The sequence below is a fragment of the Rhinopithecus roxellana genome, chromosome 4 (assembly GCF_007565055.1).
Source record: "Rhinopithecus roxellana isolate Shanxi Qingling chromosome 4, ASM756505v1, whole genome shotgun sequence".
Classification (NCBI taxonomy): domain Eukaryota; kingdom Metazoa; phylum Chordata; class Mammalia; order Primates; family Cercopithecidae; genus Rhinopithecus; species Rhinopithecus roxellana.
Genome location: NC_044552.1, coordinates 66038100 through 66312418, shown reverse-complemented (window position 1 = coordinate 66312418; position 274319 = coordinate 66038100). Strand labels below are relative to the sequence as shown.

At 38.0% G+C, this 274319-nt stretch overlaps 1 protein-coding gene across 11 annotated transcripts; it reads right to left on the bottom strand.

Moving 5' to 3' along the window:
• Positions 1–39657: 39657 nt before the first annotated feature.
• OPRM1 (opioid receptor mu 1) lies at positions 39658–166687 on the bottom strand. Of its 11 annotated transcripts, XM_030928341.1 has the most exons (5): positions 135128–135532; positions 64420–64772; positions 63129–63649; positions 60283–60390; positions 45583–45681 (listed from the first exon to the last, which is right to left on the bottom strand). In XM_030928341.1, the coding sequence occupies exons 1-5, from the start codon at positions 135415–135417 to the stop codon at positions 45664–45666; spliced, it is 1290 nt and encodes a 429-aa protein (XP_030784201.1). In that variant the 5' UTR covers positions 135418–135532; the 3' UTR covers positions 45583–45663. The 11 variants fall into 11 exon arrangements, with proteins under 11 accessions (XP_010355858.1, XP_010355860.1, XP_010355862.1 ...); XM_010357556.2 differs by lacking the exons at positions 45583–45681; positions 60283–60390 and adding an exon at positions 39658–40431 and having other exon boundaries at positions 135128–135636; XM_010357558.2 differs by lacking the exons at positions 45583–45681; positions 60283–60390; positions 135128–135532 and adding exons at positions 40146–40431; positions 66809–68103.
• Between the last annotated feature and the right edge of the window lie 107632 nt (positions 166688–274319).

The window sequence follows — 274319 nt, the reverse complement described above, 5'->3', positions numbered from 1 at the left end:
CTCAAGTGCATAGACTTTGGCTAGGTGAGTGCATTCATTTTTTTTTTTTTTTTTTTTTTGAGGCGGAGTCTCGCTCTGTCGCCCGGACTGGAGTGCAGTGGCCGGATCTCAGCTCACTGCAAGCTCCGCCTCCTGGGTTTACGCCTTTCTCCTGCCTCAGCCTCCCTAGTAGCTGGGACTACAGGCGCCCGCCACCTCGCCCGGCTAGTTTTTGTATTTTTAGTAGAGACGGGGTTTCACCGTGTTAGCCAGGATGGTCTCGATCTCCTGACCTTGTGATCCGCCCATCTCGGCCTCCCAAAGTGCTGGGATTACAGGCTTGAGCCACCGCGCCCGGCCGAGTGCATTCTTTTAAATAACCATCATAAAGGAGGATCAGAGACATTTCACATTTATATGGAAGGGGTGACAATATGCATTTATGATCTTACCTCAGGGTTATATTAATTCTCCTGCTATGTGTCACAATATAGTCAAAAGGTACCTAAGCCATTTGGACATTCCACAGACCATTACACTGGTTCACTCTATTGATGTTATCATGTAATAAACACTAAGAGTTTGATGAGTAAGAAGTGGCATGTACTCTGAAGACGATGGTTAGACACGATAACTCCAGAGCGAGTGAGAAACTCTACAAAGATTCAGTGGCCTGCCAGATACGTGTAGTAGTTAGGGGTCCAATGGGCTAAGGCAAGCCGGGGCATCTCATCCAAAGTAAAGAACAATTTATTGCACCTTGCACTTCTACCAGTAAGAAAGAAACACTATACTTGGTGGGGCTGTTCAAGTTTTCTAGGCAACATAGTCTATACTTATGAAGATTGTTCTGACTTCATTGATTGGGTGATGTGGGAAGCTTCTTGTTTTGGGTGGAACAAAAATGGGCTGTACAGTGGGAACAGGTTGTGGTATAAGTAGTCCTATTTTGGGGGCCATATGGCTTAGCAGATCCCATGGTAGTAGAGGTAGATATAGTACAGAAAAAACGTGGAGTCCCTGGCAATCTCCAATAGGGAGTCATAGGACAGATCCCTAGGGTTCTGGAGCAAGTCCATGCCATCTGCAACAGAGAAAGGGCCACCACTAGAAAATATATCCTGACATGCCATGTAGCCCTGGTAGGCACTAACCATGGTAGAGTGTCTAACCAGGGGCTATCAGCTAACATTGCAGCTAGGACTAACCGTCAAGTGCTGGGTACTGTTAGACTAGGTTAGCCTGGAAGCACTTCATTATAAAATGGAAGTGGTACATCCAGGATTGGGCTCAAGCAGCTGCAGAGGGCACAAGAAATTCACATAAACTGGTGACCCAGACACCTATATTAGTTACCACTATTACATGGTCACCTCTCATATTGCAACACATTTGACCTTGTGGGAAAGTTCTCGTCGTCAAACAGAGGAAAAAATGCCTGAACTTAGTTCACTAATGGGTCAGCTTGATATGTGAGTTCAAGCCAAAAATGGGCTACGACTGTCCTACAGCCTCTCTTATGGGTGGTGAATGGAAAGTGTTCCATGGGGCAGAGCTTCATGTAACACATCTTGCCATCCATGTCGTGTGGAGAGAGAAGTGGTCTAAGGAACATAGTGGACAAGAAGGTCTCGGGGAGAGGCTTGTGGAGGTACCTGTGGGAGTGGGCATAATGTTGATGATCTGATCTTTATGTTGAATGAAAATACCTACCAGAGAGCATCCCTTTCAGAAGAAGCACACAGCCAGGATGAGTCAGTCAGCAATGTCTGCTAGTTTCTCTGTTGACATGTGCATGAGCTCATGAACAGAGAAGACATGGTGGTAGAGATGGAGGGGCACCATGGCCCCCAGATGTGCACAGACTCACCAAGGCTGCAAGCTACTGCTGCTCCTGGATGACTTGCCTGCTAATAATAAAAGTCAATGCAGAGCCCCAATAAGGTATCATGTTTTGGGGACATCAACCAGACACTTGTTGGCAAGTTGATTAGCTTGGACCCCTTCAATTTGGGAAAAGGCAGTGTTTCAACCTGACTACGAAAGACTAGGATTTCACCCGGATTGGCCTTTCCTTGATACAGTGCCTCGGTCAACACTAATATTCCAGGGCTCACAGAATGTTTGATCTATGCTTGGAATCCCACTGTATGGCCAAGGAAGTGAGGCAGTGGGCACATAATCATGGGATCATGTGGTTCTATCACATGCTGTTCCATTCAGAAGCCGCTGGCCTGAAAGAGCCTTGAAAAAGTCTCTTGAAGGTGCAGGTGAGGCACCTGCCAGTGGAAGACACCTTGTAAGAATGGAGCATCAGCCTTCAGAATATAGTATACTTTACAAAAACTGGCCATTATATGGTACTCTGACCCCAGTTGGCTGAATTATATAGGTCAAGGAACCGAGGGTTGAAAATAGGACTGGACTAGCTCTTCATAGCTATAAGTGATCAACCTAGGATTTGTGTTTCCCATCCCTACAACTTTAGGCTCTCTGGATCTAGAGGTCCTGCTCCCGCCAGAGGATGCTGTAAGAATTCCAGTAAACCTATGCCTGCCACTTAGTTCCTTTGGGTTCCTGATGCTAGGAGATCAGTGGCACTAAAAGGATTTACCAGCTGGCAGGGATGATTGATAATCATGAGGAGGTAGGATTTGCTGTTTCTTAAGAGAAGAGGGAAGAGTATGGTTGGCACTCACACGATCTATTATGGTATCTCTTGGTATGCCTATGCCCACACTCAGTTATAACTTGCCCAGTGAAGCAACTGGCCTGATAAGTGTATGGTGAACAGGCGCTCAAACAGCTCAGGGATGAGGGCCTGGGACACCAAACAGCAGAAATGCAAGTGAAGGAAAATCTAGAATGTGTTGTGTAGGAGGGAGATAATGTATCACTGAAGGCTTTAGGACCAATTGTACCACATAGCTGTTGTTCATCACCCTAACTTGTCTTTTGGAATTTTCCCCAGAAATCATGATGTTCCTATGTAGCAAACAATGTGAAAAGCAAGAGAACATGAGCAAGACAAGAGATGGACTCCACTGGGTGTTGACAGCAATCTGTTTAGATCCCCTTATCCAGGCAGATGGACCCAAATTACAGTGAATGGTGGCTGCTAACCACTCCCCATTGCTTCCTTCTCCAGAACTTTGCCTCTAGTTGAATAGCAGCTGCCTCCCTGGAGCGGTTGTCCTTCTGCTCGCGTTCCCCACCTCTCCCTCAGCAGCCAGTAACCAATAACTGATTTATGCAGAGTACAAAAGTCCATTTCCCTTATCTTAACATAGAACCAGCTCTGCGGTGCAGAGTGGACTCCCGAGCTGCCCTCAAGACTAGATGGAAGCTAGTTTCTATCCGGACTCTTTCGTTAATTAGCTTATTTCCCATGCCCCACCCTCCTTCCCCAACGCACCTTCTTCTGAGATCCCTCCTCAATGCATCACTTTAACAAAAATCCCCATATCTGGCCCCATCTCTTCTCTGGAACCTGACCTAGGACAGTTACCCACCCCTCAGCATGGCTCTTCCATGTGGAAAGCCCTTTCAGTTCCATGCTCATAAGGGTATCCAGGGGAAGCACAGCATATTAAGGATGATATTGTATTTCTCCTTGCACCATAGTTTGTCAGCCCAGAGAATGAAACTAGAATGCAAACGCTCTTTTCCTTAACCTGTCACCTTAATGTATCATCCAATATGAGTGAATATCAGAACCATTCACCAGCAATCACACAGCATATTTTAAATACTGATTTTATATGTTATGCACAAAGTACTCCGTTACATATCTTAAAAATTTTGGCGGAAATTGAAGTGTTACCCACCATTAGAAATCATTGATCAGAGTAGGTTGTAGATTTCCTCTTCCACTTTCTTTCTTTTCTTTTTTTGAGAGAGAGTCTCGTTCTGCTGCTCAGGCTAGAGTGCCGTGGTGTGATCTCAGCTCACTGCAACCTCTGCCTCCTGGGTTCAAGTGATTCTTGCCCCTCAGCCTCCCGAGTAGCTGAGATTACAGGCACCCTCCACCACGCTCAGTTAATTTTTGTATATTTAGTTGAGCCGGGGTTTCATCATGTTGGCCAGGCTGGTCTTGAACTCCTGACCCCAAGAGACCTGCATGTCTCGGCCTCCCAAAGTGTTGGGATTACAGGTGTGAGCCACCGCACCTGACCCACTTTCTTTACTTAAATATCTAAGTTAACCAAAAGTCTCTTTGTAAAGCCACTGACTTGCTGAGATGCCCCATGCAAATATTGCCTTCTTGTTGCGCTGTTTCATCCAGGACAGTGTGATACTTTTTAAATACAGTGTGAGGGTTATAAACCTTACGAATCAAGGTTTATTTTTCTTTTTTTGCCTATGGATGTCCAATTGCTCCAGCACCACTTGTTGAAAACACTTTTTTCTTCATTGAATTGCTTTCACACCTTTGTCAAAAATAAGTTTGGCGTATTTGTGTGGGCCTATTTCTGGGTTTTCTATCTCTGTTCATTTGATCCATGTCTCTATCCCTCTGTCGATACTGCACATCTTTGATTCCTGTAGCTACATAAGTATCGAAATAGGGCAGACTGCTGCTTCCTCCCAATTTATTCTTCTTTTTCAAAATGTTTTAGCTATTTTAGTTCCTTATCCTTTCATGTAAATTTTAGAATAATCTTGTCTACATCTACAAAACCCATTGCTGGGAAAAGCCTGTATATCAATTTGGAAAGAACTGACATCTTTATTACATTGAGTCTTTCAACCTATGAACAATGTATGTCTCTCCATTTATATAAATGTCTTTGATTTCTGTCATCAGTGTTTTATAGTTTTTAGCACATGAGTCCTGTATGTATTAGATTAACACCTATTTCATTTTTTGAGTGATTGTAAGTGGTATTGTATTTTTAATTTGGCTGCCCATGTGTCTGTTGAAAGTCTATAGAAATACAATTGATTTTTGTGTCTGTTCATCTTGAATTCTGCGATTTTGAACTCCCTTGTTAGTTCTAGGAGAGTTTTTTGGTTTTCTCTTTTAAGATTTCTGAGGATTTTCTACACAGACAATCACAGTCATGTCATCTGCCAACAGAAGTTTGTTTGTTTGTTTCCTTCTGAACTGTATGACTTTTATTTCCTTCTCTTGTCTTATTGCACTGGCTAGAACTTCTGGCATTTTGTTGAGTAAGAGTAGTGAGAGTAGACATCCTTGCTTTGTTTCCAGTGTTTAGGGAGAAAACATCCAGTCTTTCACCATTAAATATAATTGTAGCTGTAGTTCTTCGGTGGATTTTTTTTTAATCTAGTTGATAGAGTACCTTTTGCCACCTGTTCTTATTTTTCTGAGAATTTTCATTATGAATAGATGTTAAGGTTTGTCAAATGAATTTTATGTATCAATTGCTATAATCACGAGTTTTCTTCTTTTACTATTGATATGGTGAGTGTCTTGATTTATTTTGAATATCAAACCAGCCTTGCTTCCTTGGAATAAATTCCACTTGGTCACAGTGTATAATTCTTTTATTTTTATTTTTATTTATTTTTTTAAAGACAGAGTCTCACTCTTCCTGCTCAGGCTGGAGTGCAATGCTGTGATCTTGCCTCACTGAAACCTCTGCCTTCTGAGTTTAAGTGATTCTCCTGCTACAGCCTCCCCAGTAGCTGGGATTACAGGTGCCCACCACCACACCCAGCTAATTTTTTGTCTTTTAGTAGAGATGAGGTTTCACAATGTTGGCCAGGCTGGTCTCGAACTCCTGACCTCAGGTGATCCACCTGCCTCGGCCTCCCAAAGTGCTGGGATTACAGGCATGAGCCACCACGCCTGGCTCCTGTTGTATAATTCTTATTAAATGTTGCTGAACTTTATTTGCTAATACTTTGTTTAAAAGTTTCACTTCTTTATTCAGGATGAATATTGGTCTGTAAATTTTTTTGGGGCTATCTTTATCTGGTTTGGTATCAATATAACAGTAGCTTTGAAAGTAAATTGGGAAGTGTTCTCTTCTATTTTCTCAAAGAGGTTGTGTAGAATTGATGCAAACTCTTTAAATATTTGGTAGAAGCCTCCGGTGAAATCACCTCGGCTTGGAGACATCTTTTTTGAGAATTTTAAAATCACAAATTCTATTTCCTTAATACTTATAGGGTATTCAAATTATCTATTTCATATTGTGTGTCTTGTGGTAGTTTGTGATTTTTGAGGAACTGGCTCGTTTCATACAAGCTGTCAAATTTATTTTTGTTAAATTATCTATAGTATTTCTTTATTATCCTTTTGTTATCTGCAGGTCTGTACTGAAAACCCTGTTTCATTTCTGATATTGGTAATTTGTGCCCTTTCTCTGTCTCTTTCTCTCTTTTGGTCAGTCTTGCTAGAGGGTGGTCAATTATGTTGCTTTTGTCAGAGAACTGCCTTTTTAGTTTAGTGATTTTCTCTATTGTTTTTCTGTTTGCAATTTGTGTGTGTGTGTGTGTGTGTGTGTGTGTGTGTGGTATTTTGTAGTAGAAGTAAGGAAAAATATATCTACTCCATTTTTCCAGAAGTGGAAATTCCTGAGTCTTGTTTTAGGACCAAACTTGCCCTTTTAAAGTGAGATTAATCCCACTCATTAGGGTGAAGCCCTCATAGCCCAATCACCTCTTAAAGGTCCTACCTCTCAACCCTGTAACAAAGGCAACTACATTTTTAACATGGGGACTTTTAGAGGGGACAAACATTCAAACCATAGCATCTATCTATCTCCAAACTCCTTTCCCAGTAGTTTATGCAAGAGAAGGCAATTTATATTCTTACACTTCACCCTGTGGTCTTGTTACTCTTTGCTTCCTGTCTATCTTTCTTGTCCTGAAGAAGAATAAATTCATTGTCAAATTACATCATGAACAATAATTTTAATAAATGTAAGTGAAGAAGAGAGGACTGTGTGCTGTAGTGGTCAAGGAGGGCTTCATGGAGGAGGTGAAGTTTGAGCTGCATTTTGAGGTATTGGTATAGATGGAGCAAAAGTGATGAGAGAAGGACTAGGTATGCCAGGCTTAGATCCAGTGGGACAGAGGAGTGAACTCAGAAAAATACCAGGTGTATTAATAGACACATAAGCAATTTGGCTTACTGTAGAAAGGCAATCAAAATAATATTAAACTACCTTATATTAAACACATATTATATCTGTGCATTTATGTGCATATATGTATGTCTATATTAGTGACCTTTTATATATATATATATATATATTAGAAATGAGACTCTATTATCTGGCTGGAGTTCCTCTACTCCAGGCAAAGAATGTTCAAGGAGTTCAAAATACTCCCTGATTGGTACGGAACCTGGAAGAACTGTAAGAAAGAACTGGTCCTACCTTGGGGTTCAGATAGATCTCAGCTATTTGATGGAATTGTGGAAACCTTGGATGAGGCTGCATTACAGAATGAGAGGAGTGGCAGAGACCATGGACTGCAAGGCTAGAGGCCAAGTGTGAGCAGTGGAAGGTATCCGAGCTACTGGAGGGGAATCCGTGCAAATCTACCTCCATTCTTGCCTTCTCAGTAGAAAGAATTAGACTGAGGCAGAGGAGTCAGAAAAAGAGACCGAGGCAAGTTTCAGAGCAGGAGTAAGGGTTTCTTAAAAAGCTTTAGAGCAGAAATGAAAGAAAGGAAAGTACACTTGGAAGAAGCCCAGGTGGGCGACTTGAAGGACGAGTGCCCTGTTTGAACTTGGACCTAGGATTTTATATGCTGGTTGCCTACTGGAGTCTAGCGCCCGTTTCCTTGGATTCTTCCTTTAGGGAGAGCCGCCTGCATGTGGCTAGTCCCAGGGCGACAAGCGTACACAGTGTGTTTACTGGAGTTGTATGCATGCTTGCCTGAGCTGTTCTCCCCTTTTCTGGTGGAATGTCCCGGGAAGGTCATACTGCCTATTTTGCCTCTTAATGTGCATGCTCGAGCCCAGTTCCTGAGATCATATTGGAAGCTGCTGATGACCAATTTCATGTGTTGTTATCTATGGGGAAACTGCCTCTCCCTGGCGCTGGCTGTGAACCTATTGCTATTTTAGAGGGACAGTGTGACAACTGCTTGACCATCACCTGACTTTCTTGATGGGGTGTGGAGGAGCCCTCTCCTGCCCCACTCATGCCTGATGAACTACCTGCTATAACACAAGCTTGGCAGAGGCAGAGACGGCCAGAGGTTGGAGGGGATTACAGGTCCAGAGATGAGAGTTGGGCTATTTGCATCTTTTCCAACTTTCAAATGCTTTAGCACTCTGGAGAGGAGAAATCAATGATGATACCAGTACTACAGATCTACTAGCATCCGCCTGTGTAAAACTTGGTCATGAGAGGCACAAGGCAAGGTGGGAACTGAAGCTTGTGGATTGGAAGATGTGAAAGGAAAATATATTGGGCCCCAAAATCACTAAGCTAAAAGGAAAATTCAAGCTGGGAACTGCTTAGGGCAAACCCGCCTCCCAGTGTACTCAGTCATCCTCTTACTCACTGAGATAAATGCATATCTGATGGCCTCCTTTGCAAAGACCAATTGGAAGCTCAAAAGAATGCGACAGCTTGTCTCTCACCTAGCTGTGGCCTAGAAGCCCTTTCCCCACTTACAGCTGCCTTTCTGGGCTGAACAAATGTTCATTTTACATATGTTGATTGATGTCTATGTCTCCCTAATAGATATAAAACCAAGCTGTGCTCTGACCACCTTGGGCACACGTCGTCAGCACCTCCTGAGGCTGTGTTATGGGTGCACATCCTCAATCTCTGCAAAATAAACTTGATACATTAACTGAGACCTGTCTCAAATTTACGGGCTTCACACAGAGCTCTGTCGACTTCAGACCAGCTTCAGACCACAGGGCTGCTGCGAATACCACCAGCCCTACGCCCATCAAGGCCTCCAAGAGGAAATAATTTGGGAGGAAATTAATGCATAGGATTGGAGTTTGGACACAATGGATCTAGGGGATAGAGCACTGAGACTTAGGGGTAAGCTAACCATTAGAATATTTACACTCATCAGCCAGTAAAGCCTGGGGTAAGCGGGTGATTTACAACATTAACACACGCTGCCTGATGCTCAGGTGCTCTGTGCCCATTATTTGTTTTATGTGAGGTAAGTTTTATCTTTCTGATGAATGAGAAAACGAAACCTAGGCTCAGAGTAGTTAAATGCATTGCATCCAATAACAGTTAGGGGTGGATCTGATTCATTTTGAGAGTGACAGATCCTAACCATGAAACCACCAGGGAGTGAAAATTCCAGTTTTGCCTTGGCTCCATGACTGAGGCTCTGATCAAACTGTAAGTCTAGTACTGAAGAGCTGGGGCCAAACATGAGTCATTTGTTCAGTTTGGCTTCTACAGCATCTAGTACTGGCCTCAAATGGACATGTGACAAGCAACTCTTGAATGGACTTGACCACATTAAAAACAGCATCTGAGTAGTTAGGAAGTGGCCAATAGGATGCAGTCTGCAGGAAGTTTGCAGAAAGGGTGTCTTCTCCCGCCAGGCCATCAGTAGGGTAGGGAGTGTAGACAGGGTGCCCTCTGTAGGTTGACCTGTACATCTATGATTAATAATGGCCTCCTTTTGCATATGATTCTTGGGAGGCCCATCTCCAAGTAGTGCCTCAAAAATACGGCTGGGTGGGGCTCCTCAAACCTGTAATCCCAGCACTTTGGGAGGTTGAGGCGGGCGGATCACGTGAAGTCAGGAATTCGAGACCAGCCTGGCCAACATGAGGAAACCCTGTCTCTACTAAAAATACAAAAATTAGCTGGTGTGGTGGCACATGCCTGTAATCCCACCTACTCAGCAGGCTGAGGCAGGAGAATCGCTTGAACCTGGGAGATGGAGGTTGCAGTCAGCTGAGATCGCTCCACTGCACTCCAGCCTGGGTGACAGAGTGAGACTTTGTCTCAAAAAAATAAAATAAAAGAACATAAATGGCTAAGCTTTCTATTATTTTTAAGGTTGATGATGAAATAAATCATAGGTCTGGGAAGTGTGTAAGCTTGAAAGTTGAAGAGTTCTAAAGTCTTACTTCCTCTGGGGAGGATAAAAGCTGCGGTTCTTTTGTTGCGATAATGACAGACTGTCAGTGTCTGTCTGTTTGCCTGACTCCCATTCGCTGAATAAATGCTGGTAATTGTTAATTGCTTTGAGAAGAAAACTGACTCATAGCTTGAGAGCGACTTGCATATCAATGTTTCAGGCCCTCAGTGCTGGTTTTCTCAAGAGGGCAGGGAACTGGAGATGGCATGATTGCTTCCTCAACGGCTTTTGACCTAGACTGATTCAAGTGTGATTTTTTTTTCCCCCAAGAGAGAACATCACCGGGGAGTTTAAACTGTGGGCCAGGGGAATGAATGCTTCTTTTTTCTGGTCATCTTGGTCTGCAGATCATGTCTTCCATTTCATACACAGTGGAGAAGATAAAAAGCATTTGATTGAATTTCTAGCAACCTAGATGTTAGGGGCTGATTTAAGTGGCTGCTCACACTTACCAGGGGCCTTACGTGTCTTTCACTCTGATTGCTCCTGTGAGAATATATTAGGCGACCATTGATTGATGGCTGTGTGTTAGGCCCAGCTGCAGCCGTAGGGATGCCCTTTCTCATTTTAAGGATAGCTACCAAGTAAGAAGGTGTCCCCGGGCCCCACAGGTCGGGGGGCTTTTTCTGAGACGCTAGAGACATGAGATCCTCAAAGCACTACTTTTGTTGATTGCTGAATCAACAAAATTGAAACAGCATGTTGAAATTTTGTTGAAACAGCATGGTAGCTGTTTCTCTTCAGCTTATTCTGCTTTTCCTATTTTCTGGTTTATAATGTGCTCCAAGTTGAAAGAAATTGTAAAGAAAACAGATTTTAAGGTGAGAACTCCAAGAGTTTTCAAAAGGGAAACCGTTTTTAAGGCCCTCAAAAGACTATATTTTGACTATATATTTGTTTGACTATATTTGACTATATATAAAAGTTATATTTGACTATAACCCTCGTCTTGACCTCTCCAATGTTTGGTACACATCTTATCCTCTTCCTTTCTTGTCTGTCAGGCTCTGATACCAGTGACAGAAGACAGGAATCATCCATTCCAGGAGGTCTCCCTTTGTAACCTATCAATGGGTTCACCTTACCTGCTGCCCAGACAGAACTGATTTCTCAAGACTGGGGAATCACAATAGGGAAAGAGTCATTTAAGCAGAGTCGGCCAAGTCGGAGATCAGAGTTTTATTATTACACAAATCGGTCTCCCCGAACATTTGGGGATCAAAGTTTTTAAAGACAATTTGGTGGGAGTGGAGGGACAGTGAGTCAGGGAGTGCCAATTGGTTGGGTTGGAGGCGAAATCCTGGGCTGTCCCAGTCTTCCTGCGCTGAGTCAGTTCCTGGGTGGGGTACAAGATCAGATGGGCTGGTTTCTCCATCTGGGTAGTGCCAGTTGATCCATCAAGTGTAGAGTCTGCAAAACATCTTAAGCATTGATCTTAGGAGCAGTTTAGGGAGGGTCAGAATCTTGTAGCCACCAGTTACGTGACTCCAAAACTATAATTTCTAATCTTGTGGCTAATGTTAGTAGTCTAGTCCCCAGGCAAGAAGGAGGTTTGTTTTGGGAAAGGTCTGTTGTCATCTTTGTTTTAAACTCTAAACTAAGCTCCTCCCAAAGTTGGTTCAGCCTACACCCAGGAATGAACAGGACAGCTTGGAGATTAGAGGCAAGGTAGAATCATTTAAGTTGGACCTCTTTCTCTGTCTCTGTCATAATCTTGCAAAGGCGGTTTCACCTTGACACTCTCCCTCCTGGCAAACAAACAGGCAGAGCTGCTTATTCCTTTTATATGCTCAACCCAGAAAGCAGGCACATAAGCCTCACCAGGAGGACTTGGAGCAAAGTCCAGACACTTGCCTGATAGAATTCATCTGCAGAAGGTTCCAGACATTGGTATTTTTTTTTATTTTAAAGCAATCAGGTGATTCAATTGAATAGCTGGGGTGAGTAACCTCTGTATGAAGGCATTCTAAAATATTAGCATTAAAATATTTAACTGTTAAAAAACTGCATGACTTTTTCTTTTCGGAAAGATTTCTGCATACTGTCTAATTTAATTCTCACATTAATTATCAGAGATTTTGCAGTGGCAGAAACAGGCTCAGAGAGGTTAAGAATATGCTAGTAAGTAGAAGGGGTGAGGGGTTACACCTAATCAGTGTGACTTGAAAGCTCAGAATTTTAATTACTATTGTAGATGCTGGCTTGATTTTCTTACCTTTTTACTGGGCTCAGAACTCCTTGAAGGAGAAGACTATGTCTTTTTATATCTCCATTTCCAATGGTCAGCATTATGCCCCATGTTAGTTGGAAACAAATGAATACTGAATATTCTTTAAGAACATGAGGGTTCTTTAACAGAGAGATGGGTCTCAGCCCTGAGTTCTGGGTCTTCAAGGTTATTTATTCTTCTGTGTCTGGCTCATGCAAATTCTTCTTCTCCCAAAATCCTTCTTATTCTATCCATTGATTTCGATTTCATACTTACTTCTACTTTACCTGTGAAGTTTTCCAGGCTAATTGTGTCTGAAATGGTGTTTCTTTCTGAACTCCCATGGTATATAAAACATGTATTATTTGACTTAGGACTGAATCTGTACCATTCTTTTGTATGTGTAAAGGCTGTACACTTTGATTTTGATCTATAAGGTAATAGGAATAAGATTGTAAATATCATCAGAATCTTCTCTTCTGAATTTCTTAAAATACCCAATGTGGCCCCTGGTATAGAGTACTTATGAATTGATTTCTGTTTATCTGTTAACTTTATTCTGTTAAATAAATTTAATAATTTAGATACAATAGGGGGTGGTGCCCAAGATGGCCAAATAGGAACAGCTCCAGCCTCCAGCTCCCAGTGTGAGTGACACAGAAGATGGGTGATTTCTGCATTTTCAACCGAGGTACTGGATTCATCTCACTGGGGTGTGTCAGACAGTTGATGCCGGTCCATGGGTGCAGCCCGACTAGTGAGAGCTGAAGCAGGGCGAGGCATTGCCTCACCTGGGAAGCGCAAGGGGGAAGGGACTTCCTTTTCCTAGCCAAGGGAAATTGAGACACACAACACCTGGAAAATTGGGTAACTCCCACCCTAATACTGAGCTATACCAAGGGTCTTAGCAAACGGCACACCAGGAGATTATATCCCACACCTGGCCCAGAGGGTCCCATGCCCATGGAGCCTCCCTCATTGCTAGCACAGCAGTAGGAGATCTAACTGCAAGGCGGCAGTGAGGCTGGGGGAGGGGTGCCTGACATCACTGAGGCTTAAGTAGATAAACAAAGCCGCCAGGAAGCTCAAATTGGATGAAGCCCACTGTAGCTCAAGGAGGCCTGCCTGCCTCTGTAGACTCCACCTCTGGGGACAGGGCATAGCTAAACAAAAAGCGGCAGAAACCTCTGCAGATGTAAAAGTCCCTGTCTGACAGCTTTGAAGAGAGCAGTGGTTCTCCCAGCATGGAGGTTGAGATCTGAGAACGGACAGACTGCCTGCTCAAGTGGGTCCCTGACCCTTGAGTAGCCTAACTGGGAGACATCCCCCACTAGGAGCAGATTGACACATTACACCTCACACGGCTGGGTACACCCTGAGATGAAGCTTCCAGAGCAAGAATCAGCCAGCAGCACTTGCTGTTCAGCAATATTCTATCTTCTACAGTCTCCGCTGCTGATACCCAGGCAAACAGGGTCTGGAGTGGACCTCAAGCAAAGTCCAACAGACCTGCAGCTGAGGGTCCTGACTGTTAGAAGGAAAACTAACAAACAGAAAAGACACCCACACCAAAACCCCATCGGTATGTCACCATCAACAAAGACCAAAGGCGGATAAAACCACAAAGATGGGGAAAAAGCAGTGCAGAAAAGCTGGAAATTCAAAAAATCAGAGTGCATCTCCCCCTTCAAAGCAATGCAGCTCATTGCCAGCAACAGAACAAAGTTGGATGGAGAATGACTTTGATGAGTTGAGAGAAGAAGGCTTCAGTCGATCAAACTTTTCAGCGCTAAAGGAGGAACTACATAACTAGCACAAAGAAACTAAAAACCTTGAAAAAAGAATGGATGAATGGATAACTAGAATAATCAATGCAGAGAAGACCTTAAAATAACTGACAGAGATGAAAACCATGACATGAGAACTATGTGACAAATGCACAAGCTTCAGTAACCGACTCGATCAACTGGAAGAAAGATTATCAGTGATTGAAGATCAAATGAAAGAAAGGAAGAGAGAAGAGAAATGTAGAGAAAAAAGAGTAAAAAGAAATGAACAAAGCCTCCAAGAAATATGGGATTATATGAAAAGACCAAATCTATGTCTGATTGGTGTGACTGAAAGTGACAGGGAAAATGGAACCAAGTTGGAAAACACTCTTCAGGATATCATCCAGGAGAACTTTCCCAACCTAGTAAGGCAGGTCAACATTCAAATTCAGGAAATACAGACGACACCACAAAGATACTCCTCGAGAAGAGCAACTCCAAGACACATAATTGTCAGATTCACCAAAGTTGAAATGAAGGGAAAAAATGTTAAGGGCAGCCAGAGAGAAAGGTTGGGTTACCCACAAAGGGAAGCCCATCAGACTAACAGCAGATCTCTCGGCAGAAACTCTACAAGCCAGAAGAGAGTGGGGGCCAATATTTAACATTCTTAAAAAAAGAATTTTCAACTCAGAATTTCATATCCAGCCAAACTAAGTTTCATAAGTGAAGGAGAAATAAAATCCTTTACAGACAAGCAAATGCTGAGAGATTTTGTCACCACCAGGCCTGCCTTATAAGAGACCCTGAAGGAAGCACTAAACATGGAAAGGAACAACTGGTACCAGCCATTGCAAAAACATGTCAAAATGTAAAGTCCATCGATGCTAGGAAGAAACTGCATCAACTAACGAGCAAAATAACCAGCTAATATCAGAATGACAGGATCAAGTTCACACATAACAATATTAACCTTGAATGTAAATGGACAAAATGGTTCAATTAAAAGACACAGACTGGCAAATTGGATAAAGAGTCAAGACCCATCAGTTTGCTGTATTCAGGAGACCCATCTCACATGCAGAGACGCACATAGGCTCCAAACAAATGGATGGAGGAAGATCTACCAAGCAAATGGAAAACAAACAAACAAAAAAGCAGGGGTTGCAGTCTTAGTCTCTGATAAAACAGACTTTAAACCATCAAAGATCAAAAGAGACAAAGAAGGCCATTACATAATGGTAAAGGGATCAATTCATCAGGAAGAGCTAACTATCCTAAATATACATGCACCCAATACAGGAACACCCAGATTCATAAAGCAAGTCCTTAGAGACTTACAAAGAGACTTAGACTCCCATACAATAATAATGTGAGACTTTAACACCCACTGTCAACATTAGACAGATCAATGAGACAGAAAGTTAACAAGGATATCCAGGAATTGAATTCAACTCTGCACCAAGTGGACCTAATAGACATCTACAGAACTCTCCACCCCAAATCAACAGAATATACATTCTTCTCAGCACCACATCACACTTATTCCAAAATTGACCACATAGTTGGAAGTAAAGCACTCCTCAGCAAATGTAAAAGAACAGAAATTACAACAAACTGTCTCTCAGACCACAGTGCAATCAAACTAGAACTCAGGACTAAGAAACTCCATCAAAACCGCTCAACTACATGGAAACTGAACAACCTGCTCCTGAATGACTACTGGGTACATAACAAAGTGAAGGCAGAAATAAAGATGTTCTTTGAAACCAGTGAGAACAAAGATACAACATACCAGAATCTCTGGGACACATTTAAAGCAGTGTGTAGAGGGAAATTTATAGCACTAAATGCCCACAAGAGAAAGCAGGAAAGATCTAAAATTGACACCCTAACATCACAATTAAAAGAACTAGAGAAGCAAGAACAAATACATTCAAAAGCTAGCAGAAGGCAAGAAATAACTAAGATCAGAGAAGAACTGAAGGAGATAGAGACACAAAAACCCTCCAAAAAATCAATGAATCCAGGAGCTGTTTTTTTGAAAAGATCAACAAAATTGATAGACCACTGGCAAGACTAATAAAGAAGAAAAGAGAGAAGAATCAAATAGACACAATAAAAAACGATAAAGGGGATATCACCACGGACCCCACAGAAATACAAACTACCATCAGATAATACTATAAACACCTCCATGCAAATAAACTAGAAAACCTAGAAGAAATGGATAATTTCCTGGAACTTACACTCTCCCAAGACTAAACCGGGAAGAAGTTGAATCCCTGAATAGACCAATAGCAGGTTCTGAAATTGAGGCAATAATTAACAGCCTATCAACCAAAAAAAGTCCAGGACCAGATGGATTCACAGCTGAATTCTATCAGAGGTACAAGGAGGAGCTGGTACCATTCCTTCTGAAACTATTCCAATCAATAGAAAAAGAGGGAATCCTCCCTAACTCATTTTATGAGGCCAACATCATCCTGATACCAAAGCCTGGCAGAGACACAACAAAAAAAGAGAATTTTAGACCAATATCCCTGATGAACATCGATGCAAAAATCCTCAATAAAATACTGGCAAACTGAATCCAGCAGTACATCAAAAAGTGTATCCACCATGATCAAGTGGGCTTCATCCCTGGGATGCAAGGCTGATTCAACATACACAAATCAATAAACGCAATCCAGCATATAAACAGAACCAAAGACAAAAACCACATGATTATCTCAATAGATGCAGAAAAGGCCTTTGACAAAATTCAACAGCCCTTCATACTAAAAACTCTCAATAAATTTGGTATTGATGGAACATATCTCAAAATAATAAGAGCTATTTATGACAAACCCACAGCCTGTATCATCCTGAATGGGCAAAAACTGGAAGCATTCCCTTTGAAAAGTGGCACAAGACAGGGATGCCCTCTCTCACCACTCCTATTCAACATAGTGTTGGAAGTTCTGGCTAGGGCAATCAGGCAAGAGAAAGAAATAAAGGGTATTCAGTTAGGAAAAGAAGAAGTTAAATTGTTCCTGTTTGCCGATGATATGATTGTATATTTAGAAAACCCCATCGTCTCAGCCCAAAATCTCCTTAAGCTGATAAACAACTTCAGCAAAGTATCAGGATACAAAATTAATGTGCAAAAATCACAAGCATTCTTATACACCAGTAACAGACAAACAGAGAGCCAAATCATGAATGAACTCGCATTCACAATAGCTTCAAAGAGAGTAAAATACCTAGGAATCCAACTTACAAAGGATGTAAAGGACCTCTTCAAGGAGAACTACAAACCACTGCTCAGTGAAATAAAAGAGGATACAAACAAATGGAAGAACATACCATGCTCATGGATAGGAAGAATAAATATCGTGAAAATGGCCATACTGCCCAAGGTAATTTGTAGATTCAATGCCATCCCCATTAAGCTACCAATGACTTTCTTCACAGAATTGGAAAAAACTGCTTTAAAGTTCATGTGGGACTAAAAAAGACCCCACATTGCCAAGACAATGCTAAGCCAAAAGAACAAAGCTGGAGGCATCATGCTACCTGACTTCAAACTATACTACAAGGCTACAGTAACCAAAACAGCATGGTACTGGTACCAAAACAGAGATATAGACCAATGGAACAGAACAGAGTCCTCAGAAATAATACCACACATCTACAGCCATCTGATCTTTGACAAACCTGACAAAAACAAGAAATGGGGAAGGGATTCCCTATTTAATAAATGGTGTTGGGAAAATTGGCTAGCCATAAGTAGAAAGCTGAAACTGGATCCTTTCTTTACTCCTTATACAAAAATTAATTGAAGATGGACTGGAGACTTAAATATTAGACCTAAAACCATAAAAACTCTAGAAGAAAACCTTGGTAATACTATTCAGGACATAGGCATGGGCAAGGACTTCATGTCTAAAACACCAAAAGCAACAGCAACAAAAGCCAAAATTGACAAATGGGATCTAATTAAACTAAAGAAACTACCATCAGAGTGAACAGGCAACCTAGAGAATGGGAGAAAATTTTTGCAATCTACTCATCTGACAAAGTGCTAATATCCAGAACCTACAAAGAACTCAAACAAATTTACAAGAAAGAAACAACCCCATCAAAAAGTGGACAAAGGATATGAACAGACATTTCTCAAAAGAAGACATTCATACAGCCAACAGACACATGAAAATATGCTCATCATCACTCTCCATCAGAGAAATGCAAATCAAAACCACAATGAGATACCATCTCACACCAGTTGGAATGGCAATCATTAAAAAATCAGGAAACAACAGGTGCTGGAGAGGATGTGGAGAAATAGAAACACTTTTACACTGTTGGTGGGACTGTAAACTAGTTCAACCATTGTGGAAAACAGTGTGGCGATTCCTCAAGGATCTAGAACTAGAAATACCATTTGACCCAGCCATCCCATTGCTGGGTATATACCCAAAGGATTATAAATCATGCTGCTATAAAGACACATGCACACGTATGTTAATTGCAGCACTATTCACAATAGCAAAGACTTGGAATCAACTCAAATGTCCATCAGTGACAGACTGGATTAAGAAAATGTGCCATGTATACACCATGGAATACTATGCAGCCATAAAAAAGGATGAGTTTGTGTCCTTTGTAGAGACATGGATGCAGCTGGAAACCATCATTCTCAGCAAACTATCGCAAGAACAGAAAACCAAACACTGCATGTTCTCACTCATGGGTGGGAATTGAACAATGAGATCACTTGGACACCAGAAGGGGAACATCACACACCGGGGCGTATTGTGGGGAGGGGACAGGGGGGAGGGATAGCATTAGGAGACATACCTAATGTAAATGACGAGTTAATGGGTACAGCACACCAACATGGCACACGCACACATATGTAACAAACCTGCACTTTGTGCACATGTACCCTAGAACTTAAAACATAATAATAAAAAAAATTAAAAAAAAGAAAGTCAAATCCAGCTGTACTAAGTGCCTACCAAAAAAGAAAAGTATACAATATATTGTTATTAAATATAGTCACCATGCTGTGTAAGAGATCACTCTTATTTACCCTGTCTACTTGAAACTTTGTACCCTTTCACCAACATCTCCTCATTGCCCCACCCCTACCTTGGCTCCTGGCAACCACACTATGCTTCTATGAGTTTGACATTTTTAGATCCCACAAATAAATGACATCATGCAGAAAAAAAATTAATTCATTAAATTATAGAAAAATATTTCTAACTTCGGAAATAAAATTATTAGCATCAATAACTGAGTACATAAAGGTTTATTTCTTTATTAATATAAAGTAATTTGTTAGTTTTGCACAAGCATGCCACAGAAAGCAAGTATATTCAGAGGTAACAGATACATTTTAAAATAATAATATACTCCCATCTTTTCTTTTCTCTTTATCCCATATTTTCCTTTCTCTTTATCACTGTACACTTATCACTTACCACAAGCCCACTTTTCCAGTTTTGGACTTGTATTTCATAGGCATTTCACCTATATTCTTGGAGAATAATTTTTGAAGGAGGTAGCGTAATGTGGAGGTTTAAAGTATAGTTTTGACATAATATATTAGCCGGGCTACTATGGGTAATGTAGTCTCTCAGGCTTGGTTTCCTAATCTGTGAAATAAGATACTAGTATTACTGTCTAAGGTTGTTGTGAAGATTAAATGAGATAATGAAGATCTTACTGGAATGACCATAAATAGTCTGTACTTGATGAATGTTCACAATGTCAGTATTAACATTTTTATTATCATTAAAAGGTTTAAAATTTTTATGAGCTGCTTTCAAAGGCACTTTATTTCCCCAAATAGCAGCAGGAATGTTTTTTTGACAAGTAGATGTGGGCAGCTGCCTATCGCTCTTCTTGCCTCCCTTTTCACCCATCCTTTGCAAGTCACATGTTGGCCTCCCTTCAAATCCCAGCTCTATCCACATCATATGGGTAGGTCATAGGAAGCAGCTGCCGGTTTTCACCACTCTCCACATGTATTTGAAGTAAAGGAGATGTATATTTTTGTTATACCTGAATTTCAGACAGTGTCTTGGGCACCGTCTGTGGGGATGCTGGGCAGTGCAGGTAGAGGGCCCAGGAACCAAACTGAGGGGCTGAGGGATGAGGTGGGACATGAGTTCCCCCTGGTCATTCTAGAGAGGGACCCTCAGGTGGGTATGAGAGATTTAGATGAGTTCAGTCTACAGAATCACTTAGATATGTCTGACATCTCTTTCTAGATGACTCAGTTGAAATGGGCACCATTGTTTTACAAGAAGAGTCAGGGATAGCCTAATATCATACACACATTCTCATAGGAGTTCCTCTTATTTCTTCTCTCCTTCCACCTTGGGCAGAGTGTTTTTTGTATTAAATATTTAGCCTTGGAATGAAACCATGGTGCAGTCAGGGAGGGGAGGAGAGTGGTGATGGGGAGATGGAGAAATGGAAGCCCCGGTAAACAGAATTAGTGACAGGCTGTGACACAGGTAGGGGTTTGCCTGGGATCCCTTGGCTATAGCCTCTCTTGCCTTTATGATGGCCAGGACCCAACAAATTCATATTCAGCCATTTCCATGTGATCATCCAGGTCTCTCTGGGATATGATGCCTCAGCCTTCCTAGAGGCAGAGCCGAATCATGCCTTTATAGGTGCTACACACTCAAGAGAATGATTCTCCTCTGTGTGTAAGTCAAAATGGTCAAAATACTCAACACAGGTAAAGCTCAGCAATGTTTTGAGTTTAATATTCCCTACGATGCTTCTTTAGGGACTATAAAATATGAAATGCTTTCAATTTTTTTCTCTGTCTTGATGTTTTCGGTATACTTTCCTTTCAGAAAACACATGTTTTATTTCAATGGGAAGCTAGCAGCTTTGGCACTGCTGGGAGTACCAGATTGTACTAGGAAAATGTCGAATGGTGCCCATAGCTACTGCCTTCATTCCTCAGGAGACTTGGCCAAGGCCAAGAGGTTCTACATGCCTGGATATGAGGCCTAGGTACCTCTGAGAAGTTGGACACCATGGCTGGACCATGGCCTTTTCAAGTTAGCCAGGGAGCCTGCCACTAGGAAGAAGATCGAGTTGAAAAACTAAGTTTCCCCCTAGATCTGGACCAACATTAAGCTATAGTATGGTTGACAGAATATCAATATTCTTTTTTTTTTTGAGATGGAGTCTTACTCTGTCATCCAGGCTGGAGTGCAGAGGCATGAACTTGGCTCACTGCAACCTCCACCTCTCAGTTTCAAGTGATTCTCCCTGCCTCAGTCTCCTGAGTAGCTGGGATTACAGGCGCCTGCCACCATGCCTGGCTAATTTTTATGTTTTTAGTAGAGACAGGGTGTTGCCATGTTGGCCAGGATGATCTTGAACTCCTGATCTCAGGTGATTCACCCGCCTCGGCCTCCCAAAGTGCTGGGATTATAGGCGTGAGCCACCACACCTGGCCAAATATCAATATTCTTTAGTATGGGTGCATAGACTTAATAAGGGAAGATATGTGATCTCGTATTCTGACACCTCTAATGAATTCCATAGTACATACAGCAAAAAAGAAATAAAAAAAGCATTGTTAGAATGTGGGCTATAGATTTGACTCAGTGAAATGGTCCAAGTCTTGCTTGGCCACCAGACTGGCTCTGGGAAACCCATAGATGATGGGTGGGAATGAAAGAAGGGCTCTGAGATCTTCTTCTCCCAAAATGAAATCAAATTTAAATAGATAGTTTCTGTCAGCTATTTTTGACAACTGGGTTAACTACTATTCTCATTTTCCCTTCTCAAATAGTAGTTTTCTTTGACTCTTGTTCTAAAAAAAAATGCATATGGAATTTTAAATTAGCTGCTCAGCTAGCCAGTTTCTGGAAGAGAACTATCTGCAATTTGCAGGTTGGCCTGATCGCTCCTTCTATCTGGGTCAGAAGTTTGAGGGTGAGGAGTCTGAGTCCTGGTGGAATATCTTTTAACAAGTTGCTGTTTCGTTGTGTGTTATGGTCCTCAGTATGACTTCTGGATATATTATATCTCTAGCACTGTCAGTGCTAAGTGGGTTCCCTGCTTCAGCCTGGGGATCACAGTGGGGTCAAGGGGTGATGTGAAGTGTAGGGTGGGTGATTCAGGCACAGCTTAAGAACCAGGGTCATTGCATCTGCTGGTCTCTTCTCGCACAGCAAGTCTTCTTTGCAGACATAAACCACTTCAGAGACGGCACTCTCCTGCCTCTCAAACCAAAGCTTGGATTAAATGTTGATGCATCAGAAAGAAATACCTGGTTGGCTGTGTTTACTCTATGCCATGGTGAGGTCTCTCTCCTGCAAAACTAGGCACGAAACAGCTTCTCCTCTGCTTTGGGGTTCCAGAAGGAATAACTCATCTCCCAGCGCCTGGGTATGAATATAACTCTATATTTAGAGTAGATATCTGGGAATTTAGGTGACAGGAATTAGGCATGGATGTTACCTCCTAGTCATCTTTCAGAAAGACAAATCTAATCATCTGACTTCTGTGCTTAAAGATCACTGATGGTTCCCCACTGTACAGTGAATAAAATTCATACTCCTTAAATGACAGCCAAAGTTTTTTAAAAATAAGCTTTCAGCCAAACTTAAAACTTCTTCCATTGGTCAGCTTTCAAACCCTATGTCCCAGTCAACCAAACCATAGGCCATTTCCAGCAGACAACAGTTTATTTTTTTTTCAAAATCTCTTTGTCCTTTTCTGTGGAAATGAACAAGCTAGTTCTAAAATTTATATAGAAATGTAAAGGGTCAAGAATAGCAGTCAGTCTTGAGAATGAAGCTCTTGGAGGACTTATGCCGCTAGATAATCAAGACTCATTGTAAACGCACAGTATCTAAAACAGAGTGGACAGATCAATGGAATAAATTCAACAGTTAGAAACAGACCAACACACATTGGGCTGCCTGAATTCTGGCACAGGTACATGACAATGAACTTGAGAAAAGTAATGTTTTCAAGAAAAGGTATTGGGCCAACTGAAAGTCCATATGGAAACTACAGAGGACATTGTGCCTAATTTAGCAACAATTTTCATATGGATTGTAGATTGTGAAAGGTAACAGCTTCTAGAAGCAAACATAGGAGAATATCTTCTTTACTTTGTAGTAGGTGAAAATGTCCTTAAATAGGGCATGAAAACTACTATCATTGAAAATTAGACTATATTAAAATCCAGAACTTTCATTCATCCAAATCAAACTTTAAAAGAGTAAAAATTGAAGCCATAGAGTGTGAAAGACTGCAATATATGCAGTTATGTACTATATAACAAAGTTTCAACGAATGATAGACCACTTATAATGGTGGTGCCATAAGATTCTAGTACTATTTTTTTCATTTCCAACCCACATTTTATTATCATCTTTAATTTATTGAATACAAGCAAGAAAATTATTTCCTTAATAAGTGAGAATTATTCTGCAAGTATTAAATGTCACTTTTGGAAAAGTATTATAATTATTGTATCATTAGTTTTATTGTTACTTTTAAAATTTTATTTTATTTTATTTCAATAGTTTTTGGGGAACAGGTGCTTTTTGGTTACATGAATAAGTTATTTAGTGGTGATTTCTGAGATTTTTGATGCACTTGTCACCGGAGCAGTGTCACTGTACCCAATATAGTCCTTTATCCTCACTCCTTCCTACCCTTTCCCTGAGTCCCCAAAGTCCATTATGTCATTCTCATGCCTTTGCATCCTCATAGCTTAGCTCCCACTTATAAGTGAGAACATAGGATGTTTTGTTTTCCATTCCTGAGTTAATTCACTTAGAATAATGGCCTCCAGATCTACTCAGGTTGCTGCAAATGCCATTATTTCATTCCATTTTATGGCTGAGTAGTATTCCATGGTATATATATGCTACATTTTCTTTATCCACTTGTTGGTTGATGAGCATTTAGGTTGGTTCCATATTTTTGCAATTGTGAATTGTGCTGCTATAAACATATGCATGCAGGTGTCTTTTTCATATAATGACTTCTTTTCCTTCGGGTAGATACCCAGTGGTGGGATTGCTGGACTGAATGCTATTTCTACTTTTAATTCTTTAAGGAATCTCCGTACTGTTTTTGAAAGTGGTTGTACTAGTTTATATTCCCACCAGCGTGTAAAAGACTTCCGTTTTCATCACATTCACACCAACATCTATTATTCTTTGATTTTTAAATTATTGCCATTCTTGTAGGAGTAAGGTGGTATCTCATTGTGGTTTTAATTTGCATTTCCCTGATAGTTAGTGATGTTGAGCATTTTTTCATATGTTTGTTGACTGTTTCTATAGCTTCTTTTAAGTAAACAGACAACCCACAGAATGGGAGAAAATATTTGCAAACCATGCATCTGACAAAGGATTAATATCCAGAATGTACAAAGAACTCAAACAAATCAGCAAGAAAAAACAAATAATCTCATTAAAAAGTGGGCAAAGGACATGAATAGACAATTCTAGTACCACATTTTTGCTGTACATTTTCTCTGTTTGGATATATAAACACCATTGTGTTGCAGCTGCCTACAGTGTTCAATATGGAAATAGGCTGTACAGTTTTGTGGCCTGGGAGTAATAGGCTGTACCATATAGCCCAGGTATGAAGTGGGCTATACTATCTAAGTTTGTATCAGTACAGTCTGTGGTGTTCACACAATAATGAAATCACTTAACATATTTCTCAGAACATGCCCCTTGTTACGTGATGCATGACTGTGTATCCAATGAAAGATTTATATCCAGAAAATAGAAAGAACTACAAGTCAATGGAACATAATGTACAACTCAATAAAAAGCAAGTAAAAAGTTTATATAAACACTTTATAAAAGAGAAAACTCAAATGCTATTAAGTATATGATAAGGTGTTCAGCATGATTACTATCAGAAAATGCAAGTTATACTCATAGTAAGATGTCACTACATACCATTAAGATAGCTAAAATTGTTATAAGCTGAAAATATAGAATATATACATATATATATTTTTTGAGACAGGGTTTCACTCTGTTGCCCAGGCTGGAGTACGGTGGCATCGATCATACCTCACGGCAGACTCAAACTCCCGGGCTCAAGTGATTCTTTTGCCTCAGTCTCCTGAGTAACTGGGACTATAGATGCACACCACCAAGCCAGGCTAATTTTTTGTTTTTTATCTGTAGAGGTGACAGTGGGGATCAGAGTCTCACAATGTTTCCTAGCCTGGTCTCAAACTCCTGGCCTCCAGAGACTATCCCACCTCAGTCCCCCACAAAGTTTTGGGATTACAGGCGTGAGCCATCGTGCCCAGTCTAATATCATATATTGATCAGGAAGAGTAGCACCGGAACTTTCTCAGACACTATTGGAAGGAGGGTAAACTGGCAAAGTCACCTCAGAAAACCATTCAGTATTATTTGCCAAACAATTCAATTTCTAGATAAATACTTAAGACAAATGCATGCATATGTGTACCAGAAGATGTTACACACTAGCATTATGATCGCCTAAGACTGGAGGTGACCCAAATGTCTATCTATTGATAACAAAATGGGTGAATAAATTGTGACATGTTCACACAAAATATGAAGGCCCTTGAATGCCATGGGAAGGGACTGGACTTTAATCGTTAGGTAGTAAGACACCATTCAAAGCTTTTGAGCAGAAGGACAAGATAAAAACTATGTGTCAGGAATTTACATCTGGTAATGCTATGTAGAGAGGAAATTTTTACATATTGGGACATAGAGTTTTCTTTTCAAAAAGCCCTTGTAAATAACTTTTTTCGATGGGCAATCTAAAGTTATGCAGTGTTTTTTTTTCTTAGCATAAAGTGTTTTCATGTTGAGACATTTCCACTTCAAAAAATTATACCTAACAACCCAGAATATGCTCTGAATTTCACCGTATCAAACTCTTGTTTCTTGCAAAGAATTTTCCTGCTCAAACATCAAGAGCAAATTACAAAAAAAGTAGACTATCAGTGGATTTAGCTACCTATATTTTCAACTATAGACTTTACGGTGGGTATTTTTCTTCTCTGTATAGTTTGATTAGAATTCTAGCCTAAGAAGTCACAGTTGTCAAGGTTTAGAGACATTTTGGTTACAAAAATAGAAATAATTTGGCTAGGCATGGTGGTTCATGCCTGTAATACCAGCACTTTGGGAGGCTGAGGCGGGCAGATCACCTGAGGTCGGGAGTTCGAGATCAGCCTGACCAACATGGAGAAACCCTGTCCCTACTAAAAATGCAAAAAAAATTAGCCACGCATGGTGGTGCATGCCTGTAATTCCAGCTACTTGGGAGGCTGAGGCATGAGAATTGCTTGAACCTGGGAGGCTGAGGTTGTGGTGAGCCCGGATCGTGCCATTGCACTCTAGCCTGGGCAACAAGAGAGAAACTCTGTCAAAAAAAAAAAAAAAAAAAAAAAAAAAAAAAAAAAAAAAAAAAGAAATAATTCATGAAGAGAGAAAGCTCACTTCTTTATTTTGAAGTATTTATTTAGTATCAAAGTTGTCTGTTACTCTGATTCTTAGTCTCTTTACCTACATTGCAACATTTACTTGGGGAATATTCTTTTAAAATGGGTCAGTTATGTGAGAATGAGAAAGACAAGGGAAAATCTAGATTTGTATCACTTTTAAGTTTTATTTATCACATATAATTACATGTTACATATTACATGCAGGAAACTCACAATACAGCCTAATATGTTAATGTATGCTGGTACATCAAGAATAACACAATGCAAACATTTATATTTTTTACATACAACTATCTTAAACAGTCAAATAGGAGTAATGTAAAAATAATGTAGTGAATTGTTCACTCTTTGATATACTAGTTGACATTTTGATCTGCACATGAGACCATTATGATCTAGCAAGTAGTTCTTTTGAAAGCTACATCTGATCATCCTGTCCTACCTGGAAATGTGCATAAAATGTGAAATAATAGCTTTGTCTCTACCGTAAATTAAAATTTTTATTTTTCAATAGTAAACAGACATGATGATGGAACTAACACACTAATGAAGAGGAAAAAAAAAAAACCCAAAAACTTAAAAGAAAAACTCCCAGACCATCAAAAGGAAAACAATGTTGTGTGTGTGTGTTTTTTTTAAACATTCCTTTTTGTGCATTATCACAACAAACAATATATGTATTTGTCTCTATTTCCCCAGCAGGGTCATATAGGTGAAATACAGGATCCCAGGGAAATATTTTTGAAAAGCAGATGTGGGGAAAGAGCTTAAAAACACACACAGAAAACATGTTGTGCTCACTGTCACAACTGTGGATTTCATACCATGTTTTGAAAGGTGGTTGTGTTTTTATTTACTTGGATACACAATCCGTCAAACAGAAACTATTCTAGACTTTTTTATTTTAATACGACCAGTTGACATTTCTGTGTCCTGTTTAGGTATCTGGACTACCGTAAATTAAAATGTCACCCTGGCATAGAAGCTCAATCCACGTGCAGAGCAGCAGGGGTCTAGCTTTTATTTCATTCCCAAGACTGCCAAGGAAACGAATTAATTCTGCCCTCTTTCAGACTCAGGAATACAAGCAGCTAGAAAGAGGACAATGGGTGGAAGAGTTGATTGCTTATGTTAGGTTTGACTTAAAGCTATAGAATAAAGAAGGAACAATTCAGTTGCCATTCCTATTCCTGGAGAGAAAAAGTAATTTGTGGACAGGAGTCTGTTTAAAATGTCTGAATTGAATCAACCATGAGAGGATCTCATTTACTCAGATTCTTTACAATATTGTGATTTTTTTCACCACGGAAACATCATAGGTATCTTTTAAAACCAAGGGTTACTAGTTACCTGAATTTCAAATGCAATTTAAAACGTGGAGGACATCTTTAATTTTATAGTGGAAATTATATTTGGGTAGCAAAAAATGTGTCATTAATGTTATAAAAAAATGACAAATGACAAAGCACCTAATGTTTAGACTTACTTTTTTAAATTTTTTAACTTTTCTATGTGCTATGTTTGACAGAGTAGTTTTTCAATTTTTAAAAAATAATTCTGCCCTTGCAGGGTTTCTTTTTTTCATATAACATAATAAAATGAAAACAATAAGATCACTCATTGTTTTACATTTTCAGAACTGGTTATTAAAGTATGTAAAAGTTCAGGAAATGTATTGCCAGGGGAAGGATGACTTAGTGAAAACTGGCATTTTTTCTTTAATTCCCATTTAAAGTAATGGAAATGTATATGCCAATATAAATTCCTATTTATATTGGTATATATATTCCCTTTATATATTCTATTTATATTGGTAGATATATTTTCATGGAATGGCATATATACTTTCATATAATGGTACTAAAATGCCATTATATGGATATACAATTAGTATATAAAGGGAATATATATATTAGTATTTCTAACTTAATTCCTATTAAATTAATGGGGATTTATAGGCCAATATTCATATAGGTATGCCTAACACTGAAATTTTTATGGTAGGAGTATTGAATTATAAATGGTAGCATTGAATTTTACAGATTCAAGATTTATGAAAATTTAAACATTTCCGGCTGGGCGTGGTGGCTCATGCCTGTAATCCCAACACTTTGGGAGGCCGAGGCGGGCGAATCACGAGGTCAGGCGATCGAGACCATCCTGGCTAACATGGGGAAACCCCGTTTCTACTAAAAACACAAAAAATTTAGCTGAGTGTGGTGGCGAGTGCCTGTGGTTCCAGCCACTCGGGAGGCTGAGGCAGGAGAATGGCATGAACCTGGGAGGCGGAGACTGCAGTGAGCCGAGATCGAGCACTGCACTCCAGCCTGGGTGACAGAGCAAGGCTCCGTCTCAAAAAAAAAAAAAAAGAAAATTTAAACATTTCCATGAAACCGATGGTTTGGGTAGAGATAAAATAATTTAAATTTCAAATTAAGATTTAGACAGAGTAAGTATAATTGAAAGCAAATTCTAATTTTCAAGTTTACTTCCAGAGTACAAATGTAAATAACAAGAGTGCAAGTAAATTATCGATGTTGGACTTTCAAATAAGGAGGTAAGCTTTTGGTAAATTGTATTTTAGTATTGATTGCATTTTATTTTGATTACAGCTATCATATAATTCCCGTAGGTCCATTTCACTATGTTGTGTGTGTGCGTGAGTGCACGCGTGTGTGTATGTGTGTGTGCGTGTGTGTGTGTGCTGGGGGCGGTGTTGGTGGTAAAGTACACGTAAAATGCAAAGTGCCTGACTGGTAAGAGAAACTTCAACCAAACCAGCCATTTAAAAACATCACAAAAAAATCACAAAAAAAATCTTCAAAAGCTTGAGAGGCTGCAGAGCAATCCCCAACAGTCTGGGAGCTCATCAGACCTTGAACTAAAGAAATATGTTTCAAGAATAGATGTAGAACTATTTTTCAAATGAATGTAGACGTTCTTATGAGAACTAAAATACACATCTGAAATTATTATTGACATTTTAGTTTTTCCATTATGATTTTTTGTAACAGTGTGCACTAAAACTCAATTATGTGGAAGTCTCCAATCATACATGAGGTTGACATGAGGTTCCTATACTTGAAAATATTAACAAAACACAGATATAGGTTAAAACTCCTATTCTCTTTTGACACAATAGAGCCAAACTGACTTATGTTTACAGATCCAATTTAACATTAATTTCCTGTTTTTTACAAAGATCTCTGTCCACTATGCAAAAACAGAGCTAGAAGAAACAATTCTAGCTTTTAAATTTATGTCAGAAATAGCATAGCTATTATCTGGCAGTTCCCATTTATCAGAGCCTCAGCTCTGCATGAGGTATAAGGTAGCCTTTTTCCTCAATGATATCTTTATTTGCTCAGTCTCCAGCTGTCTCTGTGGTAAACCAGCTAGTTCGAGAACAACCAGCATGATTGCTTCAACTGTCTTCAGGATCAATAAGAAAACAGTCACCAAAATGATCTCTCAATTTCCTACTGTGAGTTTCAACCTTATTATGAGAAAAACAAGACTTAAAAGAGGTGCCCGTATTTTAATATGCACGTGCACATTCATGGGGCAACCTACATCCTGGCACAAGGATCCTCAATGGACTGTCCCAGTTCTTAGACTTCACTGGAATTTTGCTGTGGTGAACATTGCTTCAAATAAATGGTCCTTCAGCCATTATTAGGAATTGTATTAAATAATTTGGTGTATAGATTTGGTTATGATAAGATTTAGTTAGAAAGAAGGAATTCACAATAAAAGTGAAAAAGGAATCCCATAGTCAGAATTAACTCCATCCTCATTTTATTCTTTTAATAAATGGGTAAAGTTTATTAAGAAAACACACAAATCGCTGGGCAGCTCTTCGGGTAAACACCAGTTTTTCTTATTATTATTTTCCCCCAGTCCATGCGGAAGTTAAAATGATTGATTTACAGGTAGCAAGGGGATCCTGAGAACACTTGCCAGATTACTATTTGTAATACTGAATTTATAAATCCTGGAAATACTCTGTTATTTGAATCTAATTTATATAGATGCAGTAGCTTGCATGGAAAATACTCTGCTGGGAAGTAGGCCTATTGGTTTTCTCTGGTCCCTTGAGAAATAAGGGCCATGAATTTCCATAAAGCAAATGAGTTTTGAGTTAATACAGCAGTGATCAGTTACAGCTCCCCACTGAGACAGAGCACTGGGTGAGCCTGGGGGCAGATAGGAACAAATTGTATTACAGCCAAAGAGAATTACAGGAAGCCCTTGTTATTTTCCTGTTTTCTGAATGGACCCCTGCAGAGGCAGGAACAGGCATTAGGAATCAGGTTTGTCACCTGCAGAGATGCAGGAGAACAAGAATCAACCCATGGATTTCTTGTGCTAGTCAGGATATTGGAGAATGAATTCTGACTGGTTCTAAGTCAGAATGATTGAGAGAAGAGAGTTGTTATTTAGTGAAACCGAGGGTTGGGGAGGGTTGTAGCTGGTCCACTGCAATGTCAAGTCATGAGCACAGACATATGTCAATTGGTGGTGTGGACCTCCTAATCTAGTCCGGTAGTTCTCATCCTGAGTGCATATCTGTGTGATGACAAACATTTCAGGGACAAGTAAAAAGTTTTAAACACAACAACAAACGAATAAGCAATGGCAACAAAAAACGCAAACAAAAAACCAAACAAAACCTCCCCCCAAACCCCTAAACCCTTACAGGGTAGGCAAGTAGGGGATAGGTGTTTCTGAAAACACCTAACTGGCCATTTTATTCAAATTCACTTTATAAATGAAACCTCTTCTTTTGGAAGTCTCTGGCGGAATCCTTAGATGATCATGGCCACTGATTTCAAAGCATGACATCTCAGAACACAGCAGGGAAAAGCCACATGTAGCACTATGGTAGGAAAAGTGTGGAATTTAATACTGCGTCTCAAGGCTGCATTGTGCAAAGGAAACTTTGGGCACATAGCATGGCATGTGGCACTTTTTTTTTTTTTGAGACAGTGTCGTTCTGTTGACCAGCCTGGGGTGCAATGCTGCGATCTCGGCTCACTGCAACTTCCGCCTCCCCAGTTCAAACAATTCTCCTGCCTCAGCCTCCTGACTAGCTGGGATTACAGGCGTGCACCACCATGCTTGGCTAATTTTGTATTTTTAGTAGAGACAGGGGTTCACCATATTGGCCAGGATGTTCTTGATCTCCTGACCTTGTGTTCCGCCCTCCTCGGCCTTCCAGAAGTGCTGGAATTCCAGGCGTGATCCACCACACCCAGTCTACACTTTTTTATTTGGGGAAAGTAAGAAGTCTAATATGCCACCAGCAGGACCCACATGTTTACCTCCGCTTGGAGAACCTTTGAGACTTTACTGAAGGCTGTACACCTGTCACTGAGCCTTCGTATCACAGAGCAGTGAACAACCTTGGTAGCCAAATCTACCCTGAAGATGAAAAGAGTCACCAACTGATTCTAGGCTTGGTTGTTTCAGTGTCACAGCAGTGTAGGGTGGTGACATTGACACCACAACCAGATACAGAATATGAAAAGCACTTCTGCAACCCAGAAACCCAGCTCCTAAGGGAACCAGGGAAGGAGAGCCTCTGAGCCATTTGAATTTTGCAAATATTGGGTAGTGTTGGGACACTTCTGTCCTTCTTGAAATGGGGGAAAATAATTGTTATTCTCCTTCCCAGAACTTCTTTGTCTTTGTCCTCTTGGACAGGAAAATCACAACCATTATGTCACACAAATATAATCTCCCCTCCTTTCTCTCTGGTCTTGTTAATTAAAGCAGTTTTGCTGTGCTTAAATTAATGAAATGTACTCATGTTGTTCAGTGAATATGGCTAGGTTCAATTTTACCCAGACTCTTAGGAAAACAGTTGTCTCCTTTATTTCCTCTTTTTTCTCTTCTCCTACATCTTCTGTGGTTTATATCACTTCTCTCATTTCCATTTGGTATTTTGTAACCTTGTGAATTTATTGAAACAGTTCTAGCCTCACTGGACAATGCAAACTTAAATAAAACATTTATGCATTTGAAGCAAAAGAGCATACGTTTAAGAGACTTGAAAGCAAATGGGATGTGACAGCCTGTTTTCAACTTTTAGGTCCTTTCAAAAATCAAATTGCAAAGGAAGTTATAGGTAATATTGGAAACCACCTTTCTCTGGAAAGTTTTTGCTGTGAAACTTTCCTATTACGGTGTTTGTGACAATGTGAAGATGAATTTTCCCCACTGTCTCAAAGGGCCTCTGTGTTCTCTCTTTAAAACCTAAAACAGGCCGGGTGCGGTGGCTCATGCCTGTAATCCCAGCCCTTTGGGAAGCCGAGGCGGCCGGATCACGAGGTCAGGAGATTGAGACCACCCTGGCTAACACAGTGAAACCCCGTCTCTACTAAAAGTACAAAAAAATTAGCCGGACGTGATGGCGGCGCCTGTAGTCCCAGCTACTTGGGAGGCTGAGGCAGGAGAATGGCGTGAACCCGGGAGGCAGTGAGCTAAGATCCGGCCACTGCACTCCAGCCTGGGCGACACAGCGAGACTCCGTCTCAAAAAAATAAATAAAATAAAATAAAATAAAATAAAATAAAAAAACCCTAAAACAAATGCTTATTTTTCCTTATGAGTATGCTTATGCTAAGAATGTAATACTTTTAGTTGGAACTTAAGCAACAAAACTCTGAATCTAAACCTGTGTAATGAAAGAGGTTTATTGCTTAAGAGGTTTAGGTTTTATGTACACAATTGTGGGGCAGGTAGAAAACTATATTTGATTCATGAAATAGCTTTGGATGACAGTAAATCATTGAGATGTATGATAGAGGCAAATTCAGGTGCCACTGAAATTGTTGGTAGCCCCCTACATGGGATATAATTAATATTACTGTTCTTTCAAAATCAAAAATGAAGATACATCATCTGAAAAATATGAATATATCTACTATTACCCTGAAACATTTTGGGCTGCTCTGGTTAATATTGGGCAATTTTTACACTAACAAAAAACTGGTATAGTTTTGTGTTGCTCCCACAGGACAGAAGTTTTCCTGAAACACGGAGCTGTAAGACTGTCTAATGTAGCTGCTTGTGCTTGGCTGTGGCCTTTGGTAGGTCCTGTACCTGGTCTGAGAGATTCTACAGGAACTTTGCAACTTTGAATAGATTGCTACATGCTCTACAAAACGTCTGAGTGCTTTTAGAGATAATTTCTTTGGATAAAAGGTAGTGAGGTGAACTACTTTCTCTAAGTAGCAGCAAGGTGTGTTGGCAAATCATTCCAATGGTAGATTGGTTAATAGGAGTAAACTTTCATCTTTTTTCCTTGCCCTCTATTATTTCAACTTGATTCTTACCTTGCTCTTCCCAAATAAACAATAAACTTTCTGCATTGTCTGAGACCCCGTAGTGTGTTCTAGGAGCATATTAATGTATTGCAATAAAGTTTTACTTTAGTTTCAAGCATATGAAGTACTTTTGGATGCAAATGGATTAAAGATTTACTGTTTTTTGAGTCTGAGATTAAAAGGAAGGTCTCATCCCTTGTGTCACAGGAGATCAGAGGATTGTTTTCCGTAGGTATGCGATTCCTAGGAATTAATGTCTAGAGTTCTAACATCCCACTCCATACCTGTGGAAAACAACTTCTTCTGTAATTTTTTAAAGTTTAAGTGCGATTTCAAGTGCAGGTTTCAATGAAGTTCTCAGTACAAGGTAACAGGAAATGCAAAGTGAGTTGAAAAAGTATATTATTACATTTGCATAAAATGCATGATGGGAAAAACCCCTAGAAAATTGATCTTTCTCTGCATATCTGCCTAGGGTCTAGAATAATCTTTTCATATATTTGAGTCAGAAGATGCTTTCAAAAATTGATAAATTTAATTTTAATGATTTCTGAGCTCTTAAAATTCCTTTAAAAATGTATACACTGCATTTATTCAATATTGTGTGGAAAGTACCTTGTTACAAAAGTACCTTTAGTCCACTGTCAATCTGATTTTCCTCCCTTAAAATCTCACTGTCAATGGTCCTTATATTTGTAATTCAAGTGTCAGAGGCGTTTGAACCAGAGAGACTCCATCTTGAATAGGGGCTGGGTAAAATAAGGCTGAGACCTACTGGGCTGCATTCCCAGGAGGTTAGGCATTCTAAGTCACAGGAAGACATAGGAGGTTGGCACAAGGTACAGGTCACAAAGACCTTACTGACAAAAGGATGTGGTAAAGAAGCCGGCCAAACCCCACCAAAACCAAGACGGCAATGAAAGTTGCCTCTGATTGTCCTCACTGCTCATTATACGCTAATTATATTGCATTAGCATGCTAAAAAACCATTCCCACCAGTAACATGACAGTTTACAAATGCCATGGCAATGTCAGGAAGTTGCCCTACATGGTCTTAAAAGAGGAAGAAACCTCAGTTCTGGGAATTGCCCACTCCTTTCCCAGAAAACTCATGAACAATCCACCCCTTGTTTAGCGTATAATCAAGAAATAACCACAAAAATAGCCAACCAGCAGCCCTTGGCACTACACCGCCTATAGAGCAGCCATTCTTTATTCCTTTACTTTCCTAATAAACTTGCTTTTGAGGGAGAAGAAAAGGATAAATCAGTTAGGTAGACAACTAAGACTAGTCCTTGCAGAAGCAGCCTGCCTGAAAAATCATAGCTACAGGCAAAAATGGAGCAGCCTGGGGAAAACTCAGACTGTAACTGCTGCACTCTTAGAAAGTAAGGCCCAGCACAGAAGCCTTTTGTTCACTGTGTGATTAGCGGGCTCCCAGGAAAAAGTTTCCTGCTTTTTTCTGCTCTGTGGGAACTTCCTAAAACTAAAACAAACCCACAATTATACAACAAGAGAAGCTATGCTTTGTGCTTGCCTAGAGACATCCCGTAGCTGCATAGATAGAGGCAGTTGTACAGACAGCTTTTCAGATAAGAGAAGTTACTCAAATAGCTACAGAGATGAGAGGAGTTTCTTACAAAAGCTTTTGGATTCAGCTGTAAAAGCAGCAACCCACTTGTGCTCCCGTCTCTGCTAGAGATAGCTTTTCTCTTCTGCTTATTAAACTTTTGCTCCAACCTCACCCTTTGTGTCCACGCTCCTTAATTTTCTTGGTTGTGAGACAGTGAGCTCAGATAACACCTTAGACAACAAGACCATTGATCCTGACCTGTTTCACTTTCACTTTACTCTATGGACTCCCCTGAATTCTTTCTTGCATGAGGTCCAAAATCTTTTGGGGTTTCTATCAGACCCCTTTCCAGTAACAGAAGTGCTTAGGACACAATAATATTGTTTGCATTAAATTGAACTTGACTCATCTGTCTACTGTTTTAAGAATGGTACTCAATATGGGTGGTATTGTATAACAAAAGGTTGAACATTTGCCACACAATGCAGCTCACAAAGCTATCTACATTTGGTTTTGCTTCTGGAGCAGTTTGTAATGTACACAATTCCTTGTACTTTTTATATTTTTGATGACAGTGAAGAACATTGACTATGGGTTGAAATTATTTGTAATTAAACGGATTAAATGGCTCTTAAATGGATGTCCCAGAGTTGGACTCTTTAATTGACTTTTGCCTTAGATGCTACTTGCAGTGGTCTTAAATGCAATCTGCAGGCCCTTTTCTGACTGTGGATCCTGAACCATACCAAACTGGGGAAAACACAGTGGTTAGAGTTGTAGTGGCCCAGGCATTTATGAACTTTTATGTTCTCACTCTTCTCCTGAGCCCAAGCAATAGGCCAGTGAGTAAAGAATTATGTTGAGAATCCAGACAACAATCTCGATGTTTCTACAATGACAGTAGGGATTCCTTGAGAAACCAATTTTCTGTTGGTGGATATTTCTACGAAGAGGATAATATTTCTTCCAGCAGCAGTTTTTTTTTTGGTTCTGATTGACCGCAAGAATTGTACAACCACAACTTAGGTGTGTGTGGCCAGTTGAGGAGCTGAGAAACTTAAGCTACTATGTCCTATTCTTACATTGCTTTGGCTAGAACCCTCTAGAATTTGTGAAACCACAACGGATAGTATCAGCTTCTGCAGTATTCATGGCATAAGCTGGAGAAAAATTTCTAGTGCCATCTTATCTTGGTAATTGCCAGTAGATGGAGAATATGTCCATATAAAACTGATTATCTTTATTATATGAGAGATACAGTATGCATCTTATCATTTCCACATATTTAGATAAAACATTTAATTGAAGCAGTACCAAAAATATTTTGTTTTTAGCTTTTAAACATATAAATGGACTTAAGTAAAGACTTTGAATGCTTTGGGGACTTTCTGATAAATGTGGTCAGAATCTTTGCAGAGGTATTTTCTTTGTATCTTAGCTACATTTTATATCTATGTTTCTGAATTTCAACTTTTGCCTGGATCTTGAGATGTAAAGGGCATGCTGTGATAATGTGGGAAACAGAATTTGCTAGCATCTTTTGGGTAATATTAAATGAACTAAGTGAGACTTTTTCAATAATAAAATTTGCAAGTCAATGGATATCAGTTTTATCAACACAGTCATACTATTGAAGGAAATGAATGCTCTCTTACCTACTCACAGCTATGTCCTAGAAGAGTTTATTTTAAAACAGCAACTGTCTATTTCAATGTTGAGAAGTGTCTCAAATGGCCAGATTAGGAGTTCTCCTTCTGACAGCCCTGTTGGGATGCCATTCTATCACAGAAGGCTCCCCTTAAGGGGTTTCCTGCCTTCTCAAGGAGGTTTCTCTCAGGGTTTAGTGCCAAAGATGAGCAGAGATTGTTCCCAGTGAATTCCCCAAGTTTCCCTTGTTGTTGTTTTGGTGCTGATAGTTTTCATTTATAATTTTCACTGCACACAGGAAGCATTTGCTGCCTGGTAGGCCAAACTTTTTGTACGTATTATGTCACTTAATCTTGATCACAATTCGGTAAGGTTGCTATTATCATTCACGGTTTTAAGGGAAGACTGAAGCTAGGAGAGCTTAAATATGTTGCTCAAAACCACAAAGTTGAAAAATTTCAACGTGTATTCAGACATTGGTTTGCATGACCTTGAAGCTCAAATTTTAGCTTCTTTGCTCTACTCTTTTATTCAACATCATCAAGCTGTTAAGGTGGGTCTACAATGTTACAGCTAGAGGCTTAAAACAGAAGTATGATCAAATCCCCTTCTGAGGACAGATACCCTCTTCCCATGGGGACATTAATAGCAGGGTCCTAGGGATTCACCATTGCCCCAGCCAGTCTCTTTCCTCTTCTTCTCTTTCTAATGATTGGCAAGGAAAGAGGGATGAAGGAGCAAAATAACAGTGGAGACTGAAAGAGAAAATACCACTAACTACTTGGGACACAATAAGCTAGAATTTCCACAGCATGTGATCAGGTGAAGAAGCAAAGCTTCCGCCCATATCTATAGTCTGCATTTCTGGGATACCAACCCAGAAAGATACCGCATCCTTAGGCAAGGGTAAAATTAGAAGCAAGAAAAAAGCAGAATATTCCATTTTCTTTATCTTCAGATTTTATCAGAAACCTTAGCCCATCTAGTTGAGTTAGGGTTGTTATGTCTCTACTTGCCTTGGAATTGCAAGGTGGTTCTAGCAAATTTACATTAAAAAATGGTTTTGAATGAAAAATGTTGACGATGCACTTATTTATTATTTACTTTAGAATGTCTTATTTTAAAAATAACCCCCTTTATTGTGTATTCTGCGTAGAGTCTCAAAGATGACATGGAAGAAACTTGTTCACACACATGACATTTGTGGAAAAAGATACATCAGGTCCTACTTGAAGACAAAGTTGCTCTCAACAACTTGCCAGATAATTCGTACTAGGAGCTGGTATTAAGCAGAAACAATGTGGAAAAACAGCCTGACGAGCAAAAGCAATAGTATGTCATCCCTTGAGAGAAACCATCATAGCCCATGAAAAGCATGAATTTTCCTCCTCTGTAATTTACATACAAATATTACGTTGTGCTCTGTTTGAATTATCCATTTTACTTATGGAAGCTCTAGTAATGTATATATGTAAATATTACACACTATTACACTTTTTTAACATTCTAAATCTTTTTAAGGTCCTAGTTTTAGCTACTTTTGTCAGAAAATATAAAAAATTAAACATAATATATGTCTATTATGGAACACAATATTTGAGAAATGGAGATGATTACAAGCAAACATGAAACTTCATCAGAAGGAAACATTAGAACACTTATTTTGGCTTTTGTTTTTTCCCATCTACTGGATACATGGGTTGAGTCCACATAACTATAGCCAATAGATCTGAGAGTAAATTCAGTTATTCTGATCCCAACAGCTGTTTTCTAGAAACATTGCTTTTGGATATCTGGCACATATTTGTGCGTTGTCAGATCGATGAAGAAATACAAATTTTACAATGGAGTCTTCTGGCAGATTGTAGACTCAGGAATACTCAGAAGTCAGCAGTCTAGTTTTCACTTATATCTTCATAGATAGCTACAAGGAGTATTTGATTCGTTTAATCAATGCTGACAAAAGTTCAAAATGGGGAGCTTCTCGGCATTGGCCATCTGACTTGGCTGTCTACCTAGATTAAGTAAAATGGGTGATTGCCAAATCTCTACTGTGTTTCACAACAAAGAAAATCAGTCAAAGAGGAGAATTGTCTTAGAGAAACCATTTAGAAGATTGACACTTTACAAAGGAAATCTTGACATTTAGCAGAGATCAAAAAGACCAAAATATTGGTGGTAACATTATATAAACACAATCTTCAGGAAAATATTTTTGGGCCATTGTTAATATTTCACATCCAAGTAACTACACAGGATTGAAAAATAGATGACACACTTTTTTATATGGTCATTTGAGTCTGTCTTGAGATTATGTTTATTGGATCTATTATTTAAAAAAAGTTTAAACTGTTCTGGCAATCAACAAAAACATCTGTCATTTTATTACACTGATTCAAAAGGCATAAGGATTCTGAGCTGAGTTAAAAAAAGAAAATAATATGTGGGGAGCATGCGGTATGGAGAAACCAGTGAGAAATAAAGAGTACATTTTAATGCTTGACTTCCTGCATGGATGAAGTGATGAGCTCATTGACTATTACCTTTTGTGAACACTTAAATAGGAGCGAGAAAATTGCACATTTAAAACTGGAGAACAAACCACTGAAAGCCTAAGAATGAAAAATCCCCCATGATGACTCTTTGGAAGTATTTGCAGTGCATGAGAATCAACCTTTCTACAGCTGACACATGACTGTGGTTTAGATTACCTTTTATGCTGATCTCTTCCCTTGCAGTTATGGAGCTAGATGAAAGAGATGTTATTTTTTTAAACAATACAAAACCAAGTAATGGAGGTGAAAATGATGCCTTAGCCAGATGCTAATTTTAAGGTGAACGTTAAAGATCTAAAATAGAATAATGGATCCATTGCCTTGCAAAGCACTAGAAAGACTCGGACCTTCCGTTCAAGGTGCTTTGATCAGAGGTAGCATTTACTTTATGTGCTTCTATGGTGAACTTAACAAAAGATGGTTTTTCTTTGATGAGGTCATAAATATTTGCTTGAAAACAAAATATTACGACAGAAGGGTCACCTTTTATGATGACTTTAATTCACATACCACAGTGGGTTTTGGTTCCATTGAGTGTCTTGCACAAACTGGACTCCTCAGTGTGGTATACTCCTTTCCTTCCAAATGCTCCACTTACTTTGGCTGTCCCTCTAATGTGCAGAGCAGAGTGGCCAGAGAGGAAAGAGGTTGGATGACCTAAAAGCAGGCACTTTCCTAGAGAATTAGAGCATCCTACGCATTCTTGAAGCAACCTGCTTCCACACACATGGTGGCTGCTAAGCTTGGTGAAGGTCGAAATGGCATGAAATCCTGTTAGGGCAACGGAGAAGTTTCTGCTTCCAGATTTTCAAGCTGAAAAGAGAGAAAGAGCAAAGATAGTGGACATTTCAGATGTGGTTGCAGCACACATTTGTTGAGCATCTTCTGCCCGTAAGAACTATACTAAAGACCTTCTTGTATACTTTCACCTGCAAGTCTCAGTTTCTCTTAAATGTCAAGACATTAATCAATCTCTTCAGACATTTTGAATAATCTTCTGGCTCATTATGAATATGCTCTTCATTTGTGTATACTACTGAAAACAACTGTATAGTCATTATAGAGATATTATTGATACTTTCCTTGAAAAAATACCTTCTAATCGAAACTCTTTCTCCCCCTTTGTTACCCTCTTCCTCCCTCTTTAGCCTCAAATCATTTATGACTTGATAAACATTTTGAAAGGAAAGCAATGCTTTTTTCAATACTTCTGATCTTCTTTATTTCCAGATAAAGATATTTTTATTTTTACCCAATTCTCAAAATTAATGATTTTTTTTCCCCTGTAACTGATTTGAATGACATCCCACCTGATCCCCACTGTAAAGCTGGCATATGTGTTGAACAGTAACAAAATTTGCTCAGATACATGGAAATGTGGCCTGGTATTTTCAGGTAAGGAAAGACGAATGTGGAAATATAAGTTTTGTAATTAACAAATAATTTTTGCTATCATTCATTATAATATTGCTGAGGAGAAAAGGAGATGTTTGTATAATAAGTGTAAAGGGGTAAAAGATCATTTTTTAAAAATTTTGTTTTGGTAAACTTGCTTTATCCATGTGCTTTACCATCTGCTTTCTCTCTCTTTCTCTCTCTCTCTCTGTCTTTCTCTCTCTTTCTCTTTCTCTCTCTCTCTGTTTATCTCTCTCTCTCATACACACACCATCTTTTTAAACCATTTGTTGCTTTACCCTTAAATATTTCAGTACATGTTTTCTAATAATAAAGAATAGGTCAGGTCATTCTCACTTTAGGGAGAGGCAGTCCATCATGGCCAGAAGTGTCCCTGCACACCCTTGCTGACCCTGAGAAATTGTAAGGTCTAACTGTCCTTTGACTCTGATCGTTTCTGTGGCTGGCAATTAAGTAGGCACAGGCGACCACAGCACTGACCACAGTGTGGCTGCTTGCTCCTAGGAGAGGTTTGTTTATTGCTCCCCCAGGTGCTGAGACTTAAGCTCTGGGTTCCTCAACTGTGATATGACCCACTGTGTGTGTACTGCCATCTGGTCCCATCGTATTGCCTTGTGGAATTTGGGAGTAGGGGAACTGGCACTATTACGCTAAAGCTTCTGCTGTTTGCTCTGCTGTTAGTAGTCAATTGCCTGAGTCTTTTGTCTAATTTTGGCACCTATAGAGTGGCAAAGCAACCTACTTGCTTGCTTAGTCATCTCCTTTGGAATCCTGTTACTTCTTGCCATCTTCTAAGGGGTTGAGATTCTTCCCAAAGTGGCACAAAGTGCAGGGCGCCAAGACAGACAACAACTTTTTGGAAGAATAAAAAGGCAAGAACTCATAAGCTGGGTTCAGGGACATTTGTGAACTCCCTAGGTCTGGTAGCAAATATTCTGGCCCAAATGGTGCAGAAGGTGGGCAGCGAGTGGTCCACCTCTGTCCTATCTGTTGATGAACAAGAGTTGAGCCAATAGATGGAGGCTGAAAAGTGAGGGATAAAATCCAACAAACTGCCCTGGTTTCTGTTTGCTCTCCTATAGGGTAAAGGACCGAGAGAACATTCCGGACCCCATTAGGGAGGAAAGCACAACTGTGTCAAGTTGTAAGTTACAATTGTCTACACCTGAAGGGCAATGTATTCCCACAGAGAGTACCAAGATGCAGATCCATGGGGAGAGAGAAAGGAAAGAAGTCCAGGGATGCTTTGATCAGCAGACAGGGGGCTGTTCGACACTTGGCTGCTGCGCTGGTGTAACAAAGGAGTAAGAAAGGTTATGCCTTAGAGCATGCAGAACAGAGGCTGTCTCATGTGGGACCCTGTACTTTAAAACACTGTGCAAATTACGTCATTTAGACAGAATCATGTCCCACAATAAGGTTTGCTACTCTGGATTTCTGTTTTAGTGACTACATTATGGCCAATCCCAGAAGATTTTCCTTTCCTTTCCTCCCCTCCCCTCCCCCTCCCTTTCCCCCCTCCTCCTCTCCTCTCCTCTCCTCTCCTCTCCTCTCCTCTCCTCTCCTCTCCTCTCCTCTCCCCTCCTCTCCTCTCCTTTCCTTTCCTTTCCTTTTTTTCTTTTTTTGAGGCAGAGTCTCATTCTGTCACCCAGGCTAGAGTGCAGTGGCATGATCTTGCCTGACTGCAACCCCCACCTCCCAGATTCAAGCAATTCTTATGCCTCAGCCTCCCAAGTAGCTGGAATTATAAGCATGTGCCACCATGCCCAGCTAATTTTTGTATTTTTAGTAGAGACGGGGTTTCCCATGTTGACCAGGCTGATCTTGAGCACTTGACCTCAAGTGATCCACACGCCTTGGCCTCCAAAAGTGGGATTACAGGCATGAGGCACCATGCCCAAGTGAAGAAGATTTTCTTAAGTGAATAAAATCTCATGAAATCCCATGGAGGAAGCTATTTAAAGCCTGAGGGCTGAAGCTGCCCTAGACTTGTTCTGTCCTGGACAGAATGACAGCTTTGATGACGAATCCTCACCCAGAGCATGACCAATGCATTTTTAAGATGGCGTTTCTTTCTCCATGGTAGAGGACTCCACTACTTTTCTTGCCTCACTCTGTCACCCAAGCTGGAGTGCAGTGGTACAATCTCAGCTCACCGCAACCTCCACTTCCAGGCTCAAGCAATTCTCCCACCTCAGTCTCCCACATAGCTGGGACCACAGACATGCAACACCACACCAGGCTAATTTTTGTATTTTTGGTAGAGACGGGGTTTCACCATGTTGCCCATGCTGGTCTTGAACTCTGGAGCTCAAGCGATCTACCCATCTCAGCCTCCCAAAGTGCTGGGATTACAAGCATGAGCCACTGCGCCACCTTATGTCGCTTTTTGATATCCATGCTCAAATGACTAAGTACTAGGTCCTCCTGAGGGATTGCACTAAGTTCTCTTGAGGTCATTCTCTTGTAAGGACCACACATTTAACTACCCAGATTTGATACAAAAAAAAAAAAATGGGAAGGGAAGTAACTCTATCCACTGGGCAGGGCTGTTTAAAGCCCTGTTATCTACTACTTTTGTGGCTCCCGGGGCTGAATGTGTAATTGCTATTGATAATTTACATTCTTGTTCTGTAAATGTTCATGATGTCCAGGGGAGATTTTTTTGGTTGGAAGAGCCATTTGTAGAGAGGGAGAGAAGGATGCATGCACAACTGGACACAACTTGGCTTTGGTTCTCTTCTAAGTTAAAAAAAAATTTAGAATTCCAGAAGGAGAAAAGGAAACCACAACCTTGATCAAGGGCTTAAATACAATAGGACTAATGAAAAATGTAATATTTCAATGTAACAGCCTTGTATGGCCAGTGAAAAAAAGCTAATGGGAATTTGGAGGCTTGTGGTAGATCATTGCCAACTGAATTTTGTTGCTATTATAGTCCTGGCTGTTACAGACATTGTGACTGTAAATGAATCAAATCTCTGTGATTGCACCTGGTGTGCCATTTTGGACTTTGGCCGTGTATTTTTCTCAATCCCTTTTGCACCCAAAGATTAAGACTGCTTCCCTGGCTGACCCTCCAAAACATGTTTACTGGGCTGTTGCAGCACTACTTGAATTTCCCTGTTATTTATCGCCAGTAGGTAAGTCAAAACATGGGACAAGCCTCTCTCTCTTTCTCTCTCTCTCTCTCTCTTTTTTTTTTTTTGCAGAGAAATTGGGCTTACTATATTGATGATATTCTATTGAAAGGTCTCAATAAAATTAGCCGATGCTAAATCACATGAAGGTCCAGAGAGGCTCTTAATTCTGATAAGATACAGGACCAGCCACCCAAGTCAAAATCTCCAAAACGATGTGAACTAAGACTCAAAAGTTGATCCTAGACTGTAAATAAAATATTCTTTGCTCTATGGCTCTCCTAAGAGAAAGGAAGCCTGGCACTTAATTGGACTATTTAGATCTTAGAGACAATACATGCCTTACCTATGCATGCCTCCTGTTGAGTCCTATGTTCAAGTTGATTAGAAGTCTGCCATATATGGCTGGGGACCTAAGCTGCAGGTGACACTTGGGTCAGTGTAGCAGGTTGTTGCAGCAGACCACCCAGGGGGCCCTTTTCAACTCCAGGCTTCTGGAAAGGGAAACAATCTCCACCTGGAGGTACCCCTTAGCATTCTGGACTCACTGCTTCCCTGGCACCACTCCCCACTTCACTGGGGAAAGGACACCTTAGACCCTGGAGGTGCTCAGAGGAGGGAAAAATGAATGCTCTTTTTGTCTCTGAATCTCAGCCTCTCACTTGGCAAACTGTGTATCAAAGTGTGATACACTGTGTATCAAAATGTGATATCAAAATGTGTATCAAAGTGTGATACACTGTGCCTGGTGTGTCAAAGACAGCTCCCCCAAATGAATCACGCTTTTACCTGCGCAACCACTCAGACAGCTCATACTGATTCATGTGCTTCTCCTGACACTGAGTGCCCTTGAGTCATGCTATGTAGGGCTCTCCAGGTGACAACTACTTGGTGACCTGCCCATAGAGCTTAACCAAACCAAGGTCATGGTGATCCAAATCAAGTTATATGTTCATATGTGGGAGAGTGGCCCAGAGGATATCCATCCACTGGAGCATGTGGGGGTTGCTATTTGGTTCATCTTTGAGTCCCTGCAATGATTGGCAATGGCACCACTCTTTGGATTTCTTTCCCTTTGTTAGTTCCCTAGGTAAAGAGGGCTATCCTGCCTGAGGGATATGTGGTTCTATTTTTTTTAGTAGAGACAGGATTTCACCATGTTGGCCAGGATGGTCTCGATCTCCTGACCTTGTGATCCACCTGCCTTGGCCTCCCAAAGTGCTGGGATTACAGGCATGAGCCACCGTGCCCGGCCAATGAGTCCTAATTCTTGATTAGTCAAAAGAGCTCAGAAACTCCTGCTTGTGAAGGGATCCCTTAAGCAACCATAAGCAACCCTTAAGCCAGGGGATGAAAAACTCACACAAATGGTCTCCATTAGGGCTAGCACCAGAACCCACGCTCTCTGGCTTCCAATCTTACATTCTTTCACAGGCAAATATTGTAATTGTTAGCCCTTGGTATTCTCACAGTTGAGTATAGATGACTTTTAAAATAAATCTATTTTCTGCAAAGATATTTCATTCAAAAACAGAACAATGTGCCAATTATAATGCTTATTCTTAGCCATGTGTAGTTTAATTCAGTGATTTATACCCCAAAGCTACATACATTTTTTTCTTATACTATCACTGGAAAACAAAGCAAAACAAAAGTGAAAACCCAAGTAAAACAAAAGGGAAAACCCTGCTCTATTTTCAGAGATATGAAATTTTAATGTCTTTTTGTATACCGAAGTATTTAGAGCATATATTTTAAATGAGTAAGAATAAGAGTTTAACAATCAATTTTAGGATTCTGATTAATGCCTAGAACTATGAGACTTTGCCAATTATTCAGTGAAACATTGAATTTTGAATATATTCATGCCTAACTGGGACTGATTATCTGCAGTGGCTTTTAAACATTGCTTAGTGAAACCTTTATTCTGTGAGATTTTATAAGGTGTCCCTTGAAAAACTGGGCCTGTGCTCAGATAAATTGGAGAACTGTAAACCTTTGGCTTAGAAAATGAAATGTGTATGTATGCAACACACACACACACACACACACACACACACAGAGAGAGAGAGAGAGAGAGAGAGAGAGAGAGAGAAAGAAAGAAAGAGAGAAAGAGAGAGAGAGAGAGAGAAGGGCTTTTCAAAGCCCTTTAAATGCTTATACGTATTATCAATCCCCATGACCAAAGTAAGATAGGCCACATTTCCTAACATTTGCCTATAGAGCTTCTCATTCATGGACCACCATTAGCATTTCACTGTAGCAGTGTTCTACAAGAAGTTGGTAGAACGTGTGAAAACTGAAAACCTGGCTGGGAGCGGTGGCTCACGCCTGTAATCCCAGCACTTTGGGAGGCCAAGGCAGGCGGATCACAAGGTCAGGAGATCGAGACTATCCTGGCTAACATGGGGAAACCCTGTCTCTACTAAAAATACAAAAAATTAGCCAGGCATGGTGGCGGGTGCCTGCAGTCCCAGCTACTCAGGAGGCTGAGGCAGGAGAATGGTGTGAATCCAGGAGGCGGAGCTTGCAGTGAGCCGAGATTGCGCCACTGCACTCCAGCCTGGGCAACAGACCGAGACTCTGTCTCAAAAAAAAAAAAAAAAAGAAAACCAAAAACCTTATTCAAAGGGTCATTCCCTCTGATTCTCTAATCATCAAATCTTAACATCTGAATTCTCTCAATGTCCTTTTCATGTAGGCAAAATGATGATGTTTGAATATTAGACTTCTAGTAACAAGAAAATCTCTGCAACTCAAAGCTTAGAAAATTCTAAACTCATGAAGTTGTATACATTAAATAGGTACATCTGTTTGTAAGTCAATCATGTCTCAAGAAAGTGACTTAAAAACTTTTTTGCGGCCGGGCGCGGTGGCTCAAGCCTGTAATCCCAGCACTTTGGGAGGCCGAGACGGGCGGATCACGAGGTCAGGAGATCGAGACCATCCTGGCTAACATGGTGAAACCCCGTCTCTACTAAAAAATACAAAAAATTAGCCGGGCGAGATGGCGGGCGCCTGTAGTCCCAGCTACTCGGGAGGCTGAGGCAGGAGAATGGCGTAAACCCGGGAGGCGGAGCTTGCAGTGAGCTGAGATCCGGCCACTGCACTCCAGCCCGGGAGACAGAGCGAGACTCCGTCTCAAAAAAAAAAAAAAAAAAAAAAAAAAAAAAAAAAAAAAAAACTTTTTTGCGTTTGGTTGTACTGGAATAGCTTTCTCTGTAACCTCTACCCATTGACTTTAATAGGTGGGGTTATGTTGGATAAGTCCAATTCCCAATTCACATTGCTTTAAGTATATGAAGATAGCTATGTTGTCCTTTCTGATCCTTCTATTTCCCAGGATAATCATGAGCAATTATTTTAATTCCCTCTGCCATCTTGGTTGTTCATCTCTGAACACAATCTAATTTGCTTATTTCATTCCTGAAGTGTATTGTCTATTAGAGTGAGGCGAACATTTCTTTGGTTCTAGACACTAAAATTCTGTTGGTGAGACCTATAATTTCAATGGGTTAGATGGCTTATATCATCGTATTGTTGGTCCATGAAGTAAAATCCCCATGACTTATTTCTTATGTGCTACCACTCACATTCTATGTTTCTATAGTTGGATTTTTGGACTAAAATCTTTCTGTAGTAATTACTGTATTTTTAATTTTAGCGAACACTTCTATTATGCTTGGTTTTTCATCTTATCACCGAGGTTATCAAGCATTCTTCCGTTGATTGCAACTGTTAAGATGGGAGTCAATTGAAAATTTACAAACCCGGGCTAGAGGCCCTACTTAGGACGGTTAGAGTCCCTTCTAAGATTTAGGGCATTAGAGACCCCTCTCAGTAAAGTCCCTCTCGGCTAAGAACAGCTTTGATGCTATGGGATATTAACTGCTATTCTCTTGGGATTAATCTGTCTTGCACTCTTCGCTGATGGCTGTGGATGACAGGGTTGGACATGTACAGGATCATGGGACATGGGGAGCTTTTTCCTCCCTAAAAGGGGAAACTTGAGAGCTAATAGGAATGCTGGTAAAGATCCTTTTGCTACTGAGAAGCAGTCACCTGAAATTTTACAGTGTCACTGCAACAGGTGGGTCTTTCTCTGGCCCTCCTGATCATTTCACCTTCCCCACCCTGCCATGGGCAACGCTTTTCTCTCTCTCCCTTTCCTTTCCTATCTTTTTTGTTACTCAGGACAACTGTCTTGCCCAGAGACCACGTGTTGAAACTACAAGTCAGAGGTTTGATTAAAGATGACGGGACCCCTCTGGGGGTAAATTTAAGGTTTGCTAGTTTGATAGTGGGTGCTAAGCAGAGTGGCTAATGTCTATGTTTTATCACATGTGTTTTGCTCTGGCAAGAAAGAAAAAAAAATTTTCCTTTATAATGTGGCTTGGCTTCTAGGGCAATGGTGCCACAAGCCAGATCACTAGGGCTGCTCAGGGAAAGGGAACCCAGAAACCTGGCATGCTGGCCAAAAAGTAAGAATTTCTTGCCAGTCAGATTTCTATCTTCTCCCTCTCTGTGCAAATGGTTGAATGAATGGCAATAAAATAAAATAATCAGTGTTTATCTCCTCTGTAGAGTTTTGATTAATGCAAAAAAGAATTCTAAGGCTATTCTTAAGCTGGTGCATTTTGTGTTATGAGGTCGTTTTTCTGTGTTGAGGGATGCTTTAGGATAGAACACGGGCTTAGAATACCTGTGAGCCCCAGCAAGCTGGTCAGTAACAAAGTTGGCTGGACGTCCATGAAACCAACCAAAAAAACTGGATGAAGCCTCCACCGTGGGAGCTTGACCTTTTAACCACGTGGCAGTACCGTCTCTTGGTCTCCACCTTCAAGGGAATAGGAATTTTAGGGTTCATGTCGTAGTCAGCTCTAAAAATCATATTAAATAGTTACAAGCCTTTGCAAGCTCAAAATTAACTACTCTAGACTCTTCCTGGGAAGCAAAAGGGAGACTGCCCCGCATTGTAGCTCAGTAGCCAAGGCTTTGCATTTTCACAGTGGTAGTCCAGGTTCAATTCCACCTAGAAAGTGAGTTATTTCAGGTTTTTTTTTTTTTTTGAGATGGAGTCTCGCTCTGCCGCCCAGGCTGGAGTGCAGTGGCCGGATCTCAGCTCACTGCAAGCTCCGCCTCCTGGGTTTATGCCATTCTCCTGCCTCAGCCTCCCGAGTAGCGGGGACTACAGGCGCCCGCCACCTCGCCCGGCTAGTTTTTTGTATTTTTTAGTAGAGACGGGGTTTCACCGTGTTAGCCAGGATGGTCTCGATCTCCTGACCTCGTGATCTGCCCGTCTCGGCCTCCCAAAGTGCTGGGATTACAGGCTTGAGCCACCGCGCCCGGCCCATTTCAGGTTTAATATCTGCGTGAACATGTCTATTTTGTTCTCCTCCACGGATTGTCTGAAATTTTCCTTTCTCTAAGCACCAGTGCGGTTACCTTTGGTGAAGGTCAAAAGCCAGAAATACTGGCCATTTGGCATAAGAAATTCTAAAAGAATTTTCTTAAAGAGTGCTATGGTGAAAATCAGTTTAATTAAAAGTGGACATTCAAACTCTGTCTGGACTCCTTGGGAAAAACAGGAGGCTCCAGAGATCCTTTTCCTGGCCCTGTTCTTCCAAGGGCTCCACCCTGAAGCGAGTCATCCAATTAAGAAACTGGCAAATGAAAATATTACAAGTGCTGAGTCTTCTGTCTGTATATTTATATGTGTTGTATGTTTATATATAAAAGGGCTCTAATTAATTGGCTTAGAAAAATAAGCATTTAAATAAAATATTTCAGCAGAAAAATAGAAACTTTAATGCCTTTTCGTTCACGTGACTTTACTAATATTTTGGAAATAAAGACAGTTTTAAAGATGATTGGTAAAATAAAATGTCTTAAAAATGTAGACGTTTGGTCAAATTAAGGTCAGATTTCAGATTTGCTAAATGCTTTAAGGTCAAGCTGTTTCTTTGACTTTTGAAAATTGTTCAATTTACCTACTTTAAAGGCATTAAATTCTAGATAAGACCTGCGGACATGTGGAATTTGCCATGCCCCCTAGCTATACAAAGAAGATTATAAAGAAAGAGATTTTATATAAAAAAGGATCCTGTGTGGTAAATTCTTGTCTTAAAGTAAAATAAATGGTTGTTTAAAAGAAGAGATGTTAAGGGCAAGTTAGAAAGTCCACAAATGTCTCAGATGTTCTGTGTAAGTTGTGAAAGGATTTGTGAAAAGGAATTTATGCAAGAAATGTTGTACAATTCAAAGGTTGTTAGGGCTCCTAAATGCTTCATAAAATGCCACTATGACTCTTACTGTACAACTTGCCTGCTTTACTGCTAGGTAAGGTCTGGGGACATGTGGAGTTAGTCATGCCCTTAACTATGCTGGAGAGCCAGCTGTTTTCTGCACTTCTGCCTGGTGTGTTCTGGACTAGGCTTCACACTTAGTACACAATGAAAATCTCAAATTTACCAAGGTCTTCATCAGAATAGAAGTTGCTAAGAGTTAACATTATAACATGTAATTAAAACTACTAAAGAAACAATTTTACATGCAAGGTGTGTAAAGAAAGTAAAATGTGTTTTTGCTGAAAAATTATAAGAAGTCATAAGAATGTGAATATTTTCTGCTTAAAATGTTAAAGGATTATTTTAAGTAAGAAAACAACTAAAGATTTAAGCAAGTTCTGGAAGGTTTATAAGGATTAATTGTAAAAGATTCTGTATGTGAACATATTGCCTAAAAAGGAGTATTATTCAGTTTTTCCATAAATTCAACATTGGAATAAAAGCACAATAGGTTTTTCTTAGAGCACTGATCTGCTCTTACATAAAAAAAATGTAAAGGGTTACAAAAGGTTTATAAGGATCTTACCTTATGGTTAAACATTAAAATTGGGTAAATATGTCTATAAGATTTTATTAAAAATTAGGTTTAGCATTAATCGTACATTAATGTAAAGATGAAATTTGGCTTATTTGGCATAAAAATCATAGAGGAAGCATTATCAAATGTGAAATGGTGTTTTGCTTGCTTTAGACTATATTTGCATAAATGTGTTACTGGTATATGTTCCAAAGTTATGGGAAACTCCTATAATTCTAATATGACTTAGTGTATGTTATTAATAATTATAACTGTTGTGTAAAATTTTGTGTGCCACAGAAGTAAGCAAATTTCCTTATCAATTGTGGCTTTAATAGTGGCTGTCCTAAAACTTTTTATCATCCACAGAAAATTGTTGTCTTGTTTTAATCCTCTTTAGAAGGTAATTTATAATCAGCTATAAAACTCTAACAGGTGTTCTTAAATGTAGGTTTCTGATAACTTTGGAAATTGTAACATTAGAATAGAGGAAACAACTTTCAGAACTTTAATGAAGAGCTGGAATGTTCATGAATATCAAGCAAAACAGGAGTTAACTAAATTCAGTAAACCAAGAGAAAACTAAAGTAATCTTTTAAACTTTGCTTAGAACATTGCTGATTCTTTGTTTTGTTTTTCAGAGTCAAGAAAACTTTTCTTTTAAGCTATTTACAGCTTTTAACAGTTGACTGTACTCCTATAAACAAAATTTGGAGCATATTTATTTCTCTCTACCTGATTTCTACAGAATTTGGAAACTAGTTGTGAGTATTCTTAACGCGTGACAGTATAGTTATTTGCACAGGTGCAATAAAAATCTGTTGTCTTTTGTAACAGGACACAATTGGAGAAATTGGTTATCTTGCCAAGGCTTTGACTGGAATGGTGTGTTTTCTTTTAAGGAATTAAACTTGACTTGTAAAGCCAATAAAAGCCCCTTGGGGAACTGGCCTCATACTTTGCCTACACAGTCCCTGTTCAGGGTTTCTGACCTATGTTAAGTAAAGAACATCACTTTCTGTCAGGTCCAGAAGCCTGAGGTTAACTTGGGACTTCAAGAGGAAGGAAATTGACCTAGCTCATAGGTATTTGAGGGTACAAACCCATGGCTCAGCTCAGCTAAAAAGTCTTATCTGAAATTCCTTCTATGGAATAGAGTTCCATCAAAGCCAATTTAAAAAGAGCTTATGTGAAAAATAATTATTCTTGCTGCACTTTATACAAATAATCAGGCCATGTATAATAAAACAAATCAGTCTTACCATGATTTGTCTTTAGTAAAAATGGGACACTAGAGAGAGAAATATTATGTTTCAAAAACTATTGTACACTTGTTATTAAATTCTAGTCTCATTAGTTGTTTTTAAGTTTGTTTCTGCAATTTAGGCTAACCCTGCTTATTCCTGTAAACCAACCAGTAATATCTGACTGCTGCTTAGAAGAAACAAGAGGGACAGGTAATGTAAAAATCTAAATCAGTATTCTAATTCTGGGCACATTACAAACAACTAACAACCCCTTATCAGCTTAGTTCCAACAGCTGTCCAGTTCATGAAAAGCCTTCTAATTTAGTTTACTTGGAATAACTTTACATATTTTGCTTTATTCTTGTGGAATATATTCCTGTTATACTCTTTGTGTAGGAATACAGGACAAGCTGACTGAATGTTTTCTTAAACTAAACACTTACTAATCTTCCAGATATCATCTCTTGTTGAAACTCAAGATTCATGAATGGCCCTCGCCATACTGATGCTTTCTGACTGAACTTCTCTCTACCCTGAACACAAGAGCCCCTAATAGCTAGGCAGGAATATTATTGCCCCTATTCAGCCTGAAGAAGTTACAGAAGATGAATTTTCATCTCTCTGCAACTCTTAGGATTAAGGGTTCTCTTATAAAAGGCAGGGGGGAAATGTCAGAGGCATATGAACCAGAGCAACTCCATCTTGAATAGGAGCTGAGTAAAATGAGGCAGAAACCTACTGGGCTGCATTCCCAGACAGTGAAGGCATTCTAAGTCACAGGCTGAGATAAGAGTTCAGCACAAAATACAGGTCATAAAGACCTTGCTGATAAAACAGGTTGCAGTAAAGGAGCTGGCCAAAACCCATCAAAACCAAAATGGCAGCAAGAGTGACCTCTGGTCGTCCTCACTGCTACACTCCCACCAGCACCATGACAATTTACAAACGCTGTGGAAACATCAGGAAGTTACCCTATATGGTCTAAAAAGGGGAGGCATGAATAATCCATCCCTTGTTGAGCATATCATCAAGAAATAACCATAAAAATTGGCCACCAGCAGTCCTCAGGGCTGCTCTGTCTATGGAGTAGGTATTCTTTTATTTCTTTACTTTCTTAACAAACTTGCTTTCACTTTGAAAAAAAAAAAAGTTTATAAACCTACCTCATTGTACCATTATCTAGATCATAATTAAACATAGGATAGTATTACAGAGATTAGTAAGAGCTTGTCAAATCTATTGTTAGAAACACAATTGGCATAGGGTTTGCCTAATTTCCTGGTCCAGTAATTTTCTAAGAAAATAAAATTTATTTTGCCATAACTAATAACTTGCCTCTTAGAGGTTACTTGCTTTCTTTCTAAGTACTTTCAAAATACATTTTAATGGTTTAATACAGGTTCTAAAAACAATTTGTACAAAGCTAAATATTCTGTGGTTTTCAGTTGCTATAATATTCCCATTAAACTCAAGACTATTTCTTTACCCTCGTTTTCCAGGAGTCCTTCCGTTCTTGTTTGCTTTGGAGATTATGATTTGTGTTTCATTGTAGTTTGTCTACAACTCCTCTTAATGTTTTAATACTGCCATGAGATTTGACCTCATTCGGAGCCTCCTGGGGTTCTCTAACAATATCTTCATCTTTATTGGCCTTTAATTTTTTTCTTAATAGTGTCTCAAGCTGAAGGTCATTTTATTTTCTAAAAGAAGCTTGAAGTAATATAAGGGTTGAAGAATTGTGCCTTTGCCTTGTCTTCCATGAATATGGAGTCATTTTTTTTTTTTTTCAACTGGTTAGTGGTATAGAAGAAAGCGTTCCTTAGAGAAATCAGTGTGATGTTTCAGGGGAGGATCAGACTAAAGTCAGGACACCTGGGGTTTGGTTCCAATTTTTCTCAAGCATTGCTTTAAAAACATCACAACTAATTTGGACCTTAATGTTTCTCCAGCTTTTGAAAAAAATTAAACAGGTTAGATCAGTGGTTCTTGACTGACTTCTGCTGCCTCCTCCACTCCAGGAGACATTTGGCAATAACTGGAGGCATTTGGTGTCACAATGGGAGATGGGTGGGTGCTACTGGCATTTAGTGTGTTGAGACAAGGGATGCTGCTGAACTTTTTTTTTTTTTTTTTTTTTTTTTTTTTTTTTTTTTTTTTTTTTGAGACGGAGTCTCGCTCTGCCGCCCAGGCTGGAGTGCAGTGGCCAGATCTCAGCTCACTGCAAGCTCCGCCTCCCGGGTTCACGCCATTCTCCTGCCTCAGCCTCCCGAGTAGCTGGGACTACAGGCGCCCACCACCTTGCCCGGCTAATTTTTTTGTATTTTTTAGTAGAGACGGGGTTTCACCGTGTTAGCCAGGATGGTCTCGATCTCCTGACCTCGTGATCCGCCCGTCTCGGCCTCCCAAAGTGCTGGGATTACAGGCTTGAGCCACCGCGCCCGGCCGCTGCTGAACATCTTACAGTGCCTACAATGTCACTAGTGCCAAGGTTGAGAAGGCTTGGGTTAGTCCACTTTATGAGCTCTTTTGGTACATTATTTCAGTCCTTTTAAATGTTATTTACAAGAGATGAAATTCAGTTTTGGGGGAAAAGGAAAGGAAGAAGATGAAAATAGTAAAGTCTCATTGGATGGCTTAGAGTAATAATATTAGCCACTTGCCTGACACTTTGGATGGATAATCATACATCATGCTTACATCAAAGCTAAGTGGTAGTTACTACAGTGATTGCCTTTCTTATTGATGAGGAAATGCAAGCAAAGAGAGTTAGAAACTTGCCCAAGAACATTCAGCTGATCGGTAGTATGATCTGGGTAAATACTGGAGCCATTTAAATTTTTAGGATTTGGCTATCCTAGGGCTTTGGGAGGCTGAGGCAGGTGGATCACTTCAGCCCAGGAGTTTAAGACCAGGCTGGCAACACGGCAAAACCATGTCTCTACAAAAAGTACAAAAACTAGCCTGGTGTGGTGGCATGTGCCCATAGTCATAGCTACTCAGGAGGCTGAGGCGGGAGGATCACTGGAGCCCAGGAAGTAGAGGCTGCAGGGAGCAGCAGCCTCCTGAGTAGCTAGAACTACCGGTGCGCTAGAACTACAGGTGCATGCCACTACAGCTGGCTATTTTTTAAAAAATTTTTTGCAGAGATCAACTTTCATCAGGTTTCCCAGACTGGTCTTGAACTCCTGGGCTCAAGTAATTGACTGGCCTTGGCCTCCCAAAATGCTGAAATTACAGACGAGAGCCACCAAGCCTGGCCTGGCTCTAATTTTTTTTTTTAATCATAAAAAGTTCCTATTCATGTCAAACTCAGAAACTGTAGTCTAAAAGGAAACAAATTCTGAGTGTGAAGGGAGAAGACTGATGACATTGTGGCTCTAGATTCTTGATTTCCAGGGAAATAATAATTAGAAAAGGAAAATTATCAAAAAACAAATTTTATTCTACACCCCACAGAAATTTCTATTTCTCATAATGTCCTCTCCAAATTAATTTTGCCATTTTTGTCAAATTTTAGCAATTTACAAATATTTGTTTGCAACCTGCCAAAAGATAAAGTGATCAGAATGACATCCAAAAATTAACAGCTGGTTTGTGATAGGTCGTATACATTCAAACATCCTTTCCTTTAGTGTGAAGGAGAAAAACGCAAAAGCAAAAATAAATATTGTGAAACTGCATTTCAAAATCATAGAGGTAGAAGGAAAAATAAATGTGGTGTTGTTGAAAGTTAAAAGAGAAAAATATGCACCTTTCATATCTGGCATCCCAAACTACATGAGGTAGAAAATAAAGATTGACATGTTCCAAAACACTTAATCTCAGTGAGAATATTTTTACAAAAAAAGGCTATAAAATAGCAATTCACCACTTAAGTTTAACCAAATAAGATGACATCTCATTTTGTTAGGTTTTAAAGGAAAAATATATTGCTCTGTTTTTCAGTTAGTTGCATTAGTTGGAACAGTGAGCACAAGAAGATACTGCACCATTTTAGTTAATCCAATCTTTAAAACTAAATTTCCCTAAATTTTTCAGAGGTCTGAGACCACGCTACATTTACTCTAATTCCATACATGCAAAAAGAGACACACCATGTTGGCCAGACTGGAGTATATCAGGACATATTGATTAAAAGCCTGGGTTATAAGATGGAATTTAACTGGAGTCAACACTTAGCCACTAACTTTAAAAATTTTTTTTTAATTAAAAAAATTTTTATAAATTTAGTAGAGACAAGGTCTCACTATGTTGGCCAGGTTGGTCTTGAACTTCTGGCCTCAAGCAGTCCTCCTGCCTTGGCCTCCCAAAGTGCTAGGATAACAGGCATGAGCCACTGCACCCGACCCCCAGCCACTACTTTTTAATTATGACCTTGGGCAAGTTACTTCCTTAAACATCAGTTTCCTCAACTATAGAGTAGAGGTTACAATCCATATCTAATATGATTAAATAAGATATCCCATCCCAGACACAAAATGATCAATATATGTTATTATGAATAGTCTAAAAGCCAAATTTTTCTAGGGATAAACACATTTTTAACTAAACAACATTTTCTCTCACATATCACAATAATTTATAGAAACACATACTAATTTCTTCTACTATGTATGAAATATTAATTTTAAACCTACATTTACTCTAATTCCATACATGCAAAAAGAGACACACCTATATCATGCACACACACACACACACACACACACACACACCCCCACACACCTGGAACCATTTTCTTTTTAGACCATAGAACTGAAAGAATAACCATTTTGATTTCATTCCCAAAATATACATTAATGTTGTCCACTGCTGTAATATTGTGAGCTATTCTCATTTGAGTTTTTTTTTCCCCATTGAATTGAAACCATTTCTTTCCCAAATGAACTCTCCACAGATGTCTTGTAAAAAAAATAAAAACTGAGATCAACATTTGAGAGTGATGTAGTTTATTTTAAAATTAGGCTTCTGCTTTTAGTTTAGCTGGAGATAATACAGTTCACAGTTAAACCAAATACAGAGCATCTCCTAACTTCTTGACCTGCTATTTTGATTAAAATGTCAAGAAAGTGCTTTAATAACAGTAATTAGAGAGTTTAGGACTGGACTTGTCATATTAATGGAAAGGACATTAGCGGGACATGCCATGATGTTCACTTTATCACTATTATGTTACTTTTTCCTGTAAGACCCATAGGTAGATATGTCAGAATATTAAGCCTTTTTCCAAGGATAATTACATTATTTCACAAAACACGTAACTCATTTGGTGAAAACATTCATGTTGATCAGCTTAACTGAAATGGTTAGGCAAGTTAGACAAAACAGTAAATTTGCTACTTTGGAGATGAAGGTACAGTTTAAATAAGAGATTTCAGTTTGTTGTTTTATTTGAAAGGTGGATTCTTGGACCCTCACATAACAAACCGTAATTTATCAGAGCAGTTCTTAAGAACTTACATTTTCTGGAGCTCATAGTAAATTTTGAGAATCTGGCTGAGACCACGTGATAATAATTGAGTTCAAAGTGGCATTGCGTGGGGAAGCAGAGAAAAGCTGTGGAGTAACATTCGAAGCCCTGGGTGCTTGTCTGGATTCTACCTCTTCCCGGCTGTTTGATCTTATATAGTGATTTAACTTCCCTGAGCATTTATTTTCTCACATTTACCCATCAGAGTTGTTACAGGAAGCAGATGTGATAATGCCCATAAAAGCACTTTTGAATCTGTACATTGCTATATAAATGCAAGGCAGCATTATTATCATGGTTGTTGTTAGTACTAGCTTGGTGCAAAAATAATTGTGGCTTTTGCCATTGAAAGTAATGGCAAAAATCACAATTACTTTTGCACCAAACTACACCGTTTTAGTGATAATTCAACTGATCTAACAGTGTTGCTTTTTCCCCCATATAATGCTAAACGTTTTCAATAATCACCTATGTGTCAAGATATAAAATGCATTAGAGGCCAGCCATGGGGGCTCACGTCTGGAATCTCAGCACTTTGGGAAGCTGAGGTGGGCTGATCAGTTGGGGTCAAGAGTTTGAGACCAGCCTGACCAACAAGGTGAAACCCCATCTCCACTAAAAAACATATAAAAATTAGCTGATTGTGGTGACGCATGCCTGTAATCCCAGCTACTGAGGAGGCTGAGGCAGGAGAATCATTTGAACCAGGAGGAAGAGGTTGCAGTGAGCCAAGATCGCACCACTGCACCCCAACCTGGGCGACAGAGTAACTCCATCTCAAAATAATAAACAAAAACAACAACAGAAAGAAAATGCATTAGACAATATGATTCAGGTGGGAACCAAGTAGGCAAGGCAGGTTAGCCGTGGCCAGCAGTTCAGGTTTGAGTTGAACCCGAAGTGATCGAAATAAACGGGGGAAGTGTTTGAAAGCAAAGTGGAGTTCAACAGGACAACAGCAGTGTAGGGCACGTGTGGGGAAATTAAATTGCACTGAGAGCAGATGGAAAATGAATGCCTATGCCTGAGTCTACCTAATAAAGATCTAAAAGTCATAAAGACAGCAAGCTGAACATAAATCAGGCACAAAGGCTACAGCTGGAGCAGTAGGTGGAGCCCAGGCATGCACAAAAAAACATGAGACCATCGTTTTTGTTTTTTCATATTCAGCTAGGGAAAGACCTCTTTAGGGCACTGAATCAATCGCTTGGTCTCCTCATCAAAAGCACTCGTTAGAAATAAAATTAGAAAACAACCATGAATCCTATTTTCTGAAAAGTATAAATAACATTGGATCGGAGTAATAAAGGCTGAGGAGGAGAAAAGGAAGAAGGCCTATTTTGAATATTTTCCCATTACTGACTGTAAGCCGGAAATGATGTCAGAGGGTTACACAGTCATTTAGGTTGTTGGTCGGTTGCATGAGAAAGCGGTCATGCCTGCCACATCTCCTGAAATTATCCTCAGCCCTCTCATTATCCATTCAACAGACATGAATCTGTCCAGTGCTTTGGATGTTTTGGAATTACTTTCTTTCTTTCTTTTCCTTTTTTTTTTTTTTTTTTTGAGATGGAGTTTCGCTCTTGTTGCCCAGGCTGGAGTGCAATGGCACGATCTGGGTTCACTACAACCTCTGCCTCTTGGGTTCAAGTGACTCACCTGTCTCAGCCTCCCAAGTAACTGGGATTACAGGTATGTGCCACCACACCTGGCTAATTTCATATTTTTAGTATCGTCGGGGTTTCATCATGTTGGCCAGGCTGGTCTCAAACTCCTGACCCCAGGTGATCCAACAGCCTTGCCTCCCAAAGTGCTGGGATTACAGGCATGAGCTACTGTGCCCCGCCAGAAGTACTTTCTTTTTAATGTGCTAGACTATGGCCTGGGAGAGCAAGACAGACATGGCTCCTGTCCTCAGGAAGTAATGGCTTCCCTGTCTCATGCAGCATGTCCTTACTACAGATGGTTAGCGAAAGTGGTCATAATTATTCCCTCCCTATATCCCTATCCTTTTGCAATGTGACTGCAGATCCTATCAGCAAGAGATGGAGTCTAATTTCCCACCTTTTGAATCTAGGTTGGCAGGATGACTTTATTTGACCTATAACAAGCAAGGAGTTAACTGTATGCCAGTTCCTACTCTATGCCAAAAGAAGCTTTCCTCTCTTTTCTCTCTCTTGGAATCTGTGACCACCGTGAGAACAAGGCTGGGGTAACATGCTAGAGGGTAAGACTCCATGTGGAGCTAGTCATTCTTGCTGAGGCCACGTAGATCAGCTAGCTGACCACCCGCCCATCTGGCAGCTGCCCTCAGCGAGCCCAGTCAATACTAGAAGAATGGTCTAGCCAAGCCCCGTTCCAATGGCTGTTCTACAGAATTGTAAACTAAGTAAATGGTTGCTTCTAGCCACTAAATTTTGGAATGATTTGTTGTGTAGCAAAAGCTGACTGAGCAGCTCTTAACTGTGTAAGTATGACTCCAAGCTTATTTTGGGCACAGAATTTTTTCATTGGCTTATCAAATTACCTTAATAACTGCCAAATCGCCACTCCACTTTGCACTGTATGGACATTGCCTCACTGGACAGTTGGCAGAATATAGACACCCTGGGAAGGTTTGATATTGATCTCTGATCTGTAGAATATGAAGTTGACTAATGTGCTTGAAATGTGACATATAGAGTATAATATATTCCTCAAAGAAAGTACAAATACATAAGGCAGAACATAAACATCCACAACCAATATAAACTTCAGACAAGTAGTTGAAAAGTTAAATGCAAATCCTGTTAGCTTTGTTTTCCAACATGATGGATCATGATGTGAAACGATGACCAAACACCTGTTTGTCACATTCTGGGTTTGTACGACTAATTCAACATGTCCTACAGACACAGCCATCAAGTCTCCAATTTCTCCTTCAAGTCATGTTATTATGTTGATATATTATTGCAACTATCACTAGCAGCTTATGTATTGTTCCAGTTGTCTGGTTGTAACTGCTTTAATTCTAATGATGACACATCAGTGGAGATTAGCTAAAGGGAGCTTTGATTTGTCTTAATTTTTAAAATGTCAGAGCATCTTTCCCTCTTTTCCTGGTAGCCTCTCTTCTGTGTCCGGTTCTCTCAGTTGGGCATTTTGGGACAGCAGCCAATTCCAGGGCTAATGTGTTTCTGCTGTTATCTTACACTAATGCTGCTTCATAGAGGCAGCGATGAAGATAAGGCCTAATTGGATGTATTTTTAAAGCAAACCTTTTAGTTACTTGGAACAGAACTCCTCCAATTAGCTTCTTTTCTATTTGGCTGTACAATAGCCATACTGATGTGAAAATGCTGAATTTGGAAGGGAGTCAAGGGCAGTGTCGGGCAACTGAAGAATAATCATGCTTAACTCAGGAGAAATGCTCCACCAGATGGGCTCGGAGCTGTATTTCCACGAAGGCAGGTTGAGTGAAGGACAGCCGGGAGGTCATATGTGGCAAGAGGTCCTTGCAGTGGTCCAGGGTACACTACTAAGCAGCCATGCTCTAGAGCCCAGCAAGAGAGGGAAGGTACAGGTAGGGACTGAAGGAGAAAGAGTCAATACTTCATAATGGCCATGATTTTGCTCCAATGGAAATATTTTACTTCAAAGCAAAATATTTTACCCTTAGCTGAGGACTAGGCATTTTAAGTTGCAGTCTTTAACATGTTATCCTCAGGTTGGTGAAAATCTATTTAAATCCCTGCCCTTTTAAAGTTCCTTACAAGACTCTAGCAGCCACTGAATAGGAGAGCTGCTTAGCATTAGGTTGGTGCAAAAGTAATGGCTGTTTTTGCAATGAGTAGGTTTAGCGGTCTTGATGTGGAAAAAAACAGAGAAAAGAAGCAGAGTCAAAACCATTTCTTTCTGGCATTCATTTCTGAAATGGAATTAGAAGTGACACATAATAAGTTAATAATTTCCCTTTGGCTGGAAGTGGGTCTGCCATCATTACCTCATGCTCTCTAGGGGGTGCGAGTTCCTGTGTTCCTTTGAGCATCACTGAATACCAGGGGTATGAGGATTAATGTCACCCATGACAGATGCATCTGGGCCATATTACATTAGTCCTCTGGTCAATTAGAAAGGTTGAGCCTGGGCTTGGCTGGAAGGCAGAGTGGGGTATAGAGGGGACAGTGAGAGACAGGGTGTGGTCAAGAGACAGCAGGAAGAAGCCGCTGCACCCTGTGGTGTCAAAGGCCTCCCCTAGCTCCTCAACCATTTGACTTGCTATTCATTTCTCTGGAGCCATCCGTCCTCACAGTCCTGACCCCTGTCTCTAGGAACTTTAGTCAAGATTCTAACTCCAGCCTTTACTTCATAGGAAGTTTGAATTTGAATTCACTGTTAAAAAAATTATACAGGCTGTGATTTTTGGATGCTGGCATCATTATTTAAAATTTACTTACTTAGATTAATATTAAAAATTAAGCCATGTATTTGATTGATTTTATAGATCAGAGGTCAAAGTTAGCCAACCAGTGACTTAACCATGTAGTATTAACTTGGAGACACCCTTTTCTCTTTCCTCCTTGTTGATTTCCCATATGATTATGATATTGTGTGTAAGTGTTGAATATTTTGTGTAGGTCCCCATTTGTACTCTTCTGGGTGCAGAAATACACCTTCCAAAAGCTAGTCACTATTCACCTTATTATCTCCAACAAGCATCATGAGGTCTGTTAAAAATTGTTTAATCTAATAATATTTATTAGATTAATATTCATATGTTAAATATGATTCATATGTTAGATATATGATTCAGTCTAATATGTTTGATATTTGTGCTAGAGTTCAGGTAGCAAACCAATAGCTAAAGAGAAGTTAGAAATGGTCATCTTTTAATCTTTTCTCCTTTTCCATGATGCTAATTTTCTGTGAGTATCTTGCATCCATGACCACAGTGGGCAAGGCACTGACCCTCTCTCTTTAATCACAGAGCCAGAGCAAGACTGGCTTTTGAGAAATAAGAGGGATTTTGGAGTGACATGTATGAATTATATAATAATTCTGGGGAAAATGAAAAGGATTCTAGATCAGAATTACTTCCACAATGTTCTAAAGTCATAAATTTTGCATAGAAGTAAAAGCCATAAAAATAGGTATTTTGAATAGTTTCACGGATTTCTCATTGGTGTATCTTTATACCTAAATGAATATGTACAGTCAAATATAAAGAACACAGTTTATATAACAAACCTCTTCTCTAACACTAGAACCGCAATCTGCTCCCCTCTTCCCTCCATTCTCTTCGTCTACAATGGATTAAACTCCTAGTTTGGCACAAAGATTTATAATTTTTTACGTCATCCCCAGTGGATGCACCTAATTCTAGAAGCTACGTACCTGATGATTAGTTCTATCCACTGTATTGGCCGTGGAGGGGTGGTCTCTAGTGTTCTGACGAATTCGAGTGGAGTTTTGTTGCTCGATGTTGGAAGAGGTTGGGATACAGAACTCTCTGAAGCATCGTTTGAAGTTTTCATCCAGAAATGCATAAAGGACTGGGTTGAGGCAGCTGTTTGTGTAACCTAGAGCAATGCAGAAGTGCCAAGAAACAGTCTGGAACGTAGTTTCCGGGATTGTAACTAAGGCTTTAATGATGACGTAAATGTGAATGGGAGTCCAGCAGATGATGAACACAGCCACCACCACCAGCACCATCCTGGTGATCCTTCGAAGATTCCTGTCCTTTTCTTTGGAGCCAGAGAGCATGCGGACACTCTTGAGGCGTAAGATCATCAGTCCGTAGCACACGGTAATGATGAGCACAGGCATGATGAAGGCAAAGATGAAAACACAGATCTTCAGCAGGTTTTCCCAGTACCAGCTTGGATGAGAGAATGTTAGTGTACAATCGATGGAACCTAGAAGAAAGGAATTTAAAGGAAAAATTAGCAGCAACATTTAATTATGTCATAAGGTGTTAATACTGCCATTTTGCTCATTCATTTTTAGCCTTGACCAGAGCTAACTTAAGGCTATAAAGAAATTGTGGAAGAAACTCAGTTGTTTGTTACTTTTCAAAGAAAGTTTTACTTCTAATGTTTTTTGTTTTTTTCTAAATTTCTCATTTGCAGTCCACTTTGATCACATTAAGGTTTCATTCAGGGAACAAAAATGAACGTCTCAACATGAGCTAGATCCTCCATGAGGTCGACATTGATATAAAAAATGTAATAATTGTCCAAAGTCTCTAGGAGACTCCAGGTAATGGATGTTTTCACTTCATTTTTTAATGGATTGTTCAATATTCTGATATTAGGTGTAGAAAGATAAATTTGCCATGTAGTCAGTCACTTGAAAATTTTCAACAAGGCTCAGTGTAATACTCTTTGGGTTTAAGCTCCAATTACTCTTGGGAGAGCTATGTCCTAATTTACACAGCATTTTTATGAAGTAAATACAGAGAAATCAGAAATAAATAGATTACATTCTCTTTAAAGGGTTTAATAGGCCTACAATTATGAGGAAAATTCCAATTTTAAAGTATTCAAAGGCATTTTTTTACTAGAAAGAATAATTAAAATTACAATTTGACTGAGATGATGGACCTCTCTATAAATACTACTTTGCTTATGACATCACCATATCAGGCTGTGAACCCTCCATCCCTCAGGCTGGTAACATCACTCACCTTGCCTGTATTTTGTTGTAGCCATGAACATTACAGGAAGACCAATGGCTGAAGAGAGGATCCAGTTGCAGACATTGATAATTTTGGCATTTCGGGGAGTACGGAAATCTAAGGCCTTGACGGGGTGGCAGACTGCAATGTATCGATCAACACTCATGGTGCAGAGGGTGAATATGCTGGTGAACATATTATAGTAATCTATGGAGATCACGATCTTGCAAAGGATGGTTCCAAATGGCCATGTTCCCATTAGGTAATTCACACTCTGGAAGGGGAGGGTACTGGTGACTAAGGCATCTGCCAGAGCAAGGTTGAAAATGTAAATGTTGGTGGCAGTCTTCATTTTGGTGTATCTAGGAGATAAAGGAAGAAGAGTGTCCGAGTCAGTAAAAGACACTCATGTAAAATACAGGTAAGCTTCCAATAATACATTTGCATGAATTAATAGAAAGCTTTTTTGAGATTAGATATAGAATTCTTTTCCAGTATTAGCTTGACTATTTAAAATGATGTCAATGATGTGCCTATGGGCTAAATAGCTGTAATAATAGCAATGATGCTGCTTTGTTGAGTTTTTTTTTTTTTTTTTTTTTTTTTTTTTAGATAGGATCTTGCCCTGTTACCCAGGCTGGAATATAAAGGTATGAACAGGGCTCACTACAGCTTCAACCTCCTGGGGTCAAGAGATCCTCTTGCCTCAGCCTCCCGAGTAGCCGGGACCATAGGTGCATGCTACCATACCCCGTTAATTTAAAAAAACTGTTGTAGGGATAGGGTGTTAACATGTTGCTCAGGCTGGTCTTGAACTCCTGGGCTCAAGCAATCCTCTCTCCTCAGCCTCCCAAAATGTTGGGATTACAGGAACAAGCACACAATGAGTTTTTTTTTTTTTTTTTTTTTTTGTAATGTGTCAGTCATGTGATAGGTCTAATAGAAAGAGGGAGATTCCAGTCAAGTAGTAGAGGCAGAGACTGGATAGTAATTCTAAATATAAAAGAGAAAATTTTAGCTATATAAATACAGTTAAAATTATCAAGAACTATAATTGTGCACGTCTGTAGATAGTATGTACACGAACACATGCACATACAAACACGCAGGCGATTGTGGAGCACAGAGATGAGGCAACTCACAGAGCATAAGGCAAAGGGAATAGCAGGAGTAAGATGTGGAAGGCATCCTGGAAGTGCAAGTTTAATCTCGAAGTACAAGTAGGATGATTGAGTTAGACACTTGGTAGGAGCCGGTCATTCTAGACAGAGAGGTAACAGAGAGAACCCCAACAAAGGTGTAGAGTTGGAGTGACCTGAGGTGTGTGTCAAGCACATTCTACCAGCGAATAGCAATGGATCTGACTGGGGAAGAAGAGAGGCCAGTACATGAAGAACTTGTATGCCATGGTAAGAAAATTAGACTGTATCCAATCCATGATGAGGAACCCAAGTGTGTTTGCTTTGTTTTTATTTTTTAATGCTTTATTGAGGTAGAACTGACCTACACTAAATAACACATAATTAAAGTGTACAATTTGATAAGCTTTGATACATGTGTACACCGGTTAAACCACCACCATAATTAAGATCAGAGATTGGCAAACTATGGTGTGTAGATCCAACTGGGCCACTGCCTGTTTTTATAAATAGTTTTATTGGAACACGGATACACCCATTTAAAAACCCATGAGTGTTTTGATGCTGCAATGGCAGAGTTCAATAATTGCAACAGAGATCAGATCACATGCAAAGCCTAAGTTACTTACTATCTTGCACTTTACAGAAAAAAGTCAACCCCTGATCAAGACAATGACATCAATTGCTCCCAAAAGTGTCTTTGTGTAGCTCTTTAATCTTTCCTTTTTGCCCCTCCCTGTCCTCATATCCCACCCTCACTGCTCCTTAGGCAATTGCCAATCTCGGTTTTCTTTCTGTTCTTGTAGATTAGTTTGCATTTCCTAGAAGATGCAAACAGAATCATTCAGTATGTACTCTTTTTTTGTGCTGCTTCTTTCACTCGGTGTAATTATTTTGCGATTCATCCATGTTGTTGCATATAACAAGAATTAATTCCTTTTTATTGGCAAGTAGTATTACTTATCCATTCATCTGTTTTTTAATCCATTCACCTATTAATGGGAACTGAGTTGCATATAACTTTTGGATGTTACAAATAAACTGTTATAATCATTCTTGTGCAAGTCCTTATATGCTTTTCTTTCTCCTGGGTAAGTATCTAGGAGTGTCATATGTTTTCAAGGCCTGCAGAAATTAGAAATACGATAGTAGAATAGATAAGCAGGTACACTTGCAATAATACATTATATCTGATGGCAGAAGTATACCTTGCAAATATTGGACATCAATTTTTTTTTTAAGATTCCACATATATTTACCTTCATTTGGTAATAGTACCTCGGTTTCACTCTGGGAACCACTCATTTCCCATTCTCAGTCCAGGTGCTTTGGGATGGGCTCTATTACTAGTCCAGGGCGTGAAGATGTTCAGTGACTGGGGCTATGGTGCATGGCAAGGATGGTCTCATGTTCCAACCAGAGCCAGTGAGAGTTTATTTTGAGACTTATGGAGAAAGCGTGTAGTAGTTTTCCTGCAGGACCCACACCTGAGAAGATGTATGGTATGCAGTTGCTGGAGGAGCTTGTCTGAAAATGAACCTAATCCGGAGGATGTGGATTTGAGAGAGTGAGAGAGAACCCCATACCTCAAGCCAGGCCCTCCTTGGGCTTCTGATTTACATGGTGCCATCAATTCCTTTTAAATGTTAGCTGTGTTTACTATTTTTCCGTCACACGAGGTTGAGTCTAACTCATTCAGTCCAAGACGGCTGTTGGTTGGAGGCCCTTTCTTTAGGACTGAATTCTGTGTCCAGGAAAGTGTTTTGGTTTCAAAAACATCAGGAAAGTGATTTCATAAATCCCCTCAGGGTCAATAGGGTGGCTTTGTTACTGAAGCTTTAAAATTCTGATACCTGATCTGGTCTGCAATACTTGCAGAAGTTGCATTACTGCCAGAAAAGCTCCACATTTTCAGGGCTTTTTTTTTTTTTTTTTTTTTGACTTGCTTTAGAAGTTTTACTCTCTTAATGGATTTTAAAGAGAAAGGTAGAGCCATTTAACTTGAGGAGAGAAAATAATGTGCTTTTAGTTTGGACTCTAAATATGGCAAATATGAAAAGATAATGTAGACAAATACTCCAAAGTACAAAAACTAACAAAAAAGCAAAATTAAAACTGTGGTTTTAAGATTTAGAATAATTGAACTTGGTGCTCAAGAAGTTTAAATATTTTTGATTTTTTTAATAAGCAGAAGTTTCTCCCCAAAAGCAGAAAATAACTTTTGCTAGACTCACCGTTGTTTACAGACCTGCATGATCTAAAGACATGCTTCACTGCGTTCGCCACTTTCCTACCCAGCAGACCTTACTTTTTGCAGCTTATCTTTAAGAGTGTTTTATGTTAAGTAACTGGTTCTTTACAGTTTTCTGACTCATCATACTTCTAACCTTTCCTTCAGGCTTATTTTAGCATTATTTCCAATGTATGTTTATTTTAATTTAAAAAAATCATTTCCTTCTCCAGAATGAGGTGTTTGACAAAAAAAAAAATTATGTCAGTGTTCAACATGGTGAAAGGAAATGTGGTTATACACATGTTAATTGGCATGCTAGCCATTCCACAATGTGTATACATTTCAAAACATTATGTTGTACATGGTAAATATATATAATTTTATCTGTCAATTTACACAATAAAAATAATAAAAAAGAAAAGTGAATATCTAAAAAAATTCTTTCAATGGGCATTTTATAGGAATGACGCTGTTTAATTTTTCTCAATTTATTTAAAAAGCCTTCCTCTAAAGATAGCCAGCATTCTTACCCCAGTTACTCATGCTTTGGATCACAGCAACATATAAAAGGGGGCTCAGCGATCTTCTAAATATGTGAAAGAAAATCTTACAAAGCTAAAGGATTAAGAATTCCAATTGCCTCCAGCATATACCCAAAGGCTTTAATCTGAAGAGATGGTCTAATCAGAAAAGGAGTAATGTGGACTGGACATGGTGACTCATGCCTGTAATCGCAGCACTTTGGGAGGCTAAGGTGAATGGATCACTTGAGGTCAGGAGATGGAGACCAGCCTGGTCAACCTTGTCTCTACTAAAATCAGAAAAATTAGCTGGGAGTGGTGGCAGGCACCTGCAATCCCAGCTACTCGGGAGGCTGAGGCAGGAGAATCGTACCACTGCATTCCAGCCTGAGCATCAGAGAGAGACTCTGTCTCAAGAGAAAAAAAAAAAAAAAAATGGGCAAGCTTTTCATTCTGTTCTGTTCTGATGTGGTGGCATGAATGTTGTCCCAGCAAAGTTCAATGGATGGTCAGAGTCACACCACGGGCCTTGCACAGGAGCATAGGACTCAGAGTTAGCAAACTAGCAAAAGAAGTGACCTGCAGGAAGAATTATCTTTGCCATTCAGTTTACCTGAGTGGGTCTGAGTAGAACTCCTGGCTATTAAATCACAGGCCTTTTTCCTTCTTCCATGCCTACTGCTTTGTACTGTGCTGTGAATGTGTTCTGTGGCAAAATGGGCAAAGAGAGGCTCATCTGGATTCACAGGCAATCCTGACATTGACCCTTCCTATGGTAGCCACTGAACTCCATCTTCTGCTCTAAGCAGTGGCCCACGCTGTTTCATTCTAATTATCCCATTAAAATTTTTGTAGTAGGTATTTCTTTAACTTTGGTCTAGATGATTAAATAGCTGTTTTATGAATTCAAACAAATTTACCACACTATTCGTTTTTGAAAAATATTGTGTTCTTCTGAGAACCGACAGTGTTTGATCAATTAGAGTGATTTTTATGCAGCTTCCAGAAGCGTTGGGGAGAAGGCATTGTGAGACCCATTTGTTGGCAGCTCACCTGTTCTTTTATGTTGTATATATGACTTTTGTTTATAAATGTTCTTCCTTTCTTATGGTTATAAAATAATTCCTATTTATCTTTTGACCTATTCTTCACACACTTCTCCAACTATTTCTACTTACTAAAATGTGATTGATTTTGACCTGTTTGTGCTAAGTGAAGCCAGATTGAATAAATTACCTCTGTACACCTGAGGGGCTTTGTAAACTTCTGTTTAGTTTTGTGGTGAATTATCTCTTTTTTTTTTTCTCACTCTGTCACCAGACTGGAGTGCAGTGGGGCGATCTCAGCTTACTGCAACCTTCGCCTCCCGGGTTCAAGCAATTCTCCTGACTCAGCCTCGGGAGTAGCTAGGACTACAGGCGAGCGCCACCACGCCTAGTTAATTTTTTTTTGTACTTTTAATAGAGATGGGGTTTCACCATGTTGGCCGGAATGGTCTGGATCCCTTGATCTCGTGATCCGCCCGCCTCGGCCTCCGAAAGTGCTGGGATTACAAGCGTGAGCCACCGCACCCGGCCTGTGGTTAATTCTTTGAATTGTGATGATTGTGTCTCAGTACAGAAATAAAACTGATCAAGAGAGTGAGACGAGGAAGGACACATTTTAGAATCCAACTTGTGTGTGTTTTTTATTTTAATTCCACATAATGGCCTTCATATTGCTCAACTACCTTTTTCATATGTTCACAATAGAGTCAGTGGTGACAGGCAGAAGAGTTTCACCTCTTTTGGGGCTGATTTTTCTGACTTTTCATTTTTTTTAACCAAGTGGTGTGAAGAAAGATACCTAATTCAGTAAGAATTCAAGGAGCCCCTTTTATATGTTCAACATTGTGCTTGGAAAGATATATTTCTTGCAATTGCCATGACTTTTATGTCCACTTACCCTCACATGGAAATTAACTTTTTTAGTTGAGAAAAAAAATCTCCCTAGAGTGTCATCCTTTAATACTCATAATTAGTTGGATCAATCCAATGAAATAAAGATACTTTCCTACATTTCAAGTAATTATTTAGACAAAGAATGTGGTCAAATGAGTATCTACCTGAATTAATTTTATCCGTTATTATCCATCTATTCCATTCTGATATCCCAGGTGCGTTTTTTTTGTGAGTGTGTGTGTGTGTGTGTGTGTGTGTGTGTGTCTGTGGGGGAGTTCTAAAATAAGAAAAAACATAATCAAAACTAGTGATTATCCTCTATTGGCATTAACATGGAGAAAGACTACATATTAGGTTCTTTTTTTGTATTATATTCTCCACCATCTTAGTGAAGAGGAGAATGGAGGACTTCTCACTTTGCTATAAAATGTTGTGAAACATTTAATTTACATTTATTTCAAAGTGATGTTATGTAGTTAATGACATTTCCAATGAGCTACTATCAGCAAAGGGAAAGCGTGGTGATATCAGACCTCTGAATCTTGTGACAGAAAAGGAACTACTGCTTGCTAGTTTGCCTCAAAAAGAGAAGATGGGGAGAGGCCTGTATGAAATTAAGCAAAGAGGCATCTCCATCCAGAGGACAAGTGCCTGTTTCCATCTCTGTGTGTCACCAGAGTGGGATGACTATCCGTCTTCTTGGTGGCATGTCACTCTTTCTCTCCACATTGTCTTTGCTGTGTTGTCCTCTCCCAATCTTCTCCGCTTTCTTCCTCCTCCAGGTCCCCTAATGACAAACCTTGAGTAAACTATCTGTCAGACAGAGCAAGGGGAAGTTGCTTTCTCAGAACCATGATGAACTTTGTATGTAGAAAACGTAAAATGAATAACTACTTATATTTTTCTTTTTGCATTTGGTGCTTGAAAATATCAGAGGAAAATCTATGTATCCTCATAATAATTGTGTAGAAGCTCATGGCATACATTTCTATTGTGTCACCTCTCCTGCTAATATCATTGTTTCATTCTCTCTTGGTTTCTATTGGCCTGCCTTCTCCTTTATTTCTCTTATTTTTTGGTACGCATTTTTGTAAGGCTCTTTAAATTCTTGTTTTGGAATTGGAAACTGGAGTGGAGGGTGAGGAGAGAACATGGCTGCATGTCACTGCACTACCCCTCTGGGTGTGGGAAAGGAAATGGAAAGAGAGATGCTTCCATTACAGCCAAGAGACATTGCTCTCCCAGTTTTGCATTATGCTTTCTGGAAGTGCCCATTTCCTGCATTATTCGATTTCTGAAAACTTTACTTCAGGACATGAATAGCACTTATCAGAAGTTTCTATAAAAATGACATGTTTTGCTTCTCTGATTTCTGTATTCTGTGACAAATAGTATTTATACATTATAGAAAAATGTTGTTACTATGCTATATTCACTGATATATATATATATATATATATATCAGATTACATATACATGCAGTTATAACTAGATGAAATATTCCTATCTGTGGGTTTGGTTTTTGTTGGCAAATATATAGAAGATTTATTTTTTTGGACCAAAGACTTTGAAAACAGCATAGAAGCATCCATCTCAGGAGCTATAGCTTTTCGGTTTACAGAGAACACTGCTTTGCTTTTATTCTAAGAACCTGATATTTAGAGCTTAGAAATAGCTTACCTTTCAAACTTATAACTTCTAAGAAGAAAGGTCATTTCTTATATTTTAGGATCTGGGAATTTTATAAATGAAAAATCAAGTATGCACTACTAGCAACTTCAAATCATGGTATACGGCCCTAGGTATTTCTTTAATATGGAAGGAACAACAAAGAAAACAACTTCAAAATATGATAAAACAATTTCATCATTATTAATATTAGAAAATTACCTTTTGTAGAAGTGCAAGCATATGCTGTAGACTTTAAATTTCTAGAGAACTTAGACTACCAGTAAAATTATTTTTTATTGCACTTAGTACAACAAATATAAGGCTTAATACACACTTTTGGTAATGGCATTGTACATATTATCACTCAATAGAAGTAAAATGTGAAAAGTAACATGGATAGAATAATTTAACAAAATAAAATAGAAAAAATAATCCATTCAGCATAGAACCCAGCACAAGATGGGCACCAGTAAACACTCATTGAATGGAATTTAAATAAAGAAATAAGGGCTTGGGTTATTTTATCTTTTGTGTGTAGGATAGAACATTTTTTTCTTGGGAGACCAGCAATTTTTGAAGTAAGAATGAAGAAGGAATATTTGTTTTTGCTATGCCAATTCACTGTCAAATGACAAAAAAACTTCAATCATAGAAAGTCATGGAATAATGAGAAGATCCCAATGAGACTTTGAAGATCACATTGTCTAAGAGTAAAAGGGGTGACATCAGGTCTCTGAATCCTGCTACAGGAAAGGAACTATTGCTTGCTAATTTGCCTCAAAAAGAGAAGACCGGAAGAGGCCTCTATGAAACTCAGCAAAGAGGCACGTTTGCTTGATGGTGAAGGACTCGAGGCACAGAGAGGTACAAGTATTTGAGGCTTTTCTGCCATTTCTCTAGACTCCATCTAAAACTAAAGTAAAGTCTAGCTTGCATTGCGGGCCACGTGTATTTCTAGGAGTGCATTGCTGAGCATGTTGTAAGCAATGTGTCCCAGAAATACTCTTCTGCCTCTCTGGCCACACTGAGGTAGGCATGTAAAGCTTTCTTATCTTCTTTTCAAAGATGACTGTGCTGAGAGTATCTTGGAAATCTTGAGACATTTTCTCATTATAGTGAATGCTGTAACAGTCATAATTGTTTATTTTTTCCATATCCTTTGCATTCTTTTCTCTTTTTCTCATTTATTTATTTATTTATTTATTTATGAGACGGAGTCTCGCTCTGTCGCCCGGGCTGGAGTGCAGTGGCGCTATCTCAGCTCACCGCAAGCTCCGCCTCCCGGGTTCCCGCCACTCTCTTGCCTCAGCTTCCTGAGTAGCCGGGACTACAGGCGCCCGCCACCACGCCCGGCTACTTTTTTCTGTATTTTTAGTAGAGACGGGGTTTCACCGTGTTAGTCAGAATGGTCTCAATCTCCTGACCTCGTTATCCACCCGCCTCGGCCTCTCAAAGTGCTGGGATTACAGGCGTGAGCCACCGTGCCCGGCTCTTTGCTGTATTTTCTTTTTCTTTTTTTTTTTTTCTTTATTTTTTTATTATTATACTTTAAGTTCTAGGGTACATGTGCATAACGTGTAGGTTTGTTACATATGTATACTTATGCCGTTGGTGTGCTGCACCCATCAACTCGTCAGCACCCATCAATTCATCATTTATATCATGTATAACTCCCCAATGCAATCCCTCCCTCCTCCCCCCTCCCCATAATAGGCCCCAGTGCGTGAAGTTCCCCTTCCCGAGTCCAAGTGATCTCATTGTTCAGTTCCCACCTATGAGTGAGAACATGCGGTGTTTGGTTTTCTCTTCTTGTGATAGTTTGCTAAGAATGATGGTTTCCAGCTGCATCCATGTCCCTACAAAGGACGCAAACTCATCCTTTTTTATGGCTGCATAGTATTCCATGGTGTATATGTGCCACATTTTCTTAATCCAGTCTGTCACAGATGGACATTTGGGTTGATTCCAAGTTTTTGCTATTGTGAATAGTGCCGCAATAAACATACGTGTGCATGTGTCTTTGTAGTAGACTAATTTATAATCCTTTGGGTATATACCCAGTAGTGGGATGGCTGGGTCATATGGTACATCTAGCTCTAGATCCTTGAGGAATTGCCATACTGTTTTCCATAATGGTTGAACTAGTTTACAATCCCACCAACAGTGTAAAAGTGTTCCTATTTCTCCACATCCTCTCCAACACCTGTTGTTTCCTGACTTCTTAATGATTGCCATTCTAACTGGTGTGAGATGGTATCTCATTGTGGTTTTGATTTGCATTTCTCTGATGGCGAGTGATGATGAGCATTTTTTCATGTGTCTGTTGGCTGTATGAATATCTTCTTTTGAGAAATGTCTGTTCATATCCTTTCCCCACTTTTTGATGGGGTTGTTTGTTTTTTTCTCATATATTTGTTTGAGTTCTTTGTAGATTCTGGATATTAGCCCTTTGTCAGATGAGTAGGTTGCAAAAATTTTTTCCCATTCTGTAGGTTGCCTGTTCACTCTGATGGTAGTTTCTTTTGCTGTGCAAAAGCTCTTTAGTTTAATTAGATCCCATTTGTCAATTTTGGCTTTTGCTGCCGTTGCTTTTGGTGTTTTAGACATGTTTTGCTGTATTTTCTTACAATCCGTGGTTTGAACTGATCAGTTCTAGGTAAACTGACTCCCAACCTCTCTGTTCCCAGATTTGTGACTACGTTTTCTCCTTTTGTTTGGACATCTGTGCCTGCTTGTCGTATTGGTTTCTCAGAGACAATACTTCTCAAAAGGTACTTACTCTTTCTCACCTCTTCCACCCCACCACCACCACAATGAGAACAACACAATAATCAGTAAAATCACTTACGAAGATACAACAAATGGAGAATTGAGATTATTAGAAAGAAGGATCAACAAGACTTAATTATTTTTTAGAAGGAGGGAATGAAAGAAGGGTGTAATGTGACTTCCGCATTTCTAGCCTGGGAGAATGAATAGATGGCAATATCGTTGCCTAACAGAGAAGGCAGAGAGGAAAAGCAGATTTGGTGTTGACACTTTGGATGTATGCTGTTGCGGGACAAAGGAGACTGTTCATTAAGTCATTGGAAATGTCTATAGTTTAGCCGGAGCCACTCACGTACGGGTCACCAGACTCTAGATAATGATTCTAATGCGAGCAGATGGGATCTGTGCTGTGATGCAGAATGGAAAGAATGCTGAAGGCAGAGAAGGATCAAGTTCCAGAAAAAAACAGAGAGGAAAAGAGGGAGTGAGACAGGGAGGAAAGCTAGGAATGCACTTTGCAGGCTACGTCAGAAATATGTGAATGTGAGAGAAATGAGGTTTGAAATGTCAGGCAGAACCCAATCTGTGGGAAAATTTAAAATCATCTTACACACGTTTTTGTAAGTAGAGGATTTGATTTTTATCATATCTAGTCAAAGCAATTTTCGTGTATCGTGGCTATAGCTGATTATACATGTAAAATGCAATTATTCATGGACTGTAACTTTTTGATGGCAATTGTTTTGAAATAGAATTTATCAGGATTCTTGCATTTGAAGGCATTAAGTTTGCTGCAGTACTAAAGCTGTGAGTATGTCTGTATGTGAAATCACATATTTCATGTGTCTTAACATATTGGATTACATTTCACTTATGTGATAAAAACTTCCCTGATAAATCTTATAGCTCATATAAGAAATGATCTTGATAGAAATGTGCCCAAATCTGACAATCTTACAAATTTAAATGACAATTCCAGGATCAATTTGCAAACTAAAAAATTATGTAAAATATCAATAAAAATAAATAAATTTTTGATTAACCATGCTAGATAAACTAATTATTATTCCCTTTTCCATATAGAAAATGATAATCTGAAATTTTAATCAAATAATCAGGCATTCCTAAAGTATACAGCCTACCATTTAAGAAAGCATTACAGAGGTATGGCAGGGAGTTAACTAGCAAAAATATTAATTTTTCTGACCAGGTGCAGTTGCTCACATCTTTAATCCTAAGCTCTTTGGGAGGCCAAGGTGGGAGGATCCACTGAGCCTAGGTGTTCAAGGCTGCAGTGAGCTACAATCATGCTACTGCACTCCAGCCTGGGCAATAGACCAAGATCTCATTTCTAAAAAATGAAAACAAATTAAAAAGATAAAAAAAGTATCTTTTCTGAATTTTGTGATATTTGTGCTATTTGTCAAATTTTAAAACTTTATATTTGTAAATCATTTTTCCATTGAATTATCTGCTTTAGTTTCTTATTTTTACTTGTGATTTTTTTTATCGTTTTCTTTTTTTTTTTTTTTTTTTTTTTTTTTTTTGAGGCGGAGTCTCGCTCTGTCGCCCGGACTGGAGTGCAGTGGCCGGATCTCAGCTCACTGCAAGCTCCGCCTCCCCGGGTTTACGCCATTCTCCCGCCTCAGCCTCCCGAGTAGCTGGGACTACAGGCGCCCGCCACCTCGCCCAGCTAGTTTTTGTATTTTTAGTAGAGACGGGGTTTCACCGTGTTAGCCAGGATGGTCTCGATCTCCTGACCTCGTGATCCGCCCATCTCGGCCTCCCAAAGTGCTGGGATTACAGGCTTGAGCCACCGCGCCCGGCCTTTTTTATCGTTTTCTTACAGAGCACTCCAGTGTGTATGTGTCTTGAGTCCCACCCTACATATTTCGAGCCCCTCCCTGCTCACCTCTCAACTCTGGCTCTCAGAGCTGTTCCTGGAGGGAGCCTGATGATCTCTCTGGTGTCTCCCCTGGATTTATACCACAAGACTCTAGAGGGCTCACTTCCCACACGCAGCGCAGGTGCCTCTGGCTGGCACAAAAGTTCCCAACTCCATTAACCTGCTCTACCCCATTTTGGGTCTCCTTCTCATATTGAAAGACCATTTCAGTTTCTCTTTGCCAAGTGTCATCTGGCCAGATTTCTACTCCCCTCTAGCTACTCCAGGGGACCCTGGGACACTCTGTGAAGTGTCTCTCTCCAGAATTCCAGTCAGGTGAGAGGTCACATCTCTTATTGTTTTGGATTCCTTTTGTTTATTTCCCCATAAAGAGTTTTTCCTGGAGTGAGGGAATGAGATGATCAGTTGGTAAAGGCAGGGCTCACACTCAGTTAATTTCTCCTACTCTCTTTCTCCTATCCTCTCAAATGTCTTTCCCCAACCCAGAATGTTTTCCTCTCTCCTGTCTTCCTCTCTGTGTGGCAGGATCATCAACATTTTCAACAACTTTTATTTTCTAATGTATGACCTATTGCATAAGCTGTATTCTTTCAGTTTTTAGGATGACCTTTCTTCCCCCCTACCCTCTTCCTGAGATAAGGTCTGGCTCTGTCGCCCAGGCTGGAGTGCAGTGGCACAATCATGACTCACTACAGCTTTGACCTCCTCTGTTCAAGCAATCCTCCTACCTCAGCCTCCCAAGTAGCTGGGACCACAGACATGCGTCACCATGCCTGGCTAATCTTTTGTACTTTTTGTAGAGATGAGGGATGGGGCTTCAACATGTTGCCCAGGCTGGTCTCAAATTTCTAGGCTCAAGAGATCCTCCCTCCTTGGCCTCCCAAAGTGCTGGGATTACAGGTGTGAGCCGCCACATGCAGCCTAGGATATGTTTTTCATAATAAGTGCAAGCTTTCAGAATTCATTAAAAACATTTTCCTTTCTCATCCATCTAGTTTTGCATTTTAAAACTAAAGCTTTCAAAATTCTATAATGGAATTGATAGTCAATTGCTCTCCCTGTGGGTTCTTTTTCCCTTTCTTGGAAATACAGGCTTACTCTCATAGTCTGGTTTTAAGGATAACAGACCTGCAGTATAAAAAGGAATTACTGAAAGGAGATATATGCAATGGATATTATTTTTATTTCTTATTTTTGCTAAGTGCCTATTAGGTAACTGGTAAGGAAATTAAATAGGCATTTGGAATGTGGAGTTTAGAAGAGAGGACAGGGCTAGTGGTGTGACTTTGGGAGTAGTTGACATATGGGTAGTTTATAAAGCATGGAACTGAGGAAGAAAACTTAAGGAGAAAGTATACGCACAGAAGAGAAGAGGGCCTAGGTTAAAGCTCCAAGAAAGGTAGAGGAACTTAGAAATGGCCAGAGAATTTAAGTAAGAAACCCAGAGCTGGGCTTAAGGAAGTCAAAAGAAGAAAGATTACCATGAAGTCTATAGTGGTCAAATTTGCTGAATGCAAGGAGATTGAGTAACAGAAATATGCTCACTGCCTTTGACAAAGTACCTGTTAATAACCTTGGCAAATTCCATGGAGTGGTAGGGTTGGATGATAAATAGATATGAGTTAAAAAACAAAAAAAAGTAAATGGGGAGTGAGGATCTGGAAGTCAACGATTTAGAAAAGTCTTTGGAGATATTTTGGTACCAAGAGGGAAAGAGAACTGTGAGTTCAAGAAAGATTTCTGTTTTTGTTTTAATTAATTAATTAGTTTTTATTTTTATTTTTATTTTTTGAGATGGAGTCTCACTCTGTCGCCCAGGCTGGAGTGCTATGGCATCATCTCAACTCACTGCAATCTCCACTTCCCAAGTTCAAGCGATTCTTCTTCCTCAGCCTCCTGAGTAGTTGGAATTACAGACGTGTGCCACCATGCCCAGTTAATTTTTGTATTTTTAGTAAAGACAGGGTTTCACCATGTTGGCCAGGCTGGTCTTGAACTCCTGAACTCAAGTTATTCACCCACCTCAGCTTTACAAAGTGCTGGGATTACAGGCATGAGCCACCATGCCTGGCCTTATTTCGTTTTTTAAAAAACGTGATTTGAAGGTTGGGCGAAGTGGCTCATGCCTGTAATCCCAGCACTTTAGGAGGATGAGGTGGGAGAATCACTTGAGGCCAGGAGTTCAAGATCAGCCTGGCCAGCATGGTGAAACTCTGTCTCTAAAAACAAAACAAAACAAAAATCCTAGAAACAACCTCCTTATGATTTGATATACTAGAGAATGTATGTGTGCTATTAAATCATTTGTAGCAATGAAAACTTGAAGAAGCAGGGAAAATAGAGTATGAGCAATGTCTTGAGAAACTGAAAGGGGGTGGGGTTTGGAGCACATGCGGATTGGTTGATTTCTTCTTGATTATGAAGGGCAACAAGACTAAAAATATGGGTACAGATACAGAAGAGGCTTGTAGATCTGTTGAGAACTTTTTTTGCCTGCTTTTATTTTTTTTTATTGAAAGCCCTCTATTAGCTGCATTTTTTTCTGTTTTATAATTTTCATTTGTTTTACATGTCAGCAAAACTTCAAGAAAGAATCCATATTTACTGTTCTGAATTCTATCGGAAAGGAACAAAATGAATATTTGTTGGATGAATAAACAAAATAAAACCCAGAAGTATCTATGAAAGGAAATGATAGAGAAGAAAAGGTCGGAGGTCTAGAAGAGAAGAGAATAGGAAAGTAAATTTAGCAGAGAAACATTTGCTTGGCAGTATTAGGTGCTCATTTGAGATTTGTAGTTTATAAAAAAGGAATGAGGATGATGGATTGAAGAGCTCAGTTTTAGGGGAGGTATGAGATTCAGGGTCTGGAAAGGAAGAGGTGCTGGTCTGAAAGGTGATGATTCTTACAGGGGAGATTTTGGAGTTCTTGATGTCCAGTTCTAGGATATGACTATGGAAGACTGGGCCAAAATATACCTGGAGTGAAATATTGATAATGAGCCCGATTCAAATACTATCTCCTTCATGATGTCTTTTGATCCTTTCCATGGGTGTGATCTCTCTAGGTTGAGTTCTGCTAATGACTATTGTTACTATTACTGCGGTTACTGCTACTTCTACTACGTATTCCGTTTCTTCTTATTCTTCTTCTTCCTTCTCCTATTCCTCTTCTTCTTCCTCCTTTCTTCTTCTTTCTCCCAATTCTCTTCAGGTTAGTCTGTTTTATATTACAGTAATGACTTGATTATATCTCCTTTAGCACATGTAGTCTTTAAACAAGTATTGAGTCAAACTTTCTTTTTTCATTCAATTTTAAAATTAATTTTAATCAGTTTATGAAAACACAAATTTTTGTGTACAAACACTTGTACACAAGTTTCAAATAATACTAAAGACCCCTTTAAGCCAATTCCAGTATCATATGCCTCTTTTCCTCAAACACATACACACCACACACTCTCTCTGTCTCATGAGTTTGGACTGTTACATTGCCTTGACAATAATTATGTGCATAAATATGTACCCTTAGAAAATATACAATGCAGTGTTATTTATTTTTATTTTTTATTTTTTTGAGACAGAGTCTCACTCTGCAGCCCAAGCTAGAGTGCAGTGGCATGATCTTGGCTCACTGCAACTTCTGCCTCTGGGACTCAAACGATTCTCATGCCTCAATCTCCCAAGTAGCTGGGATTACACGTGCATGCCACTATGGCCAGCTATTTTTTGTTTTATATATTTTAGTCGAGACAGGGTTTCACCATGTTGGCCAGGCTGGTCTTGAACTCCTGACCTCAGATGATCTGCCCACCTCAGCCTCACAACATGCTGGGATTATAGGTGTGAGTCATGGCGCCCGGACTACATTATTTATTTTCTTAACTCAAATAGTAACATACTGCATCTACTTTGTGTATATTTTGTGAGTTCCTTCAACTTGTTAGTCAGCAATATAATTTTGTGGGTTCTTCATTTTAATACCTGTAGACTTAGTTCATTTTTTTTTTTTTTTTGAGATGGAGTTTCCCTCTTGTTGCCCAGGCTGGAGTCCAATGACTTGATCTCGACTCACTGCAACCTCCACCTCCCGGGTTTGAGAGATTTTCCTGCCTCAGCCTCTCAAGTAGCTGGGATTACAGGTGCTCGTCACTACATCCAGCTAATTTTTGTAGTTTTAGTAGAGACAGGATTTCACCATGTTGGCCAGGCTGGTCTCAACCTCCTGACCTCAGGTGATCCATCTCCCTCAGCCTCCAGAAGTGCTGGGATTACAGGTGTGAGCCATCATGCCCGGCTTAGTTCATTTTTTAAAAAATAGCTGTGTAGTAGTATTTTACATGAATACGTCTCATTTTGTGTATCCTTTTTGCCACTCGGCATTTACGTTGTTCATTTTTCAATATTATTAGCAACGCTGCAATGGGTGTTGCTGTAACTGTCTCTTTGTGCAAATCTTTCTCTGGGCTGGTGTTAGCAGTTTCCAGAGGATCCACATTTCTGTTTAGAGAAGGTCACCCAAATTACCTGGAAAAGCAGTTGTCCTCTGATCTGAGGCACATGATTGTTTGTTCCTATATCCTCCCAATATTTGATGTCAAAAAACTTTAAAACATCTACCAATCTTTTTTTTGTTTGTTTTCAGACAGAGTGTTGCTCTGTCACTCAGACTGGAGTGCAGTGGGGTGATCACAGCTCACTGCACACTGTAGCCTTGACCTCACTGACTTAAATGATCCTCCCATCTCAAACTCCCAAGTAGCTGGGACTGCAGGCACACACCACTGCACCTGGCTAATTTTTTGTTTATTTTTTTTAGAGATGAGATCTCCCTTGATTGCCTAAATTGGCCTTGAACTCCTGAGCTCAAACGATCTGCCTGCCTCAGCCTCCAAAAGTGCTGGGATTACAGGAATGAGTCACCATGTCCAGCCATATCTACCAATATTATGAATGATATGTAATATGCCATTATTGTTTCAATTAACAGTATACTATTTAGAGGTTGAAAATAATTTCATCTATTTCTGGGTTAATTGTACTGCCTCTTCTATGAATTTATTTTCTTTTTCTGACCATTTTTATTGGGTTATCTTTTTCCTACTGATTTAAAAAAATTTAAGATACATGCTGCAAATATTTCCTCAAAGATTGCTATTGTTTAACTTTATTCATAGTGTTTTTGTCCCTTAGAAGTATTACATTTTGACTACCTGTGGTGTATGTGTCTGTCCATGTTTTTCATAAAGGTCTTACTTATTCTGAGATTATTAAAAATGATCTCTGAAATCTTCTTCTGATAATTTAAAAATATTGATTCCTTTACAGGGTGCATTATTTAAACTTTGTAAAAATAATACACGCTTACTGTACAAATACACAATACAGGAAAATACAAAGAATCACATAAAAATAAAGTAAAATCCTACTACATGGTGATTGCCTTTTCAAGCATCTCCTTATACACGAGAAGAGGAGTAATGAAAATGAATATTGTCTACATGCCCGGTATTGCACTAAGTAATTCATAAAGTTATGGGATGGGCACTTCATCATCCCCATTTTACAGGCAAGAAAGCTAAGGCTCAGAGACATCAGCTCCCTTTCCCCAATCTATAAAGCCAGTAAATGACAGACTGGGATTCCCTGGGTCTGTTCACTGTTCTACCCTTCCTCTCTCTAACACATGGGGCATATCTCAGAGGTAGGGTTGAGTCTTCTAAGTCTTTCAAGCCCCCTGTATAGGAGCACTTGAAATGCTTATTTTAGGCTGAGGTGAGTGGATCACTTGAGGTCAGGAGTTTGAGACCAGCCTGGCCCAAATGGTGAAACTCCATTTCTACTAAAATTATAAAAATTGGCTATGCATGCTGGCCTGCACTCATAATCCCAGCTCTTCGGGAGGCTGAGGCAGGAGAAATGCTTGACCCGGGAGGTGGAGGTTGCAGTGAGCCGAGATTGCGCCACTGCACTCCAACCTGGGAGCAGAGCAGAACTCTGTCGGGAAAAAAAAAGTGCTTATTTTAGTTGGTTATATAAAAAACAGATTTAATCTCTATGAAAAAGGTACAAATACATAATTTCATCCTTGTAATGAAAAATGCCAGTTCTTTTTGCTTTGTCTCTTTTCTATTTTTCACTGTATCATTTTCAATATTTGTAACTGATTATGTTGCTATTTCCTTCAATAGCTCTAAAAAGCATGTTTCTAGTGTACGTTGAGGATATAACCTCTAAGAGAGCTGGTTTGGCTTAAGGTTCAAAGTAGTTTTTGTTCACTTTGAAAATGTTGCTCTATTCATTGTCTTCTTGATGCCGATTGTGTTGTTGAAAACTCTCATTCTATTCCCTTTAAAAATATAATTTTCTCTTCTCTTGTAGTACTTGCAATCTTATCTCTTTTGTATGTTCTTGAATTTTATTAAAATATGGCAAGAATTTTTAAAAATATTTATTGTGCTTGGAACACAGAGACATCAATTCAGTCTCATTTCTTTCTTTAGTTACAGGATGTTTGGGCTGTTATTTCTTCCAATATTGCCTCTCTTCCATTTCCTTTGTTCTCTACCTTTAATAGATAAATTTTAGCTTTTCTGTGTCTATCCTTTCAGTATCTTATGTGTTTCTTCATACTCTCCATTTCTGTCCCATTTTCTTTTCTTTTCTTGTCTTTTTTTGTTTGTTGGTTGGTTGGTTGGTTTGAAGGAATCTTGCTCTGTACCCCGGGCTGGGGTGCACTGGTATGATCTTGGCTCACTGCAACCTCCCACCTCCCAGGTTCAAGTGATTCTCCTGCCTCAACCTCCTGAGTAGCTGGGACTACAGGCGTGTACCACCATGCCTGGCTAATTTTTGTATTTTTAGTAAAGGCTGCGTTTCACCATGTTGGCAAGGCTGGTCTTGAACTTCTGACCTCAGGTGATTTGCCCACCTTGGCCTCCCAAAGTGCTGGGATTAGAGGTATGAGCCACCACACCCGGCCTCCATCTCATTTTCTATGTTCTTCCAGCTCATTAACATGCTCTTTGTCTTCTCTCCTTCTGGTTTTCAGCTCACCCATAAAATCCTGAATACCAAAAATTATGGTTGTTATTTTTAGAATTTCCAATTTGTTTGTTTATTTAACAAACATTTATGTGTCAGATACTGTTCAGAGTGCTTTACTAATGCTAAATTATTTAATCCTCATACCACATATATAAGGTATATACCATGACTATCTTCATTTTACAGATGGAAAAATGAAGACACAGATTGGTTAAGCAATTTGCCCTGGAGACATCCAACTATTGATTGTCGTCAGAGCCAGAATTGAAACCTAGGTTGTCTGGGAATTTAGGTGCTATGCTTTGCTTGTTAATAACCACCTCTTATTATTTTTGAATTGCTTCCTCCTATTTCATAAACCAATTCTCTCCTTTATCTCTCTGAAAATGTGAAATATGACTTATTATCATTCATTTTTCTGAGACAGCGTCTTGCTCTGTCACCCAGGCTGGAGTACAGTGGGACAAGCTTGGCTCATTGCAACCTCCACATCCCAGGTTCAAATGATTCTGCTGCCTCAGCCTCCTGAGTAGCTGGGATCACAGGCGTGGGCCACCACACTGGCTAGTTTTTGTAGTTTTAGTAGAGATGGGTTTTGCCATGTTGGCCAGGCTGGTCTCGAACTCCTGGACTTAAGTGACCGACATGACTTCACCTCCCAAAGTGCTGGGATTACAGGTGTGAACCACCATGCCTGATATGACTTATTTTAAAGTGCTTGTGTGATTACTTTTTTATTCTGTTTCCTCAAGTGTAAATTCTTCTGTTTATTGTGTTCCCACTGGTGCCCTGTCTCTTTCCTGGGGCAGTCACTCTTCAACAGTGTGATGATTATTGGCTTTGAGCTGATCCTTGAAGATAATATTCCCTGGTAGACTGTTCACTGCTTCTGCTTGTGCAGCCTGGCTGGAGATAAAGGTTAGAATTAGCTCCTGAGTTTACACACCATGCAGTTTTCAATAAAAACAGAGGATGAGATGGCTTGTAGTAGATGTAATACATTAGTGGCTGGTCATCTGATTTCGACTACTTATCTTTCCTTCTAATCCTGCAGAGAAGTGCTAGTCTCCCAGGTATAGCCTAGTATCTCTTCCGTAAGTATGCATGAATTTTATAAAGGACACCGTTGCTTATGTCTAGCCTGGAAGATATAAAAGAGTAAACTAACATGCCTGCTACCACTGTGGAAATCTGCCTCATTATGGAATATCAGTGGGGTTGCCTCGACTACCTGCAGCTTATATTGGCTGTTCTTAGTTTCAGGTTTTCTTTCAGCATTTTAGTTTATCTGCAATGGGAGAACCTCCTTTCTTCTGACTTCATGTTTCATGAGTGAAGTCATCCACCATTTCTCTGCTTTGATTTCTCTCAGTTCCATTATTCACTCCTTTCAAAAGGAGGAGTGATTAGCTAGTTTATATGTTTAAAGAATAGGATATGTATAGCTTTCTCCCTTTCTCTCTTTCTTTGAGGTTCAGCTTCCCAAGGAAAACACAAAGCTATTCTATTTTCTAAATTTTAAAGGGGCGGGTATCCATGTGCGGAGGTCACCAGTGGTCCAAGCAGGCAATCAGGTGGTTTAGTATGCTGCATTCTGGGATAAGAATTGGGAAGCCATTGTTACTGCACAACTTTTCATTATAAAGATATTTACCAGTAGTGAAGTTGTTAATTCCTTTTGTCTTATCTCTCAGTTGGTTCAAAAATGGCAGAGAAAACAGGAATAACCTTTAATAGGGCCCTTTAAAAGATCACATTGTTTAGTAAGAATTTCTCTGTCATTTTCATAAACCAATGTATGACTGTCCATTGATTTATTGCTTTATATTATCTAAAAAATAGTTTCTATCATGTTTTGGAGTTTGGACACCAGGAGTGGAGTCTTGTGCTTGTTTTCAGTTAGCTATCTTGAAAATGAAAGATTGAAGTTCACTTTAAACAAGTACTCAGTTTTAGTATTGAATAAAAGCAAATCTTGTGCTATCAACGAATTTGAAAATACATTTCAACTTTTTGCATGCTTGCACATGAAATCTTAGTGCTATGTAACATATGTGATGATTATAGTAGTATTATCTGTTTTATCTATTGATTTATAAGTACAGAGATCACCTTCAATCTGCACTCGATTGCCTGCCTTGCTATGCCTGAGCAACATGATGCATTCTCTTGATCCTAATGGCCACATTTATATATTTGTTTAATTATGACATTCCTAATCATCTCACATTCTTAGGAGATTTCCCTTCAATAAGAATAAACCATAACTTCCCAGCGCTTGTTATCTTACCACTCCCACATTGATTCTCATTTTTATCCCTCTCCTATTGCCAAAGAAGGAGAATGGACAGTATATAATAGTCAGTTGAGTAATTGTGAGAAAGACCAAAAAAAGTCCCTGAGAGCTTTTGGGGAGCAGCCTAGTTGCTAACCATCAGTCTGTGGTATTCCTCTGTGGAACAAAATTCCATAGAATATAAACCTCAGATGAGGTCTCTCCATGGTGTGATGCAACAAGACAAAAATAAGTTAACTTTGTAACCATGCCTGGACAAGAGAGAAAACCAAAATCATCCACAACCATAAAAATGGCAAGCATCTCCCTTTTCCAGTTAACATTAAGTAACCACTGCTTCTTATTGTCATTGACCACTGCTCAATGACAACTCTAGCCTTATGTGCTTAATTCTGCCTCCTAGATAAAAAATTACTGATGCTCATTCATCAAATTTCTCTTGCTTTAAGACAGCACCCTGTCTGGAGAGACCTTCATTTCTTTGAATCCTTTCCCAAATCACCAAATATAAACTGAAATCCCTGGATGTTCTGTGTCCCTTGCTGCAGCAAGATCAATAAACCTATTTTTTTTTAAACTACAGCGATATTCCTGGTGGTTTTGTCTGGTGAGCATGGATAATACAATATACTTGAAGATAACAATGAGGATCAGGCTTCATGATTAGCAGGCCAACAAAAATCAGCAATTAGAGGGAAACAATAGACATTTTCCAATGATGTTGACAGATGGGTACAGACCACTTAAGGGGCATTGTAGCTACATCAGCTGCTGCACCACTGAAATCTTGGCATATATACTTATCCAGTGTCTATCTGTGGCAGGCAAAAACCCATCTCAGGTGGACCTGGGAGTATGAAAGCTAGTATTGGATACCATCTCACTTTGTTTTAGAGCTGCTTCCTTCCTTCAGCATCTATAACTACACACTGTGCCTTTAGCTAGATCTTCACCATGCTCTAGGTTAAATCTCTTTCCATATTATGCATTTCATACCTTCAAATATCAGTTAAACATGGTCTTTAGGTCTAGAAGTTATCAAAGTGAAGACTTGCTTGCTCAGTTGTAATCAACTGGCTTATACTTATAGTGAGTATTTTCAATACCTTCTAGAGGTATTTTGCTCCTTAATATGTCTATCCAATGTTCCCTTAATTAGAATCTTAATTGTTACAGGATTTAGAAGCAAAAGCTTGCCTTTTAAGGAAGAAACATTCCTAGAGATTCCTGAGTCATACCAACTGCTTACTCTATCTTAAGAGCAAAGTCGGCTCTATTAAAATGCTGTGAACCCACAGACCACTGAGTAACTACAGCTACCTTAATTTGTTAACCTCCTCCTATATTTGGCTTCTTAACCAATTTAGGAGTAAAACAGTCCAGCATATTCTAGTAGTAAGAATATTGGGTTTGGAATTAGGATATAAAAATCTGAACACTGTGTCTGTGATGTTAGTCAAGTTGCTGAGGCTCAATTTCCATAAATGTGAAGTGTTGATGATATTACCACAAAAATTATCATTAAAACAAATTAAATAATAATGGAGATAGATACTGTTTTTGAGCATTATAATTATAGCCAACATTTGTTGAAAGCTAGGCATTGCTCTAAAGAGTTTACTTGGATTTTTCTTACTTGATCTTCATCACAGCCTTTCAAGATGCATGATACCACCTCTTAAATAACAGTGGCAAAGATTCTGGGCAGATGGATGAGTAGAAGCTTCAAGAATCTGTCTTCCCATCTAGATAACAACTGCATTAGCATATTCTGTCTGTTGTAAATATTTTTGAACTTTGGAGTGTTATTGAAGGCTTGCAACTTCCAGGGGAATGCTTGACAGTAAACTGTGGTTAATTTTGGTCAATTTCTGCTCTTATCTGGCTAGCAGCTTTCTGTCTCTCACCCTGAGCCTGGTTGGAGGCAGTGCATGAGCTGCAGGAAGCTTGCATGCAGCTTGCAGGAGCCAAGGTAGGCAAGAAGAACTCTGTCCTCCAAATATCAGAATCTATGTTCTGAGTGCTGACTGCTGCTTCTGATCATGGAGGTGCAGACACAAAGACAGATAGTCATTGTTGTATCTCCTCACCTCCAAATATTACAAATTTCTTTTCCTGTAACTGAGCAACTTCCAGGGAATTTAAATTACCAGGACCATATTCCCCCTACTTCATTTGTTTTTCCTTTTTTGACAATCAGACATTAAAGACTAGGATATTCAAAAGCAACTGCATATACCAGGAAAATCAGAAAGTCACTAACAAGCCAAGGGAGAGGCACAGGCTCAGAAAAATGCCTGAGAAGACATTAAGTTTATATCGTAGGCTAATCATTGGCATAGAGATAACTTACAAGAATCAAAATCAAATCAAAATGAAACAAAATAACACCAAACTCTGGGGAAAGGGGACAACCTGATTTCCAGAGTTACCAGATTATCAGATTTAAATGTCTATTTTTGAAAAAAAAATTAGTAGGCATACAAAGAAAGAAAAAAGTATGAACAACAACAGAAACTGTTACTGAGAGAGATCAGAAGACAAATCTACTAAAGAAGTCTTTAAAACACCATTTGAAAGCTACTCAAATAACAAAAGGAGGATATGGAGAAGGTCAAGAAAACAATGTATGAACAAAATGAAAATATCAATAAGGAAATAGAAAATCTAAAGAGAAACCAAAAGGAAGTTCTAGAGCTGAATATAATAATAACTGAAATTTAAAAAAAATGACCAAAAGGATTCAAAAGCAGGGTTGAGTAGGAATTGAAAATAGGACAATTGAAACTATCAAGTCTGAAGAAGAGAAAGAAAAAAGGTGAAGTAAAAACACAGCGTAAGGGACCCATGAGACACCATGAAATGGACTAACACACATATTGTGGCAATCCAAAAGGAAAAAGAGAGTGGGGGTGGTTGAGAGATTACATGAAGAAATAATAGTTGAAAACTTCCCAAGTTTTGTGAAAGACAAGAATATAGACATCCAAAAAGCTAATGATCCCTAAGTAAGGTGAACTTAAAGAGACCCACATAATCAAATTGTTGAAAGACAAAGATAAAGAGAGAATCTTAAAAACAGAAAGAAAGAAGAAACTTGTCACGTATAAGAGATGCTCAGGACACATAACCAAAATGTTGAAAGACAAAAATAAAGAACAAAGCAGCAAGACAGAAGAAACTTGTCTCATCTTAGAGATTCTCAATCAGATTATCAGCATATTCCTTATCAGAAACTTTGGAAGCCAGAGGCAGTGGGTTGGTAATTTCAAATGCTAAAAGAAAAAAAAAAAAAAAAACTGTCACCTAATGATTCTATATCTGTCTTTCAAAAGTGAGGGAGAAGTTAAGATATTTCCAGAAAAATAAAAGCTGAAAGAGTTTGTTACCACTAGGCCTATCCTGCAAGAAATGCCAAAAGGGAGTAATATGAACAAGATTGCAAAATAGGAGTTCTCTTGCTTCATTTCCTCTTGACAGAAATCCAACCAGCCACTAACCACAGACAAAAATCCCATCCCAAACATCTGAAAACTTGGGAACCACAGAAACAATTTCAGCCCAGACTGTGCTGGCATGGCAGTCCTAGGCATAGGCACCCCCTAGTGCTGAAACAGGTGCAGCAGTCAGGGTCTTAGATACCACATCAGACAATCTACCCAGAATATCTGGACTATTGAAGGACATTTCCAGACAAAGTCAGACGGCAAAGATTAGAATAAGTACTCATTTTTCAATGCACAGACATCAATGCATGACCATGAATATCAAGGACAATTAAGGAAACATGACATAATCAAATGGCAAAATAGGGTGCTAAGGTCTAACTCTAAAGAGATAGAGATAAATGAACTATCAGAAAAGAAATCAAAATACTGTTTTAAAAAAGCTTAGTAAGGCCGGGCACAGTGGCTAGCCCCTGTAACCCCAGTACTTTGGGAGGCAAAGGTGGGCAGATCACTTGAGGTCAGGAATTTGAGATCAGTCTGGCCAATGCGCTTCAACTCCATCTCAACTACAAATACAAAAATTAGCTGGGCGTGGTGGTATGTGCTTGCAGTTCCAGCTACTCAGGAGGTGAGGGCAGGAGAATCACTTGAACCCAGCAGGTGGAGGTTGCAGTGAGCTGAGATTGCACCACTGCAGTCCAACCTGGGTGACATGGCAGGTGACACTCCATCTCAAATAAATAAATAAATAAATAAACTTGGTAAACTTCAAGAAAATATAGCAAAACAATTCAGAAATTTATCTGAGAAATTTAACAGAGAGATTAAAGGAATAAAACATCAAATAAAAATCTTGGAGCTGAAAAATACAGAACAAAGTGAAAAATGTAATAAAGAGCATCAAGCAAATTTATCAAGCAAAACAAACACAACAAACACATCTGTAAACTCAGACATGTTATTTAAAAATTTACAGTCGGAGGAGAAAAAAAGAATGTAAAAGATTGAAGAAAGCTTATGGAATTTATGGGGCAACACTGGAAGAGCAAATTAGCAGTTTTTGGCATTCAAGAGGGATTAGAGATAGACAAAGGGATAGAAAGCTTATTTAATAATTGATAGCAGAAAAATTTCCAAACCTGGAGAAAAATATAGATATCAAGGTAAAGGAAGTCCAAAAGTCTCCAATCAGGCTTAATCCAAATATGTCTAAACCAAGACACAATATAAGCACACTTTCAAAGATTGAAGACAAAGAGAGGATCCTGAAAGCAGCAAGAGGAAAGAAGCGACACAAAAGGAGTTTCAATACATTTAACAGCAAACTTCTCAACAGAAACCTTACAATCCAAGCTTGAGTGAGTGAGTGAGAAGACATATTCAAAACACTGAAGGAAAAATTTAAAAAAAAACCCTGCCATTCACAAATATTGTACCCAGCAAAGTTGTCCTTCATAAGTGAATGATAGATTAAAAACTTTCCCAAACAAACAAAAGCTGAGGAAGTTTATCACAGGACAAGAAATGCTAAAGCCGAAAGTAAAGGACGCTAATGAGTAACATGAAAACATCTAAAAATATAAGACTCACTAGTAAAAGGGAGTGCAGTCATGAGCTGCGTAATGACACTTCAGTCAACAAGTGGCATATACGATGATGGTCCCATAAGATTCAGTGTTTAATACAGTAAAAATTTGTACAGGTTTGTAGTCTAGGAGCAATAGGTTATACCATATAGCCTAGGTGTGGAGTAGTCAGTATCATCTAGGTCTGTGTAAATACAATCTATGATGTTCACACAATGGCTAAATCACCTAATGATGCATTTCTCAGCACCTGTTATTAAGTGATGCATGACTGTACTGTAATGGGGGTATGTAAATCACGTATATCTTGTGTATATCTTTAGTATGAAGGTTAAAAGACAAAATCATAGAATACAAAAACTTCTTTGAGGGATTTGCAATATAAGAAGATGTAAATTGTGACACTGAAAAATTCAAAATATGGTGAGGAGTGGAGTAAAAATATAGAGTTTTATTTTATGAAGTTAAATTGTTACCTATAAGATTTTTTTTTGTAAGCCTCATGGTAACCAAAAAACAAAAACCTACGATAGATATGTTTAACAAAAGAAGTAATGGCTGGGTATAGTGGCTGAGTACGGCATTTTGGGAGGCTGAGACAGGTGGATCTCTTGAGGCCAGGAGTTCAAGACCAGCCTGGCCAACATGGTGAAAACCCATCTCTACTAAAAACAAACAAACAAACAAACAAAAACTACTAAAATTAGCTGGCATGGTGGTGCATGCCTGTAGTTCCAGCTACTCAGAAGACTGAGGTGGGAGGATTGCTTGAACCTAGGAGGCAGAGGTTACAGTCAGCCAAGATTGTGCCACTGCACTCCAGCCTGGGTGACAGAATCAGACCTTGTGAGATGGTTTGACTCTCTGTCCCCACCCAAATCTCACCTCCAATTGTAATCCTTATAATCCCTACATGTCAAGGGGGGGATCAGGTGGAGGTAATTGGATCATGGGGGCAGTTTCCCTCATGCTGTTCTCGTGATAGTGAGTGAATTCTCAGGAGATCTGATGGTTTTATAAGCATCTGGCATTTCTCCTGCTTGCACTTGCTTTGTCCTGTACCCTGTGAAGAAAGTGCCTGCTTCTCCTTTGCCTTCCACCATGATTGTAAGTTTCCTGAGGCCTCCCCAGCAATGTGGAACTGTGAGTCAACAAAACCTCTTTCCTTTGTAAATTACCCAGTTTTGGATATTTCTTCATAGCAGTGTGAGAATGAACTAATACACCTTCTTTCTCTCAAAAAAAGGCAATGAATCAAACATGATAAAATCACTCAACCACAAAGGAAGACAGTAAGAGAGAAAGAAAGGAACAACGGATATGCAAAACAGGTAGAAAACAGAAAACAATTAAAAAATGGCAGTAGCAAGTTCTTACCTATCAACAATTACCTTGAATGTAAATGGATTAAATTATTCAATTAAAAGACATATAATGCCTAAATGAATGAAAAAAACAAGAGCTGACTCTATGTTGCCTGCAAAGGACTCATCTCACCTGTAAGAACACTCATAGATAGCAAGTGAAGGTATAGAAAAAGATTTTCCATGCAAATGAAAACCATGAGAGAGCAGGAGTAGCTATATTTATATCAGATAAAATAAATTTTAAGTCAAAAACTATGAAAAGAAATAGAGGAGGACATTACATAATGAAAAAGGGTTTCATTCGACAAGAAAATGTAACAATTGTAAATGCAAACACACAACATCAGAACACCTAAATACATAAAGTGAATATTAATAGATCTAAAGGAATAGATGGATGGCAATACAATAGTAGTGGGAGACTTCAACATCCCATTTTCAGCAACAGACAGGTCATGCACACAGAAAATCAATAAAGAAACATTGGATTTAATCTGTACTCTAGACCAAATGAAACTTACAGACATTTACAGGATATTCCATCCAACAACTGCAGAATATCTCAACCGCACATAAAACACTTTCCAAGATAGATCATATGTAAGGCCCAAAACAAGTCTGAAAAAAATTTGAGAAGGTTGAAATCATACCAGGTAACTTTTCTGAACATAATTGGAATAAAGATAGAAATCAATAAAAGCAGGAACTTTGAAAACTTTACAAACATGGAAATTCAGCAATATGCTTTTGAAAAACCAATGGGTCAATGAAGAAACTGAAAGGGAAATTAAAAAATTACTTGAGACAAATGAAAATAGAAACACAACATACCAAAACCTGTGGAATACACCAAAAGCAGTACTTAGCAGGAAATTTGGAGCAGTAAATACCTACATCAGAAAAGAAGAAAGATCTCAAATAAAAAACCCAATGTTGCACCTCAAGGAACCAGAAAAATAAGAATAAAATAAATAAATAATTAGTATAAGAAAGAAAATAATAAAGATCAGAGCAGAAATAAGTGAAAGACTGTAAAAAATTACCAAGGATCAATAAAATAAAGAGTTTATTTTTTGAAAAGATACACAAAATTGTCAAATCTTTAGCTAGACTCAAAAAAAAAGAGAAGACTCAAATGAAGAACACCAGTGATGAAAAAGGAGACATTACAACTGATATCACAGAAAAAAATATTATAATAGACTATCATGTGCAATTATATGCCAACAAATTGGATAACCTAGAAGAAATGTACAATTTCATGGGCACGTACAACCTACCAAGATTGAATTATGAAGAAATAGAAAACTGAGAAGACCAATAATGAATAAGGAGATGGAATCATTTATAAAAAGTCTTCCATCAAAGACAAGTCTAGGACCTGAAGACTTCACTGCTGAATTCTATCAAATATTTAAAGAAGAACTAATACTTATTCTTCTCAAATTATTTCAAAAAAATTGAAGGAGAAAAAATTGTCTAAATTCATTCTGTGAGGCCAGCATTACCTTGATACCAAACCAGACAAGGACAAACACACATACAAGAGAAAAATACAGGCATATATTCCTGATGAACATACATGTTAAAATCCTCAGTAAAAAACTAGCAAACGTAATTTAACATCTTATTAAAGAGATCATTCACTATGATCAAGTGTGATTCAGCCCAGTGATACAATGATGGTTCAACATATGCAAATGAATGCATCACATTAATAGAATGCAGAACAAAAACCATAGGATCATTTCAATAGATACAGAAAATGAATTTGATAAAATTTATGGTCCTTTGTGATTAAAACTCTCAACAAATCAGGTATAGAAGAAATGTACCTCAACACAGGAAAGGCCATCTATGAAAAACCCACAAGTAACATTACACTGAATGGGGGAAAGTTGAAAGCTTTTCTTTTAAAATCTGGAACAAGACAAGCATGCCCACTCTTGCCACTTCTATTCAACATAATTCTGAAAGTCTTAATCTGAGCAATTAGGCAAGAGAAAGAAAAGGTATCCATCTTAGAAGGGAAGAAGTTAAATTGTTCCTGTTTATAGATGACATAAGCTTATGTATAGAGAATCCTAAAGACTTTACCAAAAGATGGTTAGAATTGATAGCAAAATTCAGTAAAGCTGTAGGTCACAATCAACATAAAAATGTAGCATTTTTACACACTAACAATGAACCATCTGATAAAGAAAATTTTAAAATCTCATTTACAATAGCTCCAAAAAAAAAAAAAAAAACCTTACAAATGAATGTTACCAAGGAGGTAAAATACATCTACACTGAAAAAACTATAAAACATTGATGAAAATATTGAAGAAGACAGAAACAAATGGAAATACACCTCATGTTCATAGGTTAGAAGAATTAATATTGTTAGACTGTTCATACTGCTGAATCCAATCTATAGAGTCAATAAAATCCGTGTTAAAACTATAATGACTTTTTTTATGTTTACAAATCTCTTTAATGTTCTGAATTAATAGAAGACAGCTAGATTTTTAATTTTATTTTATGTTTTAAATTCAATTTAATTTTATTTTAAATTCCAGAATACATGTGCAGGACATGTAGGTTTGTTACATAGGTAAACGTGTGCAATGGTGGTTTGCTGTACCTATCAACCCATCACCTATGTCAGCCCTGCATGCATTAGCTATTTATCCTGATGCTCTCCCTCCCCCCGCACTCCCCGACAGGCCCCAGTGTGTGTTGTTCCTTTCCCTGTGTCCATGTGTTCTCATGGTTCAACTCCCACTTATAAGTGAGAACATGCAGTCTTGGTTTTCTGTTCCTGTGTTAGTTTGCTGAGGTTAATGGCTTCCAGTTCCATCCATGTCCCTGAAAAGGAAATGATCTAGTTCCTTTTTATGGCTTCATGTTATTCCATGATATATATGTACCACGTTTTCTCTATCCAGTCTATCATTGATGGGTGTTTGGGTAAATTCTATGTGTTTGCTATTGTGAATAGTGCTGCAATGAACAAATGTATGCATGTGTCTTTATAATAGAATGATTTATATTTCTTTGGGTATATACCCAGTAATGGAATTGCTGGGTCAAATACTATTTCTGGCTCTAGGTCATTGAGGAATTGCCACACTGTCTTCCACAGTGGTTGAACTAATTTACATTCCCACCAACAGTGTAAAAGCTTTTCAATTTCTCCACAGCCTCACCAGCATCTGTGGTTTCTTGACTTTTTAATAATCTCACTGGTATGAGATGGTATTTTACTGTGGTTTTGATTTGCATTTCTCTAATGATCAGTGATGTTGAACTTTTTTTCATATGTATATTGGCTGTATAAATGTCTTCTTTTGAGACTTGTCTGTTCATGTTCTTTGCCCATTTTTTAATGGGATTTAAAAAAATTATTATTATTTGTTTTATTATACTTTAAGTTCTAGGGTACATGTGCATAACGTGCAGGTTTGTTACATAGGTATACTTGTGCCATGTTGGTGTGCTGCACCCATCAACTCATCAGCACCCATCAATTCGTCATTTATATCAGGTATACCTCCCAATGCAATTCCTCCCCCCTCCCCCTCCCCCATCCCGATGATAGGCCCCGATGTGTGATGTTCCCCTTCCCCAGTCCAAGTGATGTCATTGTTCAGTTCCCACCTATGAGTGAGAACACGTGGTGTTTGGTTTTCTGTTCTTGTGATAGTTTGCTAAGAATGATGGTTTCCAGCTGCATCCATGTCCCTACAAAGGATGCAAACTCATCTTTTTTATGGCTGCATAATATTCCATGGTGTATATATGCCACATTTTCTTAATCCAGTCTGTCACAGATGGACATTTGGGTTGATTCCAAGTTTTTGCTATTGTGAATAGTGCCGCCATAAACATACGTGTGCATGTGTCTTTATAGCAGCATGATTTATAATCCTTTGGGTATATACCCAGTAGTGGGATGGCTGGGTCATGTGGTACATCTAGTTCTAGATCCTTGAGGAATCACCATACTGTTTTCATTAATGGTTGAACTAGTTTACAATCCCACCAACAGTGTAAAAGTGTTCCTATTTCTCCACATCCTCTCCAGCACCTGTTGTTTCCTGACTTTTTAATGATTGCCATTCTAAGTGGTGTGAGATGGTATCTCATTGTGGTTTTGATTTGCATTTCTCTGATGGCCAGTGATGATGAGCATTTTTTCATGTGTCTGTTGGCTGTGTGAATGTCTTCTTTTGAGAAATGTCTGTTCATATCCTTTGCCCACTTTTTGATGGGGTTGTTTGTTTTTTTCTTGTAAATTTGTTTGAGTTCTTTATAGATTCTGGATATTAGCCCTTTGTCAGATGAGTAGATTGCAAAAATTTTCTCCCATTCTGTAGGTTGCCTGTTCACTGTGATGGTAGTTTCTTTTGCTGTGCAGAAGCTCTTTAGTTTAATCATATCCCATTTGTCAATTTTGGCTTTTGCTGCCATTGCTTTTGGTGTTTTAGACATGAAGTCCTTGCCCATGCCTATGTCCTGAATGGTACTACCTAGGTTTTCTTCTAGGGTTTTTATGGTATTAGGTCTAACATTTAAGTCTCTAATCCATCTTGAATTAATTTTCGTATAAGGAGTAAGGAAAGGATCCAGTTTTAGCTTTCTACTTATGGCTAGCCAATTTTCCCAGCGCCATTTATTAAATAGGGAGTCCTTTCCCCATTTCTCGTTTCTCTCAGGTTTGTCAAAGATCAGATGGCTGTAGATGTGTGGTATTATTTCTGAGGACTCTGTTCTGTTCCATTGGTCTATATCTCTGTTTTGGTACCAGTACCATGCTGTTTTGGTTACTGTAGCCTTGTAGTATAGTTTGAAGTCAGGTAGCGTGATGCCTCCAGCTTTGTTCTTTTGACTTAGGATTGTCTTGGCAATGCGGGCTCTTTTCTGGTTCCATATGAACTTTAAAGCCGTTTTTTCCAGTTCTGTGAAGAAACTCATTGGTAGCTTGATGGGGATGGCATTGAATCTATAAATAACCTTGGGCAGCATGGCCATTTTCATGATATTGATTCTTCCTATGCATGAGCATGGTATGTTCTTCCATTTGTTAGTGTCCTCTTTTATTTCACTGAGCAGTGGTTTGTAGTTCTCCTTGAAGAGGTCCTTTACATCCCTTGTAAGTTGGATTCCTAGGTATTTGATTCTCTTTGAAGCAATTGTGAATGGAAGTTCATTCATGATTTGGCTCTCTGTTTGTCTATTACTGGTGTATAAGAATGCTTGTGATTTTTGCACATTGATTTTGTATCCTGAGACTTTGCTGAAGTTGCTTATCAGCTTAAGGAGATTTTGGGCTGAGACGATGGGGTTTTCTAAATATACAATCATGTCATCTGCAAACAGGGACAATTTGACTTCTTCTTTTCCTAACTGAATATCCTTTATTTCTTTCTCTTGCCTGATTGCCCTAGCCAGAACTTCCAACACTATGTTGAATAGGAGTGGTGAGAGAGGGCATCCCTGTCTTGTGCCAGTTTTCAAAGGGAATTTTTCCAGTTTTTGCCCATTCAGTATGATATTGGCTGTGGGTTTGTCATAAATAGCTCTTATTATTTTGAGATATGTTCCATCAATACCGAATTTATTGAGCATTTTTAGCATGAAGGGCTGTTGAATTTTGTCAAAGGCTTTTTCTGCATCTATTGAGATAATCATGTGGTTTTTGTCTTTGGTTCTGTTTATGTGCTGGATTACGTTTATTGATTTGCATATGTTGAACCAGCCTTGCATCCCAGGGATGAAGCCCACTTGATCATGGTGGATAAGCTTTTTGATGTGCTGCTGGATCCGGTTTGCCAGTATTTTATTGAGGATTTTTGCATCGATGTTCATCAGGGATATTGGTCTAAAATTTTCTTTTTTTGTTGTGTCTGCCAGGCTTTGGTATCAGGATGATGTTGGCCTCATAAAATGAGTTAGGGAGGATTCCTTCTTTTTCAATTGATTGGAATAGTTTCAGAAGGAATGGTACCAGCTCCTCTTTGTACCTCTGGTAGAATTCAGCCGTGAATCCATCTGGTCCTGGACTTTTTGTGGTTGGTAGGCTATTAATTATTGCCTCAATTTCAGAGCCTGCTATTGGTCTATTCAGGGATTCAACCTCTTCCCGGTTTAGTCTTGGAAGAATGTAAGTGTCCAGGAAATTATCCATTTCTTCTAGATTTTCTAGTTGATTTGCGTAGAGGTGTTTATAGTATTCTCTGATGGTAGTTTGTATTTCTGTGGGGTCAGTGGTGAGATCCCCTTTATCGTTTTTTTATTGCATCTATTTGATTCTTCTCTCTTTTCTTCTTTATTAGTCTTGCTAGCGGTCTGTCAATTTTGTTGATTTTTTCAAAAAACCAACTTCTGGATTCATTGTTTTTTGGAAGTTTTTTTGTGTGTCTATCTCCTTCAGTTCTGCTCTGATCTTAGTTATTTCTTGCCTTCTGCTTGCTTTTGAATGTGTTTGCTCTTGCTTCTCCAGTTCTTTTAATTGTGATGTTAGGGTGTCAATTTTAGATCTTTCCAGCTTTCTCTTGTGGGCATTTAGTGCTATAAATTTCCCTCTACACACTGCTTTAAATGTGTCCCAGAGATTCTGGTATGTTGTATCTTTGTTCTCATTGGTTTCAAAGAACATCTTTATTTCTGCCTTCATTTCGTTATGTACCCAGTAGTCATTCAGGAGCAGGTTGTTCAGTTTCCATGTAGTTGAGCGGTTTTGATTGAGTTTCTTAGTCCTGAGTTCTAGTTTGAGTGCACTGTTGTCTGAGAGACAGTTTGTTATAATTTCTGTTCTTGTACATTTGCTAAGGAGTGCTTTACTTCCAATTATGTGGTCAATTTTGGAATAAGTGCGATGTGGTGCTGAGAAGAATGTATATTCTGTTGATTTGGGGTGGAGAGTTCTATAGATGTCTATTAGGTCCACTTGGTGCAGAGCTGAGTTCAATTCCTGGATATCCTTGTTAACTTTCTGTCTCGTTGATCTGTCTAATGTTGACAGTGGAGTGTTGATGTCTCCCATTATTATTGTATGGGAGTCTAAGTCTCTTTGTAAGTCTCTAAGGACTTGCTTTATGAATTTGGGTGCTCCTGTATTGGGTCCACATATATTTAGGATAGTTAGCTCTTCCTGTTGAATTGATCCCTTTACCATTATGTAATGGCCTTCTTTGTCTCTTTTGATCTTTGATGGTTTAAAGTCTATTTTATCAGAGACTAGGATTGCAACCCCTGCTTTTTTTTGTTCTCCATTTGCTTGGTAGATCTTCCTCCATCCCTTTATTTTGAGCCTATGTATGTCTCTGCATGTGAGATGGGTCTTCTGAATACAGCAGACTGATGGGTCTTGACTCTTTATCCAGTTTGCTAGTCTGTGTCTTTTAATTGGAGCATTTAGTCCATTAACATTTAAGGTTAATATTGTTATGTGTGAACTTGATCCTGCCATTATGATATTAACTGGTTATTTTGCTCGTTAGTTGATGCAGTTTCTTCCTAGCCTCGATGGTCTTTACATTTTGGTATGTTTTTGCAATGGCTGGTACTGGTTGTTCCTTTCCATGTTTAGGGCTTCCTTCAGGGTCTCTTGTAAGGCAGGCCTGGTGGTGACAAAATCTCTAAGCATTTGCTTATCTGTAAAGGATTTTATTTCTCCTTCACTGATGAAACTTAGTTTGTCTGGATATGAAATTCTGGGTTTAAAATTCTTTTCTTTAAGAATGTGGAATATTGGTCCCTACTCTCTTCTGGCTTGTAGAGTTTCTGCCGAGAGGTCTGCTGTTAGTCTGATGGGCTTCCCTTTGTGGGTAACCCGACCTTTCTCTCTGGCTTCCCTTAAGATTTTTTCCTTCATTTCAACTTTGGTGAATCTGGCAATTATGTGTCTTGGAGTTGCTCTTCTGGAGGAGTATCTTTGTGGCATTCTCTGTATTTCCTGAATTTGAATGTTGGCCTGCCATACTAGGTTGGGGAAGTTCTCCTGGATGATATCCTGAAGAGTGTTTTCCAACTTGGTTCCATTTTCCCCCTCACTTTCAGGCACCCCAATCAGACGTAGGTTTGGTCTTTTTACATAGCCCCATACTTCTTGCAGGCTTTGTTCATTTATTTTTCTTCTTTTTTCTTTAGATTTCTCTTCTCGCTTCATTTCATTCATTTGATCCTCAATCGTTGATACTCTTTCTTCCAGTTGATCAGGTCGGTTTACTGAAGCTTGTGGATTTGTCACGTATTTCTCGTGTCGTGCTTTTCATCTCTGTCATTTCATTTATGACCTTCTCTGCATTAATTATTCTAGCTATCAATTCTTCCACTCTTTTTTCAAGATTTGTAGTTTCTTTGCGCTGGGTACATAATTCCTCCTTTAGCTCTGAGAAGTTGGATGGACTGAAGCCTTCTTCTCTCATCTCGTCAAAGTCATTCTCTGACCAGCTTTGATCCATTGCTGGCAATGAGCTGCGCTCCTTTGCAGGGGGAGATGCGCTCTTATTTTTTGAATTTCCAGCTTTTCTGCCCTGCTTCTTCCCCATCTTTGTGGTTTTATCTGCCTCTGGTCTTTGATGATGGTGACGTACTGATGGGGTTTTGATATAGGTGTTCTTCCAGTTTGATAGTTTTCCTTCTAATAGTCAGGACCCTCAGCTGTAGGTCTGTTCGAGATTGCTTGAGGTCCACTCCAGACCCTGTTTGCCTGGGTATCAGCAGCAGAGGTTGCGGAAGATAGAATATTGCTGAACAGCGAGTGCACCTGTCTGATTCTTACTTTGCAAGCTTCCTCTCAGGGGTGTGAGGTGTGGGCTGTCAGACTGCCCCTAGTGGGGGATGTCTCCCAGTTAGGCTACTCAGGGGTCAGGGACCCACTTGAGTAGGCAGTCTGTCCGTTCTCAGATCTCAACCTCCGTGTTGGGAGATCCACTATTCTCTTCAAAGCTGTCAGACAGAGTCGTTTGGGTCTGCACAGGCCTCTGCGGCTTCCCCTGTTGTTTTTTAGCTGTGCCCTGTCCCCAGAGGTGGAGTCTACAGAGACAGGCAGGTTTCCTTGAGCTGCTGTGAGCTCCACCCAGTTCGAGCTTCCCAGCGGCTTTGTTTACCTACTTAAGCCTCAGCAATGGTGGGCGCCCCTCCCCCAGCCTCACTGCTGCCTTGCGGTTAGATCGCAGACTGCTGTGCTAGCAATGAGGGAGGCTCCGTGGCCGTGGGACCCTCCCGGCCAGGTGTGGGTATAATCTCCTGGTGTGCCCGTTTGCTTAAAGCACAGTATTGGGGTGGGAATTACCCGATTTTCCAGGTGTTGTGTGTCTCAGTTCACCTGGCTAGGAAAAGGGATTCCCTTCCCCCTTGCACTTCCCAGGTGAGGCAATGCCTCGCCCTGCTGGTCGGGCTGCAGCAGCTGACCAGCACTGATTATCCGGCACTCCCCAGTGAGATGACCCCAGTACCTCAGTTGAAAATGCAGAAATCACCGGTCTTCTGTGTCGCTCGCGCTGGGAGTTGGAGACTGGAGCTGTTCCTATTCGGCCATCTTGCTCTGCCCTATCGGGATTGTTTGTTTTAATCTTGTAAATTTGCTTAAATTCTTTGTAGATTCTGGATATTAGACCTTTGTCAGATGAATAGATTGCAAAACTTTTCTCCCATTCTGTAGGTTGTCTGTTCACTCCGATGATAGTTTCTATCGCTGTGCAGAAGCTCTTTAGTTTAATTAGATCCCGTTTATCAATTTTTGCTGTTGCTGAAGTTTCTTTTGATGTTTCCGTCATGAAATCTTTGCCTGTTCTATGTCTTGGATGGTATTGCCTAGATTTTCTTCTAGGGCCTTTATGGTTTTGGGTTGTACATTTAAGTCTTTAATCTATCTTGAGTTAACTTTTATACAAGGCATGAAGAAAGGGTCCAGTTTCAATTTTCTGCATATGGCTAGTCAGTGTTCCCAGCACCATTTATTAAACAGAGAATCTTTTCCCTATTGCTTGTTTTTGTGAGGTTTGTTGAAAATCAGATGGTTGTGGATGTGTGATCTTATTTCTGAGATCTCTATTCTGTACCACTGGTCTATGTGTCTGTTTCTGTACCAATACCATGCTGTCTTGGTTATTACAGTCCTGTAGTATAGTTTGAAGTTGGGTAGCATGATGCCTTCAGCTTTGTTGTTTTTGCTTAGGATTTTCTTGGCTATATGGGCTCTTTTTTGGTTCCACATGAATTTTAAAATAGTTTTTTTCTAATTCTGTGAAGAATGCCAGTGATAGTTTAATGGGAATAGCATTGAATCTATAAATTACTTTGGATAGTATGGCCATTTCCACCATATTGATTCTTCCTATCCATGAGCATGGAATGTTTTCTCATTTGTTTGTTTCCCCTGTGATTTGCTTGAGGAGTGGATTGTAGTTTTCCTTGAAGAGCCCTTTACTTCCCTTGATAGCTGTATTCCTAGGTATTTTGTTATCTTTGTAGCAATTGTGAATGGGAGTTCATTCATGATTTGGCTCTCTGCTTATCTATTGTTGGTGTGTGGAAATGCTTGTGATTTTTGCACATTGATTTTGTATCCTGAGACTTTGTTGAAGTTGCTTAGCAGCTTAAGAAGCTTTTGGGCTGAGATGATGGAGTTTTCTAGATATAGAATTATGACATCTGCAATACAATGACATTCTTCACAGAAAAAAACCCCTAAAATTCAAATGGTATTATAAAGATCCCAAATAGCCAAAGTAATCTTGATAAAAAAAAAAGGAGGAGGCAGCACAGTACTTGACTTTAAAGTATACTACAGAGCTATAATAATAATAAAAAAGGTATCTGCATAAAAACAGAAACATAGGCCAATGGAACAGAATAAAGAGTCCAGAAATAAGTCCATGCATTTACAATCAAGTGACTTTCAACAAAGGTGCCAAGTAAACACAATGGGGAAAGGAAAGTCTTTTCAATAAATAATATTGGGAAAACTGGATATCCACATGCAGAAGAATAAAATTAGACCCTTATCTTTCACCTGATAAAGTATAAATTCAAAGTAAGTTAGCAACTTAAATGGAAGACCCCCAAACTATGAAAATGCTAAAAGAAAACATAGGAAAAAGCTTCATGACATTGGTTTCTGCAATGATTTTCTAGCTATCACCTTAAAAGCACAGGCCAGGGCTGGGCGTGGTAGCTCACGCCTGTAATCCCAGCACTTTGGGAGGTTGAGGTGGGTGGATCACGAGGTCAAGAGATGGAGACCATCCTGGCCAATATGGTGAAACCCTGTCTCTACTAAAAATACAAAATTTAGCTGAGTGTGGTGGCACGCACCTGTAATCCCAGCTACTGGGGAGGCTGAGGCAGGAGAATCACTTGAACCTGGGAGGTGGAGGTTGCAGTGAGCTGAGATTGGGCCATTGCACTCCAGCCTGGTGACAGAGTGAGACTCTGTCTAAAAAAAAAAAAAAAAGAAAAAAAAGCACAGGCCACAAAAAGCAAAATTAGACAAATAAGATTACATCAAACTAAAAAGCTTCTGCACAATGCAGGAGACAAATTACCAGAATGAAAAGACAACATTCAAAATGGGAGAAAATATTTGCAAATTATACAGCTGATAAGGAGTTGATATCCAAAATACATAAGAAACTCTTACAAGTCAATAGCAAGAAAGCAAATAACCTAATTAACAAATGGGCAAAAGACTTTCATTGACATGTCTCAAAAGACATACACAAGGTCAACAGGTATATGAAAAAAATGTTTAACATCAGTAATCATCAGGGAAATGCAAGTCAAAACTACAATGAGATATCAACTTGTACCTATTAGAATGATGGTTACAAAAAATACAAAAGGTAAGTGGTAGCAAGGATGGAGAGAAATGGAAATCCTCACACAATGTTGGTGGGAATGCAAATTGGTAGAGCTGTTATGGAAAACACTGTGGAGGTGCCTCAAAAAACTAAATATAGAACTAACATATGATCTAGCAATCTCACCACTAGGTATATATATCCAAAGGGAACAAAATAAATACGTCAAAGAGACAGCTACATTCCAATGTTTATTGCAGCACTATTCACAATAACCAAGATACGGAATGAATCTCAGAGTCCATTAATATATGAATGGATAAAGAAAATGTGGTATATATACACAATGGTATACGACTTAGCCATAAAAAAACTAAGTCCTGTCATTTGCAACAGTGGGTGAACCTGGAGGAGATATGTTGAGTGCAATAAGCCAGGCACAGAAAGACAAATACCACATTATTTCACTCATATGAAAAATCTACAAAATTGATCTCATACAAGTAGAGAATAGAATGGAGGCTCGGGTGGTTAGGGTGAATTGGGTTTGAGGTGATGTGGATCAAAGAAAACATATTTACAGTTAAGATAAATAAATTCAAGAGATCTATTGTACAACATGGTGACTCTAGTTAATATTGACATATGGTACTATTGAAAAATGCGCAGAGTGGATGTTGTGTTTTCATTACAAAAGTGATAACTAGCTAGATTTAATCATCCCAGAATATACATATACTTCAAAATATCAAGTTGTACATGATTTAAGAAATTTACATCGATTACTTGTTGAAATGATAATATAGATATATGAGATTAAGTAAAATATACTATTAACATTTAAGAAAATACTGAAGGGAGTCTTGCAGGTTGAAAGGGAAGTACAGTAGACAATACCTCAAAGCCATGCAGAGAAATAAAGGTCTCAGTAAAGGTAAATGCATTGACAATTATAAAAGCTAGTATTATTGCAACAATAATTTGTAATTTAACTTTTTGTAAATAAAAAAAGTTTACAAGTGACAAAGAAAGGCATTGTATGTCAATAAATGTTTCACAGCAGGAAGATATAACAATTACAAACACTACTCAACAACAAACCATTAAAAAAGATATAAAGCAAAAGTGGACAGAATTGAAGAAGGAAAGAGATGGTGCCAATATCTTACTCTGAACAAAGGATAAAATAATCAAATGAGATAAGTAAGGAAATAGAGGACTTACAAAACACAATAAACCAACTACGCTTAACAGATATGTACAGACCACTCTACTCGACAACAACAGAAAACATTCCTCTTAAGTGCACATTGAACATTTTCAAGATAGACTATATGTTAGACCACAAATTAAATATTAATAAAATTTTTAAAATAAATATTATATGCAGTATCTTCTCTGACCAAAATTGGATAAAATTAAAGAAATCAATAACATAATTACATAACGAAAACTGAAAAATTCAACGGCTTGTGAAAATTAAGAACACTCTTAAATAACCAATAGTTCAAAGAGAAAAATCACAAGACAAATTAGAAAATACTTAGAGATAAATGAAAATTAAAACACAACACACCGAAATTTTTGTGACGCAGCAAACACAGTGCTAAGGGAAAATTTGTATGTATAAATACTTAAATTTAAAAATCTTAAATTAACAGCTTAAAAACTTAAGGAACTAGAGAAAGAACAACGTAAGCCCAAAGCTAGCAGAAGGAAGGAAAAATTGGAGTAGAGATAAATGAAATAGAAACTAGAAAAACAATAGAGAAAATGAACAAAGACAAAAAATTAGTTTTCCAAAAATATTAGCAAAATAGGCAAATCTTTAACTAGATTGGCTAAAAACAAAATAGAGAATAATCAGATTACTACAATATTGAAGTAGGCATATTACTACTCTTTATACATAAATAAAATAATTACAAGAGAGTTCTATGAACAAATTATATGACAACAAATTGGATAATCTGGATGAAATGACCAAGTTCCTAAAAACATAAAAACTACTGTAATAGTCTACTTGAGCTACTATAAAAAATACCATACATTGAGTGGTTTTAACAACGAAAATGTTTCTCATAGTTCTGGAGGCTGGTCAGTTGAAAATCAAGGTGCAAACTGATTTAATTCCTGGTGAGGGAGTTTTTTCCTGGCTTGCAGGTGCAGCCTTCTCATTGTGTCCTCCTGTAATCTTTCCTCTTTGCTCAAAGGAGGTCCTCTCTCTCTCTCTCTCTCTCTCTCTCTCTCTCTCTCTCTTTCTCTCTCTCTCTCTCTCTAATTCTTACAAGGCTACTAATTCCACTAATCCACTAACCTCATTAGTACCCCATCATTGTAATCTCATTTAACTTTAATCATCTTCTAAAGGCCTTACCTCCAATTACAGTCACATCAGAGTTAGCGTTTCAACGTATGATTTTTTTGGGGGAGTGGGAGAGTGTATAATTCAATTCATAACACCTTTCAAGACTAAAGTACAAAGTAACAGAAACTATCAATAATAGGAGATTGAGCCAGTGATAAAAACATCTCCCAATAAACGAAAGCCCTGGTCCTGATGGCTTCATTCGTGAATTGTACGAAACACTTAAAAAAGATCAAATACCAATCGTCCTCAAAAATTTTCCATATAATGAATAGGAGAGAGCACTTCCTAATTAAATCTATAAGGCCAGCATTACCCTAACATCAAAGACAGAAAATGACACCACAAGAAAAGAAAACAACAAACCAATGTCCCTTATAAAAATCAAGGCAAAAATCCTCAGCAAAATATTGTCAAACTAAACTTTGCAGCATATTGCGAGGATTATATATTATAATCAACTGGGATTTATTTCTGGAATGAAAGGATGGTTCAACATATGAATATCAATCAATGTAACATCCCAGATTAACAGAATGAAGAAAAAAACCCACATGGTAACCTCATTTAATTCAGAAAAAGTATTTGTTAAAACTCAACACCCTTTCATGATAAAATACTCAATAGAAATAGAAAGAATCAACTGTATCATATTAAAAGCTGTATATGAAAATTCCACAGCAAAGATCATACTCAATGTTGAAAGGCTGAAAGCTTTTTCTCTAATATCAGGAACAAGACAATGATGGCTGCTTTCCCCACTTCTGTTCTATGTAGCATGAGAATTCTAGCCAGAGAAAATAGGTAAGAGAAATAAATTTGAAAAAATAATTAAAAAAGAAGTAAAATGATATATGTTTGCAGATGACATAATCTTACAAGTAGAAAATACTAAAGATTCCACACACAGAAAAACTTGTTAGAACTAATAATGAATTCAGTGAAGTCACTGAATACAAAGTCAACATATAGAAATCAGTTGCATTTCTTTTTTTTTTTTTTCAAATGATGATTAACTTTATCATAGGATTATAAACAGTACTCAATAGGGACAATGTGAAGTCAGAGTTTAGTGTGGAGACTCAGGTTCTTGACCAAGATTACACCACTGGTAAGCAGCAGAGCTGGGGTTTGAGACCAGGGCTACCAATCGCCAACATCAGCATTCTTTTTACTTTAAAATTGCAACACAAAATAACATCATAAACATCATTGCTTATCACAGACATAGGCAATGTTAAAATTGTTTTCAGCATTTTGTGTGCAACGTTTACTTATTATTATACTTTTGATCTATTGAGTGTCTTTTTTTTTTTATTATACTTTAAGTTCTAGGGTACATGTGCATAACGTGTAGGTTTGTTACATATGTATACTTGTGCCATGTTGGTGTGCTGCACCCATCAACTCGTCAGCACCCATCAAGTCATCATTTATATCATGTATAACTCCCCAATGCAATTCTTCCCCCCTCCCCCCTCCCCATGATAGGCCCCAATGTGTGATGTTCTCCTTCCCGAGTCCAAGTGATGTAATTGTTCAGTTCCCACCTATGAGTGAGAACATGCGGTGTTTGGTTTTCTCTTCTTGTGATAGTTTGCTAAGAATGATGGTTTCCAGCTGCATCCACGTCCCTACAAAGGACGCAAAATCATCCTTTTTTATGGCTGCATAGTATTCCATGGTGTATATGTGCCACATTTTCTTAATCCAGTCTGTCACTGATGGACATTTGGGTTGATTCCAAGTCTTTGCTATTGTGAATAGTGCCGCAATAAACATACGTGTGCATGTGTCTTTGTAGTAGAATAATTTATAATCCTTTGGGTATATACCCAGTAGTGGGATGGCTGGGTCATATGGTACATCTAGTTCTAGATCCTTGAGGAATTGCCAATGAGTTTCTTCACAGAATTGGAAAAAACTGCTTTAAAGTTCATATGGAACCAAAAAAGAGCCCGCATTGCCAAGACAATCCTAAGTCAAAAGGACAAAGCTGGAGGCATCACGCTACCTGACTTCAAACTATACTACAAGGCTACAGTAACCAAAACAGCATGGTACTGGTACCAAAACAGAGATATAGACCAATGGAACAGAACAGAGTCCTCAGAAATAATACCACACATCTACAGCCATCTGATCTTTCACAAACCTGAGAGAAACAAGAAATGGGGAAAGGATTCCCTATTTAATAAATGGTGCTGGGAAAATTGGCTAGCCATAAGTAGAAAGCTGAAACTGGATCCTTTCCTTACTCCTTATACGAAGATTAATTCAAGATGGATTAGAGACTTAAATGTTAGACCTAATACCATAAAAACCCTAGAAGAAAACCTAGGTAGTACCATTCAGGACATAGGCATGGGCAAGGACTTCATGTCTAAAACACCAAAAGCAACAGCAGCAAAAGCCAAAATTGACAAATGGGATCTAATTAAACTAAAGAGCTTCTGCACAGCAAAAGAAACTACCACCAGAGTGAACAGGCAATCTACAGAATGGGAGAAAATTTTTGCAACCTACTCATCTGACAAAGGGCTAATATCCAGAATCTACAAAGAACTCAAACAAATATACAAGAAAAAAACAAACAACCCCATCAAAAAGTGGGCAAAGGATATGAACAGACATTTCTCAAAAGAAGACATTCATACAGCCAACAGACACATGCAAAAATGCTCATCATCACTGGCCATCAGAGAAATGCAAATCAAAACCACAATGAGATACCATCTCACACCAGTTAGAATGGCAATCATTAAAAAATCAGGAAACAACAGTTGTTGGAGAGGATGTGGAGAAATAGGAACACTTTTACACTGTTGGTGGGATTGTAAACTAGTTCAACCATTATGGAAAACAGTATGGCAATCAGTTGCATTTCTATACTTTCTCAATGAACAATCTGAAAAGAAAGTTAGAAAAATAGTTTTATTTATGATAGCATCAAATGTAATAAAACACTTTGGAATTAACCAAGGAGGTGAAAGACTTGTATAAAATCTACAAAACATTGCTAAAGGAAATTGTGGCTCATGCCTGTAATCCCAGCACTTTGGGAGGCCGAGGTGGGTGGGTCACAAGGTCAAGAGATGGAGACCATCCTGGCCAACATGGTAAAACCCCGACTCTACTAAAAATACAAAAATTAGCTGGGTGTGGTGGTGTGCACCTGTAGTTCCAATTACTCCAGAGGCTGAGGCAGGAGAATCACTTAAACAAGGGAGGTGGATGCTGCAGTGAGCCGAGATCATGCCACTGCACTCCAGTATGGTGACAAAGAGAGACTCTGTCAAAAAAAAAAAAAAAAAAAAAAAAAAAAGAAGAAGAAGAAGAAGAAGAAGAAAATTAAAGAATACATAAATAAATGGAAAGGGATCCCATGTTCATGGATTGGAAATGCAATACTGCTAAAATGTCATACAATGTGATCTTCAGATTAAATGCAATCTTTATCAAAATCTCAATGAAGTTTTTGCAGAAGTAGACAAATTCATCCTGAAATTCATATGGAATCTTATGTTACACAGTATAGCCAAAATAATCTTGAGAAAGAAGGACAAAGACAGAGAACTCACACTTCCTGAATTCAAAACTTACTTTAAAGTAATAGTAATCAAAATGGCATGGTACTTGTTTAAAGCCAGACATATTGACCAATGGAATAGAGTAGAGATCCCAGAAATAAACCCTTGCCTACATGCCCAAATGATTTTCAACAAAAGTTCCAAGACCTTTCAATGGAGAAAGAACAGTCCTTTCAATAAATGGTGTTGGGAAAATTAGACATTCACATGCAAAAGAATAACGTTGGAGCCTTGCCTAACCTGACGTATAGAAGTTAGCTCAAGATGGACCAAAGAGCTAAATATAAAAACTAAAATTATACAACCCTTAAGAGAAAAAATAGGGCAAAATCTTCACAACATTAGATTTGACAAAGATTTCTTGGATATGATACTAAAGGCACAGGCAACAAAAGCAAACATGGACACACTGGATATCATAAAAATTGAAAACTTTTGTCAATCAAAGGACACTTTCCATGTAGTAAAAAGGCAACCTACAGAATGGGAAATATATTTGGAAAACATATATCTGAGAAGGGATTAATATTCAAAACATATAACTCCCAAAACTCAACAACAGAAAACAAACAACCCAATTTAAAAAATAGACAAAGGACTTATTCAAGAGTCTATTCAGACTTTTCTCCAAAAAAGATTTTTGGATAGGTAATAAGCATATGAAAAGATCGAAATATCACTCTTCATTAGGAAAATGCAAATTAAACCACAATGAGATATCACCTCACACTCATTAGGAATATCACTATCAAATAAAGCAGAAAATAACAAGTGTTGGTGGGGATATGAAAAAAGTATACGACCCTTGTGGACTGTTGGTGGGAATGTAAAATGACATATCAATGTGGGAAACAGTATAACAGTTTTTCAAAAAATTAAAAACAGAATTACCATATGATCCAAATACCCAAAGAAATTGAAAACATGGTCTCCACGAGATATTTATTTACCCATTTTCGCATCAGAATTATTCAGAATTACTAAAGGTTAGATGCAACCACTCAACAGATGAATAAATAAACCAAATGTGGTTTATACTTACAATGAAATGTTATTAATCCTTCAAAAGGAAGAAAATGTTAACATATACTACAACATGGATCAACTTTGAGGACATTATGCTAAATGAAATAAAGTATTTATAAAAGATAAATATTATATGATTCTACTTATATTAGTTAACTAGATTAGTCGAAATCATAGAAACAGAAAGTAGGATGGTGATTACCAGAGTTTGGGAGGAGGAAAGAATGAATGGATATAATTGTTTAATGAGTATAGAGTTTCAGTTTTGCAAGATGAATTGAGTTCTAGAGATAGCTGATACTAATGATTGCACAATGATATGGATATGCTTCAGACCACTGAATTTTATATTTACAAGTGATTAAAATGGAAATTTTATGTTGCATGAATCAATAAAAATATGAATTAGGATTACGAAAGAATGACAAAGGCAGAGGCAGAATTTAAATTCCTACCTGTCTTTAAAATAAAGTTAACACTCTTTACTACTACATCGCACTGCTACCATATCTGCACCATGAGATATAAACCATCTGTATAATAAATAATTATAAAGTACAGTAAGGTTTACTAACTATTTACAGGGCTTTGTGCAAACTGATGTTCACAAAAATTCTAGTAGTAATGAAGACAACTATGATTATTGTACCTATTTTTAAAGAGAAGAGTACTGAAGTTTAGAACAATTGTCAAAGACAAAAATGTTTAACATTGTTAGCATTATGCTGGATATTTGTTGCTATGCAAGCAAAAAATCTGGGTAGTTAAGATTTGTTTTAGTTGTAGTTGTGTGTGTGTGTTTTCTGGAGATTTAATCACTTGGAATGTTTAATAATAGTACAGCAGATTAGAAAGAATTATATGTCAGGATACTGCTTAGGAAGCTGAAATTGAAATAAGGATGTTCTCATTGCTCCTAAGTTTTCCAAAAGGGAGATTTAATTAAGGTCTATAAAGACTTAATTTCAAATTCTATTTGTCCAAACTGTTGATGAGCATTCCTGTTTATCCATTTTAGTGTGTCATAGTACCTGCTGATGTCTGAATATTTTGGCATTTAATGAATTCCTGCAACATGAGGTTTCCAAAATATTTTAGGACCAATTGATGGAAAAATAAAGGTAATGCAATTAGTTCCTGTAGATCTTGATTTATATAAAATTATGTATTTATGATGACTGTTTTCCATCCAAGAATTACACAATTATTTATAATTTAACAATCATGCTGATTGACATTTTTCTAGGAAACAGAAAGAAGCTTACTGAGATTTGTTTTCAGTCAGATAGTTTTTCTGGAAGGTATTTTCCTTTCCCTGTGGAGAACTCAATAGCATTTGTGAGGAGAAAATATGATTCATGAATAAACCAGTAATTTGGCAAAGCAAGTAAGTCCCATTAGTTTTTAAAGCCTGAAATTTTAGTTTTATAGTGTAATAAGGGTTATTAAATCAATCTAGAGTTGTCTTCCGACTTGGAATAGACTCATTTGGCACTAACAACATTTTCAGCCACAAATTACGTAACTGTTTTTTTAATAGGAAAACTCCAAACATTGATTTATATTTTAGTATAAAAGCTCTCTAATGCAATACTTTATTACTTTTCAGGATCATCTACTACTTCTGAAATTTTCTCCCTTTTCACTTGTTTTCATACGATTAATTATATTTTTCCTTATCATACTATTGGACATTCCTATTTAAAAATCTGAAGAACATTGAACTATATAGAAACTAAAGTACAAATCACTCTAAACTTAACAAGTACAGCCAAACTCTGGGAACATTTTGTTATATTTAATACTCCAACTTTGTGATCAAAGTTATACATTTCACACTTCTCCTAGCTAAAGACAAAAATGTTATTGAGCTTTATGTATTAAAGCATCTTAAGAATTATGGGCATGTTTTTAATTTTCATAGAATACATTATATTTTCATAATTACTTTTGTTCACCATAAAATCTTCTTAGTGTCAACACTGAGCCAACATACATTTCTTTAACACCTTTTTTTTTTTTCCCAACTATTATTTTTGTTTTAGGTAGTACGTGTGCAGGTTTGTTACATAGGTAAATTGCATGTCACTGAGGTTTGATGTTCAAATGATTTTGTTACTCAGGTAGTGAGCATTGTGCCTGATAAACGTTTTTTGATCCTTACCCTCCTCCCACCTCCCACCTTCAAGTAAGCCCCGGTGTCTGTTGTTCCCCTCTTTGTCCATGTGTACTCAATGTTTAGCTCTCACTTATAAGTGAGAACATGTGGTATTTGATTTTCTGTTCCTGCATGCATTGCCTCAGGAGAACAGCCTCCAGCTGCATCCGGCTTGCTGCAAAAGACATCATTTCATTTTTTTAATGGCTGCATAGTATTCCATATAACGCCTTTCTTATTTTTATTTTTGTCAAGCACATGATAGGCACTGGTTCTACAGTGAGACATATCTCTCCTAAGTCTGGTGACAAACCAGAACGAAGTGATTTCTAAATGGTATGTTAGATGTTACAGCACAGTGCGGGTAACATGGCAGTGTTGAGAAGCGTACCTAATCCTCATGTAGGTGACAGGAATGTTGCAATTTTTCAAAATTTGTTTTACTAGATGGAGAGTGTCAATGAGAATATTAAATTCACTTATTGGGGTCATGTTCCTGGCCCATTTTGCCAAGGATTTTGTCCCTGATGGTGGCAGAAAGCCATTAATTTAGGGTGGGCCCCAAAGTTTTCCAGAAACAAATATAAATCTAGTATTCTCCAATTAGCCTGCTATGTATCTACTTTCTAGAAGTAAATATACACCACTGTCAAATATGTTTAAATTCACAAATTTTACTACCCATTTTACTGAGAGTGAGATATTTGTCAATATTTTATTACCAGTGTATTTTCTGCTCCGTGAAGTAAGAATTTCTTTTCTTGACATAAACTTCGCATTTTTAAATATTTGTGAAATAATTGGTGCAGAGTAGAGGCTAGAAATTTTCTTGTGTCACCTAGTACAACCTCCTTGTGTGATACATCTCTAAGATGAATCTGGATTTCTTAATGTCACATTGTCTTGTGACTTCTTTCTTCCCATTTTCTAGGGAAGCATTCTACCCCTATTGTTCTCCTGTTACTATGGCTATTGCCACCTCATCTTCTTCTCTCAGGGAGGCAGAAATCCACTGATATTTTGGGGGAAAAATTCCTACAACTAAGAATTCTTCTCTCAGTATTTGTCAGTTTTCAGACCATCATATTGATACAATAAGTAAAATCTCATTTACTGGAAGTCTCCCCAGATACCTTATTCTTTTCCAATATGTTTCTAAGACAAAGAATATGGAATGGACTGGAATAGTCTATGGGAAGAATTTGGCATGGGAGTTGAATGGACTAGGTTTCCATACTTTTTGTAAGTGACCCTATTAACCATTTGAGAAGCAAAGAAAGAGTTACAGATAAGAGTCATGAGTAAAAAGGGGGAGTTTCCATTACTTTTCTGGGTCCTTTTGGTCCTTTTGGTCTATTTATTCAGGCTCGCTGGAGTACCACCGACATGCCTGGTTACTTGCATTTGGCAGTAATTCCAGCGAATCTGCCTTCAGCCTGTCCATCTGGTGTTTTGTTCGCTAGGGTAGGGATACAAGGATATGGAGCAGGATGCTTTTCTTGAATTTAATTAGTGCTGCTTCAAAAAAAATCCTTGAGTAAAGTTGAACCTTTTATTCCAGATTGATTCTTCTTAGATTTTTTCAGATTTAATTCCTCTTCTAGATTCAATTTTTCTCAGTTACTATTATCTTGTTAAAACCCCTCTCCCATTCGGATTCCTTGTGACAATAAATTGGGAAAAGGAAAAGGTAAACACTTCATGGGCTTAGGTTCTCTTCTGAACTCGAATGTAGAAAATAACCTTGGAAAATATCTTTGTATCAAAATTAAAAAAATAGCTCTTTTACCATAATTTTAATCTTGGGAATTTCAAGTTTCTTTCAAACATTAGCTCTCAGTGGAACAATGATCTAAAAGTTACTTTAAAATTTAGAAATGGATCACTGAGACACAAAGGGCTGAAATAAATGTAGCATTAACATAACATTATAATCAATTCAGTGTAGTGGAACATTTCAGCTACTATACATCACTTGAGTATTTGTTACTTTGTTAGGTTCTGAGATATAAGAATTAAAACAGGCAAACAAACAACAACAAAAATACCAGACAAAGTCTGTCCTCAAGAAGCTTGCATTCCCAAAACTGGAAATTTCATAAAAAAAAAAAAGTGTACCAAAGGATCATGAATGTAAATGGAAATATGCAAATGTCCCAGTGCTTGACTGAATAATACAGCCAGGAAGCCTGACTAGATCTCCAGCTTTCAGCACTGAGCCTGGCAGAGTGGCTGTCTATTGACCAGTTTGCCGATAGGAATTATTAGCACTCACTAGTCACACACTGAGTAATGATGCTGTCGAGGGTAAATTATGACAGCACCTTTAGATCACAATCGAGGTTTTGTAAAATAGAAGTTCCACTAATAATTGATGGGTCCTATTTTTCCAGGCTAAAACACTGACTCAATTAGAGACCTAGATCCAGTTATTCTAGAGACAAAAGGTCAATTCAAGATGTCACAGCCTAATATGAAGGAAAAGTTCCAGGGTTTGACTTGCAAGGAGACAGGCATCTCATTTCCTTCATTCCGATTTCCATGAGGAAGAGCCTATCAATAAGGAAAATAGGTTGCCAATTAGGCAACATTCTGGCAAGTAAGATGTAAAAGCTACCTTAATATACCTGTCAGCCATCCAAATGGACCCTCGATAACTGGTTTGAGAATATCTCCTTGACGCAATTGAATAAAACAATTTTTAAGCACTTAAGTTTCAGGGTAATGTAGCTCTCAGTTCAAATCTTACTTCCATCATTTACTAGTTGGACAAATTTGGGCTTACTACACAAATTGCTTAAATTCTATTTTTCCCATCTGTAATAGTTGGAAAATATTAATACCTTCCTTAATGGTTGGTGTACAGATGAAATTTTTTTTTAATGTGGTGTATTGAAGGATTGTTAGTATGGAATCTGAACTGTAGTTACTTTCAGTAAAAGTCAGTGATGATGATGATAATGAAGATGGTGATGATGACAATGAAGATGGTGATGATGACAATGAAGATGGTGATGATGATAATGCTTTCTGTGAGTTTCAAATTTAATGGGTGCTAATTTATTCTCCAAGGCACATTGCTAGGGACCAATATTCTACTATGTTCATGTTTATTTGTCCTTAGAATATGGGCCCAGGTTAAGCATTCATATTTACTGCAGTGTTACTTTTTGTTTTGATTGTACTAACATTGCTTCTAGACGTTTCTCATGTGTGCTAAAGATAATTGATGTTCTGAAAACACAACTGTTTTCAAAGGGCTTCTTTGACCAATTATCGTTCCAAAAATGTTTTGGTCTGCTAAATTTTATAACTTTATCTATTTCAACTAGAATGTTGACCCAATATATTCTGCTTTAATATCAACTTAACTTCAAACAACTGTGTGAATAAAAACATGACAGCTATACCAAACATCATTTTTCATCTTTTTACTACTGTTGGAATTTTTTTGATATAGTAGAAGACACATATCTTTATGTAAAATATTTTTTAAAAGATGTATAAAAGCAAGGGTGTGTAGAAAGCATGTTAATTCCTTCATTCATATGCTGTTATTTTGAGTTTCGAAATTGCTGAGAAAATAATACTCCTGTGGAAATGATCACTGGTGTGGTTTATGTGTTTTAAGTTATGCTTTTTGGCATTGACTAATGTACCAAAGTCTTTTGTGGAAATGTGATGTATTTGTTTATATGCAGACAATTTCTTCTTTGTTCAGAATAGTGGCCCTTTTCTAAAAGATAGTGTCAATTTCTCTTTTGATAGTCACATCTTAAATTCCACAAAACTGATACAAAACTTTTTAAAATGTGAAAGTTTCAGGTTTGACTTCCAGCTTGATTCTTCTCCTGCCTGTCTTCGCTTGATAGGGTATTCATAAGCAGACCGGTCATCGTTCCAATACAACGACAGAGTAACAAATGTCTGAAAGGAATGATTCCTGAGATTTTCTTCCTATGAATTCCACTCATACAGGACTCTGCTCTTCTGAGCTGATATCCTTACTATTTGTAAAATTTTTGCAATATCTACTTTGAGAAAATACTTATAAATTATGGTCAATAGCACTTTCTTTCATTCTTTTATGAAAATGAACCAAGGCCTTTTCCACTCACTACTATCTTGCCTCTGAGACATAAATAATATTTTTAACAAAATTTGAGAAATGGAATAAAGACTTAAATTAAGAAGATATCACATTGATGGGTTTGGTGATGGAATAAGATGAGCCACAGTAATTGATTGTAATAAACCTTGAGAAGAGTGTTTTTCTGATAGTGTGATGGAAAGAACATAAGGTGAGTTTTTATAGTCTTATTCTTGGCATTTATTAACTGGTAAAATTGTTTAATTTTCTTTTCCACTAGACTGTATCTTTGGGCTTTGGGAAAAAGTCGGACTGTGTCTATTTTGCTCACTGATATCTGAAACTTCTAAGAGAGTGCTTGTACATAGTGCTCAAGAAATGTAGTTCATGTTTCTTCTTTAAAATTAGTCTGCTTATTTCTTTAAAATGAATCTGTTCAATTTCTTCTCTGTTTAGACTCACAAAAATTTTATGAGACTCAAACTGTTCAATATAGGGAAAAATGTAAAGTTCTATACAATTTTAAGGAATATCTTTAGTCCTTAGATATGTGTTTTATATATTTTATAAGGAACTTGAAAAAGCTTCCTTTTGTCATCAGAAGGAAAGACTATTTGAAGGATTTCAATTAATGCTATCTGCTTTAATAGGACTACCAATTTCAGTGGCCTTGGATCTTGAACATGCTCATATTTAATTTTATTCAGCCCATGTGGTTTTCTTTCCAGAGCTGATGGAGGCTGAGTAAGAATGAAATTATAATGTTGATAATAATTTCCCTTGTTCTTCTTGGCAGGCACAATGAGGCTCTGATGTTCAGGTTATACTGCTGGCAACGTTTTTCAATTAACATTTTATACTCCTCCAGAAAAAGCTCAACCTCTCACTGGCACCGAACCCAGCATTTCAATGAAAAAATGCTCAGAAACAAAGAGGCCTTCCCTTCCTTTGATCTCCTTGTTCCCACTGCTTCTGTACTTGGAAGAGTCTTAGTTCTCAAGGGCACCATGAGATTCAAGGTTATTATTCTCTGCTGCATCCTGTGCTTGCTTTATTTATAGAGTTTACTTTCCTGAGTTAGGAAGTTGACAGACATTGCATTGCAAGTCTTGGAAAAATCCATCATGAAGGCATTAGAAATAGACACGTAGGCCCAAGGAACTGTCATTAAGGCATCCTTCATGCAGAAAAGAGCTCCATCATGCTGGGCGTGGTGGGTCACGCCTGTAATTCCAGCACTTTGGGAGGCCGAGGCGGGCGGATCATGAGGTCAAGAGATCAAGACTATCCTGGTCAACATGGTGAAACCCCATCTCTACTAAAAATACAAAAATTAGCTGGGTGTGGTGGCAAGGACCTGTAGTCCCAGCTACTTGGGAGGCTGAAGCAGAAGAATCACTTGAACCCAGGAGGTGGAGGTTGCAGTGAGCTGAGATCGCACCACTGCACTCCAGCCTGGCGACAGAGTGAGACTCCATCTAAAAAAAAAAATAAAAGGAAAAGAGCTCCATCATTTGTCCACTTTTACTGTGTGATTAGAGAATCAGACACAACAGGGGTCAGGATGACTCTTCACAGGGATGAAATTAGAAATGCCTAAATTCTCAAAGCTAGTGTTCAGAGAAAGTCATTGTTGTGAGTTATTTCTTCTTATTCAAATGAACAGTGCTGCTGGAGACAAAGGAGTTTTGTCACACGCAATTAGCATTTAGACTTAGATCCTGCTTGAGATTCTTTCACACCAAGATTTAAGTAATAAAATGCTATTTTGTTCGAAAAATCACTGGTTCGCATATTCTCCCCCCACTGACTTTATTAGACAATATAAAAAGACTTATCAATAGGGAACCAAATCAGTTGCCATTACCTGTCTTAGAATTCTCTTCACATCATCATGTCCCTGACAAGATGGTTTTGAAACAACCCAGTGCATGTAGAAGGAGTTGATGGGAATGAAGAGAGGAATGTCAAGAAACAGTGATACTCATGCAAAGCCTAGCTTCTCCTCTGCAGAACTTAGGAGTCTAGAAAGATAAACTGTAATCAGAAGTATTGTAATAGATAATGTATCTGACCTAGGGAAAGGCAAAAGGCAAAAGCCCTGGGTGAGTGTTGATAGCTTGCAAACTGATGGTGTGAGTCCAGTAGGAGGGAAGAGAATTAGGAACAAATAAAACTCTTTAGTATTTATTTATTTATTCATTTATTTTTGAGACGATGTCTCACTCTGTCACCCAGACTGGAGTGCAGTGGCGCCATCTTGGCTTACTGCAACCTTCACCTCTCATATTCAAGCTATTCTCCTGCCTCAGCCTCCTGAGTAGCTGGGATTACAGGCACAAGCCATGTCGCCCAGCTCATTTTTGTATTTTTAGTAGAGACAAGGTTTCACCACGTTGGCCAGGTGGATCTTGAACGCCTGACATCAAGTGATCTGCCCACCACAGCCTCCCAAAGTGCTGGGATTACAGGCATGAGCCACCGTGCCCAGCCAAGCTTTACAGAACACTTTAGAGTTTACCACATATTTTCCCATATTTTTATTATCAAAAGCTTATCTATTTGGACCTAAAACCCATGTGAGGTTGAATATGGCTATTTTTCCTTTATTAAGGGTTAAGTAATGAGATTGAAATAGGTTAGGTGTCTAGTGTAGTCACTAGTAAGGGGCAGAAATCTAAACATGTCTGCTTTTCAAGTTTTTTTTTATTTAGATTTTTGTGGGTACCTAGTAGGTATTAGTTGTGTATATTTATCAAGTATATGAGATGTTTGCTACAGGCATGCAATGCATAGTAATGGGGCATGCATCCCCTCAAGCATTTGTCTAAACATGTCTTTCATTACATGTTTACTACTCTATCTACTCCACTATGCCTACTCTGAAGAGAGGTGATTGGTCAAATTTAGATAAATTTTCAAAAAATCCTGAGCTTTCACTTTTCTGGAAGGTAATTTAATTTACTACTTGTTCTATAAATAACCCCTTAAAGTTCAGAGAAGTAAAATATATAGACAGAATTTGTTAAATATTTTTCACAAACAGGACTCAGTTTTCTCATCCATAAAATGAATAGGTTGAATCAGACCTATCCTTCTTCATCTTGGCTGCATGGTAGAGTCACCAGGGGAACTTTTACATTTACTTATGCCCAGGAGCTGCCCCTGGAGATTCTATTCAATTAACCATAGGTGGGTTTCCTTTTTTTTTTTTTTTTTTTTTTTAAAGCTTTCTGGGTAATTCTAGGGTACTGCCAGGATTCAGAGTCACTGGACTAGATGATCTGAAAGTACTCTTCTTCTACATGTCTCAGCGTATTGTGGGGATTTATATAATGGCTCTGGTGTTCCATGAACTAATTGGAAGGAGACTCAGTTATTATTCATTTTATCCTGTCTGGGTTCCTTGCTAGAATTTAGGTCCATTTCTCACTTATGAGAGTCTGGGAATTATAAAATTTTGCAGGGGACTCTGTTTAAACTCACCCAGTTTAAACTCTCCTTTAACTTACTCAGTTTAAACTCTCCTTTAACTTAACTCTTCTTGCAAACTTTTTCCTGATGGTCATCTGGCTAATCTAAAGAATTCCTGTACATGTGAGAAAGTTTCCTCTGAGCATGGCAGATCAAAGGAGCAGTCACTTAGATATGGATGAATGGGGACAAAGTTAAAGACGTAGAGTCAGGCAGGGAGGAGATTTCAATTGACTCTTAAGGAAATCATTGAACAAAACTGTAGACAAGAAGCAGAGATTACAAACATCCTTAGAATAACTTGGCCTATCCTAGTACTCCTTTTAACCCAGCTAGACAGTCTGAGTTCCAAAGAATAAGTAATAGCATTTTCCAAAGCAACTTTTGAGAGCGTAGAAAACATTTTTTAAAATGAGCAACGTGTAAGTCAGATGGAAAAGAGAAAAGATCCAAGCAATGAGCTTTTACGTTTGAAATGGCATAAAGAGAGTTTGAAGCTGCCACTCACTATCTGGTCACATGCAGTGGGTGCAGGGCGGCAGGAGTGCAGGCATAGGTATCTTGGAGGACAGATTTTATATTTGCCAAGAAGTTAATATGAATTTGCAGATGACAGTTTCCTTTTTTCCTGAAAACTTCCAAAAGATTGAAGACGAAAATACTGTGACAAGCCTAGCAAATTGCACTTATTTAAGATAACCACAAAGCATATCCAATAGAGAGAAATTCTTCAGAAATGCTATTTTCTAAGCACTTACTCCTTAATCACTGGCTAAGGGTGGTAATGAACCTTGCTGATTGTCTGAGCGAAATAAATAGTTGAGGGTTAGAGACGGGGGCCTGGGGTGAAATAGAGATAATTTTGTGTGATGATTATTATAGCACAACTTCAACCTCAGTTCCGGAAGAGCAATGTGCTCTGTCATAGCAATCTATGGCAACTGTTGTGGTTTGGGCTAACTTCATATTTGTGTTGCTATTTTCTGATGTTGAGAAATACTGTGAGTTGGTCTAGGGTTTTTGTTAATTTTTAATTTTTGTGGGTTTATACATACCCCATAAATATATACACCTACTAAGTACTAGGTTATTTTAACAAAATGTTTTGCCTTCCCCAAACAGTATGTAATCAAATTTTCTAAAGATGATGATGTGTTCCAATTCATGACCACTGCAAGAATAAAATTTTATTTAAGATGTTCTGTATCAGAGTTTGGCAAATGACAGCTTGTGGGCAAAACCCAGCCTATGACTTCTTTCTGTGGTCTTCCAGCTGAAAACAATTTTACATTTTTAAATGGTTGAAAGAAATCAAAAGAAAAATAATGTTTTGAGGCATGTGAAAATTATATGGAAATTCAAATGTCAGTGTCCATATCAAGTTTTATTGAAATGCAGTCATATCCATTTGTCTGTGTGTTGTCTATGGCTTCCTCTAGGCTGCAATAGCAGAACTAAGTAGTTATGACAGAGATTATTTGATTGTAAAAACCTGAAATATTTACTTTCTATTTTATTTTATTTTATTTTATTTTACTTTAAGTTCCAAGATACATGTGCAGAATGTGCAGGTTTCTTACACAGGTATACATGTGCCATGGTGGTTTGCTTCACCTATCAATCCGTCATCTAGGTTTTAAGCCCCTCATGCATTAGCTATTTGTCCTAATGCTCCTTGTTCCCTTGCCCCCCAGCCCCCGACAGGCCCCAGTGTGTGTTGTTCCTCTCCCTGTGTCCATGTGTTCTCATTGTTCAGCTCCCATTTATGAGTGACAACAGGCAGTGTGTGGTTTTTTGTTCCTGTGTTAGCTTGCTGAGGATGATGGCTTCCAGTTTCATCCATGTCCCTGCAAAAGACATGATCTTATTCTTTTTTATGACTGTATAGTATTCCATGGTGTATATGTAACACATTTTCTTTTTTTTTATTATTATTATACTTTAAGTTCTAGGGTACATGTGCATAACGTGCAGGTTTGTTACATATGTATACTTGTGCCATGTTGGTGTGCTGCACCCATCAACTCGTCAGCACCCATCAATTCATCATTTATATCAGGTATAACTCCCAATGCAATCCCTCCCCCCTCCCCCCTCCCCGTGATAGGCCCTGGTGTGTGATGTTCCCCTTCCCGAGTCCAAGTGATCTCATTGTTCAGTTCCCACCTATGAGTGAGAACATGCGGGTAACACATTTTCTTTATCCAACCTATCATTGATGGGCATTTGAATTGGTTCCATGTCTTAGATGTTGTAAATAGTGCTACAATAAACATACATGTGCATGAGTCTTTATAGTAGAATGATTTATATTCCTTCGGGTATATACCCAGTAATGAATTGCTGGGTCAATTGATATTTCTGGTTCTAGATCCTTGAGGAATTGCCACATTGTCTTCCACAATGGTTGAACTAATTTGCATTCCCAATAACAGTGTAAAAGCACTCCTCTTTCTCCACAGCCTCACCAGCATCTATTGTTTCTTGACGTTTTAATAATCGCCATTCTGACTGGCATGAGATGGTCTCTCATTGTAGTTTTGATTTGCATTTCTCTAATGATCAGTGATGTTGAACTTTTTCTCATATGCTTGTTGGCTGCATAAATGTTTTGTAACTCTTATAGGAAAGACTGAGCAAAGTTATCACTCTTCATGCAATGAATGGATCTTATGTGCATCTTAATATAGTAAAATGAGATGAGAGTCTCACCTCAGAATCATTTAGATCCAAATTTCACTTTGGCTAATAAAACTACTTTGGTATAAAATGGGATTTTATTTTCCAGATGGAATGTCTAGTTTACTTGTGTGTTTTCACTTCTCGGTTTGGAGGGAGCAGACTAATTCACAGTCCTAGAGTCATTCAGTTGTAGGCAGAGCCCTTTTTAGTTGTTTATCAAAAATTAGAGTAAGGATTTTGTGGCTTAAAATTTTTTTCCCAAAGTTTGTTAATTGTAAATATCAAGTAATTGTTGTGATTTTATAGCTATAGCGTGGTTATTACTTATTAAGTAGAAGTTTCCTTTCCATGTTTTAGAGCTTTACTGAAAATAAAAGCATAAGACTTCAGACAAATGAAATCTTACATTGTAAGGATAATTTCGACATTCACATACTTATATTACATAATCACAATTTTACCTAAATTTCTATTTTAGAAATATACAGGAATCAATTTAGTTTTGAAAATGTTATTTCAGTATGCAAAATAAAACATGCTAATATATATTTTAATTGTAAAATTATTTGTATTTTTTTGTGGCTATGTAGTAGGTGTATATATTTACGGGGTACATGGAATGTTTTGATACATGCAGACAATGTGAAATAAACATTCATGAGGAATGAGGTATCCACTCCCTCAATCAGTTATCCTTTGAGTGACAAACAATCCAATTACATTCTTTATGTTATTTTAAAATGTGCAATTAGCTTATTATTGATTATAGTTACTCTTTCATGCTTTCAGATAGTAGGTCTTATTTATTCTTTCTAATTTCTTTGTACCCATTAGCCATCCTCACCTCCTCCCACCCCCATCAGCCCCCAATACCCTTTCCAGCCTCTGGTCACCATCCTTCTACTCTCTAAGTTTATGAATTCAATTGATTTGATTTTTAGATAACACAAATAAGTAAGAACATGCAAAGTTTGTCTTTCTGTGCCTGGCGTATTTCACTTAACAGCATAATCTCCAGTTTCATCATGTTGTTGCAAATGAGTGGATCTCATTCTTTTTAATGGCTGAATAGTATACCATTGTGTTTATGTACCACATTTTCTTTATCCATTAATCTGTTGATGGACACTTAGATTGCTTCCAAATCTTAGCTATTGTAAACAATGCTGCTGCAACAAATATAGAAGTGCAGATATCTCTTTGATACACGAATTTCCTTTGTTTTGCGTATATACATACAACCTACCAAAATTGAACCAGGAAGAAAATCAAAAGCTGAACAGATCAATAATAAGTACTGAGATCTAAGCCATAATAAAAAGTCTTCCAGTAAAGAAAAGCCCAGGAGATGATGGCTACACTGCTGAATTCTACCAAACATTCGAAGAAGAACTAATACCATTCTTATTCAAACTATTCTAAGGAATAGAGGAGGAAGGAATACTTCCAAACTCATTCTATGAGGCCAGTATTGCCCTGATGCCAAAACCAAAGACATATCAAAGAAAGAAAAATACAGGCTAATATCTCTGATGAATAGTAATGCAAAAATCTTCAACATAATACTAGCAAACAGAATTCAATAATACATTAGAAAAATCACTCCTCGTAACCAAGTGGGATTTATTCCTGGGATGCAAAGATGGTTCAAAATATGCAAATCAATCAATGCGCTATATATATTTTTAATTCATGTGATGTGGTTAGGTATCTGGTGACTGATGAGTGAGTTATACAGGAATCCATTTTGTTTTCAAATGATTCTACCTGATTATAATAAAACATACAACTTGTCATCACGTCATGAATTTGTTACCATATTTAATATGGAACATAGCTTCCTGATTTTCTTCTTTACTAATGTTTTAAAAATATCTCCTTGAGGAACAATTTATATATATTTGATTCTCATTATTTGAGGATTCTGTATTTGAAAATTGGCCTGTTAACTAGAATCTATTAATACTTATCCTCAAAATAATACTTGACTTTTGCAGTCATTTGAGGACCTATGTGGACATGTGTAGAGCAGCAAAAAATTTGAGTTGTTCTCTGTGCAAGTTCCCAGGTAAGGCCAAACAAGGCAATGCTCTGCTGTCTTATTTCAGCTTGTACTACAAACAAGTGTCCTTTTCACAATCTATTTAATGCCACATTTTTCACATTTCTGTGTTTTTTTGTTGTTGGTGATGGTGGTGGCTTCACTGTTTAAAATGGTCTCAAACACAGTGTGGAAGTTCTACTTAGTGTCCCTAAGCCAAGAAGACTGTGGTGTAGCTTGTGAGGAAAGTACTTGTATTAGAAAAGCTTTGTTCAGGCATGATTTATAGTGCTGTTGACCATGAGTTCAACGTTAGTGAATCAGCTATGTATCAAATAAAGCGTCTTTAGACAGAAACACACATAAAACAAGGTTATGTATGCATTAGCTGATGAAAATTTTGTAATCGTAGGCTCACATGAAACTAGCCCTATATATCCCCTAGAAGCAAAGCTTTAGTATTTACAAATTCTGTAGTCATAATGACTTTATGGAACATAACTATCATGAATAATGGGGATTGACTATATTAACTTTTTATTTTTTTACTTCTTCAAATTTTACTTTCTGCATTTTTATTATAAGAGTAACCATATATTCCCTTTTTAAAGTTTGTAAACTCAGGAATACATGCATATATAGACATGTATGTGTTTGTATATGAATTTATGATTTGCTAATATGTATCTACGGTACAGATCACTTTTCATGACTCAAGTGATAAAAACTAAATGTGCATGAACAAAGTGAATTGAGAAAATTATTTAAATTAGATTTTATACTTAATTTGAGGTACATCTGAATTGCTAAAAGCTTAGAATTGTACAGTATTTTGAAGATATACAGTTGTGTTGGTCAACTTTGAATGCTGGATTTCTTACGTAAACACAGAGAGATAGATGTAGTTCAAGTCTTTAAATTTTATCAAGTGACATTTTATAAGACCGTGAGAAAATGCATAATTTTTTAAAACAATGGTTGCATGTATTTTGGGTTATATTGCAGGGAAATTTGTTGTAGGAGTACTTTGGAGAGACTGTAAGAAAGGATGGATTTAAGCTGATACTTGAAGAACAAGAAACATTTTGATAGGAAAAGAATGAGATATATGTTACGGGTAAACAGAGAGAAAGAAAAATAAAGAAAACAGTATAGAAGAGATAAATATAAAGCATATCAGAAGACAGTGAAGAGATCAGGTTGGCCTAATTTACTTAAACATTAATTTAAATCACACTAATGGTTTTTAGTGAATATGAGTGGTTAATATTTGAATCACTTGGGACACCTACTGAAACTGAATGTGTTCCCCTCAAATTTATATGTTGAAACCTATTCCCCAGTGTGATAGTATTTGGAGGTGGGGCCTTTGGGAGGTGATTAAGTCATGAGAGCAGAGCCATTATGAATACAATGAATGCCCTTATGAAAGAGGCCCTGGAGAGCTCCCTTGCCTCTTTGCCTTGTGAAGACATGGGGAGAAGATAGCTGTCTATGCAAGAGGGCCCTCAGCAAAAGCAGAATCTGCTGGTGCTTTCATCATGAACTTCTCAAGCCTTCAGCACTGTAAGCGTAAATTTCTGTAGTTTGTAAGCCACCCAGACTATGGTACTTTGTTATAGCAGCCTGAATACACAAAGACACCTACTTATACACAGTGCATAAGCTAACATATTATTTAAAACAAGCAAAAACCAAACAAACAAAAATTGTACTTAACAACATTTTGGCTGGACAGAAACTTATATCCAGAACAGAATGATCTCTCTCTCGTTTAAACCCATCACACAGTTCATCTTATGGGAAAGCCTTATCCATTGGTTTACGAAAGTTCACTTGATTAGATTTGGTGGAACCTCTGCATCAGACTTGGAATACAACATCTAGGATATGACTAATATCTGAAGGCAGATATTAAAACCATCTCCTATATAGAGAATGAGAGAGAAAGAGAGTGTGAGAAAGAATTTTGCCCACACCCCATCTTTGCCAATCACACTCTTAGGCATTACGCATTCGTAACCCTTAAGGAAGCAGCACATACTCTGACTCAACTGTTTTTCATTCCTTGTCTTTCCCCATCTCTCACCCAGGCCCTTGGGTGCACAAAACAGTAGGACATTTTGCTTGGGGCTCCTTGTGCAGTAAGAAGATAACTTTCCCCTCTCCTTCCTGTATTTCTGCTCAAACATGTTATGCTCACCTAGTGGCTTCTGTGGGGTGGGGGTGGGAGGAATGAAACATTGTGGGGTTGCACCTTTTCCCATTTAACCACTTGCCTGTACTCTTGAAGCATGTGAATAAAGGCTTGACTGTAACTTTCTGTTTCACTTATTGTCCTAATCATAAACACCACACCTGGCAGTTCAGTGCGCACTCGCTCTTTCTCCCTTTGACAGAACCTGTTTGAGCTTATATAGAATCCAAAGGGCTGTGGTATTCGGAATGGCAACCATGATTGTTCAGTTTTGTGTATGATTACTCTTTTCCTCGAGATTGTATCGCTGGGAAAAACATGCGCTTAATGGTGATTGAAGTTGCCATAGGACATTTTAGTACTGGAAAGAGTTTAAGATTTTTTAAGTCCGATTCGCACATTTTTACAGATACGGAGAGTGAGGCACACAGTGCTTTGGAGTTAAGTCACAACTGACACGTGGGGTCCTGAGCCAGAGCAAGGTTTCTTCCTTGCTGTTCTTCCTTTCTAAATTTATATCTGAGAAATTGATGGGAAAGAAAAAAAAGTTACCCGAGGCAAGAAAAGTTGGATAAAGAAAGGAGTTGCTTGGCAAGCTCAGTATATGATGCTTCTTGTATATGACGTTTCTTGCATTTGATGCTTTGGCTCACTTTTGAAGACTGAAATTTTCTTGAGCTCAATTAACCACAAGATACTCTTAATGTTACTATATAACATAAAATTAATGGAAAAGGGAGTGGTTTTTTTGTTTGTTTGTTTCTTTATACCCTCACATAGTTCGCCAGAAGGCACAGGAGGCTTTATTTCCTTTACATGGCACAGGCAATTCTGCTTCTATCACCCTGAGCTCAAGAAGAAGTAAACTGGGCACTGGACATGACTTGTGCCCACTCTCTCTCCATTCAGCCAAACTTACCCGAAAAAGCCTTTCCTAAATCCCAAGGCAGGAACAAAAATGGAAGGAAAAGCTTAGCTTCTGAACTCTCTTGGTAGTTCTGACTGGGGCTGCCTATTAGAATTTTTCTTATGAGTTTTTGATAGTTAAGAAAAAACCTTTATTGATAGGTCTCTAAGGGCTCTATTTATTAACCAGATTTTACTGTGCTAACATATAGTCACCAATTATAACATAACAGGAAGAATATTCAGCAGAGTGTGAGATACGACCTTGTGTGAAGGTGAACCACTTTGAAAAGTGGTTGCTTGGCAAGCAGTGGGAAACTTGAAGAGGAAACCAGGGAAGAGGAAAACAAGGCATGTTCTTGAGATGGTCACAACGTGGGCAGGGCCTTCTGACATGCCTTGAAGTGGGCACCTCAGAATGGTACACCTGAGGAGAGAGGGGAGCAAGGGCAGTATTTGTCCACAGGCTTCCATTTCCCGGTCAAGAGAACTTCCCTGAACTTCCACATAGTGCCTTTTGAGTGCCAGGCTGATTCCTATGGAGGCTAATTACTCCAATAGAAAAGCCCTAGGGCAGAAAGTAAGGGATTTTGATGCAGCCAAGATGAAGTGTTACTCAGTTATGTTTGGGCAAAACTGACTGCCATATCAGCGGCTGAGGTGGAAGGCAAGGTGAAGGACATGAGATGGGCACGAGAAGGATATGAAACAACGTGAAAGCCATTGCTTTCAAATTTTGCCTGGTGGAGTGCTAGAAATTCTGTGGTGGTCCCTTGGGGACAGCACTGGTGGGCGGTATGGGGATGCAAGGTGAGCAGCGCTCTTGGCCCCAACATGTGGTTATATCTGGACAGTTGTTCTGTGATCTGTTTTATATATTGGGTCCCAAGTTCTTGAAATGAGTGTCTACATCTAAAAACAAGTTTGGAGACTGCTGTCACAGACAATTATTTCAGTTAGATAAAAACATTAAACTTAGTGAGGATTAAAGACATGAAATTCTTGTATTTTAAAATGACATGCACCATCTAGTCTTGGTATTTACCCCTAGTACTTTTATTTTTATTTTAATTTTTTTGTTTGAGTCAGAGTCCCACTGTGTTGCCCAGGCTGGAGTGCAGTGGTGCGATCTCGGCTCACCGCAGCCTCTGCCTCTGGGTACAAGCAATTCTTGTGCCTCAGCCTCCAGAGTAGTTGTGATTACAGGCATGTGCCATCAGGTCCGGCTAATGTTTGTATTTTTAGTAGACACAGCATTTCACCACGTTGCCCAGGCTGGTCTCAAACTCCTGACCTCAGGTGATCCACCTGCCTCCACCTCTGAAAGCACTGGCATTTATAAGAGCCACAGTGCCTGACTATCACGAGTACATTTTAAAATCTCATATGGTCGTATGTTATTTATCAAAATGAGCTTATTTTTTCTTGCTGTTGAGCTTAAAATATCCGTTTCAACTACTGCCTTAAACAGAATCCTAGGAGAAATAATATTTCAACTTTTATATGTAAGGGATCCTATTAGATGTTCAAAATCTCAAAATAAATATTGCCTGCATTTATTATTCGAATGCATACAGACACCAATTAATTACTTTTATTTCCTTCTTAGCAGTAGAGAAATTGTTTTTTATTTAAATTTATTAACCGGTATTTTTTTTTTTTGTAGCAGTAGCTGAGTTTTTTATACCCAAATATTAACTAAAACAATTAGCTTAGAAAAATGCTTGCAAATCATTTTTTACGAATAATTTTTAACACATGTTTTAAAAATAAGATCAGTTAAAAGTACTCAGAAGAGTCAATGGCCACAATGTTTGTTTCTTTTCTTTTATGTTTGTTGGTTTTATTTGACATCTATTTTCTAGCACTGGCCTACTGGAACTATAACAACTTGGGGCAATTGGGAAATTATGTGTTTAAGCTTAAACATATGATATACCAATTATAAAAAGTTATGAGAACATACAAAAACATTTACTATGTATTTATGTTTCCATATATTTACTATATATATGTGTTTCCATATGTAGTAAATGTTTAAAAACATGCATGTGAATACTCACCACTAAATTTATGGTAGTGGTAGTCTCAGTGAAACGAGGGTAATGCGAGCACAGAAGAGACTTCAAGTGTTTCAGTCTATCTGTCTATCTATCTATCTATCTGTCTATCTATCTATCTATCCATCCATCCATCCATCCTTTAAGAGAAGAATTGTTCTGTAATTCTATATATTTTTTATCTTTGGATATGTTTCAAGAAATATCAGATAGGTCATCCTTTCAAGAAAGAAGAGAGAGAGAGAAGAATGTAGGAAACTCATTGATTGGTAATGCCATGCAAATGACAAAGGCACAGCTTACAACCAAGGAAAGTATAAAAGCAATTTAGTGTGTTTAGGAGACACAGAAGAAGAGTTGTTCTCCTCTGAGTTAGTATCTATAGGGAAAATAGCACTTAAAGTTCAAATTGCAATAGGTACCAGGAACTCCCCCTTACTAAGTGAAAGGCATGCAATTAAGTTAGTGTTTTTTAATGTAAGCCATTAAATTGAGAACTGAATTTTACTTAGTGTTTTCCACTTAAAATCCATCCTCTAATTAGGGTATTTTGTGGGTTTTAAAAAAGTGAATCTTATTAATATTTGAGCTTTCTAAATAAACTATTATCTTTTTATCTTATGAAAATTACTAATGATCATATTTAGTGACATATGCATTCAAATTGATTCAAATATATATGTATGTGTGTGTGAATATACATATATATATACACACATACATATATATATATAATCCTTATATTAGATAAAACATTATTGTTCACTAATTTCTACCTGCCTAAATCTGGATTAAGTTTAAAAGCTTGTACTTCTGTTCCAATCAAGTATAACTGATCATCTTTAAATTTAAACCTGAATCAAATATTTGGTATATAGAACAAGTATAAGCTCACAGGACTTTTCTAAAATCAGAAATACTTCTTAGGAAGGAGAAATGACAATAACATCTTGCACGTATTTAAATGCTCTTCTCTGATAATTAGTTATATTGAGAATTTATCTAACCACATTAAGAAATAATCTTGCAAATGAGGGTAGTATTACTTGGCACTCTTCATTGGAAATTTACTGTAAGGATGGTTTACACAGCCCACAGAGATCTCAAAGTTTCTAGCCCTCCACTTTTCAACAGTGTCTGTACATACCATGTTCATAGCTACATGAACAAACCTTGGAAAAAGAATCTCCCAACATAAACACATCTGAGACTATATTAGTTTTTGCAGTTATGGGTAATCCTATAGTTTGGTTCAGTTATTAAATATTTTTAAGAAGTGAAACATCTCTGGTTGCTGTTACTCTTCGTTTTGATTTTTTTTCACAATGAAATACTATCATCCCATTTTAAGTGGTTGCTACTTTTTATAATATTTTCATCATATTTTCTAAAATCTTTGTGGTAATTTTCATAAAGTTATTCTGCAAGCATTAGTTTTCTTTAAAACTAAAAAAAGCTTTCAGGTGATGGTTACTGATAACATTTTTATGACTTAACATTTGGATTTAAAACCTTTAGAACATATTACAGTTTCTTCTTTCCTCCCTTGTATTCCTTAGAGCAGCCCTCTTTAAGAATCTCATTTAAGTTATACTACGTAATGATGTTGTTGATGAAGGGATGATGATGATGGTGGTACAAACAGAGCCAAAGAGTTAATCACAGCATCCGCATTCGCAGTTATTTTTGTTGTTGTTGTTGTCATAGTCATCTGAGCCTCATGATTCACTCAATGGACTAAAACATCTTAATAAATATTACCTTAATATAATCAGAAAACTGCAACTACTTGATCATTCAATAGTATTTGTTGAATTTGAAATAGAGAAGGAAGTGAGCACTTCTCCTCAATACTTAATAGATGCAACATTATATCCAGCCTATTAGCAAGGATAATACATCCCTGAACTGATCATTTTGTAGTTTAAACACTGCAGCCTGCAGACAGTCAGTTAAATATTCTCGGCTAAATAGACATACTTGGTTCAGTCCCCAGATGCCTTCCCTGTCACTTCATCTGTCACTAACTTGCCCATTTTTCTGTTTCACAGTCACATTCCAAGAGGGTTACCTAACCCTGCAATTAAAACCCACCCTGCCACAGGTGGGTGTTTGGGATGACCTTTCAAATAGTACTGCATTTTGTAAGAACTTTCAGTACCAAGAATAAAGCATAATATCATGTTCTCAGTAAGATGCACTGTCACCATGTTTCTCCAAGTCAACAAGAGGCCAGAGGTAATGCCTTTAAAACTAACTCACCCAACCAACAACATCTTCTACACTGGAATAATAAGACCAATCTGCTTATTTCACAGCCAGTTGCCACTCTATTGGCCCTCTCTGTATTGCAAAGCATAAACTAAAGTGTAGAAAAATGAGGAAGGAAAATACCAAGAAGCAATAAAAAGGAATAAAATATTATGTTTCAGATGGCAGGATTCCTAGATGCTTTGGTAATTTTTGTTTCATGCTTTTTTTCCTTCAGGATTTCATACAGAATTTGGGGATAATTTGTTATTCCCAAGTTATTATTACTGTATCAACTCACTCTGTCAACCTAATAGTCAAATTAACTCAAATCATGATTTGCCAGAACAATAAACATAAAATTATGTTAGCTAGGAGAGATTCAGTGGCACTGAATTAATGAACTATCTGTTCTTGGAGAAAATCATTTACATTTTCTGTGCCTCAGTTTATTTACTTAGCATAGATAATCTCTAGAGTCCCTTCTAGCTTGATTAGTGTATGATTTTACGAATTTCTTTTAGAAAAAATGAGACATATATTTTCTCTTCACAAAGCAGGCCTTTAATTATAACTTTTATTGTCATAACTGCAGAATGAAATTTGGTTTTTAATCTTTAATGCGAATCATTGTATTGAATTACTTAAAGTAAATGTTTTTAAAAATAAATTCTTCCATTGATCTTCTTGCATTTTTCCTTCTGTTGTTAGCCTTCCTCTCAATAGATGGTGCTCTTTTCTTACAGACGATACTTATCTTATTCCTCATCAAAAGATCAGGGAAATTAGCTTTACTCTTCAAAAATCATTAATTAAAGAAATCATACAGATGAGTAGAAAGAATTGCTTATAAGCAATTTGCAGCACCTTGGTAATGAAAGGATACTGGAGAGAGCAATTGTTAAATGATTTAAGAGCTCCACTGAAATCTGCAATACTTGCTGAATAGGTGAAACAAATATTGTAACTAAATATGAAAATGCCATGTTACCTACATACACATACCCCTGGTTAAAAAAGAAAAAGCCCTCGATTTAGGAGCTATTTTAAAGTCTTAAAATATTTATCTTCTTTAACAAAAACAGATACATGGCATTTCACATTCACATATAGTATTTGAATATACATTTGAATATACACATCAACACCAACACAATCAATATCAATCTCAATCAATATTGAGAGCTTCCACACTCTGCCAAATATACCTGGAACATCTGGGTAAACAGAAAATGGACCACAACTCTTTTGAATTAATTTTACTTGATAAGAATACTTTGTTTAGAGCACCCATCAAAACTTCCTGTGTAAGCGTTTCTGCAGTTTCTAATGTGGAATTATGATGCTTTTGGTCATTCCTAATTAGCTCCAACTTGTGGAGGCATTGAAATACAGCCATGTCCTGCAGTTTTCCTGAACCAACCTACCCATACCAGATGCAGTTTGTGACTTAGGCGATCTGAAGCTACCAATGGCAAACTGGTCTACGCAACACAGCTGTCATGTTTGTTATAACAGAGGAAAACTACCATGGAGAGACGCTAGGAAAACTTCCTCTACCTAATGTTGCCTCAGGATGAGAGGAAGAGATGGGTAAGGGCTGCTATGGTAGGGGAGAAGAAAGGGTGGGGTTGTAGTACAGGGAAGTACTAGACCAGCAGGAGTAGGAAAGTTGCCAAGGTCCATCTCAAAACAACTGAGAAGACTTCTCCCCCCTCCCCCCCACACACACCGCAACCCCAACCAAATCTGGGAAAGCTAACTAGAATTTCTCTCCCATTATTCACAACTTACTCTTTCCATAGCTCCTGCAGAGGGACTGAGTGTAGGACTCTGCCAAGAGCCCTCTTTGCTCAGTATAAGGAAGAGCTCTAAGTCTACCCTATAACTTCCCCCCTACCCCTAGACCTTTGTAGCTTTAACCAAAGCAACTTCTCTGCTCCTGAAATTTTGGATTACTTCTTTATCAATTGAAAAAACAGAAAAGTAGATTTTCTCACAGAAATAGCAATCACTGTCCGTGGTCGCCTCCAGAGTTCCCCCAGTTTACCTCCCCTCTTTCATCCTCCCGCCCAACATTGAGCCTTGGGAGTTAGGTGTCTCTTTGCACTCCCTTGACCCGCTGAACGCTCCGCTCGGAGCCCTGGCGCTTTCCTTACCTGACAATCACATACATGACCAGGAAGTTTCCGAAGAGCCCCACCACGCACACGATGGAGTAGAGGGCCATGATGGTGATGGCCGTGATCATGGAGGGACTGCCGGTCGGAGGGCACAGGCTGTCTCTCCCGCCCAGGTCGGTGCGGTTCGGACCGCATGGGTCAGACAGGTTGCCATCTAAGTGGGACAAGTTGACCCAGGAACCGGGGCTGGGTGCTGGGGAGCAACTTGAGTGCGCCAAGGCATCAGTGCAATTGCTGGCGTTCGTGGGGGCAGCGCTGCTGTCCATGATACTGACGGCCGGCCGGGCACCGCGGTGCAAGGTAGCCAGGAGCACCGGGACTTTTCGGTTCCCTTTCGCCGCTACCACAGCTCCTGCTATTTCTTACAGAAACCAGTCCTGGCTGAGACAGAGAGGAGCGTCAGGCGGAGGGGACCGAGCTGAGCATCTCACATTCTCCTCTGCCTGTAGCCCCCTCCCACCTTAGTAGTTCACAGAGGCTCATCCCCAGCCACGCACCGCTGCGGGAGGGGAGGGAGGGCCATGCGGGATTCGGAGGCTGGAAGGGAGGGAGGAGAGAAAAGGGGTGGATTTTGCGCAAAGCGATCCAAGGAGTCGGTCTCTTCACTGGGCACTCTTCTGTGCAAACACATCTAAGGGAGGGAGATGGAGAGAAGGGTTGGGGAGAGAGATAGAGTTAGTTTTTGGCAGCAGTGAAAAATAAGAAAGGGGGCTAACATCACTCCATTTTCCAGCGCCTTTTTCTCCTTAAAATCTGGCAGGGAATACATTAGCTTGACGAAACCCTAACAACCCTAAAACCCCAATGATCCTCCATCCCTATTGCCAATTTTGATTATTTGGGAATAGGGGACACACAATCTTGTTTTGCAGTCCTTGTTCCCTCAGTTGTCAACATCTAAGAAAATGTAATAATGTTTCTCCAATTTTCTTCCCTACAAACCTGTTGGGGACAACAGCGATCCTCTATTTTCTGAAAAATAAATGAGAAACAAATAAACTTTTGTGCAGAAAACCTGTTCCTCATTTTCCCCAATTTCTCTTAGGGTGAATCCCTGTTTACCTCTGATTTTGTCTCAGTGAGGAAGAGGCATAAGAAGTGGTTACAGAAATCAGAAGGTTGTGGCATCCAGTAAAGTCAACTAAAGATAATGTTGCTCTTTCACATCTTAAATCTCATAGACCTATTAGGAATTATTTGTCCTTGTTATCTGAAGACTTCCTCGATAGACATATCGAGAACCTTCGGAGAAGAAGGTTGTTAAACCAAACAAAATTTGCATTGCCTGTTTTCTAGTGTAAAAATTCTAGGAAAAGTCACGTAACGTATGGGATTAGAGTGGCCTTCAACAAGGTGCTTGAGAAACATGGATACGTTTTTGAATTTTATACCTTACTTCTAAACCCACAAGTGCTTCTATTTTAGAAATAAATTTGTAGTTACAAAGAGTAAGTTCTTGGCCTTTTTTTCCCTAAAGTTAACACCAATTCTGAAGTGATTCTCATTTCTGTGCATGTATATTTTTGTGCATGTATATATCTTTTAACCATAAACGTCGAAAATACATGTCCCCACTTGGTCTTGAAAAATTAACTGCACTCTCAGGGAGCAGGGAGGGAAGATCTTGAAAGGAACATTCAATTCCAATATTATTTTTAGGCATTTATCCTAGAAGCAGATAACTCATAGGTAAACTATTAATCATAGGCGATTTGCCAATGTTCAGTATTATTTTTATCCTCTTACATTAAAGGGTATAATTTACACAATAAAATGTTACAGAGATTTCCTAGAGACTAACAAAAATACTTTAAAACATATTCTTCCATGAACTAATGTAACAATTCTCTTATATTGAGCTGAAATCTGTCTGCATGCACTCAGTTCCTTTGTGGTTAGTTCATATGGAAGACAAGACACAGTGTAATAATTCCTGATCTTGGAGTCAAATCGTTTTACAAATCAGCTTTGTAACTATGTAGCTCTATGAGTTTGGACATGTTATTTTACCTTACAGATGACAGTCTTCTCATTAGTTAAAAAGGGGGGGATGGGCTAGTAATATTCACCTCACATGTCTGTTAGCAGGATTAAATGAGTATACATTGCAATAGTAATTGCTTAATAAGTGATAGTTCATTACCATTATATGTCATACATTTGAAATCAACTGAGTAGTCTCTTTTGCAAGTTAAACATTGGTATCATTCAGTTGTTTCTTGTAAGATGTAGTTCTGAGTTCTTTCAGTGGCCTTGTTGTTCGTCTATTCTCATTACAGCTTGTCTATCTGCTCTTAAACTACAGTTCTAGTGTTAAAAATAATGACCTAAGTTTGCCCTGACCAAAAAACAACAACAAAAAAGAAAACAAAAAAGAAACTGAGCCAGATTATAAACTTTATCTTACTACCAGTACAATGAAACTCCCAATTTTTTTTTTTTTTTTTTTTTAAGTTTTATTTTTTGGTCACATTGTTCTCTCGACTCTCCTTAGGTTTACCAATGACAAAATTTCCAAAACACAGTCCAAGTCAGTTCCACAAATACTAAAGATCTGCTTTGGACCAGATGCTGTGATAGGAGCTGGAGTTTAAAAAGATGGATACAATTGTTTTTGATTATGGAAGCTTTCTTCTCATGCCTGGTGAATCATGTGTTTCATCTCCTATAAATATATGGTTGCTTTGGAGGGAGCTCAGTGCAACACTATAGTTTTTTACTTTTAAGTTACATCTTGTTAGATCCAGTTCATGATTCTTACCCACCAAGATCTTTTGGAATGGTGATTCTGTCATCTTTTGTATGCATTTTTCAATATACTTTATTTACTCTCCTAGCTTTGTACTCTGTAATAAGGTTCCTAAGGGAGGCCTGCTCACTAACACAGTACTTAATACATAGTGGACTCCCTCCCTCACTCTCTGTGTTTTTTTCTATATTAAATATACATGAATATGCATGTGCATCATATTTGAATTCAATTGAAAAAATGATTAGCATATATTTTATGCCGCTATCTATTTAATAAAATAATCTGGGTGATTTTTTAATGACACAGTTTGAAAATAAAACGTCTTTATGGGAAAACCTTAATGAAGACATTTTGTTCTTTTTGACTCAATATAGTCTGTTAACCAACCAGGACTTAAATGTCTAGACTTATGGACTAGCCACATGCCTTTTCTTCTAGAATTATAGGTGAAGAGCAACCCCATTCCCATTGCCCTTTTCTAGAAATAGTTTTTTTTTTCTGTTTTATAGAAAAATGCAATTGCTCTCTAGAGAAAGACTTGAACTTTGTGCTTCATATTCTCAGCTGAGATTGATTTTCTCCTTTTCTATTGGTCTTTATCATCTTTCACTGAGGATAGTTATTATCCTTCTATTTTGAATATAGAATCTTCTGGTTATCATTGCATGTCCTTCCTTAAGTTGTATTAACATTTATATCTTGGTATCTTCCCCCATTTAATATACAATTCAGGGAACTGCAGAACAAATTTAATTTTCTTTCAAATATATTGATGGCCTTGAGAAACCTAGATAAAAAATGTTTCAGAAATAATAAATTAATACCACTTAATATGTAGTATAAAAGCACCTCAATTTCAAGCTTTTGTTATTTCAGAGTTTCCCTCTGGTATATTCCCCCTTTCCTCCATAATTGTTCATTTCCTACTCAATTGGTCTGAAGTCTATTGTGAAAATTCAAGTCTCTCATAAAAGCAGATGGACTGCAAATAAATGAGTCAATTTATTACAAACATAATTATTTTATACCGTATTGATCCCAAACACATAATCTTTTATTTCATTGAGCCTTAATATGTAATTTGTACAATAGAAATATCATTTTGTTGATGCTTCTTGCTTAGCCCAGGCTTTCTATTTGAAGGAAGACTAATTTATTATCTATCAATTTAGATTTAACATTGCTATCAAATCCATATCATGCAACATTTTTCACAAAAATTATTTGTTTCAAAGCAACGTATTTATTCATAGCATGGATGAATCCCTGGAAAGTGCTAAAAGTCACTTCCCTTTTTTGAATTTCAACATCTATTGGCTTAGTTATTCATAGGATTGCCATCACCCTACACTTATTTTAATAGCTTAGTCCTGATTCTGTTGAGAGTGGCTGTTAATGGAACACATGATTAATGGCTATTAAGGAGGAACACAGGCATAAATACTATACAGGAAACAATTACAGTGGTTTGAAGCTCAGAAAAATGGGACATCCAAGGTTTCATTGGAGGAGCATTTTGTGTATTTGTTTATAGATCTTTTCTGTGTTATCTAACATTTAAATGTGTATAGCTAATGAGAATGCAAATGCATTGTGATACTATATTATCCTTGATCACTGGATTGCTGCATACCTATCAAGTAAAATGGAATAGGCACTCTTTATTTCCATGGTAAAAAATAAATAAGTAAATGAAAGCAAAAAACTCCTCACACCAACTTCTACCCAATAAACCTAAAACAAAGGCATCTAGAATAAAGTGGATGACAGCCATGGACTTTTGATTAAAAAAAAAGCAGTTCAAAATCCAGGCTCAACTATTTACTTCCTTGTGACTTACTAAATTACTTACACTTCCTGATATTTGGTTTCCTTTTCTATAAAGCAAAAATATGAGAATCAACTTCAAAGAGGGTTTATAGGATTACACACATATGAAAGAATTTATCCTTTGTCTTTTGGCTTTTTATATCCTGTTGTATGTGGCCTAGAAATTAGCAAGAAGAATTATCATAAATAATACACTATATTTAATAATACAGAATCATCCTTAAAGGACCTGATTCTTTTAAGGGCCTGAAGGTAGTACCTAGGGTCCAGCTAAATCAACTCTTTTGAAAATTCATCCAAAAACAACTGGTTTAAATGATACATAAGTCTAAATGTCTTTCTAAAATCTGGAACCTCATTTCTATTCAAGTCTTACTCTTCAATTTCCAGTTACAGAGGTTTGCCATTACCCTAGTACAGCCCCTTATCACTTTCTATTAGATAAACAGTTGTCAGATGTTTCAGTCTCAGGACTCTACAAGTTTTTAAATTATTGAGGATCCAAAAAGCATTTCTTATTTAGGTTATCTTTATCACAGTCTATCACTTTAGAAATTAAAACTGAGAGATCTATAAAAACATTTCTTTATCATTATATTTTATTTATTTATTTATTTATTTATTTATTTATTTTTAAGACAGAGTCTCTCTCTGTCACCCAGGCAGGAGTACAGCGGTGCTCAGCTCACTGCAAGCTCCACCTCCCGAGTTCATGCCATTCTCCCGCCTCAGCCTCCTGAGTAGCTGGGACTACAGGTACCTGCCACCAGGCCTGGCTAATTTTGTTTTTGTATTTTTAGTAGGGACGCAGTTTCACCATGTTAGCCAGGATGGTCTCGATCTCCGGACCTTGTCATCCCCCTGACTGGGCCTCCCAAAGTGCTAGGATTACAGGCATGAGCCAACTTGCACGGCCTATCATTATATTTTAAATAACAACACACCTATTACATGTAAACATAAATATTTTTCTAGGAAAAAGAAACCCTATATTTTTCCCAAGCAAGAAAATATTTAGTGAGAAGAGTGGCATTGTTTTATATTATACAATTCTTTCAAATGTCCGATTTAGAAGAAGGCAGTTGGATTCTCATATCTGCATCTGCATTCAATCAGTTGCAATACATTGTTTAGCTGATATACATGAACAAAAATATGGATTTACAATTACCTATATGTGTTTGGAAAAAGGAAGATTATTTTAACAGCCTTTACAAATAATAGTGGATATTTTTCTTTAATACTAAACCCAGACTTAAGAAGTGCTAGTTTTTTAAAGGTTAGTTGGTATGTGGAGATTAAAACCACATTAATGAATTTTTTGTACTTTGACACGTTTAAATCTATTGATCTGTCTTCTACTTTGAACGAATCTGCTATTCCTGTGTAGTTTTGTAATAGTATGCATTGATCATTTAGAAAATACTAGTTCAGGCCGGGCGCGGTGGCGCAAGCCTGTAATCCCAGCACTTTGGGAGGCCGAGACGGGCGGATCACGAGGTCAGGAGATCGAGACCATCCTGGCTAACACGGTGAAACCCCGTCTCTACTAAAAATACAAAAACTAGCCGGGCGAGGTGGCGGGCGCCTGTAGTCCCAGCTACTCGGGAGGCTGAGGCAGGAGAATGGCGTAAACCTGGGAGGCGCAGCTTGCAGTGAGCTGAGATCCGGCCACTGCACTCCAGTCCAGGAGACAGAGCGAGACTCCACCTCAAAAAAAAAAAAAAAAAAAAAAAAAAAAAAAAAAAAAAAAAAAAAAGAAAATACTAGTTCACTGCATTATGTCACTTTCCAAATGGTGAAACATGTCATTAGAAAATAGCAACAAATTACATTTGTTCATACTACAACTGGTCTTATAGGAAATTTCTTCCAATATTGAGATGCCGTTAAGCTCCCAGTGGGGGACAATTTTCCAAGTTCCAACTTTGCTTGAAAGCCTGAACTTAATCATTGGTAATAGATACTTTTAGTTTTCCTTGAGTTGATGCATTCAGTTCTTCCATTTTCAGGAAGATATCTGCCAAACACAGAATTTCGAATAAATGTAGTTTATTTTTCAGTCATTCTTTAAATAAAAATAGTGATCCACGGAAAAAGTAGTTAGTTCAGTTCACAGCTCAAACAGTCACGCATGTGCTTTTCTTTGGGACAAACATCTTACTTTAGTTTGTGGCAGAAGCTTCATGTGTCCTTCCCATGTCATCGTACATAGATTTAAAGAAATATACTCAAGGGCCAAGATTTAATACAATTAATACATTTTACTGATCCATTAATTATAGTTTTAAAAGTAGAACTTACTTCATGTTTTTCTTCTGTGAGTGCACGTCTGTGAAGAGCACAGTGACTCCTAGTACAGCATGGGGTTACTGTCTCGATTACTGCTAAGGTATGAGCAGTTGAACTCATGATTGCTTATGCACCATTCATGCAAAAATGCAATATAGTGAAAAAGCCATTTAACTTTATAGAATTATTATTAAAATTGTTTTAACCTCGTTGATCCATGGGAAGAGTCTTAGAGACCCCACAAATCCACAGACCATACTTTCAGAAGCACTGATTTAGGTCATTATAAAAATGTCTCAGCTTCTTTCTTTTGTTTCCTTTTACTCCATTGAACATTTGTACCAGTGCCATGTAAATCTTTCTAAAATCACTTCTTGAGCAAATCACTCTTTTGCATTATAGCCTTCAATACTCACCAAAGCAAAACAAAACAAACAAACAAACAAAATGTATTAACCTGCATTCTTATCTCTGTACAACTCTCTGTCCTTCCTTTCCCTTGATTCTTTCTCTCATCCTCCCCTCCCTGAACTTCATGCTCCAAGGGTCACAGAGAAAGCAGTGGGGGTAGCACTTTTGCAGTGCTTTAATTCTGCTTTCAAACCCTTGCACATCTGCCTTTGTATAAAATACTCGTTGGTGTTAATTCCATGGGACTATTCCATTTTCATTAAAAACTGGCATTTTATTAAAATTTTCATCTCTAACCCAAGACCTGCCTTCAATTTTCTCTCTGTTTTTCACAGCTTCCCTTTCTCCTCCTCCACACTTTAAAATCTGGCCTTTATTTCCAAGGACATTAGGGACTTTCATAATGTTAAATCTATTGGTGTTTTAGTCTTTATTTTATAGCATCTCTCTTTTTGATATTCTTTATTATCTCTCTTCCATAACTTTATTTTTTAAAATTACTTTCCCACCCTGACAATTTCTTTTGGTTTATCTTAATGCTTTCTTCTTCCTTTGCTTGCGTTTTAAATGTGGATGTTTTCCAGCATTCTCTCTATTAACCTTTTCAACGTGTTCTTCTTAAGTAATCTCAAGTCATTCTTGTCTTGATTTTAACCTATATGCCGAAGATCCAACCTACATCTCCAGCTCAGTTGTTTCTCTAAAGCTTCAGATTCTAACACAGATAACTTTGGTAGACATGTCCACTTAAATACCTCATGAGCACTGGAAATACAACAAGCCCAAAGCATTTTCACCTTCTTATCCAAACATAGTTCTCTTAATGGCATCATCATCTCCTTAGTTCCCCAAGGCAAAAATCTGGCAGCCTTCCTTGGCCTTCTAGGTAGGCAGCACTGTTCGGTGGTTAGAAATGTGAACTTTGAACTGGGTGAGGTGGCTTATGCCTGTAATCCCAGCATTTGAGAGTCAGAGGTGGGAGGATTACTTGAACCCAGGAGTTTGAGACCAGCTTGGGCAACATAACAGAATCCCATCTCTACAAAAACAAAAAATTATCCAAGTGTTGTGGTGCATGCCTGTAATCTTAGGTACTCGGTAGGCTGAGGTGGGAGGATCACTTGAGCACAGGAGGTCGAGGCTTCAGTAAGCCATGATTGTGCCACTGCACTCTAGCCTGGGCGATAGAGAGAGATCCTGTCTCCAAAAACATTTTTAAAAGAAGTATAAATTCTCATTCCCCACTTCTTGCTAAAATCTTGTTTAAATCACAGGCAATTGGTGTGACTATGAACAACTTAATCAGCTGGTTGATGGCCTGATTTTTTCATTTGTAAAACTGGGTTTCCAGTAGTGCTTACTTTATAAGACTTTTATGGGTGTTAAATGAGCTTCATTAATAAAGCACTTACCAGAGTCCTTGGCACAATATGCATCATATAAATTTTTGTTAAAGAAAATCATAGACTGCTCTCACTGCCTTTCCCACATTCAACTACCACAATTGTTGATTCTACCTTTTGGTATCATTTTTCTTGTTCAGACTTTCATGGCTCATACAGAGTTATACAGTGAGTTCTTAACTGATCTATCTTCCTACATGTTCATCCTATACACTGTAGCCAAAAAAAGATTAAAAGAACGGAAATCAGACTGTGCCCTTGATGATGATGCTTGTTGGTTCCCCATAATGTACAGGATAAAGTTAAACATCCTGACATCTAAGGTCCTTGAGGACAAACCCTTTTAGCTGCATTTCTGGATACCCACTGTTTGCTCCTAGCTCACCATGAATCCTGAACGGCTTATAATTCCCTGGATTTGTCATGCTCTTTCTTTCTTCTCTGTTTTTGCTCATTTTTTTCCTCTAGCACACAGTAGATATTTAATAAACATTTTATTTTTATTTTTATTTTCCGAGACGGAGTCTCACTCTGTCACCCAGGCTGGAGTGTAATGGCATGATCTTGGCTCACTGCAATCTCCGCCTCCCAAGTTCAATCTCCGCCTCCCAAGTTCAAGCAATTCTCCTGCCTCAGCCTTGCGAGTAGGTGGAATTATAAGTGTGCGCAACCATGCCCAGCTATCTTTTTTTTTTTTTTTTTTTTTTGTATTTTTAGTAGAGATGGGGTTTCATCATTTTGGTCAGTCTGGTGTCGAACTCCTGACCTCAAAGGATCTGCCCGCCTCGGTATCTCAAAGTGCTGGGATTACAGGCGTCAGCCACTGCACCTAGCCAATAAACATTTCTTGACTCACTGTAAGACACTGGTTCTGTTGACATTATAGACTGGTAGTTATGGAATGCTGCAGCTCCTCAGTCTTTTCTGTGGCAACTGATTGCCAGAAGAGTGGTGTAGACTCCATGGTTTGGTGTATTTTAGACATATGCAACAGAGTATCTCAGAACTTAATGACCTGTGCCAAGCAATTAATTGATAATTTTCTCTTTAAGCACTTTTAGTAAAATAATAATTTAAAATTATCCAAATAGCAATATTTCATATTAACAGTAGGACATTGCATTTTTGAAATGAGATTTACAGAGATGTGAACTACTCATAGAGCTTTTGATGAAATTAAACTATCATAGAACTTTTTTTTTTTTGATTGCTTTAAATGTAAAATCAAACTTCCATGGTAACCTTAGAATTAAGTTACACTTAGATTCTTTGTGGCTGAAATTTCTGCTTATCTTGGATTATGTAGTCTAGGCTTCATTTGCATCCATTTCCAGGTTCGTAGAGCAGTACTAATGTAACTTGTCTTTGTGTTTATCTGTTCTGTGGCTGTTTTCATGTAAGAACAATGAAAGCAATCCATGTATTTTAATGGTGTTTATCACTCTCAGTCCTTCTCACCTTCATAGCATGTTTCCTCTTTTCAGTGAGGAGATTGCCAAAATTGACATAGAACAAGGTCTATTACTCAAATTTATTCTCTAATCTGTCTGTATTTTTAGTAGAGATGGGGTTTCACCAGGTTAGTCAGTCTGGTCTTGACCAGACTGTCTTTTTTCTCTAATCTCTCTGTACTTTCCAAATCTTGTAGGGGAAAATACAAAAAAAATTTTGTACTAAAAATTAATTTGCTACTGGGAAAGTCCAGTGCATGTATTTTGTGAATATTTTCTATTATTCTGTTTTTTTAGCTTGCAATTTTACTTGTTTCCCCCTCATTTTCCTTGTAAGTGTCCAAGTGCATAGTAAGAATATTGATTAAAGTAAATTGATGCGTTGAAGTTCATTCTTAATAATACCTTACTATAAAAGGTTTAAATTCTTAAAGAGACAGATATAGTTCTGTTTTGAATCTTTAAAATTTTTCTGGGCATAAAAGAAAAGTTCTAAAATCCCCAGTCTCCCCACAATGCCTGTCTTTTTATTTTCTTAATCAAGTTTATGGACCTCAAGAGCAAAAACCAGGATTTACCCTTCTTCATAAATATGTTAAAATCTCCTCTTCTTAAATGTAAATGCACACCAAGGGGAAACTCTCAGAAGTCTATAGTATGTCAGGTATTCTACTACTTTTTAAGGAAACAGACCTGAATATAATGTACATGGGTACATGACTAAACATTTCCTGATAGGAGGCTACAGAATTATTAATGATAGCCCATTGTATTAGTCCATTTTCATGCTGCTAATAAAACATATCTGAGACTGGGTAATTATTAAAGGAAAGAGGTTTAATGGACTCACAGTTCAACATGGCTGGGGAGGCCTCAAAAAACTTAAAATCATGGCAGAAGAGGAAGCAAACATGTCCTTCTTCACATGGCAGCAGGAAGGAGATGTGTAGAGTGAACAGGAAAAAAGCCTCCTATAAAACTATCAGATCTCTACCATGAGAACAGCGTGGAGGTAACTGCCCCTATGATTCAATGAACTCCCACTGGGCCCCTCCCATGACATGTGGGGATTATGGAAGTTACAATTTAAGATGAGATTTGGGTGGGGACACAGCCAAACCATATCATCCATCATATGTCTAGAAAATCTCATCTGGAACTGTGCTTCCTTGCATATTAACATAACCTTTAATATAGCTGCAAGTGTTTAAGTCTTTATTTCTTGAGGGTAGAATTGATTTTTTTTTGAAATATTAAAGCCAAGTTTATGCATTCATTGTACTCATATTATTTTATTTGTGGTTTAAAGAAAGACATTCAGCTTTAGTGTAGGTGAATGAAATTTATTTTCAAAAAACAGGTTTATGAATTTTTTTAAAGCAATTTCAAGATTAGTTCTTAAACCAGCAAGTTTTTCCAGAAACAGATAATCTTACAAAATAACCATTTTGAAAGACTGCTTTCATTTATTCATATTCTAGAGTATTTAGTTTTTTTTAAAGGAAACATTTAATTTGTTGTCACGTCGCTGATATGCTACTTTACAAAATGTCAGTCTTATGTATATCCAAATATTTTAAGGGCAGATCAGAGTTTAAAGGGGGCAGTGTTTAATATGTGAATCTGTATTTGAGCTTAGCAAAGCCCCATGGAGACCTCTACAAGGGAAGGGCTACTGATAAGCTAGACCAAATAAGATAATAATACTGGATTTCTGGTGAAGCAAGATGGCAGAATAAAGGACTCACTAATTGTCACCCAGATAGGGACACCAATTTAACAACTATCTACACAAAAAAAACACCTCATAAGAACCAAAAATCAGGTAAGCACTCACAGCATCTATATTTTTTGTTTTTGTTTTTGTTTTTTGCTCTGTTGCCCAGCCTGGAATGCAGTGGCGCGATCTCCACTCAGGTTCATGCCATTCTCCTGCCTCAGCCTCCCAAGTAGTTGGGACCACAGGCGCCCACCATCACACCGGCTAATTTTTTGTATTTTTAGTAGAGATGGGGTTTCACCATGTTGGCCAGGATGGTCTTGATCTCCTGACCTCATGATCTGCCTGCCTCGGCCTCCCAACGTGCTGGGATTACAGGCGTGAGCCACCGTGCCCAGCCATCACCTGGTTTTAACTTCATATCACTGAAAGAGAAAGAGGCAATGAAGGGATAGGAAAAACAGTCTTGAATCACCAACACCATCTCTCCTCCATTCCCCAGCAGCAGGTGGGCAGTGCATGGAGAGTGTTTCTGTGTGCTAGGTAGAGGGAGATTGCAACATTTGTGACATATTGAACTCAGTGCTGTCCTATTATAGCAGAAAACAGAACCGGACCAAACTGTGGGGAGCATTTAATCCAGCCCTAGCCAGAGGGGCATCACTAATCCCAGTGGTCTGAACTTGAGTTCCTGCAAGCCTCACCACTGTGGGCTAAAGGGCTCTGGGGTCTTAAATCAACTCGAAAGACTATCTAGGCCACAAGGACTGCAACTTTCAGGCAAGTCCTAGTGCTGAACTTGGCCAATAGACAGTGGACTATAGGAGCATTGTGGTGGCTAAGGAAGAGCTGGCATCACTCCTCTCCTAGCCCCAGTCTGCACAGCTCACAGCTCCAAAGAGATCCCTTTCCTCCACTCTACAAGAGGAGAAGAAAGAGTGCGGGGGACTTTGTGTTGCATCTTGAATCTCAGCCACAGCAGGATATGGCCCCAGTCATTGTCGTGAGGCCCTCTTTCCAGGCCCTACCTCCTGGATAACATCTCTAGACATACCCTGGGCTAGAAGAGAACCTGCTGCCTTGAAGGGAAGAACCCAGTCCTGGAAAAATTTATCACTTGCTAATGAAGAGCCCCTGCGCCCTGAATAACTAGCAGCAATACTCGGGTACTATGTTGAGGGCCTTAAGTGAGACTGAGAACTTCATGGCTTCAAGTGAGACTCAGCAGGTTCCCAACCATAGTGACTATGGGGTAAGACTCCTTCCACTTAAGAAAAGTGGCGGGGGTGGGGAGGGAGGGGGAAGCAAAGGGGACTTTGTCTTGTACCTTAGATACCAGTTTGGCCACAGTGGGGTAGAGTACTAAGTAGGTTCATAGGGTTCTAGGACTTGGCTCTTGCGTGGCATTTCTTGGCCTGTTTTAAGTCCTTTGCTCTGAAGGGTGAGTCCCAGGAAGGTACATTCATGCCAAGCTGACTGAAGAGCCTTTGTGGCTTAAAGGAACAGCAATGGTAGTCTGGCAGCACTCCCCATGGGCCAACAGTGGCTCTGGCCACAGGATGAAGCTCCTCTGCCTTTGGAAAGAAAGGAAAAGTGGGAAGGACTGCACTTTGTGGTTTGAGTACCACCTCAGCCACAGTACAGTAGAATACCACATAGAGTTCTAAGGTTTTTGACTCTAGAACCTGGCTCTCGGACAACATCTCTGGACATGCCCAGGGCCTGAGGGGTACTTGTCACACTGAAGGGAAGGACACAGGCCTGGTTGGCTTTGCCACCTGCTGATCAAAGAGTCCCAAGTCCTTGTGTGAACATAGGCCAAAGCCAGGGAATGGTTACAGCAGGAATTGAGTAACACCCAGTGCTGTGTTGGCCTGAGGTCTGACCCAGCAGAGTCCTAGTAGTGGTGGTCTCAAGGGTTCTTGTGTCACACCACCCCCAGCTCCACGTGGTTCAGAATAGGGAGACAGACTCCATTTGTTTGGGAGGAAGTAAGAGAAAAAAACAAGAGTCTCTCCGTGGTAATTCAGATAAGTTTTCTAGATCTTGTCAAAGACCATCAAAATGGTACCTCAGTGAATGTGCAAGAACCACAGCATTACTGGGGTTGAGGCGCTTCCTAAAGCAGATACATCTTAGATTAGAACACCCAAGTTATTTTGAATATCTGGAAAGCCTTCCCAAGGTGGACAGGTACAAATACAAACCAGCCTAGGCTGAAAAGACTACAATACATACCTAATACTTCAATGCTCAAACACAGATGAACATCTACAAGTGTCAAGACAATCTGAGAAAACATGACCCCACTAAATGAACTAAATAAGCCACCAGGGACTATTCCTGGAGAAACAGAAATGTGTGACATACAGACAAATAATTTAAAATAACCATGTTGGAGAAACTGAAGCAAATTCAATGCAATGCTGAGAAGAAATTCAGAATTCTATCAGATGCATTTAACAGAGATTAAAATAATTAAAAATAATAAAACAGAAATTATAGAGATAAAAATGCAACTGACATACTGAAGAATACATCACAGTCTTTTAATAACAGAGGTGATGAAGCAGAAGAATGAATTAGTGACCTTGAAGACAGGCTATTTGAAAATATAGTCAGTGGAGACAAAATAATAAAGAATAAAAAACAATGAAACAAAGCAGCACACTCACAGGATCTAGCAAATAGCCCTCAAATGGGCAAATCTAAGAGTTATTGGCCTTAAAGAGGAAGTGGAGAATGAGGTAAGGGTAGAAAGTTTATTCAAAGGGATAATAACAGAGAACTTCCCAAACCTAGAGAAAGATAGCAATATTCAAGTATAAGATGATTATAGAACACTAAGCAAATGTAATCTAAAGAAGACTACTTCAAGCCATTTAACAATCAAACTCCCAAATGTCAAAGGTAAAGAAAGGATCGTAAAAGCAGCAATAAAAAAGAAACAAACAACATACTATTTAGCTCTAATATGTCTGGTAGGCAGACTTTTGAGTGGAAACCTTACAGGCTAGGAGAGAGTGGCATGGCATATTTAAGGTGCTGAAAGAAAAAAAAGAAAAACATTTACCCTATTTCTTCATCAAATACACTTTAAACATGAAGGAGAAATAAAGACTTTCCCAGACAAATAAAAGCTGAGTGATTTCATCAACACCAGACCTGTCCTACAAGAAATGCTAAAGGGAGTACTTCAATCAGAAAGAAAAGGACATTAATGAACAAAAAGAAATAATCTGAAGGTACAAAACTCATTGGTAATAGTAAGTACACAGAAACCCATGGAATATTACAACATTATAACTTTACTATGTAATCTAAACTTATTTTAAGTAGAAGGAATAAACAACAAACCAATACAAAAACAATAACTACAGAAACTTTCCAAGACATAGACAGTACAATAAGATGTAAATAGAAACAACAAAGTGTTAAAAAGTAGGGGGACAAAGTTAAGGTTTAAAGTTTTTGTTTTTGTTTTTACTTGTTTGTTTGTTTATGCAAAAAGTGTTAAATTGTTATCAGGTTAAAATAATGAATTACAAGATGGTATTTTCAAGCCTCATGGTAACATAACTGTCCCTCAAAATACAATGATACACTAAAAATAGAAAGCAACAAATAAAACCATATAACCAGAGGAAATTACTTTCACTGAAAGACAGATAGAATGGAAAAAAGAAGGGAGATAAGACCACAAAACAGCCAGAAAACAAATAACCAAATGGGAGGAATAATTGCTTACTTATCAATAATAACATTCAATGAAAATGGACTAAACTCTCCAATCAAAACCTAATCAGTGGCTGAGTGGATGAAAATCAAGACCCATTGATCTGTTGCCTAAAATAAACTCACTTTACCTCTAAAGATACATATACACTGACAATAAAATGATAGGAAAAGATATCCCATGTCAATGGAAACCAAAGAAGAGCAGGAGTAACTATACTTGTATCAGACAAAATAGATTTCAAGACAAAAGCTACAGGGAGAGACAAAGAAGGTTACCATATAATGATAAAGGGGTCACTTCAGCAAGCAAATATAACAATTTCAAATACATTTGCACCCAACATTGGGTACCCAGATATACAAAGCAAATATTATGAGAACTAAAGAGAAAGATAGACCCCAATACAATAATAGCTGGAGACTTCAAAAGTCATCTTTCAACATTAGACAGATCTTCCAGACAGAAAATCAACAAAGAGACCTCACATTTAATCTGCACTATAGACCAAATAGACTTAATACAGAACATTTCATGCAACAGTTATAGAATACATATTCTTCTCCTAAGCACATGAATCATTCTCAAGGATGGACCATATGTTAAGTCATACAACAAGTCTTAAAACATTCAGCAAAATTAAATATCAAGCATCTTCTCTGATCACAATGGAATAAAACTAGAAATCAATATCAAGAGGAATTTTGGAAACTGTACCAACACATGGAAGTTGAACAATATATTCCTGAATGACCAATGAGTTAATGAAGAAATTAAGAAGGAAATTGAAAAAAGTCTTGAAACAAATGACAATGTTTGTTTGAACACAACATACCAAAACCTGTGGGATATAGCCAAAGCAGTACTAAGAGGGAAGTTCGTAGCTATTAAGTGCCTACATTTAAAAATTCAAATAAGCAACCTAATAATACATCTTAAAGAATTAGAAAAGCAAAAACAAACCAAAGATAAATTAGTAGAAGAAAAGAAATAATAAAAATCATAGCAGAAATAAATGAAACTGAAATGTAAAAAAAATACAAAAGATTAACAAAACAAAAAATGAGGTTTTAAAAAGATAAACAAAATTGACAAAACTTTAACCAGACTGAGAAAAAAAGAGGGAAGATCCAAATAAATAAAAGTCAATGATGGAAAAGAAGACATTTGGACTGATACTGCAGAAATTCAAAGGATAATTAATGGCTACTATGAGCAACCATATGTCAAGAAATAGGAAAATCTAGAGGAAATTGACAAATTCTTAGACACATACAACCTACCAAGATTGAACCATGAAGAAATCCAAAACCTTAACAAACCAATAACAGGTAATGAGACAGAAGCCAGAATAAAGTTCTCCTAGTAAAGAAAAGCCCAGGACCTAGTGGCTTCACTATTGAATTTTACCAAACATTTAAAGAAGAACTAATGCCAATCCTACTAAAACTATTCTGAAAAATAGAGAAGGAGGGAATACTACCAAACTCATTCTATGAGGCCCATATTACCCTGATACCAAACATGACAAAGTCACAGCAAAGAAAGAAAACTACAAGCCAAGACCTCTGATGCATACTGATGCAAAAATTCCCATGAAAATACTAGCAACCTGAATTCAACAATATATTAAAAAGATAATTCATCATGACCAAGTGGGATTTATCCCTGGGATTCAAGGCATACACAAATCAATCAATGTGATACATTGTATCAACAGAATGAAGACCAAAAAACATATGATAATTATCAATTGATACTGAAAAAAGCATTTGATAAAATTCAATATTCCTTCATAATAAAAACCCTAAGAAAACTGAGGCTAGAAGGAACATACCTCGACATAATAAAAGCTATAATTACAAACCCCCAATTACTATCATACCAAATGGGGAAAAACTAAAAGCCTTTCCTCTAAGATCAGGAGCATGACAGAGATGCTTATTTTCACCACTGTTATTTAACAGTACTGAAAGTACTAGCTAGAGCAATCAAACAAGAGAAAGAAAGTGCATCCAAATTGGAAAAAAAGAAGTCAAATTATCCTTGTTTACAGATTATATTATCTTATATTTGGAAAACTCTAAGGATTGAACTAAAAAACAATTAGAACGCATCAACAAATTTAGTAAAGTTACACAATACAAAATTAACATACAAAAAATCAGTAGCACTTCTATTATCAATAGTGAACAATCTGAAAAAGAAATCAAGAAAGCAATTCCATTTACAATAGCCACAAGTAAAATTAAATACCTAGGAGTTAAATTAACCAAAGAAGTGACAGATGTCTATAATGAGAACTATACAAAATGTCATAAAAGAAATTTAAAAGGACACCAAAAAATTGAAAAATAATCCGTTTTCATGTATTGGAAGAATAAGTATTGTTAAAATGTCCATACTGCTGAAATCAATCTACAAATTTAATGTAATTTCCATCAAAATCCCAATGACATTCTTCACAGAAAGAGACATAATAGTCCTAAGATTTATGTGAAACCACAAAAGACCCAGAATAGCCAAAGCTCTCCAAAGCAAAAAGAACAAAACTGGAGGAATCACATTACCTGACTTCAAATTGTACTACAGAGCCAAAGCAACCAACAGTGTGGTACTGGCATAAAAACAGACACATAGACCAATGGAACAGAATAGAGAACCCAGAAACAAATCTACACACTTAGAGTGAACTTAGTTTTTTACAAAGGTGCCAAGAACATACATTGGGAGAAAGACAGTCTCTTCAATAAATAATGCTGAGAAAACTGGATATCCGTATGCAGAAAAATGAAACTAGACCCTTATCTCTCACCATATACAAAAATCAAATCAAAATTAATTAAAGACTTCAAATCCTCAAACTATGAATCTACTACCAGAAAACATTGGGGAAACTTTCAAGGATGTTTGTCTGAGCAAAAATTTATTGAGTAGTACCACACAAGCACAAGCACCCAAAGCAAAAATGGACAAATGGAATCATGTCAAGTTTAAAAACTTCTTCACAGCAAAAGAAACAATCAACAAACTGAAGAGACAACCTATAGAATGGAGAAAATATTTGCAAACTACATATCTGACAAGAGATTAATTAACAGAATGTATAGGGAGGGCAAACAACTCTATAGGGAATAAAATCTAATAATCAGATTTTTAAAATGGGCAAAAGAATTGATTAGATGTTTCTCCAAAGAAGATATGCAAATGGAAAACAGGCACACGAAAAGATCATCACTGATGATTGATGATCATCATTGATGACACCATCATTGATCATCAGAAAAATGCAAATCAAAACTACACTGAGATATCATCTCACTCCAGTTAAAATGGGTTATATCCAAAGAAGAGGCAATAACAAATGCTGGTGAGTTTGTGGAGAAAGGGAACCTTCATAAACTGTTGGTGGAAATGTAAATTAGTACAACCAGTTTGAAAGTTCCTCAAAAACCTAAAAATAGAGCTACCTCATGATCCAGCAATCCCACTGCTGGGTATGTACTCCAAAGAAAAAAAATCAGTATGCCAAAGAGATAGCAGCACTCCAATGTTTATTGCAGTACTGTTCCCAGTAGTCAAAATTTGGAAGCAACCTTAGTGTCCATGAACAGAAGAATGGATAAAGAAAATGTGGTATTTATATATATTAGAGTACTACTCAGCCATAAAAAAGAATGATACTTTCATTTACAACAACATGGATGGAACTGGAGGTCATTATGCTAAGTGAAACAAACCAGACACAGAAAGAAAAAGTTCACATGTTCTCACTTATTTGTGTGATCTAAAAATCAAAACAATTGGACTCATGGAGATAGAGAGTAGAAGGATGATTGCCAGAGGCTGGGAAGAGTAGTCAGAGGGTATGGGGGAGGTGGGGATACTCAGTGGGTTAAAAAAAAAAAAATCATTAGAAAGATTGTATAAGACCTACTATTAGCACAGGAGGGGCAAGAGCCCCCAAGGCTGTGGGAGGAGGCTGGGCCCCTGCACGGGAAAGGAGGGCAGAAGCCATGGGACGTGGAGCAGAGGGTCTTCTCTTCTTCAGGAGATTACTCTGGGATTTGAATCATCACAAGAGATTCACCAGAGGATTTTATACACTTGGCTGTGGCAGCAGACTAATTACACCACAGCACCAGGCTAAAGAAGAAAAATCACATGATCATATCAATAGATGCGGAAAATGTATCTAGCAAAACCAGCTCTCATTCATGATCAGAACTCTCAGCAAACTAGTGATAGAGGAGAGCTTACTCAACTTGATAATGAACATGTACAAAAATCTTTCAGCTAACATCATATTTAATGGTAAGACATTGAAGCTTTCCCACTAAGATAAGGAGCAAGGCAAGGACATCTCCTTTCACCAACACTTTTCAACATCATATTTATTGGAAGTCCTAGCTAATGCAATAAGACAAGAAAAGGAAGTAAAAAGTATACAGATTGGGAAGAAGAAAATAGAACTGCCTTTGTCTGCAGATGACATGATTATCTATGTAGAAAATCTGAAAGAATTAGCCAAAAAACAAAGCAAAACAAAACAAACAACAACAACAACAAAACTCTCCTGGAGCTAATAAGCAATTATTAACAAGGTAGCAAAATTAGGTTGATATGCAAAAGTTAATTGCTTTCCTATATGCTAGCAACAAACAAATGGGATTTGAAATTAAAAACAAAATCCTATTTACAATATTACCCCCAAGCTAAGTACTTAGGCATAAAACTAACAAAAATATATAAGACCTTTGTGAGGAATTCATAAAACTCTGACGAAGAAATAAAAAACTAAATAAATAGAGAGAGATTCCATGTCTATGGATGGGAAGACTCAATATTATGAAGACATCACTTCATCCCAACTTGATGCATAGATCCAAGGCAGACCCAATCAAAATCCCAGAAAATAATTTCCTGAATATCAACAAACTGATGCTTAAGTTTATAAGGACAGGCAAAAGAGCCAGTATAGCAAACATAATATTGAAGAAGCACAAAGTTGGAGGACTGTCACTATCCAACTTCAAGACTTACTATAAAGCTACAGTAATAAAGACAGTGTGGTATTTGCCAAAGAATAGAAAAATAGATCAATGGAACAGAAAAATAGATAAATGGAACAGAGCACAGGTATAGACCTGTATAAATACTATCAACTGATTTTTTGATAAAGGAGCAAAGGGAATACAATGGAGAAAAGATAAGTTTTCAACAAATGGTGTTGAACAATGGGATGTTCACACTCAAAAAGATGAATCTAGACATAGACCTTAAACTCTTCACAAAAATCAGCTCAAAATGGATTATAGACTGAGATGTAAAATGCTAAAGTATAAAACTCCTAGAATACATTGTAGAAGAAAATCTAGATGATCTTGGGTTTGAGCTGAATATTTTGGATCCAACACCAAAGGCATGATTGATGAAGGAAATAATTGATAAGCAGTACTTCATTAAATTAAAAACATTTACTCTTGTGAAAGCACTGTCAAGAGAATGAAGTGACAAGCCACAGATGGGGAGAAAGTATTTGCAAAATGCTTTTGATAAAGGACTGGTGTCCAAAGTACTCTACAAACTTACCAAAGAAGACACACGCCAGGCAAATAAGCATAGGAAACAGTTTTCAACATTGTATGCCACTAGTCAATTGTAAATTAAAACGAGATACCACTACATACATATGAGAATGGCTCAAATGCAAAACATGAACAACACCAAATGCTGGGACAGCAAGAACTCTCATTCATTGCTGCTGGGAATGCATAATGGTAGAGCCATTCACAGTGCCAATCATAATCCAAAAGACAAAATCCCAAATGCCATAATCTCAAATGCCTATAAACTGTTCAGTTGTGTTTTTATATTTCTCAAACAAACCTTCTTTGCAAATGCAAGTAAATGTCTTTAAAAATTTTTTTAAAATTATCTTTCCAGAATTATATTGTGATTTTGATCTATCAGTATTGGAATTTTGGGAATTTTAGACATTAGAGATTTTGATATTTTGGGATTTCAACATTTGATATTACAGCATTTAGAATGGCATCTTTCAGGAGTATGGCCCAAACCCCAGTCGCTGTAGAAAACAGTTTGACAATTTCTTAAAAAAACTAAACACCCAGCCACTATTGAAAACAGTTTGGCAATTTCTTAAAAAACTAAACATATTTTTGCCATACAATCCCATAATCATGTTCCTTGGTATTCACTCAGATGAGTTGAAAAGTTGTGTCTGTATAAAACCTGCATACAGATGTTTATAGCAGCTTTATTCATAATTGTCAAAATTGGAAGCAACCAAATTGTCTCTCAGTAGGTGAATGGATAAACTGTAGTACATCCAGGTATTTTTCAAGGGTAAAAAGAAATAAACTATCGGCTGGATGTGGTGGCTCACGCCTATAATCTCAGCAGTTTGGGAGGCTGAGGTGGATGGATCACTTGCTCCCAAGAGTTTGAGACCACCCTGGTCAACATGGTGAAAACCCATCCTACAAGAAATACAAAAAGTAGCAAAGCATGGTGGCATGTGTCTGCAGTCCCAGCTACTTGAGGGACTGAGATGGGAGGATTGCTTGAGCCCAGAAAGGAGAGGCTGCAGTGAGCCATGTTTGTGCCTGGGCAACAGAGAGAGACCCTGTTTAAAAAAAAAAGAAAAAAGAAAGAAAGAAAAAGAAACCATCAAGCTGTGAAAAGACCTAGAGAAACCTTAAATGCGCATTTCTAAGTGAAATGAACCAATCTGAAAAAGCTATGTACTCTATGACTTCAACCATATGACATTCTGGAAAAAACTAAACTATGGAGACAGGGGAAAGGTCAATGGTCGTGAGAGATTGGAGGGAGGGAGGAAAAAATGGGAAGAGTGTACAAATTTTTAGGGCAGTGAAACTATTCCATATGGTACTATAATGGTGAATGCATGTCCTTATATGTTTGTCAAAACCCATAGAATGTACAACACAAAAGTGAACACTAATGTAAACTATGGACCTTGGGTGATAATAACATGTCAATATAGGTTAGTTGATTGTAATAAAGGCAAGAGGTGTTAAATGTGGGGAGGCTGTGTGTGTGTGTGTGTGTGTGTGTGTGAGGGAGCAAAGGTCATATGGAAATTCTCTGCACTTTCTGCTCTATTTTGCCGTGAACTTAAAACTGCTCTAAAAAATAAAGTTCATTTTTTAAAAAAGCATGCTATCTGTAAGCCCCCTACAAAAGATAGCACAACAGGGTGACTACAGTCAATAATAATTTAAGTGTTCATTTTAAAATTACTAAAATAATGTAATTGGATTGCTCATAATGCAAAAGATAAAGGCGCGAGAGGTTGGGAGCTCCATTTGGCATGATGTGATTATTACACATTGCATGTGTGTATCAAAACATACCATGTACCCTATAAGTATGTACACCTACTAGGCACCCATCAAACTAAAATTAAAAAATTAAAAAACTGGTAATATTATTAAGACATTTGTGATATAAGAAAAAACAAAATTTGTGGGAGAGAAATTATGTGTTCAGAAAGAGAAGATATTAAGAGGTTGGAGTGAGGTTCCTGGAAAATAGTCTAATGTTGGATATAAGGAAGGTGGGCCTTGAACCCAAGTAGAACACATTTTGTTTAAAAAGCACACACTTTGTTTTTCCGTGTAAAACATGAAGAGAAAGGTTACCCTGGGTCAGGGGATAGTAGTATTTTCAGGGGCTGAGTCTTCATTCCTGAACCTGCAGTTTGGATAGGAGAATGACATTGTGATTAGAAAAGAGTGTCAAATATTTTCTCTTGGGGCAACATCACAAGACTTCATCTGTTTTTATTATTTACTAGGACAATAATCGGTTTTGGTTTCTCACATTTTTGATATGCAGGGCCAGAAAAGACAAAAGAAAGGAATTAATGGGGCACAATAGAAAGTGAGAAAGAATTTGGAACCCAGGGATGTGTATTTTCTTCCTTTTGTTTGTTTGTTTGTTTTTGAGACAGAGCCACGCTCTGTCACCCAGGATGGAGTGCAGTGGACTGATCTCAGCTCACTGTAACCTCTGCCTCCTGGGTTCAAGTGATTCTCGTTCCTCAGCCTCCCGAATAGCTGGAATTACAGGTGTGAGCCACCACGCCTGTCTAATTTTTTGTATTTTTAGAAGATACGGGGTTTCACCATGTTGGCCAGGCTGCTCTCAAACTCCTGACCTCAAGAGATCCATCCGCCTCGGTCTCCCAAAGTGCTGGAATTACAGGTGTGAACAATTGTGCCTGGTCCCCAAGAATATATTCTTGGGAGAAAAAAAAATCTCTTTGTTTATACCTGAGTGCCCGCAGCTTCATGTTAAACAAAAGTCAGAAGACTTTAGTGAATCTTTTGTCTGTGGTTTCCCTGGGGAATGCTGTAAATACCTACATTACTCTACATGGTGAAGAGTTCAGTGCCTCACACTTGGTGTGTAATCATGAATACATGCTGTTTGATTGATTGATTGAACAGTTGGCTTAATTGACTAGGTGGTTTGAGTGGGTAGATGGTAAGGATACAGCACAGTTATATAGCAACATATCACTTCCACTTAAATGGTCTTGTTTGTTGTTTTTGTTGAGCAGGAATTATTTTATTTCAATTTTTCTAATTCAGAAGCTGATGCTCAAATCATTCCAAAAACTTAACCATGGTCACCTGTATGAAAAATAGCAGAATGGGAAATCGAGGAAGTTAAGTGCTGGGGAGGCTTTATGGCTCCTTCAGACTTCTTCCCTTTATCCCTTCTCATAACTTATGGGTAAATTTTCTTGACTGTCTGCCAGACACTGTATTGGGTACTTTCCTTGAATAACCACATGAGATAGGTTCTGTCCTAAGTCTCTGTATGCAGGTACATGAACTAGGCTCTGTGGAAGATGGAGTGAATGCCTTGGGAGACTTTCCTCTTTAGCCATGGCAGTCTGCCCTGATCTCATGTACACCTGTGCCCCAGTGCCATTAAAAGCCTACGAGAGATTCTGTCCATCATAAATACCTGGATTAAGACACATGACAAAATGCACTGTGACCGTATAAAATCTCAGGTAGATTTTTGGCTGTGACAAATGAATAATACTCGCCCATTCATTTACTTAACAGATATTTATTGGGCATCACCTATTGGTCAGGCACTGGTACCAAATACTTAGTTAAAAGAGTAAAAACACAAAATCCCTGGTTTAATGGAGCTTACATTGCAGAGGGAGGAAAGAAAGATGGAGTATGAGAAGGAAGAGGAAGAGAGAGGGAGAGAGGAAGAAATTAGTTTCATGTAATGTCAGATGGTGATAAGTGCTAGGGAGATAAACAAGTCAATTTTGTGTCAGAATCAGCTTGATAGCCCAATGAAAAAGTAAGCTAAGAAGTAAACGGAGATATTTGTATTTGATTACATAAACAGGATCATATCGATTAAAGGAATAAATCCCAATCATTATTTCTGGATACAATCCGTAACCATTGTGGGTTTTTTCTGTTTGTTTTCAAAGAACTTTTTTTCTGTTTATTTGGCTGGTGACCTGATTTCCAATTGAGAAACTCTCCACCAGACTCCATCTCTTTCTGCTGTATACTAGAGCTCCCATCACAGTGAAAAATACAGTCCACACGTGTGTGTTTTCACACATGCCAAAATAGCTGTTGTGTATTCCTAACTTTAGAAAATAACTTAATGCCATATTACAAAAGTTGAATTAGAATTCCTAAACTTGAAAATAACTTTCAGCATAAGTTCTTCAAATTCACTTCTAAAAATTACAGTGTCGCAATATGTTTTATCAGCAATTTAAATTCTTATCAGAGTCAGGTATACAAAGTAAAGTACCTTCTAAAGAAGTTTGGTTACTCTTTACTCACTGCCTTTTCCCCTTCTTCCCTCATTTAAAGGTAATTTAAAAATTTTGGTTTCTCCATAAATTGTTACCATAAACAGATATGTATATGTATTAACAGTATTTTCTCTTCTATCCTTAGGTAATTGTTGTCATACTATACAATTTTATCTCCTCCCTGCTTTCTTATGCTTTTTGTGTGTAATTTTATAACCTGCTACTTTAATATAGTTTCCCCTGATAGTACATAATGACCTGCAGAGATATATTTCACTGCTTTTTATAATTGTAAACAATTTGCGTGTGTGTTTGGCATTACCATACTTTATTCAACCAGTACCTTATTAATGAACATTTGAGTTATTCTCTGACATTTGCTGTTCTAAACAGGAGTACAGTGAATTGCCCTGTGCATTTTGGATTTTTGCCAGTGTATTTTTGAGGTAGATTCCTAGAGTTACTGCTGCATCAAAGGATACATGCATATGTAATTTTGCTGGATATTATTAACTTTCTTTCCTTGGACATTGTACATTTTGCAACTCTACAAGAAATATATATGAGTGTCTGATTCTTCATGAATTTGACAACAGAGTATGATTTCAACCTTGTGGATTTGTGCCGATCTAGTAGGTGAGAAATGATATCTCCATGTAATTTTAATTGCATTTCTCTTATCAGTGAGGTTGACTATCTCTTAGAGTTAAGAGCCATTTGCTTTTTTGTGAGATCTCTTTAATTTTCTATCCCATTTAAAAATAGGGCTATTAGTCTGTTTTTTCTTTATTTTAGAAGATCTTTATATATCAGAGATATAGCAGTTAGCTATTTTTTTCAGTGTGCCATTTGTCTTTATTTGCTTATGATTTTGTCATACCAAAAATATATTTTTATTTTATGTACTCATATTCCTCAATTTTTTCCTGTATTACTTCTGGACTTTGTTGTGGCAGTTTCCCCACTCTCAGATTATAGAATTTACTCATGTTAACTTCTAGTACTACAGTGTTTAATTTTTTAGAATTTACTTTTTGATCCCTTCAGAATTTATTCTCATGTACGATGTAAGAGACTGATCTAATTTTTGTCTTTTTCCATATGAATATCCAATTATCTCAATTCAGTTTACTAAAAAGTTCATCTTTTCAGCTTAGACTTGAGATTCCATCTTTATTGTATCCTATATTTGTATCCTATATTTTCTATGTATGTATGTGTAGGTAACCAAGTTGATTTCTGAATTTTTAAATTTTGTTCCATTAGTCTCTCTGTCTTGTTACATAACACATTCTACACCGTTATGAGACTTTTAGTGGATTTTAATAACAAGACTAGCCACTCTCTCCATATGTTTGCTTTTTTTTTCCTAAATGAACTTTATAATTAACTTCTCAAGCTCTAGAAAAGAAAAATCTGGGTTTTCAATGGTCTCACAATAAATTTCAAAATTACCTGAGGGATAACTGATCTCCTCATAAGGTTGCTTCTTCCTAAGTATGTGGCATATCTTTTCATTTGTTTAAGTTTACTTTTGTGTCTTTGAAGAGGGTTTTCTAGATTTCCTCTAGTGATGTGAACATTTCTTGCTAAAATTTAGACTAGATATTTTATATTGTTATACATTTTGGCTATATCAAATATGGTCTTCTTTCCCATTGTATCTTCAATTTAATTACATGTGCATATAGGATATTGCTTTTGGCAGGCTTACTTTTTATACTCTATGCCTTATTCAATTCTCTTATTGTTTAAGGCACATTTTTTATTCTGGAGAATTTTAACTTCATTTTTGCATGGGGCTACATATCTTAAATTATAGTAATGGGAAAATTACTTCACTTTAAAATTCAAAACCCCGTAGACCTTTTAGAAATGCATATACCACATAAATGAAAGGATGTCTGTGCTCATTGGGCCCAGCAGTAATGTATTCAAGGACATAGCTTCTGGTGAAATCTCTGCTTAGCTGGGCTTTTTTTCTAAATTCAGCATAAGCAAATTTTAAATCACCTTACCTTCAATCGTCATTAAATTTCCCTTAAGGTACCAGGTATGTAGTTTTGTATATATGAACCTGCACGTCGAATTTATCAATTCCTCTCATTGTCTGTGTCTCTTAATATTCTTTTTTTTTTTATGACAACCAGCAGCCTGCTCAACTTTTTTGTCCATGGTAGGAAATCTCTTAAATATAAGGTTATGTTTTTCCTTCCCTCATAATCTTTAATTGGCTTCTCATCTTACTTAGAGTAAAATCAAATTTCTTCGAATGGCCTGACAGGCCCTACAAGATTTGTGTCCCACCTCACTCCTCCGCCACCTCTGTGACCTCATTTCTACCACACTTCCCTCATTTCTTCCATACTGCCTTATGGCGTCTGCACTTGAAATATTTATTCCAGATATTTCTGTGGCTCACTTATTGACCTCCTTAAGGTGTCTTATCAGTTAGATCAAATAGATCAGTAACCTCTTTCCTGACCTCTCCTTTAAAGTAGCATCCACGCCATGGTAGATGCATCACTGGCCCCATTTCTTACCCTTCCTTGTCTCTATATCCTTTACTATCTGACTCTCCAGTTCCTTCTCTCAATGGGTAGGATGACCTGCCCTGTTCTTTGACTCTAGGATCAACAATATGACTTTCTTTCCCCGAGGATAGAATGAGCTGGAAGTGACAGTGTGCTAGTGCAAGTCTAGGTCTCAAGAAGCCTTGGCTGTTTCCACGTGTCCTCCCACCCCTTCCAAAGCCTGATAACCTGCTCAGACTAACATGCTGGAGATGGAGACACATGCTGGTTTCTCCAGTTACCTTAGCCAGAGTCAGCTTTGATCACCCTTCAGTCAGCCAACCCCCGCCAACATCAGCATAGTTGACAGATCTCAGACACATGAGCAATAAACACATATTGCTGAAATGTGACAATTTTGTGGCAATAGTCAACTAATGGACACACTATTGATACTTTATTTTACTAAGCTTTATTAAACATTTACCATTATTCAACCTACTAAATTTTACTTATGTGTTTATTATTTTCTACTCTTTGACGTTAACTCCATGAAGGCAGAAAATTTTGTCCAATATGAAATTGGTTCCCCATAAACATTTGTTGGATGAATAAATTCACAAATTATTTCTGTAACTTTTGCCAGCATGCATTGATTATTTCAGGTACTTGAATGGCATTGCTTATAGAATTTCTCAGTTTATTTTCTCTCTCACACAGGAAAATTTAAATGACTAAAATGTAATGAACATAGCTATTTATAAGCTCTTCTTAGAATTTCACATACTAGTTTTTGAAAGTTTCCTGGCTGTAACTGGTTGATATTCTATGCATCACATCCTTCATTGTTATTGTTCTCTCTTGATTACTGGATAAATTTAAAAAGCAGGAATCAAAATGTTTGAGGCTCAAGGCTAATGTCCACTTGAAAACACTCTTCTTCTTTTTGGCAGGCCTAAATCATCAAGGATATGATGCAATAAACATTATGAAACAAATTCATTCATATGCTATTTGTGTCCTCCCAACCCCCACCAATCAAATTCATATGTTGAAACCCTATTCCTCAATATGATGGCATTTGGAGATGAAGCCTTTGGCAGGTGGTTGGGTCATGAGGGTGGAGCTCTTGTGATGGGATGAATGTCCTTATGAGAAGAGACACAAGAGGGCTTTCTTCCTCTCTCCCTGCTGTCTGCCATGTGAAGACACAGCAAAAGATGGCTATCTACAAACCAGGGAGAAGGCACTAGCCAGAAATTGTTCTTGGACTTCCCAGGCTCCAGAACTTTGAGAAATAAATTTCTGTTGTTTAAATCACCAGTCTATGGTATTCCATTATAGCAGCCCAAACTGATTGAGACACTTACATTTTATTCATTTTTGGAAAATATGTCACAGACTCTATTTTAACTTTTGAACATTGCTGAAAATTAATACATTTAAAGACAGAAAAAAATAATTGATGAAAATATAATAGAAACAGAAATTGTGAGCAAAACTCTACCTTTGAGTTTAAGACTCAAGGCTGGGCACTATTGGCTACTTTAATCCTTTGGAGAGCTAATACCTAAGAGGGCTTGGAAAACAGAATGACACTATAAAGGCCACTGTTTTGCCCAAACTGGGAACTATAAAAATTTGTATTTTCAGCTTAAGTGTGCCCAATAGATCTAAAGGAAGGAAATACACATATCTATTCATGATCCAGAACAAAAGTTGATGATCCATTTACTGCTACTTTCTGAGGAGTAAAAATTCTTAATAATTTAAACATTGTGGAAAGTTTCTATTATGACAGTGATTAAATAACTAATGCTTATTTCTACTGAGCTTTAGTTGCTTGAGATTATTTCAGAAATGTGTCAACTATTAAAACACAGCTATTAAAAATCAGAGCTTGTTACATTTCTATTATTTAGCCCATAGTTAGGTCCAAACCTTTTGTTCAGTCCAAACCTTTTGCTGAAGCAATGATTGTAAATACTCAATTCCATTGGTGTTATTGATTTGGTCTCATCACATAACTGCTAAAAATGCAATTAAGGCAGATATTTCAGTTTTAACATTTGGAAGTGGAAGTCCAATAAACTATTTAGTTGATAGTTGAAGTATTGCTTGAATTGCTTGGAAAGTAGACTCACCTCGACTCTCAGAGTATCACCCTTTCTAGTACTGAATGAATCATTTTTCATATTGAAAGTTAAATCCAAGTTCTCTGAAAACATTGATGTGACATAATTTCAATAGTACCATCTGTATTAGTTGTCCATCTGTGAAATAAATAAATAAATGGGCCTATATTGTGCTCATACTAGTGTCTGTCAAAGATGATTTCTTTTTGAAAAGAGGAAAGGTTCTAAAATGGTCTACACAAAAATATAGGAGAAAACTGACATCATTTTAAAAGTTGTGGTCAGAATAACTTTTACTTTTTCTTGAATATTCATGCAATTGAAAAATATGTATTTTTTCAATTAAAATTACCTGGGCTTAAATTCTTTGTATGTATGAGCATTGTGTGAATACACACTCACATAGGTGTACAAAGATAATTATGCAGTCTTGAGGCAGTTTATATTTATACCAAAAAATACCACTCTTGTGAAACTTTTTAATCTGTCAAAGCTTTTCTTCTCTTTGCTATTGGCAGATGTTTGTAAATATTTAATTTCCTTAGCTGGGAGTCCTATATTTCTCTGTAAGTCGTCCAAGCTGCCAACACCGATAAAGTTAAGAAGTCACCATAGGAACTCTGAAATCATTTCTATAAAACTATAATTTGGCATAAATATCACTTACTCCATGGCCACTCTGAGAAAACACAGACATGCACACACACACACTTTATCATTTAACCCACACAATTGTTAACCACTATTTTTGTGCTTGGTAGTCCTCATTTCCTGCTCTTACATCACAGGGACAAGGTAGAATGTACAGCATTTAAGAGACGAGTGTCAAGTAGCCCTTACTCCTGCTCTTCCAGCAAATGCAATGAAAATGATTTCTTCAACAAAATAAATGAACTGTACCCTACCCTGGACCATGCTATTTCAGCATTGTGCCTTGGGCTGCTTCTCCTGCCACAATGCGAGAGGATATCAGAGTTCTGTGCTCCAGGTTTCCAGGAAACGTTCTGATGGGATGTAAGGGCTGGTCCTTCTCATCGAATTAGATTTATTGCATGTAGCAACCACAAGACTAAGGGGCTGCAATTACAGGAAAAGCAGGAGCCCTTTTCTGTCATCTCAGAGCAGCCCAGTTCTGCACATCCACTTGACCGAATTCTCTTGTTTGTAGGAGGAAGGGGCACTTTGTGCAGGCAAAGTCACACACTGAATTCAGACCACACACTGAATTCAGAAGCCTGTCTGACCCAGCTGCTTTTTCTTGCTTGCTTTCCTATCTTCCTGTGAGTTTTCAGGATGCAAACTTAGTGCAGGCATACAATATTGTGACAGATCACACTTCCTTTGAGCTCGAAGGAGTATTTTCCTCCAAATGAACCTGGAGGGCTTCCCAGCTTTGGTGCTGATGGATTTAGTCCTCGTCATTTTCTCTACAGGAAGGCAAATAAAGAGTTATTGGTGGGAAGGAAATCTTGAACAACAAGAAAATACATATGCAGTGATGAGCCAAAGACAATTTTGTTTTTGGATGAGATGATTTTGAAATTAAAATTCTAGTTGCCTCTATTCAGATATAAGATCAAACTGGTTTACGGTGATTTGACTGAGAAACATCTCTGCTCACTAAAGTAACTAGTAATACTCTATTAAAGGGGTGACCTTTCCAAATAGAGAGAGACCATTTTTTTCTCAAGAGAAGATAATATACTAACACTTGTCATTTATGAAGGTCTATGGTCCAGGCACTGTTTAAATTCATTTAATCTCCATAACAATGCCATGTAGTAAGCATTTTCCTTATCCTCATTGTATAGGTTGGAAACCGGAATAGAATATAAAAACAACTTGCACAAGTTTGCAGAGTTAGTATGAAGTAAAATTGAGTATCAGTTGGGTAGTCTGCTTCCTAGCTTATGTTTCTACCCGTTTTCCTCTACTGTTGCTCATTACAATTTATCTTCAGCATTGGCTTTGATGATGGACAAGCTGGCCGTTGACCCTGGATCTGACACTTCCCAGCTAACTTCCACAAATCTGTTTCCTCATCTGTCAATTTGAGATAAGAGAGTCAACCTCACTGTGTTTAGAAAGAATGAATAGAATATGCTTGGCGCATTTACTTGGGTGGAAACTGTTAAATCAAAAGTTAGTTCCTTTACTTAAACTTTATATGTTGTCAAATTAAATACCAGAACAAGTTTCTTGGCTGCCTCCTTGCAGTGAGATGCCCTCCCTATTCCCTCATCTAAGTTTATTTGTCTGTCCTTCATTTATCCGTATGTCTCTCACATGTGGGAGAAGAATTAAATAATTTTCATATTTGCTGAAAATATCCTGCAAGTTTGGCTGGATTTTTTTTTTTTTTCAGTGAAATTATAAGATAACCTCATTTTGAAGTGACATCTGGAGTCAAATTCTCTGCTTTTGTTCTGGTAGTGCTTGGTTTTATATAGACAGTGAGAAAATGTTTCATAGTGACCTACATGACAGGAATTACAGCAATTGTATAAGAATCTGTATCACAAACCATCATTTCTTGTTAAATAGAAAGGATATTTTATTCAGGGTTTGTTTTGGTGAAAAACGTGAGAAAATATATGTAAGCACATTAGAAAACCACCTATATTTGTAAATCCCCTGCTTCATCCCATGTCTCCTTCTATTGACCACTTCATGTATTTCCTTCAAACTCATTTCTTCCAGGTTGTCATTCATTCAATCTCAATTTCCTCACTTCCAATCACTTTTCAACCTATTTAACCTAGCTTTCACTTTCATTGTTTCATAGAAATGGTGCTTGACAAGATCACTCTCGACTTTTATTCTGATAAAACTAATTGACCCAGCTCTTTCCTTGACCTACTCATTTTCTCTTTCTTTTCTTTAATTTTTGTGGGCACATAGTAGGTGTATATATTTATGGGGTATATGAGATACTTTGATACATGTAATGTGTAATAATCACATCGTGGTAAATGATGTATCCATTGCCACAAGCATTTATCCTTTGTGTTACAAACCATCAAATTATATTCTTTTAGTTATTTTAAAATGTACAATTAAATTATTGACTATAGTCATTCCATTGTGCTATCAAGTACTAGGTTTTATTCATTCTATGTTTTGTACCCATTAACCGTCTCCACTTCCCCCTACCCACCCCCCACTAACCTTCCCATCCTGTGGTGATCATCCTTCTATTCTTTATCCCCATGAATTCAATGATTTTAATTTTTAGCTCCCACAAATATGGAAGAATCTGCGAAGTTTGTCTTTCTGTGTCTGGCTTATTTCATTTAGCATAATGACATCCAGTTGCATCCATAGTGTTGAAAATGACAAGACGTTATTATTTTTTATGGCTGAATAGTACTCCACTGTGTGCATATACCACATTTTCTTTATCCATTCATCTGATGATGGACACTTAGGTTGCTTCCAAATCTTGGCTACTGTGAACAGTGCCGCAATAAACACTGGAGTGCTGATATCCCTTAGATATCCTGATTTCCTTCCTTTTGGGTACATATCCAGCAATGTGATTGCTGGATTGTATGGTAGCTCTATTTTTAGTTATTTGAGGAATCTCCAAACTGTCCTTCACAGTGGTTAAACTAATTTACTTTCCTACCAACAGCATATGAGAATTTCCTTTTCTCCATATCCTCGTCAACATTTGTTATTGCCCGTCTTTTGGATATAGGCCATTTTAACTGGGTGAGATGATATCTCATTGTGGTTTTGATTTGCATTTGTCTGATGATCAATGATGGTGAACATCTTTTCATATGCCTGTTTGCCATTTGTATATCTTCTTTGGAGAAATGTCTAATCAATTTTTCCCCCATTTTTTGATCAGATTATTAGATATTTTCCTATAGAAAAAAATTTCCATAAGAAACTTTTATCATTGATATTATTCAGTATCTTCATTGTGGTGGTGATAAAATTGCTTCTTATATATTTTGTGGGTTGTCTCTTCACTTTGTTGATTGCTTCCTTTGCTGTGCAGACACTTTTTAACTTGATGTGATTCCATTTGTTCATTTTTGCTTTGGTTGTCTGTGCTCTGGGTATTACTCAAGAAATTTATGCCCAGATCAATGTCCTAGAGATTTTCCCCAATGATTTATTGTAGTAGTTTTACAGTTTGAGATCTTAGATTTAGGTTTTAATTCATTTTGATTTTATTTTTTAATATGGTGAGAGATAGGAGCCTAGTTTCATTGTTCTGCATATGGATAGCCAATTTTTCCATGTTATTTATTAAAGAGACTGTTTCCCTGATGTATGTTCTTGGCACCTTTGTAAAAAAATGAGTTCACTGTAGGTGTATAGATTTGTTTCCAGGTTCTTTATTCTGTTCCATTGGTCTACATGTCAGTTTTTATGCCAGTACCATGCTGTTCTGGTTACTGAGCTCTGTATGTAGTACAATTTGAAGTCAGGTAATGTGATTCCTCCAGTTTTGTTCTTTTTGCTCAGGAGAGCTTTGGCTATTCTGGGTCTTCTGTGGTTCCATATAAATTTAAGATTACATATTTCTCTTTCTGTAGAGAATGTCATCAGTATTTTGATAGGGATTGCAGTGAATCTGTAGATTCTATTGGTATATGAACATTTTAATAATATTGATTCTTCTAATACATGAAGATGGAGTATCTTTCCATTTTTTGTGTCCTCTTCAATTTCTTTCATTAACATTTTATAGTTTTCATTGTAGAGATTGTTCAACTCTTTGGTTAATTCCTAGGTATTTAATTTTATTTGTGGCTATTGTAAATGGGATTACTTTCTTGATTTCTTTTTTTTTTTTTTTTTTTTTTGAGACAGAGTCTCGCTCTGTCACCCAGGCTGGAGTGCTGTGGCCGGATCTCAGCTCACTGCAAGCTCCTTCAGATTGTTCACTATTGGCATAGAGAAATGCTACTGATTTCTGCAGGTTGATCTTGTGTCCTGTAACTTTACTGAATTTGTTTATCAGTTCTAATAGTTTTTTGGGCTCATCTTTAGAGTTTTCTGAATATAAGATGATATCATCTGCAAACAAGGATAATTTGAATTCTTCATTTTCAACTTGGATACCTTTTAATTTTTTCTCTTGTCTGATGGTTCCACCTGGGACTTCCAGTACTATGTTGAATAACAGTGGTGAAAATGGACATCCTTGTCTTGTTCCAGATCTTAGAGAAAAGGCTTTCAGTGTTTCCCTATTTAGTATGATAATAGCTGTGGGTCTATTGTATATATATATATATATATTTTAATGTTGAGGTATATCCTTCTATACCCAGTTTTAGTTTTATTTTAATCATGAAAGAATGTTAAATTTTACCAAGTGCTTTTTCAGCATCATTTGAAATGATCATATGATTTTTGTCCTTCGTTCTGTTGATATGATGTATTACATTGACTGATTTGCATATGTTGAACCATCCTTGCATCCTTGGGATAAATTCCACTTCATGATAATGACTGATTTTATGAATGTATTGTTGAATTTTGTTTGCTAGTATTTTGTTGAGGATTTTTGCATCAATATTCAGGGATATTGGCCCATGGTAATTTTTTTTTGATATGTCTTTATTTGGTTTTGGTATCAAGGTAATACTGGCCTTCTATAATGAGATTGGGAGTATTTTATCCTCTTCTATTCTTTGGAATAGTTTGAGTAAGATTGGTATTAGTTTTTATTTAAATGTTTGGTGGAATTCAGCAATGAAAGCATCAGGTCCTGGGCTTTTCTTTACTGGAAGACTTTTTATTACAGCTTCAATCTCATTACTTGTTATTATTGTATGCAGGTTTTGATTTTCTTTTTTCTTCTTTTTTTTTTTTTTCCAGGCTGGAGTACAGTGGCACAATCTCAATTCTTTGCAACCTCCACTTCTCAGGCTCAAGTGATTCTCATGCCTCAGACTCTCGATTAGCTGGAATTACAGATGCATACCATCATGCCTGGCTAATTTTTTTGTATTTTTAGTAGAGACAAGGTTTTGCCATGTTGGGCAGGGTGGTCTTGAACTCCTGAGCTCAAGTGATCTACTCACCTTGGCCTCCCAAAATTCTTGGATTACAGGCACGAGCCACAGTGCTTGGCCTAGGTTTTGGATTTCTTCAGGGTTCAATCTTGGAAGGTTACATGTGTCTAGGAATTTATCCACTTCCTCTAGATTTTCCGATTTATTGTTACATAGTTGCTCAAAGTAGCCACCAATGATTCTTTGAATTTCTGTGATATAAGTTGTAATGTCTCCTTTTTCATCTCTGATTTTACTTGGGTTTTCTCTCTTTTTTTCTTAGTCTGGCTGAAGGTTTGTCAATTTTGTTTATAACAAAAACAGTTTGTCAGTCTTTTATGCTGTTTTCTTCATTTCCATTTTATTTATTTCTGCTCTGATATTTATTATTCCTTTTCTCCTATTAATTTTATCTTCGGTTTGCTTTTGATTTTCTAGTGCCTTAAAACGCATCATGTGGTTATTTATGTAATGTTTTTGTTATTTTTTGAAATAGGCATTTATAGCTATAGATTTCCCTTTTAATACTTCTTTCTCTGTGTCCCATAGTTTTTGGTAAGTTGTGCTTCCAATATTATTTGTTTGAATAAATTTTTAAATTTCCTTCTTAGTTTCTTCATTGACACATTGGTCATTCCGAAACATATTGTTTATTTTTCATGTTTTCATATAGTTTCCAAAATTCCTCTTGTTATTGATTTGTATTTAATTCCATTGTGGTCAAAGAAGATGCTTGATATTATTTCAAAATTTTTTGAATGTTTTAGGACTTGTTTTGTGACCTAACATATGATCTATCCTTGAGAATGATTCATATACTCAGAAGAAAAATGTGTATTGGATGAATTGTTCTGTAAATATCTATTAGGTCTATTTGCTCTGTAGTGCAGATTATATCTGATGTTTCTTTGTTGATTTTCTGTCTGAAAGATCTGTCCAATGTTGAAAGTGGGCTGTTGAAATCTCAAACTATTATTGTATTGAAGTGTATTTCTCTCTTTAGCTCTAATAATAGTTGTTTTGTATATATGAGTGCTCCAGTGTTGGGTAGATATATATTTACAATTGTCATATCTTTTTGCTGAATTGATCTCTTTATTGTTACATAATGACCTTCTTTGTCTCTTGAAATGTATGTCGTATGTTTTTCTTGAAATCTGTTTTGTCTAGTATAAATATAGTTATTCCTGCTCTTTTTTTGGTTTTCATTGGCATGGAATACCTTTTTCCATCCCTTTATTTTTGGTCTATATGTATCTTCATAGGTAAAGCGTGTTTCTTCAAGGCAGCGGATCAGTGGATCTTATTTGCTCATCCATTCAGCCACTCTTTGTGTTTTGAATGGAGAGTTTAGTCCATTTACATTCAATGTTATTATTGATAAATAAAGACTTACTCCTGCTATTTGGTTATTTGTTTTCTGGTCTTCTCTTCCTTCTTTGCTTCTTTCCTATCTTCCTTTTGGTGAAAGTGATTTTCTCTGGTGGTATGATTTAATCTCTTTCTTTTTATTTTTTTCTGTATTTGTTGTATGTTTTTTTTAAAATTTATTTTTATTTTTATTTATTTTTTTATTATTATTATACTTTAAGTTCTAGGGTACATGTGCATAATGTGCAGGTTTGTTACATATGTATACTTGTGCCATGTTGGTGTGCTGCACCCATCAACTCGTTAGCACCCATCAACTCGTCATTTACATCAGGTATAACTCCTAATGCAATCCCTCCCCCCTCCCCACTACCCGTGATAGGCCCCGGTGTGTGATGTTCCCCTTCCCGAGTCCAAGTGATCTCATTGTTCAGTTCCCACCTATGAGTGAGAACATGCGGTGTTTGGTTTTCTGTTCTTGTGATAGTTTGCTAAGAATGATGGTTTCCAGCTGCATCCATGTCCTTACAAAGGATACAAACTCATCCTTTTTTATAGCTGCATAGTATTCCATGGTGTATATGTTTTTTGATTTGAGGCAAGCATGAGGCTTGCAAATGCTGTCATATAGTTCATAGTTTTAAACTAATGACAGTTTTACACTGATTGCGTATACAAAAAAAGCAAAAAGCAAAGTATGAGTAAAGATTAAACACTTTAACTGCATCTTTTGCTTTTTAACTTTTGTTTCTTCTCTTTATGTCTTCTTGTTCTGTCTATGTGTTGAAAAGTGTCATAATTATTATTTTTTATTGGTCTATCATTTAGTCTTTCTCCTTCAAATAAGAGTACTTTACACCCCACATATGTGTTATAATATTCTGTGTTTTCTCTATGCTTAGCATTACCAGGGAGTTTTGTACCTTCAGATGATTTCTTATTGATCATTGACATCCCGTTCTTTGAGACTGAAGAACTCCCTTTAGCATTTCTTGTAGGACAAGTCTGGTGTTGATAAAAATCCTCCAACTTTTGTTTGTCTGGGAAAGTCTTTATTTCTCTTTCATGTTTGAAGGATATTTTCGCTGGATATCCTATTCTAGGGTAAAAGTTTTCTTTTTCCTTCAGCATAACAAATATGTCATGACTCTCTCTCCTGGCCTGCAAGGATTCCATCTAAAAGTCTGCAACTGGATATATTGAGCTCCATTGTGCATTATTTGTTTCTTTTCTCTTACTCCCTTTAGGGTCTTTATTTTTATTTTTTAATGAAATCTTACTCTGTTGCCCAGGTTAGAGTGCAGTGGCGTGATCTCGGCTCACTGCACCCTCCATCTCCTGGGTTCAAACAATTCTCCTGTCTCAGCCTTCCAAGTAGCTGGGACTACAGTTGCATGCCACCATGACTGGTTAATTTTTGTATTTTTTTAGTAGATCTGTGTTTCACCATGTTGGCCAGGCTGGTTTCGAACTCCTGATCTCAAGTTATTCTCCCTCCTTGACCTCTCAAAGTGCTGGGATTATAGGTGTTAGCCACTGCACCTGACCACCACTAGTACATTTTAAAATGTTGTATTGTTGTATGTTATTAATAAAAATGAGCTTATTTTCTCTTGCTGCTGACCTTAAAATTTCTGTTTCAATTACTGCCTTAAACAGAATCCATCTCAGCCACCTCTGAAACTTTGGGTGCCAACTAGCTCAGGGACAAAGTCTGGCAGGGGCTGAGGGTGGGACTCAGCATGGGCCTGCAGGTGTCCCTCAGAATGAACAGTCTGGGTGGTGCAGATGGTATGTTGATGGCAGTGGGAGGCAGACAGGTTACTAGTTGGGAATTGATGGGTCCCCAGTGAAACCTCACCTTCAAGCCAGGGATGGCCTGAAGCCTGGAAGCTGGGCTGACTGTTCCAAGTGGAATCTGTGACCAGGAGTAAGAACTTCGTTGATGTCTTTTGGCCAATTGGATGGTGCTTTTTCAAGGCCTGCCCACGGCCACCCATGGACAAGTCAGCATGCACTTCCTCCATTCTGGCACATAAAAACCACAGATTCAGTCAGACTCAGGCACTCACTGGGATGATCTGCCTGCAGAGCTACCCACTTTGGGTCTCCCAAGAGCTGTTCTATCTCTCAATAAAGCTCCTCTCCACTTGCTCACCCTATAGTTGTCTGCATAACCTCATACCTCATACTTCCTGGACATGGGACAGGAATTTGGGACCTGCCAAATGGCAGGAACAAAAGGAACTACAACAAGTTTCTGGCTGGCTCGCTGAGCTGCAGGCAGTGACACACTCCTGGACTGTGGGAGTGAAGAGTAGTGACCCTTCTGGAAGCCCAGATCTCGGGGTTCCTGAAGCCAGAGCTGCTGTAACAGTATAGCTCTTCTGCCTTCCGCTGGCTCCCAGTGGTCACCCCATGCAACAGGAAGCAGTGGTGGGGCCGGGCCAGTCCAGGAACCATGGGCCAGAGTTGGTCAGTGGGACTGAAAGACCTGTAACACAAATGGGCTAAAACATGTCCCCCCAAAACATGCCCTCCCACCATTGTCACCACACTGTGGGTGGCAAGAAGGAAAGAAGACCTGTGGCCCTTCTGGGAGTCCAGACCTTTGGGTCCCTGATCCTGGGCTGTGATAAGCTGTAACAATCTCTTTGGGGCTCTGTGTTCCTGGCATCTCTGAGCTTTTGGGCACCCCTGTGTTCCCTGGTGCCCACAGTGGAAGCCGCTTATGGTATACCTGGTCCAGCTGCAGCCTTGCACAGACCCAGAGCCAAATGAGCAAGTATGATTACAGGCGTGAACCACTGTGCCTGGCCCGAGCCCAGTGGATGTAAGCAAAACCCAAGCATAAGTGCCACCTGTCACAGAGGTTTCTGGTTGGCAAAGCAACACCCCGAGGCTCCAGTGATGATACCTTTAAATATAACCTACATTCTAACACTAACAACGTTGTATTTATATTTCAAACTCCTCTTCTGAAATATTTATTCAGCTTACTAGTTAGTGTCTATTCTGATAACTCTTAGCATCCCAAACCTAATGGGCCCAAGCTTAACATTTTATTTCATCTCTAAAACTGTTTATCACTGAGTCTGTTCTCATTTAGCAAATGACATCATTGTTCACTTAGTTCCCCAAACCAGCAAGGTCTTCCCCTGCTTTAAATTCTTCCACAGCCACTGCATTCAGGCCCTTGAATTGTATGGCTTTTGCTGATCTTTCAGACTCATCTGGTTTTACTTTCTCCCTTGCTGTGCTTCAGCCACAATGACTTTATTCCATTTCCTTGAACACATCAAGTTCTTCCTTAATATTTTAGCACAAACATACCCCTTCACCTACTCTCCTTTGTGCTATTCCTGTGATGTGATAAGTTCTTGTCACTTAGTGGGTTAGTCCATATGTTGCTGTTGTAGAGAGGACTCCCCTATATTATCAAAATTGATGGACTTTTGACTCTCTAGCATAACCGCTTGTTAATTTCCTTCCTGACATCTAACACAATTTGTATTTATTTATTTATTTGAGATGGAGCCTAGCTCTGTTGCCCAGGCTGGAGTGTAGCAGTGCAATCTCAGCTCACTGCAACTTCTGCCTTCCAGGTCCAAGCAATTCTCCTGCCTCAGTATCCCTAGTAGCTGGGATTATAGGCATCTACCACCACACCTGGCTAATTTTTATATTTTTTAGTACAGACAAGGTTTCACAATGTTGACCAGGCTGATCTAATTCTCCTGACCTCCAGTGATCCACCCACCTTAGCCTCCCTAAATCCTGGGTGGCATGAGTCACCGCCCCTGGCTACAATTTGTATTTAAATACATATTCATTTATTTACTTGTATTACCTATTTCCTACCATATTATGTACTTTTTAGTTCAGAGCCTAATTTTTGTCTCATGTATTATATGCTTAGTGTCTCATACAGTGTCTTGACATAGTAAGTACTCAATAAATACTTATTAAATAAATACATAAGTTAAATAGATTGGAAAATTGTTTTGAGACGTAGTGTGTCCTAGTATCCCTTAGAGCAGAGCAAAATAAATAACAATTACAGCTGTAGAGTTTGGAACATGGTTTATGAGCTCTCAGGGTTTAAATTTATTAAAACCTCTATGAACTTCAACCCAAGTGCAACATGAAGTCCATAAAGAAGCAGTAAAAAGAAAATACAACTGAGCACTATTTACCATCTTCACTTCCCTGAATCATTCCCAGAGTAATTCTGCATATTGTTCTCAATGCAGAAAAAGGCATCCAAAACAAATGACAGCTATCCAGTCACTCTATTTGGTGAAGTGTGTTCCCTTTGATGTAGCTGATGGGAGAATTAATAGTCCACAGTAGTTTAGAAAATAAGAGTAGTACCAGACTCAGATGCCTTTAATGGAAGAAATTAATTCTTCCCTTTATTGTGTATGAAGTGAAAAAAGTTAATAAAATATCCACTCTTACTATTCTTATTAGCTATCCAGCTTCCTGCACCAATAAATACATAGTTCAGCAAAATCAGAGAATCTGATGTCAAATTTGGATTCTTTTCCTATTTGGGATCAGTATTGTATAAATTTAAAACTGTAATTCTTGGACTTATGCTTTCAGTGGAAATGGAGTTACAGAGACTCAATTTAACCTCTTGCCTGAGAAAATGATTTTCAACTTATTGGGCATCAGGAAACAAAGAACAGTGATGCCTGGGAAATGTGAAACACACAAGGTGAGCCTGAAAATTGCCTCAATTTCCTGCCTGAAGAAAGTTTGGAGGCTGCAATATGGGAGGAAGAATCCAAATAGAACCTGGTGGTCTCCTGAATTGGGAAGAGAAGGCTGTGTGTCCTTGGAGAGGACAAGGTGGCTTGAATAAGTATGGCAGAATACCGGAGAAAAGAGTGCTGCATATAGACAGAACTGCATAGGTCCCTCTCAAAACTTCCAGTGTTTATTAATCAGTACATGTATGTGAGGAAATTATCTGAGGTCAGATGAAGAACAGACTGAAAGTATTAAAAGTCAACAGTGCTTCCACTAGGGTTGAGAATAGTTCTTCCACCAGAGTGAAAAAACCTTCTAAATCATGCTCATCAAAAACAGTACACAAATGCCTTTTACCTCAGTAGTAGGGAAAATTAACACTAAAATAAATGCTTCTCTGCTCCTCCCTAACCACACTTAAAAGCAAGACCTGTAAAAATCTCACTGTTTCTGAGTAACTTATCTTCTGTTCCAGAAAAAAAAGATTAAGAATATTTATAAAAACACAAAAATATTTAGCATCCAACAAGGCAAATTTCATAATGTTGGCTTATAATAATAACACATTACCAAATGTGATGGTTAATACTGAGTGTCAGCTTGACTGGATTGAAGGATGCAAAGTATATTGATCCTGGGTGCGTCTGTGAGGTGTTGCCAAAGGAGATTAACATTTGAATCAGTGGGCTGGGAAAGGCAGAGTCATCCTTAATATGGGTGAGCACAATCTAATCAGCTATCAGCGTGGGTAGAATATAAAGCAGGCAGAAAAAAATGAAAGGCTAGACTGGCTTAGCCTCCCAGCCTACATCTTCTCCCATGTGGGACGCTTCCTGCCTTTGAACATCAGACTCCGAGCTCTTCAGCTTTGGGACTTGGACTGGCTTCCTTTCTCCTTAGCTTGCAGATGGCCTATTGTGGGACCTTGTGATCGTGTGAGTTTATATATATATATATGCATGTGTGTATATATATATCCTATTAGTTCTGTCCCTCTAGAGAACCCTAATACACAAAGTGTCCACAAAGTGTCCCAAAGAAGCAGGAAAATATGATCCATAATGAAGGAAAAAATCCATCAACCAAATCCAATCCCCAAATAATACACATAATAGAATTACTCGACAAGAATGTAACACAGTTATTTTCATTATAGTTGATATGTTTAGGAAGCTATGAAAGAGATGAGCATATTAAGTAGAGACATAGGAAAAATCTCTATATCAAACTTCCTGAAATGAAAACTATGATAATGGAGATAATAAATACACTGGGTGAGATTAACAGCACATTAGACACTCAAAATAAAAATTTACAGATTTAGCAATAGAAACTCTTCAAAATAAAATACAGAGAGGAAAAGAATGAACAAAATGAAGATAACATCAAAGAATTGTGGGAAACTTTATGTAGTCTGATATATGTAAAATAGATTCTCCAAAGTAAAAAGGAATAAGAAAAAAAGATAAAATAACAAGTTAAAAAGTAAGGTGGTTAAAAATATGCCATACTAATAGTAATCAAAGGAAACCTGAGGTACCTATATTATGCTAGGCTAAGTGGATTTCAGAATAAATAATATTACCAGCAATAAAGAGAGGTTTTAAACGACATAAAGAGATCAATTCATAAGAATGAATAATCCCAAATATGTATGCATTTAATAGTAGCACCTAAAATACATCAAGCAAAAACTGAAGAACTAAAAGCATGCCAAGGAGAAATAGACAAATTCATAATGTGTGTTGAATATTTAAATACCCATTCTGATATTGACAGACCAAGTAGACAGAAAACCAGTAAGGATATGGAAGACTTGACTAACACTCTCATCTAATTTGACCTAATTGACATATATAGAACATTTCTTTGAACAAGACCAAACTGTCCATTTTTCTAAGTGCACATGGAACATTTAATAAGGAAAACCATATCCTGGACAATAAAATGAGTCTCAGAAGAATTTAAAAGTTTCAAGTCATAGAAAATATGTTCATTGAGCAAAATGGAATTAAGGTACAAGGTAAAAATAATAAGAAATATCTCTGAGATATTTCTTTAAGACCTATACTTCTAAGATCTATAATCTTAGAGATCATCTAAATAATTCATGGGACAAAAAAGAATTTAAAAGCAAAATTAAAAAATACGTTGAAGTGAATGAAAATGAAAACACAGCATATTAAAATTTGTGTGATGTAGCTAAAGCAATATGTAGAGGGAAATGCATAGCACCGAAGTCCTATACTAGAAAAATTAGTGACTCAGATTAACGACTTCAGCTTCTACTTTAAGATACTAAAAAAGAAGAGAAAATTAATTCCAAAGTAAGCAAAAGAAAGAACATAATACAGGTCAGAGAAGAAAACAATAAAATAGAAAACAGGAAAATAATACTGAATAACACGCGGATTTTCAAGAAGATAAGTAAAATTGTGAAAGCATCATTCTCCCTCCTCTACCATATACTTTTGTGGGTTTTTAAAAATATTAGATTAAGGGACGTTTTGACTACTCTGCACAGTGCCCTATAAAGCATGATAGTTTTCCATCTGGTTAGTAGAAATAGGCGATATTTTTAGCACGGGATGAGTGCCAGATACTGCTCCCTCTAATCGTGTTTGGCTGGTTCTTTTTCAAGTCTTTAATAGCTTCCTCTGCACTGTTCAGTATTATGTTGAATACTCAAGAAGCACCCTCTGCAGATTCCAGGGTTCTTTATCTCTGCAGCCCTCGCCTCTCCAGTATTCTGCTTGGTGAGCTCTAGCTGCCTTGCTTTTCCTGGACTTTTTGCTTCCTCTCTTCACAGCTCAGATGCTCTGCCTCGGTTTCCTCTTCCTGTGCTCTGGCCTGGAAACTCAAGGCACTAAGCCAGGGCAACCGTGGGCTCATCTTGTTTCCTGTCTCTCAGGGATCATTGTTCTTTCTTGTTGGATGTACAATGTCTTGAAGACTTTTGTTTTCTATACTTATTCTCTTTTTATTGTTTCAGTGAGGGTTAATGAAATATCTGTTATTCCATCTTGGCTAGAAAGAGAACCTTAAATCTCTTTTGTTTTTAAATCTATGTCTGTCATATTATGTTGTGTCTTCTCTTTGTATTTCTTTTCTGTGGCCCCATCTGATTTGTTTGGCCCTTAAAAAATCATTTGAGTTTTTAATTGTCTCCTAAATTGAAATGAAATTTATACAACCTACGTATTTTCTTTTTGTGGTTGCACTAGCAGTGGCAGTTAGAAAGTGTTTGATCACTAAGGAATACTCATAGAACCTAGAATTATAATGATACAAACCTGTGGTTTTCTTCAGGAAAAGGATATTGTATAGTCATTTAGGAAAATTTAATACTCTAAGACAATTCATGAAGTACTTTTCATATATAATATTGGTTTATAGCGATGCGATACCAAAATAAACATTGAAATCAGTCAATGTAGTATTAAGAATGTGTTTAAAATACAAAACTACTACCGCGCTTTTCAGGTTTCACATTTCATGCTGATCTTGTTTAAATCTTACATGTCACCTTGATTTGATCCAGAAATCACTTAAGGCAATTCATGATACATATAATAAATTGAGATTGTCAATGCTCTCTAGACAAAGACAACGAGAAATTTACCTGTAACAGAACAAGTTGGAATTATTGTTTGTATCAACAAAGGCCATAGGAAACCGAGTCACCTCAGTAGAAGGGTTTTTGAAAAAAAATTTTGTTTGTTTTTCTTTACATAGAATTTGGGTTTGAGGTTAGTGATTTTCAGAAGAGTTAAGCAAGCAGGCTTTACTCTGGATTGGATACTCAGAGACCGGGGTTATTTCTATCTGGGTAAATCACATCTAGAAGGAGGGAAGACTAGACTGAGGTTGAAATCAGCCACTCCTCTTAGCTAGAACGGGGTGTGTTTAGACAGTTTTGTGGTTTGAACAACGTCAATAATTTTGCCTGTATTTGGACACAGTTTTGGAGTGGTCTTGTCTTTGGCTTAATCCATCATAGTCACACAGTGTCCTTGTCTGATATTGATGTTCTCTGAAACTATGTTACAGAGGAGAACATCAAGGCATAGCTCTAAGTGCCAGGCCAGCTCCTGGCTGTCAAGGGCAGCTTTTCTGTTTTCCAAGATAAATTAAAATCAAACCAGGTAAGGGAGATCAAGGAGAAGTAAGGAATAGAAAAATGTGTTAAAATCGAAATAATGAGAAGTGTACAAAATGTGTACCATCATATTAGTCAGGGTTCTCCAGAGAAACAGAACCAATATATACAGAATATAGAGGGTATATAGAGAATCTATAGAGTATTGTTTTATGAAATTTCTCCAATATGGAGACCATCTAGTCCCAAATCATCACGGTGGACTGGCAGGTTGAAGATCAGCCAATGCTGCTGTTCAAGTCCATCTTCTGGCAGAATTCTCGCTTTCAGGGGACGTCAGCCTTTTGCTGTACTCAGGCCTCCACTGATTGGAGGATGCCTCCCCATTTTAAGGAAGGCAAGCTGTTTTACTCAAAGTCTCATTTAAATGTTAATCTTATCCAAAATACCCTCACAGAAATATCGAGAATGTTTGATCACATATCTGGGCACTGTGGCTCAAGTCAGTTGATACAAAATTAACCTTCATAACCATGAAATGTTATACACTTACTAGAAAAGGAACATAAGCAGTTACGTGTCTGATAGGGTCTGAAAACTACTAGCTCTGGAGAAGCACAATCCTTCCTGGTACTGAGACCAGTGATCTCTCTTTTTTTTCCCCCCGGCTCTCAGAAAATGGATAGACAAGTCACTTGGCTGTTGAACAAAGTATCAGGCTGTGTCCAAAGCAATACATCTCTGGGTATGCTGCTTTGGAAATGTGCCCTACTCTGTTCCTCTAACTTGTTACATTTAGTCAGCTCACAACATACTTTGAGGCTGAGGTTCTATAGGAGAGGTTGCTCTTGTCTGCAATACAGCTTGCATTATCAGACTTCGTAAGCTAATGATGAAAACCTTGGGGCTGCTCTCTGATCTTCTAAGCACACGAGAATGTTTGTCTGCAGGTTAAGGCAAGTTTTGAAGTATAATTGGTTCATGAACAACGTGGGGATTGGGGCATTGCCCCTACTCCCCCCTACCCCCGCCCCCGCCACAGTCAAAAATCCACGTATAACTTTTGACTTCCCCAAAACTTAAACAACTAATAACCTCCTGTTGTCTGGAAGTCTTAATGATAACTTAAACAGTCAAAAAGTACATATTTGTGTGTTACATGTATTATCGGCTGTATCTTTACAATAATGTAAGCTAGAGAAAAGAAAATGTTATAAAGAAAATCATAAGGGAGAGAAAATACATTCATAGTGTTGTACCGTATTTATCCATATGGTAATTTGATAACCGTTTACAAGATGATTTGTCTGTCTGAAATGGTTGGCAACTGTAGCTGCAGACCTCAATCTAGGGTATATATCAAGCAGTCCAACTTTTTTTTTTTTGTAATGCCATAATTTTTATCTGCTCCTCAGATGCACTTCCAGCGGCACTGCGTGCACTTTATATTCAAAGTTTACAGTATTGTGCTCAACATGATGAAAAATACGTGAGAACAGTGAGAGATCGCTTTTTACTACCACGTGCAAGTTACTGGAGCTAGAAACTACTCAGCTGGAGATGATTAGCATGACAGGGCATTTTTAAGTGGTTACTCACAACACTTGAGCTCACTGCAATAGCAACAAAAGATGGTTATGAAATGATTACACTAGCATAGTTACTTTTATACAGTTATGATTTAATACTACATCTTTACATTTGTTTACATTTATCTCAACTGCCAATGGTACCATATATTGGCACCATTGGCACTGTGTCTGTGTGTCAGTTTTGATGTATTTAACTGTTTGTAATAGACGTATTTATTTTATTATAGTACATGATAAAATACACTAGCATCATAACATACAAAACTTTTTCTTAATTGTTTTTGACATTTCTAGGCCATGTGGTTCATCTGTGAGGTTTTTCAGATTGTCCCAAACCTTCACGAATTTTCCCAATATATTTACTGAAAAAAATCTGCAATAAGTGGACTTACGCAGTTGAAACCTGTGCTGTTCAAGGCTTAACTGTATGTTTTGTAATCCAGATTGTGAGATTGTGAGCCAGATTAATAATACAATATTTAGATCAAATACATAGCTCAGAAACTCACTAAAAAATTTCTATATCTTGTAATATCCCTCAACTATTTGTAGGGAATAACTGTTCCAATAACAATTGAGAAGCATTTATGCTTAGTTGTGAGGTGAGAAGCAGTTTATGCCTAGGAACAGTATAATTTTAGATCTTCCAATAAGATGTCATAAACTTTTTAAAAAGCTTTTTCCACATTCACCTTTACCTTTGTTTTGCATTTGTGGCTAAGTCTCTTGTTTTGTTCCCACATCACCTTGTTTCTATTTTTCATTCCTTCAGCTGCAATTCAAACTCCTTTTAGGCAGAAGTCCTGGCTTCTATTTATTTTGCAGTGATGGCATGACCTACAAAAGAGTTGCAAAAATCGAGGGTGTGTGGCACTTACAGATATTGTTGAATGTACAAAAGGAGGAAGGAAAGTGTGAATATATTGATACATGAATAAATACCAGGTAGGGAGAAAGAGAAGTTTGACTCACCCTGGTCCATCTTAAAAAAAAAAAAAAAAAAGGCTTTGTGAAGACTACATTTTGTGCTCTTATATTTCTGGTTAGTGTTTACAATGACAAAAGCAAGTTCCAAAGGAGCACTTGGCACTGTAATTTTTATCCAGTAACTGAATTGAGGTGATCAGACAGCACACTACAAGTATAAATTGATACATTTTATCTTTCCTTTTTCAATAGTCTGGTATTTCTGAGTTTCTTCTCTCTGGTCTTTTATTATGAGAAAGTAACAGGAATACTGAGCAAATAATTAGAAGAGTTATTTCTATGTTCTGGATCAACCACTTATTACATCTCTGACATTAGACAAGTCATTGTGATTGAAAGATTTGGGTTCTTAATCTAAAAATGAGGAAAGTAATTCCCACTCTGCCTGTAATGCCATTGTCAAGAGATGTGATGAATACGATGGGCATTTATAGGCCATAAAGTCTGAAGAAGTGATTGAAATTCTATTTGTGAGAGTCTCAGTTCTGCAGGAACAATGGCAATTTCTAATTCGTTTACCTTGTACCTGTGACTTTGTTTAAATGTGAGATTCCTGTGGTCCTCCTGAGACTATAAATGTCAGATGCACTAAAAGATGGAGGCAACTATCCAGATAATTTAGAACCAGAACACCGTGTGTGGTGTTTCCAGAGAGTGGGAGTGAATAATATTAGAGAGGCATCCAATAGTAAGGCCATGTAGGATCTGTTAGGCCATGCTAAGGACTTTGAAATTTATCTTGAGTTTGATGGAAAGTCTTTGGGAGTATTGACAGCAGAGGGTAACATGATGGGATTTCTGTTTGAAAGGATAACTCTGGAGAATGTGCAGCTAGCCTCCAAAGATGGAGCCCAATGGCCTGTACTCTTCAGAAGTCATTTTTTTGTGAAGTCCTCTCCCACCACCATGAATCTAGGCTGGCCTTTGACATATGTTAACCAATAAGTGTGACAGAAGACATGTTGTCCTAGTTATAGATCTAGCATTTATGAGGACTGTCAACTTCTGCTTCCTCTTTCTTGAACCACTCACTTTGGGAGTCTTTAGCTACCATGGGAGAAGCCTGGTTACTCTGCTGAAAAACCACATGGGAAGGACAGGCCCTGAGAGGACAGGCCCTGAAGCTCCACAAAGAGAGGGAGGTCCAGCTTTCTCATTGTCCAGGTAACTCTCTACCTCCAACTGTGTTAAAGACACCAAGTGAAGCCAGCCAAATAATCAGTCAGTCAAGCCCAGTCAACACACAGAACTATGAACAACCATAAAATTGTTGCTTTCAAGTTACTGTGCTCTAATAAAGTTTATTATTGCAATAGATAACCAGAATATGGATGTAGAAAAGCAAAAGAAGAAACAGAGAGATGACTTAAAGTCTTATTCAGTTTCCAGGTGAAAGATAATGATGACTGAGTTCTAGAGATAAGAAGAAGTTGAAGTTAGAGATGACACAGTTTGTTGATGGATTGCTGGTGGGGTCTGGGATAAAGATGAGAATCAAAGGTTACTTTATATTTGTTGGCTGGAGAAATTAGGATAACAGTGCTACTACTTAGAGTTATCCTTTGCATATTGTCAACATAAAAAGAATTATATTGGCTGGGTGCAGTGGCTCATGCCTGTAATCCCAGCACTTTGGGAGGCTGAGGTGGGCACATTGCCTGAGGTCAGGAGTTTGTGACCATCCTGGTCAGCATGGTGAAACCCCATCTCTACTAAAAATACAAAAAAAAAAAAAAAAATTAGCTGGGTATGGTGGCGTGGCGTGCACCTGTAATCCCAGCTAGTCGGGAGGCTTAGGCAGGGGAATTGCTTGAACCAGGGAGGTGGAGGTTGCAGTGAGCCGAGATCGCACCACTGCACTCCAGCCTGGGCAACAGAGCAGGGCAGAGATGGGCAAACAGAGGATTAGCCATATTAGATATTTGATAGATACCAGAGGGCATGTCAGAGCTGAGGTCTAGTTATTGGAGTCATTAATTTATGGACAATATTAACAGATGGTCCTGTATGAGATCACCTGGAGACAAACTGTAGTTAGAGAATAGACATGGTGCAAGATGGAGCCCTGGAGTATGCCAATATTTAGAAGTCTGGAACATGCATAGCATCCACAAAAAAGGGGGAGACTGAGAAGAAACGGTCAGTGAGAGCAAAAGATAATCAAAAAAGTATGTTGTCCCCAAATCCAAGTGAACAGGGGTTTGAAGGAAGAAAGTGTGAACAGTTGGGTTAAATGCTGCTGAGAGATCACGTAAGAAGAAGGCTAACCATGGCTATTGGATGTGACAATATGAATGTCGTCACTGACCAAGAACAAGACTAGCTTCAGTGGAGTGGTGGGGATAAAAGCTTGAACTGATGAGTTCAAGAGAGAGTGGGTGATTAAAAATAATGGCAGCAATGAGGATAAAAATCATTTTATCTTATTTTTGCTATGAAAGGGATCAAGAAATGTGTGCAAAGCTGGTGGTATGGGGGTTGCAAGAGGACTTTTTAAAGATGGGACTTGTCACATGATTGCTATGTCATTAGAATGCTCTAGTGAACAGAGAGAACTTGATCCCAGGGGAGACGACCCAGGTAATTTCAGGAGCAAGTTTCTGAGTAGGTGAGCAAGGCTGGGATCCAGGACACGGGAGGAGGAACTGACTTCATCTAGGAGAAAGGCTGTTCCTCCATAGTATAGGAGACTTGTGTTCTACATGAGCACAGATGCTTGATCTCGGTGGACTTGGTGGACTAGGAGGAGAAGGATGTCTTCCGAGAGCTTCCGTTTTTGCTGCTAGAAATTCGTAGAGGAGATATTGGAGTATTGAGGAGAAAAAAATATCGTGAAATAGTCATCTGGATAGAGTGAATGGACTAGGCATTCGGAAGCATACCTGAAGTTCTGAGTTTCTGTTTCTCCACAGAAGAGTGATTTCATCTTGATCCCCTGTCCTGTTGCTACAGGGTCTGCTGTTTTGTCCAAAAGTCACGTTGAAATTGTTCCGAACTGATGTTGCCATAGAGCTCATGTACACAGGCTTAGTGAATTGCCCCAAGTTTCATATCTGTTGGGGATTCAAGATTGGTGTGCCACTCTATGAGACATTGATCAGGACATTTTATTAGACTCTATATAGGCAGAATGCTGAAGGATCTTTGCCAGTTACTGTGAAAATTTTAGCAGCATTACCATAGAAAGTATTGCAAAAACTATGATTCCATTCTGGAAATAGAAAATGTGTTTGCTTGTTTATGTCTGCTGAGTGTTGAAGCCATTCAGCTGGGCTCGGGGTGGTTCCTTGTGCCTCAGGTGACTATGAATTATTATCATGGTGTTATTCTCTCTTGCTGCTTCAGCATTCTTGATAACATATTTTCATCCATCAAGAAGGGTTGGTTTTTTTCCCCTTGGTTATTTTTTTTCCTGGTTTATTCTATTTTTTATTTATCAAAGAATAACCATAGAAACACAAGAAAGCCTTAAATTGCTGAATAGCATGAGTTTCGAATAGTGTTCAGAAAAACCTGGAGTATTATCTTTCTCTCTTCCCTAGGAACAATTTACAAACACACACACACACACACACACACACACACACACACACACACACACACACAGATGCCTCGTGAATCTAACAGACACTGATTTTTTAAAAGACAAAAATTCAATTATTCAAATGGTAAGTTTAAAAAATATTTCCAGTGGAACCTGTCTAAGCTTAAAAATACACTGGTTACCATAGATATTTTAAGATCTAGAAGTATCTAGCGCTATGGAAGAAATTAGAGACAGTCTAGTGATAGAACCCCTGGATAAATAAGAGGGTGATATGATTTGCCTTTGCCAGTACCAAAAAGAAAAATGATGACGATCTATTTTTGAGCCATAAGTTAGGTTAAACCATGGTTGTATGAAAACAAAGTCTTACTGGCTAGAACAATTAAATATTGATGTGTCATGAAACACATTGATACAAAGAATATAATTATAAAAGACAAGTTTTTAGCTGAGTGTGGAAGCTTACACCTGTAATTCTAACAAATTGGGAGACTGAATGGAGAGGATCACTTGGGGCCAGTAGTTCATGACCAGCTTGGGCAACACAGTGAGATCCCCATCTCTAAAAAAATTTAAAAATTAGCCAGGCATGGTGGTGCACACCTGTAGCCTCAGCTGCTTGGAAGGCTGTGGTGTGAGGACCACTGGAAATCAGGAATTTGAGGCTGCAGTGAGATATGATCACATTACTGCCCTCCAACCTGGGTGACAGGGCTAGACCCTGTTTTTAAAAAAGATAAAATTTCGGTGCTAGTTCAGAAATGTTCTGAGTGCTCTGAGGTTAAATAGAACCCTTTGGCCAATTTCAGAATGTCATTTTGTGCACTTCAGTATATTTGCAATTTTAGACCAAATGTAGGACTTTTCACTTGGGGATAAAAACTTCTAACTTTGAGTCACTGAATTTTCTAATGGAATAAGCAGTAGAAGCGTTCAGAAGCGATAATGGGCAGATGACTTAAACGTGCTCTTTAGCGTCCTTAGCTTCTCTAGGGAATAAATATTTCATTCTGTGGAATGAGAATCAGCTTTTGAAGTAACAGTGTTAGCACCAGACTTTTTTCAGCTCTGTGCCTCTAGAGACACTACCTAGTCTAAGTAATTGAACTTTTGAAAATGGGGCTAGTGAGTGTTCATAATGCTGAGGTTTAGACTCAGATGAACGCCTGACAGGAAATTATTTGGGCCTGTAATAAATGGGTGTGGTGGGGCATAGCAAATGCCAATTGTTCTGAGGATTCTTGGCTAAGATAGCTGAGAGAGTGTACGTTCTAGCCCCTGTCCCTAAAGCCCGGAAGGTACCTAAGGATGCTTGCCACACAGAATATAAGAGGGATAATTCAAGCTTGCGATATAAACACTGAGGATTAGAACTGTAACTACAGCTGGATCAAGCAATGTTAAAGATCCTTGGTTTTCATTCTTAACTGCAAAGCGAAGCCACATGATATCAACTTGCATTTTAATTGTCTTAGCATGTTTGATCTTTCTTCTAATTGAAATATAAAACGATGTCATTTGGGGTATTTTTCTGACCGACTGATCCTAGGAATAAAGGAGGGACTGTGGCACTTTACTAATAGTCAAGATTTCTTTGTGTTAGGATGCACATTCCAGAACGCTTTGAGCTTGGAAGCAGAGCAGGAAGAAGGCTGTTAGAATAAACAACTGCTAGTAAAGGGTCAAAGCAGTGCTTGTAATAAGGGGAAAGTATTTTTTCTCTTTTGTATGCATTTTTGTGTTTTATTAAGAAGATATGGTGAGTCTGGTTCTAATTCCATTCTGTCTGCAACAGGAAATAAATAAAAATCTATAATTTTAAAAACTAAAGTGATTTAATTTATACAGAACCAAAAAGGCTGCAGTTACTAAATAGTGGTCCCGGCAATTATAATACCCCTTACTCGAGGGGTTTACATAAGCAACATCTAGAAGACAGAGGCACTAACATAATTCTAATCTTAAGGTCCATGGGAAATATTTTATAGAGAAAAAACCAACAATAACGGCAAACTTACTTCTAGAAAAAATGCCATTTTTAGATGATTCAATAAATCCAGCTCCTCAAATGCTCCCTTCTCTCCCATAAATAGTTATGTGAAGGGTAAATAATTAAACTTAAAGCAAAAATACAGCAGCAGTGGCCCTATAGGCAGTTGGGTTCAAGTAAGGTCTTGGACTTTCTTGAGGTCTAGGCAGAGAAAACTGTGCAGAGCTTTTGCTGTTTTCTTGGAGTTCTTGGACGAATTCTGGGAAGCAGCAGACTGGGAAGATCTTCCCATCCACTGAGTGTGTTGAGTCTCCCTGATCATCCAGAGAGTAGGGAGGAACTGAGGTGGACTAAGTCATTTCTGTCCTTGACGGTGGTAGAGTTGAAGATTTGGAGGAGATGGATTCTTCCAGGTGCAGCAGCAGGAAGCGTGCCCAGTTCTATACCACAGGCCCATCGAGATAGAAGGGATGAATAGTAAAAGTATGTTATTCTCCTTATCTTTTGTTGCTAATGGTTAAAATAGGTTTTAAAACTGATAAATCAAGTAATAGCACTGAAAAAGTATATTCCTCAAAAACTGGATGATAGAGAAATAAGGCAGGAAAAGGAATGAAGGGGAACAATATTAATTCTGTTATGATCATATAATGTATTAAGTCAAATACTGTAGAAAATGAAAATAATTAAGATATTAGATGTATAGATATAAAAGTAACCACTGGAACAAAATATTAATTATATACATTATTTGAAAAAAACATACTAAAAACAAAATAAAACAAAGCAGAAGAAGACATAGTGAAAAAACATAAAATTTAAAAAACATAAACATAAAACGTGATGACAGAGATAAGACCAAGATAATGTACTGATAAATATAAATGAGCTAATGAACTCAAACTCACAAAAAGAAAAGTTTCTGATTGAATTACAAAGCAAAACACAAATAATAATTGCTTCATAAGATACATCTTTAAAAAATAATTTAGACATGCTGAAACTAAAAGGATAGAAAAAGACGTAACAGGAAAATACAAACAGACCAGGTAGGGTGGCTCATGATAGCAATCCCAGCACTTCGGGAGGCGGAGGCAGGAGGATAGCTTGAACCTAGGAGTTTGAGACCAGCCTGGGCAACATAGCAAGATCTCTTCTCTACAAAAATAAAAAATTAGCTGGGCATTGTGATGCATATCTGTAGATCTAGCTACTTGAGAGGCTGAGATGGGAGAATCACTTGAGCCCAGAAGTTTGAGGCTGCAGTGAGCTATGATCACACCACTGCACTCCAGCCTGATTGACAGAGTAAGACCCTAACTCTAAATAAATAAATAAATGTAAAAGAAAGGAGTTATCTTAACTTCATACTAGAGTGAAATTAAATAAAAGTAGGAAGTGTAATAATCTATAAATATCTGTGCACCAAATAATATAGTATTAGTATTCATTAGGCAAAGACTATGAGAAATACAGATGAAAAACGCATTAAGGATAGTCTTTAGTCCACTATTATCCAATCATGTAAGATCAAGCAAACAATTTCTAAGCAAGACTACAAAAGGTATAAATAAGCTGAATAATGATATGGGTTCCATATATTTAGAAAACAGATGTGTTATGTCCTTTTCAAGTGCTCATGGAGCTATAAATAAAAATTGACTACATATTAACACAACCTCAGTAAACTTCATAAATTAAAAAAAGACTCATTTTCTGATCAAAATGAAGTATTAATGAATTTATGAGATTATTGGAGAATAAGGTAACATCTATTACAAGAAAATAAAACTATAAAAAAAGCAGATAAAAAGCTTTCTTAAAAACTATTTTGTAAAAGAGAAAATCTATACCAAAATAGCAAAATATCTGGAAAATAGATGGCTCTATCCAAATTATGCTATTTAATTTCATGAAATATATTTTCTATAAGAATGTGAATGGTCTAAATTGCCCCCAGAAGAAAGAAAAAATAGCACTAAATGTTGTTTTTCTCCATGCCTGGCACTGTTCTGAGAGCTTACAGACCTTAACTCTTTTAGTCTTTGCAACAAACTTATGAGGTATTCTTATTCTTATTATTTTAATTATTGCCATTTTTCAAATGAAGAAACAGAGGCACAGAAGAAGTGATCTGCCTAGGGACACATAGCTAGTAAGTGATGGAATAAAGAGTCTAACCATGGTTGTCTGGCACCAGCTTTGATGCTTTCAGCCAGTTTACTACATTGACTGTAAGAAAACATAAGTAAGCCAAATGCCATAGAAGAAATAGGAGTTGCTGTCAAAGTGTTACTTCCTGAAAAAGAAATCAGACTAGAGAGTGGCAAAGAAAGTTCTACTCTGCTTTGATGTAATCTAATCAATGCTATTTGATCAGTTCTAGATAAGAGAAACAGAAAAAATCCCAGTTTCTCTCTCTCTTTCCTTTCTTCCTTCCTTCCTTCCTTCCTTCCTTCCTTCCTTCCTTCCTTCCTTCCTTCCTTCCTTCCTTCCTTCCTTCCTTCCTTCTTTCTGATGGAGACTTGATCTGTCATCCAGGCTGAAGTACAATGGTGCAATCTCTGCTCACTGCAACCTCCGCCTCCCGGGTTCGGGTGATTCTCCTGCCTCAGCCTCCCAAGTAGCTGGGATTACAGGTGCCCACCACCATGTCTGGCTAATTTTCGTATTTTTAGTAGAGATGGGGTTTCACCATATTAGCCAGGCTGATCTCAAACTCCTGACCTTAGGCAATCCACCTTCCTCAGCCTCCGACCAGTTTCTTTTATGAAGCAAACATAACCTTGATATTAATGCCCCAAAATATAGCACTTAAAATGTCAATGAGCCAAGCGTGCATGTGAATAATAACAAAAGCATTCCAAGTAAACAAAATTCTAGCAAACAATTAACAACTTCACAGCATAATAGATTGCATTTTATTCTGGTTATATAACAAAGATTCAGCACTAGGAAACCTAGTAATTTATCAACTAATCCGTAAAAATGTAATCATTTTACGTATACATAAATACTGAAAGTAAAGTTGATAAAAGTTAATATTTGTGATTAGAAAACATTGTGGTTAAATAGTAATGTATTGAAGCAGGAAGTAGAATTGCAAACTGATAGTCTATATGCAATGATTATTAGAATGGTACTCCAAGTGGTGTGTTCCTCATATTAGTAAAGAAGCTAGAAAAATTAAGTTAAATATTGAGAAATTAAAAGAATAAACAAAATGTGATTCCAAATACACTTATGAGAATGGCTATGATTAAAAAGACCAAACATAAAAATATTGGCAGGAATGTAGAGCAATGAAACTCTCATATATTGCTCTTGTGGGTGTAAACTGGGACAGTCACTTTGAAAACCAGTTTTGTAATATCTCCTAACACTAGATGTTTACATTGTCCTTCGCACAGAAATGTTATGTATCCTTATAAATATTTATGGAAATATATCGGAGAGAAATGAGTATATGTGTCCACCTAAAGACGTATGTCCAAAATATGTTTATAAAATTATTTGTACAATAAGGAACAGCTTATTCATAATATCCCCAAACTGGAAACAATGCAAATGCCCATCAACAGTAGAATGGATAGATACATCGCAGCATATTTGCTTAACGGAGAACTCCACAGCTACAAAATACAACCGCTACCTACAACAACATTGATGAATCTCACTGTCATGAGTGAATAAAACCAGATGCAAAATACTATGATTCCATGTATATGAAGGCAAAAAATAAAACATTGATGTGTGGTTGTAGAATAGGTGTTATGGGGGATCGGAAGGAGTAGGTTTTGACTGGGAAGGCATAAAGGAACTTTCTAGGCTGCTAGAAATTTCTCTGTATGGTCATTACAAGGGTTTACACATAGATAAACACTCATCAAACTGTACACTAAATATCCATGTTTTTAATGCATCTCAGACTTCAATAAAATATTACAAAATAAAAGGAACATAAAGTAAATTCTATAAAGGCAAAATTTGAGAGTTTTGAATATAACACAAAGATTTCTCTTACACAAATAACGTCATGGACAGAATTAAGAGGCAGGTTATAGATGGAGATGATTCTGTCACAATATATAGCTAAAAAGGACTAAAATCTTGAATATATAAGGAATTTCTTTAATTTAGGAAAAATAAGACAGGCATGCCACTAGTTAGCCCAGAAAAGATGTAATTAGGCAATCCACAAAAAGGAACATTGATACCTGATCATTCAATCTCATTAGTGAGGAAAATTTTCAAACTAACAAAATTAAGGCAGAAATAAAAGAATATCTGAAATAAATGAAAACAGAAACACAATATACTAAAATTTCTAGAATGCAGCAAAAGCAGTGTTAAGAGAAAAATTTACAGTGCTAAACATCTACTTCAAAAAGTTAGAAAGCTCTCAAATTAATGATCTAACCATCGCACCCAGAGAAAACTAACCCCAAAGGTAGCAGATGAAAAAAAATAACTAAAATGAGAGCAGAACTGAATTAAATTGAGACCCCAAAATATACATATATAAATAGACAAAACCTAAAGTTGATTATTTTAAAGGATAAATGATATTGATAGACTACTAGCTGTATTAACAAAGCACAAAAGAGACATGATTTAAATAAGTTTAATCCACAAATGAGCTCACAGAAATACAAAAGAAAGATTCTCAGAGACTACTATGAACATCTCTATGCACACAAATTAGAAAATCTAGAGGAAATTGATAAATTCCTGAAAAAAAAAATACCCTCCCAAGATGGAATCAGGAATAAATTAAAACCCTGAACCGACCAATATTGAGTTCCAAAATGGATTCAGTAAAAAGCAAAAACTAACCCCCAAAAGCCCCTGACCAGATGAATTAACTCCAAAGTCTACCAGAAGTGCAAAGAAGAGCTGGTACCAATTCACCTTGAAATATTCCACACAGTTGAAGAGGAGGTACTCCTCTCTAACTCATTCTACAAGGCCAGCACCAACCTGATACCAAAACTTGGTAAGAGATACAATGAAAAAAAGAAAACCACATGCCAATATCCCTGATGAACACAGATGCAAAAATTCTCAGTAAAATACTAGCAAACCAAATCCAGCAGCACATCAATTGTGATTCATCACTATCAAGTAGGCTTTATTCCTGGGAAGCAAAGTTGGTTCAACATTGCACAAATTAATAAATGTGATTCATCACATAAACAGAATTAAAAACAAAAACCATATGATCATCTCAATAGACACAGGAAAAACCTTCAATAAAATCCAACATCCCTTTATGATAAAAACCCTTGAGAAACTAGCATTGAAGAAACATATCTGAAAATAATAACAGCCACCTAGGACAAACCTGCAGCCAACATTGTACTGAATGGGAAAAAGCTGAAAGCATTCCCCTTGAGAACTAGAACAAGACAATAATGTGCATTCTCACCAATTCTATTCCACACGGTACTGGAAATCCTAGCCAGAGCAATCAGGCAAAAAAAAAAAAAAAAAAAAAAAAAAAAAAAAAAAAAAAAAAAAAAAAAAAAAAAAAGAAATAAAAGTAACCCAAATAGGAAAATAAGCCAAACAAGATCTCTTTGCTGATAATATGATTCCATACCTAGAAAACCCTAAAGACTCCACCAAAAAGGTTCTTGGAACTGACAAAAGACTTCAGTAAAGTTTCAGGATACAAAAATCAATGTCCAAAAATAAGTATTATTTCTATACAACAATAATATTCAAAGCTGAAAGCCAAATCAAGAATGCAATCCTATTCACAACAGTCACACACAAAAATAGAAAATACTTAGAAATACATCTAAACAAGGAGGTGAAAGGTCTTTATGAGAAGAACTACCAAACATTACTGAAATAAATCAGAGATGACACAAAAAATGAAAAAATAATCTATGATCATGGATTGAAAGAATCAATATCATTAAAATGGCCATAGTGCCCAAAGCAATCTACAGAATTAAAGCTATTCCTATCAAACTACCAACATTATTTTTCACAGAACCAGAAAAAAAAACTACTCTAAAATTCATATGGAACCAAAAAAGGACCTGAATAGCTGAAGCAGTTTGAAGCAAACAGAACAAAGCTAGAGGCATCTCATTGCTCAACTTTAAATTATACTATAAGGCTACAGTAACAAAAATACATGGGACTGGTACAAAAACAGGTACATAGACCAATGGAACAGAATAGAGAACCCATAAATAAAGCCACACACCTAATGCAGCCATCTGATCTTTGACAAAGTTGACAAAAATAAGCAAGGGGAAATGAATCCCTACTCAGTAAACGGTGCTGGGATAACTGGCTAATTATATTCAGAAGAATGAAACTGGACCTCTGTCTTTCACTGTATACAAAAATTAACTCAAGATAGATTGAAGATTTAAATATAATGCTTAAAACTATAAAAATCCTAGAAGAAAACTTACAAAATAACATTTGGGACTTTGGCCTTGGGAAATAATTTATGATGAAGTCCTCAATTGCAACAAAAAAATTGACCTAATAAAACTAATGAGCTCTCTGCACAACAAAAAACTGTCAGCAGAGTAAACAAACCACCTACAGAATGGCAGAAAATATTCACAAACTATGCAGCTGACAAAGGTCTAATATCCAAGATCTATAAGGAACTTAAACAATACAACAAGCAAAAAACAACCCCATTAAAAAGTGGACAAAAGACATGAACAGACACTTCTTTTTCCTTTTTTTGAAACGAAATCTCACTTTGTTACCCAGGCTGGAGTACAATGGCACAATCTCTGCTCACTGCAAGCTCCGCCTCCCAGGTTCACGCCATTCTGCCTCAGCCTCCCAAATAGCTGGGACTACAGGGGCCCGCCACTATGGCCGGCTAATTTTTTGTATTTTTCAGTAGAGACAGGGTTTCACTGTGTTAGCCAGGATGGTCTAGATCTCTTGACCTCGTGATCCCCCCACCTCGGCCTCCCAGAGTGCTGGGATTACAGGCGTGAGCCACTGTACCTGGCCAGACACTTCTTAAAAGAATAAATACAAGTGTGTGATAAACACATGAAAAAAAAATGCTCCACATCATGAATCATCAGAGATATGCAAATTAAAACCACAATAAAATGCCATCTCACACCAGTCAAAAATGTGTATTATTAGAAAGTCAAAAAATAACAGATGCTGGCAAGGCTACAAAGAAAGGGTAACATATATTGTTAGTGGGAATGTAAATTAGTTAAGCCACTGTGGAAAACAGTTCGGAGATCTTTCAAAGAACTTAAAACAACTACTATGTGACTCAGCAATCCCATTACTGGATATATATCCAAAAGAAAAATCATTCCACCAAAAAGCCACATGCACTCATATGTTCATTGCAGCACTGTTCACAACAGCAAAGACATGGAATCAACCTAGGTGCCCATCAATGGTGGGCTGAATAAAGAAAATGTGGTACATATACATCTTAGAATACTACACAACCATGAAAATGAATGAAGTTATATCCTTTGCAGCATCATGGATAGAGCTGGAGGCCATTATCCTAAGCAAATTGATGCAGGAACAGAAAACTAAATAACACATGACCTCACTTAAAAGTGGGAGCTAAACGTCAGATACTCATGGATATAAAGATGGCAACAATAGACACTGGGGGCTACTAGAGAGAAGAGGAGGAAAGGTGCAAGGTCTGAAAAACTGTTGGCTACCATACGCCCTACCCGGGTGATGGGATCATTCATTCCCAGATCAGCATCAAACAATATACCTGTGTAAGAAACCTGTACATGTACCCCCTTAATCTAAAATAAAAGTTGAAAGAATAAAAAAAGAAAAAAGAAAAAATTTTAAAAGATGTTAAATGTAACCATCAAAATTAATTTGCAGAGACAATTTGTAGTGAATCTGTGTATGTGTACACATTGTGACTCTTGAGAAAAATCATTCTAAATATACACAAAGAGATTGTCCGGAATTATTAGTCAAATTGAAGAGTGGGAAACAATGTAAATGTCTGTAAATAGGGACTTGATAGGTACAATGTGGTATTACACATGATGGAATGCCAGGCAGCAGTGAAAAGGAAACTACTACATCTACAGGGGACAGCCTGGACAACTCGCAGTACTCTGAATGAATATTGTGAAGAAACATGAAGAGATGAAAAGCCCAAAGCCATCATGTAAATTGTATTCACATAGTTTATGGTGACATCATGGATTGGGGTGAAGATGAGGTGATATTAGAGATGATACAAAGGGATAAAAGGAAGGAAAATAAAAGGTGAAAATAAACCTAAAACAGAATGCCAGAAGCATAAATTATACTATGTCATAAACTGTGGCCGATTGCATCAATTCTATGCACTTGGACCCTAAAAGAATCAGATAATCTCCCAGATAATGCAAGAAAATTACAAAACTATTTTTCATTTCCCTTAAATTGAAATTTATAAAGCTAAATCACATAAAAATAAACAAACTAGAGAAAGCAAGAACTAAATCAGAGTAACATCATTTATAACACGCTTTTTGCAGGATCTTGATGAGCTCAATCTTTATCTTATCTTAGTTTTTGAGTATTTGATTGAAATCAAATATGATTACATCTGCTTCAATTTGGAAGATGCCATGATTTTTTGATTTCTAAAGGTCTGTCAGAAAAATTGACAGATTTATTTTTTATCCATCTAAAACTTCTAGTTTTGCTGCTATACTGTAATTATATAGCTTATGAAAATATACAGTAATACCTTTTTACCTATAGAGTTTTGTATAATCATATTAACTAGTAAAATCTTGTATGAAATTTAATAAACAAAGAATATTCTTGACTAATTATACTCAGAATGGCTTATTATTTCCTTAGTATAATCACGACTTTTTTATTGTTACTGCGGCTCCAATTTAATGAATAATCATTTTTTGGCAACTAAAATTCTGCTTGTTTCACCCTGAAAAAAACTACCAACACAATTTTATTGATATTATTAGCACTATGTCAGATCCCTGGAAAATTAAAAAACTATACAAACTACAACTATAATCACAATCTTCATATCATTATAACATACTAAACTTGTAGACAAACTAGTTCTCCTTAATTCATTTTGTTAAATAAGAGCAAAAGCCATGATGAGTTGCAAAAGGCCATGATTTTTATGTAGCGCAAATCTGCAAATGGTTACAATCCATAGATCAACAGGTCACACACTGGAAGTAGTTAATATTAATGCAACATATCTGTGCTTTTTACTTGTGCCACTTTTTTTGTTTCATTTTGAGCAAATCAAAGAAAGTCTGTAGAATGTAGTGGCTGTAGCATCAGCTTCAGAGCCACATTCAAATAGTCACTCCCCACTTAACAATCTGGGTCACAGTGCATCAGATGTTTGATCCTTCTGTGTCCCAGCTTCCTCCTGTGTTAAATTGGGGAATTGTCCTTACAATCTATTAGGGTTCACTTAACTGGTGCCCAGAATATTGTGAAAAGAGTCAGAGAATCCAGCAAAATGGAGCTTAGCCAAACAAATCTCACCACCAGATGCCTCTGCCTTAGTACAAACCTCTCCCAGAGCTCCTCAGAGCAGTCAGGGCTGTGATACACTCAAATTCTCTGCAGTTGGCAAGCAAAATGAGCAACATCTGGCACTAATTACCTCACTGTCACACACTGGTCAGCAGTGAACCACCCTGATGACTTTTTTAGTGACCAGCTGCAGAGCATATTGCTTTCCATCAGGGTCAAGAATTCTATGTTGCTGCTGGGCAGAGTGGATGTTTCAGGTGCCCAAAGGTTGGCTCACAGTCACAGGTGTAGTCTATTAAGGTGGGCAGGGACTCTTGGCAGGTGCAACAGCCTTGATCCCTGTATTTATGTCCTCACATATATTAGTTTGTCCTTTCATGGTGAATACACTCCTTTTTATATTTATGTTAGCTTCAGGATATTGCCGCAACAATGCATGCATATGCTGCAAATTAGATCTTCATCAATAATTTTAAATAGTTGAATTGACAACGTTGAATTAGATTCAAAATCCATTCCCATTTTCAGAAGCAATTTCAACATTAATTTGTCAATGAAATAAAAAGAAGAGCTGTTCAAATCTTTAAATATGATTTCAACTGTGGTATTTGTTTTCTGCAGGCTTATTATGAACAAAGTTTTATTGATGATCACATCAAGAACTTTAAAATATCATCATTTAAAACTTGACCAGGAACTGCATCTTACCATTTCAAGCACAAGATTCAGATATTAAAAAGACATGTTCAGGTCGAGTACAGTGGCTCATGTCTGTAATCCCAGCACTTTGGGAGGCCGAGGTGGGTGGATCATTTGAGGCCAGGAGTTTGACACCAGCCTGGCCAACATGGTGAAACCCCACCTCTACTAAAAATACAAAAATTAGCGGGCCATGGCGGCGGGCACCTGTAGTCTCAGCTACCCGGGAGACTGAGGCAGGATAATTGCTTGAACCCAGGAGACGGAGGTTGCAGTGAGTCAAGATTACACCATTGCACTCCAGTCTGGGCAACAGAGCGAGACTCCATCTGAAAAAAAAGAAGACATGTTCAGAGGAACAAATTTAAATCTCTCATTTAAATTTTGGAAAGCTGAGATTTGAATGTTTTATAGACATTAATTATATACTATATGACCAAACATTTTTTCTAATAATTAAGTAATATAAAGTGCAATGAAAATTTTTTGTTTGCCAAACACCATGTGGATATCTCTAGCATGACCCAATCCCCCATGTATTTCCTCCATTTTTCCATAGAAATATTATTTTTCTTGTCTGCCATGCCTCAATAATTGGGGGAAGTATTTAACCAAAGTATGGTATAAGCCAAAACTGGAACGCACTGCAAACATTAGAACAGAAACGTAGATGTATATTACTAATAAGGGAAAATGTCCAAGCATAGTAGACATTGCTAATTCTTACCAATATTGGGTTCTTCTTTTCTTCCTAGACATTTGGGAGGCTGCATGCCTCATCATTCTCACAGTTGGGCATGAACAATTATCTAGTTCTGGATAATATTAGGTGAGAAGACATGACATGTATCACTTCCGGTGTGAGATTTTCCAGTTTTCTGTTTTTCTCTGCCTTGCAACTAACAACATTCCAGATGGTGGAGCATCAGTCACTCTGGATCCCTGAGTGAGAGACTATATGGACAAAGGTGCTATCCTCAAGCCCAGTGATCTGCAGCACATCTAAACATTTACGTGTAAATCCACTGATAGAGGTTATTTGTTTTCTCAGCATAAACCTAGCATATCCTGACAAACTCATCAAAATATTAAATAAAAAATTGTAAAATACATTGGGGCTTATATCTAGACTAAATTAAGAATTGTTAAAAGATAATAGAAAAAACAGATGATCTGGCAAAATTATGGGCAAGTATCTTGAACACAAAAGAAGATACACAAATACTGAATAAATGTATAGAAAGGTGCTTAACTTTAGTAATGAGAGAAATGCAAATAAAAACATGACAAAAGACCACACATATACCATAATGACTACATGAGACAAATGCAATCCCACGTGCTAGCAAGGTTACAAAGCAATGGAAACTCTGGCAGAAATGTAAACTGGACCAACGCTTTTGCGAAACTGTTTGGCATTATTTACTAAATTTGAATCTATTTAGTTCAATAGCTGAGCATATGCTCAGCTATTCCATTGCTAAGAATCAACTACATATCAATGAAAAAGATACAACACCTGAAAATAAAAGTAGAATAAATAAAGAGTGGTGTGTTCATATACTAGTACATTTATTATTCATCAATAAAGGCAAATAAACTATAGCAAGACAAAATTACATAGATAAATTGTATAACATTGACTAAAAAAGCCATAAGTAGAAAAAGACGTATTGTATTTTTCCTTTTCATGAATTTCAAAACTTACAAAAGCGTCCATTCTGTTGGAAGTCAGAATCATGTTACCACTGATGAAGAGATAGAAGTAGTGATTGTGCAGTTGTGTGAGGCACTTCCTTGTCCTTCAATATTACTATCCTTCCTTGAGTGGTGGTTACCGGGGTGTTCATTCTGTTATAATTTACTGTGGGGAATATTTGTTCTGCACATGTTTTCTGTGTGTTTGCTATTCTTTTTTTTTTTTTTTTTTTTTTTTTTTTTTTTTTTTTTGAGACGGAGTCTCGCTCTGTTGCCCAGGCTGGAGTGCAGTGGCCGGATCTCAGCTCACTGCAAGCTCCGCCCCCCAGGTTTACGCCATTCTCCTGCCTCAGCCTCCCGAGTAGCTGGGACTACAGGCGCCCACCACCTCGCCCGGCTAGCTTTTTTGTATTTTTTTAGTAGAGACGGGGTTTCACTGTGTTAGCCAGGATGGTCTCGATCTCCTGACCTCGTGATCCGCCCGTCTCGGCCTCCCAAAGTGCTGGGATTACAGGCTTGAGCCACCACGCCCGGCCGTGTTTGCTATTCTTAAAGAGCTAAGAATGTTACTAATGCAAAAACTCCTTCTGATAAGTATGTGGGTAGGCAAAGAATATAATGTGACAGTATGCATTTCAAGTGAATTATACTGTATGGTAAAATTATAGATGGTTTTATATTATTCTTCATATTTTTAATTTTATATATTTTATTATACCTTTTTAAATTTGACAGGAAGTGAAACTATTGTAAATAAAATAAATACCTCAACCTTATGGCAGGCTACAAAATTTCCTTCATGGTTTTCTTCAACTTAAATCTCCTTTCACTAACTCTTATTTTTCAGAGGCATTGCATTTAATATAACATTTAAAAATGTATCTTTGCATATCTGTTTGATTTAATTTTACTACTGTTTTAGCAGTAAAAGTCTCACTGCATGATCAGTAATTTGTTTCAACTTTATTTAAAGAATTAGTAGGCTTGGCTGGAAACTGAGCCACCATTTTTATTAGTTTCTATTAGAAAATACATTCTGAGTTATGAAGAGTAATAAAAACAAACTTTTAGAACGTAAAACTCCTTTGGTAAGTTGAAATCTTTGCTTTTAAGAAATTGTTTATGCGACCATCTCCCATAGTTTGTGCCACAGGAAAGCAAATCTTCAAGTGTATATAAATATTGTACATTTTATTTCACCCTCTTAGTTTGGCTGTGTCTGGTGATTTTTGTTGTCTTAGGACACATTTTGTCATAAGAAGGTTATAGCTGAAGTAGCAGTTTTCAAAATATGTTTTGTGAAGATTATTTCTGAGAAATGTTACACAAGCACACACACACACACATTCACATACCCCTCGTTTTCAGAAGTATTGGGGAAGTGATGTACTCTCTAGCTTCCCTTGGAGATGGACAGGTTTCATTAGAATACGTAGGAATGTAAATAGCCCTGCAAACAAACGAGCCTTCTTTATTGAACTTAACACATTCTTCCCCATATTTATTTAAAACAGAACATTTTCCCCACTGACCACAGCTTTCAATATTCCCAGTTCATGAAATCCTGGCTTACATCTAAGGCATATTCGGTATAGTCATTTGTGATCATCAAGCATGATGCCCCATTTCTTCTCTGCCTAAAACACATTTGAGTAATCTTTGCCAGAAATCTGAAAAGTGAGGATTCTCATCTTTCTCCTCTCCTTCCCTAAAATGCCTTTTGTTTTACGCAGTTTTAACCACAGTGGTAAAGCCAGTATGTGTTCTAGGGCACACTGTTAAACTGGCTTTGTCCTCCATTGTGTGCCCCCATGCCCCCGTTTCCATGCCCCCATTTCTGTGCCACTTCTGGAGACCTGCATCTCCCCTGCTGCCAACAGGGCCCAGCACCTCCCTGCAGCCTCACTCCTGGTGATCAGCACACCCCTCCAGAGCCCATCCAGCCTTTTTCCTGTGGGATCTATTACTTAAAAGGGGCCTTTCATCCTCTCATCTACTCTATTAAAACTTCCATTTTCTGGATATGGTTGTTTAGAGAAAATCATTTTCACAATTTCACATAGTGAGAGATAGCATAGCCTAATGCATTTTTCCCCCTAGAATGGTACTTTCTTTCTTTTCTTTCTTTCTTTCCTTTTCTTTCTCTTTCTTTCCTTTCTCTTTCTTTCTCCCCCTTCCCTTCCCTTCCCTTCCCTTCCCTTCCCTTCCCTTCCCTTCCCTCCCCTCCCCTCCCCTCCCCTCCCCTCCCCTCCCCTCCCCTCCCCTCCCCTCCCCTCCCCTCCCCTCCCCTCCCCTTCCCTTCCCTTCCCTTCCTTCCCTTTCTCTCTCTCTCTGCAAAGACTGAGACTTCTAAGTTTAGAATTAGAGCTAGAAAGATAATGAAGTACATTTGATCTGGAAAGAACCTGGGGAGATATGTTTCAGAATCCATGTATCAGACCATAGAGGAGTGACAAGTTCCAACCTCAGTACTGGGTTCACTTGGGTTCTAATGACATTGGCTTGGACAACAGTACCCACCTGTAGTAGGTATATTTCCACTTATACTTGCACTGCTTAGAACAGGGATTGGAAACTATGGCCCAAAGCCTGTTTTGGGCCAGCCCATGAACTGATAATCGTTTTAACATTTTTCAATAGTGGAGAAAAATATCAAAAGAAGAGCAATATTTTGTAAAACATGAAAAGTATATAAAATTTATATTTCAGTGTCCACAAATAAACTTTCATTGGAACATAGCTAATGGTCATTTGCTTTTGCATTGCCTGAAGCTGCGTTTGCATTACAGCAGCAGAGTCTGTAGTTGTGACAGAGACGTATGGCCTGCCAAGCCTAAAATATTTACAACCTGGCCCTTTACACAAAAGTTTGCATGCTCTAACCTAGAAGAGAGAAAAACATCTAAATGGAGTTGCTGCAGGGCCACCTCACCTCACCACTTTCTGATCTAGAATAACACTGTGTGCCTTCTATCCTCACACTAACACCAACATGTAGGTCCCTCAGGGAACAGTTTTTTTTTTTTTTTTTTCATTTGCTTCTTGAGGTCTTAAACTTTTTATTTTATAAATTTGCCAATGAAACACTTGCTTTTCACGACAAATTAGAGTTAAGAGATGGTTTTAGAAAAACAGTAAAACCTTTTTCACAAACCTGTGAAATTCCTCTACCACAAGTAAGCAACATTAGCAATTTGATATACATTATTCCACAAGGTGCTCTATGCTTAATCAAACAGAAACGAGCATGTACAGCATAGAATAATTCACTCCTTGAAAGTAGCGCTAATCTGGAGAGCAAAAAGGCAAACTTGTATAAAAAGTTATGGACATATAACTTATATAACATATATACATACTTATATAACATATAACACATATACACACAGACACACAAACAACACTCCACATTTTATAAAAAGATTTATAACTAATGTATAGTTATTAAAACACACATGTATACACACACAAAACCAACACTCCACACTTATGGTAAAGGGCAGCCACTGATCGATTTTTTATAACCCATTGTTTTTAGTTGTTCCTAATAGTTTAGGATGAACCATGATTATGTAGCCATTCACTTTGGGATATGCATGCATTTTTCTTTCTTCCTTCTAATCTAACTGTGATAAACACATTACATATAAACCCTTACATACTGGAGATTTTATTTCTTTAAGATAGAATCTCCGATGTGCAAAAGGTTTGTGCACAGGAAGGGTAGAGGGGGGTTGAGGGTGAGTTGGGAATGGTTAAATGGAACAAAAAATAGAACATATGATAAGGGTTGTAATTTGTGTATTTAAAAATAACTAAATTAATATAATTGAATTGTTTGTAACACAAAGGGTAAATGCTCGAGGGGATGGATACCCCATTTTCCATGAGGTGATTATTACACACTGCGTGCCCGTATCAAAATATCTCACACAACCCATAAATATATACACTTACTATGTACCCACAAAAATTAAAAGTACAAAATAATTTTAAAAAGGTTTGAGGCAGGAGAATTGGGTTTGGAGGCAGGGAACCAAAGGCTGATTCACACTGACTCCCTGGAACTAAATCAAAAGGAAAACCCCAATTCTCCATGCCCAAGTAACAAAAACAGAGACTATTCACTTTTCAGGTCCCCCACTTTCTGACTTGCAGATGAGAAATGGAAAGTACCGCTGATTGGTCTCCTCCTGCAATCAATCAGATATTTGCATAGGGAGTAACTTTGTAACTTTACTTCACCTTCTTATTGGTCGCCTTCATAACCAATCAGACTGGTGAAGGGCCACTCCTTTGTTTACATAGGATAAATGAACGAACCAATGGGAAACCTCTAGAGGGTACTTAAACCCCAGAAAATTCCGTAACCCCAGCTTTCAAGGCAGTTGCTTGAGTCGGGTCTCACTCTGTGGAGTGTGCTTTCACTTCAATAAATCTATAATTTCATTGCTTCATTCTTTCATTGCTTTGTGCATTTGGTCCAATTCTTTGTTCAAAACACCAAGAACATGGATGACTTGTAGTCCACTGGTAACAGGTTTGTGCAATGTTTTTACAAAATAAAAAGCTAGTTTTCTTTTTCTTAATACAAAGAAATATACAGAAGATAAACACTTTTTCAAGAATAATAAAATAAATTAAAATGCATTTTACTACATCTTGGGGTTTTTTTTGAAAAAGTCAGTATTACAGTGATACCAAATCTCTGTTCATATTAATTTAGTGCCCCTCCTTGATTTATTTGACAGTATCTGTTGCAAATTTAACCTTGGTTGAAATTATTATTGCAACTCAGTTTTCTTTTTGTTTTAACTTGCCTAGTATAATATTTTCATTATTTTACTTTTAATCTTGCTGAAGTATTTATTTTTAGTTGAGTCGACTGTATAAAACACATAGCTAATTTTAGTTTATGCAGCCAGCTATGAGTGTTTATGTTTAAATAGACAAATGTACTCCCCATTTAAAATAGTCAATAAAGCATATCTGACTAGTATTAATTTCTCAGTCTAATCTTATGTGTCTATTTCCTGAGTTTGGTAAATAAGAGTTTCCATAGTAACCTCAGATAGTGATATCTAAATCCATCTGGAATCCAAATTTCAGAAAACAAGTAAGGACATTTTGGATACTAAAGCATTTATCAAATATTTGTCTGAAATTATTTAGTCCCAAAGTTTGGATAGGAAGATTTCCAACTTCTGTAGATACCTGTATGTGATTGCTTTCCAATGGTGAGCGATATCAGAAGTTTCAACATAGGTACAAGGAGAAGTTGACACAGAGTATTACATTTCAGAGAAATGTCAGTGATTTATTTTATGAACCAATTTCTGCAGTAGAAAAACTCACACCACTTCAGGATTTATACTGAAATTAAGCTGACAAGGCTTGTTTAAGGAAAGCCAAGTCTCACAGGTAAAGGAGACGCAGTTCCCGAGAATACATGCAACTCTAATTCACAGTTTCTTTGTGTTACCAACTTCCACAAGAATAAAAATCTCTGACTAAGGAAAAATTGCCGCCAGATTTTGAACACAATTCTTACACATTTTATGGATTAAAAGAGTTTAAAATAGCTTGCTCTACCTACCTACCTATCTATCTATCTATCTATCTATCTATCTATCTATCTATCTATCTATCTATCTATCAATCATCCAACATCTTTCTAGTGATGGACAGCTTACAGCACATTCCTAGTAGATGCTAAAGGACAGTACACACTCTCCAATGTTCATTATTTGGTTGTAAATTATTTTTAAGGCCTTCTTAAATTCCTCTGAATAGCTAATATAATATTACAATTTTTAAAGACAGACACACAATACCCCACACTTTTATAAAAAGATTTTTAACTAATGTATACTTATTAAAACACACATATATACACACACAAAACTAGTACTCTACACTTTTAGTAAAGGGCAGCCACTGATCGATTTTTTTATAACCCATTGTTTTTAGTTTTTCCTAATAGTTTGGGATGTACCATGATTTATGCAGCCATTCACTTTTGGATATACACACATTTTTCTTTTTTCCTTCTAATCTAGCTGTGATAAACACATTACGGATAAATCATTACATACTGGAGATTTTAGACACACTATAAAATTATATTATTTTGGCCCACTTACCAACCTTTTTTTGAGGAGAAACAATCAGTTGTTTAGGAAAGTGATAATCCATACACTGTCTACATCAGCCCAATATCAGATAATAAAATTGGGAAATTATCTGATATCATCTTTATATGCATGAAAATAAATTGTAAAAACGTCTTAAAAGTCAGTAAAATTTGGGAATTATGAAATTGACTCTATAATTACAAATGTATAATGACAGAATTATAAAAGGAAGCATGATTTTATCTAGTTACTTATATACAGTATCAGAAGTAGTTGCTAATTTGTTTCTGCTAGATGATAGCCTCTTGGAGATAAAAAGAATAAATGTTTTAAAAGGATAAACAAAGGAGTACAGAAAAAATGTCATTAGCACATTTATATGTACATCAATCTTCCTAATGTAGCTTTAAGAGTTTACCTTCTTTTTTTTTTTTGAGACAGAGTTTTGCTCTTGTTCCCCAGGCTGGAGTGCAGTGGTGCAATCTTGGCTCACTGCAACCTCCACTTCCTGGGTTCAAGTGATTTTCCTGCCTCAGCCTCCTGAGTAGCTGAGATTACAGGCATGTGCCACCACGCCCAGCTAATTTTGTATTTTTTTTTTTTTTTTTTTTTTTTTTTTTTTTTTTTTTTAGTAGAGACAGGGTTTCCCCATGTTGGTCAGGCTGGTCTCAAACTCCTGACCTCAGGTGATCTGCCCGCCTTGGCCACCCAAACTGCTGGGATAACAGGTGTGAGCCACTTTGCTCGGCCAACAGCTTACCTTCTTGAATTGGTTTGCATTCTTTTCTTTTTTTTTTTTTTTGAGATGGAGTCTCGTTCTGCTGCCCAGGTTAGAGTGCAGTGGCGCAACCTCAGCTCATTGCCAGCCCACCTGGGCAGCAGAACGAGACTCCATCTCAAAAAAAAAGAATGCAAACCATTGCAGCCATTCTCCTGCCTCAGTCTCCCGAGTAGCAGGGACTACAGGCGCCCGCCACCATGCTCGGCTAATTTTTTGTATTTTTAGGAGAGACGGGGTTTTACCGTGTTAGCCAGAATGGTCTCGATTTCTTGACCTCGTGATCTGCCCTCCTCGGCCTCCCAAAGTGCTGGGATTACAGGCGTGAGCCACCGCGCCCGGCCAGTTTGCATTATTTTCTTTCACCCATAATCTAATTTACTTTATAGTATTAATCATTATTCTTATGACATAATGCTAAGTGTTCAATAATAGATTCAAAAGAACTACAGTTTAAATTAAGAATCCTTTAGGTTTTAATGTGTATATAAAATGGCTTTGAGCAAATTCAGAAAATGCCACAAATAAATGGTACTGGTACATTTTCCAGTTTATTTGAAAGGAAACAATATTAAACTGTGTTACATAAAGTGTTCAGAAAGAATGCTGTGTAAGGAAATATGGCACATAATCAGAACTGCCAGATAAAATACAGTATGCCAAGTATTACGTCGGACACATGTATATGAAAAATTATTTGTTATTCATCTGAAATTCAAAAGTGACTAGGCATCCTATATTTTAATTTGATAGATCTGGCAATCCTAAATATAATACCAGAATAGAATTGTTTTGTTCAGAGCACATATATCATGTAGTAAATGTTCAAAATGCATTATTGAGTATAATGATAAAAATGATAATTGTTGACCAAATTTGAAAATTTGACCAAATTTGAAAAGAATACCCAAATGTGCACTACACATTGTATGAAATAAACAATGGTTAAAAAAATACCTCAAGCATTATTAAGAATTATATTAGCTCTCAGGGACTAATTTCAAGCTATAGATGTATAATACATTGTTTAGATATTTGCAAAGAAGAGTTATTCAAGAATCAATGGAAGGCAACATTTTCTGTAAACAGATGAAAAGTGGGAATAGCTATGGAACCAGGCCAAGCTAAAAGGTACAGCCAGCTAACCAAGGTGCTTTTAATTATTTTTTTCAGGAATGTTGAGGAGCATGTTAAAGAGAGTGCTTTAAATATGCAATTTAAGGATTTATTGCAAAGAGGTTTTGCTCACATGGACCTTATACTTTTAAAACGTAATATTTAAATATTGCAAACCTGAACCTGCTGGTGTGTTTTCAAGGCAGGCCTTTAAGAGTATAAGCACAAAGTCTTATAAGGATAAATTCAATATTCTCCTTTTCGAGACCATTTTTTTTCCCTCATGCAAGATGAAACCAAATCTCATAAAGATTACATAATTACATTAATGATCTAGTTAAGAGTATTCCTGAGACCCAGGTTACCTGACCCCAAAACTTGTGCTCTTTCCATAACAGAAGATAACAAAGAAGATATTTTAATCTCAGGAATAACTTAGTGCTTGAGAGTTTACTAAAAATTATTATTTGGTGCTTCAGATCTTCTATGTTATCACTGGCCACTCTTATTCATCTACAAACTCTTAAAAGTTGAATTAAGAAATTAGCTTCTGGCAAGTTGGTGCCAATGAGTTATTCTATTAGGTTCTTGGGGCACGGGGTAGATAATAATATTTATTAGGAGTCCCAAGGTCAGGAAGAATAGGATTATTATGTCATTTAGCAGTAGCCAGCAGGGACTACTTAGAAACTAAATTTCATTCAGATTTTTATCTTTCCTTGTCCAGTTATTTGATGAGCATCAAGTCAATTTTCATTTTTCCCAGGTCTCCAGTATGCAGTTTTGATAGGCTCATTGTTCCTCATGATTGAATAATCATATTTTGGTGTCCTTTCCTGTTTTTATTTTTATTTTTTTTAATTCTTTGTATGGCATATGCAATCCTTAAGCTTGTTTCCTGCAGCCTGACTCTTCTAATTTTAGCTGCTTTCAGTCAACTAAAATTTATCGGATGATTTTCCATTTGTTGCCACATAGTAGTACCTAAAGAGACTGCAAAGAAAACCTTACAATGTTTTTCAGTAGTAGCTCTTCCGAGTGGGGAAGAGAACTTGGAGAATATTGGAGAAATCTAATATGGGGCAGGGGGACAGCAGAGATAAAATCTTCTTCACAGCTCATTTAGCAAATTATGCTGTATGATCATTGAATAAGAATTTCGTTTTTGCAAGGGAAGCCAATATAAGATTATTTAAATCACCTCTCTGATGTTCTCGTCCTGCAGTGTACGCCATTGGTCCTTCCTCGGGGATGTGATCACCTTTAGTGGCAGGAAATCCCAGTTTCCGTAGGATCAACTCATTCTTCTGCCTGTCAGCTCTGACCGTATCCTCTTTAACTTGAAATTGAAGGATTATTTCTGGCAAAACAAACAGCAAGAACAAGAGACACAGAGGTAAGAAACACCATTATATCTTTTAGGAGTGGACATTTATGTCATTCTTAAATGAAATGATCAGGGAGTGTTGTAACAAGACGTCTCATGGACTACTTCATAAATCACCAACAGAAATATAATTCTGATATTTTACTGGATTACTCTTCATAAAGTTGCATTCCTATTAACTAAGACATGGATGTGTTCTAGCAAATATGTGCACACAGCCCCCACCCTGACTTCCATGCCTGGCTTCCATGCCTCAGAACTGCCAGCCCCGGTTCTCATCTGCATCTCTCCCTCTACACCTCCCTCAAGCAGAATGAGGCGGCTGCAGCCTTGGCCAGCCCAGAGAGGGCCTCCCACAGTGCCATGGCAGGCTGAAAGGCTCCTCAACTACAGCCAGAGTGGACTCTGAGGCCGAGGAGGTGCCGAGAGCGGGGGCTGCTAGCACGTCACCTCTCAATATTATCATCTTTTATTCACTTAACACATTTTGTGAGTACATTTGTCAGTTGCTGAACATACTTCTATCTTGTAACTTTAAAGTCAAATTACATCCATGGTGTGGCTATTCTATTATTTTAACCAATCCCGATTGTTGTATGTATGTCTTTGAATAAAACTCTTGTAATTTTTATTAGCGTGTTTTTCCAATATGTAAGAAGGGACATCTTAAAGCTTTATGAAACCAGTTCTAAATCATTTATATAATAATAACTCTTTTTATGTTTTTCCCTTTAATTATATATAGAATGTATTCCTTACAATAAAATGTTGTTAAAAGCTTATATTGATTATTGTCATCATTAATTAGTAACATGTATTGCCTTAATAATTATTATACTATACTATACCAATAATTACTAACAAAACAAGGAGTTTTGTTTAGTCTTTTTGCAATAGTAATTATTAGTATAATATATATATGACATAATAATTAATAAAACAGAGACCATGTATTACTCATCTTTTTAGCCCAAGTGCTGAAGTCTGGAGTATAATAGGTCTACATTTTTATTCAATAAATGGTTGAATATAAATGATAAAAATCTTAATTTGAGAAAATAATTTGAATTCTGGATTTCTAAATGTTTTCTTTCTTTATTTAATACACAATTAATAGGCAAATTATCAAGAACACTTATTGAAAGAGGTTTGTTTGATGGAGATCCATTTTTCTCTAATTGAATTCATAGTGAGGAACATAGTATTGAAAATTACTTTCTATTGTTTTCTCATAATCAGGATAAAGCACAAATGGATATGACAGGAGACATCACCTGGGTGCCAAATGCTGGCAAAAACAATTACCAGCTGTTTTTAAACAGTTGCAGCTCATCACCAATCTGAGGGGACACAGAAGTCACTTCCTAAATTCTTCTCTATTAACAATCTTAAAAAGTCAAATTCATAATTGGAAGAGCATACTTCTTATATGTCTACTCTAAATATCAGGTAATTATTAAACAACAATTAAAATTAAGGCAGTAAGTATTTTTTTAAAAGCTACTTTTTTTACTTCCTTTTACAAAAGTAACATTGAAGAAAATATAGATAAGAAAAAATAGATTACATAATCTCTACTAACATATTGCTTCAAATTCCCAACTTCATCCCTAATTAATGTATAAATGGGTCAAAAATATAATTGTGTATCTCTAATGGATTATTTAAAAAATTTTATTTTGTGGTAACATTTAAGATTACATCTACCCTCCTAACAATTTTAAGTGTACAATACAGTATTGTTAACTACAAGCACAATAAATACATTTTTAATAAGAACTTATATTAGTAAGATAATTTTTAATTGTTATTTCTTTTTTCTATAGATAAAAGCAGTGCCAGAGGCATAATATAAAACGTGTTTACTTTGAATGAAAACTAAGATAAACAATTGTTAATGAACTTAATACTTACATAATCAACAGATGTTCTTTCACCATAAACAACCTGAGCACAAGTGGGCATTGTTTGATTAAGAACATCCTGTTTCTTTCCTTCCTCCCTCTAGGGAAGACGGACAGTTAGGGAAGCAGGAATGCTTCTTGCACAGGAGAGAGGCTACATTTGAATCACAACACGAAGCAGAAAGCACGGTTATTTACCCTCAGAAAGTATAAAGTCATGTAAAAAAGCCAGTGTCAAATCTCTTTTCACAAAACAGGATTTTGCCTCCAGGAATCAACTCAAATATTATTTTTAGAGATTTCTATCTGTACCTATCTTTACTTTTTCCATTTTTCCCAGATATTGCTGAGTTCACAGTCTGTTTAGCACTTGGCAGGGATTATTTAGCATAGTGGCAGGTGTCTGGTGATAGCTCTACTTCTTTTCTTTTTCTGCAAAAACTGTTGTCAATGCCTGAAGCTCCTGAATGGGGGGAGAAAAAGAAAGGTGGGAAGACCTGTAGTGACAATTTTAGATCCACTGGGGACAATCACATCACAGCTCTCTTCACAGCCAGAGAAACGGTAACACTTCACACCAAGATCTTCAGAACTTTGGAAAGCCCAGAAATCTTTCTGAAGGGTCAACCTAAAGTGATGTTTGAAATTCAGCCTTGAGTCCAAAAGGGATTGGCTCAAATCCACATGGCTTATATTGCCTGTTACTTTTGTAACACATTCTTTGTTCCATAATGAATGCTTAAAAAAAGAAGAAGAAATAAACCATTTGCTCCTATTAATTACTGTTTCTGAAAAGTGCCGTAGCAGAAAATGTTTTTGATCCTTATCAATATGGCACAGCATTAATCCCCAAATCACAGAAATTTCTATACAATCTAAACATCTTGAGAAAAGAATGCAAATATTAAAGAAAAAAGTTCTATACTGGACAACACTATATACATGGATGCTAAATACAGGATATTATCACTTGGAATAATTCTGTTGCAGTTAGAGATTTGGATACTGATTTACATATGGATGGACAAGGGATTGAGGGATAGAAAAAACAGGGGGAATTCTAGATGCATCTGAAGAGTTCATCTATTGCTATGGAAACAGATACATCCTAGCAACAGCTGCTTGGTACGTAGCTGACATGCAGAGCTTGAGCCCTCAGACAAGAGAAAAATGAGCCATGAAGAAATCTTTAGAATACACAGCATTTATATTTTCAAAAGTTTTAAAAGGACAATCAAAAATTCATACATATGTCAAAATAATAAAGTTACAGAAATTTCATTTTATTACCAGCATAGAACCCAGCATATTATTTGATATATTAACTACTATCCTGATTACAAGATAATATGTCATATATCAGATAGTCAATACTAGTTGAACATTTTTTTTTTTGCTGAGTCTAGAAGACAGTATTCAACCATGCTTTTTTTTTTTTTTTTTTTTTTTTTTTTTTTTTTTTTTTTGAGGCGGAGTCTCGCTCTGTCGCCCGGACTGGAGTGCAGTGGCCCGATCTCAGCTCACTGCAAGCTCCGCCTCCCGGGTTTGCGCCATTCTCCCGCCTCAGCCTCCCGAGTAGCTGGGACTACAGGCGCCCGCCACCTCGCCCGGCTAGTTTTTGTATTTTTAGTAGAGACGGGGTTTCACTGTGTTAGCCAGGATGGTCTCGATCTCCTGACCTCGTGATCCGCCCGTCTCGGCCTCCCAAAGTGCTGGGATTACAGGCTTGAGCCACCGCGCCCGGCCTCAACCATGCTTTTAATATACCTGGTTTGTCCTCAGCAATTCTTAGATTTGTATCAGTATAAAATATTAGAAACACCCCTCTGTACAAGGAGAAAATTCAGATGACTTGAGAATTTTATTGAGGTTTGAAAAACATTGTGATTATATCTTATTTAGTAAACAGAATAGCTTTTGTATGCATTAAATGTTCTGGATAAGTACTTTAACCATGTACTTCTTACACGCTTAAATAACCATTTATTCCTATACAATGAAAGTAACCGAATATCGATCATAATTTTGTATCACTTTGTATGAGTGGTGTGTGTGTATGTGTGTGTGTGTGTGTGTGTGTGTGTGTGTTTATCTGTGGCAAATAGTTTCTAGGAAGCAGAGTACATTTTTATGTAACTTCCAATTACAACATAAAAAGTAATGAAATTAACATTATTTGTTAAAGGCCTCTTAAACCTGAACTGTCATATTTGCTGGATCACAGAAGGTTACATATGGAGTAGATCAAACTCTTATTCAAACAAAAATTAGTACCTAGAGCATGAAGACGTTTTGCTGGCTTATTATTTTCCCAAGATAAATAATTTCTACCCTATGTTGGCCTGTGGTTCTATGTGTGAGATTTCTTATGCCAGAATCTCATCAAATATAATTATAAAGCAAAGAATTCCACTATAATTAATCATTCGTTAAAGCAGATACCATCATAAAGAGTAGGAGAAAGACACTTTAATCATAATAAACTGTAAGAAAAGGGAAGCTTGGAGGACTTCTCATTAAGATAATTTATAATTTTTAAAGCATCTTACATAAAGATAAAATAATTGGAAGTAGTAGCCATTTTCGGTATCTGGTCATGAGTCCTGGAGGTAAACATCTCTGATTTGTATTGTGTTGCTTAGCCAAACAATATTTTTTGCTCTTTGTATTATCTTTAATAGGGAACCGAAGAATGGGTCTTTTATTGTCCCTCTGTGCAAAACTTCATCTTCATGTGATATATACCAGTGCCAACTGGAGTTTATAGTAACATTTATATTACATATGCCTCTAAATTAAAAATGATATCAAATAGGTCATTAAAATGACTTGAAATATCCACATCACCCCAGAACTCAGAATGATGCTGACCCTCAAGAAGTAGACACAGCTTACTTTGTGGCAGGACAAGTTTCTGATCTCATAGACTTGCCGTAGCTTGTATTGTGGTTGTGCCTGAGCCATGGTGCATTGGTTGGTAACTACTTAAAGACAGTGCCAGCCCCCCACCCGCTCAGATTCAGTGAATTGAAGCAAATAGGCTTTTTGAACTTGAAGACCTTCCCTGGTGACCAAATGTGGGCTTGGGCTTTAACTTCCTTTACTTTCTCTTAGCTTTGGAAAGCAGCATAGATAAACATCTGTTCTAATATAAGCAATACACCTTTTATCTGAATGTAGCTTCAAGATACATCCTGGACTTTCCCTTCTCCCTTTTCTGGACCCATCAAACCAGGGAATGGAAACAGTTACATTATTAAGGACCTTTTTAGGATCTCATGCTGCTTTACTGTTTCATGTATCTCTTTTAATGGCTATCATCATGCGTTTAATATTTAAAACACACTTTTACACCAAACCCATAGGAACAGACAAGAAAACAGATATTAAATACGTGCCCTTTTGCTCTCTGGCTCCTGCTCTCACCATGTTGTTACTGGAAAGTGGTCGCGATCCAGACCCCAAGAGAGGATTCTTGGATCTCGTGCAAGAAATAATTCAGGATGAATCCATAAAGTGAAAGCAAGCTTTTTTTTTTTTTTTTTTTTTTTTTTTGAGACGGAGTCTCGCTGTGTCCGCCAGGCTGGAGTGCGGTGGCACTATCTCGGCTCACTGCAAGCTCCGCCTCCCGGGTTCCTGTCATTCTCCTGCCTCAGCCTCCCGAGTAGCTGGGACTACAGGCGCCCCCCACGGCGCCCGGCTAACTTTTTATTGTATTTTTAGTAGAGACGGGGTTTCACCGTGGTCTCGATCTCCTGACCTTGTGATCCGCCCGCCTCGGCCTCCCAAAGCAAGCTTATTAAGAAAGTAAAGGAATAAAGAATGGCTACTCCATAGAGCAGCCCCGAGGGCCACTGGCTGCCCATTTTTATTGTTATTTCTTGATTATGTGCTAAATAAGTTAATGTGCTAAATAAGGGGTGGATTATGTATGCATCGCCCTTTTAGACCATATAGGGTAGCTTCCTAACATTGCCATGGCATTTATAAACTGTCATGGCACTGCTGGGAGCATATCAGTGAGGGTGACCAGAGGTCACTCCTGTTGCAATCTCGATTTTGGTAGGTTTTGGCTGCTGCTTTACTGCAAACTGTTTTAGCAGCATGATCTTTACGACCTGTATCTTGTGCCAACCTCCTATCGCATCATGTGACTTAGAATGTCTTTTCCTCCTGGAAATGCAGCCCAGTAGGTCTCAGCCTTATTTTACCCACCACCTATTCAAGATGGAGTTGCTCTGGTTCAAACGCCTCTGACAATGTGATGTGCCTTTTCCCACTTGCCTTCTGCCATGCATAAAAGCTCCCTGAGGCCTCTTCAGAAGCCAACCTTCTGCTTGTACAGCCTGCAGAAATATAAGCCAACAAAACCTCCTTTCTTCATAAAATACCCAGTCTCAGTATTTCTTTATAGCAATGCAAGAATCGCCTAACACAGAACATTGGTACTGAGGATCGGGACATTGCTATAAAAACACCTGAAAATGTGGAAGCAATTTTGGAATTGGGTAACGGGCAGAAGCTGGAAGAATTTGGAGGGCTCAGAATAAGACGGGAAGATGAGGGAAAGTTTGGAACATCTTAGAGACTACTTAAATGTGACCAAAATGCTGATGGTGATATGGACAGTGAACTCCAGGCTGATGAGGTCTCAGATGGAAATGAGGAACTTACTGGGAACTGAAGCAAAGATCACCTATGTTATGCTTTAGGAAAGAGCTTGACTGTTTTGTAGTTATGCCCTAGGTATCTGAAAGTTTGAACTAATGAGTGATGATTTAGGGTATCTGGTGGGAGAAATTTCTAAACAGCAAAGCTTTCAAGATGTGGCTTGGCTACTTCTAATTGCCTAGCTTAGATGTGGGAGCAAAGAAATTACTGAAAGTTGAAATTTATATTTAAACAGGAAGTGGAGTGTACAATTTTGGAAAATTTGTAGCCTACTCATGTGGCAAAGAAAAAAAAAGCCTTTTCAAGAAAAATTCAAGTAGACTGCAAAGTAACCATTTGCTATAGAAATTAGCATAACTAAAAAGACCCAAGTGCTGATAGCCAAGACAATGGAAAAAAAGTCTCAAAGGCCTTTCAGAGATCTGAGGCAGCCCCTCCTATCACACACCCTGAGGCCTAAGAGGAAAAAATGGTCGCAGGGTTCAGGCCCCTGCTGCCCTGTGAAGCCTGGGGATACTGTTCCCCACCTCCCAGCGGCTCCAGTTCCAGCCTTGATTCAAAGGGTCCCAGGTATAGCTTGAGCTGCTGCTTCAGAGGGTGGAAACCGTAAGTCAGGGCAGCTTCCATGTGGTGTTAAGCCTGCAGACACACAGAGTGCAAGAGTGAAAGAGACTTGGTAACTTCTGCCTAGATTTCAGAGGATGTATGAGAAAGCCCGGGTGTCCAGGCAGAGATCTGCTGCAGGGGCAAAGCCCACACAGAGAACCTCTACTTGGGCAGTGTGGAGGGGAAATGTGGGATTGGAGCCCCTACACAGAGGGACATGGAGTCAAAGAAGATTATTTTAGAGCATTTAATTACTGCCCTGCCACTTTCAAACTTGCATGGAGCCTGAAGCCTCTTCTTGTTAGCCAATTTCCCCCTTTTGGAATGGGAATGTTTACTCAATCCTTGTAACCCCATGTATCTTGGGAATAAATAACTTATTTTGATTTTGCAGGCTCACAGCTGGAAGAAACTCATCTGTAGATGAGACTTTGGTCTGGGGCTTGGGACTTTTGAGCTAATGATGGAATGAGTTAAGACTTTTGGGGACTGTTGAGAAGGCATGATTGTATTTTTCAATATGAGAGGGACATGACATTTGCAGGGAGGAGGGCAGAATGATACAGTTTGAATATATATCACTGCCATTGAATTATAATCCCCCATCAGCCTGTTCACTCTGATGGTAGTTTCTTTAGCTGTGCAGAAGTTCTTTAGTTTAATTAGATCCAGTTTTTCAATTTTGGCTTTTGTTGCCATTGCTTCTGGTGTTGTCATCATGAAGTCTTTGCCCATGCCTATGTTCTAAATGGTATTGCCTAGGTTTTCTTCCAAGGACATGAAAGTTGGGGCAGGGGGAGGGCAGAAAGATATGGTTTGAATATATGTTGCTGCCAAATCTCATGTTGAATTATAATCCCCCATGTTGGAGGTGGGAGGTGTTTGGATCATGGCGGAGGATTCCTCATGGCTTCATGCTGTCCTTGCAATAGCGAGTGAGTTCTCGCAAGATCTGGTTGTTTTAAAGTGTGGCACCCCCGCCCCTACTTCTCCCTCATTCCTTCTTTCACTGCTCCGGCTCCTGCTTCACCTTCCACCATGAGTAAAAGCTCACTGAGGCCTCCCCACAAGCTGAGCAGATGCTGGTGTTACCAGTTGAGGGTGTCCAGGTTCTTGGCATTTTGGACAAAGAATTGGACAAAACACATAAATGAAGCACATAAAGAATGAAGCAACAAAAGCAGAGCTTTATTGAAAATGAAAACACACTCTACAGGGTGGGATTTGGCCCTAGTAAGCAGCTCAAGGGCCCTGGTTACAGAATTTTCTGGAGTTTCAATTCCCTCTAGAGATTTCCCATTGGTTACTTGGTGTATGCTCTATGTAAATGAAGTGGATGAAGTCAAGTTACAAAGTCATCTACTCAGGATGCGCCCTATGTAAATGGAGAGGATGTTACTGGATGTGGGTTGCCTATGTAAATGAAGAGGATGAAGTGAAGTTACAAAGCCATTTACATTCCTGTCATTGCTGAAGTGTTTCCATTTAGTTTAGTTTTAGGAAGTTTTAGGTTCCCAGTTTCCAGGCCCTGTTCCCCTGCCTCACTGGCCCATGCTTGTATAGCCTGCAGAAATGTGAGCCAATTAAGCCTCTTTTCTTTATAAATTAAAAACAACAAAAAAAAAGTCTTTTATAGAGAGCAACTCAGAAAATTGTAGTAAAAAGATAACATTCATTTTGTATTCAAATACCAAATACCAAAAGTCAAATGCTTCCATCAGTTAGAAATGTCATTTTTAAATCCAGAAAAAAACAAAAATTTTTCATCTTTATTAAGTGATTAGGAAGCATATATTCTTGTCTGTGCTGTCAAGATTGCAAGACTGTGACTCAGAACATTTAAATGTCTATTTATCATTGCATAGAGAATCGTTTGCATGATTCAGAGAGCCATAGTCTGTGACTGCTGATTTTCACATTAATGGACACTAGTGTCAGAACTATTTCTTAGTTGTGATTCACAGTTCTTGTTTTGTAATATCTAAGCACTTATGAACTCAAGATACATTATAAGAGTCTCCAAAACTCTGAAAAAATTAATCTTATTTTATTTTAATCTAATTATATCGCATGCATATGAGTAACAAAACCAAAAACCTGGGAGTTGTCCTAGACTTTTTCTGTATTTCTGATCTCTTACATCCAATCACTAAGTCCTGTCAATTTTCATTTTTTGAAAAAATTCTCAGATAGATAGATTGCAAAAATTTTCTCCCATTCTGTAGGTTGCCTGTTCACGCTGATGATAATTTCTTTTGCTGTGAAGAAGTTCTTTAGTTTAGTTAGATTCCATTTGTCAATTTTGGCTTTTGTTGCCATTGCTTTTGGTGTTGTAGTCATGAAGTCTTTGCCCATGCCTATGTCCTAAATGGTATTGCCTAGGTTTTCTCCCAGGGTTTTAACGGTTTTAGGTCTTATGTTTAAGTCTTTAATCCATCTTGAGTTAATTTTTGTATAAGGTGTAAGTAAGGGGTCCAGTTTCAGCTTTCTGCATATGACTAGCCAGTTTTCCCAACACCATTTATTAAATAGGGAATCCTTTCCTCGTTGTTTATTTTTCTTAGGTTTGTCAAAGATCAGATGGTTGTCCATATGTGGTATTATTTCTGAGGTCTCCGTTCTGTTCCATTGGTCTATATATCTGTTTTGGTACCAGTACCATGCTGTTTTGGTTACTGTAGTCTTCTAGCATAGTTTGAAGTCAGGTAGCATGATGCCTTCAGCTTTTTTTTTTTTTTTTTTTTTTTCCTTAGGATTGTCTTGGCTATGCAGGCTCTTTTTTGGTTCCACATGAAATTTAAAGTAATTTTTTTAATTCTGTGAAGAAAGTCAATGGTAGCTTGATGGGGATAGCATTGAATCTATAAATTACTTTGTGCAGTATGGCCATTTTGATGATATTGATTCTTCCTATCCATGAGCATGGAATGTTTTTCCATTTGTTTGTGTCCTCTCTGATTCCCTTGACCAGTGGTTTGTAGTTCTCCTTGAACAGGTCCCTCACATCCCTTGTAAGTTTTATTCCTAGGTATTTTATTCTCTTTGTAGAAACTGTGAATGGGAGTTGACTCATGATTTGGCTATTTGTCTATCATTAGTGAATAGGAATGCTTGTAATTTTTGCACATTGATTTTGTATCCTGAGACTTTGCTGAAGTTGCTTATTAGCTTAAGATTTTGGGCTGAGGTGATGGGGTTTTCTAAATATACAATCATGTCATCTGCAAACAGAGACAATTTGACTTCCTCTCTTCCTATTTGAATACCCTTTATTTTTTCTTTTGCTGGAATGCCATGACCAGAACTTCCAATACTATGCTGAATAGGTGTGGTGAGAGAGGACATCTTTGTATTGTACTGGTTTTCAAAGGGAATGCTTCCAGCATTTGCCCATTCAGTATGATATGGGCTGTGGGTTTCTCATAAATAGCTATTATTATTTTGAGATACGTTCCATCAATACCTAGTTTATTGAGAGTTTTTAGCATGAAGGTGTGTTGAATTTTATCAAAGGCCTTTTCTGCATCTGTTGAGACCATCATGTGTTTTTTGTCATTGGTTCTGTTTATGTGATAGATTATGTTTATTGATTTGTGTATGATGAGCCAGCCTTGCATCCCAGGGATGAAGCTGACTTGATTGTGGTGGATAAGCTTTCTGATGTGCTGCTGGAATCGGTTTGCCAGTATTTTATTGAGGATTTTCACATTGATGTTCATCAGGGATGTTGGCCTGAAAGTTTCTTTTTTTTGTTGTGTCTCTGCCAGGTTTGGGTGTCAGGATGATGTTGGCCTCATGAAATGAGTTAGGGAGGAGTCCCTCTTTTTCTATTGTTTGGAATAATTTCAGAAGGAATTGTGCCAGGTCCTCTTCATACCTCTGGTAGAATTTGGCTGTGAATCCATCTGGTCCTGGGCTTTTTTTTTTGGTTGGTAGGCTATTAATTACTGCCTCAATTTCAGAACTTGTTATTGGTCTACTCTGGGGCTAATATCCGGAATCTACAAGGAACTTAAACAAATTTACATGAAATATACAAACAACTCCTTCAAAAAGTGGGTGAAGGATATAAGCAGACACTTCTCAGCAGAGGACATTTATGCAGTCAACAAACATGAAAAAAAGCTCATAACCACTGGTTATTAGAGAAATGCAAAACAAAACCACAATGAAATACCATCTTATGCCAGTTAGAATGTTGATCATCACAAAGTCAGGAAACAACAGATGCTGGAGAGGATGTGGAGAAATAGGAACGCTTTTACAGTATTGGTGGGAGTGTAAATTAGTTCAACCATTGTGGAAGACAGTGTGGTGATTCCTCAGGGATCTAGAACAGAAATACTATTTCACGCAGCAATCCCATTACTGGGTATATACCCAAAGGATTATAAATCATTCTATTATAAAGGCATATGCATACATGTGTTTACTGCAGCACTGTTCACAATAGCAAAGACTTGGAACAAACCCAAATGCCCATCAATGATAGACTCGATAAAGAAAATGTGGCACATATACACCATGGAATACTATGCAACCATAAAAAAGGATGAGTTCATATCTTTGCAGGGACATGAATGAAGCTGGAAACCATCATTCTCAGCAAACTAACACAGGAACAGAAAACGAAACACTGCATGTTCTCACTCATAAGTAGGAGCTGAACAATGAGAATACATGGAAAAAGGGAGGGGAACATCACACACTGTGGCCTGTCAGAGGGTGGGAGACTTGGGGAGGGATAGCATTAGGAGGAATACCCAATGTAGATGATGGGTTGATGGATACAGCAAACCACCATGGCACATGTATAACTATGTAGCAAACTTGCACATTCTGCACATGTATCCCAGAGCTTAAAGTACAATAAAAAAAAATTATCATGAATTACTATAGCAGGCTTCTAATTGTTTTCTCTGCTGCTGTCTGTCCTCACTTCAATCAATTTTCCTCACAGCTGCTACCTGAGCTTTCTGAATTCAACTCCATTGGTGTTAACTCTCCTGCTTAAAACTTGTTAAGGGCTCCCCACTTCCCTTACAGTAAAGTACAGCATCTTTTATAGGAAATAAAATTCTCCAAGACCTAATCTCTGCTTAACATTCCAGCCTTATATTCTCTTTGCTTTTTAAACTCCAAGCAACAGCCACCAGAAGCTACGTTTCCTGAACTGTGCCCAATTAAACCTATACACCTTTACTCGGCACTAAGAAACTTTTCTTTAACTTCTAATTTAAGTTTCATTTGTTCTTCAAGATCACCAAATATATTGTTCTGTCACTTTTTTAAATGAAGAATTCCAAACATACGTAAAAGTAGACCAGAGAGTACAATGAAACCCTATGTAACCATTACACATCTTCAACTATTAATCTATGGTCAATATTTTTCAAGTATTTCTCATTCTTCCTGTATTGTTTTGAAGTAGTTTTATTTATTGTATCTTCTGTAAATGCTGTAGTTTATAGCTCTTAAAGAGAACTCCTTTTTAAAACCAAGCACAGTAACATTATCTAAAAATAATTGCCAGTGGTTCTTGAATACTATAAAATACCCAGTGACTGTTCCAATTTCCAACAGTCTCACATGTGTTGTTACTTTATTTTCAATTTTAAAAATTTTAAATTTTTATTTATTCATTTATTTTGAGACAGAGTCTCCCTCTGTCGCCAGGCTGGAGTGCAGTGGACTGATCTCCTCTCACTGCAACCTCCGTGTCTCAGGATCAAACTATTCTCCTGGCTCAGCCTCCCGAGTAGCTGGAACTACAGGCGTGCACCACCACACCTGGCTAATTTTTGTATTTTTGGTAGAGATAGGGTTTCACCATGTTGGCCAGGGTGATCTCAATCTCTTTATCTCATGATCCGCCCACCTCAGCCTCTGAAAGTGCTGGGATTACAGCCGTGAGCCACTATTTTATTGTTTGCTGCTTTAGTCTAGATTGAAGTAAGCTCAAATATGGCAAATGGTTTATATGTTATTACGTATAGGTCTCTCCAACTTTTTCCCCCTTTGCAACTTATTTATGGAAGAAATTAGGTTATTTATCCCGGGGAGTTTCTAACTGTCTGCATTTTGCTGATGCGTCCCTGTGGTGTTCTTTAACATTCTTCTGTCTTCTCTTTCATCTGTCTTGATATTTGGATCTAGAGACAACCATATTTAGGTTCAATTGTTTTGGCGAGACTAATCCAAAGCTGCCATTGTGGTCTTCCATCAGGAGGCACATACTGTCCGGTTACCGCTGGTTTTAGGATGTGAGTAGCTGTTTACACTCTTGATTCATTAATTTATTATTGGTTGCCAAATACTGGTATTCCAACTGTATCATTCGGTTCTCACTTAATAGCTAGATTACTTTAAAAATAGAAACATCCCTTCATCTTCTCTTTGTCTATCAGTGGTGGATCTTATTTACCAATTTATATAGATATGTATTTTTTACAAGTTTTCAAAACAGTAATTGACTAACAATTTTTAAAGTTTTATTTTGAATCGTTGTAAACTCATGATGCCTCTTTGATGTATTTCAACCTGTTTTAGTTATTTTTGATATTGATGCTCAAATAGTCCCACTTTTAATCAATGATCCCTCCTTAAGTTTGCTCCTTATATCTTTTGCTGACTTCGCAGGTTTTTTTTTAATACCTGATATACCTAGGTGTTTCAGCCTTAGCTTATTTATTTCCTGCCCAGACCTGAAATCAGTCATTTCTCCAGTGAGCCATTTTATTTGTTTGGATAAAATATAAAGACTATCACGTGTCCTATTTATATTTCCAGTTAAAATTCAGGACCATGGGGATTTTGTGTAGCTTCTTCTACCTTACCTCTCATCTTCTTAGTCCTACATTGAGAATCTTGGTTATAAATGGTATTGCTTGTGATAGAATATTCCATAGACATTTATTTAATTTACCTTGTCCTATAGATATAATGGTGTCAGAATTACAATATAAACATGACTACCAACAATATGATTTCCAAAAATAGCTCAACTTATTTTTTCAGTCTTTTGCCTTTTTGTCCTTAGGGTGTATCCTGTTAGTGATTATAAATACCTAATTTGTTTTAAAGTCGCTTAGTACTAGTACTGGTCTTCTCTGTGTGTATATATCATCATCAACATACATAGTTAAGTTTATGTGTTTCCTTTTCTTGATTTTATTAAGAATTTTTAAGAATTAAAAAATTCACACAATTTCTTAATTATATAAAATATTCTTATAATTTGAAAATCAAAACAAGATATATTTAAGGAAGTTTGGTGTCTTTCACTAATTCCTCGCTCCTAATTCTTCCTTCACTTATATAGGTATCTATTTTTTTCATGTTTATTTCCTTTTTAAAAAACATTAAACACATGTACAATTTACTAATTTTAAGATAAATAGGACCATATTATCCATCATTTTCCACCTTTATTTTTTCACTGAAAAATAATTCCTATACTCAGTCCCTGGAAGTACACAGAGATGTTCCTCATTCATTGTTATAGCTACATAGCAACCCACTGAGTGGCAGTGTAATGTAATTCAAACAGCTTCCTACTGATGTACATTTTATTGCTCTATCAGATAATTCCCACAATGAAAAGCCAATCTATCTGTGGGATAGATTTTTAGAAGTGAGATTGCTAGGGCAAAAAATTGATTCTATGTAATTTTGCTAGACATTTTCAAATTATTTTCCATAGCAATTACTTTGATTGCTATGGAATCAAATGTTGATGTCTCTCTAGAGATACAGGAGAGTGCCCCTTTTTCCATAGGCTTACCAACAGAGTATGTTTTCTTTCTTTTCTTTTTTTTTGAGATGGAGTCTCGCTTTGTCACCCAGGCTGAAGTTCAGTGGTGCGATCTCGGTTCACTACCAGCTTACCTTCGCCTCCAGGTTCAAGCAATTCTCCTGCCTCAGCCTCCCGAATAGCTGGGATTACAGGCATCCCCAACCATGCATGGCTAATTTTTTGTATTTTTAGTAGAGACAGGGTTTCACCATGTTGGCCAGGCTGGTCTTGAACTCCTGACTTCAAGTGATCTGCCTGCCTCAGCCTCCCAAAGTATGTTTTCTAACTTTGTGCCAAACTGATAAGTAAAAAGTGCTCTCTAGGTGTAGGTTTAATTAGTATATTCTGTTAATATGAGAGAGGTTGAACATCTATTTGCATGGCTAAAACCATTTGCATTTCTTATTTCTATGAATTGATCATGAATTTCTCTAGGTCATCTGTAAAGAAACATTGACTCTTTACTATTTAAGAAACATTGAACATATTAGTGATATTAATGATGTGTCCATGATTTAAGTTGTCAATAAGTAATTTATTTTATTACTTTGCTTACAGTGTTTTTGACAATTCAAAAAAGTATTTTCTTTTAATGTGATACAATTTTTAAATTTTTTTTTTTTTCTTCTTGCCTCTGGATTTTGGACTTTAGATGGGAAAGGTATGCCCACTCAAGGTTAAATATGAATTCAGCCAAATTTCTTTTCTTTTCTTCTCTTTTCTTTTGTAGAGTCTGGGTCTCACTTTGTCACCCAGGCTGGAAGGCAGTGGCATAATCATGACTGACTGTAGCCTTGGGCTCCTGGGCCAAAGAGATCCATCAGCCTTGACCTCTCAAAGTGCTGGAATTTCAGGCATAAGCCACTGTGCCCGGTCTAAATTTCTTCTATTACTTGTATCATTTCATTTTTTTGTTTAAATCTCTGATCCATTTGAAGCTTATCTTGCTGTGTAGTGTGAGTAATGGATCCAATTTTTCTGTTTATCCACGTGGCTATACAGTTCTTTCTGAATATCACTAACCACCCCCCCCCCAAAAAAAAACCAACAAAAATCCAAACAATATTCACACAGAATTGAGATATTGATATGGTCCTTTTAACATATATTATTTGTGTATAAATTGCAGGATATTCCTTTTTTCCTAATTTTGTCTAAACCATGCACATATCCCATATTGTTTTAATTTAGATTCTTTATAGATTGAGTTATTTTAATATTTTGGGGAGCTAGCTCATCCTCTTGCCATTTTGGATCTTCTTCAGGATTCTTTTGGGTTTTTGTGCTCACTGGTGGATGTCTGTAACCTGACTAACTAGAAAAGAGTCAGTCATTTACCTCTTGCCAAATCCTAAGAGTGCAGCTAAGGAGGTGCAAATCTGTCATGAAGTCCTGAGTGTTTTTTAAGCAAACAAAATGCCCAAAGATACATTTTTAAATCAGACATCTGATAATTTTTGATTTAATCTATTCACCACTGAAGTAGAGGACACTCTTGCAAGTACCTTATTTCCTGAACGTAACCTCATGTAGAGAAATATGTTTTTTTTAAACTTTATCTTTTAATACTAAGAAACCATAGCAACAATTTCTTTTTCTTCATAATACATTTTTTATAATGATTTGGCAGATATTAGTTAGAATTTATGCCATTGCTTAATATAAGGGTAAGTTTTTTCATGGGTGAATTTAGAAATTGTAGGTGTCAGTATCTTGACCTTAAAGTGAAATCTACAGTTATTTCACAGAGAAGTAACCAAACTCTCTAGCAGAGAATTGCAGATAATATTCCAGATACGTAATCTGGATAATCAATCTTTCTTTAGATAAACACTTTTTTCTGGGAAATCATCAAAAATTAAGAAAGTTTAAAAAATTAAATTTCCACAGTTTTCACTAATGTTGATGTATGCATCATCATCTCTGTCTCTATAACATGAATTGTTTAAATTTCAAAATTACTTAATTTCTGAATTACTTGGAATGTCTGTATATCAATTCATTTTATGTTAGCATAGATGCGTCTTTGCTTCTTATAGCTACAGGAAATTTATTTTTGTTAGGCCTTGGATATATCCTGATTTATTTAGTTTTTATTTATTTTTACTTTTATTTCAATAGCTTTGGGGGTGCAGGTGGCTTTTGATTACACGGAAAACTTCTTCAGTGGTAATTTCTGAGATTTCAGTGCACCTGTCACCCAAGCAGTGTGCCCTGTACCAAATACGTAGTCTTTTATCCTTCACCCTCCTCCCAACCTTCCTCCACAGTCCCCAAAGTTTATTATAACATTCTTATACCTTTGCATCCTCATAGTTTAGCTTGCACTTACAAGTGAGAACATACGATGTTTGGTTTTCCATTCCTGAGCTACTTCAATTAGAATAATGGCCTCTGGCTCCATCCAAGGTGCTGCAAAAGACATTATTTAGTTCCTTTTTATAACTGAGTAGTTACAGAAAAATTAAATCCTATAGCCATAGCCAAATGATTTCTTGCAGTCAAAAAATAATAAAATAAAATGATAAGCTGCTTTGTAGTATGGGTTGAGGGCTTCTACAAGGTCCCCTAGTCCCAGAATACATACTTCTTTAGGTAAAACCCTAATAGACTTAGTTAAAATTCATTTTTAAAAAGCAAAATATAAAGATTTGTTATATTGAGTAATAACATTTTAGCTTGGAAATCAAAGTAACCTACCTAGTAGGCTTCTTGAGGAAATTACATATCTAAACACCCACGGAAGCCCCTGCAAAATGAGAACACCTAAGACATCCCGACAATAGAATTTTTTTAAAAAGTTTTGGGGAAGTCTGCACCTTGTGCTGTATGCAGAGTTAGCCTCCAACACATCAGTTGGCTCTCTGCTGAAACTTTCTACTTTTGGGGGGTGTTGTAAAAGCATTAGGTTGGCACTAGCTACCTGAAGATTAGAAAGTATGGCAGCAGGTAAGCCCATGGGCAGATTCTTTAGCAGATTTAGAGATAAAAATACAGCCCAGGCCACATTAGAGAGCCTGGCCGACTCCAAAGATTTGAGAATGACTCTGGAATTTCCTCGGCTTGCAGTTCCAGTTTATGACCAGAGATGGCGCTGAGTGTACAGGGAACCTACAGCTAACCTGAAATGGGACTGAAGTCTATGAGCGTGAATCCTCAATTAACCTCAGCAGCACAACATCTCAGAGAGTTTGCAAGAGAGAAAAGCAAAGAATAAATCAAAAAGACTTGCGGTAGGGGAGCGTCACATTAGAAAAGAGGTAAGAGTGAAAATCTCTACAGTTAATATGGGTAGAAGCACTAACCAAGTGAGGCATCAGGAATGCAGATGAAAACACTGAATATTGAAGCATCCGTGTATTTTCTCTGGTTAAATCACCTTGAAGGAAGTTTTTATTTGGCGGAATGATATTGGAAATTTTCAGGGTTTCATGTTATATATTCGAAATGCATGTAGACCGTTTATATTCTTTCTGTCTTTAACAAATAGGAATTTAAAAGTAATTTAGTCCGGGCATAGAGTACTATCCCCAAAGTCTAATTTAATGAATTTAAAATTTCTTTTTGGTTAGCAGATATTTTCTAAACCAACATGAGGTCCATCTTAAGTGAGAAAGGCATTAACTGCTTAACTGCTAGCAGCTGGCATTTCCTTCACTTATATCAAAAAGAAAACAAAATTAGAGACTCCATATAAATACGAAAAAATTATTCAAAGTCCCTACAATGAGTATGACAATTTTCAAAAATTATTATTGTGCTGCTTAACCGTCTGTATTTTAAAATTTAAAAAATGTAAAGGCAAAACAAACTCCAAATAAGATAATTTAAAATAGAAAATAAAAATGTCCTCCCTTGCCTTGCTTGTATAGCTCCCTTTTCCATCTCTCCTTGGAATATGTAACTAAGGCACACAAAGCTGTGGTTAAGAGCTACTTGCTTTATCCTTACCTCTCAAAGTGTGGTCTGTAAATCAGCAAGTTGAGCATCACCTAGGAGCTTATTAGAAGTGCAGAATCTCAGGTCCCAGCCCAGAGTTAATGGACCGGGATCTGTATTTTAATAAGAATCTCCAAGTTATATGTTGCGTTGAGGAAATTATGTTGAGGAAATTACCCTGAAGTTTGAGAAACTCTACTCTTGATTCCAAAGAAAGAATCTTTAATTGACCTCCTGCCCTTCTCTTCCAACTTAGCAAGAGGCTGTAGGAATGGTTTAACTCTCATCAATGACCCTATTCTTAGTCTACACAGAGGGGACTAGGGAAGGGGGAGTCTAAGTCCATTGTAACTAGAGACATTGAGAAGTAGTGTTCACAATGAGAGACTTTCTCTTTTCCAAGGGAGTGAGAGGATTCCCTCCAGGGGAATCAGTGATAGACAGAGGTGGTGCTGAGAGTGCACTTGCCTCTCAATGGAAGGCTGAATGTTGATTTGAAGGATCTGCACAGCCACCTCGGTGTTTCTCGTGGAGTATATAGGGGCATACACGTTCTTAGGAAGGGGTTGTGGTGTATGATTAGAAGGAGATGGTGGAAACCAGCCTCTCAAACCATCTCAGTTCTCTGTGATCTTGGAAGGGGTACAAAAGAAGATATGTGCAGTTCCTTTGGCTCCCTGAGATGGGGCATAGCAGTTAAATGAGGAAGTATGAGTTCAGGAGACCGCTAACCCTAGCAGAGTTTAGTCCATTCCAGAAAAGTAGTTGTGGGCGTGAACCACTGTCATGGTTAAGGAGACACTGCTGATATCTCTGAAGGGGGCAGCAATAACAGATGAGGCCTGGGTAAATACTGGGGAGCATTGCACTAAGAAGAACACTCATATAGCCATCTGCAGACTCTCATGACCATGAATGGTCATCAGCAGCAAGGAAAATGAACTCAAATCAGAGCAAGACCAGGGGCTAGTGCCCATGATCAGCCTTCAGGTAGTTCTGTAAATACACCTCACCACTAATATTTCTCCCCTAGGACACCAGGAGATCTAAACGCAGAAAACGAAATGGGAGAAGGAAGTCAGAGTAGACTCCGTCTCCCCGTCACTCTAGCAGCCATGATTACGAATCAAATCTATTCTTGAAAATGGACGTGGGGTAGAAAAGGAAGATCTATGACTAAAATTGAGTTTCGGATTGATGCATTAAATTAGTCTGAACTTTAGGAGCTGAAAGTGACCAGAGAGTTGCAGAATTGGCCCAAGATGTAGCTAAGGGATGAGAAAGAAAGATGCAAAACAGCAGGGTTAGAAGAAATAATAAGAGAAAAACCAAACTAGTGACTGCCATCCATCCACTGCTTTTAAAAAATTACAAATGTAAATAATAAGTATATATTCCTGTTTCTTTATAAATCACCCTTTTTTCCTTACTCCTTGGTAAGCAAGATGAGGAAAGTGCAATTTTATTACCCTTTACCACCCTTCCATGCTCATATCTCTTGATTGGGAGAAGTTACGTTTTTGTTGGTTTTACTTTGTGCTTAGCTGTACAACTTTACTAAAAGTAATGTAATATCGACATCATTCATGGAAAGAAGCCATCACTGACTCTGTGAAAATGAATTGAAAAAGCTGTTAATGCATTTATGCTCTCTACACATTTTCTTTTAGCATCCACACATTCTCCCGGGACAGTCCTCAGCCACTGGTTGACAAGAATTGGAGCATAAATACCCCAGCTTCTTTTTCCTTATATCAGGAGGAAGGGACAAATCTGAGGTGCATGCTATACCATTTTCCAAAAATTTCCAGTGGGAAAACCTAAAATTATTATTTTTAAAAAAGCTATCATGACAGAATATATCTATCACATTTATTACCACACATGAAGATTGATGGACTAGAAATAGGAAGAGTAAATTTGCATAATGGAAAGAGGGTCTTTTCTCTGATTTGCAAAATGAGATAAGCAAAAAATATAAACTAATCTGGGGGAAATCCACAATGACTGGAATTGTGTTACAAAATACAACACAACAGAAATGTTCCAAGTCCAGTCAGTTTTTTGAATCCTCTTAGGGACTTTTGTAGCAATTATTTTTCTAGTTTGTGTTTTTTAGAGTCTTTTATTTTTTCTCTTCTTTCCTGCAACCTGCTTTCTAAGACGTGTCATTATGTTTTTTAAATTTGTAAGCAATTAGGGGACATACAAGATAAAACTCAAAGCAGTTTGTTTCGCTCTTATTAATACAATTTTGCCAAAAAGGCAAGAAGAAGGAAGTTGGAAACAATTATCTAAAATATTTCTCAGGCTACCTATGGATTTTAATTTTTAAAGATAGTTTTATCATTTTAGATACAATGCAGACGGGCAGGAAGAGGCCACCCCCCCACACACAGACATTCACCTTTCTCCCTCTGTTGTAAGATTAGATTACGTTCACGATTTAACTCACCAAGGCTAGAAAAAAAAGTGACTGACAGTACTGTAACCAGGCAGAAAAGAAGCACAGGCAGCATATCATAATACAGCTCTTCTAGGCCTAGAGATTCAAAAAGTATATGTAGTTACTGATGAAACTGCAGTGGTTTCAGCATGAGGTCAATTACTGTGCAGAGTGGCCCTTTAATTGGGGCCATACATGACTATTCAGGTAGACTTTATGGAAATAATCAGTGTGCTTCTATTCAAGGCAGCATTCCTCAGCCTCAGAACTACTGACTTTGGACTGGATAATTTTTTGTTGTGGGAGGCTGTCTCGTACATTTTCGGATGTTTAGCAGCAAGCCTAAGCTCCACTCACCAGATGCTCTGACAGCTCAACATGCCCCCAGACACTGCCAACTACACCCTGGGGAATAAACAGCGTGCCATTGAAATTCACTGAATTAAGGTAATGTTTACAAATAGTTGGCTCTCCTGGTTCTTGATCTGTACTCAGCATCATTAAAGCAATGCCATCATACTGAGGGATGCGAACAGAGTCAGTGGTCAGGGGCTTCTGAGCTGTAGTTCCCCACAGTTCCCCATATTCCTGAAAGGCCATTTCTGTAATCCCCCTTCCCCTGCTATCAAAACTAGTCAGCCTGGTTGTGCTTTGCATTACAAATGGCATGAAATTAAATATTTAAGTGCTTGCTTATACCAGTTATAAATCATACCATGATTTATACATTCTAGCAATGCTCTTTCTTGTTTACTTTCTTTCTTTGGATTATTTTATCTTCTTCCTACATTTTTTCTCACTTCTCACATGTTAGTTTATTGTGCATGGTGGTTTTTGCAAGTGGGGAGTAAGATAGTTATGTGTGGAATACTGCTACTAGAAATTTAAGCTTAATCCATAGGTCAACACAGATTGTTGTGTTTACAGTGTCATTCTGCATGACACCATGAAGTATTTTGATCATGTATCTAAATGCAGCATGTTTCCCAGTCCTGTCCACCCTGCCATAATTCCTATGTATGTCTTATCTACTTCACTTTTGCTACCATCTCTTTTAGTAAATATGAGAAATTTTACAAAGAAATAACATCATGCTTGTGCCAGACAGATTTGATGTGACATTCATGTGAAGATCAATGGATTTGGTCTTCTCCAGTGATGATCACAAGTAACAGTTCTCAGATGTGAAAGCTTCAAACACAAAGAACAAGCATGGCAAAATCTTTTCTCCACAGCAAAGGGAGAGACAGAGCGCCTGTTACTGAAGTTGTTATTTCCTTGGATGCACATCTCAATAATGATAGTCCTTTACCAGTGCAGTTATAGTTAGTTTGAAAAATACAGGCCAGGTGCCACCGTGGCTCATGCCTATAATCCCAGCACTTTGGGAGGAGAGGCCAAGGCAGGCAGATTATGAAGTCAGAAGATCGAGACCATCCCGGCTAACACAGTGAAACCCCATCTCTACTAAAAACACAAAAATTAGCCGGGCATGGTGGCAGGCGCCTGAGGCAGCTACTCAGGAGGCTAAGGCAGGACAATGTCATGAACTCAGGAGGTGGAGCTTGCAGTGAGCCGAGATCGCGCCACTGCAGTCCAGCCTAGGGGACAGAGTGAGACTCTGTCTCAAAAAAACAAAACAAAGCACAACAACAACAACAAAAAAAAGTGAAATAACTTTTTACCCACTAAAATGATTACAGTAAAAAAAAAAAAAGCAGAAAATAGCAAGTGTTGACACAATGTGTAGGAACTGGACATGCCCATTGTTGGTGGGAATGTAAAAATGTGACAAGTACGTTTGAAAACAGCTTGATAGTTTCTTTAAGTTATACATAAACTTACTGAAAACTCTGACAATTCCACTATTTCATATCTATCTGAGAAAAAAATAAACTATATCCACATAACAAGTTGTTCATTAATAGCATGATTATTCATAATTGGAATAAATAAAAGTGATCCAAAAATCGATCAGATGTAGAATGCATAAACAAAATGTGGTGTAGCCATACAATGGAATACATATAACTCAGCAATGAAAAGGGTTAAACCACTGATTCATGTTATGACATGAATGAATTTCAAAACATTATATTAAAAAGTGCAATGCAAATGACTACATGTTGTAGAATTCTATTGATATGCACTGTGCAGAAAAGTCAGATCTATAGAAACAGAAAGTATTTCAGGGGTTTCCTAGGGTTGGGAGTGAGAATAGGATTTGAAAAATGGGCACAGGGGATTTTTCTGGGATGGTGGAAATGCTCAGATTATGGTGATGGTTTCACAGCTCTGTAAATTTAATAAAAATATGGAATTATACAATTAAAATGAGTGAATTTTATGGTACATAAGTTTTACCTCAATAAAACTATCTTAAGTAAATGGGAAGACAGGCTGAAAAATAGAAAAACATGCCTTGTTTGCTTTCTTAGATTATCGTGGTTCATAATTTTACCTCTGTATACAGTATGTCAATTTTATGTGATCTATCCCAGCCTCACCAGTGGTTTCTAATCTCCCTGAGGATCATATTACTAGAATTCTGATTGAGTTAAATGTCGCTTATTACACTTAGTTATTGTGTAGTGAAGAATTAACCTTACCCAAAGAGAGGTCTGGACTTTGCCCTAAGCTACCAGGAGGTGAGATCTAAATGCTTGATATTTCGTGCCTGAGGGGAGGAGGGTCTTTGTTTGCCTGGAGGCTTTGGCCATGTGACAGTCTTACAATGTGATTTATGATGGGGCTTTTGGCCATGTGGTTCGAGTTTTGTCTCTGGAGGGAACTGGAGGCTAAAGATGTCAGTCTGACTTTGGCAAATCCTGGAGACTAAAGATTAACCACACAGCAGTGTGTGATTGAGCCGCAATAAAATCTCTGGACAGCACAAGCTTGGGTAAGCTTTCCTGGTTGGTGATACTCCATGCATGTTATCTCACATTGGTGCTGGGAAAGGAATGTGTTCATGATGCCAGAGGGGAGGACAACAGAAGCTCTGCATGTGCCACCTTCCCTGGACTCTGTCCTATGAGCTTCTTTCCTTGGGTGATTTTAATTTGCATCCTTTCCTTGTAGTAAACCATAATCACGAGTATAACACTTTTAGTGAGTTTTGTGAGCCCTTCCAGTGAATTATCAAATACAAAGGTGGTTTTGGAAATCCACTCCCATCCCTGAACATTCAATTGGTGTCAGAAGTGAGAGTGACCTTGTATGGGGGCTATACCCCCTAGTGAGTCCAGTTGTGCAGTTGGATACACTATCTCAAAAAACAATAGTTTGTCTTTATATTTTATAGCATTGTGAACTCCATTTTTAAGTCCTTCGAGATGGTCAGACCTTGAGGATAAGGCCTATGTAATATCTTCCTGGAAGCTGGCAATTGATAAATAATTACTAGAGTCATAAAAATATTTCCAAAACAAGATTTGTGTGTGGAGGGGAAGGCATTACACAGTGAGTGTCCTACTCCTAAAAACTGGGCAATGTTCAGCACTGGGCTAGAGACCTTAATGCAGTTCAATATGTACTGAAGAGACACACAGAAATATTCATCTGAACTGAAATGACCTGAATTAAATTAAGAAGCTCTAATTCAGACTGTTGGCACATTAGACGGAATCTGTAACAAGCATCTTATTCTTGAGAACTGACCACAAATTCCTCAGAGCCAGTCATTACATACATGGAACTGAATAGTTTAAAAAATAAATTTGTGAGAACTGGCACAGTGGCTCACAACTATAATCCCAGCACTTTGGGAAGCCAAGGCAGGTGGATCACTTGAGGTCAGGAGTTCAAGACCAGTCTAGACAACATGCTAAACCCCATCTCCACTAAAAATACAAAAATTAGCCAGGTGTGGTGGCATGTACCTATAGTCTGGGCTACTTGAGAGGTTGAGGCAGGAGAATCGCTTGAACCGGGAGGTGGAGGTTGCAGTGAGTCGAGATCATACCACTGCACTCCAGCCCGGGCAACAAAGTGAGACCCTGTCTCACAAAAAAAAAAAAAAAAGAATTAAATGTATGCATATTCATATCATGATACTTGACTTTAGAAGTTACAAAGGGCTCTCACATAAATTATTTCATATGATGATTACAAAAATCTGGTGAGACAGGCACAGAGTGCTTAAAGATAGTTAATGACTTGCGTAGATTTCCATAGTCACTGAGAGTGGTCGCTTAATATATCAAGACCTAATTCTTGTGAATGAAACTTCCTCACCTAAATTCCCTGTTATGAACCATGTGACTTTCCCATTAACAAATGATTGGACTGAAGGTGGCATCTGACCCAAAGGCTGGCCAGAAATTGGTGCCATGGATTGATATGAAAAGATGGGGTGGATCAATCAGTTCATCTCTCCGGAGACTATGAACTGTGAATGAAAGTTGCTGGAGTGCAAGTAGAAGTTGAAAGGATCCCATGAGGAAATGGATGGCCTCTGGGCTCTTGGTGAGTCAAAATCACAGGGAAGAGAAAATTATGGGCCTAGTGGAAGTCAAGAGGGGAAAAAGAATGTCACTAGAAGACATTTGACACAAGGCAGACATTATCAGATATACAGAGGTAATTGGGCTCGGGCTACTCCAATGGTGGATATGGGCATGAAACTACGACTACCTGTACCTCTGGAGGTTGCAGCAAAATATAACACCCAGACTACATGTGGCCTCTGTGCATATTGTACTTCTGGTTTACTTTGAAGAATTTCTCTTCTCTAATGCTAGAGAAACAAGGAGAAGATCTCAAGGCTGCCCTGGATTCTTCATGAAATATGCTCTGGTTTTCATGATGCTTGGATGTTGTACCAAACCTAGGTCCCTATTCCTGTGTACCCTTAAAATAACCTTGTTATGTCATCACCACCGTATGTTGATATATTGATAAAGTTCTAGCTTTTTAAAAAATTATATGTCTTTGATGCTCAAACATACCCAGCTGAATTATTCATAACATTCATCAAATGTGGCTTGTCAATTCAATTCTTCTCCGAAATAAAAGAAAACTAAAATATTCTCCACAAATATGCATCTAACATATTTTTCAGCTTTTTTCTGAAATTCTTGTCTCATAAATATTTTACCACAGCTACAAGATAGAACTCTTTGGTTAATTTCAAAAGTTTGCTTTACTTGTGTTATCCCTGGCTTCACTGCAGAATCTAAATCCTATAAACTGATACATGCAAGTTACTTGGGTCTCCAGAAACGGCCACTGGAAACTGACCTTGAAAAGAAGAGGGCTGGATGCCATGGTTCACGCCTGTAATCCCAGCACTTTGGGAGGCTGAGGCAGGTGGATCACCTGAGGTCAGGGGTTCGAGACCAGCCTGGCCAACATGGCGAAACCCCCGTCTCTACTAAAAATACAAAAATTAGCTGGGTGTAGTGGTGGGTGCCTAGTCTCAGCTACTCAGGAGGCTGAGGCAGGAGAATCGCTTGAACTCGGGAGGCGGAGTTTGCAGTAAGCTGACATCACACCAGTGCACTCCACCCTGGGTAACAGAGTGAGACTTTGTCTCAAAAAAAAAAAAAAAAAAAAAAAAAAAAAAAAAAAAAAAAAAAAAAAAAAAAAAAAAAATGGAACAAAAGAAAGAAAGAAAAGAAAAGAAAGAAAGGAATAGGGAATAGGTGGCTCTCATGGAGGCAGCATGAGGAGGCTGGGGAGCGCAGAGCTGCCTGTTGTGCCTTGCACTGCTTAGACTAGTGAACACTACAGTAAGGATGGCCAATGACAACCCCGAGAAAAAAGAGCAGTATGTCTGCTTATGCCTTCTTTGGGCAGATGTGCAGAGAAGAACATAAGAAGAAAAACCCAGAGGTCTCCTTGTCAATTTTGCAGAATTTTCCAAGAAGTGCTCTGAGAGGTAGAAGACAAAATCTGGTAAAGAGGAAGTCAAATTATCCCTGTTTGCAGATGACATTATCCTGTATTTAGAAAACCCCATAGTCTCAACCCAAAACATTCTTAAGCTGATAAGCAACTTCAACAAAGTTTCAGGATACAAAATCAATGTGCAAAAATTGCTAACATTCCTATGCACCACCAACAGACAGGCAGAAAGCAAAATTATGAATAAACTTCCATTCGCAATTACCACAAAAAGAATAAAATACCTAGGAATACAGCTAACAATTGAAGTGAAGGACCTCTTCAAGGAGAACTACAAACCTCTGCTCAAAGAAATCAGAAAGGACACAAACAAATGAAAAAACATTCCATGCTCATGGATAAGAAGAATCAATATTGTGAAAATGGCCATACTACCCAAAGTAATTTATAGATTCAATGCTATTTCCATTACCTAACATTGACAATCTTCATGGAATTAGAAGAAACTATTTAAAAATTCATATGGAACCAAATAAGAGCCTGAATAGCCAAGACAATCCTAAGCAAAAAAGCAAAGCTGGAGGCATTATCCAACTGACTTCAAACTATACTATAAAGCTACAGTAACCAAAACAGCATGGTACCAGTACAAAAACAGACACATAGACCAATGGAACAGAATAGAGAACTCAGAAATAAGACCACACACCTACAACTATTTGATCTCAAACCTGATGAAAACAAACAATGGGTAAAGGATTCCCTATTTAATAAATGGTGCTGGGACAACTGGCTCACCATATGCAGAAAATTGGAAGTAGACCCTTTCCTTATTCTTTAAACAAAAATTAACTTAAGAGGGACTAAAGACTTAAATGTAAACCCCAAAACTGTAAAAACTCTAGAAGAAAATCCAGGCAGTACCATTCAGGACACTGGCAAAGATTTCATGATGAAAATGCCAAAAGCAATAGCAATGAAAGCAAAAATTGAAAAATGGGATCTAATTAAACTAAAGAACTTTTGCACAGCAAACAACAACAACAAAAACTATCCTCAGAGTGAACAGATAACCCACAGAATGGGAGAAAATTTCTGTGATCTATCCATCTGACAAAGATCTAGTATCCAGGGTCTACAAGGAACTTAAATTTATAAGAAAAAAAAATCCCATTAAAAGGTGGGCAAAGGAAATGAACAGACACTTCCCAAAAGAAGACATCCATCCATGTGGCTAAGAAACATGAAAATAACTCAACATCACTGATCATTAGAGAAATGCAAATTAAAACTCCAATAAGATAATCATCTCACACCAGTCAGAATGACCACTGTTAAAAAGTCAAAAAACAACAGATGCTGGCAAGGTTGTAGAGAAAGAGGAACACTTTAACACTGTGGTGGAAGTTTAAATTAGTTCAACCATAGTGGAAGACAGTATGGCGATTCCTCAGAGATCAGAGGTGGAAACACCACTTGACCCAGCAATCCTGTTACTGAGTATAAACCCAAAGGAATAGAAATAATTCTATTACAAAGGCACATTCACACATATGTTCAGTGCAGCACTATTCACAATAACAAAGACATGAAATCAACCCAAATTCCCATTAATGATAGACTGGATAAAGAAAATGTGGTACATAGCACCAAGGACTACTATGCAGGCATAAAATGTATGAGCTTATGTCTTTTGCCAAGACTTGTATGGCGTTGAAAGCCATTATCTGTAGCAAGCTAATGCAGGAACAGAAAACCAAACACTGCATGTTCTCACTTATAAGTGGGAGCTGAATGATGAGAACACATAGACACATAGAGGAAAACAACTCACACTGGGGTCTGTCAGGGCGGCCATGGGGAGGGAGAGCACAAAGAACTGTAGCTAATGGTGGCTGGGCTTAATTCGGCTTAATTCCTGGGTGATGGATTGATCTGTAAAGCAAACCACCATGGCACACGTTTACCTATGTAACAAACATGCACATCCTGCAAGTGTACCCTGGAACTTAAAAGTTGAATAAAAAAAAAAAAGAAGGCACATGTTTCCATGACCATGCAGCGTTGACATATTTACACACCCATCTTTTTAGTTGCTTAGGCCAAACAATATCCTATCCACATATTTTTATTATTATTATTATTATTATACTTTAAGTTCTAGGGTACATGTGCATAACGTGCAGGTTTGTTACATATATATACTTGTGCCATGTTGGTGTGCTGCACCCATCAACTCGTCAGCACCCATCAACTCGTCATTTACATCAGGTATAACTCCCAATGCAATCCCTCCCCCCTGCCCCTTCCCCATGATAGACCCCGGTGTGTGATGTTCCCCTTCCCGAGTCCAAGTGATCTCTTTGTTCAGTTCCCACCTATGAGTGAGAACATGTGGTGTTTGGTTTTCTGTTCTTGTGATAGTTTGCTGAGAATGATAGTTTCCAGCTACATCCATGTCCCTACAAAGGACACAAACTCATCCTTTTTTATGGCTGCATAGTATTCCATGGTGTATATGTGCCACATTTTCTTAATCCAGTCTGTCACTGATGGACATTTGGGTTGATTACAAGTCTTTGCTATTGTGAATAGTGCCGCAATGAACATACGTGTGCATGTGTCTTTATAGCAGCATGATTTATAATCCTTTGGGTATATACCCAGTAATGGGATGGCTGGGTCATATGGTACTTCTAGTTCTAGATCCTTGAGGAATCGCCATACTGTTTTCCATAATAGTTAAACTAGTTTACAATCCCACCAACAGTGTAAAAGTGTCCCTATTTCTCCACATCCTCTCCAGCACCTGTTATTTCCTGACTTTTTAATGATTGCCATTCTAACTGGTGTGAGATGGTATCTCATTGTGGTTTTGATTTGCATTTCTCTGATGGCCAGTGATGATGAGCATTTTTTCATGTGTCTGTTGGCTGTATGAATGTCTTCTTTTGAGAAATGTCTGTTCATATCCTTTGCCCACTTTTTGATGGTGTTGTTTGCTTTTTTCTTGTAAATTTGTTTGAGTTCTTTGTAGATTCTGGATATTAGCCCTTTGTCAGATGAGTAGATTGCAAAAATTTTCTCCCATCCTGTAGGTTGGCTGTTCACTCTGATGGTAGTTTCTTTTGCTGTGCAGAAGCTCTTTAGTTTAATTAGATCCCATTTGTCAATTTTTGCTTTTGTTGCCATTGCTTTTGGTGTTTTAGACATGAAGTCCTTGCCCATGCCTATGTGCTAAATGGTATTACCTAGGTTTTCTTCTAGGGTTTTTATGGTATTAGGTCTAACATTTAAGTCTTTGATCCATCCTGAATTAATTTTTGTATAAGGAGTAAGGAAAGGATCCAGTTTCAGCTTTCTACTTATGGCTAGCCAATTTTCCCAGCACCATTTATTAAATAGGGAATCCTTTCCCCATTTCTTGTTTTTCTCAGGTTTGTCAAAGATCAGATGGCTGTAGATGTGTGGTATTATTTCTGAGGACTCTGTTCTATTCCATTGGTCTATATCTCTGTGTTGGTACCAGTACCATGCTGTTTTGGTAACTGTAGCCTTGTAGTATAGTTTGAAGTCAGGTAGCGTGATGCCTCCAGCTTTGTTCTTTTGACTTAGAATTGTCTTGGCAATGTGGGCTCTTTTTTGGTTCCATACAAACTTTAAAGCCGTTTTTTCCAATTCTGTGAAGAAACTCATTGGTAGCTTGATGGAGATGGCATTGAACCTATAAATTACCTTGGGCAGTATGGCCATTTTCACAATAGTGATTCTTCCTATCCATGAGCATGGCATGCTCTTCCATTTGTTTGTGTCCTCTTTGATTTCACTGAGCAGTGGTTTGTAGTTCTCCTTGAAGAGGTCCTTTACATCCCTTGTAAGTTGGATTCCTAGGTATTTTATTCTCTTTGAAGCAATTGTGAATGGAAGTTCATTCATGATTTGGCTTTCTTTTCTTTTCTTTTTTTTTTTTTTTTTTTGAGACAGAGTCTCGCTCTGTCGCCCAGGCTGGAGTGCAGTGGCCGGATCTCAGCTCACTACAAGCTCCGCCTCCCGGGTTCACGCCATTCTCCTGCCTCAGCCTCCCGAGTAGCTGGGACTACAGGCGCCCACCACCTCGCCTGGCTAATTTTTTGTATTTTTTACTAGAGACGGCGTTTCACAGTGTTAGCCAGGATGGTCTCGATCTCCTGACCTCGTGATCCGCCCGTCTCGGCCTCCCAAAGTGCTGGGATTACAGCTTTGAGCCACCGCGCCCGGCCCATGATTTGGCTTTCTGTTTATCTGTTACTGGTGTATAAGAATGCTTATGATTTTTGCACATTAATTTTGTATCCTGAGACTTTGCTGAAGTTTCTTATCAGCTTAAGGAGATTTTGGGCTGAGACGATGGGGTTTTCTAAATATACAATCATGTCATCTGCAAACAGGGACAATTTGACTTCTTCTTTTCCTAACTGAATACCCTTTATTTCTTTCTCTTGCCTGATTGCCCTAGCCAGAACTTCCAACACTATGTTGAATAGGAGTGGTGAGAGAGGGCATCCCTGTCTTGTGCCAGTTTTCAAAGGGAATTTTTCCAGTTTTTGCCCATTCAGTATGATATTGGCTGTGGGTTTGTCATAAATAGCTCTTATTATTTTGAGATATGTTCCATCAATACCGAATTTATTGAGCATTTTTAGCATGAAGGGCTGTTGAATTTTGTCAAAGGCTTTTTCTGCATCTATTGAGACAATCATGTGGTTTTTGTCTTTGGTTCTGTTTATGTGCTGGATTACGTTTATTGATTTGCATATGTTGAACCAGCCTTGCATCCCAGGGATGAAGCCCACTTGATCATGGTGGATAAGCTTTTTGATGTGCTGCTGAATCCGGTTTGCCAGTATTTTATTGAGGATTTTTGCATTGATGTTCATCAGGGATATTGGTCTAAAATTCTCTTTTTTTGTTGTGTCTCTGCCAGGCTTTGGTATCAGGATGATGTTGGCCTCATAAAATGAGTTAGGGAGGATTCTCTCTTTTTCAATTGATTGGAATAGTTTCAGAAGGAATGGTACCAGCTCCTTCTTGTACCTCTGGTAGAATTCAGCTGTGAATCCATCTGGTACTGGACTTTTTTTGGTTGGTAGGCTATTAATTATTGCCTCAATTTCAGAGCCTGCTACTGGTCTATTCAGGGATTCAACTTCTTCCTGGTTTAGTCTTGGGAGAGTGTAAGTGTCCAGAAAATTATCCATTTCTTCTAGATTTTCTAGTTGATTTGCATAGAGGTGTTTATAGTATTCTCTGATGGTAGTTTGTATTTCTGTGGGGTCGGTGGTGATATCCCCTTTATCATTTTTTATTGTGTCTATTTGAGTCTTCTTTCATTTTTTCTTTATTAGTCTTGCTAGCAGTCTATCAATTTTGTTGATCTTTTCAAAAAACCAACTCCTGGATTCATTGATTTTTTTGGAGGGTTTTTTGTGTCTGTATCTCCTTCAGTTCTGCTCTGATCTTAGTTATTTCTTGCCTTCTGTTAGCTTTTGAATGTGTTTGCTCTTGCCTCTCTAGTTCTTTTAATTGTGATGTTAGAGTGTCCATTTTAGATCTTTCCAGCTTTCTCTTGTGGGCATTTAGTGCTATAAATTTCCCTCTATACGCTGCTTTAAATGTGTCCCAGCGATTCTGGTATGTTGTATCTTTGTTCTCATTGGTTTCAAAGAACATCTTTATTCCTGCCTTCATTTCGTTATGTACCCAGTAGTCATTCAGGAGCAGGTTGTTCAGTTTCCATGTAGTTGAGCGGTTTTGATTGAGTTTCTTAGTCCTGAGTTCTAGTTTGATTGCCCTGTGGCTGAGAGATTGTTTGTTATAATTTCTGTTCTTGTACATTTGCTGAGGAGTGCTTTACTTCCAATTATGTGATCAATTTTGGAATAAGTGTGATGTGGAGCTGAGAAGAATGTTTATTCTGTTGATTTGGGGTGGAGAGTTCTGTAGATGTCTATTAGGTCTGCTTGCTGCAGAGATGAGTTCAATTCCTGGATATCCTTGTTAACTTTCTGTCTCGTTGATCTGTCTAATGTTGACAGTGGAGTGTTGACGTCTCCCATTATTATTGTATGGGAGTCTAAGTCTCTTTGCAAATCTCTAAGGACTTGCTTTATGAATCTGGGTGCTTCTGTATTGGGTGCATATATATTTAGAATAGTTAGCTCTTCTTGTTGAATTGATCCCTTTACCATTATGTAATGGCCTTCTTTGTCTCTTTTGATCTTTGATGGTTTAAAGTCTATTTTATCAGAGACTAGGATTGCAACCCCTGCTTTTTTTTGTTCTCCATTTGCTTGTTAGATCTTCCTCCATCCCTTTATTTTGAGGCTATGTATGTCTCTGCATGTGAGACGGGTCTTCTGAATACAGCAAACTGATGGGTCCTGACTCTTTATCCAGTTTGCCAGTCTGTGTCTTTTAATTGGAGCATTTAGTCCATTTACATTTAAGGTTAATATTGTTATGTGTGAACTTGATCCTGCCATTATGATATTAACTGGTTATTTTGCTCATTAGTTGATGCAGTTTCTTCCTAGCCTCGACGATCTTTACATTTTGGCATGTTTTTGCGATGGCTGGTACCGGTTGTTCCTTTCCATGTTTAGTGCTTCCTTCAGGGTCTCTTGTAAGGCAGGCCTGGTGGTAACAAAATCTCTAAGCATTTGCTTATCTGTAAAGGATTTTATTTCTCCTTCATTTATGAAGCTTAGTTTGGCTGGATATGAAATTCTGGTTTTAAAATTCTTTTCTTTAGGAATGTTGAATATTGGCCCCAACTCTCTTCTGGCTTGTAGAGTTTCTGCCGAGAGATCTGCTGTTAGCCTGATGGGCTTCCCTTTGTGGGTAACCCGAGCTTTCTCTCTGGCTGCCCTTAAGATTTTTTCCTTCATTTCAACTTTGGTTAATCTGGCAATTATGTGTCTTGGAGTTGCTCTTCTCGAGGAGTATCTTTGTGGTGTTCTCTGTATTTCCTGAATTTGAATGTTGGCCTGCCCTACTAGGTTGGGGAAGTTCTCCTGGATGATATCCTGAAGAGTGTTTTCCAACTTGGTTCCATTTTCCCCCTCACTTTCAGGCACTCCTATCAGATGTAGATTTGGTCTTTTTACATAAACCCATACTTCTTGCAGGCTTTGTCCATTTCTTTTTCTTCTTTTTTGTTTAGATTTCTCTTCTTGCTTCATTTCATTCATTTGATCCTCAATTGCTGATACTCTTTCTTCCAGTTGATCGAGCCGGTTACTGAAGCTTTTGCATTTGTCATGTATTTCTTGTGTCTTGGTTTTCATCTCTGTCAGTTCGTCTATGGCCTTCTCTGCATTAATTATTCTATTTATCAATTCTTCCACTCTTTTTTCAAGATTTTTAGTTTCTTTGCGCTGGGTACGTAATTCCTCCTTTAGCTCTGAGAAGTTTCATGGACTAAAGCCTTCTTCTCTCATCTCATCAAAGTCATTCTTGACCAGCTTTGATCCGTTGCTGGCCTGGGTATCAGCAGCAAGAGGGAAAATTGAGTACTAGACAGGGGAAGGTGCTGTGTGACAACAAAAATTATTAAGTGGCAGAGTCTGTACTTGAACCTATATCTGTCTGACTACAAACCTGAGCTAGGGATTTTTCTAGTATTTATTGCTAGTTCATGTTCCTGTAATCGAAAATGCCAAAATATATACCTTGCTGTTAGGAATTTTCAGTTAGACCAAGATCTCCCAACTGCAATGTCTATTTTATTTGAATTACATCAGACTGCTTCCCAGCAATAATTCCATTTCACTTCACTTTGGATTTACGTCGTGTTTTCACGTCCATTATTTCAACTTGCCCTCTGAATTGGGTGAGGCAGATACTACTAAACAGATAAATAAGCCCAGACTAAGAGAAATTAAATGACAGAGCTGGGGTTACACGCTTAGTAAAAGCTTGCTCTCCAAAAGAGTCAGTATTTTGTTGCTGTTGTTTGTTTTGTTTTGTTTTTGTTTTTGGTGAGACAGAGTCTTGCTCTGTGACCCAGACTGGAGTGCAGTGGCGTGATCTCGGCTCACTACAACCTCCGCCTCCCAGGTTCTAACGATTCTCCTGCCTCAGCCTCCTGAGTAGCTGGGACTATAGGCACCCGCCACCATGCTAGGCTAATTTTTTGTATTTTAGTAGAGACAGGATTTCACCGTGTTGCCCAGGCTGGTCTTCAACTCCTGTATTTTTAATATCGTTTATTCATATATTATCACATATTTTGAAAATCATACTAGATTTTGGGCCAGGCGCGGTGGCTCACGCCTGTAATCCCGGCACTTTAGGAGGCTGAGGCAGGTGGATCAGGAGGTCAGGAGATCGAGACCATCCTGGCTAACGCAGTGAAACCCCGTCTCTACTAAAAATACAAAAAATTACTCGGGTGTGGTGGCAGGCGCTTGTAGTCCCAGCTACTCGGGAGGCTGAGGCAGGAGAATGGCGTGAACCCTGGAGGCAGAGCTTGCAGTGAGCCGAGACCGCGCCACTGCACTCCAGCCTGAGCGACAGAAGGAGACTCTATCTCAAAAAAAAAAACAACAAAAAAACAAAACAACAACAACAAAAAAAACCAGACCAGATTTCAACTCCAGATGGAATCTTTGTTTATATTAACACATGAAACCCCTGCATTTCAAATGCTCTGTTTAAGTCAGATATTTCTTCCAATTTCTCTTTGCTTAATTCCATTGCAAATAACTATACTGTATAGACTGGGGCAAAAATAAGAAGGGGATTCTATTGCTGCAGGTGTGTCTCCATGGGCACAGGCAGTTCTGTGGTAGGGGGCATCAGTAAAGCTCTTCACCGGGGCTAGGCGTCTCCTTATTTCTAGACTGTCAGGGAAAAGGACTTCTTCAAAGGAAACAAGAAGTGCAGTATTCACAACGGACACATGCACTCTCAGTGCTGTATTTGGCTGCAACTTCAGGGAGGTCAGGTGGTCATGCAGTTTACCACTGGGTAAGACCAGATGACATGTTTCAGTGTTCCCTGAAACATTCAACTTCCAGTGGCCATATTTTGTCCCATTTTGTAAAAAGGTAACCAAAATCAAATAGGGATTAAAACCATGAGAATAAAACAAACCTGGTTTATACTATTCAGTCATCCTTATAATCAAATCCAGGTTGCTGAAGGAAAGCAGTAACATAAGTGTAGACACATTTAGGAAGTTTGCAAAATTGTCTTTTGCCACCTCTACATCTTTTCTCATTGAGATTGCAGAATAACTCTGCATCCTTCCAAGCACATTTCTTGCCAGCATGATGGATTCTTAATTCTAAAAAAGAGTTTGGTCATAATGGAGCAGAAGTAGCTCTATCAGTGATTTTCTACTTAGTATGACTATAATGTCTTTCTCTATTTTCAAAATGAACTCTACCTCATTTGGTTTTGCATATCTTACTCTATCCCTATGAAAGTATCGATAGTAAATTACCAAGACTGACTGTGTCTGAAGAAAAATATGCTTTTTAAAGACATTAAAATTCCTTTGAGACATTGAGAAAAGATGTAAATACATATTCTTAGTTTTTTTCTTTTTTGATTGTTCGAAGAGATTTCAGTAAAGGAATGGGAGGAATAAAAACAGCAGTGTGCCTAACAAGTCAAAGCTAATAAACCACCATTTTGGATGAAGATGAGCTGTAGACTGTCTATAATTTCTCTGATTCTATTAGGCCTGACAGCAGAGAGTTTCCAATGTGAGCAAAGCTCAGAAAATGACCATTATTATATACCAGTGTCAGAGATTTCTGTGAGTAATCATTGTGAGAGGTGTTGTTCTTGCTTATCCAAGATTAATTTCTCCTTTGTGTGGTAGCTATCTTGATTCTCTTTGAGGAAAAGATCTCTCCCTTTTATTGCAGTCAGCCTTGTCCATGATTTCAACCAAGATGCTTTGACTTCCCTTGGCCAAGAGATGGTAAGTTTATAATCCAACTAGGACAAAATATCTCTCAGATGAAACGAAGAGAGGAAGTAGTTGGTGAAGAAGTACCTCCATGGTGATGTGGGGATGCTCTCTCTTTGTCTTTTTTCTCATCAGCCCAAGGGATTTTTGAGTTTCTGTATATATAGTCAGGGACTCCAGAAAAACAAATGGATAGGATATATATACAATAGTTTTTCAGTCTCTGTATGTATTATATCAATATATGCACCAATATGTATTATAAGGAATTGGATTATGGAGGCTGAGAAGTCCTAAGATTTGCATTCAGCAATCTGGAGACCCAAGAGAGCTGATGGTGTAAGTTCCAGTGCAAGTCTGCATCCAAAGACAGGAGAAGACTGATGCCCCAGCTCAGAAACACCCTCACAGACACACCCAGAATAATGTTTAACCACATATCTGGGCACCCTGTGGTATAGTCAAGATGACACATAAAATTAATTATCACACTGTTCTTTAAGAAACTTAGTTTATCAGCTCTGTTTTTCAGTTTCATGACTCATCACATTTGCTTCCAATAATTAAAAAAAAATTTTCTTGCTTAATTTAGCCAATTTTGTTTTTCTTTTGTCAACAACTAAAGAACCCAGAAAACAGAAATTTTTCTTACCATATTGAGGATAGGGCCAGTTGTTGTCATAAAAGTACTAGATAACTGATGCTGTATTTGTAGTGTCAGAGTCCATGGGGCCTATTTCCAAATATCTTTCACTTTGGGCTACCATGATGTATAATCTCACATTAGCATCATTGGTAATGGCAGAATTTTAGTTGTTGGAACTATAAAGGGCCTTGCAAGCTCATTGTCCCCCTGGTTTTAGCAATATGTATACTTGACAAAGAGTGACAATATACTTTCCTAAGGTCACACAGCTGATAGTGGGAGGGATAGATGTGGAACCTTGGTCTTTTGATCATATGTCTTAGTATTTCTATGGTACCTCTTCAGGGAATGTACAGTACCTGGGAGCATATCCCTAGCAGACTCCTGTGTCGACACAGATGAATTGAAAAATCAGATCTGAGAGGATTTAGAAAATTGTTGAGAAGCCTCAAGACAAAATATATAAACTCTACCACCATGCTTAGAACTTGTCCTGACAAAGGGGTAGGAAGAGTTATTTGTGAGTAACTGACAAGAGTAGTTCCGATTGGAGAAGTGATTATGATTTAGAAATTCTGTGCATCAAAGCACTGATCCTTAAGTTATAAATCTCAGCTCATTGATGGGCTTTGAGAATCACTTCAATTCTCCATTTCAAAAATGGAATTATTTATTCTACTTTTACAGATGAATTGTATACAATTCTATCAACTTGATATTTTTAGGGTTAAAATAAATAGCTTACTTTGTGTAATTAAATTATGCTGTTTATAAATTTAAAAGCAAATTGGGCTTGTGGAGTCTTAAGAAATTATTTCTCAACTCAAATTCATGAAACAACTCTCTGAAATCTTCAAAGTGTTTTATAACATGCCTTTTAACATTTAGGTTTAACGCTTTTACAGTTGCATGGATTGTGTAGTAGGAAATCCACTTGTTCTCTTCTTGTAAGAAGCCAATTTTCCCAACATTATTTATTGTGTAATCTGCTCTTTCTTCTGTCATTTGCAATGTCTTAAAGTTTTGTCACTTACATGTGACTAGGGAAATACTTGATTTCATTGATCTATGTGTTATTTCCTGTGCAAGAATTGCACTGATTTGATATCAATGGATTTAAAATATGTGCTTATATAGGCACAAAGATTTCATGACAAAGATGCCAAAAGCAATTGCAACAAAAGAAAAAATTGACAAATGGGATCTAATTAAACTAAAGAGCTTCTGCACAGCAAAAAAGCTTCTGTTCACAGAGTGAATAGACAACCTACAGAATGAAAGAAAATTTTTGCAATCTATATGTCTGATAAAGGTCTAATATCCAGAGTCTACAAGGAACCTAAACAAATCTACAAGAAAAAAAAAAACAAAAAACCCTTAAAAAGTGGGCAAAGGATATGAATTCTTTTCAAATTAATACACACATGCAGCCAACAGATATATGAAAAATAGCTCAACATCACTGATCATTAGAGAAATGCAAATCAAAACCAGTGAGATTCCATCTCATGCCAGTCAGAATGGCTATTATTAAAAAGTGAAAAAACAACAGATGGTGGAGAGGTTGCAGAGAAAAAGGAATACTTTTACCCTGTTAGTGGGTGTGTAAATCGGTTTAACCATTGTGGAAGATAGTGTGGTGAAAAATCTAGAGGTGGAAATACCATTTGACCCAGCAATCCCATTACTAGATATAAACCCAAAGCAATCTAAATCATTCTGTTATAAAGATACGTGCACATGTATGTTTATTGCAGCACTATTCACAACAGCAAAGGCATGGAATCAATCCAAATGCCCACCAAGATAGACTAGATTAAAAACATGTGGTATATTATACCATGGAATATTATTCAGCCATAAAAAGTACTAGATCATTTCCTTTGCAGGGACATGGATGGAGCCGGAAGTCATTATCCTCAGTAAACTAATGCTGGAACAGAAAACCAACACTCTGTGCTCTCACTTACAAGTGGGAGCTCAATGATGAGACATGGACCCCTGAGGGGGAACAACACACAATGGAGCCTTTTGAGGGGTGGTGGAGGGAGGAGGGAGAACATCAGGAAGAATAGCTAAGGGATGCTGGGCATTACCCAGGTGATGGGTTGATCTGTGCAGCAAACCACCATGGCACATATTTACCTGTATAACAAACCTGTACATCCTGTACATGTATCCTGGAACTTAAAATAAAAGTTGAAGGAAAAAAAAATAACATGCACTTATATCCAGTAGGTGAATTCTCCTTTTTCAAAAATTATTTCAATAATTTCCTTAGCTGTTTGTTAACTTTTAGTCTTCCACATTTATTTTGGGACATGTTTCTCACATTCTACTAAAATCTGCCTGAGATTAAAGTTGCAATTGCATTGGATATTAAAAAATCCCATCCATAATCATGTCATTTCACTTCTTTTATGTCTTTTAATAAAGCTTCAATTTTTATCTTTACTGGTCTTACTAATTTTTATAAAGCTCAGTTCCTAGATAACATACAGATTTTCACACCATTGCAAAATATATCTCATTTTCCTATTTTGCTCATTGTATTAAAAATTCTCCAGAGAAACATAATTGATAGGATATCTCTCTCACACACACACTCTCTCTCTCTTTCTATCTCATATCTATATATTTTTAAGGGATCAGCTTACCTAATTGTGGGGGCTAGTAAATTCAGGATCTGTAGGGCGGGCCTGCAGACTGGAAACAAAGGCGGGAGTTAATACTGCAGTCCTGTGGAAAAGGTTCCTTTGTGGAAAACTTGTATGTTCTCGTAAGGTGTTCAAATAATAAGATGAGGCCCATTCACATTACCAAGGGTAATCTTTACTTGAAGTCAACTGATGGAAGGTGTTAACTGCATCTATGGAATATCTTCACAGCAACACCTGGATTAGTGTTTCATTCAAATAACTGAGCACTACAGCTTAGCCAAGTTGATAATATAAAACTAACCATCATGATTACTCATGAAAATACATAGAGGAACATATTGGCTGTTGGATATTGATACACACCAAGCAAACATCTGTCTGACTCTGATTCTAACCTGATTCTAATCTCTTTTGATTATCTTGTGTTTGTGATATAAATAATGGCATATAATTTGATCTTGTTTCCTACAATTTTTATATATCTTTTTCCTCTCATCTTACTGCATTGACCACTATCTCCTCTTCTAAGGTGAGTTGTAGGGAAGAGATTCTTTTCTTGTTTCTAACCTTCTGTAGTTTTCCCATTAAATAGAATCTTTCTTATAGGGATTTGATAGAGTGTATCAAGTTAAAGAAACTCCCTTATATTTCTAGTTTTCTAAAAGCTTTTATTTGTAAGTAGTATTAGTTTTTATTAAATGCCTTTAGACTCCTAATAAGATGATATTAATTTTCCACTTTTGAACACTGTTGCATAGTATCACATTGTTAAATTTTTTGAGGTTGAATAATTTTTGCATTTCTTAAATATACTGTAATTGACCATATTATTTTTCTTATACTTTCAGGACTTTTAAAGCTAAGTTTATAGCTGAAGTTGACTTATTTTTCCTTGCATTTACTTACGAGATTTTGATAGTTAAGTTCCAGACTCATCCTGAATTGGAGCATGTGGACACAAAGGGAGGCAAGGGGAGGAGAAGAATTCTTGCTTGACTCATGATGTGATGGCAAGCGAATGTCAGCTTTTACTAAACTTGGCAGGTGTTTAAAACAAACTCTTTCTTTATCTCATGGAGTGCTTCTGTGGACTTCTGAAGACCCCTCAGCATTGGGAATTTCTCCCCTTGCAATTCCTGTGACGAGGCAAAATGTATCTTTATTTCTGTGGATCATTTACTCCTTCCTCAGTTTCTGATTATCCAGTGATGACTCTAAGTTCTTATTGTTTTGCATTGAATTGCCAGAGAATCCTTGGAATAAAAATGATTAAGAACCGCTGCCTACAGAGAACCAAGATAAATTTTTGAGGCTGAATAATATGCAAGATATATTTTATTCTCCTGAATATTAATCAAGCATTCTTTTAGTTTTCATTAGATCTCAAGTTCTGCATTTTAATGTAACAGGGATTTGTATTTGGAGAAGTGTGCTTAGATACAGTAAAAAAAAATCACAAAAGTCAGGCATGGTGGCATGCTCTACTGGGCTCATTCTTCCTGCTTTAGCCTTTCCAGTAGGGATGGCACCAAGTTCAAGAGTACCTGGGAGGCAGAGGCAGGGAGATTGTTTGAGCCCAGTAGTTTGAGGCTGTAACGCAGTATGATCTTGCTTATGAATAGCTACTACCCTCTAGCCTAGGCAATATAGCAAGACTCCATCTCTAAAAAATTAAAATAATAAAATAACAATACTATGGTATACCTTCTTACTCCATTTAAACCTTTCTTTATTTTAATTCAATTCACTATTGTTTACTACATAATAAGATGCTCTAACCCTCCTTCTCCCACAATTCTGTACTTTTGAGAGAATTCCAGTCTGTGGAGCACATGCTTTCTTCAAATTTTCACGTTTTACTTTCAATCACAGTGTTCAGGGAATAATTCTAATGACTTTCACATAATCAAAATGAGTGGCTGAGGCATGCTTAAGAAAAAATGCTAGCGGCCAGGCACAATGGCTCAAGCCTGTAATCCTAACACTTTGGGAGGCCAAGGCCGGAGGATCACAAGGTCAGGAGATCAAGACCATACTGGATAACAGTGAAACTCCATCTCTACTGAAAGTACAAAAATATTAGCTGGGTGTGGTGGCGGGCGCCTGTAGTCCCAGCTACTCGGGGAACTGAGGCAGGAGAATGCTGTGAACCCGGGAGGCGGAGCTTGCAGTGAGTGGAGATCGCGCCACTGCACTCCAGCCTGGGCGACAGAGTGAGACTCCATCTAAATAAAAAAAAAAAAAAAAAAAAAAAAAGCTGGCAAGGCAGTTGGTGAGAAATGCTTTTATACAAAAGTTTTAAAAGAGGAAAGAAAAGGGGAAAAGGCCTTGAGTGCTGAGAGAGAGAAGAGAATAATTTTTGATAGTGGAAGTGGGCTTTTTGTATGAGATTTATGTGCTTTGTTTCTTTGATTACATGAAACAATATAAGAGGCAGATAAAACAGGTTAAACAAACGCAGGACGTTAGAATGCGATGGACATATTCAGAGAAGAATGAGACCAGGTATGGTTACGGTGTGTTAGTAAGTGTTTATTATTGTACAGAGGCAATTTATGAAACGTCTTATTTTCCTTTGAATAGTTCTAGGAAGCTACTAGGGATTTCTTTGGTTTAGTTTTCCAACAATTTTTTTGTTTAATGCTAGACATGATACATCCATTTCAATGGTTGGGTATGTAGGGATAGGGTTAAAACTTGCTTATGTTTTACCAGGAGCTTCGTTGACACCAAAACCACTCCTTATAAATCTTCCAACTCAACCTTCTGTGCTCTTTCAAAAATAACTCCTGTCAAAAAAAGAAAAAATAAAATAAAATGAAAATTAAAAAATAAAGATTACTTTTTATTCACAGATATTGTCACCATTACTAATTAGCTGTTTGTATCTTAGATAATTTACCATCCTCAAAAAAGGCAAATGGTTCGGGAGTATTTGGAGAGTGGCTGCATTTCTTAACTCATCCACAGGTCCTCTTTAGCTCCTGGGAGACAATACTTTTCTTGTGGAACTTGATTGCCATCTCCACTCTGGGGAGAAAGTCTTTCTTTAAGCAGGTACTCTTGGAGAGTTTGAAGTATTGATTTATATGTACAAATATTTTCTGAAGGTGCAAAAAGAGAATCTCAGTTTTTAAAACAATAAATAGATATCTAGGCACACCCAGGAGGGAGGGCAATTTCAGGAAGTCTTGGTGAGAATTTTAAAAATATTTGATAGAAAACTGACTGCTGTTGTTCATGAAAGTGTTCTCGGACTTCTATTGCACCTACATATGTTACTTGGTGACATAAGTGTAAATATCTTAAAAATGAGATTTAAAAATATTTATTCATTTATTTACATGTGATTATTATTCAATAGATGAACTTGATACATATCAAATAAGCATTTAAAGGAAACCAAATATAAATATTAGATAATCATGCAATATAATAGCAACAAACATAATAATAATAAAGCACTTTCTTTTTTTTTTTTTTTTTTTTTTTTTTTTTTTTTTTTTTTTTTTTTTTTTTTTTTTTTTGAGACGGAGTCTCGCTCTGTCGCCCAGGCTGGAGTGCAGTGGCCGGATCTCAGCTCACTGCAAGCTCCGCCTCCCGGGTTTACGCCATTCTCTCGCCTCAGCCTCCGGAGTAGCTGGGACTACAGGCGCCCGCCACCTCGCCCGGCTAGTTTTTTGTATTTTTAGTAGAGACGGGGTTTCACCATGTTAGCCAGGATGGTCTTGATCTCCTGACCTCGTGATCCGCCCGTCTCGGCCTCCCAAAGTGCTGGGATTACAGGCTTGAGCCACCGCGCCCGGCCATAAAGCACTTTCTTATCAATACAGCAATTAGTCTGTTTAAGAAAACAAAACAAATCGAAATTCAAAACCCGACAGTAAATAGGCATCTAAAAGGCAGCAAAATTTAGAATCCCCATCATATAGTAAGCACATAAAATGAACATGCAATCTTTTTTTTTCTTTTTTTTTTTTTTTTGAGACAGAGTCTCGCTCTGTCGCCCGGGCTGGATTGCAGTGGCCGGATCTCAGCTCACTGCAAGCTCCGTCTCCCGGGTTCACGCCATTCTCCTGCCTCAGCCTCCCCAGTAGCTGGGACTACAGGCGCCCGCCACCTCGCCCGGCTAGCTTTTTTGTATTTTTTCAGTAGAGACGGGGTTTCACCGTGTTAGCCAGGATGGTCTCGATCTCCTGACCTCGTGATTCGCCCGTCTCGGCCTCCCAAAGTGCTGGGATTACAGGCTTGAGCCACCACGCCCGGCCGAACATGTAATCATTTGAACAGTATTTATCCTCTAAACTAAATTTGAATCTGCAGTTGCATCTCTGGCTGAGAAAAAAATGAAGGCATTTTTGGTTTTGGTTTCTATGGAAACCTGTACTTTGATTACTGATGGGTTTGAATGTATCATTTTTAGTCCCATAGGTACAATGTTTGAAGAAAAAAATAAGAGCAGGAGGAGAGGCCTGCAAAGTTATCAGAAACATTTCCTCAAATACTAATTTTTTTTCAGGCATCATAGATCTGAGAGATGCTGGAAGAGATTCCAAATTAAATTTTAGCTTCATTCAATAGTCACTGAGTGCCTGCTAGGTGCCGAACACTGTCCCAGTGGCTACAGCAGCAAACAAAAAGATAAAATTTAATACCAAGCTTTAGAAATAACTTTACGAAGAAACTTAAGTCGTATTTAGATGTTTGGGTTTTAGTTAGCTGAGTTTTGTTATTTTCATATTTGTATCCATGCGACGTCTTAATGCGTAGATTTTTTATATGTTTTGTTGGAAATTATGTGTCCTTTCCCTGAAGGAACATTTTTAAAATGTCATTAACCTTTACTTAAACAAGTGGAGAACATGAAATTTGTTTCTGTTTTCATTCTTTGTTCTTTTTCACTGGTTTCCAGACAAAGGCATTAGGGCAATAGTGAAACCTTTGCAATGTTTTCAACAGTGTTATTTTCAGTGTGACATGTTAAGCCAGTGCTTTTATTAATATAGCAACCTGGTATGACTAGCATAAAATAGCCAAAACTGCTACTCGCTAGATGTATATCATATAAAATACGTTTATTATATAGCTAAATCCAAACACTTTCTTTAAAATTAGGTTATAAAATACAATCAATTTTATTCATTTAAAATATTCAAAGAAATTATAATTTGGCAACACTATATTTTTTTACTGGTAGTTTTCAATTTGGGTTAAAACCTATGTAGATATTTACACAGTTCTTACAAATTCTTTAGCTCTCAGTTTAATTGACACTTTATTGGATAATTCTTCTGTAACCTCAATGAGGTTAAACATCCTTTTATTTGTTCAGTATCTGCACAACTATTATTTGTACCAATTTTACATTTATTTGTAAGCTTTATGCGTCTGCTTTCTCCATATCGAGTGAATGGATGAATGAATGGATAACCAGTTGCTTAACTGAAGCATTAATCTCTTCCCTTCCCTTATCCCTTTTTATTAAATAAAGATCATGATGATACAACAGTGTCTCCTCTGTCTCATTCTGTTCACTTCTCCATTCCATAATTGGAAAACTTTACTCAACGAGCTTTCAAAGATCAGACAATGCCAGTTAGAATCTCAGGTGCATATCACAAAGCGTTCTTAGCTAAATGACAAAATTCATTGCAATTAATTGTTTTAATATATTATTTTCCTAGTAGTCCCTGAGTTTTTGGAGTACAGAGGCTAAGCTGACTTTTCTTTTTTTCTCCACTACTCTATTCCCAGCACTTTGCTTAGTGACCAACTCCTAACAGGTTGTGTTAGTTAGAATGTCATCATTTGCAGTAACAGAAAACCAATCGTTCAAACTCTTGGAACATGAACAAGAACTTGTTGGATAATGTAATAATAAACATCTAGATATAGGGCAAGCTTGAGTCTCAGTTTGACCAACCCTTAGTTCCATTTCTTTTAGCCATAATCTCATCTGTATATTGGCTTCATCCTCATCCTGACATCCCTTGTCTTAATAAAATGTCTGCAGTGGTACCATCCTTTCCATATGAATACCATGTGATTCCAGAAGAATATAAAACTTCACACATAAAAAACTTTGAAAAAAAAGAATATAAAACTTTGAAGTCCTGAGCTTCACTCTAATTAGAAAAAGGGGGATAAAAGACAATGTACACATTCCTTATCAATTTCTATGGTCAGTAGGATTGTCATTCACTCTTGACTTAGGTCGCTGTAATGTGTCCTAAGTAACAGTAGGGTAATTTTAGATCAATTAGAGAGCTTTGCTCTGGAGCTAAGGATGTGGCCCTAATCACTTTAAATGACCAATAGTCAATAGCAAACGTGCAAAATGGCTGAGAAAAAGGCAACTAAAAATTGCAAAATGGCCACTATTCACATGGAAGTGGGAGAGCCTAGAATTAAAATATGTACAAGATATGTTTTCTGATCTAGCACCTATAACAAAATAAAGTCATTCTCAGGAAGGTGATAGACAAGTTGAAGACTAAACTTTGCTTATGTACATTTTCATGGTTTTATGGATATTTGTGGATACTGGTGGGTTAAATAAGGGTTTTTATTTATATGATTTTTGTGTGTGTGTCCTGAGTGGGGTAAAAACGGAAGATTAAACAGTTGATCCCTGCACAACACATGGGTTAGGGGTGCTGATACCCTGTGAAGTTGAAAAACCTGTATATAACTTTTGACTCTCCCAAAACTAAATTGCTAACAGCCTACTATTGATTGAAAGCCTTACTGATAACATAAACAGTTAAAATATTCTTTGTACATTATATGTATTATATACTGTATTATTACATAAAGTAAGCTAGAGAAAAGAAACTATTACTAAGAAAGTCACAAGGAAGAAAAAACATTTACTATTCCTTAAGTGGAAGTGAATTATCATAAAGGCCTTGATTCTTCTTATCTTCAAGTTAAGTAGCCTGAGAAGGAAGAGGAAGAGGAAGAGTTGATCTTGCTGTGTCAGGGGTGGCAGAGAGAGGCAGGAAAAAAGTCCATTTATAAGTGTTTGAAACTGTGTTCTTCAAGGGTCAACTGTGCAATCACAGGTATTTTAGAAATTCCAGCTTCATTGACTATTATTCTTTAACTAAATGAAAATAAATACTACTTTAAATTACTGTGGGTTGTAAAGAGAGCCTGAGTCGAAACTAAACATTCCTGCACAAATGTTGGCAACAAGTTCAAATGTATATTTACCTATGTATGTTTCACCAGGCTGTGATAAATTGCTTCAAAATTGTATTTTTAGAAAATGATAATGCCCTCCACGTGTTTGTTAACTGATTATAATAATTATGTAATCACAAAAAATAGGTCTTTGGCTAATTCAAGAAGAGATAGGCCGGGCGTGGTGGCTCAAGCCTGTAATCCCAGCACTTTGGGAGGCCGAGATGGGCAGATCACGAGGTCATGAGATCGAGACCATCCTGGCTAACACGGTGAAACCCCGTCTCTACTGAAAAATACAAAACACTAGCCGGGCGAGGTGGCGGGCGCCTGTAGTCCCAGCTACTGGGGAGGCTGAGGCAGGAGAATGGTGTAAACCCGGGAGGCGGAGCTTGCAGTAAGCTGAGATCCGGCCACTGCACTCCAGCCTGGGTGACAGAGCGAGACTCCATCTCAAAAAAAAAAAAAAAAAAAAAGAGATAAAGGGAAACACAACAACCAGGAATAAGCCAGCAGAGAGTGTTTTGGGGGCTTTGGGGTTGCAGAAGGCATAAGAGGTTCTGGCCATGAAAAACTAGGAAAGACAGAAAAACAAAGAGTGAAAAAGTATTTGAGAAACTGCAGGTCATAAGGTGAAAACATTTACTCAGATGTCCATGTTAATGCAGTTGTACCTGGCCATGCAACAGTAGATGGCCAGATGCAGGAAAATAATACAGACACTTGAGTGAGACCTGTGAAAGAAACCTCAGTGGGGAGAAGAGAGATATCACACCATTAGATAGAAGTGCCCTGGGTATATACCCAAGGGATTATAAATCATTCTGCTATGAAGACACATGCACACATATGGTTATTGCAGTTCTGTTTAAAATAGCAAAGACTTGGAACCAACCCAAATGCCCATCAATGATAGACTGGAGAGAGAAAATGTGGCACATATACACTGTGGAATACTATGAAGCCATAAAAAAGAATGAGTTAATGGCCTTTGCAGGGATGTGGATGAAGTTGGAAACCATCATTCTCAGCAAACTAACACAGGAACAGAAAACCAAACACCCCACGTTCTCACTCATAAGTGGGAGTTGAACAATGAGGGCCTGTTGGGGGATGCGGGGAAAGGGAAGGGAGAGCATTAGGACAAATACCTAAGGCATGTGGGACTTAAAACCTAGATGATGGGTTGATAGGTGCAGCAAACCACCATGGCACATGTATACCTAAGTAACAAACCTGCACGTTCTGCACTTGTATTACAGAACTTAAAGTAAAATTAAAAAAAAAAAAAAAAAAAAGAAGTGCCCAAATGAATAAGGTTTAAGTAAAATTATTTTTCTGTTATAGGTAAGTCCCAACTTGTCATATAATCTATATACATTACTTGCCAATTGTATGCATCCTCATTTATTTATTGTGTGTATCCTCATTTATTCACATCTTTTAGTGAAGTGGTTTTGTTTTCGTCAATGATTGTACAATTGCTTTGATTATGGAGATTGATACAGGGAGAAAGTGGATGATTTATCCTAAAACCTCAGGGCTGAACCCTCATCCCTCCAAGGTCAGCAGTAAAAGCAGAGAGTGGTCCATGAGGCTGTCACTTTAGCACTGTTGGGGGTTACAAAGGAAATACGATGTTTTTACCTTTAGGCTGAAGAGTCTTAAGGGTGGCAGAGGAAACAACCAAATATAGAAGCACAGTGCCAGAGGAAATGCTGACAGTGTATCAATGTACAGTGGAGTAAGCTATGTTCAGAAGTTGCAGTGGGTAAACCAGTGTTAAGTCAAAATCAAGTTGGGTTTGATTTTGCCTCCCTTTGCCTCATTTTCTTCAGTTGTAAAATAGGGATTACGATACACTCGTATTTGGTCAGTTGTGAGATTTAAATAAGATCAGATACACAGCATACCTACACACACTGAGGGCTTAAAATTGGAAGTCATTTGTGTAATAGTAGAAAAGTAGACAGTGAAGAACTAACTCACTGATGAATTTGAAAAATATTTAATTAGTGTAATATTAGAATCAACAGAATTGTCGTTTCCTACACATTTCAATGGAAAAAAAACCCTTTCTTTATTTTTGTTTTGTTTATAGTCATTTACTCCTCTTTTCCATGATTAGATTTCATTATTCAATTTAGAAATTAAATTTAAAAAAAAATTTTTTTTTAATTTTTAAAAAAATTAAAAAAAAATTTAAAAATTTTTTTTTCAATTTAAAAAATTAGTCCTAGAACATAGTTCTGGTCCTGCCATTGACTGAGTGTGTGAACTAGAGTAAGTCATTTAAACTTTATGTATTTCTTTCCTTATCTGTAGAATAATGGGTCAAACTAGGTAATCACTAAAATCTCTTTCAGCTATAATATTCCATGTGCCTTTTTCCTCCTTGTTCCCATTACTAACCTAAGAGAAATGACATAGGTAATCTGAGGCAAACAATACACCATTTTCTCTGTGATAGATTCCCATTAAAATGAGGCTGATGGTTTGATTAAAATGTATGAGCATTAATTCTATTTCTCTTTAGATCTGAGCTAGCTTCTCTTGCATTTGGACAATGGGATTAGAGATTATTTTCATGACTGACTGCATGTTAATAGAGTTTCCAATGGTTCCTAGGAAAAAGTATTTCCGTTTCTATGATTGTATGACACGTGCCTATGTAGGAAATGGCAAACTCTCTGGTATCTGAAAAATCAATAAAATGAATGAATTCTTGTGGAATTCATAATACAGATTCCAAGAAGCTCATGACTTTAAGGGAAAAAAAAATGATTCAGGAAGGATAGAACCGTAGGGAAACCCAGGAAAACATTTTAGAAAATGTTGTGCCCTCTGGATCATTTATTCTCCAAAATTGATCCTTTTTACTGATGGTTCCAGACATCTAAATACACTGACACTGAAATTCCTGGTGTGGGGAAGACAAAACGGAAGCAAAGTAAGAGCAAGGATAAATTGTTCAAGAAAAGTGAAGGCGTTAGAACAAAAACCAGACATTTAGATGGACTGAATGATAACATACATACATATGGATTTCTGACCTGGTGATTTACACTGAAATAAAGCACAACAGTTTGTCTTCCTTGGTGAGGAGAAACAATGAGGTTTTGGTAGCTCTATGATGTTAAGAAAGTTTCTTAGTCTCTCTGAACCTCAGTTTTCTCATCTGCCTCCAGGCTTTCTTGTGTGTATAGCATGAAATGACATAGAGCCTTTAGCAGAGAACCCCAAATGATCTGATTTGCAGCAATCTTGTCCTACCATCTATTCTAGTATCTACTGATACTAGAATAGTATCTGATAGCAGAAGCCATCCAAGCCCTGCCCCTAGTCCTTGCCCAGGAGCCAAGTGAGGTGACAGTACCAACCGCCTTGTCACTTTGTCTAGCTTTATAAGGAGGCTGAGGTGGGTGGATCACGAGGTCAAGAGATCGAGACCATCCTGGCCAACATGGTGAAACCCCATCTCTACTAAAAATACAAAAATTAGCTGGGTGTGGTGTCACGCCCCTGTAGTCCCAGCTACTTGGGAGGCTGAGGCAGGGGAATCGCTTGAACATGGAAGGAAGGCAGAGGTTGCAGTGAGCCGAGATCGAGCCACTGCACTCCAGCCTGGTGAAAGAACGAGACTCTGTCTCAAAAAAAAAAAAAAAAAAAAAAAAAAGAGAAAGAAAGTGGATTACTTGGAGAATCTTTGCTTCCATGTAAACATTCATCATTCCCTAATGCTGACTTGGAGTTGCCCCCTACATGGCTTCTCTCCCCCTCCCTCTCTCCCCTCTCTTCCCCCATTTGCTTTCCCCTCTCCTCCTGTCCCCTCTCCTCCTCTCCCTTGTGCCGTTTCCACTCTGATCCCTTCCCCCATCCCCACTCTTTCTCTCTCTCCCTTTCCCTCTCATTCTTCTACTGCCTCAATCTTCAGCTCCTATTGTATTTGTAATCCAGATCTTATGAGAATTATTCTAATTGCTGTTTAAGTCCTCTTGATTTATACAGCACTACATTACTTATGTATCTTTTATTGAATAATTCATGAGATTTAAAAAATTCTTGAAAATGGTTTTTCTTCATAATCACTTTTTAAATTGTCTCATAGATTTCTCAGAAATGAAATAAAAGTTTATTACTAAATATCCTATCTCTCTTCTTTTCATCCATACATGGAAAGATGGAATCACATTTATTTTGTTACCAGCATACTTGATTTCATTAACCTGGTAAGCAGATGTCACAGAAAACAGCATGGTAATGTATGTGTGGATAACTGTTTATGGAAAATGTGTGGCTCTTTAGTACCAGTGTTCACTAGTCAGGATACAGGCATCAAAGTCTAAAACTATTAGAGAGAGTATTAAAATTTGGCTATACTACATACATGCTTTTAATTGTTATTTTATTTTATTTTATTTTGTTTTATTTTTTTGAGCCGATGTCTTGCTCTGTTGCCCAGACTGGAGTGCAGTGGCACAATCTCGGCTCACTATAACCTCTGCCCCCTGGGTTCAAGCGATTCTCATGCCTCAGACTCCCAGCTAGCTGAGACCAGAGATGCATGCCATCAGACCCAGCTAATTTTTGTATTTTTTAATAGAGACAGGGTATCACCACATTGACCAGGCTGGTCTTGAACTCATGGCCTCAAGTGATCCACCAGCCTTGGTCACCCAAAGTGCTGGGATTACAGGTGTGAGCCACTGTGCCCAGCCTATACAGAAAAAAATCATAAATGATGTAGGTTACAATTTCATGGAAATTCCACAAAATTTGTAAGATTTGAGCCATAACATGCAAAGGAAGGAAACGATTTGCATTGTAGTAAATTATTTCTTTATTTCTCTTATTGTAGACTATAAGGTTGCCTAGAACTAACTTTTTTTTTTTTTTTTTTTTTTTTTTTTTTTTTTTTTTTTGAGACGGAGTCTCACTCTGTTGCCCAGGCTGGAGTGCAGTGGCCGGATCTCAGCTCACTGCAAGCTCCGCCTCCCAGGTTTACGCCATTCTCCTGCCTCAGCCTCCCAAGTAGCTGGGACTACAGGCACCCGCCACCTCACCCGGCTAGTGTTTTGTATTTTTTAGTAAAGACGGGGTTTCACCATGTTAGCCAGGATGGTCTCGATCTCCTGACCTCGTGATCTGCCCATCTTGGCCTCCCAAAGTGCTGGGATTACAGGCTTGAACCACCGCGCCCGGCCTAGAACTAACTTTTAACTGTACTCAGAGATGGTGCTTCTGTCTGAGAAAAATGAACAATGACAGCACCATCAGAGGGATCTCATGGTTTACAAGACTTACACCATTTGCCCCTAGATATCTTGGGGAAGATCTATACCACATTGGATTCAGGCTTCCAACAATGATGCTGAAGAATAGTTATATCTCCAGTGGGAGCCTGAGAGTCTTGGTACAGAACGAAATGCTTTGCAGAACCAAATAATCTCTGTGCTATGTGCAAATTCTGGTGGACTTGGGACCTGAGGTACTGGAGGAGTGAGAGGTCAAGAGACCTCCACTGACAGAAAGGACCTGTGATGGTTAATACTGGGTGTCAACTTCATTGGATTGAAGGATACAAAGTATTGATCCTGGGTATATATATCCAGTAATATACCTTTACTGTCCTATCTTGGGGGTATATCAACTCTCTGGCTTTGTATCGTAATCTTATTCAGAGAGACCTTGATTGCTTTTTGCTTCCACAAGATATCACTCTGGTCCATTACATAGATGACATTATGCTAATTGGATCCAGTGAGCAAGAAGTAGCAAAAATACTGGACTCATTGGTGAGACATTTGCGTGCCAGAGGATGGGAAATAAATCTGACTAAAATTCAGGGAACTTCTAACTCAGTAAAATTTCCAGGAGTCCAGTGGTGTGGAGCCTGTCAAGATATTCCTTCTAAGGTGAGGGATAAGTTGCTGTATTTGGCCCCTCCTACAACTAAGAAAGAGGCACAATGACTAGTGGGCCTATTTGGATTTTAGAGGTGACACATGCCTCATTGGGGTGTGTTACTGTGGCACATTTATCAAGTGACCTGAAAGGCTGCCAGTTTTGAGCAGGGTCCAGAACAGGAGAAGGCTCTTCAACAGGTCCAGGCTGCTGTGCAAGCTGCTCTGCCACTTGGGCCATATTACTCAGCAGATTCAATGGTGCTTGAAGTGCCAGTGGCAGATAAGGATACTGTTCGGAGCCTTTGGCAGGCCCCTACAGGTGAATCACAGTGGAGACCTCTAGGAGTTTTAAGCAAGGCCCTGCCATCTTCCGCAGGCAACTACTGTATTTTTGAGATAGCTCTCGGCCTGTTACCGGGCTTTGGTGGAAACTGAACATTTGACTATGGGTCATCAAGTCACCATGGAACCTGAGCTGCCTATCATAACCCATCTAGCCATAAAGTGGGTCATGCACAGCAGCATTCCATCATCAAATGGAAGTGGTATATACACGATAGGGTTTGAGCAGATCCTGAAGGCACAAGTAAGTTACATGAGGAAATGACTCAAATGCCCATGGTCCCCACTCCTGCCACCCTGCCGTCTCTCCCTGAGCCTGCACTGATGGCCTCATGGGGAGTTCCCTATGATCAGTTGATAGAGGAAGAGAAGACTAGGGCCTGATTCACAGATGGTTCTGCACAATATGCAGACATCAGCCGAAAGTAGACAGCTGCAGCACTAAACCCCTTTCTAGGACATCGGTAAAGGACAGCGGTGAAGGGAAATCTTCCCTGTGGGCAGAACTTCGAGCAGTTCACCTGATTGTACACTTTTCATGAAAGGAGAAATGGTCACGTGTGTGATTACTGCTGATTCATGGGCTGTAGCCAATGGTTTGACTGGATGGTCAGGGGTTTGGAAGAAGCATGATGGAAAATTGGTGACAAAGAAATTTGGGGAAAAGGTATGTGGATGGACCTTTCCGAGTGGTCAAAAACTGTGAAGATACTTGTATCCCAAGTGAACGATTACCAACGGGTGACCTTGGCAGAGGAAGATTTTATTAAGTGGATGGATAACCCATTCTGTAAACACCACTCAGTCTTTTTCCCCAGCCACCCCTGTCATTGTCCAATGGGCCCATGAACAAAGTGGCCATGGTTGCAGGGATGAAAGTTACACATGAGCTCAGCAACATGGACTTGCACTCACCAAGACTGACCTGGCTATGGCCACTGCTGAGTGCCCAATTTGCCAGCAGCAGAGCCCAACACTGAGCCCTTGATATGGCATCATTCCTTGGGGTGTCAGTTAGCTACCTGGTGCCAGGTTAATTATATTGGACCTCTTCCATCATGGAAAGGGCAGAGGTTTGTCCTCACTGGAATAGACTTACTCCAGATATGGGTTTGTCTATCCTGCATGCAATGTTGCTGCCAAGACTACCATCCATGGACTCATGGAATGCCTCATCCACTGTCATGGTATTTCACACAGCATTGCCTCTGACCAATGCACTCACTTTACAACTAAACTAGTGTGGCAGTGGGCCCATGCTCATAGAATTCACTAGTCTTACCATGTTCCCCATCATCCTGAAGCAGCTGGATTGACAGAATGGTGGAACGGCCTTTTGAAGTCACAATTACAGTGCCAACTAGGTGACAACACTCTGCACAGCTGGGCCAAGTTCTCCAGAAGGACTTGTATGCTCTGAATCAGCATCCAATGTATGGTACTGTTTCTCCCATAGCCAGGATTCATGGGTCCAGGAATCAAGTGGTGGAAGTGGAAGTGGCACCACTCTCCATCACCCCCAGTGACCCATTAGCAAAATATTTGCTTCCTGTTCCCACGACATTAGGTTCTGCTGGCCTAGAGGTCTTTGTTCAATAGGGAAGAATGCTGCCACCAGGAGACACAACAATGATTTCATTAAACTGGAAGTTAAGATTGCTGCGTGGACATTTTGGGCTCCTCCTACCTTTAATTCAACAGGCTAAGAAGAGAGTTACATTGTTGGCTGGGGTGATTGACCCAAACTATCAAGATGAAATCAATCTACTCATCCACAATGGAGGTATGGAAGAGTATGCATTGAATATAGGAGATCCATTAGGGTGCCTCTCAGTATTACCATGCCCTGTGATTAACATCAACGGAAAACTACAACAGATCAATCCAGGCAGGACTACAAATGGCCCAGACCCCTCAGGAATGAAGGTTTGGGTCACTCCACCAGGAAAAAAACTACGACCTGCCAAGGTACTTTCTGAAGGCAAAAGGAATACTGAATGGGTGGTGGAAGGTAGAACCAGCAAAAACCACGTGACCAGCTGCAGAAATGGGGACTTTTATTGTCATGAGTATTTTTTCCTTCTTTTGCTAAAAACATGCTTGTGCTTGTATACACTTGTCTTAAGAAAATATCTTTATTTTATTTCCTTTTCCTTTATCATGTGACATAGGATTGATTGACTCTGTATCAGCAATTAAGTATTGTTAACCTTATGTAATGTATTTGGATTGGTGGCTGGTGCGTTTCCGGTTGTATGAAGGACAGTTGAATTATTTTAGGCATAATTATGACGTTACTATTACCCTTATTTGAAGACTATGTGTGATCTTAGGAGATGTGTATGGGTTCAAGTTGACAAGGGGTTGACTTGTGATTGTTAGTATACTGAGTGTCAACTTGATTGGACTGAAGGATACAAAGTATTGATCCTGGGTGTGTCTATGAGGGTGTTGCCAAAAGAGATTAACATTTGAGTCAGTGGGCTGGGGAAGGCAGATCCACTTTAACCTGGTGGGCACCATCTAATCAGCTGCCAGAGAATATAAAGCAGGTAGAAAAATGTGAAAAGGAGACAGACTGGCCTAGCCTCCCAGCCCACATCTTTCTCCCGTACTGGTTGCTTTCTGCCCTCAAACATTGAACTCCAAGTTCTTCAGTTTTGGGACTTGAAGTCGTTCTCCTTTCTCCTCAGTCTGCAGACAGCCTATTGTGGGACCTTGTGATCATGTAAGTTAATACTTAATAAACTCCTATCTATCTATCTATCTATCTATCTATCTATCTATCTATCTATCTATCTATCTAATCTATCCTCTTAGTTCTGTCTCACCCTAATACAGGGCCCCTTCTTGTTAAATTGCTTCCATAAGCATTAGAGAAACTTTTTTGAAGTTTCATTTAGTTATATAATCTATAATCTTAAAAAAAATGTTGTGGGTACATAGTAGGTGTATATATCTATGAAATACATGAGATATTTTGATATAGGCATGCAAAGTATAGCAATCACATCACAGTTAAAGGGGTATCCTCTCCCTCAAGCATTTATCCTTTGTGTTACAAACAATCCAATTATACTCTTTTTGTTATTTTAAAATGCACAATTAATTTATGATTGACTGTAGTCACCCTGTCTTATTCATTCTGTTTTTTTTTTCTGAATCTGTTAACAATTTCTACTTCCCTGTTTGTCCCACTACCCTTCCCAGCCTCTGGTAACCATCCTTCTACCCTCCATCTCCATCAGTTCAATTGTTTTAATTTTTAGCTCCCACAGGTATGTGAGAATATGTAAAGTTTGTCTTTCCATGCCTAATTGGTTTCACTTAGCATAACAACGTCCGGTTCCATCCATGTTTTTGCAAATAACAGAATATCATTTTTTAAATGACAGAATAGTACTCCACTGTGTGTATGTGTGTGTGTGTATATATATAAACATTTATATATACACACACATATATATACACATATATACGTATACACATATATATGTATGTATGTATATATATGTGTATATGTAATAATGTTTATATATACATATATAAATGTTATATTATATATAATATATAAAATATAATTATATAATGTACATATTATACAATATATACATTATATATAACATTTATCTATGTATAACATGTTGTATATATAAATGTGTGTGTATATATAATATTTTCTTTATTCAGTCATCTGTTGATGGACCTTTAGGTTGTTTCCAAATCTTAGCTGTTGTGAATAGTGGTGCAACAAATATGGAGTAGCAGATATTCCTTTGATATACTATACTGATTTCCTTTCTTTTGGGTCTACATCCAGCAGTAGGATTCCTGGTCATATAGTAGCTCTATTTCTAGTTTTTTGAAAAACCTCCAAACTATTTTCCATAGTGGTTGTACTAATTTACATTTCCATCAACAGTATATAGGTGTTCCCTTTTCTCCACGTCCTTGGTAGCAATTATTTTTGCCTGTCTTTTAGATAAAAGCCACTAAACTGGGATGAGATGGTATTTCAGCGTAGTTTTGATTTGCATTTTTGCAATGACCAGTGACATTGAGCACCCTGTTTATTATTTGTATATCTTCTTTTGAGAAATATCTATTCAGATCTTTTGCCTGTTTTTAAAATTGGATTATTAGATTTTTTTTTCCTGTAGAGTTGCTTGAGCTCCCTATATATTCTGGTTATTAATCCCTTGTCAGATGGTTAGTGTATTAGTCTGTTTTCATGCTAGTGATAAAGACAAGCCCAAGACTGGGAAGAAAAACAGGTTTAATTGGACTCACAGTTCCACATGGCTGGGGAAGCCTCATAATCATGGTGGGAGGAGAAAGGCACTTCTTACATGGCAGTGGCAAGAGAAAATGAGAAAATAAGGAAGATGCAAAAGTGGAAGCCCCTGATGAAACCATCAGATCTCGTGAGACTTATTCACTACCAGGAGAACAGTATGGGGGAAACTGCCCCCATGATTCGAATTATCTCCCACCGGGTCCCTCTCACAACATGTGGGAATTATGGGAGTACAATTCAAGATGAGATTTGGGTGGGGACAGTGAGTCACACCATGTCATCCCACTCTTGGCCCCTCCAAGTCTCATGTCCTCACATTTCAAAATCAATCATGCCGTCTCAACAGTCCCCAACAGTCTGAACTCATTTCAGCATTAACCCAAAAGACCACAGTCCAAAGTCTTATTTGAGACAAAGCAAGTCTCTCCCACCTATGGGCCTGTAAAATCAAAAGCAAGGCAGTTACTTCTTATATACAATGGGAGTATAGGTATTGGGTAAATACAGCTGTTTGGAAGTGTCCCGACCTGCAGGAGAGTCAAACGGGCCCTGGAAGGGGGAGTGGGAATGGAGGAGACAAGAAAACACAAGAAATGGAGACAAGACAAATAGCCTGATCAAGTCTCGTTTATTGAATGTAGGGTCATGCCTTATATAGGCTGGCAGGGGAAGAGGTTGGGCCAGGGCGGTGACGGGGGGCCGGGTCTTCTCAAATTACAATCGCGCATGCGCTGTGTGTTTGTACTTTTCCCAGGCATGGGATCGCGCCTGCGCCCTAGGCTGCATATTTTCCTGGGCGGGAAAATGTTTGCGCGCCCGCGGGAAAGGCTTGTGCGCACGGGAACAGTTTAGGCACGCGTGGGAAAAACTTAGGCGCGCGCGGGAAAAGCTTTGGGCATGCGCGGAACAGTTTAGGTGCGCGCAGGAAAAACTTAGGAGCGTGCGGGAAAAGCTTTGTAATAAAGAACCCGGAAATGTGCTGTCTTGTCTCTGCTTTGCGGAGATCAAGCAACAGAGGTCGGCTAATTCCGAGCCTCCTGGCTCCGGACAGGTCCCCCTTTTTTATATATAATTACAGCTAGAAGATTGTCCCTCGGGAACTGTGCCTGTCTTAGGTTGGAGTAATGCATCTCATCACTGGTACCCATCATGGGATTAGGCAGTAGCTTATGACGGCCCTCCTGTGTTAGATTAGTGAGAGATGATACTCTCTTACCCGTCATTGGCTGTCCAGTTCAGCGCATAGGGAAGGTGGTCATAATGGGTGTGAGTATGAACCACCACGATCTTCTTGTTCTAGGCGATGATAATGGACCTGTATAGGCTTCGCTTGGATAGCCTCGACTTGTTGCTTAATGAATGTCATGAGCTTATTGAAAACCAAAGGTCCTACAGAGAGTAAAAGCAATAGGCAAAGCAGGGGGCCCAGGAATAGCATAAGATAGGGAAGGAGTCCATGGAACCCAGTCCAAAACGGGTTATCGGTTATTTCTTTTCGTCGTTTTTCTAGGTCTTCTTGTAGACGCCTGATTTTATCCCTGACGATCCCAGATTTGTTGGCATAGAAACAGCACTTCTCCTGTAAAGCCAAGCAGATGCCTCCCTGTTCTGCAGTTAGTAAATCTAGGCCTCTTCTATTTTGGAGCACTACTTCTGCCAGAGAATCTACCTGATCTTGTAAATCTTGTATAGTACTTGAAATGGCCTGCATATCTGAGATCAATTGGTGAGACAATTTGGTGTATTGAGTAACAGAAACTCCTAGGCCTGTAGCCCCAGTTGTTATGGCAGTAGTTATGCCTAATCCTACAAGTAAGGGGATAAATTGTATTGCCCTTTTGTTTCTTCCTAAAAAGTGATCTATAGCTGGGATAGGTACAGGTTCATCTCCAGGGATAATGTCTATGTCTGGCAAAAGTGTGGCTAAGACACAGCGTCCTGTCCAGTTAGTAGGTAAATAGGTATAAGCCCTATTATTGCCACATATAAAAACTGAGCTCTTTGGGGCACACAACGATTGGGAAATATTTACTATGGTGGAACAATTATTGAATTCATTGACTCCTACATCAAGGTTGTAAGTGTTATTAAGGGGAGGGGAGTAGATGCAAGAGGAACTAGGAAATTCTAAAGGCTGTACTTTAAGGGGAGGAATTATGGTGCAAGGGGTATTGGATGTATAATTTAAGTCATTGCTGGGTATGGCAAGAGGAACGGGATCTCCTGATTGCAGACACAGCCAGCAGTCATTAGCCAGACTAGAGTTGGAATTGTTAAGCAGGTTATGAGTAGCCGTGAGGAGGGCAAAGGTCTGGGCATCAACTTTCTCTTTCCCTTGGGCTTTGGGCAAGGCCAAGGGGTGGTAGTGAATTTCCGGGTACAGGGACCTTTGCAACTCTTCAAGTTTTTTGTATACCCTAATTTCTCGGACCTTGTCTTGTGGTCCTCCTCCATCAGAGATATGAAGAGGGGGGTGAATATTCCAGCAGACAGGCTTTCCTACAATGCCAGTACAGCCAGCTGATATAAGGTTATTGGTATTTCCTGCAACTGTAGGGACACTACTGGCCCCTATAGTAGGGGTTCTAGATCTTGTTAAGATAGCAGTATAGTATGTTTTACCACCAGAGGTACATTCTAAATAAGTAGTGTAGCAGGAACTATGCATAGCAGTCTCAAATGTGTCACAAGGGCAGGTTGTGGTATCCCCTCCGCTAAATATTCTTGGGGTTGACACACACCTCCACTTAAGAGAGTCCCTAGACAGGTATGCTGTGTAAGTGGAGCAGGACACGGCTGAGATGTACGTATTTGGAAGGGAGGTCACATATCCCCCCAAACAATCACAGGGCTTACCGTATCGTTGTCGTATATATTTACGGGCCTCATGGGGATTACCAAAGCCGGCATATACCTGGAGTGCTTTGCAAATCAGCACCATGGTCCAGAGAGGCTTGTAGTTGAAGTTCATCTCTGCAATAGAGGAAAAGAGTACTCTCAGGGAGAAAATTACTCCCTGGATTGGTTATTGTTAGGTACCTGTCTTACCAGTCGCTCTGGTAGCCATCTGGCTGCATCACGAGTTTGAGAAAAAACACAAACTGAGCCTCTTCCCAAGATTAACACTGGGTCTGGACCATGCCATGTGTTGTCTAAGGGGTCTTTCCATTTAACCATGGCAAATTGTTTTTTGGACTCGGAATGCCAAAATCGATCGGCAGCTGATCTGTTCAGGTTATCCAAATTTAAAAAATTTAAAATAAAAAGTGTGTGATTAAGGATATTTCTAGGGGTGCCCTTAGTAGGGTACCGTTCTCCCTTTTTTATTTTGTCAATGGTGGTTTTTAAGGATAGGTGTGCTCTTTCAACTATTCCTTGTCCTTGAGGGTTATAGGGAATTCCAGTAATGTGTTTTATTTGTAATTTAAGACAAAAGTCTTGAAAGGCTTTGGATGTATAGCCAGGACCATTGTCTGTTTTTAGTTGTTTAGGCTTTCCAACTATGGAAAAACAGTGTAGTAAATGAGCTATAACATGTTTGGTAGCTTCTCCTGTTTGTAAGGTGGCTAGTATAAATCCACTAAATGTATCTATACATACATGGACGTATTTTAAGTTACTGAATTCTGAATAATGAGTGACATCCATTTGCCAGATCATGTTAGGAACTAGTCCTCTTGGGTTAATTCTTAAATGAGGGACTGGCAGGTATGTTATACAGGTCTGACATTGTTTAACTATTTGTCTTGCTTGTTCTCTAGTTATTTTAAACATCAGTCTCAAAGTTTGAGCATTAAGATGGTGTAAGGCATGAGTAGCCTGTGCTTGGGCTAGGTTTGTATTTGTAGCTATGGCTACTGTCTTGGTTACCATATCACCCAGTTGGTTGCCCTGGGATAGAGGTCCTGGTAATCCTGAATGAGCTCTAATGTGTCCAAGAAAGAAGGGTGTTGTTCTATTATGTATTAATTGTTGGCATTGTAAAAATGACTCGGCTATATGTGACACATGCTTAATTTGTGCTACTGTTTCAAGTAGAGGTATTGAGTGAACTAAGTATGCACTGTCAGTATAAATATTAAGAGCCTGATTAGGGAAGGCTGACAGCACTGCAATTAGGGCCTGCAATTCTACTAGCTGAGCCGAAGTATGGCTGGTTTTGAATTTAACAGTGATGTCAGCAAAGGTATATGCAGCTGTTCCTGTGGATGACCCATCAGTAAATACTAATAAGGCATTGTCTAAAGGTGTTTTACTGGTGACATGAGGGAAGACAAAAGCATGTAGCTTACAAAATTGGATAAGCTTATTTGGCGGGTAATGGTTATCTAAGTTACCAGCATAAGAGGCGCAAGCAATCGGCCACGTTTCAGTGTTTTGCATTAGCCAATGGATTTGTGGCTTAGAGTAAGGTTGTATGATCATAGAGGGTTCAATTCCAAAATATTTTTTGCTATTGTCTCTCCCTAGAATAATTAAATCTGCTATGGCATCATAATAGGGGAGTAATACCTTTTTGGATGATGAAGGCAAGTGGACCCACATAATAGGGTTATTTTGCCAGAATAAACCAGTAGGTGTCAGTGTTGTGTTAAAGAGTAAAAAGATTAATGACTGTGAATAGTCTATGTTAGTAACAAATTGTTCAGCAATGGCCGTCTCTACCCTATTAAGTGATAAAAGAGCTTCTTTTGATAACGACCTAAGGGACTTAGGGTTGGGGTCACCTCTCAGGGTGTCGGATAAAGGTTTTAAGTCTCCTGTGGTGAGTTTTAAGTAGGGTCGAAGCCAATTTATGTCTCCAAGGAGCTTTTGGAAATCATTGAGGGTTTGTAACTTATCTTTACGGATAACGGCTTTTTGATTTGTAATTTTAGGTCCATTTATTTGAAAACCTAAATATGTATAAGGGTCTTGTAGTTGTATTTTTTCTGGAGCTATTTGTAACCCCGCTGTGGTTAGTTCCTGTTTGAGTTGGGCAAAACACTGTAAGACTTGTTCTCCTACTTGTCCTGCTATAAGAATGTCATCCATATAGTGTATAATATACATTTGTTTCCATGTCTCTCTAACTGAGTGTATGGCTGTAGCCACATATTTTTGACACAAGGTGGGACTGTTGGCCATACCTTGAGGTAACACTTTCCATTGGTATCGTTTCATTGGTTCTTTGAAATT

Excerpts from the sequence above, each read along its gene's own strand:
- OPRM1 (XM_030928340.1), bottom strand. The coding sequence starts at position 135,417 with ATGGACAGCAGCGCTGCCCCCACGAACGCCAGCAATTGCACTGATGCC. Across the intron at positions 63,650-64,419 it reads TACAACAAAATACAGGCAAG|GTTCCATCGATTGTACACTA; the intron begins GTGAGTGATGTT and ends CCTTTCTTCTAG. Across the intron at positions 61,325-63,128 it reads TGGATAGAACTAATCATCAG|TCCCTACCTGTACCTTCCCT; the intron begins GTACGTAGCTTC and ends TTTCTCCTTCAG.